General features: G+C 39.0%; 9 protein-coding genes and 3 long non-coding RNA genes across 21 annotated transcripts; 5 read left to right on the top strand and 7 right to left on the bottom strand.

Moving 5' to 3' along the window:
- Positions 1-16,349: 16,349 nt before the first annotated feature.
- LOC128821879 (uncharacterized) lies at positions 16,350-22,895 on the bottom strand. Of its 2 annotated transcripts, none has more exons than XR_008441260.1 (4): positions 22,348-22,895; positions 22,055-22,151; positions 17,645-17,794; positions 16,350-16,879 (listed from the first exon to the last, which is right to left on the bottom strand). It is a non-coding gene; the product is annotated as an uncharacterized LOC128821879 (long non-coding RNA). The 2 variants fall into 2 exon arrangements; XR_008441261.1 differs by having other exon boundaries at positions 22,059-22,151.
- Positions 22,896-23,467: 572 nt separating this feature from the next.
- LOC128822292 (uncharacterized) lies at positions 23,468-26,282 on the top strand. The gene is made up of 3 exons (XM_054003982.1): positions 23,468-23,586; positions 24,626-25,141; positions 26,127-26,282. The coding sequence occupies exons 1-3, from the start codon at positions 23,470-23,472 to the stop codon at positions 26,280-26,282; spliced, it is 789 nt and encodes a 262-aa protein (XP_053859957.1). The 5' UTR covers positions 23,468-23,469.
- A 14,438-nt stretch (positions 26,283-40,720) lies between these two features.
- Positions 40,721-45,777, top strand: KCNV2 (potassium voltage-gated channel modifier subfamily V member 2). The gene is made up of 2 exons (XM_054003267.1): positions 40,721-42,160; positions 45,502-45,777. The coding sequence occupies exons 1-2, from the start codon at positions 40,721-40,723 to the stop codon at positions 45,775-45,777; spliced, it is 1,716 nt and encodes a 571-aa protein (XP_053859242.1).
- An 11,798-nt stretch (positions 45,778-57,575) lies between these two features.
- On the bottom strand, positions 57,576-79,800 carry PUM3 (pumilio RNA binding family member 3). 4 transcript variants are annotated; one of them, XM_054004168.1, is made up of 18 exons: positions 79,772-79,800; positions 79,454-79,560; positions 78,676-78,858; positions 76,818-76,953; positions 76,013-76,088; positions 75,218-75,311; positions 74,941-75,007; positions 74,223-74,397; positions 72,501-72,604; positions 71,914-71,992; positions 70,148-70,246; positions 69,039-69,092; positions 67,400-67,480; positions 65,387-65,529; positions 64,499-64,721; positions 63,359-63,446; positions 61,430-61,520; positions 57,576-57,828 (listed from the first exon to the last, which is right to left on the bottom strand). In XM_054004168.1, the coding sequence occupies exons 2-18, from the start codon at positions 79,548-79,550 to the stop codon at positions 57,699-57,701; spliced, it is 1,920 nt and encodes a 639-aa protein (XP_053860143.1). In that variant the 5' UTR covers positions 79,551-79,560; positions 79,772-79,800; the 3' UTR covers positions 57,576-57,698. The 4 variants fall into 4 exon arrangements, with proteins under 4 accessions (XP_053860143.1, XP_053860142.1, XP_053860141.1 ...); XM_054004167.1 differs by lacking the exon at positions 79,772-79,800 and adding an exon at positions 79,699-79,758; XM_054004166.1 differs by lacking the exon at positions 79,772-79,800 and adding an exon at positions 79,685-79,753.
- Positions 79,801-82,276: 2,476 nt separating this feature from the next.
- On the bottom strand, positions 82,277-83,801 carry LOC128821929 (uncharacterized). The gene is made up of 3 exons (XR_008441277.1): positions 83,487-83,801; positions 83,366-83,385; positions 82,277-82,484 (listed from the first exon to the last, which is right to left on the bottom strand). It is a non-coding gene; the product is annotated as an uncharacterized LOC128821929 (long non-coding RNA).
- A 9,340-nt stretch (positions 83,802-93,141) lies between these two features.
- On the top strand, positions 93,142-95,830 carry LOC128821936 (acrosin-like). Its single transcript, XM_054003358.1, has 5 exons — positions 93,142-93,253; positions 93,552-93,794; positions 94,127-94,392; positions 94,670-94,815; positions 95,295-95,830. The coding sequence occupies exons 1-5, from the start codon at positions 93,168-93,170 to the stop codon at positions 95,646-95,648; spliced, it is 1,095 nt and encodes a 364-aa protein (XP_053859333.1). The 5' UTR covers positions 93,142-93,167; the 3' UTR covers positions 95,649-95,830.
- A 9,584-nt stretch (positions 95,831-105,414) lies between these two features.
- On the bottom strand, positions 105,415-133,449 carry LOC128822291 (uncharacterized). Its single transcript, XM_054003981.1, has 3 exons — positions 133,332-133,449; positions 122,225-122,697; positions 105,415-105,894 (listed from the first exon to the last, which is right to left on the bottom strand). The coding sequence occupies exons 1-3, from the start codon at positions 133,447-133,449 to the stop codon at positions 105,721-105,723; spliced, it is 765 nt and encodes a 254-aa protein (XP_053859956.1). The 3' UTR covers positions 105,415-105,720.
- Positions 108,525-110,946, bottom strand: LOC128822583 (heat shock factor protein 5-like). Its single transcript, XM_054004343.1, has 2 exons — positions 110,311-110,946; positions 108,525-109,784 (listed from the first exon to the last, which is right to left on the bottom strand). The coding sequence occupies exons 1-2, from the start codon at positions 110,868-110,870 to the stop codon at positions 109,697-109,699; spliced, it is 648 nt and encodes a 215-aa protein (XP_053860318.1). The 5' UTR covers positions 110,871-110,946; the 3' UTR covers positions 108,525-109,696.
- LOC128822585 (uncharacterized) lies at positions 110,965-121,038 on the top strand. 2 transcript variants are annotated; one of them, XR_008441502.1, is made up of 3 exons: positions 110,965-111,479; positions 119,497-119,630; positions 120,804-121,038. It is a non-coding gene; the product is annotated as an uncharacterized LOC128822585 (long non-coding RNA). The 2 variants fall into 2 exon arrangements; XR_008441501.1 differs by having other exon boundaries at positions 120,801-121,038.
- Positions 133,450-141,697: 8,248 nt separating the features above from the next.
- RFX3 (regulatory factor X3) lies at positions 141,698-247,327 on the bottom strand. 4 transcript variants are annotated; one of them, XM_054004339.1, is made up of 18 exons: positions 247,021-247,327; positions 245,456-245,532; positions 195,326-195,450; positions 187,186-187,283; positions 177,635-177,893; positions 165,576-165,650; positions 161,335-161,516; positions 160,665-160,784; positions 158,053-158,174; positions 156,717-156,829; positions 155,838-155,953; positions 155,101-155,255; positions 150,525-150,622; positions 150,105-150,254; positions 148,453-148,661; positions 147,353-147,506; positions 145,223-145,265; positions 141,698-144,318 (listed from the first exon to the last, which is right to left on the bottom strand). In XM_054004339.1, exons 3-18 carry the CDS (start codon positions 195,440-195,442, stop codon positions 144,080-144,082), a joined length of 2,250 nt encoding a protein of 749 aa, XP_053860314.1. In that variant the 5' UTR covers positions 195,443-195,450; positions 245,456-245,532; positions 247,021-247,327; the 3' UTR covers positions 141,698-144,079. The 4 variants fall into 4 exon arrangements, with proteins under 4 accessions (XP_053860314.1, XP_053860317.1, XP_053860315.1 ...); XM_054004342.1 differs by lacking the exon at positions 165,576-165,650; XM_054004340.1 differs by lacking the exon at positions 245,456-245,532.
- On the top strand, positions 214,053-215,076 carry LOC128822584 (E3 ubiquitin-protein ligase Topors-like). The gene is made up of 2 exons (XM_054004345.1): positions 214,053-214,227; positions 214,488-215,076. Exon 2 carries the CDS (start codon positions 214,491-214,493, stop codon positions 214,944-214,946), a length of 456 nt encoding a protein of 151 aa, XP_053860320.1. The 5' UTR covers positions 214,053-214,227; positions 214,488-214,490; the 3' UTR covers positions 214,947-215,076.
- Positions 247,328-282,313: 34,986 nt separating the features above from the next.
- LOC128822069 (E3 ubiquitin-protein ligase Topors-like) lies at positions 282,314-283,987 on the bottom strand. 2 transcript variants are annotated; one of them, XM_054003581.1, is made up of 2 exons: positions 283,348-283,987; positions 282,314-283,009 (listed from the first exon to the last, which is right to left on the bottom strand). In XM_054003581.1, exon 2 carries the CDS (start codon positions 283,004-283,006, stop codon positions 282,551-282,553), a length of 456 nt encoding a protein of 151 aa, XP_053859556.1. In that variant the 5' UTR covers positions 283,007-283,009; positions 283,348-283,987; the 3' UTR covers positions 282,314-282,550. The 2 variants fall into 2 exon arrangements, with proteins under 2 accessions (XP_053859556.1, XP_053859555.1); XM_054003580.1 differs by having other exon boundaries at positions 283,492-283,987.
- Positions 283,988-288,358: the final 4,371 nt, after the last annotated feature.

Genomic DNA, 288,358 nt, shown 5'->3' with positions numbered 1-288,358 from the left:
CAGTGTCTGCTGGCCAGTGTGAGTGCAAAGCTAAATTTGAATCTGGCTTTTTCTTTCCCTTGTAAACATGCAAGTTTCTCTTAATACACTCCCTCTGCTCCCGCATTATTTTCTGCCTCCTATTTGTTCTGTCTTTGTTTTTATAGCACTGTAAATATTTTACATTATTGTTCAGAGGGAAATTAACATAAAGGGAATTGATTCTGTGCATGTCATTTTCTTCCTCTTCTGCACCTTGTTCCTCTACAGCTAGCTACAATATGCATTTTCAAACCCAATTTGTATTTGCCTACATTTTTAATGGACATACCTTTTTTTCCAATCAGATCTTTCCTGAAACAGCAAAGATGCATTTATCTATTTTTATGTAAGTGCTGAATCTTGCTAGATAAGAGAAATAAAGAAGCAAAGACTTAGGCTGGAAGAAATAGTGTGAGAATCCTCAGACAAAGGAAAAAAGCATACAGCTGCAGAACCTCTCTTCACTTCACAACCTGGATATAAGTGGAGGTCTGCCAGTACTTTCTGTAGGTATGGCACAGCATGTCTGTGAAGAAATGTGCTCATGTACCTTCTTTGAGCTGCCTCACAACAGTGGTTGGTATTATCACTTACTGGAAGAAGGTTCTGTCTGCTCTGTTGAAGCCAACTTAATACATTCCTTGCTTGCTGGTTTTTGCTTTTCCTCTCCTGAAAGAGCTTTGAAATTTGCCCATATCAATGAAAAATTTGTCAGAGCAGGGGAGGGACAGACAGGCTGTGCAATCAGTTAGGCTGCTGAATATTCAGGCTGTTAAATATCTAAAATAAAGACTGCCTGTGGAAAGAATGATTGTCTTAATTCTTCTTGCACAACCCTGGTTGGGACACTTCCACACTGCTGTCAAGCAGTGGAAAATGCTTTATATCATACATGAAACTCCCCCCCCCACCCCAAAAACCTAAACAGGCAACTGAAGGCTAACTTCACTAATATATTCTTTGCTATGTAATAAAATGCTTGAAGATAGGAAACATTAAGCATTAAATGAAAACAAATTATTAGGAAAAACACATTTCATAGAAATGGATTTTTGCTGTGATGATGTCCTCTGTAGAAAAACTAGACAGTTTTAAGGTAATTTTTCCCTCCTTCCTAGAGATCCTTTCCTAGAGTCAAACTTCAAAATACATGGAAATGTTTTATCATACTGTCAGTGCATAGACTTGAAGCTGATAGTTGTATAGCAATGTAAAAAGATTAACTTAACATTCAGAACACTTATTTATTTCCAGTGAAAGTATTTTTGAAAGGCTGATCATTAAATACAGTGAATGCCACAACCATCTAGAAACAGTGCTGCATGTTCTAATGTCCCCTTTGGGCATGTGTGCAACTGAAAAGTGTGGTTTGGTTTAGACAGCTTATTCCTTTTTTGGGCCCTTAAATATGTGAGAGCTCATATATGCATTTAAATGAAGACTATCTTGAAAGTTAGATTATAATTCCATAGTATGTTGTGGCTGCTGTTGTCTAAGTAACAAATACTGTGAGTTTCTAACTTTTTGGCTGGTGCCTCTAGTGGTAAAAAAATTTCATCCCATTAACTTTCTACAAATAATAATCCTTAATGAAGCCTCAGTACAAAATTCAAGTTACATGTGCTATATTCATACAGGAGCAACTTGGTCATTCTGGTTTTACTAAAAGAAACTGATTATTCTTTAGTTAGACAGCATTCAACCCACTGACCCTCTCCCCCAACTTTTTTTTTTTTGGTGGAGGAGTACATGAAAGTCATTTAGGGGCAGAAGATGGATGGTGTCTGTAGAATTTATGTACAAGTTGTTGGTTGTGATCCATGCATGTTATCAAATTCCTAGTGCCAGGTAAAACCTGGTGATTTTTTAATTGTAGTATACCTATATCATCTCAGAAACAGAGTTTGAAGAATTGCTTGGATGAAAGTGGGTAGCTGGCAGGTTGTAGCATATAAAGAGCTATTTCTTCATAGCCCTTTGTCTTTCTGGCAGCCTCCACTGCTAGTTTAATTTATGTAAGTGAATGCGGAGAAAGAAAAGTTGTAAAACTGCTTGCTTACAGAGAGCATAATTCAAATGGTGTCATGAGAACTGCATTTCAGTATTTGATATAGTGCATCCATCTCAGAGAAGAACCACTCAAAAAAGCCATTTCTCACCATCTTGGGTTTCAGATGCAAATACCCCCTGACTGCTGAGGACTAACATTTTGTTAGCTGTCTTTGTAATTTGAATGTCACAGGCAAGCAGTGGATGGTCCCAATTACGTGATGTCATCTAAGGGTCCCTTGTTGACCATCACAAATCTCTATCAGAAGGCTGTTAAGTGCTTCCTGTATAAGCATGACAGACATGAATTTAACTAGGAACTACCCACACTTTCTTTTAGTGTTCAGCAGTTAAAAGGATCCACTCCAGAGTAGGCCTCTGCAGGTGGCTATGACGTATAGCTTTAATAATTAGACCTGACATTCATTCTGTTCTTCTCGTCTGACGCTTCAGTAGCAGTTAGTTCATTTAACAATAAGTGGCAGGTTTTTTACATGGTACTGTAGGGGCAACTGAGAAAATGAAACTGCCTTCAAATTACCTCAGAATAGAATGAAGAAGGAAGTCAAACAGCCAGCCTGGTCATTAGGAGCCTAACAATCACATTAATGAATCAGTGAAGAATTGAAATAATCACAACTTGTGTAAATCAATTATCTCCAGAGCCTGTTATCCTGTAGGGAAGAAGTGAAGCTTAACACTCTGACTCAAGAGACAGGACTGAGCCACGGGTCTGCTGTGAGGAGCTCAATCCTCATCAGAGAATATTCTAGTACCTCTAGTGTGCTTAGATATGTGGCAGCTTTCCCTTTGCCTGCACTTCCTCTTTTAGTTGTTTTTGAGAAGACTCTTGATGCTGTAAAATAAGGTCTTTAGTGTTAATCATAGTTCACAGGAGGAATCTGGCCTAAATTCATAACAATCAGAAGCAATTGCATGGGTAAATCCAGGAACAAAAGCAAGATATGCAGAGCCCCCACTGCTCACATTGCAAAAGGCAGGGCAACCAAAACAGCAGACAAAGTCTGGGAGGCCTCCATTAGGCCTGCAGCAACATCCCTAGGTGCTCCTTGAAGGAGGAGTCCCTGTCAGCAAGTCTGGGTCTTATGGAAAGGCTCCAGTCCTCAGAGCAGCATGCAAGGCCCCATCCATCTGTTGAAACAAAGGATCAAGGACTGATAATTGGGCAGAAGGACATGCTGTGTTTAAGATTTTCAGAAATTAATATTAAAAATGGAGCAATACATTGAAGACAAGAGCATAAAATCAGTTTAAGGCAAAAGTGAAGCTGCCATATTAATTCTTCTTGCAGGGAATTGTTCTCAGTACAAGCTGTTAATTTATTAGCTGCATTAAATACCATTCTCAAGTTTGACCATAAATGAAAGTCCAGAAGACCAGCTAGGTTCAGATGAGGATTAGAAGGGCCATTACCAAGCAGTAGCAGAGTATATACATTACCAATGATTTAATTTTGTTTCTTTGTATTTGTTACAAGCAGGAAGGAAATAAAATTAATGTCTTTTCATCTTGGCAAATTTGTAACTTGATTTGCTAGGAACTTACTGTTTGCTTTTAGAAGCAGTACACAGAGAAGTGTACTGACAAAGAGCCCAGTTTGTTGGAGAGAGGAAAGAAAACTCAGAGAAATCCTCAGCCTGGCACAGAAGAAAATGCCTTGCTCAGCAATTTATCTTAAGCACATAAGCTAGCACAGTTAGCTACAAATAGGAATTGTTACAGGATTCCTTGGCACTCTGGAGTTTCTGTGCGCCAGTCCATCATGTTTGATTGTTTAAGCTTCATGGACCTTAGAAATAAGACTAGACAATATAGTCCTGTGCTTTGTAAGGAGTCACAGCTGCCTTCAGATTAGGTATGTATGAAAGGCTATTAAATAGCTCATGTGCTAAGTGGAAAGTGTGTTGCACTCATTCTGCTATTTGCTTACTGTTTCATCTAAGACAAATCTCTTCTGTGCCTCAGCTTTCCCACTTGTACCAAGTCGTGAAGCTATTGCAAACATAAACCAGAGCTTGTAAAGCTCTAGTGGAATGATGGGTACATGTGCATAGCGGTACTCATATGCAGAAGCACACTTGTATAAGCAGATTTCACTTAAAGATGCCCAATGCCATGATTTAACCAAATATTAGCAAAGACCTGAGGTGAGTTGTTCTGGTGTTCTGCCTCTGTGTTTTTCTGGTAGGCAGTGTGGGTGATTGTACTGGTTTTGGCCAAGGACAGGGTTAATCTTTGGCAACAGCCAAGAGGGGGAGTGTCCAGACCCTAATGTTATATCGTATCACCTCAGATCACTGCCAGGGGCAGGCCAAGGGACTCTTTCTTCCAAGAAGAGTGAGATTTCTGGATGGGAGAAAGCATGGTGGGGAAGAGCTGTTTGGGATTCCTTCTGGGCTTTCCATGTAAATGATTTCTATGGCTTAAACATTTTGTTATTAATATTGTTGTTACTGTTCATTTTCTTATCTCATTGCTGTTTCCACTAAATTGTTCTTACCTCAACCTGATTTTAACCTTTTGTGCCTCTGATTCTCCTCTCCATCCTGCTGGAGTGGGAAGTACGAGGGGAAAGGGGGGAGTGAATGGCAATTTGGTTTGGGAGAGACTCAGTGGGAGCATTGAACTGGGGAGTACCATTCCTAAACCACAGATATGTACCATAAGGATGTTTACTTCTCTATTAGTTGTAAGATTTTGCAATAAACATGTTATTCTAAAGAAGAGAAAACAGAAATTACATATATATGAAGTTTAATCCAACCACATAAATTGCGTGTATGTTCATTCTGCTAGACTTACTGCATTAGTAAGATGCATGTTTAAAAGAAATAGGAGGAATAAGCACAGAATATTATGTCATTAACTGGATTTCAAATAGCCAAGGAAAAATCCCTGGAGGTAATTTTGTACAGCCTACTGCTCGGAGCAGGGCTCCTTTCAAAGCTAAATCAGGCTGCTAGGCTGGGCAAGTTTTGAGTTTACAACTTAGATCAGACTTTATTAGTCAATTTTGATTAACATATCTTTATGATGCTAGTTTATTTTAGCAATGAGTTGACAAAGTTTTCTGGTACAAGGACACAAAATAAGGCATTGTTCTTTGAAAAGAGAAATGGACTCAAATGCAGATGTCAGCCATCAGAGTGAGTAAGAATGAGTTCTTTGGCACAACTAGCATAATGCTTTCAATGAAAACAAATATATTTCAGGACCTGACTCCTGAAGCAAGCTTTATATGTTGATGTGCTTAAGGCTGAGTGTTTTTGTTAACTCACAGCCTCAGTCAGAAGCTCCAAGACTCATATTTTGCATATAGTCAGGTTACATGGGAAGTTCAACAGTAATCTGGATTTACTTTATGTTGTTTGGAAGTCTCATACTCATGCCTACTCTACTGGTCATGCATTAACAACATAAATACATTTTCAAAAGCTTCAAGCTAATAGCATGAGAAAAGGCCTTAAGGACATAGTGTTGCTGACCTTCAAATGTTTCTATTCTTTAATAGAACTATGCCACTAAGAATATTTTTTAAATCAAGATTTCTCTTAAACTTAACAAAATTATGATATATTGCTGTGATTGTGACATTTACATTGTGATAGTACTAAACCATCTATGTCCCAAAGAAGTGGAGAATTTATCAAAAGTGTAAGTTAAAGGAGAGAAAAGGGAAAGTCTCTTGGGCTGATTAGTTTATTCATCCCGAAGACAAAAAGTAAAAATCAACTTAACACAGCTTGTATCACTATACCATTTTGTCTTTAGGACAGAGGACTGGCATAGAAGCTGAATGTACTGTACCAATCAGCCCATCCTTTGCTGTGTTAAAGGAGGACAGTTGAATAAAATGTGGTATTAGAAAACTGCCTGGTGGCATTAAAAAAAAAAATCAGTAATTTGTTAGGTCTTTGATAAAGCTGTAGTACTGAACATGTAAATGGTTTCCTGACCTTGCCTCATTTGGTTCCAATCCTGCACTGCCTTCTTCCTGGAAGCAGGCATTTTTTCACTGTAATTGATCTTTTTTAAAACAGTCATGAAGAAATGCTTTATTTCTGTGTTAATATTGCCACATGATGCTTTCATTTTTAGTTTCTACAGTGCTGATCTTCCTTCTCAACACAGTCCTGAAGTCATTAGCAAACATGAGCAGTCCAGGATAATCAGTTACATAGGAAGCAAGACAACAGAGTCAGTAATGTAGGAAGAGACATCTTTCTTCTGGAAGCTATGTCACCCCTGTATTGTTGATGACATCAAAGCAATCAAAGGGTTTTTTTCCTTCTCTGCTGAGTGTTCAAGTTTGTGCTTGAAGTGCTGAGCAATCAAGTTCACGTGCTGAAGAAACAAATTTCACTGGTAAGTTGGCAGACCACTCCTCACCTGGCTTCTATCCCCTTGCCCTTCTGCAGTAACACAAAAGGAGCAGAGATGTGCCTGCAGGAGAACTGAACAAATTTGGAGTGTGGGGTGGCAGGAGATCACACTTAACTGGAGCAATGCTGCAGCCTGGCAGACTCTTTGCTGAGTGGTCCTCTGTGGGGCTGACCCTGTTGGCGCTGGGGGATTGGGACAGCCCTGAAGAAGCCAAGGAGCACAAATGTATGGTTGCTCAGTTCCTTCCCTTGCAGCTGGAACCTTTGCCAAGCACAGGCAAGACCTGAGGATGTCTGCTGTCTTTCCCCCTCCTCCCTGCAGCAGCTGTGCACTCCAGCACCCAAATAAGTCTTAATCACTCCATGGTGGCTCTTTTGTTCAACTGTTTTTAAAGTTGGAGACCCATTTATGCAGTCAAGTTAACACAAGATTCACGGCTTGAATCTGCATTGTTGTCTGCTTTGTGCAGTAATTTAATGGGCATGCTAAATGGTAGCTGAACAGCACTAAACCCTTGACCAGCTTTTTTTTAATCTTTTTTGTACAGACAATCAATTATACAAGAGGCAAAATAAAATAGCTTGTTTGATGTAAAACAAGCTGCAAATTTTGTCATATTGTCATTCACATCCTTACTACAATTAATTAAAATTCACTTCATGCAACTAAAAAAGGAGAGGCCCATACTAAGTACATTCCTGACCTGTAACTAGGCATAACAATTGACATTAGGTGTAGCATTGTGCACACTTAAGATGAAACAATTTTTTTCCTGAATGTTTATGAAAGCTTGTCCCATTTTCAACAAAATCAAAACAAAATTATTAGCTCTAGATAAAGGGGGGAAAACAATGGCACGGATTACAAAGAGAAGTGCCATGTATTAGGAGGGTTTTTTTATTGGTTACTGCTTCAGTGTTAGATATAGTTTCCTTTTTAACAGTAAAAGAATATAATTTTCTGTTTCTGGTATGATCATGTGGAGTCTGGAGCACAGTGCTTTCTCAAACATCCACACCAGCTGGAACCCTGGGACTGGAACCTGGTTTCCTCAAAGTAGCAGCATCATAGCCAAAGCAATAGCCTGAAAGTAACAGTCAACTAAGTTCAGCAGGACACATTTTACAGAAGAAAAATCTCCAGGATCAGAATAGCCTAAATTGTAGTGGTAATGAAGATATTACTGAGGTGAATTGGTTAAATTTTCAGCAAAACTTTTCTATCTCAATTATCAGGTATCTTGTTGACTGCTCTGTGCAGGAAACAGTAGTCTTTGTGCAAGAGGAAAATGTCTGTGATGCTGTAAAAGTCAGGAGTGTATATTTATTGCATAGCAATTTAATCTTCTTGAGTTGATAGGGTTTGCCACAATTATAGCAGCTTAAACCAATGAAGATTTAAGGACACACCCTGAATTTAGAATATCCCCCTCTTCTATGATAATTTTGATCTGCCTTTAAGAAATGAAAGAGAGTTTTCTTCAGTTTTTTGGGTTGAGAAATCTGTTTTAACCACATGGTGTTAAATGCCAGAAGGAATTCTCTTACTTGAAATTATGCAAAGAAAACATATATGACATATTTCAATAGTGACATTCTAAAATTCAAACTGCCTTGGCTGATAATAGGACATCTTCATAGGTTTAAATAATTAAATGGGTAGAATTATCTGTGTTGCTTTAAAAAATGGAAAAAAAAAACTAAAAAAAACATTGGAAGCAAAATTTTATCTTCTGACGTACTCAGATGCACGTGTAAATCCAGAACTATTGTGAGACATGAACTGATTTGGGTGATATGTCTATTTAACAACCAGAAGGAACCATGTTATTTCAGGGCTTCCAGAAAAAAAACTCCTATACTTGAATATGAAGACCATGAAACAGAGCAAATTATTGTTTTAAGAAAAGAATATTATTTAATTTTTGGTAACAGAGTAATGTGTTTTAATGGAAGACATTTAATAAATGTAACAATGTCAACCACCAGCAGGAGCAAGAAAATTTGCACAGAGAAATAGCCTTTTCTAAAATAGCTGCTTATAGCCTTTATTTTTTGTCCTGTGCTTCCACCAGACGCTAAAACTATGACATCATGGATACTTTCCTCATGACACGTTGTTGTGTCCACCATGGAGGGCAACATGATAAATTTTCATCAGGCAGTCTGTCACCCAGCTGGCAGACAGTGAAATACAATACTGTCAGAGGGCAAGCCAATAAAGAAAAGAGGACAGAGACACAATGTTTTTCTGTCCTATGACCACCATTTTAGTTATGCTAATCCAACAAATTAAATGCAAGATAATCTACTTAAAAGACAATGTTACGCTCCAGCTGCCAAAAAGATCGAGAAATTGCAGTGTGATGCTGCTTCCAAAATGTACCCTCTCCATGTGCACATGTGCACATACACACACACACACACAGAGCATGGTTATGCTACACTTAAAAGTAATGCTGAATGTTCCATTTAAAGGGAGGCAAGCAGACAAGATTAGTGTTGTTAGAAGAGCTGGAAATGGGTTTTTCTGTCTGGCCCTTTTCAATTTGTTCTCATATATTGCATTAATATTCTGTTTTCTGCTGTAAGAAAGAGGGAAAAGAAAAGCACCAGATAATAAATTCCTAGTTTAGCATTTCCTTGCCTTTCATGTCAATGGGTTTTCCCAGGCTCAGGGCTGTACCTTTCACTATGGGGCAGTCTGTAATAATTCCTCTGAACAACTGTTACGCTTGAGTATTAATCTGTAGGCTTAATTCTGCATCAGATGATAGATCCTTGTTAGACCATTTTCTATTCCTTTTTCACCACAGACAATGTGTACAAACATATTTTCTTTCCTGTGATTTAAATAAACATTTGTTTCTATGTCTTGGGATTCACCAAGAGTTACTTCTAATAAGGAGACAAACTTATTTTGTTTTCTACTATTTTAATTTTAGATTATGTTTTAAAGTTAATAAGTAATTGGTTTATTGAATTAAAATATTCCTATATTTGTAAATTCTTTCCCAAGAGCTTCTTCTGTACCAGCTCAATTCTCTTGTGATTGTATGTCTTTCTTAGACAAGCTGAAAGGGGGTCATGTTACTAAACTGAGATTTTACTTTTTTAACAAAAGGAGTTTGGGTCCTGTAACTGGTAATTGAGGCCAAACACTGTACTATGAAGCTGAATAAAAACCAGGCTCTCCAGGCAGTTTCCTGCTCAAGGAATTCAAAGATGGCAAATTGAACCTTGAAGCAGAAAATCTATGAGCTGTTTTGCTATTGCAAATCTGAATTTCTCAGGAAGAGAGTAGGTGTACTTTCCTCCTCAGAGGGTAGGGTAGGTATCCCCTGACAGGTGGGAAAGTGGGTGAGGGGTTTCCACATATGAAATTATTTATACACCCAATTACAGACAGAAAGAACCAAATAGACAGAAAGAATCCAATAAACTATAATGAGAGAAAGATTAGAGAGAACATATAGATGTTTGGCTCATCACAGTATGATTACACACAACGTTGTTTTGGGGCTTCAGTAGCCCTCAGCCATTCAGCAGTGGCCTGGGAAAGGTCTGAAAAGGGATTGCAACTATTATTGACCTCATGAGCCATAAATTTTCCAGCATTATTATTTCTTAGTTACCAAGACACCTGGTGAAAAATTGGAGTTCCAGAACAACAGTCCAAGCACGCCATTAAAGACACAAGCATGATGGTGGCATTGGCTGTCTTAGTATCACACTCTGCAACTTGTTGCCCAAGAAGGTGTGAAACCCAGATCCCCATGGCTGACTCCACACAGAAAGTGCAATTTCAAGTGATATTTTTTTTAGGTCCCCTGGAATATCAAGTAGGTGCAGTAAGGGTTTGAAGCTTGGCACACTTTGAGGAAGAGGCAGAACAATGCTTCACCAGGGGACCTCCCAATGGAGTTTTGGGCTCTCCATGCTGCTTCCACCTGCAGGCAGAGGTCCTGGAAATGGCACTTTGGTTTCTCACTTCTGCTTGGCGAAAAGCAGCAGACCCCAGAGGCTACCTGAGAAAGCACAGTACAAGTGGAAGATTTAAAACTGCTGCTATGGCTCTTTCAGTGAGACCCTGGGAATGTTACAGTTAGCAGGTGCATGTAATACACCTGCCTTTGGTGTCTTTTGATCTGGCAGGCAGTTGACTGGGGAAAATTACACACTTATACATCCAGCATAGCTTTAAGTAGTTTGTGTCTTAATGAATTAAAATTCCTTGGGTTACTAAGAATGAAGGACCTCCAAATTTTGGCCTATATCTACACCATGGCTTATTCAAGTAAATCCAGACCTTTCAGAAACCTTTACTATCATCAATTATATCTACCATATCCCCCAGCCTTTCAGCTATACTTTCTATGTTCTCTCATTTCCAGTCTGACTGACACAACAGTTGCTTTCAGGGAATGTAATCTTTAATTAATCAACCTACTAGCAGATGTTTTCTGCAGGCTATAATTTCTCATCTAAAAAGACATTTTTCTACCAAGAAAATATAAGGCTGTTAAAAAAAACCAAAAAAACCAATTGTAGCTGTAAAAAGTAGTCATTTCCTCTGCTGTAAACTTAATCTCATCACTGGAGGGATGTGATTTGGCAGCCAAATCTTCAGGATCTCTGCTGTCAGTGCCCTTTATTGGACTTTCTGGTGAATGCTGGAGTGTTGAAGCATCATCACAAATAAATTATGCTGCTGACTTGTTTTCTCACAGAGATGGCTAAACCACAATAGTAGCAATAATAACACTTTTTACTCCACAATTGGCCATAGTGAAAACTGGAGAAGAGGTTCCAAAGCTTATATCAAGTAATCTAAATTGTTCATCCTCCTCTGCAAATCATAGTTTTACAGCTATTTACATATAGAACTGAAAAGTGTTGATGTATCCCTAACCAAAGTTTATAAATGTTAAGAAAGCACAGTGAGCCCCTATTCCTCAGCTGAGTTTCATGTAGCTGCTATCACAGTACAAAAGCTGATCATTAACAATTCTTCTGGTCTTGAAACTTAATTTTATGGGTGCATCACATGCAAGAATATCTAGGGTCCCAGAGAATTTTATGACCTTAACTCTTAGTCTAAGGTCACAGCCTGTGGCTGTCAAAGAAAACAAAGAAAGAATATATAGCATGTGTGCAGACCTACTGTTAATGTTATTGAGCATTTCACCTATCACATATTCAAATAGCTAAGTTCATTATCTGTCATTCTTAAAAAACTCAATTCATCCAATTTATCTATATAGCTAACGGATGTTCTTGTGTAGCATTGCGAGTTTAGCCTTTTGTTTCCTTGTAAATATAATAATAAATAATATTTGGTCATCTGTGCCACATCTCCAGCACCTGTAGCCTTAGATAGGCAAGGCCCAGTGCCTTCACACACTGTTGTCTGTCTGCAAAGGGCAGCAGAACTGGACAGCAGCAATGGGGTGAACTGCATGGTTCAAACTGTGGAAACAGCAGCAAGCATCTGAGCCTCAGTGGCTGCATGAAATCTTAGGTCCTAATGTCATGAGTCACAATAGATCTGCTTTAGTGATAGCACCTAAAACAGAACTTGTGGGCTGTAAAGCCTGTCTGTTTGGGGTACTGTCTAATCACTGAACAGCCAGTGGCCATTTGCATTCCTATTAGCAGCTAACAGAGAACTGGAAAACACAGGATGCACATTTTCCTCTCATTCATTTCCCTGTCTTGCCAGTCCTTTTATGCTCTAATTAGACTCAATAACATGTCCAAACAGCTCCTGAATGGGAGATCTCACATGATAAATTCACATTTGACAAAGTTATGCAGGCGCAAGCCAGCAGGGAGCTCCTGTCACAGTGACCAGAGTCAGAGTATAACTTTTACTCCCACAACAAGTGTAGAAAATCTCAGTCTTAGCTGAGAAATCACACTGGAATTCCTCTTAAAAAAAATGAAGCTATATTGCTTCAGAATTTTGTAGCAGGACACAGCTGCTTTTCCTATCCAATTCAGCATTAATCATTACAATCTGCCTCAATAAAAATGATTGGTGTTTTGTCAAATCCTATCACTTTAATGTTGCAGTGTGGCCACTGTACATTTTTATTTGGCACACATCTGAAGTCTGTAAATTTGAAAAGGCTTACTCCAGAGCCAGAAATCAGCAATTAAACTGTTAGGACATGTTGAACACTGAGTGTGAAGCTTATTGCACAATTGCAGAGAAAATGAATGTAAGATTATCATCTTTATTTTAATGTTATTGACATTTCAGCATAACCCAAATCCTCTATAAAAGTAAGGGCTGCATTGTACTAAATAATGAATAGAAACAGGAAAAGTGATCCTACCCTAAAAGATTTCCAGTCCATTGGGAACAGAGTGTAATATAAAAATTAACATTCAGGCAAAATATACAATCACAACATTCTTGAAAAAAATGTTTTTTTCATTCTCATAATATTCATGTTTCCCATACTCAGGACTAGATTTATTAACTGAATTGACTATCACAATCCTTAGAGACACAAAGTGAAGCCTTCAGGGATCATTCCAAACACCAGAGTCCTGAGCAGTATTAAAATACTCCTCCCAAAATAGGAGGGGGAGGGGAGAGCTGGGCATCTGTGTTAGGATTTCGCCAAGCTGCTTTCCCCCCAAAAAGAACATGACAATAGTGCTCTTGAAGTTTTGTAGACTTCTGGTAATTTTTAAAGAGTCCATAGGTTAGCATACTTTTGGTCAACATGCAACAGGCAAAATAGGAGCCAAAGCAGCCACAGTATCGAGGGAAGCAGCAGAAACTAAAGTTGGAAAAGCATTTTTCAGCACCAGACCAAAAGAGTTCATAGCACAATCAAATAATGGATTTTCTGTACTTGTATTGATGCAGCTGCATTTTAACGAACAGAACTGGTAATGAGCTAACTGTGTCTCACAATCATCTGTTGTTCAAGCAGGGAATCTACCTGCAGGTGCAGCAAGATCCTCTCTTTCCTTTTGTAATGGAACCTCTGGAGATTAGAATAGATTTACCCCTTGAGGACAGTCTACCTACTGGTGTTAGACTTAAGAACCTAAGATTTGCTGTTAAGCTTCCTGGGGATACACCAAGGTCACAGATGATCTATGCCATGTAGTATTTTCTTAGTGGATTATTTTTATTTCATTATCCCTTGTAAGTTTTCTGTCTTCCCTGCTACTTTCATTTGTAAAGTTCTTTTAGTCCCTCTGTTGAAAACCTTGGTTTTGTACATACAAACAAATTCACTTTTTCATTCTTCAAACAAAGAACTGCCTAGTAGGAACTCCACACATAGATATGTCTTACACCCTCCCCAGGATTCACCTTTTCTCAGGATTCACCTTTTCATCCACTCAAAAATTTCAGCCTTCAAAAATAAGAGACAGTTTGTTTTTGTTTTTTCCCTTAAAAAAAAATTTTTAAAAAAATAGTTCTTTCCTCCTCACAGCCTGAACCTTTCTTTATTCTCTTAACTAACTTCCCAATAGTTGGGTCATACGTATTCCTTGTAACCAATACCAAGGACATGGCAGAAGAGGCTCAGTTTGTTCATCTTCTCACTTACTTAGGGTGCCTACTATTCAGGTAGTATCCCTCTGTTATCACAGACGAGCAAAGCAGCAGGGACTAGTCCTTCTGGAAAGGTGAGATTGGGTACAGAAGCACCAACAGCTCTGTTAGGAACTGGTTTTGGCAGAGTAGAAGAAAAACACTTATTTTTGGTTGGCCAATATGTACATTTGTATTCTTCAACAGATGTTTAAATAGTCTATACAAAGATTTCTAAATTCCATTATAAATACTCCTTCAAGGTAGTGCTACTGATCTTTAAAAGCAGGAGCCCCACTAAAGGATAGAAAGTAGAAAAATTTACTATCTAAGGTAGAAATACCCTAATTCAGTAGAAAAAAATTGTTATTTATATAAATTTTGAATTATTCCTTGTTTCTCTTCTGAGCACAACTAAATTACTCTGAAAAAGCTACAGGAGAACAAAAAGCCCAATGAGAAATGCTTTCTCATTCAGCTGCAGTTTTAATATGATCCTTTGTTTCAGGTTTACAACAGCCAGAAATGTTGCAATATTGCATTTTAAAATCTTTTATACTCTATACTAAACTTCTGATAGATTTCAAAGACTGCACAAATGGACTAGCATAGGATCTACACTGTCCTGTAATTATGATATATCATTGTATTATATATAACTTATGATCCTACAGAGATTTTAATCTTTTACCTCATCCCCAAGCACAGTGGCTGAATTGTGAGCACCCTGACCAAAGTCCATATGATGTTCAGAAAATATACATACACCATTCAGTCCCACAATGGCCTCATATTCTCATCCATTTCCTGCTTTACTGTGCTTTATTGTGCAGTGTTAAGGATCTAAGTATGTACTCTATGCCAGCTGGAGATAGCTGTGATTCTGTGATGAATGAAGCAACCCATACACTGTGGGAGCCTAAGTTTACAGCAAAATATCTTTAGTTGGTATAAATTAGCTGGAGTCCTTTAAACTTAATGGAGTAGTGCTGATTTACTGCCTGGGAAAATGGAGATGTTGGTTACTGAGGAGTGTGTCTCTCAGCAGCTCATTAATGAGATCTAATGGTATAATATTTTTATACCTCATAGAAACCAGATTGAATGACTCTTAGCCTTAGATGTCCTGAGAGAAAAAGGCTGTAAAGTGTGTTGTAATTCCTATACTAACCATTTGTCTATGGAACTGGTGATTCAAACTTGCATGATGCAGATAAAGAAAGCCTGGTAATGTCGAATTCTACATATCCTTTCAGTTCTCAAGGGAGTTTAAAAAGTGTACATACTTCCAAGAACTTTTGACCTGCTTTTCCAATTGACAAGGTGATGATCAGTCAAAGGTTAGATGTGACCTTAGAGGTCTTTTCCAACCTAAATCGTTCTATGACTCACAGCCAAAAAATCCTTTCTCAAATGACAGGATAGTTGAGATGTCAACTAAACTCTGGCTGATACATCAACATTTACTGGAATCCTTGTTCTCTTCAACCTGTTTATCATTCATTTTTAATGATTTGTCTGAAGATTGCTCAGCGCTATCCCAGACATAAAGATTCTTCAGGTTATGTTATGCCCTGCAGGCCCTTCACCATCCACTCTTCTGATTTCAAATTATATTGGGTACATCACATTTTGGCCGAAGCAAATGAATTGCTCATGATACATTTTACCTCAAGAATTACTGCATTTGAAATCCTGTGCCAAACAGGTGATTGTAGAAGGGTATTCTGAGTACACTGCCAGAATGAGTAGTGTATTGTTCTCTTCTCAAATCCTTCATTAATGCAAATCCAAAATCTGACATACTTCCAGCATCACAGTTAGAGTCCCTGAACAGATTGTTACTCTCAGAAGTGAAATCAAATACAGTAAATTGAAAGCACTTCTGACTCCCTCTTACCCTGAGGCGCAAAATGACAAGCGTGCACCTGTGGTGGTAGGCACTAATCACTCTACTTTTTTCAGTTTTGCTTTTTGAAATGCCTTCTGCCTTTTCTCCCATATCTCATCAGCCAAAAACTCGGAACCTTTTTTTGATCTTTAGTAGAATTCAGTGGATAAAGATGACCTTACGGCAGGAGGGAAGGCTGATAAACTGTCTCTTTCCAAAAGTGAAAACTTCTTTCCTGAAGAATAATCTGTTATTTTTAAGGCGTACCGTGATGAAGGCACATCCTCCTGTGAATTACAAATTTCATACCATGAAATACTGAAATGCTGAAATAAAATCTTTTTTTTTCTTTTCTTTTTTTTTTTTTTTTTGTGAGAGAGAGCCTGGAATTCAGAGGGGAACATTATGCAAAAGTCCCCAAACTGCCTTTTGTTTCCACAGCAATTGTGTCATTCTAGTAACAGATTCTCAGTGTGATGGTGAATGAGTTGTTACATATTTAGGTTATGTGCTGCAAGAAGGAGGAAGGGCCATATGGAGTCTCAAGGTAGCCAGCTCCTATGAGGGTACTTCAGCTGTTGATTTGGTGGTACACATAGCAACTGACAGGATGGTACAGTAGGATAATGCACGACATTGGACTTCATTTTTTTGGACTGCTGAATGGTTTAGATTTTACAGACGTGGAGATGTTTTACCTAGTCACCTAAGTGGTTTAAACCATTTGGGAGAGCTGTGTTCTCAATGCAACAAGTGAAAAATGCCACAAGAAGGACAAGTTGCATTATCATAATTTCATTCTGTTGTTCTGATTCCAGATGTGCTTGCAAAACATCCCCTCTGAGCCAGGGAGCAACCCTTGCTCAGAGCAACCCGATAAGTCTGCTTTATCAGGCAAAGGAGAAGGGTTTCCCTTACCCTTTCTCAAGCAGTAGCAGCAGATTACCAGCCCTAGGAAAAAAAAAAAAAAACATATTGTGCAGGCTTAGAAGAGGAATACACTCTGCTTTCTGTTTAAACAAATCCTTTAAAACACTTTATGCAACTGAACATTTGAAAGTCATTTAGGCAGAAATGAAACTGGCACCACTGTATGAGCACCAACTACAGAAGAATGTGCTGCAACACTTGAGCCACTTATCATTGCTGCCAACATTATTTGTATTGTCTCATGGCTAGGAATACCAAATATTTAATCAAATTCCCTTGATTTTATAAATACAGAATACCAAGGCTGTGCTGCCCTCATAACTTCCTGTCAGTGGGCACATTACAAACAACAGTTACAGTAGATGGATAAGGTCATCACATGAGGAGAAAATACCAGTTGTGCCAGGGCATATCAGAGGTCTATCTCACCCAGTCTGCTCCCTGGCAGTAGCCATCTGTGGGTGCCTAGGGAGAATTTAAGGACATCATATAGTGATACTTTGACAGAACACTTTGACAGAATATTTTGTCACTTAAATGCAGTTGTCTTCCTTTACAACTGTCCTTCATGTTTTATTCTAAGAATTCATCTAGTCTCATTTGTGAGCTATGAAAACTTTAGCACACACAGTGTTGTTGGGTGAGGGGCTTCACAGATGATCTGGTTTTGGCTAGAGTGGAGTTGCTTTTCTTCACAGTAGTTAGTATGGACCTGTGGTTTGGATTTTTGCTGAAAACAGTGTTGATAACATGGAGATGTTTTCACTATTGCTGAGCAGCACTTACACACTATCAAGGCATTTTTTGCTCCTCGCCCCACGTCATCAGAGAGCAGGCTGGCCATGCAGAAGGACAGCTGACCCCAGCTGACCACAGGGATACACCATACCATGTAGCAGTCAGAGGCCCTGAAAGGCCTCCCTGGCGGTCACTCGCCTAAGATAAGACATGCATAGTCATGATGAATGGACCAAAGCAGTCCCTCTTCCACCCTTGGACCCTTATTATCTCTCTCTAAGGCTATAGGTCGTATTCTCCTCAACCCTGGCCATTGGACAATTTCCAACACCCCAGTATCCTACATAAACCCCATCTCTGCCCAATTCGGCAGAAGAGCTGTCACTGGAAACTTTCACAGGAGCTGCCAATAAAGCCACCGCTGCGGAACCTCATAAAGGCTTCTCTCTCCATCCCTGTGTCTGCTGAGGCACATAGCAAGCAACGAGCTGAAATCACTAAGAGTTGAACTCACTAGAGCTGAAATCACTCCAGAGTTGCTCACTAGATCGCCTGCAGCTGGGAGCTAGCCCAAGGGCCCAGACATGATGCATCTCATCAGCACAGCGCTATCTGGGACACCTACGGCGGCAGCTGCCCAGGGGACCAGACGGACCCCTGGGACCCCAGGCTGCCATACGTGGCCACTTGAACGGGAGAACTGGCATCCTGGTACTCCTGAGAGCAGCATTCCTCATGGATCGTTACTGCCTCGGGCCCGCCACAACCCTCTGAGGGTAAATTCTCTGTTATAGAAGAAGTTATCTGAAGAGCTGTCCAATGAACCTGAATATCACCATCTGGGACGAGCTCCTCAGGAGTTGGACAAAAGCAGACCACCCACCCAGCAGTCTTGGACCCACACTCGGCTGAAAAAGTGTAACTTTAAAACAGCCTTTCTGCACGCTTTTATCTTGGGTCCCTTTTTGGTGTTTTGTTTTGTTTTGTTTTGTTTTGTTTTGTTTTGTTTTGTTTTGTTTTCCTCCTTTTCACTGCTGGGAGGGGCAAGGGAACTATATAGCAATGGGATCAAAATCTAGTAAATTAAAAGGATCCCAGAACCAGAGAGATTTATATTTACAAATCCTAGAAATCCTAATTGCTAACAGCTTCTCTTTCTCTAAAGGCAATCTTTCAAAAACTAACTTGAAAAAATTTATAACATGGATCCTTTCTCAGTTTCCAGACTAACACAAACATGATGGGTTCAGACTCTTTTTGGGACACAGTAGGGACAAGAATATATGGTTTCCAAGCTAATGAAAATTTCTCTGTTACCAAATTCTTGCCTCTGTTTCACTCTATCACTAAATCGGTGGAAAAACCTAACACAAGCAGCTTAACAGCAGCAGAGGAAATTCCACCCTTATTTCCTATACCAGTCCCTTCAAATGCTAATTTGCCAGATAACAGTCCTCTCTGTCGGCTTACTCCTTCCTGGGATGGGGAACTGGGGAATCACGCTGCTCCCACCCACCCTTCCTGCACCCACGGGGTCTGCAGAGCCCGCCCATCCCTCAGTCCCTCCCTGGGCGCGGCAACTGCGGATCCTGCTCCCTTGGTTACCTAATGCATTGCACGGTGCACACACTGCTCCCCCACGAATGCTCGGGTGTAACGGCGTCAGTCTCGATCGGGTCTGCCCTGCCTTGCTCCAACATGCCATGCAGCCCACCGCGCTCTCCTCCTACCCCCGCCGCTGTGCCTCTCCCCGCCACTGCCGTGTCCCTCACCACCGCTGCGACTCTCCCCACCCCTGTTATCACCCCTGCCTGCCTGCCCGCCCCAGCGAATCTCTCTGCACCCCCCATGGTGCCCATGGCAGCAGCTCCCCTCAACCCCACCGCCTCCTCTCCCCCACTTCTCCCTTGCCTGCATTCCCAAGCGCTGCATCCACCCGCCCACCCTCAATGCCCCCCTAACGGCACCTCTGACACCCCCCACGGTGGCACCCCACTCCTCCACGCGCAGCAGCCCTGCACAGGCTGCCCCAAACGTGGTGCTGCCATTACCCCCGCCACTGCTGCCTCCCTCTAGCCAAGCCCAGCTGGCTGCCCCATCCCCCCCCCACACTCTGTCCAGTCCCCCACACCCCTGCAAAATGTCGTTCCAACATGCCCAAAAAAGCATAGAGTACCTCCTGACCACACCTTATCAGAGGACAGTGAGTCTGAATCTGACACAGACGAAATTGTTCCATGGGCTCTAACTAAAATGGAAGCGACTCGGGCAGGGGATTGGGAACTAGCTCAGAGAATTACTGCCTTCCCAGTAAATTATATAAAGGGGAAAAGGGGGGGAGGGGCACTACTAGAACAACGTGGGAACCTAACATAAATAAAGAACTGATACAACTACGAAATATAGCCAAAGAATATGGTAGAAGTTCACATATTTTCAGAAATTTCCTTGAAGCACTTTTTTCTGCGTATATTCTGGTCCCTCACGACCTTAAAAAGATTGCCAACTGCCTTCTTTCCCCAGAAGAATATATGCTATGGGAAAGACAGTGGAAAAGGCAATTAAAAACCCTATCAGACACCTATGCTCAAGACGCAAATAGGCCAGATTTTACAGTCCAACAGCTGGCCAGAGAAGGGGATTTATAGAAACCCTCTGACCAAGCTAACACCTTACCTAAGGCAGCACTACAATTGGCTATTGCAGCAAAAACCTCCTTGCTTCTTAACCCACATTACTCTATCCCTACACAACACTTCTCTAGTATTAAACAGGAGTAGATGAAAGCTTTATCAGGTTTGTAGACAGAATTAAAGATGCTCTGGAAAAATAGAGAGCACAGAAGCAAGAAAAGAACTGTTGTGCAAGCTTGCTTTGTCAGAAGCAAATGAACAATGTAAAACAATTCTGAGGGCCTTATCCTTGGATACAGAACCCACCATAGAGCAAATGGTGGAAAGCTGCACACGTCATCTGTCCACTGAAAACACAGTGACCCAAGCAGTCTCTAAGGGTATTGCAGAAGGAGTTTCTGGTGTGTGTGCAGGAGTAACTTCTAAAGACCAGGCCCGCTGCTATCTCTGTGGGGAGTTTGGACATTTTATAAAGGACTGTCCAGACAGGTCACTTACCCGAAACCCTCCTAACACATACCATAGACCCCAGAACCAGCAGTGCTACCAACAGCATTCGGGAAACTTCCAGCGGAGCGTGGCCAGGCCCCGCGCAAAGACAACAAATCAAAAGCCATCCAGATCCAGCCACGCATCATCGCAGCAGATTCCAGGTCACGTGGAGAGGATCCAACCCTTGGAGCGATACAGATGGGAACATGGCACCAGTTGGTAACTGCTTTATCCATTGACTTTAATAATAAGGATGTTTATTGTATTCCCACAAGCAAGCATGGGCCAAAAGGTGGTTCTTTTAACATTTTAATGATAGGAGACACTCTCCATGGCCCAGAGGAAATCTTTGTCATTCCAGAGGTACAAACAGTGCACCCAGGACAAGAAATCTCTGTCCAGCTGTGTTGCATGGATTTACCATTTTTTCTTTCAAAGGGAACTCCTATCGCACAAGCCTTTCTACTCCCAAAGAATCATGGGGAACAGCTTCCTCTCAACCCTACCGCAATGTGGGCACAAGCTGTGGGACAAAGTAAGCCTACCATCGAGTGCGGTCTATCCTACAGAGGAGAAAAGTTCCACCTGCCAGGGATGCTGGACACTGGTGCGGACGTGACCAACATCGCTTGCTTGGAATGGCCAGCACACTGGGGACTACAACCGGTAGCAGGAATGATTTCAGGGATCAGTGGAGCCACAGTGTCCATGTGAAGCAAGCACAACATCCTTGTCGAAGGGCCTGAAGGCAAGCTGGCAACCATCTGCCCATTCGTGGTAAGAGCCCCCATCACCCTTTGGGGAAGGGATGTTCTATCCCAGTGGGAAGCTTCCCTACGTATTCACAGTCAGGATTTCTGACTGGGGCCACTGAGGAGCGCGCACTACCAGATACCCCTCGGCTCACCTGGAAACGCTAAGACCCACTGGATTGACCAGTGGCCCCTCTCTAAAGCAAAATTGCGTGCACTACAAGCCCTTGTGGAAGAACAGCTTGCCAAAGGTCACATTGTTGAGACCACCAGCCCTTGGAATTCTCCAGTCTTTGTACTGCAAAAACCTGGAACGGACAGGTGGAGGCTCTTCCACAACCTTCACAAAATCAATAAGGTCATCGAGGACATAGGCCCCCTCCAGCCTGGCCTACCTTCACCATCGATGCTGCCCCGAGACTGGACACTTGCCATCATAGACATTAAGGACTGCTTCTTCAGCATTCCGCTGCACCCCCAGGACGCTCCACGGTTCACTTTCTCCATTCCCTCTCTTAACAGAGAGGCTCCACTCAAAAGATACCATTGGTTCTATCTCCCCCAAGGACTAAAAGTCTCACCCACTATATGTCAGTGGTACGTCGCTCACATCCTGTGTCCTGTTCGGAACCTATTTCCAGGTGCAATCATCTACCACTATATGGATGATATCCTGGTCTGTGCATCAGAAAAAACTTAGAAAAAGCAGTTAAAGGGACAATCAAAACCATAGAAAAAGTAGGGTTCGAGATCCATGAGGACAAAATACAATACACCAACCCATGGACTTATCTTGGATTCCTGATCTGAGAAAGGACAATTGTACTCCAGCAGCTTGCTATCCAAGACAACCCAAAAACCCTGAGACACTTACACAGTCTGTGCAGATCCATCAACTGGGTACATCCCCTGCTAGGAATTACAACAGAAGACCTTGCTCCCCTGTTCAACCTTCTCCTTGGCAACGAGGACCTAGACTCTCCACACACGCTCACAACAGAAGCCCAAGACACCATCGCCAAGGTCCAAGAAGCCCTGTCTTCATGCCAAGCCCATCGCTTCAAGCCCAAGCTGCCTTTCCAGTTTGTCATTCTCAGAAAAGCACCCCGGTTCTATGGACTGATTTTCCAATGGAATCTTCAACTCTGAGACCCTTTATTGATACTGAAATGGATCTTTACAAACAACCAACCTTCAAAGACAATTACCACCTTCCAGGAAATAATGGGACATTTAATAAAAAAGGCCAGAACTCGCCTCCGCTCCCTTGCTGGGTGTGAGTTCACATGCATATATTTGCCACTGACCACTGGGGATCTGGAACAATTGCTCCAGACCAATGAAAACCTCCAATTTGCCCTAGACAGCTATACAGGCCAAATTTCCATTCATATCCCAAAACATAAACTTTTTAATGCAGTCTTTAATATGACCCCAAAATTAGTCCAAAGTAAAACACCATTCAAAGCTCTAACAATTTTTACAGACAGCTCAGGGTCATCCCACAAATCTGTAATGACTTGGAAGGACCCTAAGACTCAAAATTGGGAATCTGACATCCAAATATGGAGGGATCTCCGCAGATTGCAGAATTAGCAGCTGTTGTCAGAGCCTTTGAGAAATTCAAAGACGAACCCTTTAATCTGGTCACAGATTCTGCATATGTCGCAGGTATAGCTATGAGAGCAGAACACGCGCTTCTCAAAGAGGTTTCCAGTCCAAAGTTACACCAATTGATTTCAGCATTAACGTGCTTAATCTCTCACAGAAAGAAACCCTACCATATAATGCATGTGAGGTCACACACTGATCTCCCAGGTTTCATCACAGAAGGGAATAGGAAAGTGGACGCATTGGCCATGACAATAGAGACTGCTAACGTTCCTGACATCTTTGCCCAGGCAGAGTTGTCACGCACATTTTACCATCAAAATGCACCTGCCCTTATCAGAATGTTCAAGCTTTCAAAAGATCAAGCAAAAGCTATTGTTGCCACATGCCCGAACTGTCAGAATTACCAGATACCCTCGATGGGGACAGGAGTCAATCCCCGAGGACTGAACGGCTGCCAGCTGTGGCAGACAGACATAACTCACTTCCCACCTTTTGGAAGGTCAAAATATGTGCATGTATCGGTCGACACATTTTCGGGAGCAATATTTGCATCAGCTCATCCAGGAGAAACTACACAGCACACCATAAAGCACTTCCTCCTTGCATTCGCTACCCTGGAAATACCAAAACAAATCAAAACAGACAATGGACCTGTCTATACCTTTCGAAAATTAAAAGAGTTCTTCAGTGAATGGGGAATAGAACACAAGAAAGGCATACCAGCAAATCCCACAGGACAATCAATCGTGGAAAGGACACATCAAACCCTCAAAAGAGTCCTCAATCAGCAGCGAAGAGAAACAAAAATCATACCTCCAGTTGAGAGACTTTGCAAGTCTCTCTACGTCATCAATTTCCTAAATTGTACAACATCAGATCCTGACCCGCCAATACTTTGCCACTTTGCAAACACCACCCAAGCAAAGCTTACTGAGAAACCACCAGTGCTAGTGAAGGACCCGGAAATACATCAAATTTCTGGGCCTTTCCAGTTGATTACTTGGGGTAGAGGGTATGCATGTGTTCTACTAACATCTGGTCCAAGATGGTACCCAGGAAAAAACATAAAACCATACCTAGGCACTGCAAACACTACTCCCACAAACAGTGACAAGAATTCCCTGGAGTCAAATACAAGACCTCCTCAAAATTAGACAAGTTCTGCCTGGAGACTAAGACGTTGCCAAATGTCCACATAGAGAAGAAAATACCATCCCATCACGCGACAGTAGACAAAACAGAAAGTGGAACAACATTCTGCTGTAGCAGTCAAGCCATAAGCCAGACACAGCCTGAACACAAAATTGTTCTCTGAATGACATGTTACTACCCTTTATTTACCCTAAAAAACCCTATTGCTTTCCCTTCTTAACTCTTACCAAAACCTCTAACCTTATAACCACTCCCCCATCCTTAGCTTATGGAGAGAAAAAAAAAAAAAGGGGGGGGGGGGGGGAATGAAAGGAAGAAAGGAACAAGGGAGAAAACCCTCTCCTCCCACCATAAAGATAACAAATTTTGCTTATATTCCCTATCAGAAGTGCCATCCTTGTCCAAAGATGAAAATTATCTCCGTCGGTGCTGTCCTCACCGCTGCCTGGATGCTCTTCACCGTACCATATGCCTTCGGCTGGATTAGCCCACAGCCTAGCCACAATGTTTGGGTAACCTTAGCGAAAACATTAAAACAGGATAACATGTGCTTATCCATGGGAAGCATTGATAACCCACTTTCCACATGTTTAGTAGGGATTCTATTCGTAGCAGACGACTGGCCCGTCTATAATTCAGAGCTCCTCTGCACCACAGGTAAGAGACCCAACATGGTAGATACTTGGGACGAGTGGACAAAAATGTTGCCCAATGCTCAAGAGGAACCCCAAGAATTGGACCTGTTGGGGTCCTCTAAGGCAACATACTGCGTCAAATTTTACTTTAGATGTCCAAAGAACAATTGGCCAGAAATTGACCAGACAAAAAACACATACAGAAAGGATGTGTCACCCGTTAATAAAGCCTATAACTATCTGGATTGGTGCAATTACACCACTTGGGTGATCTCTGTATCCTCTCTCCACCACAAACTATTACCCAAGAGAATGTTTCTCATCTGTGGTGACAGAGTATGGGCTGGGATTCCCTTCTGCCTCCAGGGAGGTCCCTGTAGCCTTGGAAAACTTTCCACCCTCACTCCAAATACTCCAAACCTTGTTACATAATTGGAAAAAGGAAAGCAAATTAAAACGCCACAAAAGATCCTACACAGAATTTGATGAAGATTGCAATCCAAAATCATACGATTGGAACAAAACAAAAAAGATTGCAGTTTCCCTATTCCTACCCTGGGTAGCTGCAGCTAAAGCTCTTGGGGAAATAAATCACTTAGGGTGCTGGCTCAGCAAGCAAGCCAATGCTACCTCTGCCGCCCTAAGCAATCTTTTAAAGGAAGAAGAAACCACGAGACATGCATCACTTCAAAACTGAGCAGTGATCGACTTCCTACAGCTAGCCCACAGACATGGCTGTGAAGACTTTGAAGGGATATGTTGCTTCAACCTCTCTTCACGCTCAGAATTCATCCACGCAAACATCCAGAAACTGAAGGAACTTGTGAAGGACTTAAAAGTAGAAAACAACCCAGACTGGGTCAATGACCTTTTCCGTCATTGGGGATTAATGGGATGGGTTGCATCTTTGGTTAAGGGAATGTTGTGGATTTTCATTGTAATTGTCATTGTGTTAACTATGATCTCATGCCTTGTCCACTGTTTCAAAAGAACTATAGGACACGCCTTTTTACTAAATACAGCAAGTGGAGTTGTAGCAGTCAGAGGCCCTGCAAGGCCTCCCTGGCAGTCACTCGCCTAAGATAAGAAATGCATAGTCATGATGAATGGACCAAAGCAGCATCTCTTCCGCCCTCGGACCCTTGTTATCTCTCTCTAAGGCTATAGGTCGTATTCTCCTCAACCCTGACCACTGGACAATTTCCAACACCCCAGTATCCTACATAAACCCCATCTCTGCCCAATTCGGCAGAAGAGCTGTCACTGGAAACCTTCGCAGGAGCTGCCAATAAAGCCACCGCTGCGGAACCTCATACAGGCTTCTCCTCTGAAATCACTAGGAGTTGAACTCACTAGAGCTGAAATCACTCCAGAGTTGCTCACTAGGTCACCAGCGGCTGGGAGCTAGCCTGAGGGCCCAGACAGGCTGCGCCTCATCAGCACAGCGCTATCTGGGACACCTACGGCAGCTGCTGCCCGGGGGCCGGACGGACCCCTGGGACCCCAGGCCGCCATAATACCATACAGTGTCATGCTCAGCACACAAAGTTGGGGAAGGTTAGCCAGGGAAGGCCACAGCTTCGGGCCATGCATTTCTCCACAGAAGCTGACAGGAGGGGATTAGTAGCAGGGAAGTTTGAATTTCTGACTTCAGTGTACTAGGACACTTTCAGCCTTGCATCTGATGACCTGGCTCAACCTTTACTCAGCTGCATCACCAACACACAGACCTGGACACCACTGAACCCTGCCAAGTCATGTCCAAAGCTCTCTGTTTCCTATCTATCCACACGGTCTTGAATTTTAATCGTATTGCTGAAGTCACTAAGGCAGGGAGAAAGGCTGTGTCTGGTCTCATCAGCATACTGAATATTACACTTATCACACAGAGAGCAGCAATAACTCCAGGGTAATTAATTACTTAAGGTACTGCAGCTCTCAGAAACACAAAAAACAATTAGTATAATTTAACTTTATAGCTAACATAACAAGTTAAAATAGAGAAACAAACCCCTTTTCTTTTTTCGGTTCATGAAAAAGGACATAAACTCTTCTGTGAACAGGCCTGATAAATAGAATTTGCCTTTAGGGCATTACTGATGAAAAATGACAAGTGTAATATTTTTATCTAGCACTTTGCTGAGATTCTGTCAGCAAATCCCCAAACCTTGCATTTCCAAACTACTCTAAGGAAGATTTTATCCCTTAAGTCTCTTAGAAGATTCTTCTTTTCCAAAATATGTTGGTGTTCTGACATTATGGTGTTGTCCATGGAAATGCTTTAAAACCCCAAAGTATTGCTTCTCCCCAGGAGACCAAGACTGGTTCATGAAAAATGAAATTTTGATCTCATGGGTAGATAAATGTGCTGTGCAAGCATTATGCTGAAGTGCAGAGAATTTTTCAGCTAAACTGGTATTTTATGCCATAAAGAACCAATGTTTCTATCCATCTAAACTGTCTGCCTATTTATATTTCCAATCACCATGGCATCCCGTCACAACAAATGGAAAAAAACTCACAAAAGCCCCTCTTCATTTGTTAGTCATCATTATCAGCACATAAAAGCCATCAGGTCCTGTTTTCATTGCTAGTTCAAGTACCCACTACAGCTCCCAGGGTGCTGCATCTGCAGTCTGAACATGCAGTACTCACTTCAAACTAGAGACAACGTGCAATGCTGAATGTTTAAATGCTTTCTCCACTGGAAATTTTTTTTTGATCAGTAGCTTTTTTTTTTTTTTTTTTTTGGATCACTAGCTTTTGAGGTGGAATGCCACTGGAAACTTGCATAAACAAAAGGCTAAAAAGGGATTTCTCTGTCAGTGACCTATTAACATCTATTAATACATGTCTTAGTATGCAGTCTTAAGTCTTACACTGTCTTGAGTTTGAAGGCATCAGCTTATCTCAAATGGACTAAAAATCCATCATCACTATAACTTGTTAGAACTGCAGCTAAAGCAGCATTCCCTTCTGGCATGCACAATATCTTGATGACTTAAATTGATTTCTTCAGACAGAGGATCAAGCTTGCAGATGATTTGCTTCTTCTACCACTGCTGAGCATGTGTGGGTGCAGATTTAACTTGCCTAAATCAAGTCAAGGATAGACTCTATGCTCTTGAAAGAGGCATAGAGTCTTGCTGAGTCTTGCAGCCTCTTGCTGAGGCTCAAGGACCAGTTTAACTTTCCTGCTTTCCATTACAACCTAACAGACCACCAAAATTATTTAGCTCATTCCACCATTCTAACCAGGTTCATGCTTCTATATTGCTCCCCTGGCACCAAGTTAGGGATCAAGCTATCTCTGCCCACCCTGAGGGATACCTGGGGATACAGACACCCAGGCTAGGCCATGGCCTCCAGAGAAACCTGACAGCAATGTTCCAGACAGGGTGTGGGTTGGTGATATCATGGTGCTGCTCCTTGGGAAGCAGAAGGTTGCAGTCCAATGTTACTGCTGCTGGAGTGAGACAGTGGTGGCAGTGTGAGGCAGGTTCCCCTCTGTCCATGCCACAGGCCCTAGTGCCCCAAACTCCCCCTTTAGCACCTTGTAACTTGGACATTTAAATTAAATTGACTGATTTATGCCATCTGTAGTTAAATGTATTATGTGTGTATGTTTCTTCAATTTATAAATAAGACTGCAGTCAAGGAAATTATATTCCTTGTGTGCTGCTTCACTTACCAAATTGGCTAAAATGTCTTTTTTTGTGCTCATTACACTTTAGTCCCACCAGCCAAGGATGGGTATGCAATTGCTCACATTTGAGAAGAAAATCAGAAAAAAATAATAAAAAGAGAAATCCAGGAGCCAAAGATATATTGCAGGGTTAATTTAAGGTCAAGATTTAGCTTAAAGTATAGTTCATGGCAAAACAAAACTAACTGCAGTTCATAATTCTGAGCACCAGGAAAACTGCAACCTAGGACATTGTAATGTATGTCAGATCCCCTCCTATTCTCAGGTAACAAATATTCCCCCAAAATGTATGCAAATAACTGTTTGCAATGGAGCACCACAGGCTTCAATACAAGCTGTGGTCACCAGCAGCAGACAGGATCAAGAAGGTTGAGTGAGGCAAAGCAGTGGGAACATCTGATCTGCCAGTGCCTCAACCTACAGTTCTAAATGGTGGTCTAATTCTAAGAATTAGAATTCTAATTCTAAGAATTCTAAGAAAAATACTTTACATGAAGTCAAATGCATATGTGGCAAGTTCAGAGCTGCCCTGTGATGCTTCATGACTACCATGCACTGTCTTGCCTCCAGCAGACTCTGTGTGAATATGTTGGTTCATCTCAATGGGGAGACATGGAGGAAGAGCCAGGAAAAATAGAAATAGCTCTGGCAGTCATCCCTGTGAAGGTTCAGGAAAACAAATGCTAGGAAAACAGTACAGAGAGAAACTTTCTCTTTAAACATCTCTCATATTTTAAAAATTAGGCTTTCTCCTCAAGGTCTGCAAAACTCATCACAGACTTAGAAAAGGTGAAGTAACTGATGAGCTGTGACTACTGGTTATCACACAATCACAACCATTTCACTCCCACTGTAAGCCTTCTCCTACATGTGCATTAGTTACTCCTTACCTCTTGCTGTAAACTCCAGTCTTAATTAATTTTGGATGAACCATGTTGTTTTTTGTGTTTCCTGGGGTTCTTCAGTGAGGATGGGTTTTGGTACTTCTTCATCATCTTCCTTGTTATTCAGTGTTCAGTACCTCAGTATCCATTAGCCATAAATTATCATTACTGTGCTGTTGCCCTCCACTACTGTGCCCCTGGTGCACAGAGCTGAAGCAGCTTCTTGTCACCAGATGTAGGTTTCCTTACTGTTTCCATCCAGGAAAGACAACAGTCCGAGGTTTTTTCCTAGTCTTGTCCTCCACTTCAAAGATACCGAAGATGCCACTGGTGATGACGTGCTTGTGTTAGAGGTGGCAGCCTTGCTTATACTGTCCCCAGCAGTAGCTAAAATACTGAGTGCAACCTGTTGCCTTTACACTGTAAAGTATCACAAAATGGATAATTTATTTTTTTTTCATTGCAAAAGGGAAAGTGTAAGGAAAAGAATGCCCTCTTTAAACACCCTCTATTTCACTCTATGGAATCTGTGAGCAATTTGGGAGATGTCTTTGGTATGATGTCACCCTCTCTCCTTGCCTGCCTGACTTCCTGTTAAATCTTTAAATATGAATACCCCTGCATGTGTTGTTTTACATCAAGTCTCCTTCTTTCTTTGCTTCCTCTGGTCCTTCTGATCTGCAATCACTGCTCCCTACCATTTCACCCTCACACTTATCTCCCTCTACAATGGCATCCCACACTTTTCATAGCTAAATTATGTCTGGCAGATTATTGAACCCCTTGACCCCATATAGACAAGTTTTGCTGTGAATATATATGTAAAAAATGCAGTAATGAGCCAGTGGAGAATGAAACTGTTAACAAAGTAAAACATTAGATGGCGGATGGTTAGTGAGGCAAGACATAACCTAATGCAGCTAGTGAAGCAGAATGGTGACAGAGAATTGTCCTTCAGGACCCACTTGTCCTAGCAAGGGATTTTAGTAAGTTACTGAGAAAGAAATCTGTATAAAACATATTAAGGAAGTAAGTGAGTGACAGGATATGAAAATTACTATTGGACCATATGATCTCTGAGGCAGGAAAATATCACACAGGCATGTTTGCCCGACCCATCACAAATGACTGACTAATCATAAGCCAAGGATCATGCTCGAAGGGACCTCCTGGCCATTAATTCCATACCCTTGGTCCTGTAAATTGTACAAAAACCCATACAAAAAAATTTAATGTGAAGCATAATTATACTTGTACTGTGCTTTCCAGCTCCTCAAATGGATTTCAAACAGAGGTGGTGACGATTTAGGCAAATCCCTGTTTGCTACACTGCCAAGAACATACATTAGATACTATCAGTTATGTAGGGATTGTTTCTCCCAGATCTCCTTTATTTGTGAATGAACTGTATACTTCCCTGACTGCATTTCTTACTTCTCTTATTGCTGCCTCAGGTCACCCAATGCCAACATATTCTAGGAAATTTCTTCCCTCCCTCCCTCCCTCCCTGGCAATAGCTTACTGCTAAGCCATCCTCTCACCGGGTGAATAAGGATGCTCTCACACTTTGAACATCAGCTTCAGCATGCCCAGTTTGAGTTGCAATGAACCCATATAACTCCAGCAACAACCGTGTCTCACCACTTATGCCACTCCTTTGCACTTGCATAAGGGAAAAGCTCACCTCTGCCTGCTTTTTCTTCTAATTTCCTGAGGTAGATAAACTGCAAGTCTGCTGATATTGTTTTTTAAGCTATCTAGATCCTTTATTTGTGCACTGGTTATTCACAATAGGAATGACATCATGTTTTTGCAGAGTATTTTCTAAATACTGTCTTCCAAGCAAATTTCAAGAGACTATCTTTTGTACAGAGATCTGCAACTCCAGTTTGACAGAAAACATCTTGCAATTAGCCTGTTATTACAGCAAAATTAACATTCATAATTACAAAATAGGGCTTTGTGACCTTTTTTTAAACAGCAGAACACAGTGTGTTTTCTAAAATAACCAATTTTCAAGATGATTTTCCAAGCAGTATTTGACAAAGGTAGTGATTAGCTTAAACAGGCACTTGTTATTCTGTCCCATTTGAAAACCTTCTTCAGTTTTGCAGCTCTACCTATTTTTTTCTCTTGCCAGACTTTGAGGATAGGGTAAGGAATGAACTTTTTTTTTTACCAGAAGTCAGTATCAAAGGAATATTTTCAAGGGTATATTCATTATTTCTTCAGAGACAATATCAGCAAAAAATCTTTTCTTGATCTTCACTCTCCAAACAATGGCAATTTCTGAGAACAACAAAGAAACAAAGTTTGGAGTATTGCATTGCATTGAGCAAGAGAAGTACAAAGTTGAGAATTGAAATCTTCTCTAGAAAAGTTTAGCCTGTAAATCAAGCCAGTGCAGTGCAGTGTATGGCCACAGCAGGAAAATAAAAGATAACCTATTCAAATCACTAAACTGTATTTTCATGATATGCCCACAATGCTCACTGCATTAAAGTGGTTTGCAAATGGCACACGGTTAGGATAAGGATAGCAATCTTGCTGACAGATTTGCACACATATGCATAAAATATGTGTGTATGCAAACATCCATACACAAAAATTGGCTAAAATCCAGGCTTGCAAAAGCTTTTTTTGCCCCTGAACTGATTTGTTCTTTGGTATGCAGCTTTATTTATAATAAAGAGAGCTTTATTATAAATCTGTTAGTGTTTGGGAAATATTCCCCAGAACTTAAATTCACAATTAGCTCTGAATTAAGCATTCAGTAATGACTGAAATCTTTTCTTCCACTGCACAAAGTTATCTAATTTCCTCTGAAAAGTTCAAGGAGCAGCTAGTTTATTTTTAGCCAGTCTTTCTTGTGTCTAAGGAAACGAATAATTTTGCAATATTGGTATGCTAAAAAAAATACTTTGTATTCTTTGAACTTCATCATGCTAGAGCATATTACATGCTCATAAAGAAGCTGAGAGATGAGCCCTTAAGCATGCTGTGCATAGAGACGTCTTCAAGAGGAATATAAACACCTGACGCAGAGGAATGCTAGTGTCAGTGATTCTGTAGGGAGAGATGCTGATGTAGAACAGGCAGATAGGTGGTTCCAAGGCAGTACAGCACAGACAACAGGGGCAGACAAGGAAGCAAGAAATAAATGTCAGAAAAGCAGAGGCCATCCAGCTGCAGTCCTAAACTCACAGGGAGAGGGAGCGGTGTGACATGCATATGCATGAACCAAACAAAATTTCACAACAGCACAGCCTAAAAAATCCACTATGGATTATGGACTTCAAAGTCTAGAGTCAGAAAATTCACTTCAGGGAGTGTGGCACCCCTTTTCCCCTCCTTAAAGGTAATGCTGGTGTGAAGCTGGATATGTCTCTGGGTGGAGGATCTGACAGATGCCAAACTGTTTTTTCAGATTTCGGGTGTAGCATAGTAATAGACCTGCACATGAGGGTAATTCAGCTGCAAAGCAGCCAGGTAAATGTTAAGGAGACAGGTAAGCTGTGCTAATTTACAATCACTGGTAGCACTGGTATAAGAAAGGCTCAGGAGGGCCAGTTACACCCAAGGAAACAAGAAGGAACAATGGGAGAAGTTATTACAATGGATATGTTTGTTAAGGGACAGAATTTGGAAAATACTATTCCTGGATATATGCCTTGCAATAAGTCCTTTCTAAGTCTGTGTGATCCTGTTACAAGGAACATGCAGGAATGAATTGGGTTTTTTCCCTGTTGCTAGTTGGTTTTTAGTAAAGTCTAAGTAAAGAACCAGCAGTTTTCAGTACAGTGTGTGACAGAATACATAAATCAAAACAAAATTCTCTCCAGAGGCCATGACACATGTATCTATCATATTGTTCTGTAACAGAGTCCAACACAACTCACCATTATGCCACCAAGAGGAATCCAAGGTTAATGTACCTCTTTATTTTGCACCTCTTTTTTTCTTCCTTTTTTTCTGGGCAAGGTGTGGTGAGGCAGAGGGGGAGGTTGGTTGGTTGATTGGTGGGTTGGCTGGCTGGCTGGAGTTTTTTGTTTGTTTGGTGTTTTTTGAGCTCCTGATTTTTGGATCACCATAAACTATGTCACATTGAGATTTGTGTTCCTGGTGGCTGGTTCTTGCTAGCGGTGGGATGTGAACAGGGTAAAAAAAGAGGAAATGGTTACTGGAACAGCACCAGAATGGTACCGTTTACAAACTCAGTAGGCTCTTTGTCATCCATAGGACAGATTGATGTCCAGCCCGCCATTGATCCTGAAATCTGAAAAGATAATGCATGTCATGCTGCTTAGTGTGCCAGGAAGGGCTGTTTGGTGCTGTTCCACACCTGCATCTGTGGCTTCCATTTTATGACTTTATTGCTGTTGATTTTTTGATTGTTTTTTTCTTTGTAGAGCAGCATTATTGTTTTGTAGAGTCCTCTCACATTAAAAAAAAGAAAAACAAAAAACCACTGTATTACTACATGCTGCCTGTCAAATGTGCCTCTATCATACATAAGGAAATAGCAAAACAAATAAAAAACCCCACAAGTGTAAATTCCTGGCAGAGAGAGGAAGTGGAAACACTGCATAAATGTATCAGTACTTCCTCCCTTTCAGCGATATGAAAAAGATTTTGAAGCAAAACTGGCAACTCTGTCATCAGGAAAAGTGTTTATTCCCATAAATCTGTAATGCTCAGAAAACATAAAGCTGTTGATTGCACAAGTCACTCCTCCCATAGCTTTAGCAATGTCTTACTGCCATGACTTGGTCTCTGCATCCAGCATATTTCCTGTTTCTTTACATATAGTTCATATTCACTCCCACTCATTTAATAAAATTTTTTCTTGCTGCTGCTGTTGTGTGCTTTTTCTGTTTGTTCACTGCAGGGCTGGCACCAGTTGCCTGTGTCTGAAGAGCTGCTAATGTTTATGAATGAGACACCACTTAGCATAAGCAAAACCCAGTGGAAAGCCCAGCAATATGAAATACAGAAAATACTGATTTATTCTTCTTCTGCTTGTTTCCAGGTTAAATCACTTTGTTCTTCAGCATCCCATCTGTAAAAAAGGCTTATGAACTCACTAAGATAGGGACTATGGTACTGCTGCTTTTGTATGTGTCACGTTTTCATGTGTGTTTGCTGCTGTAATGTATTGACTTGCTGTAGCACCTAAATACTGCGGGTTTATCAGTTTAAAAAAGTTGTAATTTACAAAACTAAGTAGAAGTTCACGAGGAGAGGAAAGTGATAACTTAGAGTAGCTGAGGTGGAAATAGATACCGACAAGGACACATTGATGCACAACAGCAGTGGGGGCACACGTCATTTGTCCCGGGTCTCTGTACTCAGGTATGCTGCTGCAGTCAGCTGATACACCCCTTGGACATGCATTACTGCCGCTGCCCTGGATGACACAGCCTAAATGCTCAGATGACAAGACCACAACCCCAGTGTGCTCCTCTGCCTCTTGTCTGTATATGTAGCTGGCATTCTGTGTTCTTTTCCCTTCCAGATGAAAGCAGCACTGATGAATGAAGGAAAGGGATTGCACAGGCATGTGAGCTCTTCCCTGGAAGCAGGAAGAGATTGACTAAATGATGCTGATTATCCCACCCCTCAATTAGCCTCTCTTTCCACTTACTCATCCTTTCCTAGAATTGTCTGGCTGGCTGCAGCTGCAGGGTTGGAAAGTGGGGGAAAAAAACCAAACAAGCAGAAATAGACAAAACAATGAGCAGGCAAGCATTTGTTTAGCAACAGCATGGCATTCTGATGGCTGAGAAAGTCTGCAAGGATGATAGGATGCAAAGACACATGAAATTACAGAGCAGAACGGATCCTCTTTGCTTACCTGCTTGCCTTTGAATCTAAATAACTGAATTGAGCGGAGACAAAGCATAGAGTGAATGTTGGTTCAGCTCTGTGTAGATCTGGCATTTTGGAAAAGCTCTAGCTCAGGATTTAAAAAAAATATTCCTTTTTTTTTTTTTTTTGACAATCCCCCTTTACAAAGTACTGGTATGTGGAGAGGCAGACAGAAAAGAATCTTAATTCTCTTACTTCCTAAGTCACCCCTTAGAGTTTTAGCAGACACTTACTTCATTGTTAATAATCACCATTAAACAGTATTTTCCACATAGGCAGCTTCAGAAGTCACTGGATGTTAAGGAAAGAGCCTGGCTGGACCATTTGAAACATGCAAAATAGCAAAATTACTTAGTGAAATTCTGCGGTCACTGTTCAAGTAGGTCAGAACAAATGATCTTATATGCCTGTCCTGACCTTAAAAAACTACTATCTATGAAAAGTTCCTCATGAGGTAGGAACGAATCAACTGAGGCCTTATAGGATCATATAAATTCTTTAAAGCAATTTTAATTTTAAATTTATCTTTTTTAAACAAAGAAAAAGCACACATGCTTGATTCTGAAGCTGATTTGCTCAGTGAAAGAACATTATAACTACAGTTGTATGACTACAACAGTCACCTATCCTGGAAAAGTCAGCGCTCCTAAAAATGAAGGTTTGCAAAGACCCATCTGCTCACTCCATTTTAATTATAGTTTTCTTTTGTTAAAATCCTGTTCTCAGCAAGCTGGATTGGATAGCATTCTCCAATGTTATTGACTGCTAAGTTTTCACATTTCTTCTTCTATCCATAAAATCAGAGAATCATACAATATCTCAAGTTGGAAGGAACTCATAAGAATCACTGAATCCAAATCCCCGCTCCTTGCAGGACTACCTGAAGTTGAACCATATCATTAAGAGTGTTCTCCAGACAGTCCTTGAATTCTGATAGTCTTGGTGCTGTGACCTCTTCCCTGGGGAGCATGATTCAATCACTGACCACCATCTCCATGAAGAACCTTTTCCCAATCTCCAGTTTGAACTTTTCCTGATGCAGCTTCATTCCATTTCCCCATATCCTATCACTGGCCACCAGAGAGAGGAGATTAGCACCTCTCACTTCACTGCCCACCTTGAGGAAGTTGTAGGTTGCCCTGAGGTCACCTCAGCCTTTTCTTCTCCAAGCTGAGGAAACCAAGTGGCCTCAGTCTTGCCATTGAGAATTTTCATTGTAACCACCTTGGTCACAGTCTTCTGGGCACTCTAATAGTTCAATGTTCTTTTATTGTGACACCCAGAACTGCCCCCAGCACTCGAGGTGAGGCTGCCCGAGGGCAGAGCAGAGCAGGACAATCCCCTCCCTTGCCTGGCTGACCATGCTTTGCCTGATATCCCCAGGACACAGTTCGCCCTCCTGGCTGCCAGGACATTGCTGATCCATGTTCAGCTTGCCACAGACCCAAATCTCCAGATCTCTTTCCCCAGGCCTCTAGTCCTCAAATATGCATGTACATCCAGGACTACCTTGTCCCAAGTGGAAAGTCTGATGACTGATCTTGCCTAGTTTCTAATGGTTGGTAGTTGCCCAAATTTCTAATCTACCCACATATGTCTGCAGAGCATCTCTACCCTCAAAGGAGTCCACAACTTTTCCTAGTGTAGTAAAATCACCACACCTATTTAATGTGCATTTGACCCCTGCATCCAGATCTTTTATAAAAACATTATAGAGCACTGGCACTAAAATGGAGCCTTGAGGAACCTCTGGTCCCTGGCTGCCAGCCTGATGTAACAACATTTACCAAAACTCTTTGAGTCCAACCCACCAGCCAGTTGCTTACACAAGGTATTATGGACTTAACTAGCTGTATGCCAGGCAGTTTATCCAGCAGGGTACTGTGGTAGACAGTACCAAAAGTTCTGCTAAAATAAAACCAGTCCACATCTACTGGGTTCCCTTGGTCACCTAAGGTTACTTTGACAAAAAAAGAAAATTAAATTGGTCAAACAGGACTTTTCCCTTGTGAACCCGTGCTCACTGTGATGACTGCATTGTCTCTCAAACAATGTTTTTCAGTAACTCCCAGAAATCCTTCCCTATGATTTTACCATGTGCTGCAGTGAAAATGCCAGGCTTATTACTTCCAGAGTTTTCTTTTTATTCTTCTTGAAAACTGGGACAAATTTCCAAGTTCCCTCTGACTGGCACATCTCCAGACTCACAAGAAAAATTAAATATAATGGAGAGAGGTCCTGCAAAGTGCATCAGCCAGTTCTTCCATAGAAAGAATCCTATGCAGCCCCATACACCTGTGTGCATCCAACTGAAACAGCAAGTCTCATACAATTTCAGGACTGCCTGGGAATCTATCATTCCTCAAGTGACAGTCTTCCAACAATGGGCTCTGAGGATCCCAGCCCATCATTGGTCTTGAAGATGGATGGTGAAGGTGGCATCATTCTCTGCTGTGTCTGAAATTTTATTTGGACCTCATCAAGCAATGGACCAATGTTATCTCTGATCCTTTTTTTGCTGTTAACATATAAAAACCAAAAAAGTAATTTTTCCTTTCCTTCACAGTTTGTCCTGCACAGCTTGAATTCTATCTGAGTTTTGGTCACACAAATTTTCTCTCCACAGAGACGAGTAGCATCTCTGTCATTCTCCCATGTCACCTTGTTTCCAGTGTTCATATGCCTTCCTTCTCCATCTAAGTTCACTGCTCAGCCTAGCCAACCTTCTGCCCCCATTGGCTTGACTTTCAACATGTTGTGTTTGGCTGCTCCTGCACTCTTAAAAGAGAGCTCTTGAAAAGGGACAAGCATATAACTCAAATAACTTTAAAAAAAAAGTTTCCCAAGAGACTTTACTAACTAGTTCTTTAAGCAGCCCATAGTCTGCTCTTCCCCATACAAGATGACAAGCAATTATTACAAATGACATTTATGAAGAAAAGCAGCACACTAAATAAGGTAGATAAGGGGAAAAAGTGTGTCCTCTCTAGTCACTTAATTTTCTTATGTGTCTAGACTAAGAATCTAGCACCTCAGAACCAACTCCCACCTGAAAATAAAGAACATATATGAAATAATTTTATTTTAGCTATTTTGCCAGTTAGAGACAAGTTTGAGCAGAGTGCAGCAAGTGCCCCAGAGCTCTGTTCCCAAGAATATTTGGGTCCAAGAGATTAGTCTGAGCAGACCAAAACTAGTGATCTCCTTGCTTTTCTTAGTAATGATGAACAAGGTCTAAGTCCATGTGCATGAGGAGCTGATATCTGACAGTCATGAAGTTCACCTTGTAGAAGCTCCTGCTGCTGCAGTATGGCATAAGAAATTACCTCTTGAATAGTGAGCAATAAATCTTACTGGATACTTCTCAGAAGTGAGGCCAGGGAGCCTGACAAAAAGCAAAATTAAATTCTACAGCAGAGACTGGTTTGAGGAATATAGTTATGTTCTACCCTGGATCTTGATGAAGAAAAATTCAAGAATTTTTGGTACTAAAATGATGGTATTGTGAACTGCCCCTTTTCTTATGTCCGAATGAGTTTGCTTAGGAGAAAGAAACAGACTTGAAACTTGACATTAATTTGAGTTAAGGTTGCTGTACAAAGGACTCACCATGTCATGGTTTAATACTCAAGGCAAACTGCAAAGCAGGTTAGTATCTCTAAAGAGGTGCTGACAATCCCTATTAATAGGGGCATTGCCTCTTTTGCATCCAGAAGGAAAATAGGCAGGGGAGAAAAATTCACTTTCAAACAGCATTAAATATGAATTACAAATAATTCAGGCCTCAAAGAGTGTGACCCAAAGAAACCTTGAACAGTTTAGTGTGATCCACTCACTAGAACACAGACTGAGAACAAAAGTATTGCAAAATGCTCAGCTATGGCATCTTCCATTTTGTCAAGAACTAGAAAATATAAATACAAAAGCTACAACTGGAGGTAAGGAAACAGGGGAAAGGAAGGAGACATTCTCATAGCAACAGCAATTTCTTCACATAGGACACTACCAAAACAACAGCATTGGGGTCTGCAGGAGCAAGAACCTGAGACCAGTGCAGAAGAACAGAAGCTTGAGGACAACAAAGTGAAAACACTGCAGCAGTGCTCTGGGATACACTGTCCCAGCAGTCTATTGTGAAAGGGAGGTGCAAGTGGAAGGCAGGCTACAGAATTGCAGATGGGAGGCCTTCAAGACCTGCAAGGGTATTGCCAAAGCTAGTAGTTTTCCAGTGCCTTGTCCCTTCCTGCACCAGGCTGGATCAGGTGGAATAATGAGCTGCTGCTTGGAAGTTATAAGTCAGGTGCTAAGAGCATGCATAAGGAACCTGCACTTCCTTGTGTGCATCCCATGCTTTACAGGAGCTCCAGCTTTGCTGAAGTACTTTAAGTGACAAGGGGAAGTAACCTGGTTTTTGGGATGCTCATTGTTACAGGAGTTGCTGATGCCAGCTCAAACAGAGCTGAAGATGAAACCTCCATCCAAAGACAAGGAAAGCGTCTTTCCGGTCCTGCTAGTTACCCACTGCAGCTTTATGCTATACTAACACCATCTACAAGAGAAACAAGGGTGGCTTTATGGTGTTTCTCAGCAGCTCATGACAAGTTTGAAGCTGGAAACCCCTTCATACCCCTGCTCTTTGCTCCCACTGAGCCCAGCAGAATATTAGACCTGCAGTCCCAGAGTACATTCAAAACTTCAGGTACAGACTGAAATATTCCTCAGCTCTTAACCAAATGGAGGTATTTTAACTGTGAATAAAATGAAATTACTTTTATTTGCTCACCTTTTAAAAGCATTTTAAGAGATACACCACTGAGTTCCTGCCCTTTATCTGCAAATCAATTATTCATTATTTTCATTAAAGAAAACCAAGCCATGTTATGCCTATGAGAATGAAAGAAATCTGTACTGCTTTCTTTCTCTCTGCCCCTCATATATTTTTATTTCATATTACTTTTAATCTATATGTATTTGAAATAGGAAAATGTGTGGGTTTTATTAGCAATAAAACTTTAGGGGATTTTCCCCCCTACTGATTTTTCATAGATTTATGGATCCATAATCATTCACGTCACAGCTTAAGGGAAACGAGGCTTGAACAGGATAATAGCCCTTAAATCCCCTCCTCTAAGCACTCAGATCTTTGCTGTCAGCAAGATTAAAACGGTCAACAGCAGTCTTCATGTGTCTATATCCCATACAGAGCTTTCACAACAACTGGAGTGGTGGCTGGCAGGGAGAAATATGCAGAACCACTGCTGTGCATAATACTTCTGAGATAAAGAGAGAAGGAAACCAGGTTGCCAGCTTTTGCAGTGTTGAAAAGGACTGGTGTTAATTACTTGATCGGGTGAATGCAAAGAGGGGAGAAGAGTAAGGAATAATATTATGTTGCAGTTTAACAGTCAGCAAGAGTTTCTTTTCCTAAAACATAAAGGCAGAGAGATGGAAGCACCAAACATCCTCCTGCAGTCCAGCAAGGGGAAGGAAAAGGAAGTCGTTCATGTAGACAAGCAGAGTGCCTCCTCTGCTACCACTCCCTTGAGCGCCCAGCCCCTGCTGCAATCAGGACCTGAGCGGAATTACAACTATTATATGGATGATGAAGATGAGGAAGATGAAGAGAAAGAACAAGGGAAATGGTCAGATGAAGATACATTTAAGGGAGAAAGCAAGGCCTCATCATTTATTCCTTGTTCCCCTGCTCTTTCCTCTAGATCCCTGGCCACATCATCTGCTCCATCCATGTTGAACATCAATGTTGGTGGCCAAAGTTACCGCCTCACCTACCAGGCAGTGGCCATCTACCCCAAGACCCGCCTGGGCCGATTGGCTACCTCCACTGACCGTCGTTGCCAGCTGGGCCTGTGCGATGACTACGCAGCCCACGTAGATGAGTATTTCTTTGACCGCGACCCAGCTGTCTTCCAGCTGGTGTACAATTTCTACGCCTCGGGGGTGCTGCGGGTGAGGGACGAGCTGTGCCCCCGTAGCTTCCTGGAGGAACTGAGCTACTGGGGCGTGCGTCTCAAATACACACCTCGCTGCTGCCGCATCTGCTTCGAGGAGCGCCGGGACGAGCTGAGTGAGCAGCTAAAGGTCCAGCGGGAGCTGCGCTCCCAGGCAGAGGCTGAGGAGAATGAGCAGCTCTTCCACCATATGCGCTACTACGGTCCTCAGCGCTGGCGCCTCTGGAACCTCATGGAGAAGCCCTTCTCCTCTGTCACCGCCAAAGTGATGGCAGTGGCCTCCAGCTTCTTCGTGCTCATCTCCGTGGTGGCCCTGGCACTCAACACAGTAGAGGAGATGCAGCAGGTAGATTGGAAGAGTGGGGATAGCCGGCCTGTCTTGGAGCATGTTGAGACCTTGTGCATTGCATTCTTCACATTGGAGTACCTGCTGCGCTTGGTCTCTACCCCAGACCTGCGCCGCTTTGCCAGCAGTGCCCTCAATGCAGTAGACCTCATTGCCATCCTGCCCCTCTATCTGCAGCTGCTGCTTGAATGCTTTACTGACGATGACCAGCCCCGGGGTCGGGGCTCCCAGCACGAGCACGATATTGAGAAGGTGGGACGGGTGAGCAAGGTAGGACAAGTGCTTCGCATCATGCGCCTCATGCGCATCTTCCGCATCCTCAAGCTGGCCCGCCACTCCACAGGGCTGCGTGCCTTTGGCTTTACCTTGCGCCAGTGCTACCAGCAGGTGGGCTGCCTTTTGCTCTTCATTGCCATGGGCATCTTTGCCTTCTCTGCCATGGTCTACACGGTGGAGCATGATGTCTCCAGTACCAACTTCACCAGCATTCCCCATGCTTGGTGGTGGGCTGCCGTAAGTAAACACATCTTACCTTGCTGGGTAGCCAGAGACCCTCCCTTCCTTCCCTTTCCCCTCTCCTCCCAGCTGGAGTTGCTGACAGTCTTGAAAACAACAGGCTCAGATCAGTGAACATCTGCTCTGAATTCAGAGCTTACAGGACATATGCATGCATACACACACACACACGCACACATGCACTCATTTACCTCTCTGTAAGCTTAAATCAAGGCTTAATCAGGCTGGCAGTCTTGAAATTCCCATATCTCTATTTGCAGACAGTATTTCCACTTTTAAAGAAAAGGTGGGCAAAGACACAGGAAAAAAATGTTTCCCAATTTAGTGTCAGTGGTGCTAATACAATAGGGGAAAAATGCATGCATTTGACTATCTAGTTACAGGATTTTTGTTCTTATTCTATGTGTAGATCTTCTGCGACCCATAAAACTGCAAGATGATGAGACACAGTTTATTAACTACAGTCAGATCACTCACACTTTAAAAGTGAAAGCTGTCCCAGAACTCTGGCTGTTAAAAATCCATTAGGACCACCAGTTGTTTTACAAAAGAGATTGTGTTCTGCTGTGCTGCAGAAGATGTGTGAATTTATAGCACCCTAGATTAAATCAAAGGGTAGCTAGACATTGTTGATGCTGAAGGAAGGCACAGGACACACATCTTGGCCATCCATAACCCTAAGGCTCACCCTAGACTATTGTCACATACATTTTGTTTTGCAGCAGCTGATGCTGGCCTGCATAGTCTATTCTTGTGGGGGGGCCCAGGAGCACTTCTGATCCCTGGGCATGGCTATGGGTCTAGCTCTGTCCCAGTCATTTCCCTGGAGAAAGAAGCTCATGCAAATAGACTGTTTAGGAGTTAGAACATCTCCTGCTGGTTGGTCAGCACAGATACTGAATGCCCCAAGATGCATATGAGGCCCACAAGAAAGTAATCCCAACCCATTCAAGGTCACTTCTCCTGGCCAGCCATCCTGGACCCCAAGGTCTGCACTTCTGGTTCTGCCATGGACAATGAGATGTGGTGGTTTACCACATATTTGCAGTGATTCAGCACATGGCAGAAAAAAAGCCTTACAGACAAGCATAGACGCACACATTTCTATGTGTGTATGCGTATGTGTAACTGTGCTGAATACAGGCTTTAAGTTGGGCCCTGGAAGGATGGAAAATCAGTGAAAAAAAGAAAGAGTCCTGTGATGTGACCTTCATAGATCATCTGTAGGTGATATATAAAGGCTATGAAAACACGGGTGATTCATACGTTGCTAAAATATTTTGTCTTCTGAACATGCAGCTTATATGCAAAATCTATGGGGCTCATTTTTGCAAACTGGTGATACCATAATAGTTTAGATATTCCTAATAAACTTATATGGCTAGGTGAAAAAGGCCTATTTAACTGAGCAAATGCCTTCAAAACAGGAGCTGTATCACGCACATTGCAATTCCAAAGCATAAAACACTTTCTAAAGTTATTAGTTCTTTAGGACTGTAAACTAAAATATCTAGATCATTCCAATTTTATAAAAATCCAACAGGATTCACCAACTCACACATGCAGGAGAAGAAGCATCTCTCCTGAACTGTTACAGGCAATGAATAAGACTATGCCAGTGGTACAGAACCTTATCACAGGATAATGTTTTTGTCCTGGCTGGTAGAGATAAACATCTTGCCTTCATCTCAGTATTTATTTTTGGAGATATTTATCCTGTATTATCATTCAAATCCAGTGACTTAGTTTCCATTAAACCAAATCACTAATCCTTTTTATTCCACAGGAAACACCAGGTGCATCCTAAAAATGTGCTCACCCAGTGCTGTCTCATGTACTCTAATGTTTTCTCCATTTAAAATATCATTCTATTTACCATTTTAGTGGATGGCAAACTCTACACAGTGACCTTCTGAAGACTTATTTTAGTATTAAAGCCACAAGGGCATTACAATGAAAGTCCTACTGTCTGTGGCTTATTTTTGTCAGAATTTTAGGTTACTGTTTAGCAGATATACACAGTGTGTTGAGACACTGTGAAAAAAATAAAATAAAATTCAATGGCTGAAAAAGATCCCTTGCACAGACTAGAAAGTGACAGCAACATGCAAGTTTTACCTGCCAGGAAAAAAAAGTACATTATATTTACTCAGTGTAAAAAATATAAAGCATCAAAATGTGTGCAGTGAAACTAAATAAATTAGGTGTTATCTTAGATTGACTGTTTGAGAGTGCATTTTTCAAATGCAGCATCTCCATAATCAAACATCCATTAATTTTTGATCTGAATTTTACAATGGAAGTATTTCAGTACTTGGTGTAGCACTGGACCCATAAAACAGTTCCCCCATATATCCATAGGCTAGAAAGAGAAAATTATATTGGCTGAGAAGAAAAAAGTAAAGGAATGTATACAGTGAACTGGCAAAGTGTTCAGAATCATGCAAAATAAATACACTAAACATCATCACTCTTAAAAAAAAGCCCCAAAACAAATCCAACAACCAAAGCTGAAACATTTTAAACAACCCCTAAATCCTTCTTCAAAAGGAATTCAGCAAAAATTACCCCCCTGTGTACTTATTTAACACTATAACTATACATGTTGCAACCATACACTGCAAGCAAAACCTTCCAGGCTACAGTTCCTTGTGGGTATGTAATCATTAAAGGGGATTTTATATAGAAACTTTGAAGTTTTGGGTAATTTCTTCCTATAATGCGAATAGGAAAATTTATTTCATAATTAATTGAAGGTTTTTGTGTGTTTTTCACTAGTTCCTAAAATAACTATGAAAAACAAAGGTAAAACTCAAAATACAACCCACAGAATAAGTCCCAAATACTGGGTTTTATCAGCACAGTGGATTTAGAAACAGGACATCTGTTCCAAGTGACATGATGAGGGAGCAGGTTTGCAGCTATCAGTGGATTTGCATGGTCAGGGAGCCACATCTATCCTCCCTGTACAGCCAAGCAAACTCACCTTCTGGACAGCCTGGTGTGGAAACTGTCTGGAAATTCCCTCTGCAGGGCAAAAATCTAAAAATCCTCCTGAATGGTGTCAAACCATTGTCTTTCTTTACTTCATGAGAGGGTCTGGTTTTTTTTAAATTAGGGATACACACACACACACACACACACATGCACACAAAAAACCAAACCAAACCAAACCAAACCAAAACACCAACCAACCAAACAAACAAAAAAACCCAGATTATTTTAGACTTACAATGCAAATTTAAAAAGAGCTAACTGTAACATTGGCCCTGATCAGTGAACATACCTGTCTATGTATTTCTTCTCAGCTAATAAACTGCATGTTGATTTGCCTGTAGGTCAGCATCTCTACAGTGGGATATGGAGATATGTGTCCAGAAACTCACCTTGGACGCCTGTTTGCTTTCCTCTGCATTGCTTTTGGAATAATCCTGAATGGCATGCCCATCTCCATCCTCTACAATAAATTCTCAGACTATTACAGCAAGCTGAAGGCCTATGAGTACACAGCTCTCAAGAAAGAAAGAGGAAAGGTCGACTTCACACGGAGAGCCATGAAGAAAATATCTGAATGCTGCGGAGAAGGTGCAACACACCCTTTGTCACAGCAATGATAGCTTGTACTTTGGATACTGGGAGGCCACCGAGAAGCTGGAGGAGAAAGAGGAAAAACAAATCAGCCGAAAGATAAATGAAAAGGGCCAAAAGTAACATAAATAGATGGTGAAATCTGTTTTGAAGGGGGCTGTTTTCAAAACTAAAAAGACTCTGGTAGCCTGTGAGCAGCACTTGAGTGCTCATCAACTCTCTGAAATGAACTCCTTCAGATTAAACACTCTGAATAAGTCTCACATGAAGATCTAACCCCCTGCTACTGAATAGATTAACAACAAATACCCACCAGAATTGTACAAACAGAAAACAAATTGTTGTCATTAAGGGTCAGCCACCTTACCTCTGTCAAGGCAGTGTCAAAATTTAAACTAACAGAATACCCAATATACTGCCTGCATCACTTAAATTGGTTTTGCATCAGCTTTCAATTAGAGGAAAATGGCCTAGAGCACTTACCTAAATACTAGCAGCAGCTATACTCCCTAAAATATCAACCTCTGTTTCCATTGCCAGATAGCTCTGCTTTATTGTTCTAATTTTATTTTTCAAATGCAAATGAGCCCTCCTATTTTCATGCCTGGTCAAGCAATGCAGTTTAGCATTTCCCACTGCCCCACCTCTGTAATCATCTTTCAGTATGACAAGAACTAGTGAAGAATTCTGGAGTCTGAGTTGATAAATCTCATTGATCAAATGTGAAAATATTTCCAAACCCAATCCTTTTTAGGTATAGGACTAAGTGATAATTTACTTTGCAGAATTTAATGTACCTACTTATTTGATTGTTAGAATAATAGATCTGTCAAGGAACATAAGTATTAAAGCAGTAGTTAAAAATAATCAAAGGAAATATGTAGTGCATAGCAACTTTTAAAGACTATTCATACAAAGGATCTTATTGGCACTTCACTGCAACCAATTTTAAATATGATTTAAAATCAAGATAACATGTCTGGTACATACAGCCATTAGGGATACAATCCTGACACCTTAGCCCACCCCCAGAAGTACCTTATTTCCTAAGATTACTGTGTCTTCTTGCACAGCTGGATGGGATTTCTTATGTGTCTAGACTCATCCCAAAACTTAAATAACAAATAAAACCAACAATAATTAAATGGAATTGCAGTTTTATGTATTACTTCAGAGACTATCAGGAATATTTTTTTTACATAAGAGCAGTCATACCAATTTAGAAACAGTAATCTGAATAACAGATCTGAAAGAAAAATTATTTTATTGATAATCGGATGCAAAGACCTGAAAGAAAAAAAGTATAATGAAAAGGATCAACAGTAACAGTGCACTGATATGAACCATGGCTGTTAGTCAGCAGTACTCCTGCTGCAAAGCATCTTGATGACAGAGATGCATTTCAAAACTCTTGAACTCTCACGTTTTGTCTGTGCTGCCCTGATGAATGCAAATGGCTGCATTAAAATCTCAGGGCCACATGGGACATAATGGTGTGAAGCTCACTCTGGGACAGCTGAGGGTGAAAATGTTCATTAATTTTGACACGTCCATGTGAGCTGTGTCAAGCATGGGGACATTTCTCCTTTCAGTGGCAGGAAGGTAATTAGTAACCAACTTGCTCTTCTCATTCTCTACCTCCAGACGAAGATATCAGAAGCCCATCTGTCATTTTGTTCTTTAGGAATGACAGCCAGAACACTGTGTACTGATCAGCTCTGTTAAAAGCTAAACCATGTCTTTAAGGCACAGCTGAGCCCTGGGAGTTTAATGTGATAGATGTTTGCTGTTCTGGACTGCACACAATGCAGCAGGCACAATCCTGGCACTCACTGAGAAGAATAGCTGCTTTGCTTTGGCCCTAGGGAATTTGCATAGTCCTTCTGCACAGCAACAATGGGACAAGAATCTTCCAGGAAACACAGAACAGTGTTTCAGTGAGGTGACAAGTTACAAGCATGCAAAAACACGACTATGCTTTATTTTCAAAATGCAAATTGATTTAGACCCATTAAAAGGATTTAAAATCTGGCGATTACTGAGTTTTCCAAAATATAGGACACTGTAAATAAATTCCTTTGCTGAAGGAATTCATACTTGCATGACCATGCAGATGGGATGCAGATGCTCAGCCTTGCATGGCAGGCCCAGCAGCTTCTTGCCACCTACAGAAATCCAGAGCCTGAGGACTAACTCTGCTGAGACTGCACTTTGTCACAGCCTCAGACCTGACAAAGATCACTAGTCTCATTTTCCATCCCATTTGCCTCACCTGCAGAACCTATTCAACTAGACGTTTTTGAAGACATGTAATGAAATATATTTTCCACACCAAACTCAAGCAGAAGAAAAAGGAGTCTTGTCTCTTAATCAAGAGTCAGAATTGAATGTCCTTGGCAAATGCTTTATTTGTTCAATAAGATTTCAATGCACAAATCAGTACTGCTCTATCTCTTCAAATGCAGCTTGAAGAGGGTCTCTTGCACCCCTCTAGCTGAATCTGTTCCACTTTGCACCAGGTAAATAATAGCCCACAAGGTGACAGTAAAAGGAAGACCATACAGCTTGGTATTTCCAGCACTTAGCTGGGTGGAAAGGAGTGTGTCACAGGCCCTGCATAAATAAAGAGTTATGAAAGTACCCTGACCAAGCAGCAAAGTCTTCCCAAACACCCAACCTCCTCTGGCCCAAGCAATCTTTAGTTTGGAAGGAATCTAGAGTCTCCACACACTACAGACACATGAAGGCAAAACTTACTTAGAGTACCTCATAGCCTAATGGCTATGGGCCAAAAACACTGCTAGACACAGAGGAGAGTTGATTTCTATCCCTTCAGAAGCACAAGACATTGTGCCCAGTACCACCAAGTCCCATTTGGGTGCCCTGAGCACCAAGGCCATCACACTTTGGGCAGCTCAGCTTACCTAGCAGCTGCTCCAGTCTCTTTTTTCTCAATGCACTTTGTCCCCTCATACATCATCCAGCCCACCATCTCACAGATGGCAGCCTTGGTACCACTTGACTACTTTGTGCACTGACTCAGCACACAAATGTGACTTTTCAGGGGAGTGGGGATAGATTCTCATTTGGCTTATGATCAAGCTCAGTGCTGAGAGTTCTCACCAGTAGTAGAGTTGGCACAAAGTACATATTGGAAGTGTGCAGTCCAGAGGACACACTTCTGGCAGTGAAACAGTAAGCATAAGGCTACACGAAGTTGCTGCATTTTGTTTTGCAATACCTGTCACCTCTGGTCTGCTGCACTGAGGAGGTAAATTGGAGCTTAGTAGAACAAAGCACTTTGCAGAAAATTAGAAATTAGTGCTTGGTAGGTTGTTTCCCTAAAAATTTGTCATTTTCTTCTCTGGATTATTTTATGCAGTTCTCTGCCTTTGGCTTAACTATTCTTATTTTAGGAGTGACAAGCATTAGTCTGTGCATTTCAATAGGAAAGATTATGCCTATATTTGAGGTATCATTATAAAGTCAGACAGTGCCTGAATTGTTCAGGGCTCTGTCAGCACCACCACTTATTACACTACCCGTGTAGACAGGAACTAGCAAGATCCTTCCACAAATTCTCTCCTGCTCCTACCATACAAAGGGGACCTCCAGCCAGCTCAGAGGAAGAAACAAGTTCATATTCCCACAGAACAGACTTTCAAGAACCTGCAGAAGGCTGTGCAAACCTGTATCAATCAGCTCGTTTTGAAAGATGATGAAGCAGTTTTGCTTTTTTTTCTTTTTGATACAAGGTTTCCCACAGAAGATTCAGTCAATTTACTGTGCCACATCCACAAAGACTTTCAGTGGTATCACTGTCTCTAAATTACTCAAACAAAACAGTCAACTGGTAGACATGATGACATCCAAAAACAACACAGAAGAGTCATGATTGTCTTGGTTACTTGCATTCCATAGGGCTTTGGCAATCAGAAGGTTTTGAAATAACACATCAAGGGAAAACATGCTTAAGCGCAACAAGATGGGCAATACTACTAAAGTAGACAGTCTTGTTTTATGAGATGCTAATTTGTCATTATTAAGGTTTTAGGGAAACAGGGTGGAGAATTCTCAAACTACTGAGACATTAGAAATCTCTCTAAATATGGCCATGCTAGAGTCTTCTATTTTAACTAATTGCAGATATTAATGAGACCCAGAGGAAGAAGGAAAATATATTCTATCATCATGTTTCACTACAGACTTGGCAAACATGTTGTCTCTGTAAAACAAAGAAACAATCAGTTTATCTAGATGGCCTGGCTTAATTTTAGGAGAACCAAGAATTATTTCTTCTACTTAATTTAGTCCTGGGAATTACTGGGGGGCAAGGGGGATGAAAAAGAACAGAAAAGTAAAAGAAAAAAAATTAAAAAGAAAGAAAGGAGATTTTTTTTTTTTTTAAATATGGGTGGGGGTAGTAGAAAAGTAGAGTCTGTCCCTACATAAGATAGTGGAAAGAATTGCAGTTAGAATATGCTCCTGCACAAATCCTGTCTTTGAAGAACATCACTTTTTCAGTGCAGTTCAGGGGCTGTTTGCTTTTCTCACTCAGAAAGATAGCACTTAATGGTGTAGCTACAGTACACCACAGATTAATAGGCATCTGGTACTATTCCCAGGTTTCAAAGGCAAATAGCAATATTCAGTCTTTAAATATTATAAGTAAACTAAGTGAAATTTTAAAAATATCAACTAGGAATACTTCAGGGTTTTTGATGAAATATAATTACTATCAATAAGACTAAGAAATAAGTCATCACCTTGCTTAAAAAAAAAAACTTCAACTGTTTGGACATTTCTGGTTTTATGTAATGCAAAAATATGGTTATCTACGATTACAAAACTTTTATTAACTTCTTTATTTGGTAGATTAAAAATTACATGCCTTTTGACTGTAATCCAGTCCTTTATCTAGGACTAAAGTAGGGAAAGGTCAGAGGTAGAAGTTTTTTATGTACTTAGTTAATTTAATGGAAATATGCTGAGAAAAATTAAAACTTTCTAAAAGTCTTGAGATAGAGATTATCATTGTTTTTAAATAAAACTTGTCAGAGTAGAGTTCTACTCTAAAAAATTACTCTGTACTGTCATTCAAACTCCTGAAGTGGATTTGCTCAATTTATAAGCAAAAGAATTTGACATCATTAATAACCAGCTAAGCAAGTACCATACTTTAAAGCCAGTCTTTTGCCACCACTTACTAACTGTTCTTCAGGCCACCATGTTCACTTTTTCTTTCAGCGATTTTGGCAAGGGCTGGTGGGGGGGAACAGGGACAACGATGACAGCACGAAAAAGAAGCAAAAAGCCGCAAAACCAGTATGTTCAGGAAAATTCAGGAAATCAAAGGCAGGTTGCGACAGCACCTTCCGCTGTGCTGGTAGGCCTCTTCAGGGCAGGACAAAGTAAGTGGGTGGGTCTCCTTGTGGGAAGAGCCGCTCCTGGCACGGAACATTGTTCACTGCTGCCGCTTAGAGGTTACAGGCTGCTAGATTCCCCTTTTCCTTAACAGTATCTGGTGCCTGCTACCTGCCATGTTAGCCAGCTGTGCTGGATCTTCCCCAGGTAGTCTCCCAAAAGCCTGAAGTCTTGTCACCAAGGGTGGAGTGTTTACAGTAATGTAAAAGTTCAACCATTTTAAATTCATTTGAAGAGAAGTAATTCTGACATATCTCAAACATCTTTAATTGGTTGGTACTGCTGATTTTTTTCACTGTCCACTATCAAAAGATACAGAATTTATAAGAGGATCTAAATCTAAGTATTTTTACCTGTTTAGATAAACAGTGGAAAAAAAAAAAACAAACATAAAAATTGAAAATGCCTATGTAGAAAAACGGGTGGTATCAATTTGTAAAACAGCCTCTGAAAGCATTTCAACTGTAAGAAAAACTGACTTGAAAACTGGTGCTATCACCATGCTGTGAAGATGACTTCATGGCAAGTGTTGCAGCAGCTGATGTTCTTCATCTCACCACAGCCTGGAAGCAGAAACTTTCACAACCACAACATACTGAACTAATTCTCATGTTAACTTATTATTCTCCCCAGAACATGTTTTCTCAGAGATGCTTATAATTGAGTCTATCATTAAAATAACTAAGACTGGTTTGTTTGTTTTCTTTTTGTTTCTTTTTTTGATGATGGTGGTGATAGTTGGCTGGTTTGGATCAATTTTCTTTTTCCCCCAGAAGTATCTTATTTGTATCTGTTTTGCAAAGGGATAAAACTTTTTGATGACTTCTTAATTCAATGCTTACAGCACCTGTATACCCAGACGTCCTGTAGGCTCACTCTTCTATGCATTTTATTTTTGGTTTTAAATTCTAATAAAAGATGTAATCCATGTAGACACACTCTAGTTAGAGCACAGACTGACAAGATACCTGAATGGCAAGCAGAACCAGCTGTGGGGAGGACAGTGAAAATCAGAGAATCAGTAGGATTTTTGCATTGTGTAAAGCATAAGTGTACTTTTAAGATACATTCTGATCGAAAGATGTATGACTTCAGCAATTAAAACCATCTTCCATGACAGCAGATTACAAGATGGTTCAAGATGGTTCAAGATGGTCCACTTCAGCCAGTATGGCCCTTGACAAAACTCTAATATGACTACTGCAAGAGGAAAATGACAAAGGTATATGATGCTTAGTCGGGCATTTGTAAGGAATTACTGCTGATAACTGAGTTTAACTCACATATTTTCCAATTTTCCAGTCATTAGTGACTTTCCCTTCCCTCAATCCCTCCACGCAGAACAGTGTGTAACTGGCTCCTTTAATGCCACAGTAAAATGGGTTAGACCTTCTGTATATATTTACAGGAAAATAATCATGTAAGTAAAACTTGAACTACTGAAATTTAGAGTTGCAGAGATGAGAGAAAAGGTGAAGGACCTACTATGATAGATTAGTGTTTCTTAAACAGCAATTATTTCCAGGAATACCCATTCCTCTTTTATTAGATGGTTAACACAAGGTATTTACTATTTACACATCTTTAAAAAGGTTTCACATCTTAAAAGTACAGGTCTTAAAACAAGACCCACAAAACCATACAATGGTCTTTAAACAACAAAAAACTTACTAAAAGAAAAAAAAAAAGTGCAATTACATAATGGTGAATGTAAGGGAGCAACCAAATGCAAGAGTTTTAACCCCTATGCAGAAAATGAGGAAACTGATGGAAGAATAATATGCTTAAGGGTAAATGAACTCTGGTGTTTTCACACAGCAGCAACGTGATACACACTGAGGCAAAACGGATGGGTTTTGGCAAAGATCTTAAACCAGATAATGCCAAATGTTAAATAGGCAGTACAGATTTCTTCCAAGAAACCAGAAGGAAATATGTCTTGATTAATGCAATGAACTCTTGCATGAATCTGTCTTAAAGATGTAAGAAATTAAAAAGGTCCCACTTTTAATATCAGATTATTACAATTTAATTTTTTAGATATAACACAGAAATAAAGAGAACACATAGTGGAACTCCGTAAGTACCAAGTGGTGTGCCTATGTGGGCATGGCCTTGTGTCCATTGTGACAGTCTACAACCCAATTTCTCAGGAGACGGACAGCACTAAGAAAGCAAGTCTCAGTTATGGGTCATAGTCTGTCTGCAATGTGTATACTGTCCCCAGACATTCCTTCTTTATTTTCAACTAAGTCAATCACTGCATTTTCTGCTGATCCCACTTTTCCCCTCAGTTCTGCACTCAGAAACAAACTCAAAGTCATTGTGTACTTTTTTTTGCTTTTGAAGAAAAGTAAGTTGGTGGAGTCAGTGGGAAAGCAAAACACTGCATGCTCTTGGTAGATCCTGCTGTAAGCAGTAAAGGGCAAGGCTGATTCTTCTGTACCTTAAACCAAGAGCTACTAAAGTGCAACTGCACCCATCTGCATACATCTATTTCCAAGGTAATGGAAAATAGTTACACAGTAATATATATCAATACCAAGGAAATGGGTCTTCTGTCTTCTAAGAACAGAAAATAAAACAATCATTACCACCTCTTCTGTCCTAGCACTCAAAATGGTGGTTTACCCTCCAACTTCTGCTAAGCAAGGTGAGAGGTGCTGGCTGGTCACATGGGACAGGCATTTCATCTAGGGAAAATGGCTTTAAAACAAATGCCCCATAATTGCTAGCACAGCCTTTCTTCTGAGCAAGTAGAAGACAAAAAAAATTACTCGCAGCCTGTGCACTTCCATTGTTTTCTTGGCAATAAAAAAATTACTACAAGCTATATTAAGATGCTGGCAATAATTTGAGCACTTTGGATAACCTGAAGAAGGCAAAAAAAGTAAGTATCAAACAAAACAAAAAGCATACATTAAAAAAAAAGAAACCCAAATCAAGAAAAAAACACTATTATTTCAGAAACTTTCAAAAATTTACTTCTCCACCTCCACACAGCCACAGAGACCCATGGCAGACTGGGACAAATATGGCACTGCATCCAATCAGTTTCCTTACTGGGAAAAACCAGGCCACTACTTGATGTAGCCTAAGCCAGTGAAATAATCTTTCATACTCCACATATCCTGCTTTTTCCCTCCTTCCATTTAGGCTATTCTAGAATTTGTTTTTATTTAACATTAAAGACATGCCTTAACAGTAAAATGTATGTTCTGTCTCTTGTAGGAAAACAGTGACAACTATAGCATAACCTTAACTGATGCCTACTTAATGATGAGAGGCATTTATCAGCTTGTGGTAAGGAAAACTAATAGCTAGTCACTGCACATAACTTAAATGATGTATGCAGACTCAAAAATGCAAATAAACTGCCTGGTACATATCCAGCTAAAGCAACTGTAATTAAAGTACACAATCAAATCATCAGATTAGATTCATGTAAGCACATATTCTTTTTGCTGTTCTGTTTATTAGCATCTTCTCTAGCTATGACTTATTTTCATTGTTTCCTGAAATCCTCTTGATTGGAATATGTCTGTGCCAGATTCTAAGTATTAGTTCCCCTTAATAACCCAAAAAATTGAGAAGGATTGTACCAGACTTTTTTCCTCTCCCTGTTTTATTGCACCATTAATTATTCAACCACAAATCTGTTGTATATTTCATTCAGGTTGGGTTTTTGGCAGTAACTGCAACTTCTTTAGAAACAGTTCACTACAGTTCAAATTCCCTATCTGCTGCTAATTAAACTGATCTGTTTTACTGTCACAAAAGAAAATCCTGTTACAGAAACTAATGAGTTCCAATCTTCAGTAATTGAGAGGACATGTTTACAAGCAGGAACACTTAACGCCATTGCCAATCAGATGCTGGAATTAACTACATTTTCTAGATGTGTATGTTTAAGTCTAAATAGTTTAAAGCAGTGAAATGCACTGTTTCATCTTTATAAATAATCTGTTGCTTCTCCCTGGGGGCAGTATTTGTTAGTTCACGAAAAAAATAGTAAGATACTCAAATAGGTGAATTCATAAAAAGAAATAAATCATAAACGCAATTGTAATGTGTAGTTTATTTAGGCTACTTTGGGCAGTACATAATGTTATAGTTATAAAAATGGTTTCTAACACTTTTTGTTTATTTGCATCTATTGATTTACTAATATTTTGCTGACTGTGCTCCCTGCTAATTCCACCTAAGTTTTTGAGTAGGTGTAAATACTTAAAGGTTAATCCCAATTAGACCAGCCTGGCAATGGCATTAAGTGTTCCTGCTTGTAAACACATTCTCTCAGTTACTGAAGATTACAACTCACTAGTGTCTGTAACACAATTTTCTTTTGTGACAACAAACCAGATTGTTTTAATTAGCAACAGGTAGTGAATTTAAACAGTAGTGTACTGTCATTAGGAAGTCTAAGTTATTGCCAAAAAAGCCAACCTGAACAAAATATGCAACAGATTTATGATGAATAACTACAGAAGTAAAGAATCACAGAACAAATCGGTTCAGAAAGGACCACAGTGGGTCACTAGGTCCAACCTTCCAGCTCAAGCAAGGTCATCCTACAGTACATAGCACAGGATTGTGTCCAGAGAGCTCTGGAATATCCCCAGTGAAAGGATACTCCACAACCTCTCTGAGCAACCTGTTCCACTGGACAAAAAACCTCTTCCTCATGTTCTGGTGGAACTTCTATGCATCAGTTTCTGCCCTTTTCCTCTTGTCCTGTTGCTTGGCACCAAGAAGAGCCTGGATCCATCCTCCTGGCACCCTCCCTTTGGAGGCATTGATGAGGTCCTTACTCAAGTCATTTCAAGGCTGAGCAGGCCCAGTTTCCCCAACCTTTCCCCGCTGAAGAGATGCTCCAATTCCTTGATCAACTTTGTAGCTCCAGTTAGTGGTAGAGCAAAACAGAGAGGGCAAAAAAATCCCCTTCTCAATTTTCAGGTTACTGAGGGCAATAATCTAATGTTTAGAACCAGGCACAGACATATGGGAGCAATGAAATTAAGTCATAGCTAGAGAAGGTGCTGATAAACTGAATACCAACAGCCATGTGAGAATGTGTGCTTACATGAATCTGATGGTTTGATTGTGTGCTTTAACATCAGGCCATATAGGTGCTCCCTCGAGAACCAGAGTATTCTACCTCAGTCTATGTTTTCAAGTCTGAGTCAAGCATTGGGTAATCTGGTTGTGATGTGTGCTGAGCACTGCAGATCCCAGTGGAGTGCAGGACTAGTGGTGGACCATGATGACCTCTGTCAGTAAATGCAGTAGTTTAGGAGTCTGATTTCAAGTATGTAAAACATGGGAACTTAAACCAGTTTACTTAACCACTAGCAACCAACCACTGCTAGTTGTATTGTACTTCATGTTGAGGAAGCTGTTATCTTAGGAGAAACAATGCCTAAGTATCCACTGTTACTAATGGAATCACATCTTGTCAAGCTAAGCAACAGGAAAGACTGACTCCTACAGCTGGAGATTTAATCAATCTGGTTCTCTGCTTGCATCAGTCTATCAGCACAGCAGGGTGGGTATTCTATGAATGCCTTATGAAGGAAGTTTTGGATGTTTTCCTAATGGAGAAAATAAAATATTGGCTTAATTTTTCTAAATCAAAATAAGGTACAGGAAAAATCAATAGGATACGAATTTGCTACCATGTGGAAGTGAATTCACTCCTCCCCACTTACCAAAAAAAAACAAAAACAAAACAAAACAAACAAACAAACAAAAAACCAAACCCCACCCCCCAAAAAAAAAAAAAAAACAAAAAAAACAAAAAAAAACAAAAAAAAAAACAAAAAAAAAAAACAAAAAAAAAAAACAAAAAAAAAACAACAAAAAAAAAAAAAAAACCAGAAAAGGCCCCCCCCCCCACCCCCCAAAAAAAAGCTCAAAATCCCTTGGCTATATTAGGGCTTAAAAGTGTGTGGTTAGAAGACTTGAGTGAAACCAAAATGTGGTCCATTGGAAGGGTCAGCTGTTCCTTCAGGACCTTCTCTGAAAAAAGTCAGAGACATTACTTTCATTCTATTCTTTTTAGTTCCTAGGGAGGATAGCCTCCATCAGAGGGTAAGAATGAGACTTAAGTCGTCCTCCTGGTTGGTCTGGGTTTTTTAAGGAAACCAGGAGGGAAGGGGATTAAAACAAATATACTTGCCCAAATACACTATGTCCAGAACAGATGCTTTTGTTTCTGTGGTAACCATGACATCATACATGCAAATTTTAACAACACTTAAAACATTTTTGTGCAAGTTATCAGGAAAGATTGAACACCCTGATTACATGTTCAGAAGTTTCCATTAGCTCTTAAATCTTGAGACTTCAGTCTCTGAGAACAATCTTCTATTGTGCACAACAGAATGAGTACTATGACAAGTTGTTTTAGAAATTATTTAATATACAAATGCATACACTGCTTCTTAGAACAACCATGGTACAAAATCTTACCAAATCTCACTTGACTGCATGGATGTAAATAATTATTTTAAGTTCATTTACACTAGGAAGTCAATTTTTCCAGTAATGCTTCTATTCCTTTTACATTTTTATTCCGCTTAAGCTTTGGAATGAGCTTTTTTAATCCTTTTTTAACTGTGCTTGCCACCTCTTCATCAGTGCTTCGGAGAAGGCTGCAAGGAAAGGAAAAAAATGAAGGATATCAAAGGTCAGCACGCAGGTTATAGAAAAAGAAGTTGTCCATGACAGGAAACAGTAACAATGTAAGAAGAATACAGTTCAAGACAGATGCTATCACCTTCTACTATAAAAAAGATGCAAAACATTCCATAAAATATGAAACACCAAATCAGAAGACAGCCAACAGAGGATAAATCAGTCTGCAAGAAACTGCTGACCCCTATTCAATGCACATTCAAATACTGAGTCAGACCAAGTTGTTCTGGGTTTCACCCAGGCTGGGCTTCAAACCTGCCAGGCTGGGGACAGCCACAACTCCCTGGGCCCCAGCCCCACTGCTGCACCATCCTCATGGGAAAAAGGTTTTTCTTTATCTCCAGCATAAGCCTCTTGTATTTAACTTTGTGCCACTACCTCTTGCTCTCTACTCATCCATTGCTGTGAAGGGATCAGCTCTCCATCCATCCCGTTGGTGCCAGGGATGTCTCAGGAGCCCACAAGCTGCCCCTTTTCCCAGCTGAAACAGACTTGGCCCCACAGCCTCTCCTTCCAAGCCAAGACACCCAGCCCATGACTATGCCAGGCACCTTCCATTGAATTCACTCCAGTTTTTGGTGTCTTTCTTGTAATGCGGGTCCTAAAACTGGATGCAGTGAAGTACATCTAATATACATCAAGCACCTTCACTATTGTACTTTCATGATGCAGTTAGTGAAGAACAATGAAACCTTACCAGTTCTGTTCTCCTTTTAGATACTACTTTTGGAAACCAAATCAGATTTCCCAGATAAATTCTCTTCCTCAGAAACAAAGAAATTCATCATAAGCTGTAAAATACTATCAGCTTAGTAGTGACTGTCCTTTTCCCTTTCTTCAGTTAACAGTGAAATGTTCTTGGATGAAGTACAAGATCTGCTGAGTTAATGACATACCTATTTTGCTACTTCAAAATTATGAATGAACACTGGCTAGAAAAGTGCCTTCTACAGCCAGTTTGTGCAAACCAGATCAGAACTGCAAGTTTGATGTACAAATAAACTAAGACTAGAAAAAAATTGTAACGCGCATGTGCTGGTATGAAGCAGGCTGCATGATAATACAAGTCCTTACAATCCCTAGGATTCTTCCAAGTGGTTCCCAAATTTACATTGACCTAAAAGCTTGTTTCTTACCTACTTTTTAAGCAAAGATCAGATGTGGCAAACTGAACTGAGTAAGACATAAAGGAATTAACGTAGCTTAAGATCAGATTTAAATTTTGTCTCCTTTAGGGTACCAAATCCTGTGCTGGGTGGCAACACTGTAGGCAGGAAAACACTGGATGTCCATCTGACAACACCACAACTTTCAGCTACTTAATTCCCTAATTTATTTCTATGACTATGACTTTGCAACAACCTTTAGTAGCAAATTGTGTTACACTTTTAGCTGTAATGGCTAAAGAGGCCTCCTTTAAAACTGAATTCAGCTGAGGGTGATATTTTCTCATCTCTTCTATGATTCATGTGCCCCTGATAAAAGCAAGAAAATCCAGAATCCTGGAAAAGGAGGTACTGAACACATTGGTAATTAACATGGAGAGGTATGTATGTTTCACTCACCAAAAGAGACAAGGACCATATAAATTAGCAAACCACTCTGGACTGCACTTTACTTATCTCTAAAAATGAATGCCAGCTTCTGACAGCTATACATGTGACATTGCTTTCAAAAACATAGTAACCACAGGTACTTCTAGACAACATTCTTAATACAGAACACCCACATGTTTAACACAGCCAAAAGACCAACATAGTGACAGAGTGGGGTATTTTTAAATTACTATTCTGTAAGTTCTTACAAGGTCTAGAAATCTGGCACCTATGTATTTTGTGGATGCAAAACCTAACTTCCACAGATTACAGAAATAAACGAAGTCAGTAACACATTTGGTGAAGTACAATCTTATCCATGTTCTACCCGGATGCTACACATCATGTACAAATTCAAAAATATATAGAAAAGTCATATATAGGAATTTAAATAGGCAAGCATCTATGACATTCATAAATAATGAATGTGACTTAATACACATGTGAGCATGCAGAGTCCTCTCATTACCTTTGGGCTCCTCAAGACAGTACTAAGTCAGAACCAGGCCCCAGATATTTTTATTACAATCAAAACCAAGTAGGGCAAGGAAAGGAGAAGGTCCAGAGGGTACCAGGTTATTGAGAAGCCAAGCATATGCACTGCCTATAACTGAGGAATAAGCTTAAAGGACTAAATAGCCAAAAATCTTCAAATGGACTTACTGAGTAATTCCGAGTTTCAGATCTGCACATATGTGACAGATGTCCATCTGAGGATGGACATGCTGCTGGCCAAAACTGGGCCAATGAGCGATGTTGGTAACACCTCTGTGATGATATATTTAAGAAGAAATTCAAAACGAAGTAGACACACAGTTTTTTTTTTTTCTACCCAGAGAAGAGAAGGAGGTGAGAACATGTGGGGGAAACAACATGGCAGCACCAAGGTCAGTGCAAAAGGAGGAGAGGAGGTGCTCTAGGTGCTGGAGCCCAGATTCCTCTGCAGGCCGTGGTGCAGACCATGTTGAAGCAGCTGTGCCCCTGCAGCCCATGGGGATCCATGGGGGATGCAGAGATCCACCCACAGCCCATGGAGGAGGTGCCCATGCTGGAGCAGGTGGATGCCTGGAGGGGGCTCTGGTCCAGTGGGAGACTCTATAGAAAGAGGGGGCCCTGCTTCCAGGCTCAAGCAGCCTGTCCTTGGAGGACTGCACCCCATTGCAGAGTGACCCATGCTGCAGCAGTTTTGGGAGGTGCTTGTGCGAGTGGACCCAAGCCAGGGAAGTTCACGGAGAGCTGTCTCCTGTGGGAGGGACCCCACAGCCTTACAGGGGAAGGACTCCTCTCCCTGAGCAGCAGAAAAAAGCCTCAGGTGATGAACTGACCAAACCTCATGCCCTGTCTCCTTGTGCTGTCTCTGGGAAGGATGGAAAAAAGTGAGGGTTTTTTTTTAAGGGCTTATTTTACTTCTCATTATCCTCCACTGATTCTGTTAGTAATAAATTCACCTTTAAGTTAAACCAGTTTTGCACTTGCAGTGTTTTCACCCAGCCCTTATCTTAACTCATGAACCCTTGGATATTTTTTTTTTCTCTCCTCTGCCCAGCTGTGGCGGGAGAGGGTGAGCGAGTGGCTTTCATGGATGTCTGGCATTTGGCCAGTGTCAAACCATGACAAGAAGTATCTGCGTTTTTTAAATGAAAAGGTTTTTAAAAACTCAGCCTTTACTTTATGTTAAAAAATCCCCTGCTGTTACTTTACACCAGACTAAATGAATCACTGCTGTACAATTCAGGTAGTCACTTGACTTCAGTGCATGCAGTTAAACAAAAATGCGGTTAATTGCTATGTGATAGTGAGGTAAGCAAGTGTGACATGAAATGGAAAAAAGAATGCATCTGTGCATTCAAGATAGCACACGCTGAACGTCATTTTGTTGGTAGAAATTTCAACTGATGTTCTCTCAGCTGTTCAAGAAATTAACAATGTAATCTAATCAGAAGTAGTCACGTGCCACACTTACCAACAAAGAATAATGGCGCCTCGATTTACTTCTGCCCAGGTCTTCAGATTCTCAATACCAACATGTTCCACCAGTGTTCTTCCAAAGCAAACTGAAAAATGGGGGAAAGAAGCAGGAGAAGAAAAAAATGAAAAAAATGAGACAATATCTTTCTACAAAGAAACCTGTTCAAAGTTTTCTGTAGTTTTGATTTAATCAAATAGTTTTTAGTCCCCCAAGTATTCACAAAGTTTTCCCCCTCAAAATAATTGACTGTACAATGCAATGCAGACCTTTATAGATATTAGACTACTTCCAAGTACTGCATGGAATTTGTTAAGACAACAGCAGCTCTGCATGACAGTGTATTATTATAAAGTATAAAAGGCTATTAGTATCTTAGAGAAGGCATCCAGTCCAAAGAGAGAACTCGCAAGCATCACAAATCATTCTGCTTGAACAGATAATGGCATCCCATATATTAAATACATAAACACCTCCGTTGAAAAATGCTACATTTTAAGCATCTGACTCTACAATTGAAGGAAAATAATTTGAACAGAAGTTACTTAAAATTTCAGAGCTAATCCTTAATTGATGCAAAAACGTTGTCTTTTTCAGATGTACTGATGCTCCAGGGCTCTATTTCTTCAGTGGCTTTGAAAGCCTAAGTTGACTTTAGACTCATTACATTAACCTAAGCTGACTTCAAGGCCCCAGCTGAATTTAAAGAACTGAATTGCATGGAAACTGTTCTTATAATTTGGCATGCTGAGCAAACTTACCAGTAAACAATGCAAAAAACCCCACCCAACCCAAACAAACACCAGCCTCCAAACACTGAAGCTACTTTTCACTGTCACTTTACATCCTAATTCCACCTGAAGATAGGTCAGACTTTATGCAACCTGCTCACCATGTGATAACAATTTGTTTGGCGTTTAATGACAATTTAATAAACTCAGAGCAATGATTCTGAATGGTACTTTTTGGAGGAAACCAAAGGGGATACATGTGATTAAATTGGAAATTGTATAATTTTTATAGAAATAAATCCAGATTACTATCATATTTCAGATAAGCAAGTCTTTGGAAGACACTCACAAAACTTTTCCTTTGGACATTTTCAATTATCTGCTTGAGAAGTGGGAAAACAGCCTACTTTTAGAAACATTTAATAAAACACAACTAACATTTTTAAAGGAAATACTGGCTACCTGAAAGTAGCAAGAGGAAAATAAATAGTTTAACAAGATCTGATCATTCTACATAGATAAAAACATACAGAGAAGTTCCCTCAGATTACACTTTGCCAACCACGTGCTTTCATTTTTTGAGCTTTTTGTATGAGAAAAAATAATCACTATTAGGATAGAGTAATACACATTGAAGATTTTACAGTTATGTAATAATGTAAGTTTAAAAGCTAAATTAAGATGAGAACATCTGTGCCCAATATCTGCCTTATGGAACATAAACTAGCAAAGATGTCCTATTTTTGTGCACAAATTATTTTAGTAACAGTTACAAAGCATTAACCCACCAGCCTAATGAACACAGTAAAGATTAGAGCCAGGCTTACAAGCACTAATGAAACAGAGGCTCCTGTAAGAAAGACCTTACTGTTTCTATTATTATCCTTAAACTACTATGTAATTTAGCAAAGCTATCAACACATTTTAAGTATAGAAATGAACTCCGCCCCAAATACACATTAAAGCACTGATAAAAAAACCCCAACCACTGCTTGCATTGCAAAAAAAAGGCAAACATATCCTTGGCATTCTGTTTGTATAGCAGCTCACAACAGCAAAAAAGATAGAAACAATAACATTAAATTTTCCATATACTAGTATACTCAAAGAAATAACTGTAACTATTTTATATGACCTCAGATAGCAAACTATTCTGAGGTCAATCTGAGCAAATAAAGCTGTATTTCCAACATACCTTCTTTTCCACTCTCTCTCATTTTTTCATCTTGCTCTATTAACCATTTCAAAACTAGATGGCCTGCCGGATGTTCTGCAATGTGAAGCTTTAAGGGGAATAGACAAACCAAAACAAAACAAAATTATTTAGTGATGTTGGTTCAAAATTCAGTTACATGTCTGGCCATAAACATTTCTGCTTGATTTATTCACTCTGCCATCACACTGATTCACTGAGTCATGACCTATGCTAATATCAACAAGTTTGATGTAAGTTTCTGGTTACTCATTTAAATTGACCATTTTAACTCTTACCATCTTCCCTGCAACATTTAACTTTCAATAATATAAATTATATCAATGAACATTTCATCCACCCTTCCAAGAACTTCATTCTTAATAAACAGAACCTCCTAGTCTAACTGTCTCTGCCTGAAGTTCCAGAACTTTCACAATTCCACACTTGAAAATCAGCTACAGTATAGTTCACAGAAAGTCAAAGAAAGCATGTGTAGGTCACATTAGAGTTTCATAAAATGTGTATCAAAGAATGAGAAACACAGAGCTAAAACAGCACAACTATGGAAAGCTGAAGATATTTATCTTAAATACAACATACATTGTGGTTTTTTGTTTTCTAGTCTATGGACACATATCTGACTGACTTTAACAAAGTAGGAGAGGGGCACTCTTTGAAGAGAAGGTCATACTGTGAAGACAAACAGCTCTTAATCTAAGATCTTTCCTTGCATGGAGATATGCACACCTGAAAAGTAAGAGATCCCATCCCTCTCAGCGTAAACAGTCCAATGCCCTATAAAACTTTGCTAAGTGCTTGACTGCACAGTGATAACGAGAGACAGTGTAACATGATTGTCAGCAACCTTCCCACTAAGTGTTTAAAGCAGTTCTGAATATTGAAGATCATGAAGCACCTTGCCCTACAATTCATATGAAATGCTGGCTCAAGCCACCATCTCTCCAGATGCACTAATAATAAACTATGAAATCAAGAAGTCAGAAAACAGCATCACATCTAATGTACAAGTGCTCTCAGGGCAGTACACTGATGACTTACATAAAGGAAAACAAGATTAGATTTCGTTTTAGTAATGCAGAAGATCTGCAAGGTCTCAGCACCTTGTCTTCTGTACATTACCTGTCCATCACGGCCCCCTGGAACCAGCTCTTCAGCTGCTAACTTAGCAATTGCATCTAGTGTAGGCTGGATGTCACCAAGAGCTGTTCTTAAAATATCAGCAACCAAGACAAAAGTAGCTTTGTCTATCACTACTTCTTGGGTGTGTTCTTGCACGTACTCTAGCAAAGGCAAGGAAATGGCTTCCAGGAGCTCATGGCGACGGAGTTCAGTATTTTTCTTACTGATGAAAGAGACAGCACATTACTGCAAGAAGATTTGCACTGTATGCACATCAAGTAACAAGAAATTTCAGAATGTATGTGCTATTTGAGACATTTCAATTACTGCTAGATTCAAATACAGGCATTATTGTTCCCTCTGTTTCATGTACAATTAAACGCATGTTGGACACAGAATTTAAGAATGCATGGAATGAAAAAGTGTTTAAAGCTGAGTGTCTCACAACCTCAGTGTTTTTTCTTGTAAGCAACATTTACTATATATTTTCATTTTGTTATCTCAACTATCGAGATACATTTTTTACACAGTTTACTAGTCATCTAGAATTGCTCCTTCATCAAAAGCTGGTAAGCATCAATGTCGATACCAGAGACTGAAATAAAATGAACAGTTTCCATTTTTATTGCTAGATTTTGAGATACACTTTTATGCTACCCAAAGCACCAGTAATGCATGTTACAAATTTTCTTCTACACTGAATTTGATACATGAGCTTACACACAAAATATATCACAATATTTGCCCTTCACAGAAGGGGCAAATATGTATTATTTATATATATTTACATTACTTAGATTTATTATGAAGAAAAAAATGAAATTAAATCATTGCATGACTTCTTCTGGACTCTTAAGAAAAACCATGTAACCTTCACATCTGAGTTACCTATAGGCATTTCCATCTCCCTGTTGCAGAAGTGTGATGATTTCTGGAACAAAATGTGCAGGATCTCTAGGACTTAGCAAGTACAACAAGACCTTCTTTCCATGTTTGTTGTTTATTATATCAGGCAAAGAAGCTTTTATTTCCTGTGGGAGTAAACAAACCACAAAAAAATATTAATGAAATAACAGTTCTTGGTCACTATCGGTATTAGATCTGTGAAAAAGTACCAGGAAAAACTCTAAATGACAGAGATACGCTATTTCTTGTTGGTAATGTCTCCACCTTTTTGGAGTCCTCATGAAAAAGAGGGATTTTGTGCTGAAATCTGCCTGAATCCTTACACATGCCAAGTGCTCAATGTACAGCTCCAATTACATACGGAAGTTCAAAGCACCACACATGGGCATTAGTCCAGGATTAAGATTCTGTGGACCTGAAAGATGATGATAAGAAAAAGCTTTCCTCCAGAGGATTTATAGAGCTCAAAACCCTCCTTTACCTACAAATTCTCTGCCATACAGCCAACCCACATAAATGAATTTTGCAAGACTACAAAAAAAATTTAAAACCAACAAAAATGCCCCCAAAACAAAAAAAACCCTTGCTTTTCTCCCTCTAAAGTTCTATTAGATTTTTTACCTTCCTAAAGCTATATTTTTTTATAGAGAGAATGATAATCTCTATAAGGTATTTTTGAAGTCCAACTGCTCTTTGAAATAATTTTAAGGATTGGTTTCCTCTACAGAATATGCTTCAGTGCTTGATTTTAAGATGCCTCTACCTCATCATCTGCTACTAGTTTTCATTTACTATCTGAAGAGCTGCTTTTGATCTTAAGATTTTTTTTTTCGTCTTCCTGCCATCCTTTCCCCATTCTTGACCACACATAAGCCCTGATGGGCCAATTGTCTATGTGCGAAGGCCCCGTCTTGCTCTCCATTTTCATTCCAGATTGATGTGGTAGGATGACCAAACAGTAAACATTCCATTACCTTTGATAACGGATTAATTCTTGATCTCAGATGATTCAGTAATTAAATGACATCTTGGAAGCTCAGCTGAAGACATAGTATCTGAACTAATAAACTCTCCAGAAAGCAGAGCGCATGTTACACAGTACAGGAACAGGTCAAATATCTCATACTAAGCTCAGACATGTCACAACTTAATTCCTTAGACCTTTCCCAGAAGTTGTTACATTCCAGACCTGGCTCTGAGAAACAAACCCAGCTGCAATCACAGCTGAAATCCTTGAGGAACAAAAGCCACATGAAGATGCTTTCATCTCTCCAGACTCATTAGAGAGGCAGAGTCTAAGGGCCAAATCCCTATGATAGGGTACAAAATCCCAATTGCACTCTATACTAAGTTGCACAAGGGAAATTGTTCCTACTTTGCAAAACAAGCCTCATCAGAACCACTTTCTCCTCATATTCATTCTCCATGTACAGAGGATTTCCCTCATCTTTACCTCCCTGCCACTTCCCCTAAACCCATTAGCTCTTACAGCTATAGCACATAATTCACATCAATGTGAATTTCTCTGCTGAGAGGATGCAAATAGTTTCACTTGTAAAATTAATAAGATACCATCATCATTCTGAAGTTTTCCACAAATTTAATCTCTAGAAATACTAGTAGAACACAAACTTCTATGATAAAAGGCACTGACTTTAAAGAATCTCCAGTCACCCCTTATCCAGAATAAATGTGTACTAAAAAGGAAAATTTCAGAAAGTACTGAACCTAGCTTAAAAATTAATTCAAATAAATAATTAAAATTATGTCTGAAAGTGCTAAGATCTGCTAGGAAAAGAAAACGAATCATGATACATAAACATAATGAAACAGAAAAGACGGGAAGTATTTAAATAGTCTAAAAAAGCAGATGGATTCTTACTTTCATCCTCCTATACATTGACAAACTTTCATTCCTGCTTTCATCCTCCTATACACTGACAAACACATTGACACTATTTAATATACTATTTTAGGAGAAATTCAATTACTTACTGATATAATTAACTGCTTCACAAGTTTAGTGTCATCAATGCAATCAAATGCTGCCAGCAAGACCAGATGAGAAAATTCACCCTGCAAAGACGAGACATCAGAAACCACACGCAGTCATTTTTAATGAATATACAAACTGACTTAGAATCAGGATTTCTGAGGGTTTGTCTCAAACATAACACAACATGAAGCACAAGCAAATTCTGACTACTGTCGTAAAATGAGAGAAGTCCAACATTTAGGTTTCCCTCCAAAAGCAAGGCTTGTTAAGAGAAGTATGTTGTTAAAACAAAGGTAAATCTTCCATTTCAAGTGGATATACTGCTTTATCACATTCAAGCTATTAATCTAATCCTGTATTATCTGTATTATCAACATTTGAAATCATGTTTTCCCTACAGCAACATTTCATACAGACTTTATTTCTATTGTTGATTTGCTTAGAAGTGAACTAAGTCACATACAATGTTTTTGGAGATCATATCTCTGCAATGAGCCATACAGTCTTTACTGCATTGCTGGAGATCAAGTCTCCAGTACACTCAAAAGGGCACAAATGAATTCACCTGTATGTCAGTGAGGTTTGACATCAACATGAAGCCAGATCTTCTGTGCTCCAATGTTGTGTCAGCTATTATTTACCCACTGTCTCATATTTCCGTATAATATATCATTTTTAAAATTACACAACTCATTTATTCTAGTGGAAAATTAGGGAGAGAAACATTACCTAGACCAGTGGCCCACAAAGTGGGTTGCACAAGAAAATCCATTGTGGTGCAGAAAGAAAATATTTTTGGCACCATTAATAAAAAATAAGAATAGCCTCTGGTTATTTTTATCTCATCCTTTCAAATTTTCTATTTCTATTATAATGTACACTATTACAGTAGTAAAGGCATGTAATTTATACAAATATATATATTGGGGATGCATGCCCAGGATGCGATCAAAATGCTTGAAGGCCACTGATTGAGACCACAGTAACTATTACCAAATAAAAAAGCCCACAGCAACCAGGAAGGGAAGTTTAAAAAGCTCTTCTTTACAGCTACAGTTTGCCCAACTCCATGAAATCTGGTTTCAAACATTACTCTGCTGGTGTTGCAGTCTCCAAACACATATGTTATTCATTAAAAAATAAAACAGATTTTCCATTGCATGCCAGTGTATTTTGAAGCTTCCTGACATGAAAAAAATATCGAGCATCTTCTAAGAAACACACATGTTCAGAGAGCTTTTTCAATGACATCTCCAGCATATCTTGATTTTTCTTCCTCCTCTTTATATAGGCTGTTTTACTCCCAACCAAGGAGAATTAAGCAATGAGCCACATGAAGATGCAATACAAAACTGGCATCAACAAAATAAAAAGTAGAAAGAAAACTGAGGAATAATAATGAACTCAGCCATAACGAAGCATAGTACTACATGTAGTGCTCACAATGAAGCTTCTTGGTGTGTCTCTAAATATTCCATTCAGTTCAATTATGTTATATTATCTAATATATCACTGCTATTTTAAGACTGGTTTTATTAAGATCTCAAAGTTGTTCCCAGTACCAAAGAACATTCAAGCTAGCCTCTATCAAATCACTAGTTTCCGAGACTATGAAATAAATGGTAAATGAACACTCACCGTTGCTATTTTTTCAATATATGTCTTCATAGTTTTCACAATGACTTTCCTGTCCTATCCAAAAGGAAAGAGGAAACCCAAATGAGCCTAGAATACCAGTGATTCTGAGTAATTAAACTGCTATTTACACCTTTCAAAAAGATAATCTTCAGTTTTCTTTCTAAGGCAAAGGCATCTACCAAAGACTCACACATATTCTGTTAATTTACACCCAGAACCAGTATGGAAAGTTAAACCTGAATTGTGACTTGATTCCAGAGAGATCCTGTGGTATATTTACAAGTCCAGATCACCAATGGGACATGTCAAAAAAACTTGCAAAAAACCACAGCAAACAAAAATCTCAAACCATCACATATGTTCACTCATATTTTGTCCATTAATTAAAGAAGAATGCATTTCATCTCTGCATTTGTAAAGAAACTTATTCAACAGAACTTAAATCTCTAGCTTAGTTTAAACCCCTATTACTAGCAAAAATATTTTGTCACAAAGTTCCCTCCCTGTATTTTTGGCTTTTGGAATCACTGCTCAGTCTTCTTTAGATCCATTTCTATGCCTAGATCCTAGGAACTTAATTTTTTCTGCATTCTTTAACAAGTAGACTGTTTTAATAAGGAATCCTTTTTATTTTTTAATACAGAAAAACACAGAAGGTATTACAGTATTTCCAAGATGTGATGACATTTATTACACCAAAAGTGTAATGATGATGAAACTAAACCACACTTCCGATAACATTTTGCAAGTCTTAGTATTCCAAAGCCAAACATGGTTTCACATTATGACTTCTTTACTGTCCTCTCCCTATAGTCAATTTCACTTATATTAAGAAATCCATGTGACAAATGTCAATAACCTTACAGTGGAAAAATCACTCCATGTGTCACTGCCAAAACCTCTGCTAAAAATAAAAGGAGATGCTTCAGCTATAAAACTTCTATGAAAGCATTTGAGTCACAAAAAACAATGTTTAAGTTTGCCAAGAAATAAAAAGGGGCCAGTTTTTAACCTTGCTCTCTAATTATTAATTGCTTGAAAATGTGCCCAAGCAGAAGGACCCATATGGGCAGTCAGAGAGAACTAAGTAGAGGGAAACCAAACATTACCTTGGGAGTGCCATGCCATAAACAGTGCATTGCTACTCGGGCTCCATCGTGAGTGTGTGCCAGGTAGATGACAGCCTCTCTGATAGCTTCTATCATTTCCTGGGGAAAAAAAGGTGATAAAGCAAAAAGATGAAAGAAAAGGCTTGAGGAACTGAAGGCAGGTGGGCAAGAGAAAATTATTTTGTCTGCCCACATGATACTGCTCTACTCTCTATCACTGGCTCTACAGAACTACTTTCATTTCCCTGACCTATGAAAAACTGCCTCAAGAGAAGTCCAAAAGACTGTAAATGACACAAGCTTTCTCTCTTTAAAATTACACTGTTCATCATAATCATGCCATGAAATCTCTGTATTGAAGAATGTCAGCTGTCTTATTGCAAAAAATTCAAGAAAGGGTGCTCAGAACTCAGACAGAAATGAGAGAAAAAGACAACCATTAACTTAGGAAGAAATCCGGGCAGCTGATGCATATTCATACATACAGAGTATTAGCCAGAAAACAAGAACTAAAGTCATTGAAGTAACAGGTTACATTATAAATCAGATATTACAAGACATAGCCAAAAGTTTTGTCTTCATATCAAAGGAATTAAGTTTTCTGAAGCTATCTGACAATACCAACAGCCAAAGAAAAAAAATCAAATCAAATCAAATGACACCCTCTTGGGTTACTAGATACTACTCCTGCTACTATCTAATAGATTTCCTTGGAATGCAGCTCCCATCTATGCATCTTTCTATCCCTAGTTCTTCTTGCTTTCTAGCCAAAGGCTCTAAGCATTTTACCAATTATTTACAAATTGCTCAGTCACAACACAATTGGTGTCACTACCTGTAAGCACAGGTAGGAACAGATCTGCAGAAGGGGTTTCCAAACTCCAAAGCACATGTCCATATACTAGCACATTTGCACAGAAAGCCAAGCAAAGAGATACAATCTTATTCCCCTGATTCATGCAAGCCTGTGAATCCAAAAGCATTCTCAGTCACAGCATTACATAAAACCATGCACAGGAAATCTTCTAGGTTCTGAAGTTTTGGACTCAGAATAGGCCCCAAATAGTCCACTTCCCTACCCTTAGCTTTGGGTTTATTAACAGTAACAAAGAAGTATTCAGGAGTCCAGTCTGGCAGAGAGAAGCAAGAGACAGCAAGTTTAGAAGGCTCTGCCTGTAAGTGAGATGGTTCTGAACTGCAGAACCATGGTGAGGTTGATGGACACACCTTGAAGACAGGTAAAGTCAAACAGGGTAACAGTTTAAACCATGTCACATTACACAGACGGATTTAGGCCAAAATACAAGAATGTCTGACATAATCTTAAACCTGCAATTTAATAAGGATATAGCAAACAAAGTTTTGGTTGCTGACAGAAGGGCCAATCTCATTCTATTTTGGTCAAGATATTTTTGGACAATCACTGCAAGTTGTTAAGAAACTACACACTGGAAAGCTAAACTACTGGAAGCAATGATGCACACTTTAATTATATTCTCCAGCTACTGAGAAGGGTCATTTAGCAGGAAGAGAGGAAACATCAAAGTCATCTCACTTTATTTTACAAATTCAAATATCACAAACACTTGTGAAAGTTCACTCTGACTATAAATCGCCACACATTACTCTCATCTATCTAGAATCACCAGATGTGTAGAACTCTCTTAATGAAAGATGTATTTTTGTCTAGTTAACTTAAACATTTTCACAAGATGATAAAAACCAGAAAGGCAAAAGAAGACAAAAAGCAAAATAAAGATACTTACAGATCTTTGTTTCGGAAGAGCGTAAGTGAAAAAGTCCAAAAATACTTTATGTACCAGTGAGTGCTTTATCACCGCCTCTCTGTATTTGGATAGATGAGAATAAGCAACAAGTTCCCCACAAACAATCACTTAAAATCATGTTAGGAATACCTCATTCATATTTTAAAAAGTTAGGCAGTGTGATGAGCAAAAAACACACGGTCATTTTGGATTCAGATGTTTAACATTTACAGTAAGTGGAAGATTCTAACAAAACTTACAAATTATAGAATGTATTTTCTTCACTGGAGAAGCATATCTAATAATGTGTTATGGAAATATATGACAGTGCAACATTTCTACCAATTGTCTGACTGGGACAGAGGACTCTTTAATTCATAGAAGGAGAGTTCAAAATTAAAGGAAGATATTCATTATGACACCTGAGACAAAACCATAGACAATTCAGCACAGCAACATTACAGCTTAAAAGAGTATCAGTATCACTGTCATCTGAACTTAAAAATATACCAGTGCCATTGTTTGTATGTCAGAAACAAACTGATTTGTGCTAGATTGTCACACATTCAGCTGATTTTTGTCCTTACTTTTGTGCCATTGGTGTAAGAATCTGCTTCATTTCATCCAAGATGGCCTCTCTCTTTTCAGGTTGAGCTTCTAGCACTTTGTCCAGTGTTGGGACAGCTGGTGTCTGAAATGAATGCACAATCAGAGGTTTACTCGTACCAGTAAGAAGAATCAGAGTTCATAGAATATTATAATGTTTAGACCTTTTTCAATCACATGTCAGGAATGTCAAAAACAAAATAAATTTTCTGCAAAACTAACCATTTTTACATTTTTAAAATAAAAAGCTACCTTTTCTGAGTATGCCAGAAGCTGTAAACTTCAGTTTGTACAAATTAAATATTCCTCATTAGCAAACAAAACCCACTTCTATAGCCTGAGCTGCTTTTTGCCAGTTATATCAGCTCTTCATGCCAGATACAAGGCACAATACATAAAACTGGCATTGCGTTAAGGTGCTCCTAAGCTAAGCAGAAATCCTGCTTTAGACACACATCAGAGGGTAACACAAGAAGTTAATGAACTGAGAAGCTAACAAAGGCCCAGGAAATTCCAGTTCAGGAACAGCACAGAGGGGGAATATATACCATATATCTTACACACAGAAGTACTTCCTGGTATCTTAACAGAAGAATTACACTGGTAACTCTCTTAAAATAATCTGCTATTAGAAGAAAACTCAGACTGGGTAGACAATTAGAAGAAATATTTTTTAAACCATTCCTGCTATTTTTTAAAGACTATGTTGCAATTTTTTATAAACCTACATTGTGCTGCGTCTTTTGCACCACAATGTATGGCTACTTAAAGCAGTTATGCCAAAAATACCAGAATTATGGAAGCTAACAGTGCACTTCATTTCATGGGCTGTTCGACTCTCAGTACAAATTACAGCCCATAATCACAACAAACATACCTCTCTACTACTCAGTGCTGCAAAATGCCTAACTAAAACTTACAATAACTTATAATAACTTGCAGTGTTAAGAAAATACAGGTTCAGAAATGAGCTGTTAATTTTAACAGAAATCTTGGTTATAAGTGAACAGGTGAAGAAGTATTAGAGTGGAGTTAGTAATTGTGAAAACAGTTCTGTACTTTGTATCAAAATTCCTAACCCTAATGGATACCAACTTTATGAGTCAGCAAAAATTAAAAACAGAATTCAAAAGAATGGAGGTTCTAGTTTTTAAGAAGGTTCCAACTGCCTGGTGAGGACCTACCATAGACCTAGATTTCAGTGGAGTTTGGACTCAAGCCCTACAGTCTCCATGGGAAAAGAAAACAAAGAGAAAAATTAAGCCTAATGGAACACTGTATGTGGATATCAACTCACTCTGCCCACACTCAGTTTTCATAAGACATAAGGTAGTTCTGACACAAGAGTCATCTACAGTATTAAAGAAGAATTACACGTAAGTCTTACCTCAGCAAGGATGGTATCAGCCTAGACACTATGAGAACTGAAACTATGTAAGAACAAACTGTCCTTGATGAGCAGAGCAAGCTCATACATGAACAGAGAGTATCTTACATAGTCCAAACTAAAACAACTCACTACAATTTAATCTAAACTAGAATTGTGCAAATAATAATGACACTTAAACATGCTAAACTAGACTACCTTTGGATACCTGACAGAAAGAAATGTAATCAAAATAGCAGGTAAGACAGGTAAGGCACTACTAACACAACACCTTATGGGCTAAACTATCTTAAACTATAAAGTATTGAAATACCACCTTGTAAACCTGGAAAGTGTTCCCATATAGTTCTTCTGTCAGCATATTCCTCTGCCCCAGAATGGCTTTGTCATTATATGCATATTCCACCACAGCAGATGCTTCAGAATGACGGAGCATTTTTTTCACGTGGCCTTTAAAACTTTTTATTATTTCTGCAACTTGTGCTTTTGTCCTGTTTTAAATGGAAATACAAACAACAAGAGTTAAAATTTCTAGAGATAAGCTTACCTATTGATAGTTTTATTTTTAGAAACAGATACAGGTAGTAAGTTTTATCATAGAAACCATGAAATTTATGAATCTGAATCAGCCTTATGGCACTCGGGAAAATATGTAAAGAAAGCCAGGAATGTGGAGAAATTGTAAGGCATTTCGATGGAAAGGAAACAGTGAATAAATTCTAGAGAAAACCAAATGCCATCCTGAAATGCTTAGCAAAGAAAATTTTCAAAAGACGGTGTTTTATATACAGCAAAGATCAACTCTAATAAATCTAACCATTTTTTTGGTCATGTTTTCCTTGACAGGTACAGCATTAGCTTTACTTCTTGCAAAAAGAAAAACACCATTAGCACCCCCCTGCCTTTACTCCATAATATTACAAAGGTGTTTCCAGAGATATTTTTTTATTCATGATCAATCCACTGTAGATCAAGAAGCAGCATTCACACTGGAAATGAAACAACATTGATGAGCAAATTCACTTGATACTCACCCATACATAAGAAACTTCTTCACAATATTTCTGGAATATTTTGACTTGCTCAACTCTACTAGGCTATCTAGAAGAAGGGAGAAACATTCAGCTGGTTTATTTTTCACTACATTAACTCCATGAAATGATAAGTCATTATTTAAATAAGTATGAAAAGTTCACTAGAAATGATGCATCAGTTCAGAAAAAAAGGTAAAAATGTTTAAGAGAAAACAACATGGCTTGTTAAAATGCATCCTAACCACAATACAGAAGCATATAAGTAAAATGAAAATACCTTTCAATTCTTCAAATGTCTCTTGCCTTTGCTTCTCACTACCATATTGAATAAAGCACTGGATCACCCGGGTTGAATCGTGTGCAAACGCCAGCTAAAGGACAGAGATATTTTGTTACTCTAGGCCATTCAAAAGGCAGTATGCACCGTAATTGTTTTAATGTATGTGCTCTCTGGTATAGTTTCATACCACATGTAATGCCAATTATAAAATTAGAAAAGCAGTTACCTGCTTATAACAAACCCAAGACTTATGGATTTTTACCCCTTCACAAGTACTCTATCAAAGAAAATACAGACAACGGTTGCTGACAATTAAGGCCATGCATTAAGGTTTTTCATCCTGAAATAAAACCATTAAATGGTATCTCCATTTTGTTCCTCTTCTTTATAATTTCAGAGTAAGTATGATGAAACAGTTGCACTTCAGCATGGAATACAAAAAGTCTCAACATGCTCTTCATTGCGAATTTATAAATTTCAGGAATGAAGTAGAAAGACTGTTTAGTATGATTAAACATGAGGACACTAACTTCACTAGAAAATTGCAAGGCAATAGCTGTGTTCCTCTGAGTTCCTGAACACCTGCTAACATCAAATTTCATGGAACTAAAGCTACTTGGCAGCCTTTTACAATAGCCAGCTGACAGACAAAGCATCCCAGGACTACTGTTCTGAAATACAGGTGCCAAAAGCAGTCTTTCAACCCTGTTTTTATTCTTTTTACTCACAGTTTCACCGTTCTTTAAAGAAGAATTTGTGAATTTGTGTACTGTACCGTTAGTTTTTTCTTACATTTTTAATTTTCCCATGAAGAAGCTTCTGTAGTTCATTCATCAGCTTTTCTCGTTTCTCCTTATCACATTTCTTCCTACAAGTAAAAGAAATCTAGTAAAACAATTCTAATTGAGGAAGCAGCTTCTTTGTAGTATGATTCACTTGTATCTATAAATTAAGAAGCAAGACAGTATAAATCAAACCAGGCTGGCTTCTGCCAATCCAAATGTATACTGTCATTCATTAACCCTGTACAGAGATGTGATTAAGCTGTTCCTGTTCATGGAAATCAAACCAGAATTCCACACTTTATGCTTTTTTTGAGTAAAAATATTTTTTGAAATATAAACTCAAATTTGCAATCAGCTGCTCACAGGTCCAAAAATCTGTAAGTCTGCAAAGCACAAACACTTAGAATAAGCAAAACTAACTTTTCTTGCTGACATGGGGCACCAGTTCTAGAATTACAACCTCAGACAGAGACAACGAACCTTTACTTAAAACTCATGCAGTAATCCCACTGCAGGATCAGGGTGAATCAGTGCATACTCTGTATTTCAGGGCTCAAAAAAATTCGATTTCTTAAGCAATTACTCACAAATTTATAAATTTTAGCCTAAAATACAAGTTCAATCCAGACATTCCTAGGACCACAGATTACCATACTCTGTTTGATCTACCTAAAAAATTGCATGCAATGTTACTGTTCACCCAAAGACATTCAGTTTTGAAATACAGTTTTATACAATTACAAGATGAGAAAGAGTGTATTCTGGCAATTTATGACTAAAAGACAATAGAGTGGAAGAAAAAAAGTCATTACCTTCTCATGCTTTCCCATATTTGTTTAGATTTTGCAATTATGTCATAATAACTTTTATCATTAATTTGTCTGGTTAGCTTTAACTCTTTCTTTTCCTTTTTGAAGTCAGTCCATTTTGGCTTCTTAGAATCTGACCCTTAGGACAAAAAATAAATATATTTTCTACAATAAGTAGAGCAGCAATAAGTAAAAGAGTAGTAATACATAAAAGAGCAGCAATAGAATTCTTTAGAATTCTGAACTGTGGCAGTTCTATGACTTGATTTGCTAACAATTCAGGACCTTTGCCCGTAGTTACGCAGCTAGCTAACATGAGACCATAAATCTTGTATAAGTATGCTAAGCTAGTAATCACCACTTCTACACTACTGGGAGAAAAAGGCAAACAATTAATTTTCCTCAGAACTGTCACAGGATGCATCACAAATCCCTTAATAGCTTGAAAATTGACTGAAGATGTACTTAGCAGCTATGGCTGCCCCAATAATTCTCCTGTTTTAGTTTACTCCTAATTCACGCATATCTTTGCCCTCTCCCAAAAGGAGAATCCTAACTCAAAGATACATATTTGAAAACTCTATAAAAGAAAAAAAGTTAACCCCTTTTCACATGCCTAATCTTTTTACTCAATCAAATTCCTTAAGCATGCTATTTTACTATACAACCCTTGTACATGCCACACAATGAACTGGGGCAAAATAATGTTATAAAAGAGCCCCAAATCATGCATTAAAGACACCACCTAAAATTTTTATAGCTTAAAGCACTGTTCATTGGTATTTAGCAGCATGTATTTAACTGTTTTAACAATTCAAAACCCCATGCTTTCTTTTTTACAAAGCATATTATTGATTTTTATATCAATCTCTGGAACCAACAGTGACAAGAAAAATTTGTAATGCTTTGAGAGCAGTGCAATATACAGAGGCTTTCATTTACTCTTATGAACAGTATTTAAAGGTTTGCTGTGAGTTTCCTATTTTTTTAAAACAGCCCAATAAAAACATTCTATTGTTATTAGATTTTCAGATATCTAGTGCATATTCCATATGAAGCCATTCCGCAAACATGCAAGAACAGTAATAATAAAATACTTGACATAATCTGCTGTCTTTCAAACAAATTTCTGCAGAACTTCAGAACCCCTCATTTAAGATTCTACTTCTCATTTTACAACACTGATTAACTGCTCCAGTAGAGCTTTACTTTATAGGAGAGGATGGGACAAGATGAAGATCTCAAGCAGAAGAAATTAATTTGAAAAATAAATCCATTTAAACATGATAGAACCAGACAACTACTTAGGCTTTCTGTATAAACACCAGAAAGAAAAAAAGCTGTAAAACGTAAAAGCAGTGTTAACACCTTTTATTTTTCTCTTTTAGGATGTGACCAGATAGTCTGGACCACATAAAGGAAATAATGTAAAGGATAAACAACTTGGTTTAATGAATTTCTGTTCCAAGCTTATAGCAAGTACTTTTAGAACAGTCCAAAACACACAATGAAAAGCTCTGCGTTTGCAAATCATGTGTAATAATTGCCAGTTTCTAGCTGACCACTTAATGCTGCCATTAAAATAAAGAGAGCTTTAGGACAATATGACAATTTTAAAATTTGCTACTATGTCTTTACTTTTGACTTCCAAGAAAACTCCAAACTGTTGATTTTCATGACTTGACTAAGCCTCAAGCTTAGTCAAGTGAAGTAATTTTTCCCACAGCAAAGATTAAACAAGAAGTAAATGTGGAGTTATTCAGCCATTTGGAAAGGCAGACAGAAATAGGAAGATCTAGATGAACAATGTGTTTCCCAAAAACTGGTTTCCCTTGACAATCAGGCTTAAAAATCTGCTCACCTCCCTCTTCACCATTCTGGAGTTTTCTCTTCTTTGCAAACTTTTCTTGTTGCTGTTTATTCTTGAATTGTTTGACAGTAGCTTTTCCAGGTCTTAACTGTCCTTTAACAAATTTCTTGGAAATGGATTTAGGCTTTCCTTCCTCATCTCCTTTGTTAAAGACTTTCTTTGGTGGACCTGAATCTATTAGCCAACACAAAAGAAATTAAAATGCTATCATATAGCTACTGTTGCTTCAAAATATATATTAAAAAAAAAACTGTAACAAGAATTAACAATTCTGTATTTAACAAAAATTCTTATGTGCTTCTCAGAGCTGGTGTTTTCACTGCACCCCCTGGCTGTGTACATTTTCTCTAGGGAAGTTTGCCCAAGCATTATCTTCTGGGCAGCGGTGTAACAGCTCAGGCATAAAAAGGATTATTGCATATTAACCATCCTCGACATCAATGTCATCAATCCCCAAATCCCCAAACTTTTCATAATCAGAGCTGTTTTAACATCATCTGTTCTGAGGCAGCAGTGAAAGGCGTCTTCTCAATCCTAGCCCACAGCAGGTTCCCATCTAGCTTCACCTGTCGGATAATTCTGTCTTAATGTAGGAATGCCAAGTCTAGAATCAAAAGGCTATCAACTTCAAATTTTAACTGAGAATATTTCAGGTGAATCAAACAGAGATGAAGGGCTTGCAATGTAACCTGTTTAAAGCATTTCAGCAAATTAGTGGCTCACACAGTCAGTACAATTTCGAATACAAGACGACCCTTCGCCTTCTTACCATCACCTTTATTAAATCTCTTTTTCCCGTGCGGTGCTTTTCCACGAGGTCCTTTTCCACTCTTGCCCACGAACTTCTTTTTACCCTTGTTATCCATCGCGGCAACACTGCAAACGGAGCAAAAGACAACATTACCGGACGGCCGCGGCTCCACCGTGAGGGAAAGACAACCTGCGCCTCCTGGTTAACACCCATGGCGAAATCAAACCCTCCCAGTGGGCGGTGGGGTACCAGAGGCCGCGCACAGGCAGGCAGGTCCCCGCTGTCCCGGACGCCCAGCCCCGGCCCGCCGGCGGCTCCCGGGCCCGCCGCTCTCACCGCACACGTGCGGCCCGGCCGCGCCTGCCGGCTGCGTGCGCCGGGCGCCGCTCCCCATTGGCCGCCGCGCTGCTGCCGCGCGACAGTGCCGCACTGCCGTGCCGTACAGCGGGCGGGGGCGCCCGCGTGCCGCCAGCTGCGCGGCGCCTCCCGGCTGTGGGGCGGGGACGCGCCGGGGACGGCACGGCCACCCGACTGCGGCCCTGCGGGGCGGGACCTGCCGGGCAACAAGCCTCCGTCAGCCAGCAGTGTGCCCTGGGGGCCTGTGGATCCTGGGGAGCATTAGGAACAGTATTCCCAGCAGGTCCAAGGAGGTGATCCTTTCAGTCTGCTCAGCCCTGGTTAGGCCTCACCTGGAGTGCTGTGTCCAGTTCTGGGCTCCTCAGGACAAGAGAGACATGGAGCTCCTGGAGCAGGTCCGACAGAGAGCAAGAGAGGTGACTGAGGGACTGGAGCATCTCTTAGGAGGAAAGGCTGAGAGAGAGAATTCTGTTCACAGAGTCACATAATGTGCTGAGTTGAAAGGGACCCAAAAGGATCATCAAGTCCAACTCCTGGTGCTGCACAGATACCCCCCAGAATCACACCATATATCTGAGAGCATTGTCCAAATGCCTCCTTAAATGCCTCCATCAAGCTTGGTACTGTCACCACTTCCCTGTGGACCCTTCCATTGCCCAGCCACCCTCTGGATGAAGATTCTTTTTCTATTATCCAACCTAGACCTCCCCTAACACAACTTAAGGCCGTTCCCTCAGATCCTGTCACTGGTCACCACATGTTCCTCCTCTCAAGAGGTACTTACTAGCATAGGATTTTTTTTTTTTTTTCTGTTGGGATTTTGTGTGATTTTATTTTAGAGGAAGTGCCATGTTCAGTTCTGTGCTATTTCCCGAACTTGGGTGTATTTCATGCTTTGTGGTAATACCTCCTTTATTAATGCTTTTAATAAAGTTTTGATTAATGTACATTTGAGGATCTCTGTAGTGTTAGCTATATCACCTCAGCATAGAGAACTACCCATAACTCTGAAAACAAGTCTCTGCTTCCCCTTGCACCACTGAAGAAATGCCAAAGATTGGGATTTCTTCACAGATACTCACAAATGTTTACTGTAGAAAAAAATTAAAAATAGCAATTCAGAGTAAAAGCTTAACACTGACTTTTGTTCAGTGGCCATTAAACATAAGATTTACTATCTTACATTCCATTGGGCAATGCTTTGTTGGCAGTAGTTTGGAATCGTGATCCGTTGGATATCTGATTACAGACTAACCAGTTACATGAGGAACATCTAAAACCTGTAAAAACATACTGAAGTCTCAGCAAAATTAGGCTGAAGTCTCCATTTAGTGTTGTGAGATGACATGCCTGAGAAATGGCTAATCTGGGGAGGGGCCACTGTAAGAAAGATATTTTTATACTTCCCACTCCCTTTTCTTTGTTTTCTTGACTTTACATTTTTTCTTCTGTAAACATGTGCATCTGAGTGTCACTAAAGTCAGTGTGGGTTCAACCTGGTGAGCTGAACCTGAACAGTTAACTGGTATTCAATACCCTCTTGGGTGCTTTATTAGCAATAAAGTAATTTTTCTGCCTTACTCCACTGTTGAACTGTTGTTCTCTATCCTGCTGACTCTCCAGCTACACCATGACAGTGCATCTTTCCCCAGTTTCAGTTCCCATTTGATCAATGCACATTTGTAAACATGTGTGTTTTCTAATTACAAAACGTAGAAACATGTTATCTCACACGCCAGGACTTAAGGAAGAATAAAATGCATGCAGTCTGGAGACTTATTCTTCCAACCTCTAAATGCCTTTTTCCCCCTCTCTCTTTTTTCAGTTGTTTTTTTTTTTTTTTTTTTTTTTAATCTTAAAAAAAAAGAAGCAAGCACAACATGTAGAAATTTAGTTAAGCAAATTAACACCAACATAGTTGTTTCACTGCAATTAGATCCAGATGCATCAAAGTTGCTTTTTGATATCACAGTTGTCATAATTATTGCAATGAATTCTGTGGATCTAGCACACGCAACATGCAGTAAATCACTGGTTCTCTTAGCAACCGCTACATTAATAGTAAACACATTGATTTCCTATACTATTCCTAAGGACAGAATAGTCTAATACCAGTTCATAGAGACAGACATTCAAAATGGATGCTACTGAAAATGCAACTTACCATGAACTGCTATGTATATATATCATTGCTTACAAAAATTTAAATGTATCTGTCTGGGTGAATGTAAAAAATATCAACCATATGCACTTGATAAGATAAGCTACAAAAAGCATTTCTTACGGCTGTAATTTCTTGAAGATGAACCTACTACATGACCATGGATCCTACCTGACAGTGCTGTCTGCTGCTGTTGTTTTCCTCCCTCCCATTTACTTACTTTCTTAAAAAGATGTGAAATTGTCACACAAAATTCACAATGTAAGGTTTTCCCCCATAGAAAGTAAGTGTACAGATACTTTTAGAAGAGGTTTGAGACTGAAATGTGAGATCAAGACAGACATGCAGGTCAATAGGAGATAAAACAAATCTCTCAGCTGAATTCAGATTTCATGTACTCCTTTCATTATTGGCAAGGGAAACTTTCCAGACTCTTGAGAACTGAACAATGGCTGCCTGGTGTTTGGATTCAGATGTTCCTGGATTAGTTGCCTTCTCCTACAGGCCTCAAACCACCAATCCCTGTACAGACTAAATTTAGAAAGGATAAATAATCAACTACGTGACATTGCATCAGAAATCTCATTCCACTGCTTGTGCAGGGTAGAATGATGATTTCTGTTATAATTCAGAGACAGCACCCCACATTAAATAGTTTTTTTTTTAACTGTGTAACAAAGCAGGTGTTTGTTGTGCCAACTTCATTTTATACTAGAAATCTCTCACCTGCAGTATTAAATGCTACTAGAAATAACAAGCCAGTCATTGTCTGATGCTTCCTTCAGTGGTTTCATGGCCTCACCCAGGAAGCTCTAGCCATTTACAATTCCCACAGTTTTAGGGACTAATTTCCATAATGTCATAAACTATCTTTAAATATCTGCAAATGGCCATTGACTTGGAGAAAAATCTCTGAAACTACAGCTGTTTCTTAATTATTTTGAGCAGCATGCAACTTCCTCAGAGGAGGAGGGTCTGTTTTCCTGGGACTTTTCATTCAAACCAGCCTTTCAACAGCATGTGGAATGCTAAAGGCTGGTTGTATTTTGCTAGAGGCAACATTGCAGTTATGTTTTTGGTATTAAAATTATATCTGCATTTCTGATTTGACTGTAGCTCATTTGTTCAGAATGAGGCATACATATATAAAAGTCACTATATGCTTGTGGATGACATTACATGGAGAGAGATCTTAAAATCTGTTCTACAGCTCTATAGATTTCTTCATTTGCTAGGTACACAAGTGAAAAATAGATACTTATATAGTTTGCACTATCAATACTTCTCACAGAGCTACAGAAAAGGTGAAAGACACACATATCTTGTAATTTTTAATCATGCTATGCTGGGGGGAATTTACAGATATGTTCTGTTAAACTTCTATAGGCATAGAGAAATCTCAGAACACTTACAAAGAGTATGCAAGATGACTCTAGGTTCATGTCGCAAAATGAACCAAATTGCTGAGTCCATTGAGAGAAAATTGCAGTGTTTAATAATGACCCACAGGATTATCCTCAGGCAGGGAAGTACCTGGAAACAGGTGCTGAATGTTTAAAGCACAAATGCTGCATACTGCTCAAAGATCTTCTGATGTGTTACATTCACATCATGAACATGATGTGGGTTTTATTCAATAACCTAGAATATTGGTAAGAGTATTTTAAAAAGTAAGACTAGTGAACCTATGCGAGCTTACTGTAAAACAGTAAAGACAAACACAAAGAAATGGTTCTTTCTCTATCAAATGAACTCTCAGGAATAAAACTGAATCTGGTTCAATTCAAGTTTAAATGTTAGTGCAGTCTAAATTTCAGATTTAAAAAAAGAGCTGGAAGGATAATAATCCCTTCTCATGTAACTCACATACAGTGATGCACAGCTGCAAACTGATTTTATACAACACCAGTAGGTCTATTAGGAACCTCTGTTTTCAGATGCGGTATTATGATATATTCTATCCATACCTATAAATGGATGAAAGAATAAAATGCTTCTAATAAAAATATACAATTCTACAGCTTACAGCACTAGCTGAACTAAGTAAACTTAATAAATTCCAATATAGTTTTTTTTTTTACTCTGTATTTTACCAAAAGCTATTGGCAGCCTTTTAGTATTTAATAAAGAGTATTATGAAATTGAAAGTGCAAGCACAACACTTGGCCAACATATGTCAGAAAAATATAATTGGAATAAAGCCAGAAAATCAGTTCTCTGTGGTATTACTGGATTTGTTAAAAAAAAAAAAACAACATTATTTCAAATTTGGATTGTAAGTATTTTCATTTTGATTTGCAGCTGGGCAAGCAAGTATGAAATGCTGCCAAATCCACTGTCGTTTACTTTGCAAAGGCAGAGGCTTTCTTTTGCTCTTCAGTATAACTTCTCAGACCATTGTCTTCACAGAAGTGAAAGGTTTCACTGTCTGGTGAAGTCCAATCTTTTTACCTTATGCTGTAAAATTAGTCAGGAGTTCTTTTAAATCAGAAAAAAAATGTCCAGAACTGCCCCTTCCCTACTATCCATCCATGTAGTACAGAGGTAAATATTTGCATCTGGGAGACTTTCAAACAGTGGCATAGAAGAGAGTCAGGCCACATGTGTTGGCAGAATGTCCCACCATGCACAGGAATCAACATGTCCTAGTTTAAAACCTGTAATTTTTTAAAGCCTTACAAATGCTCAGAAAGTTATCTCTTGCTATTGAATAAGACTTTTTGTTTTTTTTTTTTCTTTTGGGAAGTATTCTTTGCCTTTGCTTTTTCTTTCAGCATTCTGGTAATTGTTATGGGAGGGCAGGGGCTGAATGGAGAAGAATCAACTAAAAAAAACGTTAATGAAGCCTCACAAGGAAAGCCTGTTAAATATGGTTATGTCCTGTGGCAGGATTTCACAACCGAGCACTCTAAGAGCTAATGTATATAAGAACAGTGTCAACATTATTGAACTCAACATGGTTAATTGGCTAGCAACTATGAAAACATACAGTTATCCTTTACCTTCAATTTTCAAACGAGAATACCACTTCATATAACTTAGGGTATTTCTAGATGTAACACACAACTTGAACAATTTACTTGGTGCTTTCTTACAAAAAAGTGGTAGCACTCTTAAAGTGATTTCTACTTTTGTTGCTTCAAAACTTACTAGAAGTTTATTTTGCTTGTAAATAAATAGACTTGTATCATCTTTAAAGTCACTCATGCAATGGATGCTGAGAATGAGAACAGAGATTTTAGGAAACCAGTAAACTTGCTTATAATTATCTTCACAAAAAGCTTTTAGTCTTGAAACCAGTATTAGCCAAACCAAAAACATAAGAAAGCTAGGCACTGTCAATGTCACAGGTCAAATCTAAGGAATTTTATATTTTTTAGTGCTGCACTTTTGATATGCTGATGAAAATTACTTAATTTTCATCAGACTCCATGGAAATTTGTTTTGTAGCATTACTGTGGAATTTTCATATAGATCTGAGTCAAAAATACAAAACAGGAAACAATTAATGTGTTTTTTCATGGGTACTTTTAGGAAAAAAAATTCCACCAGCTGTATTTGCATATTTTTATGCTAAATACAGCATAAGAATGAGAACAGAGCGCAGCCTGTTTTACTTACAAATCCTCTTTTTTTCTTCTTCTTCTTCTTCTTCTTTTGGAAGAATTGATGGCTCCTTCCTCCTGCTTTTTTGATCTCTAATTAACAGCTTTTCTTCCAAAATATTCTGCTGTAAACACCTAATTAAGGTCCCTGCTCAGCTGGAATGGATTGCAGCAGGTAGATTTTTTTCCTCTCTTTGCATTTAAAACAGAAAGGAATGTTCTTCATTTCCAACGCCAATATACTACTTGGTAGAGTGCATCTCGGCATACTGCTGATTCCTCCAGTCATGCATAACGAAAGGAAACAGTAAAGGATTTAAGTACACATTAGTTCGAGTAAGTAAATGTCAACTATTTTGTCACAGCACTAAATCATTACTGAAGTTATATAAAACTCTTGTCTTTTGCTCTTTGTCACAAAGCCTAAATAGAATTTTTACATATAAGTAACGAGTGCTAATACAAAATAACAATGCCTGCACATATACAATGAACTGTAACTGTAATAATAAGGTCAGAAACTTACTTCTACATACTTCTACAGTATGTGGGCTTTATTTCCTGTTCTACAACAGCTGACCACTCTACAATGGTGAATATTAGTCAAAAGCATTTCTTACCTAGAAAAATTGAGAGTTCATCTTCTTTTGCAATGATAGAACAGAGAATACTAATTTCTCTCTCCTCTTACCACTCAGGAAACTTCAACAAATCAGGAAATCATGGGAAATGAAAGTTTGTCTTTAATGTGAAACATAATTATTCACAATTGAAGTTTCATATTTAAATAACACTCACCAAGGTGGTCCTATTCTTAGTTTTCTCTTCCAAGAGATATTTCTATAATATACTGAAAGGGTCTATAAGTGCAAAAAAGGGGTTGCTCAGGTATTATGGGGAGACAAATTGACTGAGATTTCAAAATGTTACGATAAAGAACTCCCAGAGTCGTAGACAGGTGAAAGAATTGCTGATTAACAATTGCCTACTCCAAAATGCAGGCCTTCTCAGTAGATAGTTTGAGTCAGTTCTTAAAAGTCTGCCATTTTCTCAACTGTTATAACTGATGCAGAGTCTCTGGTTCCTTTTTTAATATTAAAAACGTTACTATCAGCTATTAAACTAAATACAAATCCCCATATGCCCATTTTATTTTAATGTATGTACTATTATGAATTCTTGACAGTTCTAATTTCAAAGACTAATAAAAGGCAATTATCAACGCAAATTAACATAAGTGCATTTCAGAACTTACTGATAAACATCACCCCTCTTGCAGAAACATACCATAAAATCAGCACTCATATATAAACATGTTAGTTCCAAAAATCACTGATATACCTGATGCATATTTTACACATCTATCAAAGACTGTTCTATTCAGGCAAGAAACAATAACTTTTGTCCAGAAATAAATCACTCAGAGAAAATAAACAGTGGGTTTCTTTGGCTTAGAGGTTGCTTTGTTTATTATAAGAGAAACACATTTTAGTGCCCTCTTCTGCAATGCTCATTTGGGTAAGTTGAGCTAAGACAGTATGGAAATACTTGAAAACTAATTGAAATATAGAAAGCAAAATTACATAATATAAGTTGTCCCCAAGAAAAAAGGTAGGAGTGCTCAGCCAGCAAATGAAATCTTTTCACTTAATTTTTCATTCCTTAATCATGTCGTAATCCTAATCTATCCTTGCTCACAAACTAGTTTTTAAGTAAAGCAAACTTAATGTAAAATCTTGTATCACATTGTCCCAAGTTAATCCATTAATAATTAATATCTAGCTACAGAATAAGGGTGAAGCAAGGAGATGTGTGATTTTTTAAAAGAAGCAACAATTTAATTATATTATAATTGCTTTTATTGAGAAATTAATTTCTGGTCTTAAATGGAAAAAGAATCTCAGTTGAGAAATCAAAGCCAAACATGTACTTATTCAGGATGCAAATTATGCTGCAGTCCTAGGGATTACTCCATTCTCTAACTGAAAGCCAGAGAGTCAGAATGGCCATTCTACAGTCAAAGTTAGACTGAAATTTATTTTTAAAAATGAGTGTTTTCTCTTATGCATTTCCAGTATCAAAAGCAGCTGAGTGCAGAAGGTCACATCAGTAATCTGATGGTCTTGCCAGATTTCTGGACAGGTTTTAGGGTCTCCATGCAATAGCAGGTGGTATGCTACTTAAACTACTTTGCCTAAAGATAGCCAGTATAGGTTGGTTTTTTTCCCCAGAGTGGTAAGAAAGATTTTTTTTTCCCACATTCTTCCTAACTAGGTCCCCCCAAGGTTTTTACCAATAAGAAAGGTGAATACAGGTGGGTGCTAAATCCAAGTGACAAAAAAAAAAAAAAAAAAAAAAAAAAGGATATTTCTGTATTAAAAAGGGTTGTTTTATTATACAGAAACCTGCTCATTTGGCTTCTTTCTCTTTTCATTTATGGATGGCAAGGGGAAAATCAAGGTCAAGTCACTTGTTTAAGAGACTAGAAACAATGAGGGAAGCTAGTTGCATGTTAGGAAGACAGTTGTTCACTGTGGCACCCTCACTCAGCTCAGAGACAACACCATGCTGGGTGGGAGTGTTGATCTGCTGGAGGCCAGTGGTGTGAGGTTCAACATGGCCCAGTGCTGGGTCCTGCCCTGGGGTCACAACAACCCCAGGCAGTGCCACAGGCTGGGGCAGAGTGGCTGCGGAACTGCCCACAGGAAAAGGCCCTGGGGGTGCTGGTGACAGCAGCTGAACATGAGCCAGCAGTGCCCAGGTGGCCAAGGAAGCCAATGGCATCCTGGCCTGTACCAGCAATAGCGTGGCCAGCAGGAGCAGGGCAGGGATTGTCTCCCTGTACTCGGCATTGGTGAGACCACACCTTGAATCATGTGTTCAGTTTTGGGCCCCTCAGTACAAGCAAGGCATTGAGGTGTTGGAGTGTGTCCAGAGAAGAATAGACTTGTAAAGTGTTCTGAATACAAGTCTCATGAGGAGCAGCTGAGGGAGCTGGGGCTGTTTAGCCTAGAGAAAAGGAGGCTTGGAGGGATCTTATCCCTACAACTGCCTGAAAGGAGGCTGTAGCCAGGTGGGGGTCAGTCTCTTCTCCCAGGTAACAAGTGACTTGACAAGAGAAAATAACCTCAAGTTCTCATGGGGAGGTTTAGATTGGATATTAAGAAAAATTTTTTCACAGAAAAAGTGGCCAAGCATTGGAACAAGCTGTCCAGGAAAGTGTTTGAGTTACCATTACTGGAGGGATTTAAAATTCATATAGATGTAACACTTATGGACATGGTTTAGTGGTGGACTTGGCTGTGCCTGGTTCATGATTGGACATGATGATCTTAAAGGTATTTTCCAATCTAAACAAATTCTGATTCTCTGATTCCCAATGTGTTCGTATCTCTAGGCATCTGTGTCAACAGCAAAACCAGAATTATTACATACAGTAGTTAGCTTTTTCCAGCAGCTCTGTTAACTTGTGGAGTTAATTCCTGGCTCTTTATTCAACATCCACTGTTCCCTGTTAAACAAGGGGTACTGTAGCTGTAGGATTTAGGGAAGAGAGTGAGAGAGCGAGAGGGAAAAACAAGAAATTAGATCCCAGACATACAAACTTACCAAAATAAGTTGTTGAAAACACTCATCCACAGCTGCACTGCACAGGCTACACAGGTTGATCCCATAAAAATATTTTTGGTGCCTAGAAACGCATAAAGTGTTCAGGGAAAAATAGTTTTTTTCTGTGTCCCAACCAAATCCAGGCACCCTAACTGTAAATGGCACCTGTAAATGGTGAGCGAAGTGTGGCTAAACAATTCTTTCCCTTTCTTCTGCCTTCCAAAAGGCCAAATTTTAGCCTTCCTAATCTTACTTTACCTCTCCACAGACACACTATACAGCACTGAGGTGTCATTATCCCCTAGAATGGACATATGGAGACATTTCACACTATGCCTCTTAAAGAACAAGACACACCAAGCAGAAAATAGGAAGAAGGGCTGAGGCACTCTTAAACTACTTTTGTAATAAAGCTTTTCAGAATTGGGAGTGGACCTTGTATAAATCAAAACAGGGATGAGGGCACCTCTTCTACAGGTCTGTTATTTTTATTGATATCAAATAAGAAAACAAAGGTCAGCCTATACCAAAAGAATGAGGAAAACCAAATTTTTGGTACTATCAATATGCAAATGTGCATTTGATCTATATTCTAAGTACTTCCAGTATGAAATCTGAAATGAAAATATACATGCTTGAAGTAATCTTCTTCCTGCACATTACCCTCTTATCAATTAATTGAAAAGCTTCATAGGTATCTTTACTTCCAGGCAACATAAGAGGAATGGAAAGGGGAAACAGCAAGGAAGCTCATCTCCTTGTCACAGAAGTGTGGTCTAGATACAAAACCATAGTCAAGCCTTCTAACTTTTCAGGAAGCGCTTAAAAAGGGTAACTTTGAATGTCTGTCATCATTGTTACATCATCATACAAATCCTAAACTATAACAACTTTTTTCAAAGTGGATAAATTAGTCTAAACCCTTCTGGCAATATTCCTTAATAGTGATAAATTCTGCATTACTAGTCCTATGCTAATTACATAAAGGGAAGATGTCCAGATGGCTGTCTTAAAGATATCTTAGAAGACATCCTTAAGGAAAGAATTCAAATGAGCACAACAGAGAATATCAAGTGACATCAGTAACTGCAAGTGATCTTTTACCCCTTTCCATATCTTTTCTATACTGTACTAGCACTGACCACCACTAAGCCGTGTTCCCTAAGCATCATGTTTTTGTGGTTTTTAAATACATACAGGGATGGCTACTCAATCCCTTCCCTGGGCAGCCTGTTCCAAAGCTTGACAAGCCTTTTGGTAAAGAAATTTTTCTAACCTAGACATTGCCTGGAGTAACCTGGCTCCCTTGGTCCTACTGCTTATTACCTGGGAGAAGAGACCACTCCCCACTTCACTACAGCCTCCTTTCAGGGAGTTGAATAGAGCAGTAGGGTCTCCCTTGCTTCCTTTTATCCAGGCTAACCAACACAGTCTGCACCTGCTCAGGACCAAACTGTGCTGCGGATCACTCACCCCTCACACACACAGCACTGACAGTTACAGAGCCCAGGGTAGGAATCAGAGAGAGGAAGATGTCTTGTTGATTTGAGGTGCAGGCCCTTCTGCAAATAACTTTACAATTGGAAGATGGATTCACAAAAGGCATACTCTTATGCTTGCAGTTCAGTTCAGTCAAGCAAGGCAAATAATGTATATTAAATCACTTTTTTTTTTTTTTTGCACTTACTGGAGATTAAGGAATACACAAACACTACTTTTTAATACAAGACTTTTTTTGTCAATATTGAAACGTTATGGTATACTTCCCAACTCTTCAGAATCTGTGATTTTAATATATTTTGATCTCCAATTAATCATTTCCTTACTTCTCTTTGGTATTTTCTTGTAAACTGAAGTACTTGCATTTTCCCTCATCTTTTTACCTTCTCTATGTATTGTTCCACTTTTCTATTTGTTTTCATGTCTTCTTGTATCTCCTGTCAAAATAGATACACAGAACATTGTGTGAGTACCATTTACAAGAGCAAAATATAGGCTCTTCCAGAAACATTAAAGAAGCAAACTTTTAACACTTAGAGGAGCAACAAAAAAAAAAAAAATCCCAAAATGAGATTTTTTTAAAACAATCCTCATGTTTAACTATATTCCTTTCAAATATTTTTCCTCCAAAACCTTTCCAAGCAGATGTTTGAGAACCGTGTGGTACTTGCACAAAGAACCCAATTATGGTAGAAGGCTTAGTGAGGTATTACAAAGGGTGGGCTTAGGGTGCTTTGCATCTATGTGGTGCCTCAACAGAATTTGCATCTCAGACTGGAATCAAAATGGCCTAATCCTGAGTTTGAAACTGCCTGGGTAGACTTTCTGAAATAGTCATACCTGGGCCATCAGGACAGTTTTGAAACAAAATCATGAAGTTGCACTTGTCTGAGCCACCTACTTTGGAATGATCTCCTGGAGTAGGGTTGTACTCTCCAAAACTCAAGACCATTTGGGAAAATGTTACCCTCTTCTTTCAAGTAAACCAGCAGAAAAATTATTCACCCAAAAAAGGATAGTGCTCAGCAGGGTTCAAATTTATTTGTCCATGACTTACTTCCACAAGCTTCCTTAACAGTAATTTCACCTACTGGTAAAAAATCAAGACAACAAACCTCATCTTGCCTTCTGTTTGAGCTTACCTAACATCAGCTAGATCCTGTGAAGTATTTCTTGCCAGGCTGAAGTCTCCTTTAGTACCAAGCTCCTGCTCCTGATGTTTCACCTTCTCCCTGAGAAGTTAACCAGACTGGGTTTCTCATCACTAGGCCCTTTTGACCACCTCTCTGTTGTGTTCACATGGCTTTTCTCTGCAACCTTGCACTGGGTTTAAGTGGCCAAGTCTTGTAAAGGGAGACAGGGTAGAACAGCACAAGTGGCTTCTGTGAGAAGACACCAGAAGAGAGACACTGCTTCTCCCCTCCAGGGACCTAGCTCTGCTCAGCAACTTCAATAGATGTGGCTGGTTCCTGCTTCTCTACTGTGACTGCCCTGCACTCCAGCAGGTGAACAAGGCTGTAGCAGCCAGACTGATGAGATGAGACTGTTACAGGATTTACCAAAGCTATGGAGTTTGGCATGTGGGGCTGAGAGCAGGACCATCCTTCCCTGTCTACTTCAAATTGCACATCCTTGGCTACACACATCAGATGCCAAAACTGTCCTTGTCAGTGTGGGCCCAGAATAGCAAAAGAAGCCATAAACAGCAAGGACATGGAGTCTGCCAGATGGTGTTACTGCAGCTGGCATGGCTGGCATGGACTGTGCTGCATCTGTGTTTCACTGTGCTTTGTGCACTGTCTGGGACCATTTGTTTTATTGGGCTTGCACTTGGGGTTACACTTTGTTGCTTACCCACCACAGCTGTAACTGGATTGGATCCTCAGCAACCCAAACACATGCATACTGCTCTCTGTTGAATGTTTTTTGGGAAGGACCTGTTGGGAAACTGATACAGAGAGCAGGGTGTCAGTGAACTTTTCAAAGACGTTGTGATGCCCCATGCGGTATATTCCTGTGAGCTTTTAACAGGCAGTGCTGGAAACCAAATGCTGCTACTTGCTACAAGGCCTGCACACCCTCATCCTACCAGCAGAGCATTTACTGGGGCCTGCCAGGAATGTCCAGTCCCAGCTTCTGCCTCCCTTCCTGCTTGGAACTTTCATGGCTGGTGAGGCACTGGCACAGGCTGTCTAAAGAAGCTCTTCTATCCCTGGAAGTGTTCAAAGCCAGGTGGGGTAGGGTTTCGAACATCCTGCTCTAGAGTAAGGTATTTAGGCAGGGGAGTTGAAACTAGATAATCTTTAGAGTCCCTTCCAACGCAAACAAGTCTATGATTCTATGATTCTATGTTGCCCCTCCACTGTACACCCCCGAAGGCCATTGTACCCAAAACACTGAACCAGCTGCTCTGTGACATCAGCCCTGGGGCCAAAGGTACTGACTGCAGGCATTAGTTGGCAGCTGCACTGAATGAGCCCTCACTCCTTGCAGCTGATACATGCCACTGGCAGTGATGAATTTGCTGTGCCTCCTTGTCCTACTGGCCATGTGTAGGTCTGTGCTCAGCACATGGGACACCTGTGGGTAAGTGGCCTCAGGCTCTTGCAGGTAGTTTGGACAACATTTGAGGGGTGTTCCCTATCCCCTCTGGCCACACTACAGTTTTGTGAGCCCCATGCAGGAGCTTCAGTTCCTTGATAGTACCCAAGCTGCAGCACAACTTGTATATGGGACTCAATCAGAAACAGGGTTGGACAGACACACGCCACCTGGGATTCCCTGGCTCTGCTGTCCATGCAAACAATGCCATGTGGGGAGGGAAGTTGGCTAACCTTCAACCTGAGCAGCAGCAAGCCATCAAGCAATAACTTTCTCTTTACAGAGGAACCTGTGGTCTCTGGCCCATGTCTGCTTCCTATGGCCCCATGGCTTATGACTACGACCCCATGGCTCCAGACTATGGCGAACTGCACATCACTGGTGGCACAGCTGTCCAGCCAGGAGCCTGGGCTGGGATTGTCAGCATCCAGGATCCCTGGGAACCAGGCACAGGACATATCTGTGGAGGGTCCCTCATCAGCACAGAGTGGGTCCTCACAGCCGCCCACTGCTTCATCAATGCCAGGTAGGGAGCAGCAGGGAATGGGTATATCTCCACTACTCCAGCAGGTATCATGTTGGCAACACCATGGGCTACTCCATTCTGTCTCCCTGCAGTATGCTCCATGTCTGTGCACTGCAGACCCCAACTGGGAGACTACTCAAGAGAACACTCTGCGTTCTTGCCACTGCTTCCTAAAAGCCTCTAGGTTTTACATTCTCAAAGCCTAAGTCATGCTAGTGCAGCCATACACACTGCTTTCTTCTCTGACTTGCAAAGCAGAGGACAGGGAACTCTTGTGCTTCTGCAGCACATGGCTCTGTTCCCTCTCACCTCTTTCTCCATGTCTTTCTTAGGAACACCAACATGTGGCATGTGGTGGCTGGGGCTACTCGGTTGACTCAGCTGGGCCCTGAGGTGCAAGTGCGCCAGATTAAGCAGCTATGGGTTCATGAACACTATATTCCTGGTGAGGAGAGGAACAACATTGCCTTGCTGAAATTGGACCAGCCTGTCGTGTGCAGCCACTACATCCAGTTGGGTTGTGTGCCTGACCTCACACTGAAAGTGTCAGAGCTGGAAACCTGTTACATTGCTGGCTGGCGTACTACCACTGCAAAAGGTGGGTTGCCAAGAGGGACACATGCCCTGAAGACAAACTTGGCACATAAGGGAGATGGGTTGGGCTTCCCAACAGCAGAGGCCAAAGACAGAGTCAGGCTGCAGGATGTCTGCCTCTGGAGAAGTAGTCCTGGACCACACCCCAAAGCCAGACAGAAGGGGGAAAGCAGAGCAACATGGTATTTCCCAGGGAAGCCCTAGGGAAGGATTTCACCTCCCAACAAGGGAGGGGAATGGCCAAGGAACTACTGTATGCTCATTTCTTCCTGTGCTCACAGCTCAAAGACCAAGTGATGTCCTCCAGGAGGCTAAGGTCCACCTCATTGATGTCCACCTCTGTAACAGCAGCCTCTGGTACACAGGGGCCATCCACACTCAAAACCTATGTGCTGGTTACTCAGTGGGTGGCATTGACCCCTGCCAGGTAGGAGCATGAGACAAGACACTCAGCCCCCAGCAGCACAGGCAGCCTGAGCAGCACCACCCAGCACAGGCCAGGGCCTGCTTTGTCCAGCCAGTCACCCTCCCAGCCCCAGCTGCCCACCACTGTTAGGGCTCCCCTCCCCTTCCCCATTTGCAGGTCCTTGCCCAGTGCCCCCATTGTCCCAGAGGCCTGGCACTACACCAGAAAGCACATCTAGTGCTCTTGGCAGTCCAGAGGTCCAGATGCCAACCCTGGAACATCTACCCTCTGCATATCCAGGATCATTGTGCAGAGAGACAGCCCTACCGTACAAGCCCCTGACCTGCTCCCAGCCAAGGTTCTGGAGGCTCCAGCACCTGAGCTGAGACCTTCTCTACCAGGAATACAGCTCTGCCAAGGGCAGTGAGAGAGAAGGAGACAGCTCTAGTGCTGACAGCAGCTACCCAGTATTACCTTATTCCTCTCTTGCTCCACTGCAGGGTGACAGTGGTGGTCCTCTGGTGTGCAAAGACAACAATGCTGCCTTCTTCTGGCTCGTTGGTGTGGCCAGCTGGGGGAAAAGCTGTGCAAGAACAAACCAGCCTGGAGTCTACACCTCTGTTCAGCACTTCCATGATTGGATCCTGGTCCAGATAGACCCGCAGCCAGACAGAAGGGCATCAAGACATTCTATGACCACCCTAACCCCACCTCAGAAGCCAAGGCCAATACCAAAAGCATTGGACAGGTTTAGCTCCTGCCCATTTTCACTCCAGAAACTGGTGGAATTTTTTACTCAGGTGCAGGAGCTCCTTCAGGTCTTAAGGAGAAAACTGGCTAGAGAAGCAGGATGAACAGGATCCAGTGCAGGCTGCAGTGGACCATGACCATTTTCTTCTGGGGCAATGCCGGCTGATCCAAAGGCAGCCTCAGTGTTTAAGGCCTGCCCTATCCCACTCATGCTTCTCCTCTGTGTGCACATAAATCCTGAATCTGACTTAGTTGTGGAAATAAAGTTGCCTGATTTTACTGTTAATGGTGTTTTCAGTCGCATTCAGTCTCCCACGCCAGGCAAGGACTTCCACACTTGGTACACGCAAAATAAGGCTGAGGACAGACATCAGGCTCAACAGAAAAGAGTCGTCCAAAGGACTGAAACTCTGCTTGGTCAGAGAGGAGGGCAAGGGTGCAGTAGAAGGGAAGACAGGTCACAGAGCAATGAGGGGCTTAGAGATCCTAGAAACAGCACTTAGAAATCTAAAGTGTCTTAGGCTGCCTAGTGGTGGGATAAGTTTGTGTTTGTGCACAGTGCACTAGGGAAAAAGTGGATTCCTTCATGGAGACATGGTTCATAGAAAGACCCAAGCTTTGCACCAAGGACTGGGTAAGGAACTTGACATCCAGTCACAGACAGTACATGGATAAATTTTAATTAATTTCTATACTGTTATTTGAACAACATGCTGTGCTTATGAATACAGGGAGTGAAGGTGTGTTCATGTTTCACTAGAAAACATTCAATCCAGATCACCTAGAAAGACAGAAAAGGACTGGACTGTGTTCATGGTCATGAAAGAGGGTGGTTATGGATACTTGGGTGCTAGCAAAGGCAATGCTCAGTCTATGTCAACCTGGTTTGTTGTTCACAGTAACTATGTAAGTCTCTGTGTCTGTTTCTGTGTCAGTGTACCTGGCTATTCGGAATGCACACAAGCACAGACACACAATTTATCCTTTAGGAAGCAGAGCTATACCTAACAAATAGTTCAGAGCTATCAGCTATCACAGACACGACTCATCTCTGATGTTACTTCCAAACATGAATTATCATACTGGCCAGGCAAAGTTTATCCATCTCAAGAAGTCTCGTTCAGAATTCCTTGTTGTTGTTATTAAATGCAGAATGAGTAAGAAATTGCCATTATTATGGTAATGATATCATAACTAGTGGTTCTTAAATAAAATATTAACTCTGAGTAATAGAGGAACTATAGGGCTGAATAGCACTGAATTTTCATTGCTGAAAGAAAATTCCTTTAGGAAAATTATGACATAGACCTTTTCAAGAGCTTGCATTTCTTAGTAGCTCTCACCTTCCTTTTAGTCTCATAAATACAGGCAGTGTGAGTTGTGGAAAAACACGATGACAATCACTTTTCCAAAAGCAGGCTGATATGATTGCTCCAACATTTTTATTGCAGTATAATGATGGAAAATTTCAAGCAGAAAAAAAAAAATCTAATAATCTATTCAGAGGAACCATAAGCCACCATCATCCAGCAGTATCACTGAGATGCCTCTATAACGCAAAATCCATAGCAATAAGAATGATGTCAGACTGCATTTTCCCTAAGGAACTGCATTTGCACTATAAACAGTCCTGCACATCTTTCTGAGGATATCTTATTACCACAGGAGATAATGGCCAACACTTCATACCTTCTTTTTTGAAATTATACTAAACAGTAAGTTGCAGACTAAAACTGCTAAGAAATCATTCACTTGCCAGAGATTCACTTGCAGCTTGATGATTTTCATGTGTTCCCTACAGTATATTTTCTTATATATTTATATAATAGCCTTTCTGTTGGACATGAGGAACAATATATAATTACAAATTATAATTTAATGTTGTAATTTGAACTCCTGGGCAATGTGTTAGTAATGATATTTTCTTTATCCACTGTTCTTTTATAGCTTTTTTCAAAATTAATTCTTTCCCCAATTTCTTTAGGGAATCTTACTTACAAGCATGGTCTCTACTAAATACTGTTAATTTAAACAACCAGACCTGAATCATAAGAAAGGTTAAAGAGGAAGCTTGAGTGCAGTAAGATTTTTTTTTTTTTTTTCTCTCACACTACATTTGCCTGTGCTCTTGGACAAGTCTCTGAACTGCCTTTCTAGGGTATTGTTGTATATATACTTAGCAGCAGAACAAAACACAGCACTAGCTACTGAGAATAAAATCCCAGCCAAAACTGGGACAAATGCAATACATGAACTACCTATTCTTGCAACTGTGAACAGTGAGAATGCAGAACTGGAACTTAAAATATGATTAGTTTTAGGTGCAAAACTACCATGTTTTAAAGAAAAAAAACTGCAAAGAAACAAAACGTGCTACATCCTTCAGTAACCCACACTGATAATAAACATGCTCAAAAACCAAGCAGTTTGAACCGGACTATTTCGTGTCATGGTACATTTGCAATCTGAGATTCCTATATACTTTCACTGCATAACCAGTATCAAAAGAGGCCTCTAAGTTTACAGTGCTTTTGGTACAGGCACATAGCAAATGGCAGGGATGAGAAGTAATGTGCTCTGTTGACATGTGAATGGTGATACGGAGCCAGAAAAATAAACAGTTAAGAATAAAGACCTAGAGTAAGGAGATAAGAAATTCACAGTAAAAACCAAGAATGAGATACTTTTTTAAGAAAAGTGTCTTATTTCTGAAATGACAAACTCTCATTTAGCACAGAACAAGATAATAACATGAAAAGTATTCCTGGATCAAATGTTCCTTGTACTGAAAAAGTGTATTTAGCACTTGTGCACTGACATGCATTTTCCTTTCTGAAATGTCCTGCTGTTCATGTTAGCTTCTTTTTCTAAAACTACAGTGACCTTGTTTCCTTACTGATGGATCTTTACCAATAACAGGATCCTATGCGGTATTCTACTGTCCAGTAATTAATTTGAATGTCTTTGCACAGTGGTTCCAGGTATGGTCCCTGATGACTATCTTTTCTATTCCCATCTTCATAGAATCACAGAATCAACTAGGCTGGAAAAGACCTTTGAGATCATCATGTCCAACCTATGACCAAACATCATTTTGTCTACTAGACCATGGCACTGAGTGCCACATCTAGTCTTTCCTTAATACCTCCATGGACAGTGACTCCCCCACATCCCTGGGCAGCCTATTCCAATTCCCAATCACCCTTTCTGTGAATAAATGCCTCCTCCCTCCCTAACCTAAACCTCCCCTGGCACAACATAAGACTCTGTCCTCTTACCCTGTCACTGGTCGCCTGAGAGAAGAGCCCAACCCACATCTGGCTACACCCTCCCTTCAGGAAGTTGTAGAGAGGGATGAGGTCTCCCCTGAGCCTCCTAAACAACCTCAGCTCTCTCAGCTGCTTCTAATAGGACCTGTGCTCCAGACCCGTCACCAACCTTGTTGACCTTCTCTGGACATGCTTCAGGACCTCAATGTCCTTCTTAAACTGAGGGCCCAAGACCTGGAGACAGGATTTGAGGTGCAGCCTCAACAGTGCTGAGTACAGGGGAACAATCCCTGCCCTGCTCCTGCTGGCCACACTATTGCTGGTACAGGCCAGGATGCCATTGGCCTTCTTGGCCACCTGGGCACTGCTGGCTCATGTTCAGCTGCTGTCAGTCTGTATCCCCCGGTTCCTTTCTGCTTGGCCACTGTCCAGCCACTCTGTCCCCAGCCTGGAGCTCTGCCTGGGGATGTTGTGGCCAAAGTGCAAGACCTGGCACTTGGTCTTGTTAAACCTCATATCGCTGGATTCGGCCCATCGATCCAGTCTGTCCACGTCCTTCTGCAGAGCCTTACTATACTCCAGCAGATCAACACTCCCCTCCAACTTGGTGTCATCTGAAAATTTCCTAGTGGTGGACCTTAACAACTCAGCAGGTATGATATTGCAGCCTTGCTTATTACAGGAGATGTGATATAATATTATCAAGGGGGGAACATCTTTAAACTAAAACCGGATAGGTCTAGATGAGACATTGGGAAGAAATTCTTTACTGTGAGGTTGGTGAGGCACTGGAACAGGTTGCCCAGAGAAACTGTGGGTGTCCCATCCCTGGAAGCATTCAAGGCCAGGATGGATGACCCTTTGAGCAACCTGGTCTAGTGGAAGTGGGAGTAGACTAGATCCCTTCCAACCGAAGCCATTTTATGATTCTATGAATGTGATTAGAACTTTCAACATTTCACATTTCCTCCTATCCAAATAGTAATAAATATTTACATGTTTTTTAAAAAAATCCTTGTGCATTTCTAGCAAAAGGGAATGGCATTAGGGAAACAGAAGAGGTATTTGTTGTAATCAGAAGAGGTATTTGTAATCTCAAAATTTAAGCAATTTAATCTTCACTACTTTTATTAATCCTGTTTCCAGGATTGAAGTCTTGGCAACAAGATAGAGAAGGGTGAGCATTGGGGTTTAGGAGGTGCTGCGAAGGGAGCAAGTAGGGAGTCAGGTGCTGCAGAGTGATTTCAGTCAATGATAGCTCTTTGGGAACACAAACCAAAATGAAAGCAAATGCCAACACTGAAAAACAGGGTACCAGTACCCAGGGAATGGGTCTCTAGGGGGTAGCTGGACAAGCTGCCTCCAGAGTCTTGGAATGGCATTGACTCAGCAGGGAGCTGAGGGAGTTGCAGGGAGGCAAGGAACACCAAGGATGACTGAAGCAGCTGGCACTGGGAGGGCAATAGCCTGGGACAGAAGGGGGAACCCTCATGCTAAGGACCTGCACCCCTTTCAGGGGAAAGGTGATCACATCTATTGAGGGGACAGGACTGGCAGGAGTGCTGGGCTCCCATGGCCCTGAGGGTCCCACCAAGCCCTGTTTCTCCAAAAGTGGGGGTTGTCGCAGCTCTGGGACTCCTGAAAAGCTCAGGAGCCTCCTCTCTGGTCCCAAAGAGGGGTATCCCAGAGAGAGGGATGAAGTATCACGGACCTGAGAGTCCTGATGAGCCCAGCCATCCCCCTCAAAATGTCATTACCCTGGTTGTCCCATGGAGAGAGGGTGTCACCACACCTGGTCTGAGGTAATGGGGGTGTGTCATTGTCCCCAGAGTCCCACCAAACCCAGCATCCACAGGAAGACGGTTCTCATGGAGTGGGACGTCCAGAGCCATGCTGCTGCCATTCCACCACACAAGGGTAGCAGTCAGTTGGCCAACACTTGCCTCTGCCCCAGCCACCATCCCCTGAAGATGTCTCTGGATCTGCAGGGAAATAATCACCTCAACCCTCTCCCAGGCCAACTGGTCTCCATTTTCCCAAGCCTGCACATCCTTCCAGCCCAGCCTGGCATCTACCTTATGAAGCGATACGCGGAATAATTAAATAGACTCCATAACCTGGGGTAGTTATGAAGTGGGTATGTATGTCAGTGCCCGGCACAAGTGAGATAGCTCTCCAAAACTTGTGCCCTGAGCCTCAGTCTGACCCACACCTTTATTCCCAAAGATGTTCCATATGCAATACATTGCACAACTTTTTCATGCATATTCAACCCCTGGCCCTGCCTGTCCTCACCTCTCATGCTAAATAGGTCTGCGCCCTTCTGGGCACGCGTGGTTTGCTGTGGTGGTCGTACGGGGGTCTCTCGGTGGTCTTGAGGCTGAAGATTGTGGTCTTCCTCATGACTGAACTTTTGAACTTTTCCTCTCTGCGCGTGCGCTTTCGGTCCTTTGGTGCTTATCTGAGTACGTCTGTCAGTCTTGATAGGCTTGGAGACAGAGGAGCTTCTTTATCTGGGTTCTTTGCCTCTTCTGGTATTGTTCTTTATGCAAGAAGCTTCAGGATTTTGCATTTTCTTATGCTCTTTGTACCACGCAGAGGTTTCTTAAGTAAAAGGTTAAAATTCAATACATAACTCTAAGCTAAAATATAAATGCTCAATTCATTTTGTTAACTTAAGTAAACTCCAAAAATCTCTATTTCACTTAGAGCCCCAGATCAGGGCACACCTACCCCCAGCAGCCAGCATTGTGGTGTAGTGCAGCACCGTGTTGTAGTACAGGTCAGGATCCAGGCTTGTTCTCTCTCCAGGAATTATACTGACCATGTAAAAAAACAATCATAATGTGAAAAATGCCAATCACTTGGTTTTTAAAATTTTTAAAGTTTAATAATAATGAAATTGTTATAAAAATAGTAATACAATTAGAGTAATAAAAATTTAGAGTTAGGAAAATTACAAGACAATAAAAAGCAAATAATTACGGACGTCCGGATGCTCTTGGGCACTTAAGCCATGACAAGCATGCCTTATGAACAAAGGAATAACCTTAAAAGCAATAGCCTGTTGCATATACAAAACACTTCATGATTATGCATATATTTTATTTAAAACAAGAAATTCGTCTGGTACTTGTCAAAAAGCTTCTGTTAATTCCCAGGTGCCTTCGAGTCTAAGTCAGGCTTGAAGAAGTTTGCTTCTGTTGATAAGGAAAGCCATAAATTCCTCTCCTCTGGAAAATTTAGGGGTTTCTGTAATTGTTATTTTTGTGCGAAGAATTCCTTGATTATCCCATCTCTTTCTTGAGCTAGTTATAAAGTATCTTACATAGTATAGTTTCTATTTTAACATTTGTGTTATAACCTAAAAATACATTCAACACACTACTTGAGAGAATTAATATAGCATAACTTCCCAACATTACACATATAATAGTCATTGTAACTATTGCGAAAAGCCAATCATAAAATATGCATTTTTCACACATAATAAACAAGACAAAACCAAGATGCATTCCCACACTGAGGAAACATTTCCCACTCTCCAAGCGTCAGGATTAGGATGAAGTCCCTCCTGTCCCCTGAGGTTCAGCCATAGTGGGAGGCAGAACAGTTCCCCCCAGAACCTGAGAAGTCCTTGAGGTGGCTGTAAAAATCCCACCTTCTGAGCTTGCCCTCGCAGGTGAAGCTCTTGAAGTGAAACTTGCACAGCCCCTCCTTGACGTCCATGTAGTCCGTGGGGCCATAGTCTTGGGGTCTCCAGCGTCTAGACACCCGTGGCCCTTGTCAACATCTGCAGCACAGCCCTCAGCCCCGACCCATCCAGGCACCTGTCGCGTTCCACTGTGGGGAACTGCAAGGAGTTCTTTTAGTAATGGATGGTCGGGAATGAACGCAAAACGAGCCAAACATTGTATCTGTGAACTGTTTACTGGAACGAAAAGGAAAAGGAGTTACCCAAAGGAAAAAGGGCTAGAAGAGACAGAAAAGGAGGAAGGAAAATGGAGAAGGGATGGCGGAGCCGGGAGACAGAGAAGACAGAGGAAAAGAGGGCGTTACCCTCAGCCAGTCAGCGGCGCTGTCGGCGTCCAGGCGGCGGGGGTGTGCTGGCTGCCGCCTGTGCACGGGCCGGCTCTGAACGGGCCTGCGCAGCTCTCGGAGAGGCGCAGCTCCGGCGGCCACCGGCCGCATCGGGGCAGCAGGATTGGGGCAGGGGGCTAAGGCACGGACGCGGAGACTAAGCAGGCGAGGCGTTGGTCAGAGACACAGGGAGGGAGGGCAGACGCGGGGGCGAGCAAGAGACAGCGAGGGCAGGAGAGCCAAAAGGCAGGCTGGGGCCAGGGCAAAAAGCGTAAGACTCAAAAAAGTCCCGGCTCAAGAGCAAGTTTCGAAAAGCAAATATCAAAAAACCAAGCTTCAAAAACAAAAGCACAGTCTCAAAAAAGCCCCAAGCCGAAACCACAAAGGGCAAGTTTGGAAAACCCCGGGGCGCTTGTTACGCAGTTACTTTTTGCGCCTCTGGCCCCTCCCAAAGCCTGCCTGCTGGCGGGAGACTGTTGGCCCCGTCCAACCTTTCGGCACCCGATTGAAGAAGCCCCTCTGGGCAGTTCAGTGTCTCCTGCTGCCTGTCCCATGTGAGGTGTTACCATGCAAAGTCCTTCCAGAGTCAAGGCTTTTCGTAGTCGCCTCCTGCACGTGGCACACGTGCAACCCCTCCCCCATGTGCCGCTGACATCCATTGTGGAAACAGAAATAAATTGTCTCCTCACAGCACCCATGATGCCTTATTCTGTCTTCTGCCTTTTGATTAAAAGGCAACCGCTCTCAATATGTGTATTTGCCTTTCTGTCTGTTCATTCAGAGCCTTTGTGACCTTTGTTCTGGGTTAGGACTCCACTAGGATTACTGTGCAACTAAAAGCTTTAGCAGTCAATGGAATAAATTTACACTATAGTTTGCACTATGTTATGGACAAATTCAATTGGGGAGGCTAATTATACATAAATCAATTAACAAGAATTTATTAAGCAAGCAGTATTAAGCAAAAAAACAGCGCTGGGCGGCCGGGGAGTTTCCACTCTGCCACGGCGCACCTTCCCCCTTTGACCTTTTTGGTTTTATAGTCCCCCCTCTTTTTCGGTTGACGTATTTTCTCTCGATGTACTCTGCGCCGGTGCAATTGGTTGCTAGGGGGTCCTTTTTCTCTCTGCCCTTGGTGATCATAGGGATGAAGGCTCCTTATCGTCTTTGCCAGTTGTCCTTGGCCTAAAAGTTAGCTTGTATATAGTTAGTTACACAGTCTTCTGTGCTAGCTGCATTTGCACAATTCTTAAGCAGAATACTTGTTGTTTATCAAACCCCCCCCCCTTTTCTTTTTCTCCTCTTTCTCTTCTCACAGTCTGAAATTCTCTATTCAGTTTAAATTCTTATTTTCTTTCAATGTTCGTTTTGATGAACAAAGACCTTTTTATTACACACTATAAGACTTAATTTTTAGTTGTTTTAAAAATACTAAACTTTTTGTTCTGCAAAGTTCTTTGTTATGTGTTTTTGGGCTGTGTACACAGACTGGGGATTCCCAATGCTCTCAATTCTTTTTGTCAGAAATGTCTTTAAACCCCACAGATAAGATGTCCCTTCCCACTGAAATTCTGCTTCACCACGGTATGGCAATGGCCTACTCCCCTCCAATACGTACATACTCCAATATGTACATACTCCAATATATATCCAGGTCTGGCAAAGGTGACTATGAGCTATTTTCCTTACTGTGATTTCTTCAGGCTAAGCAGTGAGATGGATTTTTCCTCCAATGTTTTTCTTAGATGCAAATTTTCAATGTATAAGTTTCAACGTGCCTTCAAATTCTCGGAAGCTGACTTTACAATTTGTAATACTATTTAATGTAGAGGCTGGACATAATCAAATGTTTACAGTAAAATAGATAGAATATCCAATGAAGCTTACATTATGGCTTGCTTCATATGTCACCCTTAAATTTTACTTGCTGTACTGTTTTATCCCCTTACAGGGTCATTAAGAAGTGTGGTTAAAAGTGGTTTTCTGTTCCTATTCTGTTAGATGTAAGTGAATATTTACCCATTATTTTTCTAATCATAATGCTGATAAATAAATGTAATAACAGATTTATAAATAAAGACAATAGTTAACTAAATTACAATCAGATATCACAGGTGCAATTACAGAACATGGAAGCAAAAGCACCAACAGAAATAAGATCTAAGCAGTCCAATAGCTAATACTAATGAATAAAGAAAAAAAAAGCCACTATTTCAACAGAATTATTTGAAATATTGATCAAGATGCTAAACAGTATTGATTTAAAGCTCGTGAACATTTGGAATTCCAGTTTGGAATTCCAGTTTGGCATTCCAAATGTGTTCTTCAGAAACAAAACCTGCTGTTGTGATTTTTACATTTCAAAAAAAAAGACTGCAGTTATGCTTTGTTTATTTTCAAGTGGGACATTCAAATCTTGAGGAAAGTCTATACTCCTTTTGTCATCAGGAACACCATATTTATATTCCTTCCACCAGCTGGATTCCATGGCACTTTTATTAATGTCACGCATACATAGTAGTGAAAACACTAAGCAGTCCAACAATTTAAAGAGTTGTATTTAATAAATGATTTATAAATGGTTTACAGGTTGAAGGTGAGAATTAACCTTTTTGAGCCTTGTAGCATTTTGGCCACTGACCTCAAGTAGAGCCAAAATGTCACTGAGTCCATTCAAACACTGTTCTTTGCTGTAAGTCTGCCCATGACAAATGGACCCGCAGCAGACAGGTCAGCAACAGACTGTTCAATTAGGGTACATACCAGCTTCTTCTCTGTCACTTGAAGATGTTTCTTCATGTTGCTCTTATCCCTGCTGGCCATTTGTCTAAACTAAGAAGCCTTGTCTGTTACAGATGTCCAGGCATGAGTTTTGCTTCTGCTCCTTCATAGTGTGGCGTGCAGGTATGTCCCTGCTTCTTCCTTTGCAAGCCTGACAAACTCCTCCTGACTTCCCTTGTCTTTCCATCTTGTTGCTTATCCAACTTATGTCTCTCTTTTCCTGGGGGAACACATGACCACACATCAGCTCAGCCACTGGAAATGTCCTGCACAAAGATTACCAAAGAGTCAAGTCCTTTATCTACAAGCATTTGCTGCCTACCTTTTGATTCTTGCTCCTGGGAGGTAGAAAACCCGAAACAGGATGTTATGAACAAAAATAAAATTTAAACTTTTGGGGAATGTAGTTAACAATGGTTAAATGTTGTTACGAGGTAAAATGTTGTTAATACAAGTTAAATGTTGTTAATACAAGTATCAAATTGTGATTAGTAATATTAAAACCCAGTACTGTTGTGCATGTATAAAGGGCGAGTGGAACTAGGGAGGAGATGGGTTGCCAATCTTTGGAAAAGGGCAGAGAAACTTTTAGGAGTATTACATCATAGAACACAACTACTACTTAAATCAAGATTGGAAGACAGACCAACCAATAGGAGGCGAGAATTCCAAAATGATTGGCCAAGACTGCACCAACTTATAAACCAATCAGCAACGGAGAAATAAACCTATCACAGCATGGCTCCTGAGCGCCCCAATCAGGAGACAAGAGAGAGACTTTAAAAGGCCTGGGGTGTCGCATACCTGGGTGTTTCCTCGGGCCGGTTTCCCTCGAAACACCCCTAGGTTACAATTACTAAGTTGTTGAAACAGTCTCCAGAGTAGCCGGAGTAGCCTGCGGCTTTTCCTTCCAGTTGTTCGTTTTGTAATGAACAAGCTTACTTTTTAAAATTAACCTGCCTCCTTTTTGTTATTTTAAAGTTTCTTTCTAAGCCTGTCCACAACACAGGATATATTGTATGCTAGCTAGTTTGGGTGTTGTAAATGTCTTAATTCAAATACAAATATACATTAAGTGATGTTTCCAGGGCAACACTGTGACTGCTCCATCAAAAAAGAAAAAAATAAAATTACCTGAATGTTTTATGTTCTTAGGTATTTGGGTTTTCTAAACGTGTCAAGTTTGGCAACAGTTTTCTGGCCACACCAGTTTTTTAAAATGTCCCACTAGTCTTTTCATTTTTTTAAACCAGATTTTCAGCTTTTTGTAAAGAAATCGATGGAACTCCAACAGTTAATGGCACCAAAGAACAATCCCTTTCTTTTAAAATATAGACTGATGACTCACAGTTTTTCTTCCTTCCTTCTGCATTTTGGCAGAAGTCTCTTCCGATAGTATAGTATGCTTTTACAGGACTTCAGTGTGCTGGAAGGAGGCTGTTAAGGATGGAGAAAACATTCTATTTGTTCTCCCATCCATCCATCCATCCATCCATCCATCCATCCATCCATCCATCCATCCCTCCCTCCCTCCCTCCCTCCCTCCCTTGGGTCATTCACCTATTAGCCTACTTTCAGATCTCCAGTTATGAGTTTGAGTTACTCAGAAGTGGCTGACCTTTAAGAAGCAGAAAGAAAAGTAATTTAAATCAGCCAACAAAACTTGAATTTGGCACTAAATGAACCATTATGTGTGCGCTTCTGCTTCTCATAGGTCACTGGCAAATACAACTTGTTTGCCACAGAGATGCCACTCTGACTTAGCAGCGTATAAACACATCACAATATGCAGAGAGAAGTACTATGTGGAATCTCATTAGGTGGAACAAGAGACAGGGACATTGCATCATTCCTGAGCAACCTGGTCCCCCTGGGGGTCACAGGTCAAAGTGAACTCTGCTCACTCTGCTGTGTTACAGGGACTTGGGTGAATGGAAGACAGCAATGTCACAGCATTGACAGTGACATCAGCTTCAGAAGAGGCATACCATGCTTGGCAGGCAGTGAGGCAGAGCAGAACTTTTGCTGGATGGCTGCAGTCCTTGACACAGTGTAGGGCCACCAGTGTCTCTTTAAATTTATTTCCAATTCAGATAAGTATTTCTTCTGGGATGTGTCTTGATTTGCCTCAGTTTTTAGAAGATGCTTTCCTTTCCAGGCTTCTGGTGTTTCTAGAGTCTGGCCACTGTCTTTCCCCTCTTCTAGCACTGGCTGTGCTCCCTCTGTTGTGGCTGTTGTCCTGTTATGATGTTTCTGCCCCCTGAGCAGACAGTTAGGATGTTTCCTATGGCTGTAAGTGGTTCCCTGCACAGTGAATTTCTAAGATTCATTGATGATATTACACTTAATATCTTCTAGTAGACCGGTGGTTTTTATTTTTAAACACACTTCAACTGTACTTGCCAGTTGCTGTTCCCACTTGCAGCACAAAGTGAGATGATACATATTTGGTGAGATGACAGTATGCAGCATTTATCATTTTGCATTTTCCTTTAGACATCTCTCTTCTGTGTGCTTTTAAAAAGATTGAGAAACTCTCCCATTCCTTCCCTTTCTCTCTGCATTAGTAAATATATTTGCATTAAGTACAATTAAGGTCTGAGTGACTCCCCCAGAAGAGGAACATGTCTTTAGGAATGTAGTTTAAATGCTTCACTATGCCAGAGGTACATTAGCTGTGGTTCACGATAATTTCATTAACTCATCTTCTTTATGCAGGGGTTTGCCATGGCCACTTCAGGTAAAATACAGAAAGGCAGTGTTGATCAGAATGTTTTCATTTATGTCCACTATGAGGGCATCAGGGGAAAAAAACCCAAAACATGTCAATAAATTACAACTGATGAACTGTGCATTGCAACAATCAGACTTCTAAATCTTTATTTAAAGGAGTTCATATGTGTGATTTTTGGCTCTGATTCATGAGAGCTGAGCCCAGAAAGCAGCATTATGATCATCTAATCTGAACCCCAGAATCATAAAAGCCATAGAACCTTCTCTCATAGTATCTGCCCTGAACACATTTTTACATAAATTGCTCCAGCTTTTCTCTCCATGTATGACATAGCAACTCTGAGATCTGAAGGACCCATGGTATCCTTAGGTAGCACCACGACTCAGTGATTTGCAGTAGTAAACTTGTGGAAGGACACCTCAGGCTGTGAATCAGGTGCCTGTTTGGGTACTGTACTTAAACATCTAAAATAGCCTTGCAGGTTTGAGGTGCTATGTCTTAATTTCACTTAGTTCCATTTGCTCCCCACTATTATAAAATGGTCTTAAGAGAAGAGAGATGACAACATAGACTGAAGATTTGGGTAGGAGCTGTCTACCCACAGGGAGCAGAGAGCAATGAGGCAGTGCTGGCCATGTGAATCAGACACAGCCTTTTGCAAAAGCTTTACAAAACCTCTAGGCTTTCTGAGCTCATTCCCATCCCAAAATTAGGAGGATCTTCTGGATTATCTCATCTGTTTCCCCTTGTTGTGCTAATGGAGGTTACCAATGTCACATCGGTCAATGTTTCTGCTGCGCTACACTATCACTATACTGCCTATCCTCAGCCATCCCAGTAATGGCCCAGGTAATTGTGCCACTGTTTGCTATGTCCTGGGCTGGGGAACTTTTCTTTGGATGAAAGGTGAAAAATGTCTTTCAGATATCTAAGGCAGGCCTCATATTATCACATCTTAGTGTTATCAGAAAAGCAATATGGCCAAGAGCTATGTAATGTGAGTGATGTGAAATAACATCAGAAGCTAATTTAAAACAAAATAAAAAATAAAGAGAGACAGAGCCTGGTGAAATATTATTTGTAGGAAAAGACAAGGTTTTGAACTTTACAAAGTATCCATGGATATATTTTCAGTTCAGGTCCATGAATGTTACTTAACAATTCCTATTTTAGAAAACAAGTATGTGTTGAATAATAGCTCTTAGCACATTGCATCAAGCAACATTTTATTGAGATAATAACTGACTTTTCTATGAACTTTTTTTCCTGAATTTGAGAACATTGAAAATTACTCAGTTTGTGTGTTCCTACAGTAGATCTCAAAGTCTTCCTTTCTCCTTTCCGTTCTTCTCTGTGTTGTATATGGTTTCCCACAGCTGAAAACGCAAGATGCAAAAAGCAGATGATTGGCCTCTTCATTTTCAAAGCACACTGAACTTGTGTTTTGGGCAACTTTTTTTTTTTTTATTACAAAGATTTTAAACATATGAAAGAATACATGTTGCACCTTTTATCTAAGGACAACTTGGTGTGTATATTAGTTTTAGGTCCTTGCTGGCACTTTACAGGCACACTGAAACACTGCAAACCATGTCATTCGTTGTAGATAATACAAGCAGGACCTGTGAGTTACACAGTGAGAGGTATATAGATATTCAGATACATATACTGATATTTGTGTATTTATATATAGGCAGCACAGTTGTAGCAATTTGTAATTACATTCCCTGTGTTTACTGGCAGCAGATTTACCTTCCTGAAGAACAAACCTTTTCTTACACCATGTGAACAGAGCAGCCACTAGCAAGGGCAGGTGCCTCGCTCCCCCCAGGGCAGTGCCAATTTTCTAAGTCCATGCCACCCCCAGGCCGACCGCGGCCACCCATGACCTGCCCGTCTCACCGCTCCTTCCGACCTCGCCGAGGGACGTGGGCGACAGCAGCATGTCTCCTTCCAGTAATGGACTGCAAATCGTCGGGCAGGCGGCTGGTCACCTCCAGGCCAGCGTCCAACTTCTCCTTGTCGGCCTTGGTCAGCCTCTTGATCTTTACGAGGAGATCGGGACAGCCGTAGCAAAAATGCGGGTTCCAGAAGTGGTGCAGGGGCCCATCAGCGTAGCTGGTATCTTCCCCCGCCGTGGCCGGCCTCGGCCTGGACCCGACCGTGCTGCCGGCCAGACTCACCGTCAGCTTGTGGAACCCGTATAGGTTGAGCTGGCGGACGATGCTGCCGTAGTTCTTCGTTCTGAAGAGCTTCACCTCCCCGGCAGCGCTGGGCCCCACGCCCAGCAGCTCCTGCTCGAATAGCCCCTGGTCGATGAATAGCCCTTCGCCGCGGGCGTCCCAGCGCACCGAGTGGACGCACGGGCTGTTGACCAGCAGCCACAGCTTCATGGGAAAGGTGCGGGGCCAGAGGGCGGCTGAGGAGGGGCAGAAACCAGCCGGCAGCTGCGGCTTCGCCATCGCGCCGGGCGGAACTGTCGCGACACGCGGCGGCACGCGCCCAACGCCGACAACAGCCGCCGCGCGAGGGCGGCGCCGCCCCCGCCGGGCACCGGCACGCGCCCGACGCACGACGCGCGGCTGGTGCCGGCGTCAGCGCGGCCCCGCGGGGACCCTCAGCCTCGCGACCCTCAGACCGCGCCACGCTGCCTCAGCACCGCCGGGGCCCTCCGAGCCCTCCGGTCCCCTCAGTGCCCCCAGCCCAGACCCTACTGCCCTCAGCGTCGCAGAAAGGTCGGGAAGAATACAACCCTCTAGGACTGTAATTTCAGTCTTAGAAAGCAGGCGTTACTTTATTTCAGCGCTGGGTGCAGGGGGGACCACTCCTCCTAACACATGCCCGCACCGTTTCAGAATTCTCGTCCCCATTATTTACATATTCAAATCTGTACACTTTATAGCTTGAGCATGCGTTACAATTTGGGTAACAGTCTCAAGAGGGTCTCTGGTGGTTATCTGGGGAATGGCCCCTACCTTACATTATACATTCATGGCCACAAGTTCATCTGAGGAAATGACTTATGAATTGTCTCACAGTCTGCTGTCTTGGTTGTACAACTTCCTTCCTTGGTAAGAAAACTTTTTTATGGTTTATAAAACTTTAAACAATGGGTCTCAGTGTCTTGTCACAACTGAGATACTTACTGCAAAGCATATGCTTTTTGAGTATTTACGTCATCAGTTCCCTCATGTCCCCTCAGTGTCCCCAGCCCACACCCTAATGTCCTCAGTCCTCTCCCCCTGCCATCCCTCAGCCCTCCAGCCTCTGCCATCCCCCTCAGCTACCCAAGACCCCTCATCCCCACTACATCCTCTCAGCCCCTCCGCTGCCCCTCAGTCTCCTGTCCCTTCAGTGGCTCCCCAGTTCCTTCAGACCTGACATCCCTGAGGATGTCCACCAGCAGCTCCCGTTGTTCCTGTGAGTGATCTGGCTGAGGGGGTAATGCAGGGTGGATGGGGGGCCAGGCAGGAAGGGGTTCAGGGGACATGAAGAACAACCCTGGTGCCGGTGACAGGACATCCCTGCCTGGCCATGGGCCATGGGCATGACAGACTAGCTGTGCTCACTCTGGAGAGGCAGTGGGCATTGCCTGGATCAATCCATTACCTGTGGATGGTAGCACAGACCATCAACCACTCCTCAGACCCAAAGGTCACCTATGCCACATGCATCAGAGCATTACCTCTATCTTGGGAACCCATAATGAGCAGTGCAGGTCAGTGACTGCAGATCTTCAGTAAAAAAAAAAAAAAAAAAAAAAAAAAAGGAATGTTTCATGGCAGAACAAAGGGAATAGGAGTGCTGTCACCCTAAAATGGCTTAAGGGACTTTTGCAAAAGCCTCAGAGACACTTGTGCTCTTGACTCAGGATGTGAAAGGGAAGTGGTAAAACATAAACCAGAAGCTGGTTGCAATGTCCTGGGCACAGTTACGTTAATTAAATACAACACAATTGCTGGAATGTGATATGGATGACTAATTGCCCCTGTTACCATATGGTAACTACTTGTTAGGTGCTGCTATTTATCAAAAACTATTCAGGACCCACAATTACGAAATGCTGAAGAAAGGCTCACAGACCCACATTTTAATGCAATTGCTGTGTATTGATAATCAGAATCTGTTTTTATGCCTTGATCCTTTAGAAGGTCCTTAAATGGTTTTCTTTTGTAGTTTTTTTGGGTTTTTTTTTTGCATGCATGCATGCATGCATGCAGACTAAAGCATGCTGACTAACACATCTTCTATAATATGGGTATGAAGGAGAATGATTTTCAGTCAGCAGTACATCAGGGAGAGACAGCTCAGCCATTATTTGTCGAAAGAGAAACAGTCTTTTTTAATATATGGGCAATCTCTGGCTGAAATTCAATGGAACCAGATTATCTAGCCAAGAAGCTATTGAAGAGTAAAGGGATTAATCCTTTGGTGCAGTATTGTATAGACTTCAGGATCACTGTCATTGCATATTGCTTTTCCAGCAAAAGAGGCCTATGTGCAAAATAGCATGAGTGACGGAGACAGCACTCCCTCTATCACTTGCAAATATTGTGGTTTTCTGCTCCATTTAACCTTAGCTATGGATACTTGTGCTGGCTGTGTGATTGAAGCTTACTGAAAAATACCTACCAAACAGTCTGCCTGGGCCAGCACTTTTGCTCTTGCCCTGAAAAAAACAAATTGTTCCTTGGATTCACAGCTGGAAAATCAGACAAACCTGAAAAAACGTTACTGACTGCTGACTTTGGTCAAGGCTGCAGCCAGAGAGAGAGAGGGCAGAGGCTGAATAAACTCACAGGGCCAACTGCATATGATGATTTGGCCTGCACAGGTGGAGCAGGAAGCACAATGGCTCTGCAGCTGGCAGGAGTGAAGTGGAGCAGCAGCCAAGACTAGCTTTGACAATTAAATTTTACTATAAATAGCTGCTCTTAGGTTACAAAGCAGGTGGTCTGGCACTGGGCCAGCAGATCTACAACTTTGCTGTCCTCCCCCTAAGTCATATCACATAGCTGCTTGCAATTCACTGTCCAGCAGTCATCTCTGTGAAGTTGATCAGAGAGAGGGGTTCAACTTGCTTTTTAAGAAATAAGCCCAACAAATTGTCAGAGGTTACAAAACACTATTTTGTCATGCTGGAGTTCTCACATACAAGGGGCTTTTTATCTTTAGCAAAATACTCAAATAAAATAAGTGAACCAAGCAAGCTCAGTCTGCTCAGGCACAAGCTCATATTTTCAAAGGCACTGAAGCATCCAATGCAATAGTCTGGAAGCAATGACTGAGACTTTTTATAATAGCTAATCAAAAATCAATGATTTGCAAACTGTCTCAAACAAATTGCTGTTTACTCAGGCAAAAGCTTGAAAACTGATTGCACATTCCTATGGTATAGCTATATTCAGATTTACTTGTGTGGGTCATTTACCACCTCAACTAAAGCTGCAGACTCAGAACAGATATCTGGAATTCTAAAGTCAGATTAACTTTACTTATATTGTATTTCACAGCCTTTCAATAGTTCTTTCTTCCCATGTGCCCTGCCACCCTTTCTTTGTCATTTCACAAGCAAAATCAGAGTCACTGGTCTAGTGGCAGAAGGGTCCCAAAACCAACCTCCTTATTATAATGAGTAGTAAGTCACAGCTGTGCCATCTCTCAGTTTCTTCTATGAGACAGGGGCAGTGGCATTTACTTATTTATTAAGGCAGTTGAGTATAGGAAGAGGTGGAAATACTCAGATGTTACAAGACTGCCCAAGAATATTTTCTTGCTGCCATATCAGACACAGTCTGCATTTCAGGAGTCTTCAAAACTCTGAAAATCCCTTACTTCCATGAAGAACTTCCACTCTGAAAATCTTTCTGGTTAGCCACATTTGCTCTAGATGAGATAAAACCTCATAAAGATACAATATCAACAAACTTTAAGCGGTCATGTTAATGCCTAGAGGAATCTAGAGGATACCTGGATGCGGCTTTGATCTATCTAACTTCCATCAAGGATTGCAAGATGTGGTTACTCACAAGCCTTGCAACAAGGTTGTCCTTGGCACAGTTAGTCCAAGCTACACTCAGAGAGCACATGTGAGAGCTGCATGCCCATCCTGCTGCTCTGCCTGTGGTGCTCCCACACCTCTTCTGACCCCTGCTCAGCCTTATCAGATCCAAATTCCCCCAGACCACTGCCTTCTGGAGAGAAAATGGACAGGTTCCCCTGTGCTGAAAATATTGGTATAAAATTGATTATGACAATAGGGAAAGCAAGAGTAGAGTCCCTTATCTCTCCAATACCTTTGTCATTATCTTTTTGTCCTGCATCAGGTCAGTGCCTGTAGTAAGGACATCAAAGAACAGTAACAAAGCCAAGGTGTTGCCAGAGGTGTTGTGCAGTGCAATGCTCCTGAAATACCTCTGCTGGACTTGCAGGCCTCTGCCAGGCAGTGCAAGCTCTGGACATCTAAGAACAAGTGACAGGCATTGCCAAAAGCAAAGGCACCCTTGACGTTTTCAGTGTTCCTGAAGTACTTAAGATGAATGCAGAACAGGTATTTGTCAGACTAGACTGCTATTTGCTGGGAGAAATTAAACCCTTCTGAGATGTCAGCACTGATCATTTTTGCATTTTTTTAGAGATTTTCTTGTAGCAATTAAACACCAGTACTTTCATACTATTCTTACTATGCTTCTTTATGACTAGCTTCAGGATTCCTAAACGCGTGAGCTACTGCGATACCACATTCACTGTTATTTCAGCACTGATACAGTCCTGCTGCCTGTGATGAATGAGAGGGTGAGAGCCCAGACAAGTCCTGCCTTTGATGCAGATTTTTGAGAGTGGCTGTTTGAGGCGGCCTGTGCCACAGATTGCTCTCACTCACAAATTCTTAATAATGGTTGATTAGGTCTATTACAAGATGAATTATTTATTGAATTAACAAAATTAACAGACATAAGACTATAAACAGACTAGTTACTACAAGGAAGTAAAACAAAAAGAACTACTAGTAGACAAAATACAGTGCATGATAAAGGTACCTATATTTACAGCTAGCAAATAAATAGTATAGATTAGGATTCAATGTAACTTACCACCAAATTGGTGTTGGAGTATACACAGAATTCTTTCACTCAGTTCCCAGGAAAGTATCCAGCAAATTTGCATCCAAAGTCTCCTTGAGAAGTCCCACACATTTCCAGGGTGTGTGTAGGAGGTTTCTGCTTCCATGAAAGTTTGTGTAGCTTTTATAGTTTGTAAAGTAGTGTCTCTCAGTCACAAATTTCCAGCTTATCTCCCCATATCTGTTCTCACATTCAGGTGTTTATTAGGAGTTCTACCCCTGGTGCCACAGAGAGGAATAACTAGCAAGTGATGACTTACAAGTCAGAGAGCTGGCCTGGGTTATCTCATAAGGTCATGTGTGGGGGGAAAATGTCCAGAGCTATTGCACCAGAACTACTGCACCAGCTGATTGACAGAGCAGATAAGCTCTTCTGTGGTAGGGGGATGCCCTGCAACAGTGCCATTGCCTTGATTCCTCCTAAAGTCCCTCTCAAATTGCACCTCAGTGCATGTTCTATTCCTCATCAATACTGCTTTTCTTCAAAACCTGCAAGTGTCCACAGTTTTCCACAGGCAGTTAAAAAATCTCCACATAATCACACTGAAGTTTCATACTAAAGTGGTATCATCAGGCCCACTTTGAGAGTAAAGCAAGCAAACCTTATATATATTCCTTGGTAGGTCACAAAGCAAATGTCCGTGATAAGGGGTAGTCATTTACCTGAAACACAGTTTTGGAAGAACTAGAAATAGCCCAAAAAACTCAAGTGTCTGATGTTTGAATAGAAAAGAAGCAAGCAGAATTCCATCTAACTGCTTTGGTGAGCAGTATCTGTTTTTAAAAGCCTATTTTTTTCAAGCCACAATAAGATAAGAGACCAATCAATGAGTTGATTCCTGGTACTTTTTCCACTGGGAGCATCTGATTCATTGTACAGCTAGCAATGCTTCATTGAGCACCAGAAAATACATTTCTGAAGGCGAAGGAGGGCAGTATCTCCTGTCAAAGATGTAATTTCAAGTACCACCTGTTCCAACTGCAAGCACTAGAAATGCTTCCTTGAGGTGCTGCAAGAGGGCTTTTATCTTTCACTAATCATTCTAGTGTGATCTAGAGCAGGATTTTTCCTTTTCTTCTATTTTGAATAATTTGTTTGTCATGCAGTAGTATACTTACTTGCCTTGCTTGCTTCTTGGTAAAATTGGAAATGTAGCCCTTACAATGAATTTTTAATATTGAGAGACCCCTGAAGCCCAGTGTTACCTAGAACTGCTCCAACAACAACCAGAAGTTATGCCCCTCAGCCACTTTATTGTATCAAGTTATAACTCCTGCAAAACCTCATACAGCTATTTGAAAATTGATTTTACTCTGTTCCTGTCTATTCAACTTGACATTTAATGAGTCAGTGCACCTCCTTTTTTATACAAAAAAATCCTGGGGGGCATGAGCCTGGTGTAAAGTTACCAGATTTGCAAAGAGAAAGCCACACTCATTTTCTAATTACAGATATATTTATTTTTACTTTATTTTTGCTAATTCCATGTCCACACCCTTCTGAGAATATGATTACATTTCAACTATAGTTTTATGTAAATAAGACTTAAAGAGAATGAGCTACTATAAAACAGCAGGAAAAAGTTGTGATGATACATGACTTCTGATCCTTTAGATTTCAACCATAATAAACAAAAACAAGGCTGAAATTATCAGATCATCATAACCTCACCACAGATGGTTTGCTTTCTAGGTATGTGTATTAAAGAGCTGCAATCTGCTTTCGATACAAAATAACCTAATCCTATAAACATATGCAAGTGTAATGCCTCCCATGCACCTTCCAGGTATATGGCAACTGAAGTCAATGGAAATAAATCACAGCAGAAAAATTATTAGTATACATTTTTATAGGATGATGATTTGTGCCTGACTCATTCAAAATTATAAAGCTCAAAGAGGCAACTCCCAAGGAAGATGTGAATGATCTTAAAGAAATACAAGTAATAATATAAATATGTGATAAGATACAGCAGACTTTCCCTGGGGCTTTTACTAAATTACTAACTCTTACAAAATTCATGGTGTTCCATAAATGAAGACACCAACAATCTAAAAAAGACAGCCTTTCTTGCATATGTAATGCCCAAATTTTACTCCCTGTCTTGACTTGACCTAAAACATGTAAGGACCAAAACACAAATTTATTACAGATTTCCTAACCTTTTTTCAGCTGTAAAGAGATAGAGACTAATCTGCCACCCTCCCAATTTTTAGCTCTGTCATTTACATCTAACAAGACTACTGCAGATACTGTTACATGGAAAGGAGAAATTAAAAAAAAATCAGGATTTCAAAAAAGATTGTTTGCTCACTTTTCAAAACAAAAATAAGGACTACTCTTCCAGTTTAATCTAAACCATCCTATCCATGTCCTTCAAATAAAAAGAGTTTGCAAAAGCAGCTTACCTAGGCATTGGTGAGTTCACTCTGTATATAACTAGAGAGAAAAAATATCTGCTAAATCAGAAAAATACTGCTTTCTCCCCGCCTCCCCCCCTCACTACAAACTACTAGTAACAGCTAAAAACCCTTTCCTAATACCTTTCAAAGGTATCAGGGATTTTGTTTCCTAGTAACCTCAGGCAAAACAAATAATGAGTGAAGAGCCAGTGTAATAGGTTTTTGTCCAGAACTTGCAATTTAATGCAGAAATGCATGGGTTCTACAGCTGTTAGCTGTTAGTTCTTCTTTTCAGCTTCAACAAATCTGAAAAGAAGAACTAACAGCTAAAAGCTGTTAAAATTATTAAAATTGCCATGACTGAGCATAATGTTATCTACTTCTGCTAGGTACAGTGAAGCTGGATGTGTTTTTCGCTTCAGAAGCTTAAATCCTGTCTGTGTTTATATCCTTGATACTTGTAAGGGACAAAAAAAAAAAAAAAACAGTAATAAATCAACAGAAGCTCTACTATCAAAACACTACAAGATTCCAAGGATTCTATGCTTTTAAATGTATTCAAGAAAACTTATTTTGTCAGATAAGGTGGAAAAAAATACTTCAGACAAACTGCAGCTAATGGTCTTTCAGAGCAATTAAGCAACAGTATAACTGAATTAGAGCTGCTATGCCAAAATATGAACCTTTCAGTAACTTCACTGGTCTCAGTTTAAGAACACCAAGACCTGTTTACATGCCATTTTACACAGGATAGGGAATCCAAGAGGCCCAGCAGCTCTGGAGAAGCCACCACACTACTATATTTGCATCTTAGGACTTTCTGCTATCTGCTCTTAAGCTTCCTTAGATCAAAGTAGGTTGCAGCCCTGGATTTTCTCTTGGCCTTCTGGGAACACTCCCTGGACAACAATCTTCTACTTTTTTTCTGAGAAGTTCTCACTATTTTTACTAGAACTTTTGCAATTCTGTTATGATCATTCCATAAACCATTAATTACATTTTTAGTATCACAATCCAAAGCAATGCACTGTGTCAGACCACAGGATTTCTTCTGTTCAGCGCCCATTAAAATATTTTGACTGAAGGTCAGAGTCCTCTCAGCAGCAGCTGCGTACCTTTCAAGAGTTGTTTTGCAGATTACATTTTAATTTCTAAATCAGTGGTGATGAACTGTCCTAGGTAGTAATTCAGGCTAAGTCGTCACGTGTCTTATTGACAATGCCTCTCCTCCACAAGAGGCCTCAAGAGGCACAAGAGTCTGCAGCTCTCATTGGGTTCACAGCTCACTAGAATCCACGGTCTTCCTGATGGATGCTCCTCTCAAACCACTGCAGCTCCAGCTCAGAGCTGGTCACTCTGCACCACACTCAGAAGTATACTCACCTGCTGCCTGAGGCACCTGTACTTGATAACGTCAAGTGTTTCTTCTTTCTCCACTTATATGAATACTGCATTGTGGAGATTCTTGCTGTCTACTGTCCCACACCTGAAACAGGTCCATTGTCTGATAAAGCACAATGACACCATTTTCCTTGTTTTAATATCTTGTATTTATTTGTCAGTTTTTGCAGGAGCAGTTATTCCACCTAAGGAGAAATTCTGTTGCTTCAGGGTTCCTTTCTGGGTAACAGAGTGGTTGTATTTATATCCCTTGACTTTAGACCCTGTATTGCCCCAGCATATATCCACATGAAGGGTAAGTGTTTAAGGCCTGAGCTGGTGGAATTCTTACAAACAACTACAAGCAAGGACCACAAAGTCCAGCAGCTCATCAGCCACAGTATAACTCACTCACTTGTTAGACTTTAAAATCACTCTGAGTACCAGTAATAAACTGTATACTGAACATTATGCTATGCAATGCAGTCTACATTCCTAGTTAGCTCTATACTTAATTACTATTATTACATTACAGACAATAACACAAAAGAGTCAGACAAATTCAGTAGTGATACGTGAAGTATAAAAACTACAGATAAACTGAGTGCTGTAACAACATCCAGTCCTGGTGGATCTGAACTTGGATTAATTTTTGACCAGACAGTTTGATCAGGAGTATTTTATCACTTGAAAATACACATTAAAAGTGCATGCTTTATTCTCTACAAAAATATTTTCCAAAAAATATTTTCTTATTGGTAACAAAAGAAGATGGTTTTGAAAGCTAGAATTTTTTTCATTTTGTTTTTTGTTTTTGTTACTTAAATGACAAAATCATTTAGGTTGGAAAAGAACTCTAATTCATTGAGTCCAACTATTAATTTTTTTCCAGACTTAGCCAATACGTAGTTTGGGCATATATATTTAGGTAGGAAGTCTGAAGGTAAAGTAATTTTCATCATTTCAATTTGAAGCAGGGAAGGGGAAAAAGTAAAAATGCAGTCAAGATTTCAAATTATGTCAATTCCTTTTAGTGCTTAAATAACATATATGTAACATACTTAGTGTGTTCTTCTAGCACTCGTATCTGCTTATTAGAATGATCTTACTAATATTTGTATGTTTTCACCTACTACTGCATTAGCAGTACTAATAATAGGCTGTACCATCTAGCTATTTGCAGACTTCTCTTACCTAACACACAAAGTATTCAAGTTGCTGAACTACCAGATACCATTAAGAAGTTTTGTATTACCCATAAGGTCTGATAAGGCATAACTTGATCTTCTTATGAAAGGAAAAGAGAAAAGACAGCCTGCACCTCAAAACAGGTTTGCAATATTCCTCTCTTTTAGCAACAATTACATACCGATGCATCCTCACCCGAAACTTTCAAATGTGGTTTTATTAAACTAAAGCCCAGTGTTCTTGAAAAAAAATCCCCAAACCAAGAAATTATTAACTTTGAATTTCTCTCTGCTTCCAGCAGGTCTTTGACATGCCAGAATGTGTATAAAAGGAAACAGCAAGAGAATGGTAACTACAGATCAGTCTTCTAAGTAACTCAGTGCAAGACAGAAGCCCGTATCAGCTCTGATAAGTGGTCAGTTCATGTCACTCATGCCTTCTTAAATGACATGTTAGAAAACCCAAGTCCATATACCAGTACTAATACTGATTCATATACATTTCTGACCAAAAATAAAGCACAACTGTAAAACATATATTCCATCAATCCTTTCAGAAATTACCGAGATCCATTGCGAAAATCCAAAGCCACAATAAGCACTGCCGTGTCTAGAACAGCTCCAGATTGGCCTCATTCATCCATCTCACTAACTACTTTCTGTACATACACCAGTTTCAGGTGGATTCTTTTTTCATTGTCTTCCCCCCACCTAGATTCAAGCAGCTGGTTTTATTTTAAAATTTCAGCTGTGCTATTACCCTGTATTTAAAAGAAAGATTGTCAGTAAAGGTGTCCATTGCAGACATCACTTCTGCATCTTAAGCCAGCCTACCTACAAGTAGCAGAGCCAGAGAGAATTACTTTAGGGCTAAGCAGTACCCTTCTGGACCAATTTGGACTTTCCCAGCAGCACAGTGCATCCCAAGACACTGCTGCGCTCTGCAGCCATCTCAGCACGGCAGTCCAACTAGCAGCAGCAGTAGAAAAACAAACGTAGTTATGTTAATACAACTACAGACTGGCTTCTATTACTTCTTTCCCTTTCTAGCTGGTTATTTTCTCTCTTCCATTTGGCTTCATAGCAAGAAAATACCCTGTCCTTCAGGTAAGGGGGAAAGACCTCTTCTGACCATCCCTGCCTTAAGTTACAAACTCAAGAAGAGGGAGGAGAAACGACCCTGACAGACCAGTCTGTACCTTTCCCTGATGGGAGCAGTTTCCTACAGCCGAGAAACGCTGCCTCGCTGCTGGTCTCGCCAGTAGCCGGGACAGCTCCCCGCGGCTGCCGGCCCTTCCGATTTTCGCCAAGAGCACCAACGTTCGCACCCGAGGAAAGCCCCTCGCACAGCCACAAGCTCCAAGCGCTGAAGCGACCTCGGCCTGGCCAGGGCTTCCGCTGCCGAGCCCGGCGTCGTCCGGCGCAGGCGCCGAGCCCCAGGCCACCGCACACCGTAAGAGACGCGGCCCCGGCGCCCCCGGCCCCGCTTCGAGGCCACCGCCGGCACTTGGGGAAGGCGAAGGAAGACGGCGGGAGCCTCTCACATCGCACCGGGGCTGCGCGCACTGCTGATAGCGCGTGAGCCACAGCACCTCTTCCTGCCGAGCCGTCAGTAAGAAGTGCCCAGGGCGCTTAGGGACCAGCTGCTTCCCAGCGGAGAGGGATGCGGAGCCCGCCCTGGGCGGCGACGCGCGGGAGAAAGTCAGGGATCTTCGGTACCTACCCGAGTGTCACAGTCACGTCCGCGCACCCCTCTCTCCCGCTGCAGGACATTCTGGCCGGGGCTGGCGAACTGCAGTCCCGCCGGTAGCTCCTCTCTAGCGCGGAGCATCCTCACGCTCCAACGCTGCGGCTGCGGAGACAGCACGGCCGTGATCCCGCGCCTCCCGCTCGTCCCCCCGTCTGTGTCGCTGCGGCCAGGGGAGGCAGCGGGGCACACGAGGCGAGGGGGCGGTGTCACCGTGAGACCCTTCCTTCCTTCGTCAGTGTCTCCCTGCTGAATGACCACGGCCCTTGGGGACAGCCCAGGGGCCCAAGGTTGAGACCGCAGCCTGAGGTTCGTGGCGATGAACGGGAGAAGGTTCGCGAGCCCCTTGGGAGTTCGGCTTTCCCCTCCCTGGCGTTTTTCCCTTCGCTTTATTTTCGAGGAGCGTAAGGCTGCAACTGTGATGTCCAGCAGTGGGTGTCGCTGTTTTGCTATTTAAGTTTTTCCTAGATTGTGTAGGTTTTTTTGTTGGAGTTAGGTAATGCCAGCCCCGTCGTGGTAAAAGGAAAAAACAAACAAACAAACCCTTGTTAATTAATTTTGTATGTACGCCTCTGTGTCAAAAAGACACTATGAAGGTTAATTAATCAATATTTGAGAAGTGCTCTTGGGTTTATGTACCGTGTGGATTTTAAGTTGGCCTCAGCTCACTGTGTTTCCAGACATTGGAGCATATATGTCAATAATGTGTGGACCCAAATGGTTCCTTGGGCTATCCTGTTTGGAAAGGAAGCAGATGTACCCACCCTGAATGCATTCAAAGGATTGTGTGGTTGTACAAAGTGACAATCTTCAGCTACATAAAGAATTGTTCATCAGAGAATTGTTCCCCTGAGCTTCTTTAGCCACAAAATGCACAGAAGTGGCACACATGTTGCTGAACTTCTGTTTGCACTAATGACTGAGAGGGTTCATCTGTAACAATAACCTCTTGATTGTTCTGTGAGGGAATTTGACGTTACCCCTTTATGAAGGAGAACCAAGGCTGCCTGCATGTGTCATCAAGTGGATAGCGCACTGCACACAGTCAGTGCTTCAGCACTTAGTAGGATTACTTACACCCAAAGCCAATTCCACAGCCTCTTAATTAACATCTAGTCCAAATAACAGAGATTTCTGGGCTGTCAAATTCATTATTGCAGTGAAAGGTTGAATAAATACAGGTAAGGCAACACTGCATTTGTTTAGCACAGAAGGTATCTACAGGTAGCTGAAATACAGGGCAAATGCCAGCTAAGAGTTGTAGGTATCTAGTGGATAAGAAGGAAAGTGGAATGCAGATAGATTTTACCTCTCCTAGATGTGAGAACCTGATGACACAGCAGTAATAAAATGGAGCAACAGGCAAGATGTTGCTCTGAAAAAGATGGTGGCAAGGCTAGTTTGGAGGGGTAAGTTTTTTCACATGTACAAAGAGACAGAAGATTATCCTTTTTTTACCAGGATCTTTACTGGATGACTACCTCACCTCAGTAGAAGCGTGACACTGACCACCTAGTCCTTGGCAGCTTCTCATGTGCATAAAACAAAAACAGTGTCCCACAGAAGAGGCCAACTTCAGACAATGGCTATTGCTAGTTTTACTGCCTCAGCTTGAACTTGCAGCCATGTTCCCAAGTTTAAGCTCCACCACTAAACCACTAAACAGCTATATGCCTGTGGCTCCAGTACATCGGTTTTAGCTGCAAGACTGAGTATAAGGTAGCAAGCTTGCTTCCTGAACCATAAATATATGTGGTTTTGAGGAAGGGAGGGGGGAATGGGAACATATGGGGAAGAGTTCTGAGATAATTTCTGTATTGCAGCCCTTTATTAAACATACACTGGGGAAATATGTTTTCTGAAGGCATAAATTAGTTTTAATTATCAAACCAAATAGGAGGACAATGCATCTGAAAAAACCCACCTGCATTCCTAAAAGTTTGAACAACAACAGCTAGTAAGAGCTTGGAATACTGAAGACAGGAAATTTTGATCCTTCCTTTTAGCCTTTAATGCACACGTTGAATTATTATGTGAATCAGAAAAAAAACAACCAAAACAAAAACAAAACCAAACCAAAACAAACAAAAACCCCAAAAACAAACAAACAAACAACCCCCCCCCAACCAACCAACCAACCAAAAAAAACCCACCGCCACAACCCAAGCGATGATCAATTTATATTCTGCCTTTTTAATTTCCAATGATTTTCCTATCCAGATTTCCATCAGTCTCTTTAAACTATGGTGTTATTCAAGAATGTGAGGAAATAACTCCAAGGGTTATTGCTCAAACTGTCACTACCATATCCCTCATATGGTGAATTCCATCAAAATTTGACTGTAAACACTGCAAGATGTTGCTCACCTGAAACTGCTACCTTGTTGTGAATGCTTTCTTTTGTGTGTGCACCATTTTGGTTTCAAAACTGATCTGTGGAAGTACTAGGAAAACAGTTTTTAATTCAGTTTTGTCTTTCATTGGCCATCAACAGTCAGCAGTATCTGTAGTATCAAGTTAATGAGCTCCTCACTAATGCTATAAATGCTAGATTTTCAGTATCTCTTGCTAAATCAAATATTTTATACTTAAACCAGCATTTGTTCCACAGGCATACCCAGTGCTGTACCACAGAATTGGGTTTGAATGTCATAGTCTTTCTGAGCTGGACTGTTGTCTCTGCAGAACCCCATTGCTTTTAAAGTCGAGAGCAACAGCAGGTACAGTCCTGCTTAGTGGGTTAAAGGTATCAGATCTGGTGGCATTGAGATCAGTTCTTTACCCATCAGGCATCACAACAGGATTTGTCTATAATGGGTTACCTATTTGACCACCTTTTTATTTTTAACAAAAAGAAAAATCCACCCACACTTTAAGGAAATTTAAATCAATTAAATTCTCTTTAATAGGAAAAAGACAAAAAAGCTTGATTGAGGTGCATTATTCAACATTGATATTTTTAATTATTCTGGCAAGTTTCTCTGCAGAAACATCCAAAACCAAGGATTTTTTGTCTACTTGTTGGTGTAGTAAAGCATGGATTTGAATTTGCCATAATAAGTGGATGGAAGTAAAATGTATAAGTAGAAGAATTATGCTTCCCAAAGACACACAAAATAGTCCACCAAGAAGTTCACAGCAAGGGATTGTGGTCATTTATGTGGTGATGATTAGGGCTGTCCCATTTTCTTGCAATTTTAATTATTGCAACTTTTGATTTTGGCTGTTTGACTTTCTTGGGTGAAACTGGAGGAAGAAGGGAAGTCTAAATATTTCTTGGGCATTGGAAACCATTGGAGACCAGGGAAATATATTGATGAAGTGATAGCTACTGTTCGGAGTAACAGTCACCTTGTCACTCACATGGACCAGTAAATTCAATGCCTGCATTGCAACAGCACAATCTGTGATCCTAACATCAAAGCTATTGCAGCTTTTTCAGCTGTTTCTGACTCGGTCTGCCAGGACACCATTTATTGTGGGGAAAGTAACATCCAGCTGCAGAGAATTGAGACAGCAGTTTTTAAATATCTCTTCCATCTAGATCTCTGAAAATATGTCTGTTTGACTAACAAATATGTTACTAAATAAGTACTGACCAACTACATCTGCCATGAACTCTGATCATAAAAGCAGCAGATCTTGTGTGCAGTGTGGCTGTGGCAAATGCCTATACACAGAGTTATTCTTTACTAGAACAGTTCTGCTTATAAAACATTTAGAATAAAATGTCAGCAGTAGCATATTTCAGTCAAGAAGGGGTTGTTTTGATTTTTGAACAGGAAAGTTTGATGTGTTAGGTTAGTTAATGTATTGGGGAAGTACATGTATAATGGAATTTAGCAAAATTTTGAATGAGACCAGCAGAGCCAAGTCAGAATAAAAACTCTCCCTAGCGTACTGTTAACAGTGCCAAAAATAAATCGAGGTTTCATCTTCTCACTTGCCTTGGTCAGATGCTTTTGTAGAAAGATAACTGGCTTATATTTCATGTGTTTTTTGGTATAGACCTTGATACAGAATTAAACAACTGATGCACACTGGATTGCTGCAGGCTCTATGTGATTTTACATAATTAAAGTGAATGCTTTAGGTAAGTCAAATTAAATACACTTAAAATAACTCAATGTAGAATGTATCTTACTTATTTGACAATAACATTGTGCAGAAAATTACCTTATAGAAGTAATAGAAATAATTTATTACCTTTCTTACACTTCTTTTTTCTTACAATACCCAGTATTTTCAAATTTCTCCTATATTTTACCTGTACTTCACACTTAAAGGTCTGGATCTGTGGATCTGTGTTACTGTGAATGAAACTTTCATAATAAAATCAGTTCAATTAATATGAATAGCAACAGAGGCTGAATTTTGCAGGGTCTTCCTGGTAGCACTACCAGTGGAAAAGAGCTGAGCAATGTAGGCTGTTGGCTACTTTAAGAGTTGGTTGGTGTGTGATCCCTCTAGGGATGATGTCCCTCTACACATTGTTTCCCATGTATGTGTCAGAGAAAAACCTATTTAGTCTTAGCAAGGCACATGCTAGAAAATGAAGCCTCGTCTCAATTAGCAAACCAATTAGGAGTATTCTGTAAACATAGAATAGCATGTGGTAGCACTTTTAGGGAGTGATTTGATTGTATTGAAATTGACGATTATGCTTAAGATAACAAGGTTGAGTGCCTATGATAAGACAGGGGGAAGATCAGCAGGGCAGATATCATGGTGGGAGTCTGTTACAGACCACCCAACCAGGATGAACAGGCTGTTGAGGTGTTCTTCAAGTGACTGCCAGAAGTCTCATGGTTGCCCTTTTATGTATGTATGACTTCAGCTTGCCAAATGTCTGCTAGAAATAGAACACAGCAGAGAGGAAGCAGACCAGGGGGTTCTTGGACTTTGTGGAAGGTAACTTCTTGACACAGCTGGCGAAAGACCCTACCAGAGGAGATGCCCAGCTAGACCTGGTTTTTTTTTGTGTATGTGTTCATTTTGCGAGGGGTAGAGTTAACTTTCTTCATAATGACTGGCATGGGGCTGAGTTTTGGATTTGTGCTGAACACAGAGATATTTTTGTTACTCCTGAGCAGGCTTGCACAGAGCCAAGGCCTTTTCTGCTTTTGGTACTGCCATACTGGGGAGGGGACTGGGGGTGCTTGGCAGGTTGGGAGGAGACAGAGCCAGGACAGGTGACCCCAGCTGACCAAAGGGATACTCCAGACCATGTGGCATCATGCTTAGAATGTAAGTGGTTCCTTGGATTGTGTGCATGGCTTTTGCTTTCCCTATTAAACTGTCTTTATCTCAGCCCACAAGTTTCCAGGCATTTATCCTTCCAATTCTCTCCCTGATTCCACTGGAGCAGGAGTGAGCAAGTGGCTGCCTGGGGCTTGGTTGCTGTCTGGGCTTAAACCATGATAACAAGCAAAGAAGGACTAGTGGGTGATGCAGAGGTTGGTGGCTGTCTTGGGCAGAGAGACCGTGAAATATTAGAGTTTTCAGTACTGGGTGGAGTAAGGAGGGGCACCAGCAGAACTTCCACCTTGGACTTTTCAGGATCAGATTGTCCCCTTGTCTAGAAAGACAAGTCATCAGGAAAAAAGACTGGTTAAAGAGAACTTGGGGGAAAAAAAAGAGAATCTATCATCTCTGGAAGGAGGGTCAAATATCATGGGGAGGACTGTAAGGACGTTGCAAGATCACATAGCAGATTAGAGGGGCCAAAGTCCTTCTAGAACTTGATTTGGCCACAGCAGTTAAAGACAGCAAAAAAGGCTTGTATAAATACAGTTATAGCAAAAGGAGGGTCATGGAGTGTCTTCATCATTTGTGGAATGCAGAGGGTAGTGTAGTGAGTGACAGGGCATGAGGAAAAGGCAGAGGTACTTAATGCCTTCTTTGCCTTGGTCTTAATATCATTCCCTGTCGTCCCTGGGATACCCAGCTTGAGAAATTACCAGACCTGGAAATTGGTGGTGGGCAGATGAGTGAAGCCCCCATAATCCAGGAAGAAATAGTTAGTGACCTGCTGTGCCAATTAGATACTCACAAGTCTAATGTACAGTCTATGGGCGCCAGTGAGATCCCGCCAGAGTAATGAGGGAACTGGTAAAACAACTCACCAAACCACTCTCAATCATCTACCAACAGAATTGGTTACTGTAAAAGTTCCAGAACACTGGAAATTAGCAAACGTAGTGCCCATCTACAAGAACAGTTGTAAGGATGATCCTGGGAACTACAGGGCTGTAATTACCTCAGTTCTGGGCAAGACTATGGAAGAGATGCATGAAGCCCATTACATGGCACAATGCAGGGCAACCAGGAGATCAAGCCCAGCAAACATGGATTTACAAAAGGCAGGTCCTACTTGACCAACCTGATCTCCTTGTATGACAAAGTGATATGCTTAGTAGATGAGGGGAAGGCTGTGGGTGTTGTCTCTCTAAACTTGAGTAAATGCATTTGATACCATCTCCCACGGGATCCTCCTAGAAAAAACGCTTGTGGCTTGGATGAGTGGACTCTTCGATGGGTAAAATACTACCAGGATGGCCGGGCCTAGAGTGTGGTGGTGAATGGAACTAAATCAAGTTAGTGGCCAGTCACCAGTGGTGTTCCCCAGGGCTCTTTTTGGGGATGGTCTTGTTTAACATCTCTATCAATTATCTGGGTGTTGCAATTGAGTGTCCCCTGAGTCAGTTTGCAGTTGACACCAAGCTGGTTGGGAGTGCTGATCTGCAAGAAGGCTCTGCAGAGGGATCTGGACAGGCTGGATCATGGTCTGAGGTTCAACAAGGCCCAGTGCTGCGTCCTGCCCTTGGGTCACAACAACGCCAGGCAGTGCCACAGGCTGGGGCAGAGTGGCTGCAGAGCTGCCCACAGGAAAAGGCCCTGGGGGTGCTGGTGACAGCAGCTGAACATGAGCCAGCAGTGCCCAGGTGGCAAGAAGGCCAATGGCATCCTGGCCTGTACCAGCAATAGTGTGGCCAGCAGGAGCAGGGCAGGGATTGTCCTCCTGTACTCAGCACTGATGAGGCCACACCTCAAATCCTGTGTTCTGGTCTGCGCCCTTCACTTTAAAACAGACACTGAATTCCTGGAACGTGTGCAGAGAATGGCAACATAGCTTGTAAAAGCTTTAAAACATGTCGTATGAGGCACTTGCAAGAGCTGGGTTTATTTAGTCTTGAGGAGGCTCAGGGTGGACCTCATTGCTCACTACAACATCCTGAAAGGAGGCTGCAGTGAGGTAAGGGGTGATCTCTTCTGCTGTGCTTCCAGTGAGAGAACAAGAGGAAATCATCTGAAGCTGAGACAGGGGAGGTTCAGGTATTAGAAATTTAATTTCACTGTTAGACTGATCAGAGATTGGAACAGTTTGCCCACAGAGGTGGCAGAATGACTATCCCTGGATATGTTCAAGAGGCACCTGGGTCTGGCGATGTGGTTTGGTGGTTTATGGGTGACAAGGGTGGTGCTGAGCAGACGGTTGGACTGGGTGATTTTGAAGGTCTTTTCCAACCTTGATAATTTCCTGACTCTTTAGTTACAGCTGGTCATTGGTGTAGTTGTAGTCTTGTATGGTACAATGCAATGCAGGGACTGATATTGTACCACACTGGGCTTTTGGTCTTAATTTGAAATTAAAGAATAGGCAATGAGTGGACCATAATTTATGGCCGAACATTCTGAGAAAAGTAAGCTTTAGGGTGCAACTCTTCTATCTTTACCACATTTCTGTGTGAAATATCTGTTTTAATCTTGGTATCTGATAGTTATTTGATATGTTCTAGCACCTATTACTTGGTGGGTCCTCCCCATTAAAATAAAATTCAGCATTTCTTTATATGAAATATCATATTATATATATATGGTGCCTGCAACACATACTTGAGACCCATAGAACATATGAACCGGTAAGATTAGGCCTTCAACTATGTTTTGTGAAATTGTCAAAACATCTAACACATTACTATATTGCAGAATATTTACAGCAAAAATTGCAGAAGTAGGTTCTGCTGGTACCAAACTGACACCACTAATTCCTGGAGGCTAGAGTCTGCATGCCTATCACTGTTAGCTGTTAACTACATAAATCTGTAATGGGAAATTACTGTTAATATTGAAATGAATAAGTACATTACAGTCTCTATTTACTGGGAATATGACAGCAACTCAGTTGAACTGACACTTCCTAGGTGATCCTGCCTTGGCAGGGTGGGCTGGATTAGATGATCTTCAGAGATTCTTTCCAACCTTAGCAGTTCTGTGATTCAAACTACTGGGGTTTTTTGCCATCTGAGACACATTTGTTACTTAGTTCTGTTGTTGTTAAATTAAAAAAAAAGTGGTCCTATTTCAAAGGTGTAAGTGCAATAATTTTTCTCTCAAAATCAACAGTACAACAGTCCAAAACAGCTATATAAAAACTGAAGCCATTCAGATATGTTTGTAACAAGAAAACAAATTTATTGATTTTAAAAGACAAGACACAATTTTGTTTTGAAAAACACAAGAAAGCTAGCCTGAGTTCAAGTCTGAAATATTCAGAAAAATCCTACTGTCTTTAGTATGTTCCAGTCATTTTTTTATACAACACACTAAAAGTTAATATATATTTTTATAATTATAAAAGGTCCCCAGTTATTGTACAGTACACAATACAAATTGCCAACAAACTATTATTTAGCTCCTGCCAGTTTTGAGAGGACATTATATACTAAAAGATTTAGCATTTGTCACAAAAATCACATCAGGAAATACGTATTTACAAAATCAAATACATTATACAAAAAAAACCCATCACATTATTCTGTAAAGATGTCTTCTTTAAATAATTAAAAAGTATATTCAACTGTAGCCCAAAAACTGGAAAAGAACATTACATTATCTCACACATACAATCTACAAAAAGTTGCTTACCTCATTTACATAATATATTCAGTCAACTGGAAAATAAGAATTTGAATATGTCCTAGTGTTATGATGTTTCTGTGCTGTGGGACTGGATAATGTAATCTGCCACTTACTAAGTGAAATTTAAATGATGGCACTTAAAAAAAAATGCAGTAAAAATAAATGCAACAAGGGAAGTTTCCTAGAAGGTAAGAAAGCCCTGAGTGATGATAAAATTACTGATTGGTAGCTCTAGAATTAACCTAATTAAAGTTTACCACCTCAGGCACAATTTTCCAAGTTTTTGAAAGGCACTCGAAGTTTCTTTAACAGCCTCATTGGTTATTAACTGTAAATCCAAATTTTCAGTGGGTATGAGTAGAAATGGGCAACTTGCTTTGGTACAAAGTGATATTTTCCCAACATATTTTAAGTTGCTTAACTGGGTTACTTTAAGATGGGTATTTAATGTTTAAATACAAGGCAGTCACTTTAATATTGTATGGAAGGAAACTTTACTTGGGGAACCCATTAAATATTCTTTGTGTAAAAAGCTTTTGCTGGTATCAGTGAGTCAAAAAGAATTGAACTGAGTTCCTGTTAAAACCCAATCCATTCAAAGTTCTTCCTCTGAAGTCTAAATTCCTCCTAAAAAGACATTTATTATTTCATAGTCAAATTAATCTAGAAGTGAAAATTCCTGTAAGATGTTTGCACCATAACCAAGAAAGTGCTTAAGAACATACGAAGAACATCTTCCTGAATTAGTGTTAAGTGAGGCTCATTTGATGCCCATAGGCTTTTTCTGGGCCTTGCTTTCTACAGTGAATTTCAGCCTTAATGAGCAATCTCCAAGAACAATTCTTACCAAATATTTAACTACTCAGGGCTTCCAACCCAAAATGCCAATTTATTTTTTCAACAGGAAAAGAAGAAAATAAGAATAAAACAAGAGTTAAAATGATAGTCTTCAAACTAAGGCATATTTTACTTCAAACAAACACTAGGCAGTCACTTTGTAAGTGGCTTTTACTATTTCTTAGTTAAACTGGTAAATTAAACTCAGGTCTACTGGCACATAAAATCACTAGCAGCAATGATCAAGGCATGCAAACTCAGAAGCATTTACAGTAAATTATGAATAAAAAAAGTTGTTAAATTAAAACCCTTTGAGTATTGCATTTAAGTTAATTAATTATGCATTAATTTGCATTAACGGACTAAAAATGTTTACAACTTACTTGCACTATACTACTGACGTAATTCCCTTAAATAACTTTAAATGATACCCTTCTTCTTTGTCCTCAGCTAGACTTAAATAAGTACAGCTGCTTTAGTGTTTGCTGACTGATATTGCAAGAAACCAGTAGAAAATGTACTGTATTCTCACTTAGTAAGGTGGCATCAGTATCTCTAAGTTAAAAGAATCTTTACTTGCTGCTACACTTGTTCCCTTGTTCCTGTAAGCAGTAATTTTAAGAACGAAGGGGCTTAAAATTTTTTGCTCATGCAATTTCTAGGTTGCTTTTAAAATTCTGACATTCAATAAGGGCCATCCAAACTGTACCCTTGTATGTGAAATTTAATAAAATACCTTCATCTTCTAGCTAGTCATTATTGCAGTCACTGAGTTTTAAAAGGAATATTAACATAATTGTACACTTTTTTTCCTGTTTCTCACAAACACTGTCAAAAATTTCAATGCAAACACATCAAATATTCTGCAAAATTTATTATTACAAAATCTTCTTTTAATCCTAAAGATTTCTCTTTTACAGTACCAGAGTATTCCAATACTAATCTATCTCAGGAAATTTTCAAAATAGCTGAATATATTTTCTAAACCTTTATCTTTGTCCTAGGGTGACATTATGATGCTAGTATCCCCAATCGTGTGTTCTGTTTATGCTGGATATTATATTCTGTGCCTTCAAGACGGGCTCTGAGAGTGAAGGTGAGGAGCCTTTGTTATCAGCCTGCATTCACTCCTCCACTCCCCACAGTCTGCTGGAACACAGAACTCCACTGTGTTGTCTGGGCACAGACAGGGCAGAACACTGCGCTCCTTTGCTTTTTAGTCAGTTTAGCTAGCTGAGGCAGTCCAAGTGTTCCCTGGACTGTTTTTCTTTCGCTTCTCTTGGATCCGTTCAAACCTGCTCTGGACTGGGACCCGGGGAAATACCGAGAGCTCGCACTTTGTGCCCACTGGGGCCTACTGTGGGCAGCAGCAGCCTTTCCCAGCAGCGGAAGGACCAATAATAGAGCGACCACCCACCGGAGAGACTTTCTGAAATTGTCATCTCTTCAGAGCGACAAATGAGTTTTGTCATCTGGTATTATTCATTTTTTGTGCTGGGGAGTGCTTTGCCTATTTAAATAAACAGGTTTTTTTCCACTTCCCTCTGAGGAAATTCTTCCCAAACTGGTTGGGGGAGACGGGCCATGTGGGTTTGCTTTCTGGGGGGGCCCTTTTTGCAGGTTTTCTCCCAAATTTGCCCTAAACCAGGACAAATAATTGCGCCCAACATGGGACTTGAAAGAGTGGAAAAAAACCTGTTCTAACTGTATTTTGGTTGCAATTACTCTGTGTTGGTATAGAGAAGTTAGTAGCCATGTTGTTTGAATTCATAAGGTCTCTTGAGGTGGAGGCTTGCATGTATTTCTGGTCCCTAGGTTTTTTTGAGGTCTTAATACCTCTGTGGTCCCTAGGTTTATTTTCTTAGCCAGAAAGAGCTCCGGTATTGTCCCTAATACATAGTTTTTGCAGCAGAGGCGTACTGACTAGAATAGCTATCAGGCTGGGCTTGGTTGTAATGGCTTGCAGGAGGTTTATAAAGATGGTGGAGTCTGTTCCAGGAATGTATGGTTCATGGTTATGGTTGTGCACCCAGTTTGTTAGAGGAGGCACAGGGGATGAGGCCTTTCAGCCTTTGCTTTCCTTCTTCTCTCCTGAATCTGTTACATCCCTATTGGAGAATGTTCAGTTTCCCCTGAATCTTAAAGAGACCATCCTTCTGGTATTTAATCTGGTAAGCTTCCTCTATACAGCCTGCAGTTTCTCTAGAGTGACAGCTGAGATTTCTAGAGGGGCTGATGAGACCCCTGACCCAGAAGTAGACCCAGGTGTGGAAAATCCTGAGTGGTGTGGGAAATGGGAGGATATGGGCCAAATCCTGAAGGAATTTTATGACCCTATAGTCTGGGACTTTCCATGTGAACAAATTCAGAATCCAGGTGGGGTTCCGAGGTGAGGAAATACCTGAAAGAGAAGTGCCATGATGACCCTAAGGAGAAAAAGATCATTGCAGTGAGCTGGGCCCTGACCTATGCTTATCACACCCTGCTAGATACTGTAGGGCAGCAGATAGAGGCAGGGGGGCAGGGAGATAAATCAGCAGCTATCCCAGTCACTCAGGCCACAGCCAACACCCCAGTTAAGAAACCAGTAGCTAAACCAGACAATAAGCCTCAACCAATGGCTGTTGCTACTAGCACAAGCAGCAGAAAGTGTACAGACAAGACCGATCAACCAGTGGATGATGATGATGATGGTGATGCAGGAGGAGGACCCTCACCGCTTCCTGACATAAAATCAGGAGTCAAAGCAACTGGCACAAGATCAGAAGCCAATATTGAGTCCTTTTCCCTGAAGGACCTTTGTAGCCTAAGGAAGGATTACACTCAACAATCTGATGAATCTATAATTACTTGTTTAGTCCATCTTTGGAATGCTGCAGGTGAGACTACAATTCTGGACGGCACTGAAGCGAGGCATTTGGGATCCCTGTCATATGATCCTGTCATTGACCAAGGAATGATGAGGGGGGCTAACCCTCAAAGCCTCTGGGCACAGGTCCTGGAAAGTGCAGCACAAAGACACCTGTGTGCAGATGATCTCTATATGCAGCAAACCCAGTGGAAGACCATAGAACAAGGGATCCAACGCCTGAGAGAAATGGCAGTGGCAGAGATTATCTTCTCAGATGACATAACAACTAGGAATCCAGACTTGGTACCATTGTACATCTGTGATGTGGCAAAGAAGCTCCGAGCATATGCAGATGCTGTACATGGCCCAACACATGCCAGAATCGCAGCAGTGGAAATACGTCTGCAGAAATTAGAGGACAAGATAGAGGAGAATAGCAAGAAACTCAGGAAGGAGATTAAAGAGGACCTTCTCCAAATCTCGGCAGTACAGATCAGAGGTTCTGGTATCCAACGCAGACGTTCCCCAGATGGGGAAAGAAGGTACAACCCATGAGCTGAGCTGTGATTCTTTCTGCATGATTGTGGAGAAAACATGAGGAGATGGGATGGAAATCTACTGCTGTTCTGGCACAATGGGTGCATGAATTGAAGGAAGGCAAGACTCCAAGAGGAAGTTCCACCAAAAGGAAAGCAGCTCCAGTTGCCTGCAGCTGAACTGCCAAGTATGATGATGATGATGATGACATGTCCGATCCCCTTGAAGAAACCTCCAAGACATATGCCCAAGGAAAGAAGGATAACCAGGCTTAGAGGGGCCCTGCCTCTAGCCAGGTAGAGGTGAGGGAAAACTGTGTTTTTTGGACTGTGTGGATTCGTTGGCCTGGCACATCTGAACCACAAGAATATAAAGCTTTGGTTGACACTGGTGCACAGTGCACATTAGTCCCATTGAGACATGTGGGGGCAGAATCTGTCTCTATTGGTGGCGTGACAGGGGGATCACAGGACTTTACCTTGGTGGCAGCTGAGGTGAGCCTGACTGGAAATGAGTGGAAGAAACATCCTATTGTGACTGGCCCAGAGGCCCCATGCATTTTGGGCATAGATTACCTCCGAAGTGGGTATTTCAAAGACCCAAAATGACTCAGGTGGGCATTTGAGATAGTAGGTGTAGTGACAGAGGGCGTCCAGCAATTGAACACCTTGCCTGGACTGTCCAAGAATCCATCTACAGTAGGACTTCTGAAGGGAGAAGAGCAACAGGTACCAATTGCCACTTCAACAGTGCATCACCAACAGTATAGAACAATTCGAGATGCTGTGGTTCCCATCCATAAGATGATCCGAGAGTTGGAGAGCCGAGGGGTGGTCAGCAAAACCCACTCACCCTTCAACAGCCCCATTTGACCTGTGTGTAAATCTGAAGGAGAATGGAGATTGACAGTGCATTGAATGAAGTGACTCCACCATTGAGCGCTGCTGTGCCAGACATGTTAGAGCTCCAGTACAAGCTGGAGTCCAAGGCAGTGAAGTGGTATGGCACTATGGATATTGCCAATGCATTTTTCTCCATTCCTCTGGCAGCAGAATGCAGGCCTCAGTTTGCCTTTACGTGGAGGGGAGTGCAGTACACCTGGAACCGACTGCCCCAGGGGTGGAAGCACAGTCCTACCATCTGCCATGGACTGATCCAGACTGCACTAGAAAAGGGTGAGGCTCCAAACATCTGCAGTATATCAATGACATCATTGTGTGGGGGAGCACAGCAGCAGAAGTGTTTGAGAAAGGAGAGAAAATCATCCGAATTGTCCTGGAAGCTGGTTTCACCATCAAAAAGAGCAAAGTTAAAGGACCAGCTCGTGAGATCCAGTTCCTGGGAGTCAAGAGGCAAGATGGACAGTGTCAGATTCCTATGGATGTCATCAACAAGATCACAGCTATGTCTCCACCAACGAATAAGAAGGAAACACAAGCTTTCCTAGGCACTATAGGCTTTTGGAGAATGCACATTCCCGAGTACAGCTGTATCGTGAGCCCTCTCTACCTGGTCACCCGCAGGATGAATGAGTTCCACTGGGGCCCGGAACAGCAACAAGCCTTTGCCCAGATTAAGCAGGAAATTGGTCATGCAGTAGCCCTTGGCCCAGTCAGGACAGGACCAGATGTGAAGAATGTGGTCTACTCTGCAGCCAGGAACCATGGTTTGTCTTGGAGCCTTTGGAAGAAGGTGCCTGGGGAGACTCGAGGCTGACCACTAGAATTTTGGAGTCGGAGCTACAGAGGGTCTGAAGCCAACTACATCCCAACAGAGAAGGAAATCTTGGCCACCTACGAAGGAGTCCAAGCCACCTCAGAGGTCATTGGTACAAAAGCACAACTCCTCCTGGCACCCTGACTCTCAGTGCTGGGATGGATGTTCAGAGGAAAGGTTCGCTTTACCCACCATGCCACCGGTGCTACATGGAGCAAGTGGATTGCTCTCATCACGCAGCGTGCCCGTATTGGTAAACTGAATTGCCCTGGGATTTTGGAAGTAATTACAAATTGGCCCAAAAGTGAAAGTTTTGGTGTCGCAGATGAAGCACAAGAACCAGTGACATGGGCTGAAGAAGCTCCACCATACAACCAACTGCCACCAGAGGAAACATGCTATGCTCTTTTCACTGATGGTTCCTGTCGCATCATAGGGATGAATCAGAAGTGGAAAGCAGCTGTATGGAGCCCCACACGATGGGTTGCAGAGGCCACTGAAGGAGGTGGATCAAGCCAACTTGCTGAACTCAAAGCCGTTCAACTGGCCCTAGACATTGCAGAAAGGGAGAAGTGGCCAAAGCTCTACCTCTACACTGATTCTTGGATGGTAGCCAATGCTCTGTGGGGATGGCTGGAGAGGTGGAAAAAGGCCAACTGGCAGCATAGAGGAAAACCAATTTGGGCTGCTAAAGAGTGGAAAGACATTGCTACCAGGGTAGAGAAACTACCTGTGAAAGTCCGCCACGTAGATGCCCATGTCTCCAGGAGGAGAGCTAATGAGGAGCACCAAAACAATCAGCAGGTAGACCAGGCTGCAAAGATAGGGGTGTCAAAGGTAGACCTAGATTGGCAACACAAGGGGGAGTTGTTCCTAGCACGATGGGCCCATGATGCCCTCAGGTCATCAGGGTAGAGATGCCACCTATAAGTGGGCACGAGACCGAGGGGTCGATTTAACCATGGACTTTTGGATATTTCTCAGGTTGTCCATGACTGTGAGACGTGTGCTGCCATCAAACAGGCCAAGCGGGTGAAGCCCCTATGGTATGGGGGATGGTGGTCCAAGTACAAGTAGGGGGAGGCCTGGCAGATTGACTACATCACACTGCCCCACCAAGGCAAGCACTACGTGCTCACAATGGTGGAAGCAACACGGGATGGTTGGAAACCTGCCCTGTGTCTCATGCTAGAGCCCGTAACACCATCCTGGGCCTTGAAAGCAGGTCCTTTGGAGGCATGGTACCCCTGAGAGGATTGAGTCAGACAATGGGACTCATTTTAAGAACAGCCTTATCAACACCTGGGCTAGGGAACATGGCATTGAGTGGGTGTACCATATCCCCTACCATGGACCAGCTGCAGGCAAGGTGGAGAGGTACAATGGACTGTTAAAAACCCAGTTGAAAGCAGTGGGTGGGAGATGTTTCAAAAATTGGGAGCAGCATTTGGCAAAGGCCACCTGGTTAGTTAACACCCGAGGTTCCACCAACTGAGCAGGTCCTGCTCAGTCTGAGTCCCTGAATATAGAAGATGGAGATAAAGTCCTGGTGGTACATGTCAGAGGTTTCTTAGGGAAGACAGTGTGGATCAATTCTGCCTTGAGTGCAGACAAACCCATTTGTGGGGTTATCTTTGCTCAGGGACCAGGTTGCACATGGTGGATAACACAGAGAGATGGAACAACATGATGGATACCTCAGGGAGATCTGATTGTGGGGTGAGACTCATATGCAACTATCACTGTTTGCGGGATGTTGTTACTGCCATTGTCTGTGCATTAAACCACACAGACATGAGATAGAAGGAAATGTGTAAGTGTCGAAGGTCTGAGCAAGTGAAAGATGGAGTTTTCAGTTAGTAAAATGAAAGTGAGGAATCATGCAGCTCTGTAGGGCCTGGATTCAGTGCTCTGGTGTGGGGATGCAATGGGGGCATGATGGGTATTGCTTGTAATTTTTGGTTGGAACAGATGGAAGTTTTTATGTGAATAAAATGCATGATGTTTGGTAGTAAGTTGATGATATGGGGATAAGGGGTGGAATGTCCTAGGGTGACGTTATGATGCTAGTATCCCCAATCGTGTGTTCTGTTTATGCTGGATATTCTGTGCCTTCAAGACGGGCTCTGAGAGTGAAGGTGAGAAGAAGAAGAAGGAGTTTTGTTATCAGCCTGCATTCACTCCTCCACATTCTGCTGGAACACAGAACTCCACTGTGTTGTCTGGGCACGGACTGGACAGGACAGGGCCCTCCTTTGCTTTTTAATTAGTTTAGCTAGGTGAGGCAGAGGAGTTTTCACTGGACTGTCTTTCTTTTCGCTTCTCTTGGAACTGCTCAAACCTGCTCTGGACTGGGACCCGGGGAAATACCGAGAGCTCGCACTCTGTGCCCACTGGGGCCTACTGTGGGCAGCAGCAGCCTTTCCCAGCAGCGGAGGGACCAATAACAGAGCGACCACCCACCGGAGAGACTTTCTGAAATTGTCATCTCTTCAGAGCGACAAATGAGTTTTGTCATCTGGTATTGTTCATTTTTCATGTTGGGAAGTGCTTTGCCTGTTTTTTTCCACTTCCCTCTGAGGAAATTCTTCCCAAACCAGTTAGTGGGAGGGGCCGTGTGGGTTTGCTTTCTGAGGGGGCCCTTTTTGGAGGTTTTCTCCCAAATTTGCCCTGAACCAGGACAATCTTCTAAAGGAATCTTAAAGTAGACAACTTCCTATCTGTAGAATCATGTTTGATTTTCTTTGTATATACATGCAGTTATGAAAACCAGGTAGCTGAAGTACTGTTTTATATTACACAGTACATATAAATGGCAATGAATATTTTGCCTACATCTACTGAGGCCCCTATTAATAAAAAAAACATCCCCATATTGTATGCAAGTATTTACTTTAGACATAATTAAAAAAAGATTTACAACACTATAAGCTATTTCAAAGTATATGCTCAGTGGAATAGTTAAATTATCTAAAAATCTTTGTTGCCATCATGTTACTTACAATGCTCAAAGGGTTAATGCAAGGCATTATATCAAATTAATTTCCTAGTACTAGAACTAAGCACTGTGTGTTTATGCTTCTATTCCAGTTTTTATTGTGAGTGTTAAATCACCAAACAAATTAGCAGAGATACTAGAATTCCATGTACCAATTTGCTTTAAACCGTATACAAAGAGCATGTCCTGTTAGTGTGACAAGGGCCCAATTTTCAGAAATTCATCTAAGCTCTCTCAGTTTTTTATTTTGAACTCTGAAATTATTGTTGCATACTTATATTACTAGTAAATCTGGGGGTTTTGTCAGCACATTTATGGCTCTCAGTGGTTGGTTTTGTTTTGTAAAAGCATTTTGAATTAAATTGGATTGCAGAGTATCTCTAGCATGGATTTTTTTCTAAACAGTGCAGATGTCAATTGGTGAGAATGACTTCCTGGGGGAAACAAGATAAAACAAAAAGTGTTTCAGATTTTTAAAAATACCTTGCTTTAAATTCAATTTATATATAGACCTATGCATTCCTGAATAACAGAACTTTATTTTCCTATTTTTTTGAACTAAAGGCAGTAATGCCTTTAAAATCATAATTTTATAGGCAAATAATTTAACATCTATTTTCCAAATTTTTATGGAACTTATTAAAAATGAAGGTGCTTTGAGCATACTACAGTACAAGTGAAAAAAAAAAAGAAAAAAAGAAAAAATATATTTTAAAATTGATTTACCGCAAGAACGATGAAAATGTAACAAAACACTTTAATATATATAAAACTTGAAAATTGGGCCCTGTGCTTTGAAAAGGTAGTTCAACAAGACCTCTTCCCCCACACTGTTCACTGTGCTATTTTGTGCTAATGGGGGAAATGCCTCTAAAATAATTATTCTGGATTCCATTTCAAGATTAGATAAAACACACAAATCATGTCAACTCTCATAATGTCTACCCTGTGGACACATGCTACACCTCTCCATTGCATTAACAGACTTCAGAGCTGGTGTGGCAATGCAGCCGCACGTTACACATTACAGAATACACAGTGAGGTATTCGTAACTCTCTACTTCAACAAGTACTAAAACCCAGCTATTGAACAGCAAGAGTGTGCAAAATGTTTTATCTAAGCATCTGATTGAAATTTCAGTTAGAACAAAACAAAAGACCCCAAATCTGTACATTTACAACACAGTAAGATATTTCCTCTAAAAAAATCTGGTAACATCTTTAGAATTTAAGAGTAAGAATACAGACTCCAGTCAGTTTTCTGAACCTGTGAAAGTTCCAATTTGTCTTGGTAATTCATTGTTTTTAGAAGCTATGAAATAAATTCCATTTTTTGTATTCAGATTTTTGTTCAGTTTTGTTTTTCACTTTATGACATTTAACAACTGAATGGAGTGGAAAGCTAAACAATGAAAATACTCAAGTCCCACCATATTTAGCGATCTAGATTTACCTTTTACAATTGTACTCTTTTCTCAGCAACAACAAATTCAACATTAAACCAAGAAAGAATAAGAAAACACAAACAAACACAAAAATTAAAACAACTAATACAGTATTAAAAAAAAGCTGAAAATTAAAAAAAAAGTTGAATTATTTCACTTTATTTTACTTGTAAACATCTTATAATGCACAATGAAGGGGAGTAAATATTTATCACAGCTTAGTTTTAGCATTTTTGGTGAAGGGTACAGATGTGCTGATTTCTAAGGAAAAATCAGGACACACTGAGTGATATATGTGACAACAAAATCTATAATGAGATTCAGTGCATTTATGAGTTTAGAAATAATGAATATAAATGTCACTTTTACTTTTTACTGAGGCAAAAGCCATCTACTGACATTGTAGGAATTATGCCTACACAAAATGAGGTGGATGGGTTCACAATTCTGCAAAGGAAATAATTTTTTTTTTGTGCATCAATAATGTTAGGACATTTTAGTTTATGTGTAGCTGTATTTGGAGCATATGTAAACTCTAGCAACAAACTTGTTTGCTATAAATACACTTCCATTTTACATGCTCTTCTCCCATTTGGTATATGTGACTTGAAAGTCATTTCCAGACACACTAGATAAACCAGAATAAAATAATCCATTTTTTTTTACAGTCTTTCCTGTAAGGTTGATATTTTTGTGTTCTCATTCACTTTTTGGATATTTTTTTTCCTATTTAATTCCACTACTTTAGTGTAGCAAATTCATGTGTCTGCACAATGAAATGTTTCTGAAGAAAAACTTGAGTTCTTTAATGTCAATTAATATGGTCTCTATAAACTGATACTATTTAACCATTAAAATGTAATATCTGGCTGATACACCACAAAATATAGAAATTGAAAACATGCACTGCATTATGTACCTGCTCATTTATTTCTTTTTAGTTTTTAAAATTAAAAGTAGGCAAGGGTTTAGAAAATATATAATCGTGCTTGAGACTATGGTCAATCTATTTTGACATTTGAAGTTGGTATTAAAGCTAGTTTTGCTTTCCAAATTCCCAAGCAAATTTTATTTCTATTAAAGTGAAATCCAGCTAGAAACAAGAAAAAATAGGTCTATTGTCATTCTAAGAGGGCTATTAAAATTATTTAATAATAAAAAAATCCTTTTATTCTTTTGAAGGCTGTGTAACCTGTCCTTACTTCTTAGGGAATTTGAAAATGACAGGCACACCTTGTTGAATTAATTTAAGAGTTAAGAATAACAAAAAGTACTAAGTCTTAGCTTCAGTTCTGTTTAAGGCACCATGTAATAGCCGAGGTACAATGATCCCTGATGTACATTCTTAAATGGCAATGGTCCATCTAGCCACCTATTCAAATTCTACACAATTGGAAATAGGTACAAGTGAGGTGTGCCAGTTACACTGCCTTGTCTAATTTTTGTAAAAATTTAAATCCACTTTAACAACAAGGAAATGTTTTTGAAAGGAAAATTATGCAGGTTGCTACATTCCTTGCATTCTATAAATCATTTTTTCTAAGAGCAGCAGATTGAACCACTAGTAGGAAAAGACCTGGAATAGAAGAAAGTCATCCAAATGGAATGTTTTCCTGTATGTCCAGTTCAGCATAAGTAGCACATACACTTAAAATTAACAATAATCAAGTCACTTCTTTTTTAGCTTCGGTTTCTAACAACTACAGTGCCACTGAACAATCAAAAGCATCTGTTCAGTGGCCTCACATATAGAATCAGTAGTCTTCAAAACAGAGGAACTGGTATGCAAATAATATCTGAAACTATTGATTTTAAATGAAGCTTGCATTGTTTACATCATGTTCAGATAATTAGGTACATTTATGCCATACAGATTACCACATTCTGATACAATTCTGTCTTTTAAACAGCTTCTTCCTCACAGGAAGAAACTAGGAGATCTTCTCAACTCTCCAGCATTATTACAAAAAATCCCCCTGAATACTCACAATTTTATCAAAATAGTGTCTTCTCGTAGTACGATGAAAAGCACCTTTTATAACAAATTTGATACATCTGCTGTCAAATAAGTATGCCTCCAGTGTAAATCAAAGAAAATAGTTCTTTTGATATTTCACAGAAGTGCATCTAATTAAAAACCTAACTATATGAAATCAGCAGAATAACTAATAATTAACATTAAAATATTTTTAAAACTATGAAAAAAATTTAAATTATTATAAGAGGACAAAACATTAACATTAAACTTTGCAAAAATCCTCCTTGCATTTGATACAAAGAAACCTCTTCATATTGAGTGGCCAAAAGTAAAATGGTTTTGTTTACAAAAATTTTTTTGTTTCTAAACAGACCTGGCAAAATACGTACACCCATTCCATTTAACAACTCCAACAAAATAATGATCAGAACAGTTACATTTGACAACAGTCAACCTTCGGACTTTTTTTTTTTTTTTTTCTTTTTCATATTAAACCTAAACAGCTAATGTAATGGAGTGTGTGTCGGAGGCCAGGGGAAGTTTTACATTAGACTGCAGTATATGTATTTCCAGTAGCACTGCATTGTCTGATAGTCTGAGTAGTTGCAACAATGTGCTCATTATGAATTGGGTTCAGGAGGTTCTGCTGTACTCCACTCTCAAGCACTGGCTGCATGCAGCCCACCTGGAATGCCTGGTTTAGCTCAGTTTTCTCCCTCTTAGCTTGTGGCTCTCCACTTTCATCCAGCTCTTCATCTATTTCACTTTCAACTTCGCTGCCCTCATCTGCACAAACAAACCAGCATGTAACTACCACAAAGCGAGAAGTTTCTAAGACAAGGCTTTTTATTTTGTAAGTAATAGTTGAAATACAGGGGAGCAATCTGATAAAGCACAAACTGAAAGTTAAAATTTTAATGGAAAAGAAGTCAACTGTTATCTCAAATAGATAAACAGATTCAGGTTTGATCACTTGAGCTACATACTTTTGATGTGGGAAAAAAGCCTGCAATCTGAAAAGGTCTAACAAACAATGTAACTTTATATTGGAAAATACCTCATTTCCTAAACATGATGAACAAGAGTTGTTACTTTTAGATACAGATAGGGAAACTGAGGCGAGGAGAGTTGTGGTCATTTGACCCCAAATTTTGACAAATATTCTTATAGTCACTAGTTGAGTTCTGAAGCCAAATCACCCCAAATCACTCAAGTAGTCAGTATAAGAATGCATGTCAAAATAGGGCATGAAGAGAATTTAAGGAACTAATTTCTCCCTGACTACTTGCATACAATTCTGCTTCTTGACTTAGCAAGACATTCACTACATTTAAATATCCATAAAAACTCTTGTCTTTCTTGCCACAGCTGTTACTCTCCTGCATCCTATTAGATATAACAAAATTAAAATTTGCATAAAAATTGAAATATTTCCCTGTGACAAGAATAAACATCTTCAAAATATTCTTATTTTAAAACAAACCTACAATACTCCAGTCATTATTACATGCAGCATAGTACATACATAGCTATTGTATTTTATCAATGTATCTATACAGCATATTCATGCACTTTAAAGGATAATCCAGCTCTAAATTGTGTTTGTGTTTTTAAAACATAAGGATTTATTTTGTTTAGAGACACATTAGCTCTAAACAGATTTATACCCTGGAGATACTAAAATGCTTACCTTTATCCATATTTCCAGGGGACACAGCATTTAAATCACCAAACTGCAAAATAAACAATTAAAAAAAATGGACACAGTCTTAAGCAAATGTGGACTTAGAATATCTATGATGTAGGAAATCTGTGCTCCACTGGTTTGATGCATTCATTCAAATGCATGATCTTAGCTGCAGCCTCATCCATAGCAGAGCAATATCCCATTCCATTTCACTCTTGTGCTTATTAAGACAATTATCACTAACTAAACCCTCAAAAATTAGAATGGAGAAGTACAACCTTTTTTAAAGATTGCTTCCTCAGGGCCTTTGTTGTTTGAAGTGAGCTATTTCTGTTTTATAAAGCCATAAATTATAATGGCAGTTATAAATTATAACTGCCAATATTATAACAAAAAACTGTCTTTAAAATTTCCCAGGCACCATTTTAATTGTGCTGGAGCAAAAATGAAGTATGTCACAGTGTTGTTAATCTACCTGTAAGGAAGATGAAAGGCACTGCTGAGAAAGGCTTCACAACCTGTTAACTGATTTACATCAAAATCCAGAGCTTTTAAAAGAAGCTGCATGTGAGTTATAAACCTTCTTTCCTTTCCTTCCTCCATTTCTCTTGTGTGAAATTTGGAAGAGTAAAATGCCACCAATTGGTGGATACCAAATTAAAAGCACATTATTTAGACAGATACACATCTAGCTATAAATGATACCAGTCTTTTCCAGAAGAATTTTGCCAATACCTGTGTCCAAGGGTGGAAGAAGAGGAAGGGAGAAGTATGAGAATGCTTTTCTCAGCTGCAACCAGTTTATACTGTTTTGCAGTGCTTGTTGGACTGTAATCTTCCTCATTTTATTTCAGCCATTGAATACACAGAAACATAAGAAGACATGTATTTTATGTATTACTTCTATTCTGCCCCTCATCTCCAAAAATTTTGCAATACTTACTTCCTCACAGTATTTCCATATTCAGTCTCGTAAACTTTTTAGATGGCCCTATGCTACATTTATGTCTTTATCATATAAAGTCTTCTGAGACAACAAGAATGCTGTAACTGTATACTTGTGTAGGACTTTCTGCAAATATAAGGCAAGAAATCTAAGAGCATCTATAGTGATGGTGGGTCTTTCTACTAAGTAGAAAAATTATTTAATTTTTCTGAAACATGTCATGACACATGATATAAAATAATTTGACAAAGCAAGCTGAGACACTTTCCAACTTCTCTTGGAAGTATATAATCTCTTTATAATGTTTAATAAGCCTATCAATATATCTTGTGTGAAGAATGACAACTCAACCTGCAATTTATAGGTAACATGGAACCTGATAGAGTGACTTGCAAGTGTAAAAATGTAACAATCTGTCCTATTAACAGTTTAGCACATTTTCAAATATATCCATTTTCAGCACCTTGAAGCATTATTCTTTGGGAACAGTTCATGCTTTACTTAGTGTCTCTCTCAAAATAAAAGGTCAGATGAACTACTGAAAAGAAGAGGGATAAAAGAAACTTTGCCTTGCAGATGCCACAGCTGAGTATAAAAAAAATAGTTGTGCATTGAGACTCTAGATCTTCCTTATAAGATAATAGTCTTTGAAACAACTGTATGAAAATCAAATGTGTTGCAAACCTTTATGTATGTCTTCACTGGTATGTGAACAGGTCTGGACAAACCAAAATTCTGCATGTAAACCAGCTTTCTTATGTCAAAGAGGGTATACATTCTGTGTGGGAATTATGTGTGCAAATGCATGTAAACAGATCCACAGAAGTAACATTTTCCTATTACTATGCTATTTTGTATTTTCACATAAAATATTCAGGTCTCATAAAGTGGAAAATAGTTGTAAGTTGATCAACATTTTTCGAACTATGCATATGAATCTGTGTGCACATTCATAAAAGAGTTAAGTTAATTTAGAAATAACTGATTTTAAGAATTCAATGTTATTTTAATACTCCTGCAATGAACCAGTGAAACAAGTTTGAAACCACTGTATATATTTGTAACTCAGTCTATTGTAATACTGCAGAACATCCTACCATTCTACATACACACTTAAAAATGTGTAAAAACACTTTCTCCAATTCATCACTAAACCTATCAGTCTAGTCTCTTACATATTATCTTACCTCTCCCATAACTGCAATAGGTGTCTCTCCTGTTGCCTGAGCAACACGATGTTCTACTAAGTAAAACATGTATTCATCGTAAAGCAAGCGGATCAGATGAAAAGAGCCAAAGCTAGCAGCACTGCGCAAGGTTAAATCCCGAATCACCATTGAGCTATTAAACAAAAAAAAAAAGGTTTATGTATTGTATGTCACAGCCATTTTAACATTTATCCATGTAGACAGACATTTCATCTCAAAACCAACATTCTCAAAAGTAACATTATCCTCAAATATCTGATTTAAAGGGATGACAAGGAAAGGGCAATCATTTGCTTCTCTCCTTTCTCAGAAGGTACTGGTTGAACACCACACAGGAAATAACTAGACTGGTTTGGTTCTGGTATTGACCTTAGCATAACTACCACTAATTGAAGAAGTGTAAAACTTGAAAGAAACTTGCTGAAAACATAAACAACTAAAATGGCAAGAAAACGATTTGTTTTTAAAGAAACTATTGCTCAAATAATGTCTGTTGTGTCAATCTTTCCAGGGCAATGCTTTTAATTGCCAGAATTTAAAAAGCTTTGAAACTTTAAATTTAAAAACAATAGACTTACTGTGTTCATATTATATCTTCGTATCTTCAGCAAGCAGTCGCTACAGTCAGGTTCAAAGAACAAGGTTTACTCTGATAACTGTTTCCATAAGGAGCTAACATAAAATGCTTGTCTTAATGTTCTTTTCATATATTAAAACCAGCTTTTACCTTTCTTATCCAATAAACATTGATGCCACAATGTTTTAGTAAGTACACTAAAAACAGTGACTTAATAACTGCATAGTTTTTTAACCCAAACAATTAATAATATGTTTCTCACTCTTGAAAAAATTACACCTGCATTCATTTTCAGATGGTCTTTAAAACAATAAACTAGGGTCATTTAGGTCCCTGTTCATTTGCTGAGTTCAAGGTTAATAACAGAAATCCTCTGAAAAAAACCCCATTTTTCATGATGTACCAAGCCACTGTTTGATATTAGATTTGTCAACTTCATTACAATGCACAATTCAGCAATTAATAGAATAGTTAGAATGTTTTAAAATCTATTAAATACTACCTGTAGAAAGACCATTTTAACAGAAATTGCCGTGCTGCTTTAGGAAAGCTGGGTCTTCCTTCATATGGTTTCAATGCTTGCATCATTACATTATCAAGCCAGGCAGCCCACTGCTCCAGGGTGCTCTGCTGTTGAAGAGTCATCTTGAAATCTGTTTCGAGTCTCTGAACCATGTTGTCATCACACTGGCACACCCAGGAAGCCTGCTCCTGTTATATAGCACATGGCAGCTCTTGAATTGACAATATATAAGCCAGGCACACAATGTAATTGCATCTCAAAGGTTAAACTGTTCAGTGGATGAAAGAGACCGGACCCACTTACTAGACAGACCAAGAAGTGGTTTTTATTTTATGCTTATTGTAATTTTGTTGAAAGCAAATAGGTGGGAAAAGCATAGCATGAAAGAACAGACATCAAATAAAGAAATTAGAACAAACAATGTAAACAAAAAAAGTTTCCTGTTTCCCACATTCATTTTTGAGAAAGGGCTTCTACTTTTGTAATTTTTCTATTGAAAGACTTATGTCTTGTAATTTTTTTGCTGGGGTTTCAGGCAGGACAAACAGGAAGAAGAGTCAAATGCAGGGAACTAAAGTAATAAAAGAAATAGCAAGAAATCAAGTCCAACATTCCTTTTGTTCTGAAGAAGTTAAGCTTAAAGACAAATCCCATTACATTGTCTTATAAAAGAAACTTTGTCTTCAAACAAGGATTGTTTGCTGACTCTATGCAGTAATAGATTGCACATTACTTAAAGACAACATAAGCTGCACACAAGCAGAGAAACACACTATGCAGCAATCAGCAATCAGCAATTTAGTCAGTGTTACCAAGTTTAAATGAATTTAACTGTTAAATTCAGAAAATGAGAAAAGAATGACAGCTCACTAACTGCAAGCCATTTCCATTGAAACTCTAGTTGTCATGGGCCAAGTTAACATCTTATTCACAGACTCTGTCATGTCAACACATTACTGTACTTAATATATTGTATCTTTGGTCAAGAACTCTTGACTAGATTTCTGTTAAGTGTGTTAACAAGTACATTAAAACACTTGTTTACAATGAAGAGAAACAGAGTATCTGAAACCTTTCACTTTGTTGGCCAAAAGGACAAAAGTATTTTCCTCAAAACAAGCAAAGTATTTTTCCTCAGACAAGCAAAAACATGTAGAGAAATTAAGCTTAGTAAAAATATCTTGTATATTTAGGCAGAGGCATGTAAAAATAAAAATGTATGGGGTTTTAATACTAATGTATGGAGACAGTCTCTACTGAAAATGCTATGCATTTAATAACTTTAAGAGACATTCAGAAGATATGCTACTGAGTTCCAATCCTAAAATATCATTTTTGCTATTAGTAAGACACGATTCATACTACCCATTCTAAGAAAGTATTTGCTCTACATTTGCATAGAAGTTGGAAGAATATGTGCATTTCAAGAGAGCAAATAGAAACAGGTAATGGTTCTGAGCTCTTATGTTCCTAAAGCATAAGCTGTCACATTTGGACTGAGTCACAACGTATATGAATGAGCAAAATATTAGCACTTAGCTTTCTTGATAGAATGATGCCTGACAATAATGTTCAAAATCATAGAAGAAGTAACACTTAAAAAACCCCTGCTATTCAAAACTAAATTTTACCTGAACATTGGCAAAATCAACACGGTTGAGATCATTGAGCATCTGGTTGATTTGAGAAGTATTTTGAAGCACAGCACGAGCTGCTTGAGCCAGGTGATTAAGAGATGTGTATCTTCGCAGAGTCTGGGCAAAGGCACTTACAGCGGCAACCTACAATGAAATTTGTTATTTTTAAATATTGTGCTCTGTAGATTAATTCTACAGATTGAGTTTTGACTTTCATTTTAACAGTGTATATTAATGAGTCTTCATATTTGAATTATACCATGTAGAAGATCAAATAATATTATTTCCTCTGCCATTATTTGATGCTTGATGCTAAACATGATATTTAGCATTAATGTTAAAATGCTTCTCCTTTTAAATGCTATTGTCCACTTAGTTTGCCACTACAAGAATAGTACTTCAAGTTTCATCTACCTTGGTTTGTATCATCCTTTGTGGAATATTGTTCATGGCATTTGAAAGCCAACCTTCAAGGCTTTTTGCAAAATTGCGAATGGCTTGGGTCAAGGCACCTGCACATTGGAGAATAAAAACAGAATGAAAATAAAGCAGTGCACCTGTCTTGAAATGTTTTGCATCCTCAGAACTCTTGTGCCCAACTTTCAGGTCTGCTGCATTTACTTACTAGACAGATCTAGTCTAGGTTCAAAATGCCTCACTGAGATAAAGATTACACAATAATGTATTAATAATATAATGTAATAATTATTTTTAGTTTTGGTTTAATAAACAGTTCTGACTTCTTCACCAGACAATCTTCCAAAGAAGTTTGTGACTTAGCAGTATTGTCTTGGGCACTCTATACAAGAACAACACTAACTGCAGCAATTGTGGTGGAATTTTCCATGACAAATTTTCAGCTTTCCATTTTACCTAGACACCTCTTTCAAAAATCAAAAGTCTGGGGGAAAATCCACTTATAGGAATACTGCAATTTCCTCAAATAAGTCTGAAGTAATCTTAAACTATGTCATAGTGCTGCTTAATTCAGTTTTAAAGAATAAATTCCGTTCACATGCAGTCCTTAAGGATATCATCAATAAGCAAGATATAGGAGTGTGTTTCACTGACAGGAAGTGGAATTATTCAAATGACTGTGAAATCTGTGTGCATTTTGTTTCTTTTCTATAGCATCCACAGAAATGCTGAATGGCTGTCAGATTTAGAGAGACACTGAAGAAGCCCCTATAGTACTCTGCATTACTAAAACCAGAACTTTTAATTTATCAAAAGAGGAGGACAGGAAGTATTGTCCCAAGGAACAGTATCTGGAAAAAATAAAATCGTATCTTCTGAGTGATAGAATCCCAGCTTTCCCATGCCTAAAGCTTGCACATTGACATAACAGCACTACGCTCAAACTGCTGCAAAGTAGGCAAAAAAAAAGAAAAAACTAAAGGTTTCTGAAGACTACTAGAGAATGAATGCAACTACAAAAGTAAAGAGGAAAAAACCTAAGGAAGTAATACCTTTTTTTTAATAATATATTTTAAAAATAAAGCTTTCTATCAGAAATGTAAATTTACTAAAAGAGAAACTGTATTATTTGTGATATCTTTTTCACGTGTCTTCAAACTTGCAGTCATAAGCAGTAGAATCCATGTTGGTAATTCTTATAACTCACCACACCTTTGGTTGCTTAGCTGACCACAATTTGATCTTACAAAGTATCTGTGTTAGCTGAGCCCTTTTAAGGTATCAGGTGTTTTCCTTCTTTAAGGTTTACATGTGAAGAACAAGCTTTATTCTTCAACCCTGTCAATCCCCTAGCTCATTTGTGTTGCTTTGTAAATTATTTCTGTGCACTTGCTAATTGACAATGTATTCACTCACATTTTATTACCTACCAGACAAGATGGAAGTAATAATGTAAATACTGTATGAATAGTACTTAGACATTTAAGAAAAATATTACCATTTTTTCACTTCTAGTGTTCTCATTACTCTTTTTTACCCAAGTGTATATATGTTAAAAAATTATTTGCACCACTGTAATGCTGATCTCCTTTAAAAATAAATATGGAAAAGCAGCTCAGGCCTTTAACTAGAAACAAAAAGGAACAAATAAAATGAATTCTAAGTTCTGAAGAAATAAAATAGCAAAAGTAGCTAATCAGGCATCAGTATTGTACAGAACCATCATGAATTTCTAATGACCTTTGGAGATATATGAAATACAGGATTTTTCTCATATCCCTAACTACACATCTAGCAATTACCAAAACCAAAAATAATACCTACATCCTTGAACTTTTAAGTTCATCTGAACTCTTTCAAGAATCTTTGTATGATAAGCATGGTGAAAAGTGAATGGCCTAAATCATTAAGTGCTGCTAGTCACGCACTAAAAGATGTGGCAATGGCAATTATGGAAAGTTTGATTTGCCTAAGCACCTAAAAAGCTTGACTTCTGAACAAAAAACCCCTCTGACTTGTACAAAACTGAGCTTTACAGTCTTTCCATTACTTCAATTTTTTGTCTGTCTAGAATTGTGTAATATGGCATGGAAGTGTGTTTTGCATAAATTCTCCACCTATCATGGAAACTAACTCACAAGCAAATTTGTTACTGTCCATTCTGCCATGTGAAAAGATGCAAGATGTCCATTCTAAAACATAACAGGACATTAGATAATTATAGTCTTTATTCCTTACTCCAATGGACAGCATTTCACTTTCTTAGGAAACGGAATTTGTTGTTTTATATACTGCAATTCTTCACTCATTCTGTGGGTGCGAAATATTTGCGATATATAAATATGCGATAAATTTAACACAGAGGTTAAAAATTTTTTTCTTCAACAGTCTATTTTTTTTTCTAGTCTAGTAATATGTATCAACAATAGGACTTGTCTAAAAGAAAAAACACGAAAGATCTAAACAAAAAACCCAAAACAAACAAACAAACTTTGAAAAAATTATGCTTTCTTCAAGCCCCTTTCAAATTAATATTTTTCCCTATTTTGAGCAGCAGCTGCTGTTATCTTCCCATTTATTCAAAAAAATCATAAACATGCCTTTAATGAAGCGTTCATAGTCCCAGCACCTCTACAGAGTCCAAACTTTCCAATAAACTGCTATTTTCCCACAGACGATGAGGAATTTGTCTGCTTCACCCAGCTGCATTTTTGATTCAACCATAACCCATTATTTTAGTCTCTTGTAATGACTGGAGATGCTTTTATTCAAAAGCAGGAGTTTAAAAAAATCATAAGATTTTAACCATTTAACAATGAAGAAGAAATTTGGATGGCCCATCATTTAAAGGGAAGCTGCTAAAAAAAGCCATTTAGTTAGCTGGTCCTAAAGGATAAAGTAAGAAAATATGTTAGCTGTCTTCCAAAGGTAGTTCAGTGAGTGCAATTGTGAGCAGAAAACCACTGGACTGTTCAAAAAGGAGGCAGAAGTGTCTTGGAATTAATTTGTCCTGGGATCAGATGATGTGTTTGAATCCAACAGTCTGATAACCATCCCCAAAACAGGAATGTCAAACACAGTAGGTATCAATTATTCAAATATGACTGATTATTCTTGAAAGAAAGAAATAGCATGAAAAGGACATGATGCATCTAGTTATTGATATTAATTGATTTTGTCCCATTTTCTTGAAATCCTGTACTGGCAATGCCCAACGCGTCATACAAAGCAAGGCAGGAAGACAGCATGATATAATTTAAACATCTCTCTAGAGACTGCCAGGCTTTACAGGAAAAGCAACTGAAAAAGAGAGGATCAGACTTGATGAAAAACTGTCTGTACTACCTTTTTATTCAGAAATTAACTTGCTTTTGAAAGTGAGAGTTTTCATTCAACCTATTAAATGTTATAATTAAATTTGTGGGAGTTTTTATTATTACCTAATTGTTTGTGATACACTATATTACTCTAAAATCTTACCTAATGGTATTGACATTAGAGAAGTAAAACCTTAAATATAAACCAAGGCAAAATAATTTACACAAGTAATAGTTGTCAATAATTGCATGTATTTAAGAAAACATTTTTCCTTTATTCTGCTTTATAGATGCACAAATTATTTCAATTGCTACCAAGAACTTGCTTGTTTCTTACACAAAAGGTAAAATGTGCATTGTAAATGGCAAACCTTCATATTTTATACATTTCCAGTTTCAATTTTTTTGGTATTATCCATAATTTGCTAAAATCTGATTTTATTCCACTGGCAAGCAATAAGTCAATAAAACTTTTTTGCAAGGCACTACCACCAAATATTCTTACTGAGTGCTTATTACTGCTTGACTCACTATAGCAGAGGAGGTGTTCACAGCATGACAATATAGCTTTGTTACCTGCAAAACTACTTACAGCCCTAATTAAAAAAAAATCAGTGCAACTTTTTAAAGTAATTACTGGGTTTTTTTCATTGGAAGAAGATAGTACATAGGAATTATGAGGGTTTTAGTGGGTTGCTAACATGATTGCAGTATAATATTTAGGACAGTGACAGAATAAATACTTCATGAAGGAGTTAAACTTCATTCACATAAATTTGTTTTCTACCAAAGACCGGCATAAAAATACATTGCTAGAGCAATGACAGATTCTAGTAAAATTAAATTTGAAAAGAAAGCTCTGCTCCTGGCAATGGTGGTATGACTGGACAATCACTCACTATTTCATGCAGGATGTATGACAGGAAAACAGTAGATTAGAGCAATAAATTGGACTAGGACTTTTTCATTGCCTTAACAGTTATTAGAATTGATTTCAGCAGTTAGGGATGAAGGACCACCTCTCCAAACATGGAATCATAGAGACCACAGTTCTCTTCCAGACTAATCAAAGATTAGTCTGTGATGTAGGCATTTCCCAGCACAACTCTTTACACAACAAAACTAAGGATAACTTATACAGTATTTTATAACTTCCAAATATTTTTCTTAAGTTGCCCTGTGAGGCAGAAGTACATCTCCATCATATACATGCTTGCAGAAAAATCTTTACAAAATATTTCAGGTGTTGAACTTACTAGGAATAGGTCTAAGGACGTCAGGAATGAGAATCTCCACCAAAGCCTGGTACATCACATGGTCACAGTTACACATCCATTTCAGAATAGACTCATTCTTGCACAGGGTAATCAGCTTTGCTTTAGGAAGTCGACTTTCTATTTCACTCAGATTGCTGGTGTTAAAAAAATGTAGCAAATTAATAAATGATAATGCATTTATGGCACCTAGGGGCATGGTTTAGCAGCTAACATGGCAGCACTAGGTTAACAGTTGAATTTGACTTTGCTGACCTAAAGTTTCTATGATTCTATGATTTACAGCAGGTAAAAACCTGGGTGTTAAAATGTACTTTTTTATACAGGCGTCATAGATGTCTCAGTTGCACCCAATATAACTTATTTACATGTTGTCTCATGTGGAAATGGATTTAAGAAATGTCTCCATAAGGCTCCCACAGCTCATAAATAGTGCAGACATATGAATGATCCTTTTGGCTTAAAAGAAGTGGATTGAATATTGGGAAGAGACAACTTCACTGTAGTTGTCTATGCAAAATACCTCCATGGATGACACAACTGTTCCAAGACAGTCCTTTGGCATATACCCAGGCTATACAAAACTAGCAGACAACGTAAATTCAATTTGGAAAATAATCATAGGAGAAAAAATTACTACCTTAAAACTAATAAGATTTTTTAAATTTCACACTTACATTATCATGAGACACATTAAACAAAGAAAAACATTTACTGACCTTGGTTCATTAACAGGAGTGCCATCAGGTGGAGCAGAAGGAGAATAGCGCCAGAAAGTTTGCCACAATTTTTCTATCAGGCTGAATTGAAGATTAACAACCACATCCAGTATTGCCTGAAAAAAATGAAACATGAGATCATATTGTCTTTTACCCAGAATCCCTCCACTCCCAACTCCAACTACATCTACAGCTCTTTTCATTCATCACAGAGTGGAACCAAGGCAAACTCTAAATTTCTCAAGTTATAAAGGGCACCTGTTTTATTACCTTTGATACCCATAAATTATCCAGCACGATAAATTGTTGTACACAGAGACTTGCATGGAAGCCTCTGGGAACTAGCATGGCCTGTGTAAACATATCAGAGGAATTTAGGAACAGAAAATATCTACTGCTACTGCAAACAAAAGTAAACCTGACATGTTACTCCTTTACATAATGCCTTGTAAGTTGAAGCACCTTCAAAAATAATTTTAAAAGACATATTGTTCAGTATCAAATGTAGCTTAAATGTCTTAATGTTTCTTCAATACGAGAAAAATGTTACTGCTAGAAAATAAAATTATAATCTAACCTGATTTACATTTCCTACAACTAAACCAAATATCTGCATACACAATCTAAAGTCTAACATAAAGAAAAACATACATGTAACAACATTTCATTCTCAGTATTTATTACATGTAACTCTTTCCCCGCTAAAGGGGATCATTCAGAAAACCCTTTTTGCTCTCCATTTCATTGAGATAAGTAAAATATTGTGGGAAAAGTCACATGCCACTATCATGGCTGTAATATATATTTGGCACTGTTCTCCTGTACTGGCCTTCAGTAAAAGTCATGAACTTTCGAAAATAAATGGTTTATAGGAAATACCTCACAGTGCTCTCGATAAAGACTCTGTAGTGATTTGATGTCCTCAAAGGTAGTACCATCTGGCAGAGAAGATATTTCAACTTCTCCAAACTCTGGCAGTACTCGAGATGCATCTGTTGTCATGACAACATAATGAAAGAGGTGCCAGTTACAGTATGGTTAAAAAAAAATAAGGATTATACATAGAAATAAATTCCCAAAGGTCATAATATTCAAAGGGGAAATTATTTAATCCTGTTGTATGCCAAAATACTAAATACATTAATAATTTCTAGTAAAAAATACAAAATTATACTTGAATAGATTAAAATGCTATCATGTATATAGTATACCTATATGGAAAACCTAACACATGCTTTTTCAGACTATCACAAAGAAAATATGTAGAGTCAGTGCAGGAGAGACTAATCCTTGAATAATTTTTTTTTGTTGCTCAGCTGAAGAGTTTCCACGCAGCCAGGTGTGATGGAGCTTAATAAACTGATTATACATTTTTACTTGACATTTACTAGACTTTCAAGTAGAGCCAATGTGTGCTTTTACTATTTGCCACAAATGTTTCCAAGAGACAAGCTGGTAAGATAAAAATACTGGACTGAAAGGTACCTGGAAAAGAAGATTCAAAACATTTTAATGACACCTTACGCTCCAAACGGTTTTAGTAATACCAAAATCAAGCCAAAGGATTTGGTGGTTGAAAATCCCAACCAATTAAGCCTATACTAATAGCACACTCTATCAGCACAGCCAAGTACTCTTTTTACGTAAACAATTAACTAAATTATGATTTGTTTCTATGACTGGAATACATGCTTAACTGGTCAACAAATCCACTATTTGGATATTTTAAAACATGACCTTTAGGTTTCCAGTTGAAACTATTTGTCTATTTCCACTGACAAAACTATAACACCCTTTCAAAACAGACAGGGGTGGCTAACCTGCATAGTAGTGCGATACCATCCCCCTGCGGCAACTTTCATGAAATAAAATGCACTGTAATGCACATGAAGGAAACGACTTTCATAGCAGGAATTTCAATAAGCACATTTAATATAATTATGCAAACAACTTCATATTTATGTAATATGAAGTATATCTCACACTGGTTTTTTTCCTGTTTTTCCTTTTATACTTACATGATGCATATTAAATATTACATAAGACTTAAATTACGTAAAGTGTAATTTAAGTGCCTTTCTGTTCTGTTGGGAGTAAGGATTTTAGAGAGGGCATGATAACTTCAGACGCAACTATTTTACTAGTCTGGCTTGACATTCAGTATGAAAACAAAGTTCATCTTACTTATATAGCTGTATAAAACCTGCTTTCATACCTAGGAACTGTTGATGATGTTGACTTTGGGCAATTACAGTTTGTTCAACAGATGTGCCTGTCTGTTGACCACTTCCTGTGAAGCCATCTGCAACTCCATCCACTTTCTGCATAGGCTTATACCTGCAAAAATATCAAGTACAAAATTATCCTTTCTGTTTACTTCTTCATAAATTAAACACTGAGTTTGATTTTTCTATCTCAAAATAAAATTTTCAGGACAAGTGTCAAAAGAATTTAGAGATTCTTTCTTACTTTGTAAAAAACAGAAGAAAAAACAACTAAGGGAAGCCAGAGTGTTAACAATGCATTACAGAATTCACAAAGGTGATATTCCAGCAGTACTCCCAATTTCTGGTAGAATTTAGCTTAGTAACAGCGTATTGTTACACCAGCAAATTTATACCAAAAAGAATCAAAACATTCCCTTTTGACACAGATTGACATAATTTTGTAATACAAAGGTAATGTTTCATTACTTTTAAGAAGAAACAACAATACTGTCTGAGGATAATGAAGACTTCAAAACGAGTGCTTTGGGATATTGAAGTTATGGAAATCCAAAAGGTTCACAGTCCCCAAATTAAGAAAAGGAATGAAGAAAAATGAGGCGCACATTCAGTCTGCAGCCTTTGCTGAAGAGAACTAGAAGTATTTATTCAATTAGATGTGTCTGATAGAGATGGTAGAATTGGAATAATTACCCAGAAAAAAAGTATATTGACTGCAATTTACCACTGATTTAAAAGACGAAAGAACCACTAGAAATATTAATAAGCTGACAAAAGAGAAAGATTACCACAATAATGAAAATTACAATATTCAGTTTTTTAGTTCTCTGTTAATAAATCCCACTAGAATCTTTCAATACACTTGGATAACAATGGTAAGAACACATACCATCATATATGAAACACTGAAGTTAAATACTAAGCCTCCTAGAGCCCAGTATTTTTAATGTAACAGCCAGCTATTGTGCATAACGGTACCTTCCAGTTCCCACCCCTCATCAACACCTTTACAGATTCTTGCAGCAGAGCTTAGGATTGGTGTGAATTGAGCCTGAATTGGGTGCATGTTGGTGCTGGTACATGTGTGCAAGTGCAAAACATGGGGCACAGAAGTGCACACAGTGCCATATGTGTGATTTTGTTCAGATATAATCAAGGAACATACTGACTAAAAGTTAAGAAAATGATGCCAAACATACTTAGGTAAGGAAAATAAGGGAATTATGTAAGACATACAGTAGTGTTAAATAAAATAATCAAGCAAATAATACAAAAAGAAATATCCAGTTCTAACAGCTATATAATGAAATTCCAAAATTATGTTTTCTTTGTGAATCACAAAGAAGACAAAAGATGTGACAATGTTTAGCTGACTGGCATCATTTTTCCAGAAGTTATTCCAGCTACACCATTGTGGCATATGTTTTGGTGCACATGTGTAATTTTGAATGCAAGTGAATGAAATGTCTAAGTGTATGAGATTGAGTGGGTAAAATAAACTTGCTGGGACATTTTGTAAATATCTATCATCATTCCTTACTATATAATCCTGCCACAGTTTTTGTAACAAGCATTTTCTATATGATGTTATTATGAGACATCTCATGCTCCTGTATTATCTCAGCAAAAGATAGTTAAGATCATATACCTTATCATGAGCTTTCATTTAGTGTTGTAAATAATCTGTACTGACAGTACTGTAATGACAGTAAAATCATTTCAGATCAAAATGATCTTTGTGCTTGAAATAATAGTTTGAAGTTGTGTTTTCCATATCTCAGTTGTGTACAAGGACACAAAATATACTTGGTACACTATACCAAACTGCCATTCAACTGAATGTTTTTGGAGGAGTATATGTTCTAAAGGTGACTTGCTTGATACAGTGCTCTTCTATCTATGAGTGTCATGAAATTATGCATCTAACATATTTTACTTTAGGGTAATATTACTGGCTAATGACACCAGTCAAATCAAAATTAATTTCAAAGAAATGTACTCATTTCCAATTTTTCCCCTAAAATTTTCTGTTTAACATAGTTTTTAATATGCTTATTCACACATTTTTTCATCACCTGTACAGCCCTGTGCCACAGCTTTCAACTACTTCTGAGCTCTTACGGGTTCCTCAGGAACAACATATACTAAGGGAACATACTTACATGTACTTGGAGGCAAACCATTGTGGTCATATTAATTCTTCACAGGGACATGAAATAAATTCCAAGCAACTTAATAGCAACTTCTCTGATAAGAAGTGTGAACAAAAAATGATACAACAATGAAAAGAAACAGGAATGTTTGAAGTTAAAGCTCTTACTGCTTTTATTCAGCTTGTGGGACAAGAATTTAATATAGTTAAGAATCTGTTCATATTATTGGCCATTTTATTATTATTTATTTTCTGCAAATTCATGACAATTTCTAGGTAAATATTCTTTCACATTGACCGGTGCCTGACATCACTGACATCAACTGGGTATTCAGCACACTTTGGTTTTCACAGCAAAAAAGCTGAACAGGAATCCAAACCTGTCCATGTGAGGAAAAGTAAGACTTGATGAACTAGAAATAGTGTGATTAGTTGTGTTTCACACTTTACCTCTGTTTCTGCTGCATGGGCTGTTGTCTCATGGCCATATATTGCATGTCCTCTTGTAGTCGATTAAGAGGAGAGTCTGGCTTGACGCGAATCCCATAGTAATGATATTTGGAGTTCCCCCTTTATGAAAGAGCAAGAATTAAAAGAGCAATAATACTAGTTTTACATATTCACATTACATTTACTTTACAATTTACATTGACTGGAAAACAACACACACAAATCAGGTCTGGCTCTCCTGTCATACCTGTTTTACATGAGTGTCATTTTACTACCTTTGAGAAATTAATTCACTCTTTTAAACAAATATTATCAGCATATTAACTTGCACTCCACTTGAGTAAGAAAAATGAACCGTAAATAAATACATTTTATCTAGTTATGGGCAAACAGTATTCTTAGTGATTTCCAAATGGAAAACTATGTTTTATTTATAATGATAAAAATCTGATGTGTAGTTACCAAAATATAAACATATAAACTGTCAAAAGCAGAAGAAATAAAACTATAATATCTTGAAAAAACATAGAATTGTTCAACTGTTCAACATGACAGAAACACTAATATTTTAATGCAGGTCTTATGTATTCTTTTTCCTAGCAGACTACTTTCTTATTCATAATTATTACCTTTATTTTTTATTATAATTCAGGATTTCAATTGCACAAACCTAGTTCCAAGTCTTCTGGTCCGTAGTCCCATGAAGATTGACCGTATGAGTTTTCCAAAGGAGGCAGCATTGACTGGATCCAACTTGTGCTCCTGACAGTGTCGTAAGTAATGATTGTAAAGGGTACTTCTTGGAAGGCTCACTCCTTCTGCAGTTTCATAGTTGTCTAAAAGCCATTGAAGCTATATCACATACAAGACAGAAAAAAACAAACTCTATTATATACTTTATTAAAAATATCGTAGCCATACAGCATTAACTTCTGACAGTTGGAACCACTCTTCAGGTCTATTAAAAATTACTTCTTTCTTCAGAATGTCTTTAAATGGTAGTTAAACAATAATGCTTTAATATCTTCAGAATTATCAGGGAATAGCAGAATTCATTGCACTTGTGACTTCAGGAAAGTGTCCTTTTCTTAAAATATTTTTATTCAGTACCACACATCAGTATGTGATAAAGGTATTGATGCTTTGGAGAAAAATTGTTAGTACCACAAAGAATAAAGGAATCATGAATGTAATACACATAAATTGCAGAAAACAAACTCCTTGGGCATAATAAGTAATTAATGTATTTGTAGATCTGGAATATGATACTGTTTCTCTTTGTCTGTTATTAAAAAACATTAAGATACAGATAAGAAAAAAGCTACTGCATAAAAGTCAAAGAGCTACCTAGGTAACATTGAAAATAATTGGTACGTCTATGAATCATTAAGGATACAAACCCTTTCAGCTGTAGCCTGCTTGCCTTTGACTTCCAAAAGGAACAGAATGAGTTTATTGGGAAAACGGTAATCTTTTAATGTAATTGTGGTAGATAATTAGAAACATGCAAGAAGAGACTTTATGTAACATCACTGCATATTCTAAGTACAGCACACTCATGAAACACCTCTAGCTGTTGCTAATATACAAAAAAAAGTTAAAAGGACAATTTAATACTCCTAGATTCAATATTAAAGGAAAATGACAAAATATATAAAAACCAATATAGTCTGAAAATACATTAAAATTCATTGTTTTAGTTTTTTGATAAGTCAACATTTTCCTTATTTTTCTCAGTACTTGTCATGGATCCCTAGAATTTTCTAAGCTGTAGAAAAATACAGAGAGAAGATGCAATGCTTCCAAGACATAAAATGTTTAGCTTGGTTTGCAGGCAATTTTGCATTTCAAATAAAGAAAATGAAGAAGTACAGTGAATCATCACTTATCATTGTTTTATATGTACTAACATTTACAAGTGCTTCCAAACTGAGCATCTATTGTTTTGAAATACAGCTGAAGAAAAGGTGTAATTGTTAATATTTGAGTTTTGTGTGAATATATTAAACTTATTTCACTAGTGATCGGACATAAGCCTGTCTTGGCTTACAAACAAAGGTAATTATGACTTTCAACAGTTGTAATCTATCCATGTTGAGAATCTGTTATTACATCTCTATTTTTATTAATACTTTTATATAACACTTGTCATATATTATTACATCTAGAATTGAATCAGAACGATACAGAACATGAAGTACTTCTGCCTTCCCCATGGGGATAAACTCTGCCAATCCCAAAAGACTGACAAACAAAAATTAATTATTTTGTAATTAAGTTGTATGTAGCATTAAATATATTTTCCTCCAGATGGTTTCTGATCTATTATTAATCACTTTGAGTGCACTTCATTAATTATATTAATTTCTAACAGATGTTATTTCAAACATAATTTGCATTATTCAACACACAAAAAACCCAAATCAAAAGTTAAGTGCAATATAAGAATTATTGCTCTTGGAAGGAGTTACTTAGTAGTAAGGGCTTGAAACCCTTGCTTGATAGATTATAGCCCGGAAGAAAAAGTGCAGTTAATTAATGATTTTAAGAGAAAATGGAATCCAAGTATTATTTTAAAGAATCCAAACATTTTTCTATCAAGCTAAAATACAATTCTAAAACTGTTCAGGTTTGAGTCACAGCTTATAAATTTGTAGTACTGACCATAACGTACTGGTAAGATGGGGAAAGGTATGAAATATTTACAGAGCCACACCTGTAAAACTGAGTGTGATTTTAAGCTGCAACATTTATAAAACACTCAACTATCAATTAGTTGAGAAAGTTGATCCCATGCAGAAATACATCAAGAAACAAAAGAAAACAGAGGAGAAATTATGAACTCCTTAAAATGAGAACTCATGTACTTAGGGAAAAAAAATCCTACAAAACCTCATTGAGGTATCAAAGGGTGAAAATTTAAATCCCAAACGAAACTATTTCCACAAATTAATTTATCACCTGCTAAGTGTATAAGTTAATTAAAAACACAATTTAGAATTCTATTTTAAAATCTGTTAAGCCTATTATTTTAATAAATGCCAAACCAAACCATTAGAAGGCAAATTCAAGAAAAATTTAAAGAGACAAAGAGTACATCTGCACTTGAATTTCCTTTACACTGTCCTTGAGTTTAAAGACAATAAGCAGTGCTTTAAAAACAGGCAAAGCATCCTGTCGGCTTGATCTAGATTTTAAATTTCTTTCAAAAAGACAAAAAATGCAGGAAAAACTTTTTGCCACAAAAATGTGTACAAGGGTTGTTTTAAATTTTTCTTTCCCCACAGAGTCAAAGATACATCCCTATCACAGTATTTTTCACAAAGCATTGACAGTCAAGAAATACCATGGTAAGTCTTCACAGCTGGAAAGACTGTGATCTTCTGTGCAAATCTTGTTATTAGGAAGACACTGTGAATAGTGCCTAGAACTAGGAATGAGTGAAACACAGCTTACAGAGGCACTGCAGCTTATCTTATAATCTTTCTTGGTTTTATACAAAGACTATGGACTTCCTAACAGGTTTAAGCACAAACTTAGAATAGTTCTAATGTTTTAAGTCTTTCTGGATAGTTCTAAAACATTCCCAAAAAAGTTAGAGTCTGTTAAAAATGACATTTAAACAATGATTTTGATATTATCAGTCCAATAATATATATTATTATTTAAATAATAATTTTGATGTCACCTTATCTTCAAAATAATTATTTTGGAAGCACATAAGGTGGAATCTAAATGTCTTTCTGTACATAATTTCCTGTAACTTTTTGTAATACAGTTTTCCTCTTTAAATTTTATGTTTAACAAAAACAGTTTGCCTAAATTCTCCACAAAACATTTTTAATTTTAATTTCAACAAAAACAGACCCTTACAGGAGAAAAAAATCCAAATCCAAACCCAAACCTTCTAAAGTATACATTTTTAATTTGATTTACAAAGGACAATCTCTACTATCATATTCTACATTCAGAGTGCAAACTAAATTTCAATTTCTTCCATAAAGCAATAATGGTATTTGAATTTATATAATAAGTAAAGCTGAGAAGGAAAAAAAAAGTAATATGAATACAAACCAATCAACATGGCAAAAATACAAAATTCAAAACCATAAGTAACAACAGAAAAAAAAAATTCAGAAATGCTAACAACTTACAAAGTAATAATATCATTTATATAATAAGTTTAAAATTAACTTGTTCTTTTTCCTTTATTTTAAAGTTATATATAATGAACTTATCACTATATTTGGAAATGATGTTTTCTGCAAATATCTTTTAGCTTTGTCTATGAAAAGTTCTTAACTTACTGTAAGACTTGCAGGATAAGAACAAAGTAAAAGGCAGATGAATAAGACATTTCTTAATTTCTTCAAATTAAGGCACTGCTTTCAATTTTTACCAGGTCATCAGAAGGATCATTAGGATTCTTAAATAAGACATTTCAAAATAAACTCACTAGTCAGAATAAATGAAGAAACGCCTAAGAATAACCTAAATATATTATTTAGGTGTGCTGTTTGTTTATTCTCTTCCTCTTCACATGCCACAAAATTAGTATATGGTACAGTTCTTATGATGTAGACAATTGTATTTAAAATACCAAAATCCAGCTAATTTAGAATTAATTGAACCTTAGCTTGACATTTACACTGTAACCCGCAAAACAGTCAAATGTGTTAACTCATCCTAACACAGGTGTACAGCATAGGAAACAGGTAACACTCTGCAATATACCATAAAGACATTTAATCTGACAAAATAAAGCCATGGGAGGTGTAGTAGAAGATTACAAGCAACTAAGATGGGAAGATTAAGAGCAAAAAGTAATAATAAAATAAAACAAACATTTAGAGGCAGGCTAAGCATGCAGAACAAGCAAGAGAGAGTGTATGTGAAGAAGAGACAACTTACATGGCTGTTGAGAAGAGAGCTTCTGTGAGTGGACAGACCATCAGACTTTTGCAGTGTCTCAATCGCCATTTCAATCTGATAATAGATGTCATTAAAAAAAGGACTCAAGATGGGATAGTAAAAAAGCCTGATCAGAGAAGTTTTGACAGATTCCTTACAGATCAACAGAAATGCCTGTTTTATTCCTGGCTAGGGCATATATTTTATTAAAAGGCCTCTTTCTAGTGTCTCAGTGAACACAAGACTCCTCAATAAGATCAGAAAGTCTTTGCACATATCCAATTTTGCTTGCACATATACAGCAGGATCACAGCCTCAAGGTTCATTTTATCTTCCAAGCTGCTCAGAATGAGCTCAAAGAAGTAGAATTACTGGTGAGCTGCATTGAAATAAAAATAACCCAGACTGAACAAAAACATAACCACTAAAGAAAAAAAAAAAAAAAAAAAAAAAAAAAAAAAAAAAAATCCTAAACGATTTTCTGGAAGGCCTCCATATGTTTTCCTTTCAATTATACCAGGAAGAAACATGCAGAGCTTGCAATAAGAATTGAATTAGAAACAAAACTTTAACTATCTGAAATCACAGAATCAAATCCCAAACCAAAATAATTCAATAGGCTTTACACCATTAGCTTTGCTGGGACAGGACATCAACCCTTACTCCTGCCAGCACCCTTTGAAGATCCCCAGCTGTCAAAGTAAATGGAAAGTCAGGAGTTATACAGACTGTAGGATCCAGCCTTTGGAAAAGCAGATTTGTTCACAAGAATTTTGCTTTTAAAAAGGAAAAGAAAACACAGTATAACTAAAATACAAAGTATATTTTTTTCAAATGCAAATGTATGGTTACTCTCATGTCCATTTTCTTTCTTTTCCTTTTAAGTAACAATGGATATTTTTATTTTGATTGGTTTGGCAACAACATTCAAGAAAAAAATCTGGGGGGCCAGAAGAGCAAAAACCAACAATGAAAATGACAGAGACAATGGAATGCACAGTAAGAAAAGGCACACAATTATTAGCTACAATAAATGGCCAAAATGAAAGCAATGGAATCACCACTTAAACTTTTTAAAAAAATACTTGTAATGATTTCTGTAAACATTTTTAATGAGCCCTCTCTATCGTACTTCAAGTACCACAATACTAATTATCATTTTAGTGACATAATTTATCAATACTGCCTGAATTTACTCTCTGTATAGTAGAAATGGAAAACTACTATAGCGGATATCTGTATTTACCTGTAAAAATAGTTTCTCCTTTTTTTCCAGGTCAACTGACAAGTATTTTAATATATTAGCTGTGAGGAGTTATTTCTTTTAATTGTGTAACATTAGCTTTGCAAGTTTTTAAGAAAGTACCTTATTAAATATATACAATTACTATGTAAGAAAACATTCCTGCTTGGCAATAATGTTCTTTCTTTTAACAGTCTGATTTCTTCATTGACTTGCTTCAGTGGAAAATACCATGAGGTCAAAGTATTCAATCACACAGGAAAGATTGAATTTTAAAAGCATGCTTCAAGAAAAAAACTACAAGCTCAAAAGATCATCATACTGTCAGTTTACTATATATTGTAGCCAGAGAGTTACCCTTCCTAAAAAAATACTACAATCAAACAATTGAGAGTGTACAGACATTTAAATCCTAAATCTGAATGTTAGGTCACATGTACCACAGTGCTTAATCCACAGCAGTACTGTACACCAGGGTTACACTACCTGCTGCTCATTCCCACTGCTGCCCTACTCTCATTTTGTTGCTGCAACTTGTGGTCTTCTTTGTTCAGAGAACCAATCTGCAAAAAAATTGGTGTCTAGTAATTTCACTTGAAAAGAGGCATTATAGATGACACTGACTCCTCAATGCCATATTGATTCCACGGCTTTTGGGGGTAACTGTTGGGCTTTTCATCATTTGGGAGATTTTTGTTGCTGGAGTTTCTTTTAGTAGATGTCATGTGCATGGCCACTGAAGGCAAAGAATCTGTGTTCACTTTTAGTGCATCACATAAGGCAAGCAACACTGGTTACCACTAAAACATGTTAATTACTTTTCCAAGCTCAGAAATGGGATCTATATTTAAAATGAGTCTCCATATATTCTACTAGGACAAGCTTAAAGAGAAATTGTTTTCACTACTAATTATTTTGTTCACCAGTTTTAGATGATATTTTGATAAAATGAACTTTCTCCTTTATCTGACAGATGTCTCTACAATCCCAGAAATCCTCGTTGCATACAGATTGTAAAATTACTTCTTTAACTATTGTTTAGCATAAAATATAATTGATTTGAATACAGATTTCTTAGACACTAAGTGATTCACTTGCCCTTTCTAAAAACTTATGTCTGCTTCTTGTTTTACTCTACTGGTGCCCTACAGGGCTCAGTTCTAGGGCAAGTTCTGTTCATTTTTAACCATGATCTGGATACAGGAGTTGAATGCATCATTAGTTAAGTTTGCTGGTGTTATCAAACTGGGAGGTGCTGTTGACTCTCCTGAGTGACAAAAGCCCTTGCAGAGAGAGGGATCTGTATAGAGTGGAGCACTGGGCAATCATCAGTGACATGAAAATGACAAGTCAAAATGCCAGGTTCTGCACCTGGGATAGAGAAATGCCAGACACAAGTCTAAACTGGGAGAGGGGCAGCTCTGGGGTTGCAGAGAGGGCTCTGGGGGTGCTGGTTGGCAGCAGGCTCTGTGGCAGCCAGCAGTGTGCCCTGGCAGCCAGGACGGCAGCAAACCCATAGTGAGTGCAGCAAACCCATCCTGGCTGCAGCAAACCCATCCTGGCTGCAGCAAACCCATAGTGAGTGCAGCAAACCCACAGGGAGTGCAGCAAACCCATCCTGAGTGCAGCAAACCCATCCTGGCTGCAGCAAACCCATAGTGAGTGCAGCAAACTCACAGTGAGTGCAGCAAACCCATCCTGAGTGCAGCAAACCCCATCCTGAGTGCAGCAAACCCCATCCTGAGTGCAGCAAACCCATCCTGAGTGCAGCAAACCCCATCCTGAGTGCAGCAAACCCCATCCTGAGTGCAGCAAACCCATAGTGGCTGCAGCAAACCCCATCCTGAGTGCAGCAAACCCAAAGTGACTGCAGCAAACCCATTGTGGCTGCAGCAAACCCATCCTGGCTGCAGCAAACCCAAAGTGACTGCAGCAAACCCATCCTGGCTGCAGCAAACCCATAGTGGCTGCAGCAACCTTGGCACTCTAAAGAGGTGACCATCCCACTGTGTCCAGCGTTAGGGCAGGGCCTCCCCTCGAGTGCTGGGTGCAGCTCTGGGCTCCACCATTTCAGAACCATGGGAAGGTCCTCAAAGGTGTCTGGAGGACAAGACAGGTGGTGGAAGGACTGGACACCATGGCCTGTGAGGAGCTGCTAAGGGCTTTGGGCTTGTCTAGTTTGGAGTAAAGGAGGCTGAGGGGCAACCTCCTTGTTCTCTACAGCTTCCTGAGGAGGGGAAGTGGAGAGGGAGGTGCTGATCTCTTCTCCCTGGGATCCAGTGACAGGATGAGTGGGAATGGTTCAAAGCTGGGCCAGGGAGGTTCAGACTTGCCATTAGGAAGCATTTCTTTATAGAGAGGGTGGTCAAGCCTGATGATGCCCTGAGCCTATCACTGTGTAAGAGGCATTTGGACACAGCCCTTAAGAGCCTGCTTTACCTTTGGGTTGGCCCTGAAGTGAAGCAGTTGGGCTAAATTATTCTTGTAGGTCGCCCACAGTTGAAATATTTTATTTTCTTCTACTCTGTTATTCCAAGGGTTTGGGTTTTCAGGAGGCTCTGTGTAACACCAATGTACAGGAAATAGAAGCCATCTGAGTAAAAAGTTCTGTAAGTGACAGATCTGTTCCTAAATGAAGGAACTATTCCTTCAAGCTTTTAGGTTCTAAGTTCTGATCAGGGACTTTTATTTAGGCTGTAGAAAAACTGAACATTATGTCTCTATTCAAATAGCACTTAAACACAAACACAGAATAACTACACAGGTAATACAGTGCATATTATTATGATATTTTGTGTAAAGATGAAAGTAATTCTAACATTTAAAGTTATATTCTGTGTAAATACAAAAGGAAACTGATACCCTTCCATTTTTAACAGTAAGCTGTGAGAGATTCAAGGCACAACTTCCTACATATTTATCTGATATGTTAAATAAGAAGAATTTCACTTATTTGAATATGTGATCAGTCATACATTCCCCCTTTTTTGTCTTAATAAGACTAAAAACATTTATTTAAAAGTTCTGATAACTGACATGTACACTATCACTCCCACTGCAATTCCAACTAAACTATGTTAAATGTTACACTACATGTAGGAACACTAATCAGTTTGTACAGTTACAAACATAGGCAGTCACTAAATTAAGAGCATTATAGATGAGAAAATAATTGTGAATTTCTTCAATTTACTTTGTTAGTGAGTTAAAACACTGCCTTATACTCTGACACAGTCATTAAGGAATAAGGATATTCTCCTGGGGTTAAAAACTTAAGCTGTTTGATCCCAGTATGTGCATCTATAATGTAATCCTTACATGATCTACTGATTTGGAAGTTATTGACTGTTTTTGCTAGGTTATGTCTCAGTATTCATGAACATGTTACTAGATAAACAAATTACACATAATAATCTAAGATGCATATAGCACAGACATTGCAAACACCTATCCCAAACCCACTTTGCAAAAAACTCCCTTCCTCTTAGGAAGAAGAAAGAAATAATGCTTTTCCATATGATTCAACTAACAATTTCCATGATCAACTAACAATTTAACAATTAGTACAAAATGTTTATTGTAAGTTGCTCTGAGGAGTTCAAAAAAAAGCGAACAATGTGCAGAAATTGAAGTCCTGAGGTTTAGTGAATAATCTGGGTAGCCTACAGTTGGGTTTTTTTTTGTTTGCATCTGTTTGCATTTGCAAATCACTCTCCACCAGCAGCAGGGCAGGCAGGTGGTATCTTAGTTTTCAATATATTGTCACAACATGTTGAAAAAAGATTGCTACTGTCTCTTTTTCCACAGGCCCCTCTCATTCACAATGCCCTTTATCCACTTCCAAAGGTTCACCCTTTCAGGCTTTAAAGGAAGAGAAATTCTAAAGCAGCTATCATCACAATCCTCCATTATGAAGGAATTACTAATTCATCATATGTATACAAGAAAGACTGATTTGGTGGTACAGCTAGCTAAGTCCTGGGTACTTGTGGTAATTGTGCTACCTAAATAAGGCAGAAAGAATCTGAAAATACAGGATCAATGGACACAAGCCTTTTGAAAATGTGACAATTTCAGTCTTTTAGGATGCCACAAGCATACATGGTTCATGTTGGCTTTCAGTGCTATTTCAGGACAGAGTATTCATGTATGCCATATTGTTTTCTAAAACCTATGCCAGAAGTTTGTTTGCAAGCTTGTCTGTGTTAGGCAGACATTTCATTTTCAAGCTTGCCCACAAGAAACAAGCTTGAAAATGAAATTATATTGACCACACGAGCAGAACTGCAATGTAGCCCGTACAGCTAGGAGACTTAAAAGATCTGCATTCCAGACAACAGAAAAAACTGTAGCAACACCTGCAAACAGGTTCTGTGAAATTTTGTTCAAAATATTGAAATACTATGAAGACAAACAGAAAGATACTTCTTTAAGTCTGTAGAATGAAAGAAATGTAAATATGCAGAAGAAGAAGAAAAAAGAAAAATATGCAAAATTAGTGCAATATTTTACATAAAGTTGACCTTAAAAGAATGCTGATAAGCCTTTAAAACTAAGAAAAAGAAGGGCTTTTTTATTCCCAAAAACTCCCCTAATTAAATTATAAATATGGAAGTTTAATATACAAAACAGATATGGGTCAAAACACCTGCTGCAAATGCACACTACCAGTAGTCTACAGGTACATAAGGCATGCATCCTGGCTAATGAATACAGCAGTAATTCTAAAAGAACATATGGAGTCGTTTGAGAGAAAAAGCACACCTCGCAGTCACAGACTGGAAAAATAAAAAATTCTTTGAGTTAAATCCAATTACCTTTTCCTTCCCAAATTTTCAAATGTAATGTTACTGCCCAAGTGCCAAGGGACCTTGACACAATTCAGGCAGGCTGATGCAAATCTCATGAAATTCAATAATGTCAAGTGAAAGGTCCTACATTTGGGTCATGGCAATCCCAGGCTACAGATTGGGTGGAGAAGTGTGAGAGCAGCCCTGCAGAGAAAGATTTGGGGGTGATGGCTGAGGAAAACCTCAACAACAGCTGGTAATGTACATTCACAGCCCAGAAGGCCAAATGTGTCCTGGGCTGCATCCAAAGCAGCAGGGCTAGGGAGGGGATTCTGCCCCTCTGCTCTGCTGAGACCCCACCTGCAGTGCTGCATCAGCTCTGGGGTCCCAGCACAGGAGGAACATGGACCTGTTGGAGCAAGTCCAGGGAAGGGCATGAGGTTGATAACAGGACTGGAGCACTTTTCTTATGAGGACAGACTGAGGAAGTTGGGTCTGCTCTGCCTGGAGAAGAGAAAGTTGTGTAGAGACTTCACAGCAACTTCCAGGACCTGAAGGGGGCCTGCAGCAAAGGTGGAGACCCTTAATCAGGAACTGCAGTGATAGAACAAGGAGTAATGGGTACAAACCAAAAGGGGAGAAAAAAAGATTGGATATTAGGAAGAAATTCTTTACTGTGAGGGTGGTGAGACAGTGGAACGGACTGCCCAGAGAAGATGTGGCTGCCCCACCCCAGGGGTGTTCAAGGCCAGACTGGATAAGGTCTTGAGCAACCTCATCTAGAGGGAGGTGTCCCTGTCCGTGGCAGAGGACATTGGACTAGATGATTTTTAATGTCCCTTCCAACTCTTAACAATCTATGATTCTATGTTTATCTTCTTTGCTAGAAGTTGTCCAGCATAGGGTCAAACTGACTAATTTACCATCTTTTCCCCAGATCATCCAGTTATTTGTATACCTAGTGTCTCTTATATACCTCTTTAAACATATTCTAAACCTTTTTCTCTGTGGTCATTTTCTCCCCATTTGGAAAACAAACCAAAAAATCCCATGTAAAAATCTGTCATCAAGACTGTCATAAAAACTTTTAAAATATATACATTCCACCTAACACTGAAAAACACATGTAAATACATCAGAGTTATTCACACCAGAGAACCAAAACATAGAAACTAAAAAGAAAATTCAACTCAGATTACTATTAAAATCAAATTTGAAAACATTTATGGCATGACAGCCTTAGAAAGAGAGGGTGGCCATATAAGGACAGATGTGTATTTAATCAAAAGAAAATATGTAGTCCTTTAGAAAGGTGATGCATCTATGCCATTGATAACCAGACTGTTTTGAGAACATCATCATGGCAAGTCTCCTGGCATCCAGTTTATTATGCATTTTCAAAAAAAAAAAAAAAGAATTAACACAAATTCTCCCCATGGACTGAAAGATACCTATTTTTGATATCTTATGATGAAAAAATTGTGTTTCTTAAAATCTTTTAAAATCAGAAACTGGAATACTACATTGGAATAAACCGAGTTTCCAACTACTCAGTTTTTGATAAAAAAAATACCAGAAATCAACATTAAATTGCCAAAATTTGTTGTATAATTGCTACAGGGCTTTTATGGAGAAAACACACTAAAAGCCAATGAGGCCAGCCTGTATCAGAGGAGAAGCAAAGAGCATAGACAGACGAAGCCAGAATCTAGTCGGGGTAGGTGTGGCTGACCTTAGTAGCAATCATTCTCCCTTTCCCCCCACATTCCTTGTCTTGAGAAGATCGCACAGTCTCAGTGCAAGACTTTACAGTGTAGCAGCAAGGTACTCAAAGGGACAGAGAAATACATAATTTATTTTGGTGACATTGCTACACTGAAACCTCTGGAAGAGAGGGGGAGAAGCCATGATCATGCTCCATAGTCTGAAGCAGAAGTCAAAGCAGGAGATTTATCAAGGCACAAAATCCACCTGATACCTTTTTTTCACAAAAGAAGTCACTATACTCAGTTGCAGAAATGATAAGTAAATATCTTGCCTGTATATGAAGTCAGACAAAATGATCAAATAATCCTTTTTGCATGAAAATCTGTGCATCTTTGATTTGATCAGAAATGTTTTATTTTATGCTAAAATGGATTTAGCTACATCAAAATTACCAGAAAAGTTAAGAAATGGAGGAGGAAAAAGCTCCTGTAGAGAGAAGGAAATTAATAAATAAAATCTCACCTCAAACTTAAATCCAAATTATAACCTTTATGCCCTTATGTAAGATTTGCTAGTTTTTCTGAAATAGTTATAATACTTCCACTAGAAGGATATGATATTATCAGGATATGGTATTTACATTGGGCCTTCTTACTTCTTGTTGTTTTCTCTCCAATAATTACAACATATTTTCAGCAGGTACCATCCTTCCTTTAAAGTTATTCCTTTACACGTTGTGTTTACTAGCAGAATTAATCGTTTGTGGTGATACATTATATACATATTAATCTTGGATTTTATTTTCATGCAGATTTAGATTTGCACTGAAATAGGATGAATCTCTGTAACAGCATGAGTGGAGACCTCCTATGGTTGGTGGTGACGGCTGAATGACAACTGTAAATTGAGTATCAGTCATAAAGCTTGTTAGAAAACAAGACTAATAGATGGGAGGCTCTCACTGACTGATAAGCATAACAACACATATATTACTAGAAACTGTAAGAATTTTTTAACCTTGTGATATTACGAAATATGGTGATTAGATTTCCTTTTTTCATCACAACAACAATCTTTAGGTGTTTACATATGGGGGAAAAAATGGAAGGTGATTTATATTTCATTATTAACAGGGCAATCAATCTAATTTTTTGGAGAGTTCCTAAATGTTCCTTACTTAATGAGAGCTGCCAGCAAACCAAATGGATGACTCTTTCATACAGGTTTCAACATGCAAATTCATTTCAAATAGACATCCAGCTAGGCCAAATCAATTCTTCTTCAATGCAGTCACATACGTTCTTGACCAATCCACAAACATACTCACATGAAAATGATAATTTTGTAAATCTGTTTATCTACTGAGCATCTTATATAGAAGTTCTTATAATCTGAATGCCTTTCTGGTTTTGTGAAAAAAGCTTTTTTAGCATGTAGAGAAAGTAGTTTAATAGGCCAGCAAGGGATATAATTGGAAGAAGCAATGAAATCAATGGAAAAGAAAAAAGTAAAGAAAAAGCTAACAAATGTTATTCATGCATACCAACATAAACCTTTACTGTATATATGTTGGAATAGTTTTGAGAGAGCATAAATCTTGATATTTTGGCTATAAAAGCAGTGCTACTGCATTCTGTAGCTTAGTAAGTACAGCTTTCTTGTATTAATGTTTGACAGAAAATTAAAACAAATTAAATATTACAACAAAAATATTATCTCTTTATTAAAATTCTGAAGCAGAACTCAGAATTACATTAAATCATAAAGAAAAAAGTGAAAATAAAATTAAGTTTAAAAGTCTTTTATTGAATTCTGCATAAAACAAATAGCTTACCTGCTTAAGAGTAAATTAGATTTTTAATTTAATTTATCTAAAAGACATTTAATAAAATTTACCTACTTTTTACATTTGACTTTTAACCTGAGCTCTTGTTTCTTTCTTTCTTTTAACTTAAGCTAAATGTATCAGAAAGAGTTAACATCATTCATACAATAATTTCCTGATTAGATAATGTAATGATTTGATCAGTGAGGGTGATAAATGACAAAACAAGTGAAGTTATCAGCTGAAAAGAGTAAACAGAACTAGTACCTCTATGGCAAAATAAAGAGAACTTGTGATGATCACATATATTAATAAATAAATTCTTATTAATTTCTATATCCTTTTTCTCTATATGAAAATTCTCCAAACTAATTAAAAACTGGGAAAAATTTTCTGCATATTATTCTAGCAAAACAGTCTGGATACAGGTTATTTTGATCACTCCAATATATCCTCTACACAAGAATGAAAAAAGTTATGATGGTAAAGATCAAATGAGGATCACAAGTGAAACAAGCTCTATCTATCAAAGATACAATTCAATTAAAGTATTACATTGTTCTTTTCAATTCAGTTTAGTTATGCTCCCTAGTAAAATTAAAACAGACATGGTGCTTTCAAGTGAGCTTAAACTGAACCTTTAGTGTTTCAATTAATTCTTGTATGTTTCAGCTGAAACACACATAGCTTAAAATTATTTTCTAAAATCATGTTATGTCCCACTTCCTTAACAAGAAATGTACTTCTGATGTACTCTAATGTATCATTCTTAGAGAACTATATTATGCAGAAGAAATAACACCCTAAGAAACAGAGGAAATTATTTTAGTGCCAAGATGCAATTTAATAATTGTTGTTTAACTAGCAGTATTTTTCCCTACTCTTAACAGTGGGTTGATACAGCAGTATAGAATTTATTTTGAGCAACTAAAACAGGCTATTTTACTGACACATAGAGAAAGAGAAAAATGCTGCTGAAGCCATGAACTTTATCTTTCATTCATTATTGGCAAATTCTACTTTTAATTTTCAATAAGAAAATCAAACTGGTTTTTAATTTGCAAAATTAAAGGTGTGGAGTTCTGACATTCATATAATTCTAGGATTTTATACTTCAGAGTAACTCTACTACTCTTCATTTGTGTTTACTGGATACATTTAAGCCTCAATTGTTTTCACAGTCAGTTAAGCATCTGAAATCTGAAAGAGGAATGACACTTTTTTCAGAAACTCTGTTCTTCTATTAAGTCATGCAAAATACAGGCAAATGTTAATATACACTCTTTTTTATAACTCAAGTATAAAATTCTCTGTTGCTATGAAAGCTTCTATGTTGCTATGAAAGCTTCTACTATCCCACCACTATGTTCAGGTGGGATAGCTACACTATTAATGAATTATGACTCTTCACAATTTTTGTTTTCAAGAAATAATACTGCATGGGTTTTTTGGATAAAGTAATAATTTCTTGCATGGCACCAAAAATTGTATTTATCCATACCAATCACCTTAAGATTAAAATTGGAGAGAATTTTCACATCATCTAAATTATCCAAGGCTTTTACATTAGTTTCTAAAAATTAAGTCTCCTAACTTAATTGCCTTTTTGAATACTGATGAATCTGTATTATTACTGATGCTTTCTATATTTTTAAACTGCTGCTACCCTATGTTTCACAATTTTCTTTCCCATTACTTCCAAATCTCTACGTGCAGACAAGAATACTCAGAGGCATGAGGTAAAAGTACTCCTTAGGGCAGCAAAGGTAAGAGTAGTATAAACCATTTTCCTAACTGAAATATAGGCTGATTGGGTAAGATTTTAGGTAAAGTTCTCCATGCTCATGTTTATGTAACCACAATATTCTATACCATTGTTGTAACAGAATGCATCTTCCCATAGCACTGTCAGATGTTCCCACAAGAGCTTTTAATCTGAACACAATTTAGAGATATACCACAGATAAGTAAGAATGAAGTGTTAAAACATAATAACTCACTAATAACTCAGTATTATGAACAATTGGAAATTTTTTAAAATAAGCTAGCAAAACTATATTAATATCAGGCAAACAAACTGATTAAATGCAGGGAAGTTACAGACACTGATCTATAACTTACATTATTTAACATTTACATCTAACAGTTACACTCAACAGCACTGTATTTTTCTTACTTCAGAAAAAGTAATTTCAGAAAAAGTAATTTTGTAATTTCAGAAAAATTACAAAATGTTTAAATTTAACATATGAAATGTAATTATTCAAAAGCTGTCAAGGGAAAGGTATGCCTTCATGATTAAGTTTTCACAGTATTGTTACTCCTGGATCTTATACATGTATAGTGCTTTTTTTACAAAAAGTACTATGTAGTCCTTATTCTGACAACATAATAGCACAATGCATTCTGTCACAAAAACTGTGTCAGTCTGCAAGAACCTCTGAGTGACTAAGAGACTAGTCTCAAAGGTTTTGCATCAGTCTGAAATACTTACTGTCGCTGGGGAGGCCCGCGTTGTGTGAGTCACTGTATGACCAGAATTTTCCATTGAATTGCCAATCAGATAGGTCCCTCCTGAGCTGCTAATGAGTTGTCCTCCTGTTACGCCCATCTGAATCCCTCCAGTTCCCACCATGCTATGAGACGAGACCACTGTTGTCACCTGTGCAGAACTTCCTTGAGTATCAAAATAATTTCCCCCAGTGTTTTGACTGTACATCTGGGTTTCTGTGTAAGGATAAGTTGCTGATCGGCTTCAAGAAAAGAAAATAAAAGAAAAGGAAAATACATTATTTGTATTTCATTTAGCTGAGGGTAATGTTATAACTCTAGAAATTTATTTACAAAAACTAAAATCAAATCAAATAAGGTTGGCAAGTAGTCCTTGTCTCCTCAGAGAATAACAGCTAATCAAGTCAAAGATTTAAATAACAAACTCAAGTGTCAATGGTAAGCCAAGTATCCACCGAACATTATAGAAAAACTGTCAGTCTTACACAAAGAGGAAGAGAGAAAGGAAAAACAAAAATTGAAGGTAGGTACATATAGCTAATCTAATTATTAATATATTGCAAAGTAATCTACAAAGCTCCGCCTGCATCGACATTTTTTTTTAATTTGACAATAGAATTTCAATTTCAAGTCAGATGCTATCTTTTTTGCATAATGTATAGTTTGCAAAGTTACAAACAATTCATACAAATATCAGCTAACAGAGTCCAGTGTTCAAGAATCCTCTGTTGTCTATTGTTTTTAAATTCAATGAAGCTCTTTCCTGAAGCTTGAAAATCTGAGTCTGCTGGTATTTTGGGAAATGCAGTTATATTTACAGGGCAAATTCAAAATTAGACATGAATTCATGTAATGATAAAAAACAGCTTTTAAGAAATAAAGCCAAACAGAACTACAAGTTGTAAAACCATTGCAAATATTAGAGAAGTTAAAAGAATGCAACAGTAACATCTTAAAAATAATTATCAAGTATGAAACATTTACATGTCATTAAACATTTCACCCTGATAAACTACTCAGCTACTGAAACCTTCTATCATGTCTTTCATGTTCTTATTTACTTATTTTGAATCATTATTCTTCATGTGTTATAAGCTACTTATAATTTTTGAATCTGTATTTGTTCCCACAAACTAAATTTGATATTTAACTCTACTTATTACAAAATTATGAAGTAAATATAATTAATTATTTCAAAGACTGGATCTTTGTATGTTGACAAGCATGATAACAAGTAAAAATCAGTCAGCTTACCCAACCATTAATTTTCTTATTTAAGCATAAAATTCTGTAACATTTCTTGTAATCTACAGGCAATAACAATTTATACAGCACGTAACTAAACAAGTTTAAAAAACCCACAACAACCAAACAACAAAACCCCAGACACTTTTGTACAGAAACAGAAGAGGTGGATGCAGCACTCATGTTTTATGCAATAAACTGATGATCAAGACACGTATGCAAAAACCTGAAGTCAGGCTTTTCTTCCCCTTTATGTATACAATATTTATTTTAAAATTAATATAGAGAAAAAGTCAAGGCAAGTTACTGTTGTTTTTTTTTTTTAATTATGAAAACTTATGTAACATTACTTAATTAGTAAACAACAGACCCAGAAATTATAAATTCTTCTTTACCTTCAGAAAAGCATTACTTCTAAATAATTGAGAACACAATAGTACCCCACCAACAACCAAAGTCAGAACTTTTGCTCTGATAACTATGGATACAACAATTTCTCCTTTCCCCTGCCAAGACTGCCAGAACCTCCAAACTTAAGTTTCAAAATCTGAAATGTTTCATAAACCTCAACCTCATACTACCTTATTCCCTCTTACCTCTCTTTAAGCTATTTAAACACTTTCCATTTTATTTTGAGTATTTCAAAAGCCTCAGATCAGCTGCAAAAAACCTTGAAGCTAATCCAAAAGAAATTAATTGAAGTCTGCTGAAAACAAAGCAAAATAGTTCTTTTAGGGACTAATGGTCAAACAGACATTTAATCTATTAAGCTTTTTTTTTGAAAGTTAAAATCAGTTATCTTTGCATTGCAATAACCTATGTATATATTGAGGTACTGTGCAGGTCCTGGTTAATCCGTTCTCTCAAGCCAAGGTATCATGGTGATACCTTCTGATACCGTAGGGATATTGTTTATCTTAGAACCTTAGAAAAGATCTACTGAGTTGTTAAGATGCGAATAAAATATTGCTAAACGCTGCCATCTTCATCCCTAAATCACCTCCCCATGTGCCACATCTAGAAGTTTTGTGAGCATTTCCAGGGATGGTGGCTCCATCACATCCCCACATTGCCTGTTCCACTTCTTGATCACCCTTTGCAGCGAAGAAATTTTTTCTTAATGTCTAACCAAAGTGTCCCTTGGTGCACTTTGAGGTCATTCATCTTGTGATAAGCACAATAACCACTAGCAGACTGTATGTTGCCTCTATCTTTACATCTGTGAACAGTGCTATGCAGCAGAGGACAAACGTAGGGAAATGGTGTGATGTAGGCTCAAATGAAACAGTTCATGGAAATGATCACCAAGTGACTGACACTGTAATTTCTATCACAAGAGTAAAGAAAAATCTTGGTATCACCTGTCAGTAAGGAAAGTAATGAAAGGATAAGATCATTGTTGACAGCAAAAATAGACATGTCTAGAGGAAATATACTGTACAAAAAATGCAAGGAGAACAACTCTCACTTGCAAAAGTAGAATTGAATATCAGAAGCAATACAAATCCTAGAGAATGTTTCAAATTTTGAAGAAAATTTAGTCACAGATTTGCTGTGGAATAGAAGATGAAATATTTGTTTGCTTTTACCTTGTTAAGATATATCTGTTTATCATATGTATCATCTGTAGACCCCTATATCACACATAGACTCTAAATAAGGACTGATTGTAACAGAGCACCTATTTCTGCTTATAATAGCACTCTGTATCAGTGTATCAATGGAACACATCAATCAGTCTGACTCCAAAATAAACACACCCTTCTATTTGGTCCAAAAACCAACCAGGTTTTCTAGAACACCCGATCATTGGAGATGATTCAGCAAACCTTTCACAACAGAGTTCGACTGTGTCCTTAAAAGTGAGATGAAATTATTATTATTACATGCAATAATAATTGCAACTTAGCAAAGAGAGATTTAATTTAACCAAAATTATTCAATCTGGAAATTAAAAATGCAGCTGGATAAGCAATTAGAAAGCAATTTTGAGAAATGATGTTTTTAGAAAGCAGACCTAAATGTTTTAAGGTCATTGCACATGGTAACACAACCCTTTAAAACAAAGTTGCAGCAAACAGGAAAATAAATTCAAATAAGGAAATGATCTTCTATTTCTCCACAGCACTTGTAGCACAAATACGTTATACTTTTTTACACGTGAAAACAGAAAATAATTAATTTCTACATGCAGTAAGCCCCAGCATGACCATGCAAATCAATTGCAATGTCTTATCCTACACTGCAGACTCTAATATAATGTTACTGAGCCCAACTTTTACAGATACTTCTGTCTCTTCAAAGATACTGACATTCTGAAAAATTGAGAAAAATAAAAATAATGGCACAGAAAGAGCAAACTTTTTCTTGTCCTTCCTTAGTTTTCAGTGTGCACATGCACACACTGGAAATAATTTATTTCCATCTGCACCTATGACCAGATTCTACATGAATATCCAATCCACTGACTACTATGTATGAGTGTTCAATCTTAGAAAACCTCCAAACGAAGAAATTCTTTCATGTCAGAACAATATCCTCAAACTCTGTTAAGTTTTTAGGATAATTCTGTGGTCCTTAAGCTAATAGAGAGCTTCACAGAAACTAAAGAGAAAAAATCCTTCGTCTAACACTGAGGGAAGGCCTTACCATAGCCAGATTCTGGAGGTGATATCTCCTAAGCAAAGGGAAGAAAAGGAAGTGCCATACACCCTGAGACTGTCACAATAAAATATGATACAGCTATTTAATTATAATACAGAAGCATTTATTAGTCATAAAAAAGAACTGAGATCCTCAACACTCAGTCTAGGACCATTTTCCACGTGGAAGCAAAGCAATAAAAGCACACACAATGCACAGCTACAGAAAACTCTGCAAGCCAGGGAATATAGCAAATGAAAACAAAGGTGCAATTCTATAAATTTTATTCTCAGGATCTGCAATTTAGACAATTAAGGAAACATTAATTACAAATTTCTAAAATTCTGATGCAGTACAGCAGACCTATAGTCCAAGAAATACAGTATTGCCACTGTTAAGAACATGTCAAAGGGTACATACTAAATCTGCAAGACCTCAGGAGTTGGGCTTGTCAGGCTCTCTTTGTCTAGGCTTCTCTTTCTAAGAGTTCTGTTCTAGCAGAGATTAATGAACAATTAGATAAATGTTACTTAATCCGTTTATATTTTATCTTAGCTTTCTATGATTGTGTGGTATGAAACCTATAATTAAAATGATGAGGCATTGCTCTAACAGACGTTAATGTCAAATAGCTATTCTGTACAGGGTAAACAATCCGTGATCCTAGATCAACACTGTAGCAAAGAGACCCCTGAGCTGGCATAACAGTATTCAAGAAGTATCCATTCTGGCAAAAACAGACCACATAAAACAAATTCAGACAAACTATGGAAATGGAAACCAGTGAATAACGGACAAGGTATAGACTGTGCTAGAACACAAAAATAGCTGCAAGTGGACACACTGTGCCAGCCTTACCACCATACACTGTTCACACATAACGCCTGTGATAGTGGCAAATTGCTGTAACTGTCTCTAACTCAGACAGGAGCCATTCAACTTAGTATACATAAGAGTAGTAAAAGGAAAAGGATAATGTCAGAGAAAAAGGGATAAATACTAGTAACTAGTAGAAAGATAACAATTTTAACTATATTTATAATAATTATTTAACCATTAAGATTTCAATTAGGCTAATAGTAAATTCTTGGGTTTGCATAAATGGTGCACTTTGCCAACATAAACACCACAACAAGTTGGTGAAGAATGCGGTTTGGATCCAACAGCAATATCAATCCTTGCACAATCCCAGCAATTAAAACCCTCTTTCCTGCATCAGAACTACCAGGTAAATGGCTACATTTTATTCATCTGTTATAAACTGTAAGAAGAAAGCTCAGGTCTAGTATGCGGAACCAATTGACTTCTTAACATAGGTGCAGCAATAATAATCTTAATATATTCTGAACAGCCAGGTAAGCCTGTACATGCCACTGCAACAACAATGCACTTTTGTTTTAGGATAGTGACATGCTTGAAGCGCAAAACTGTTGTTAACTAGAGACAAATGTAGATAACGTAATTCAAATATTCTCATATCATACAACGTATGTGACAAGTTGTGGGCTATACTGCTTGTATAATTATATTGCCTCCAATTATAATAAAACCAAATAACTTTTAAATGGAGACAAATCATGATATAAAATGTGTGGGAAGAATTGTATTATAGGAATACAACAATTACATTTGACAAAGACTGTAAAACCTGACAGACATTTTAGTTTTATAATGCAAATAATTAGGCAACTTTTTCCTGATATATATTTTGTAACTGCATCCTTTGTTGCCACTGTATATGGATATAAATCATTGCTAGTTTGCAAGTGCTGTATTTTAAAATAAAGGATAATTCTTTCACAGAATTGTAGAATGGTTTGGGTCAGAAGGGACCTTAAGGATCTTCTAATCCAACTACCCCCACCATGGGCAGTGATACCTTCCATTAATCCAGGTTACTCAAAGCTCCATCCAACCTGGTCTTGAACACTGCCAGGGATGCAGCATCCACAATTTCTTTGGACAACCTTCTTTGCCACACTCTAAGCCAAGAATTTCTTTATAATATCTGTCTCACCTAATCTAAATCTCTCCTCTTTTAGTTTAAAACCATTGCCCCTTTAGCCTATCATTATCTGCCTGTAAAAGAAGTTCCTCTCCCGCCTTTTTTGTAAGCCTTAAGTAATGGAAGGCTACAATAAAGCCTCTCAATCTGTCCTCATCTGTCCTCGTAAGAGAGGTGCTCCAGTCCTCTGGTCATCTTTGTGTACCTCTTCTGGACCTGCTCTAACAGGTCCATGTCTTTCTAACTGCTGAGGACCCCAGAACTGAACACAGCACTCCAAGTGAGGTCTCATGAGAGCAGAGTAGAAGGCAATGTCTTTCATCAGTCATGCTGAGACAAATTATTCCAGAGATTCTCATATGAATTAATGGCTTCAGCCTAACTATGGTATTCAGACTTCTTATTCCGTTGCCAGAGCAGTACTGTTGCTTGATAGATTACAGAACAATCCTATATCTGATTTTGAGTTAGAATTAAGATTTTGATTTATCATAAAATATATCAAACATATAATCATAGGAAGACTACTCAAAACCTGGTGTATAAAAGCATATGGGAAATGTGCTTCACTATATAGAATCTTTGAAAAGTCTGAGTAGAAACACAGACTGGGTCCATTCTCCGTCTATCAAATTACTATCTTTAGAAAGGCTAATCTTCCTGTAAGGATTGAACAACAAGTTGCTTGTCCATTACATTGCTGCTCACAACAACATAGGTAAGATCTTCTTTGTAGGAGGGAAAAACAATCTAGATTTGGCTCACATGCTAAGAAGAGCTTTCCTCTTTTATATCCTATTGACTGATTTTGCAGCAACTCACAGAGAGATTCAGACACAGAAATACAATAAAAAAACGGAAACCTGAAGGTTCATACCAAGCAATCAGTCACATCTGCTTCTGTTTTTCCCTTGGACTGTAGTAAGTAGTGTAGCACACTTCTTATACACTGCCAAAAGTCCCAACAGCATACATAAGAACTTAAAAGTAATGAATGAAAAGATAAACTTGAAAAACAGCATATTTAAGAATGACCTCTTTTGGAGGCTTATAGGTTCTATCATGGTCACAATGACTTTATGCTGCTCTACGTGTGTGCTGACTTTGGCTGGGGTGGAGTTACTTTCTTCACAGTTGTTGTGGTTTGACACAGAAGTGAATTTTTTAAGAAGTTGGTTGTCAAACCAATCAGTGGTCGGGGTTGGATATTAGCATTTGGACTGACCACTGAAGGCATGGACATGCCTCTGAGAACACAGGGGGTTAAAAGCAAGAACTCCCAGGGGAACTGTCTCTTTGGTGCAGATTGTCCCCTGCCCAGCCACAGGCTGTGTGGGGGAGGGGAAGCCATGCGGCCTGGGAGAGGTAGGCCAGGGGCTGAAGGACTGGAACCGAGCCAGCTCCTGCGGATGGAAGGGTGGAGAGAAACAGAGATGCCTTTGTTCCCCCACTCAGAGGGAAAGAGATAGAGAGTTTAACAGTACCTGGAATTTGCCAGCAGAGGAGAAGCAGGGGGGAAGGTACCCAGCATGGGAGTTAAGTTCTGGGTAGAGATTTCAGCCATCTGGGGAGTCTGAACTTTGAACCCTATCCTGGGAAATGAAGGCTTTGTAAAATATTACTCCTCCTCGATTTAAAGTAGAAGAGAGACATTCTGGGACTTGAGGTGTTAGAAGAAGAAATTTTTAGGTAGGAGGAGATGATGGAGTAGCTTTTAGCTAGACTTTTCTTGTTAGCCATAAACTAAACCAAAATCTCCTGCAACAGAGACTGCATTTTTAGGGGAATACAATGGTGAGCCAAGAGACCTGCTTCAGCAACTACCAACACAGGAACGGCAAGAACAGAGAAAAGCTGAGGAGGGTGTGGTGATGCCCTGTGTCTTCAGGAAGAAGAAGATCTCTGTTCTTGGACCCTTGGCCCCAGGGGAGGAAGAAAATAGAGGGGGACTGTAGTCCCAAGATGAGAAGCTGAACTGTTGTCTCTTTGCATCCATGGCAAAGCATCCTTAAAGGAGCCCTATGAGCAGTCTGTCCATGCACGGTGGTGAGAGCACTGTGACATGGAAAGGAGAGTGTCACACTGGCAGATTTTCTCCGGGCGGTTGCCATGTGTGACATGAAAACACAGAAGGGTGGCAACTGTATTTCTTGGCGGGGGGGTCTATGGTGCAAGAGAGACTCCTCTCTCCCTTGATGGACTGAGTATTGATTATCTGAAGGGTGACAACTTGATCAGGAATCGCAGGTGATGTTTCATGGTGGTTTTTTTTTTAGAAATTGGGTGGGGAGAGGAGGAGTGTTTTAGAGGCTCTTCATCCTGAATTTAGTGTGTCTTTCATAGTAGTAGTAGTTTAATAAAGTTTTTTTCCTTTGTTATTAAGCTTGGGCCTGCTCTGCTCTATTCCTGGTCACATCTCACATCATTTATTTTGGGAAGGTGTATTTTCATGGGGGCGCTGGCATTGCGCCAGTGTCAAACCGTGACAATAGTACATGGTATCAACACCATTTGTAGCACAAGTCTGAAACACAGCTGCATACTAGCTACTAGGAAGAAGATTAATCTATCCCAGACAAAATCAGTACAACAGAGAAGTCGAATGCATATTTAAAATACATTGTTTAGCATGTACAAGTAAGAAAAAAACCAGAGACGACACTACACAAAAAAATGATAAATCAAAATGTGCTAGTAGAAATTACCAAAGAACACTGTCAGTGTTAGCATCCTAAATCTCTAAATCCAAGTAATATTGCTCTTTTGAACTGCTTTTGTATTACCATCAATAAATAAGTATTTTCAGACAATCAAAAAGCTTTCTAAATTGTACTTCTTAATAAAGCCAGTTAGAAAGCAAAAATGGTAAATGAAGAAATGACACTGAGAAGCTCCTTTCCAAGTAACACAGTCTACTTTGAAGTTTGAGCCAGCTGTAAAGGTGGTGCTGCTCTAAGCCTGTTATTAACTAGGTAATGTCCAGAGGTCAGATCAAATCTAGATTTTTTTTTTTAGTCTTTTTTAGCTTGGGTATTGAAGAAAGAAACTTGATGATGAAAAACCTTGTTCAGGAAAGCAGGAAATATACAATCATGTGAAAAAAAATGTTAAAGAAGCAGCAAATGAGACTGTTAATTTCCTTCCTCTGCTTTTCCTCATTCCTTTGGGAAAAAAAAAAAAAAAACTGATCTCATTTTATGAAACACACAAATGCAATTATATTACTACTTTCTTTAGATAGCAACTACAGCTGCTGCACCTTTCTATCATTTGCCACTAGGATTGCGGTCAGGAAGACAGAAGGCCCTACCTTTTGTCCTGAGGATAGAAGTTATACAATATGTCTTTCAGACAGAATGTACCCATGAACTAGAAGATACTTTTTCAAACAACACTATGCCATACACGGTGCAACTAAAACAATCACAAGAATTGTACTTACACAAAACTTCTGCCTTAATAAAAACAAATAGTGTGAATTCACATTTTCATCCAAAAAGCTATTTTGACACTGGAATAACTGTAATTGAATAATTTTTCTTTCTAAATTAATATACAGTAGTTGATAGAATCTAACTGAAAATATGTATTTAACTTCACATTTTAATGAACATGGAAATTCTGACCATTTTCCAACTTACATAGCTCCATTAGTGTAGACTGTGTCACTTCCCTCCACATACTGAACCTGGGCTGGGTAGACATGCTGTACCTGTTGCACAGTCTGTACTTGCTGTACCTGAAAACAAGGAAACCAGAAGTTCAGGATATCATAAAGAAATACCAGTGCTCCAGTGCACCTAGTGGCTTCTAAATAATTTGGGACATCTCAGTTCTCAAAATTACTAAAGGTATATCACAGCACTAGCAAAGAAAATTTCTGTTCTTACGCAATATTTATGCAGTAAGTTTGGTGAACAGAGCGCTAATACTGAAGATGCACACTCATACAGATCTTCAGTGCCAAAGGTGTAACTGGAGAGCACAAAGATGAGATGAAGTGTAACTTTGGTTTGTGCCAAGCTGAAGAATTGCCTTTACTACAGAAGAAAGTATCATTTCATTACATTTATGCTTTTTCTTATTCTGTTTAAGTAGTAAATAGTACAAGCTTTAAAATCATAGCTCAAATACGTTGCAGTAAGTTTAGAAATAAATGATCTCATTAAGATGCTTTAGCTCTTGTTTAACTGGAGTTAAATTACAGTGATACAATTTTTTTTTTTGGTGGTATACAGTTATGAGTCAAAAACCCCAGTTTGAGTAACCCCTTTCCCAGAATATTATCAGCTGTTAAAAACTCCAACACAGCCTGGTTTTACTTCAATAAACTAAACAACATGAGGCAGTAAGGCATGGATTATCTTCACATGTATCGCTAAGGACTTAGCAACTCCTTTGATTAATACATTATTGTAGGAATGTTTCAGGTTATGCAAATTTTCTCTCCAATCCTAACTTTTTGTCTTCTGCTGCAGTAAAGATGAAGAATTTAATCTTTTACACCTTCCAGCTTTCAGAGAAGCCATATTTTGGTCCAGGAGCAGTCCAGAATCTAAAGCATGCTAAAGGACTTACTGAGACTTCACAGATTGACACAATTTTAACCAAGGAATTGAATCAAGAAAGTATCAATGCACTTATTCAGCAAATAGATTTAACATCAGGTGACAATTTTTCTCATATTTATTGTTATAAGGCTACTTCAATCTAAACCATTTGGTTCTAGTGACTGCAAACACCATAGTCCCAGATCAGTCTGGGTTTCATGCATTTGATGAACCCACTCCAAGAGCTCTTTAAAAATATTCTTATCTAATACTTTCACCTGTGTTGTGTTTTAAAAAGTTCTGCAGATAAGCACATTTCCTACTTTTCCATAACATTGACTCTGACTTTGAAACAAAAATCTAGATTTTTACAGAAACATTCCCTTAAGTTGACAATAAAACCCAAAGTCTGAAAAAGAGAGAAAACAGCCAAAGTTTAGAATGCAGCTATATTACCATGATGAAAAATCAAATGCTTCTGTCCAATAAGACAGAACATGATGGCTAAGATACCTATTAAAATCCAAACTTTTATGATTTCCCCCATGAATCATTACATAAATTGAGAAATACACCTGAAATACAATTTCTCAACTTCAAAAAGTATACGTTGAACTTGTCTGCTTAATTATTAAGGCCAAGTGTGTACATTTCTTCTCCTAACAATATTCATTTATTTAACAGAAAGGTTCAGTTCTCAAAGTAATAACAAAAAACTCTAATCAAAATGATGCACATTACTAAGACCTTAGAAAATTCTTTGAATTAAAAAATAAAAATGGCTGTATAGTGCAAATGTCTTCCAAAATGAAATTATTTCTATTTCCATCGCTTTTGACTTCACAACTTAAATTAATTCAAATCACAATTTCATGGAATGGGCTTGATCCAAACCACTGCAAGAAAGACCTGCAAGTTTGTTATTAATCTGTACCCCTCAAAATTCAGATCTGCCAAACTCTGACAAAACGACCCACTCATGCAATAATTGGCCAAAATACGTATATGTTTTATTGTGAAACACATATGCAACTTACTGTGATATTTTTTAAGTTTAAATGTAGGCATATTTCTTCCTTTTGGGTGAGTCAATTCTATGACCTTCAATCAACGGGAGAAGGGGAGTCATTGTTGATCAGTCTATTACAGAACACCAAACTGATCTACTTGACCTATACTGTGAGAAAACATCTTGAAAATGGGCTTTGTTCTTAAAACCAGTAGCTTGTCACCTGACATGTAATGGATATGCCTCATTTTCTCTCTCAGTAGCACAGCTGGGGAAACACTGTGGAAATGATGCTGTTGTCAGTATCAATTCCATGTTCTCACCCAACTACTCCCAAAAAGCACTTTGTTCCCTATTCAAACACACTGAATATGGCTTAGTTCCTATTAAAAATAACCCATGCTATTTTGCTGTTAATAAAGGAGACATGGTTTTCTCCCTACAACCTGCATACACTGGTAAAATGGAACTCTACGTTGTGTACAAACACAGCATTAAAACAGAGAGGTCACTTCCCCTTCTATATTAGGCATTATTATATCCTCACATTATTCTTGAATACAAGCTGCTACCCATTTCAAAAGCATCAGATTCAGCACAGTGCAAGATCTTTCTGTCAGAACTGAGACGACACTGCAGGGACAAAGGGTGTACACAGTGCATCAACGTTTGCTGTCTATTGGATAGGAAACTGAAAAAATCCAAAATGTGTTTATCTTCTAATATGGAGTAAGGACAACAAAAATTTAATTTGCCATGAAACAAAATACCAAAATCTATTAAAATTACAATTTTCATTGCTTAATTTCAATTTTCCAGCAGTTTTAATGTAAGTTCTCTAATAGCCTAACATGTAGTTCTACTAGAAACATCAGGACTGTTTATGCATAGAAAGTAATTTATTTTTTAAACCAACATTTAAGAATGGATATGCTACAGTGCTATTAAACATTTTACCTACTTTTGAAAATCAAAATATTTTTCCTTTAACACTGAAGTTCAATACAAAGAGGGACACTGAATTATTTTTTTTCAATACAGTAATATAAAAAGTTTACAAAAAAACTTTGCTTCAGCTTCTCTGAAACTCAGTACTGCTATAGTTAAATTCATTATCCTGCCAAAGGAAGCTGTAGTCACTACATGGTATTGCAATGTACTAAGAACTTTAGGGTGGGGAAGGTTAGAGGCAAATATTTTTCCTGTCAAGCTATGACAAATAAAATAAGTAAGGAGCCTTTAGGATGGCCATGTATATGAAACCTCTGCCATGATGAAAGTCTTTGTTGTATGATATTTCCAATACCAATTTTATGTCCTATTTTATTTCATTTTTAATGCTTTAATGAGAATTAAATCTACTGCCTCTGAATCTTCTTTTTAATATTCAACAGAAAGAAATTAGATATGTATATTTACATTCTATGAGCACACAATTATTTGAGAGAAGTTGGTTATGAGGAAACAAAACACCATGAAAAATTGTGGAAAATATGAAAAAGGTGGCTTTTTTCTTCACATCTGTTTTATTTACCATTATCTTTTCACCTTTTATTAAGCTGTTAAAGGAGTGCTATCAGCTATGTCACATAGTTCTTGGGGCAGAGTCGAAATTGCTGACTATTCTCGCAGTGTTTTCCAAAGGCCTAAAACTAAATGGCCTTCTGGTATTAAAAAATACTCCAATAATTAATTGAAATGGGCTCAAAATAGAAAACACAATAAAATATTTATTAAACAGCAACAGTATGCAAGTTCAAAAATTATGTTCTAGGGTGGACTGGTGAAATAGCCATGGTAGTTTTCATAATTTTCTGGCTGGAAAACAGAAAATTAACAAACTTGTATAGCAATACTAGACCTTTCATTCCTCTTGCTTCTGTGACTCTAGCCTGAAATAAAAAACTGGAATAGGATTAGAAGCAAGCAGCTGAAATGTTGCAGGACAAGAGGTAAATGAAACTTATTTCAATATACATGTGTAGTTATATTTACTAGCTGAAGAAGAAGAAAAAAGGCAAAAATAAATTGTATTCTTAATTATACTACCTCAGAGGAACAAATGAGGGACTAAGTTATATTTTATCTATGAAAATTTGTCAACAAAAATTAAGTGCATAAATGCTGAAATTACACTGAAGCATGAATCAAAATGTAAGAGTGAATGCTGATTTCCAATAAAAAGTGCTTCTGTTCAAAATACTAAGCAAAGACTAGAACAACAGAGCAATATATATATATAAGGGTTTTTAAATTCCATTTTAAAAAGAACTTATAATTATCCACGGTGTCTTTGCAAACAGCTTGGATGTGAAAACATTTTCTGTCCTTGGAGATAAAAATATTTTTTTCCTTCATTAGTATGGATTACCTTTGGCAAATAACATATAAATAGCACATGCTGTAATATTCTAAGCACATTCATATTTATATAATGGCTAATGTCAGCTCATGATTATGTGTTTCATATGCTAAACATGATTTTGCATTAGGAGCAACTTTGATTAGCAGAAGTCTGCATCTCCAGTTAATGAATGATAGAATGCTTTGTAAATGCGATGGCCACCATGACTGTGAAGAAATGCTTTGCCCAACTTCAGATGCATGGATATAGGTTTATGAAATAGCTTAATTTTAGTTTTATTTCTCCAATACTTCCATATCACATGGCATAAACTCAAAAGTGAATTTAATTTTGAATCCTTAGAAGCTTACTGTACTGAGCTGAAGACTGCCTGTTGAAAAAGCAATATTAATGAAAAATCCCTGTATTCAAGGAAACAGAAGACTAAGAGAATTTCTTAGGCTATTTAAACAGAATTTAATTACACTCCCACTTTTTTGGTCTTACTGTTGTTGCTTTTTGCTTCTTATTCCCCTCTATCCCCTCTCAACAGTGACTTCTGCTGTGTTGCATGAAACCAGTTGCCACTAGAGCCACTTCTGCAGGAGGAAAAATCCAGGTTTTCATAAATGGTACCTTTATTGTTCCTACTCTCGGAGTATTACAGCAGACTTTTATGAGCTGCATATTAATACCAGCTATATGGAAATTAGGGATTTGTTTTAGCTGGAAATAGTAAAAGTTACTCATCTGTTGACTGTTTTTTCAAAAGACAGGATGCTTGAGTATTAACACAGCTGAAGAGAAAAGGCTCCTAGTCTGCCCTTCCACTTATTCAGCTTGCTCTTCTTCAGGGCAAAAATATTTCATTTAAAAAAATGTAAATTTTTTTGTGCATATAAGAAACATGATGCCATGAAATCAACCAAAAATTAATGCATTCAGGCAATGTCATTTAAATATGGTGTACATACAGGAATAGAACTTGGGAAACAGAACCTCCCTAGAAAAATGAAATACTATACATTTAATATTAATTAAAAAACAAATTCATCTAAAATTGCATTATTCACTAGAAAGTAGTAATAAATTACTGCAAATCATGATATGGAAGTTTCAGCTTGCACTGAATTGTTCTCTATACATGGATACTCATGTTAGAGTATCCTTGAATTTAACAAAATCCCAGAAGTGTCCCATTGTTTTTAGCAATGTATATTCACAAGAAAATATAATCAAAAATTGAATATTCAGACATAATTTGGATACAGCTGAAATCATTAAGCATGTCCATTATAAATCATAGGAAAAAAGAAACCATATTTTATATACTCTTGCTTAAAACCTTCTCTCCAGCTTTCAACATTGGTAACTTTGAATGTACAGAAATAATAAGTCCTCCCTCTGCCATCAAAAGAATGTCTTTATTATAATAGGCATTACAATGGCTCTTTCTCCTAATTTTCTTCAGGCAATTTGACTTACTTCTACTAAAGGTACACAGAGGCCTTTGTACAAATTGGCCTATACTTTAGGCCAATGCAATCTATACACAGGTATATACACAGGTAATTCCTCAGGACAGATCATACCTGCAATTTCCTCAACACAGTGATTGTTTTTATATTTGCTATTCCTTTTTTTTTTTTAACTCTGAAATTGAAATTACCTATCCCACCTACATTCTTCATCACATTTGGCATACCATATTCACATTTTCACTCTTCCCTTTCTCCTCACTACTTCCATAATCTAATCATCTCTCTCTACACATATCTCCCATACATATGTGTTTCAACCACTGCAATACTGTCTGCATTGGACTTCTGAACACTCTTGTTGGATCTTTAACCCCTGTTCCTTTACATTTCTTTTCTCAAACACTATGCTGATTATACAGACCGTGTTAAGAGACAGTCTGAAAAGTATAATTTATTATGTCCACAGGGAAAAGCAATCCAATATAATGATGGTGTATTCAATACAAGGTGATACTCAGAAGTAGCAGTACTAAAGGAGATGTATGTACAGGTGATGAGGAACAGTTTTGCACACTCAGATAGGGTAACAAAAATACTGTTTGCTGTTCTTACTAAGGTATAATCAAAGAAGGAAAAACCCAATCTCATCCTTGGCTTCTATGTTTTGACACATGTGTAACATTATTAATGGACAACTAGCATTACTTTAGAAAAGATATAGACAGTTGGTGACAAAGATTAATGCATAATTTATGTGAGAAAATATGTTAAGGAAAACTCCCAGTCTGACCATTCATGAGACTCTTGCAGTTACACTCTCAATGCAGAGACTTCAACTGCCGGGCCTGAGATCCCTTCAGCAGGCAGCTCCAGTCAACAAACAAGGAGCCAATTCTATCCTAGAAGTTTTCAAAAAGGTAGAAACTTTGCAAAAACAAAGTTTAGAAATACTAAAGTTCTGCTCATTCTCCATTTTTCTGTAAGAGTAGAACACAAATGCATAGAACCTGACCTTACAGTTCAATCAATAAAAATACTAGAACTGCTATAAAGTATCCCACATGGCACTAACTGGTTACCAGTTTTCAGCACTGACCAGGACTTCACAAATTCAGTAGGTAATATTAGACCATTGTATGTACATCTGATATGCGGAAAATAAGCAACCATGTAGCACTACCAAACTGCTATCTTGTATCTGAAAAAGTGAAATACAGAAATAGCAAGGAGCAAGTCATATAAATGACATGTATTAACATCTGTCATTATGAAAGAAGATCTAAATCAAATAATAATCCAGATTGTATTTCACAAAGGAAAATAGTCTTTCACTCAGAAATCTTACAAAAAAGTTATAAACAAATCCCCTACAAAATTTAGCTAAGTTCAATCATCGTACTATAACAGTGGAACTACACGGCACTACAAACTGAGTCTACACAACAGGAAAAAATATAAGTGAAATGTATGAGAGTGTGAAACACATATGTAAAAATGCACTGGAATTTAAGAACTTAACAAATGCTGAAGAGTTTAATTTAGAGAGAAGTGCTCCACCAGCACAGAAATTAATGGCACTGTTTAATAAAAAATGTCTAGTTCTCATATTACTGATTTGGAAAATGGGAAGTCAGATTTTGATGAAAAACAAATGTCATCCAGAATACCCATCACATGGACAGTTAATTTCTATGTTTTCTGGAAAAGTCCTAGACAGTCATCATGGCTTTCACACTGAATCTCCATTTTCTACCTCCATACTTTTCCTTTTTAGCTCCCCATTTTTTTCTGCCTTTTTTCTTCTAAAGCTCATGGGTGCTGCATAGGAGTAACCACCTCATGTAACACAACAGCGCATTGTGCTGGCTGCTACACAAATCTTCTTCCTTCTCTGGCAAATTTACATTATGAGTTATTGACTGTCATATCACAAAAACTTTCATGACACTGTGAATATATCTGCACGCATTCAGGTCTAGAGATGCAAAGAACAGTGCTTTTCATATTTACATTTGTTTTGTACTTACTTGGACATCCAAACAGATGAAGAAATGATATAGTCAATAATTTCAGAAACATATGCATTATTTAAAGAAAAAAACATAAATATTCAGTAACATAAAGCAAACTTCTGTGAGCCACTGCATGAATTATATGATAAATAACAGCTAGAATCATGTATGAGTACTACCAGAGCTTGTCAGATGCTCTAGTTAAAGAACAGATCCTGAAAATAGCTTGCTTTTCTCTGGTTATTTTAATTCCAGCAAACTAAAATTTATAAAAGCAGAGCAAAAGTTCCTTTAGCAGTCTTGCACAAAACCAAGTTCTTAATTAAATTGTAAAGAACAATTATGAGGATTTTTTTTAATCTTCTCAAAATTAACAGCCACATACCTGTTGCTGAACTGGTACTTGCTGTACTACCTGTGTGGGCACTGCTGCCTGGCCAGCCACAGATGTCTGTAAAGTCACAGTTGAACCTGTATCCGCCCCAGTCTCTGATGTCTGCATTGTGATCTCTGAATAAAATTAAAATATAAAATCCAAAAGTTAGTGCATAAATGTTTTTATTTTGCCACTTACATTAGCACACTAATTTGTCCCTTATTTCTATTAATATTATAAAATTAGTTAATACCAATTTTGTTATGAGCCCAAAGATTTTTCCCCCTACTAGCACAGGAGTTTGTATAGAGTTTTATGTTATTTTTATCTTACTTATATTTGAAATATTTTTGCTTACATATAAAAAAATCTGTCACTTATCTGAGCTTTGTCCCTTTAGGATTAAGTAAGAAAAATCAGCAGCAGATTTCTCAGCTTGTAAATAACTGGTCAGCATTCAAAACCATTTTTTCTCTGTCTTACTGAATTACACTAAAATCTCTATACATTCAAATTCAAAGTTGAACTTGAAGCAAGCCACAGAATGAAGGCCTCTACTCTGGAAAGTAACCTCTGAAAAGCATTTAATGAGTCACAGCGAAAAAAACACTCAAATAACCTTCTTCAGTAGAAAGCATTAAAGCAATTATTAAGAAATTTTTTGACGCTAAAGCCATTTAAAAATGGTTAGACAAGTGCCTATGATCATGGCCCTGATGTTTAAAGGGAACAACAAAATTTGGGTAGAATAAAGAAATGGTTCAAGAATCAAGGAAAATACCTGACAAAGAAAACTTGTCAGAAAGACAACCTAGAATGACATGCCTTCATATGAAACAGAGTTTGTGAGCTGCAGATTCCTCAAATTTGCACAGCCAAAATGACAATACAACTGAATGGTGACAAACCAAAATGAATTCAAAATTGTGAATCAGCCTTTTATTTCCCTTTCTTCTTAAATTTCTTTAAAGCAGTGGATGATTAACCAGTGAAAATAATAAACAGATGAGGCAGGAACCTGGTACCTTTAAAACAGAAGACTGTATGTGTGTGTGAAGAATCACAGTGAAGAAACACAAACTACTAGTCTGTAATCCAAATGTTCCCTGAAAACTTACTGCCCTCAGTCTCTATTAACCTATATTAGCTACAAAATACTTTGGCAATCTGAGAACCACTGTCACTAAAAATTAGTAGCTTTATCATGCATAATAAAAGAAATTGATATGAAAAAAACAAATCTATAGATACTTAAAATTACTTATGCAAGTGATTTTTTTTCAGTTTAACTCATGAGACCCAAGTGGCTGACAGTGAAGAAACTTTAATCCCTACCACCACTACCAAATAACAAGCTCCCCCAAAAACTCAACAATATTTTTTTTGAGACAAAACCATAATAAAAATAATGAGGGACATACCACTAGATGACAGGAGGAATTAATTACTATATGAAAAGAATTTCAGTGCTCTCCTTGCTTGACAACAGAACCAGCTGTCAACAACAAACCTTCCCCTCAAGGCTGGGTTCCACAGCAGCTTAAGCTGATTTAAGACTGAGTTTCCGCAGTTCCTCCCTCCAACTGTCTCTAGTTCACTTTGCATTTAAATGTAGTCACTGCAAAGCAGGAAACAGGTATATAAATTTGGTATGAGGTCAGGCGATAGGGCAAGGACCTTGCCAATTGGGACCATTCTTGGTTTAAACTCCAGGAAATCATGCCTATGGCACACCTGATTGATTTAAATTCCTCTTCTGAACTATTCAGAAACACTGATAAATTCTTGATCAAACTAATTTCAGATTAATCAACAGACTCTCAGAGTCTCATGTTAACTGAACCATCTACTTTTAAGCAGTGGATGCACTTTAGGACCCAGCAGACCTGACAAAAATCAGCATACAAAAGAAAAAGAATAAAGAAGTAGAACTTCAGATTACATTTATATGTTAAAACCTTAACAATTAAAATGGATGTCCACACAATAAATATGGAGGACTCGGAAGCCTCCATGCTGCTAGAAAGTTACAGCCTAGTTGTGATTACTCAAAGTTGGTGAGATGAACCCCATGGCTGGAGTGCAGACTGTTCAGAAAGAACAGGTGAGGAAGGAGAGATGGATATATTGTGTTTGTCTGGCAAGGCTTGGGTAGCAAGCAAGGGGGACTACATAGGTTGTCTTCTCTGAGAAGCTGCCAGAAGCTTCCCCTATGTCTGATGAAGACAGTGCCAGCTGGGTCCAAGATGGAACCACTGCTGACCAAAGCTGAGCCCTGAGCCCATCAGGGACAGTGGTAGTGCCTCTGTGATAACATAGCGATGAAGGGGGGAAAAAAGTTATTGGGCAGAAGCAAATTGCAGTCACAGAAGAAAAGAGTGAGAGTGAGAACCTGCAGACATGTCAGTGGAAGAGCAGGCTTCAGAAGGTGCCTGAGCTGAGATAGGAGCAGGTTTGCTGGCAGGACCTGTGACCCCAGGGGAAAGTCATGCTGGAGCAGCCTGGTCCTGAAGGGCTGCACCCCATGTAAGGGACCCATACTGGAGCAGTTTGTGAAGAAGTGTAGCCACAGGAGTGACTCACAGAGAAATGCATGGAGGACTATATCCTATGGGAGGGTCCCTACACAGAAGCTGAGGAAGAGCATGAGGAGATCACCCCCTGAGAAGGAAACAGCCAGAGAAACAATGTGTAAGGAACTGATGGTAACCCCCATTCTGAATTCCCCTGCACTGTCGGAAGGGAGGAGGTAGAGAATCAGGAATAAAGTTAAGTCTAGGAGAAAGTGGAGAGTGTGGGGAAGGTTTTTGGAGATTTAGGTTTATTTCTTACTATCCTATGCTGATCTGATTGGCAATAAATTCAAGCAATTTTCCTCAAGTCGAATCTGTTTTCACTCTCGTGGTAATTGGTGAGCGATCCTTCCCTGTTGTTATTTTCATCAATGAGCTTTTAGTTACATCTTCTCTCACTTGTCCAGCTGAGGACTAGAGGAGTGACAGAGTGGTTTTGGTGAGCACCTGGCATTCAGCCAGGGCTGCTTCCACTGTTCTGGTTTAAGTCTGTATCCTAAACGTTAAATTTTATTATAGTTCAGTACACTGTACAGATTTTTCCCTCTAGATGCCATACAATATGGTCTGACAGCCAACCTTAAGTATCTTCCTATTTACTGGAAGTTTTTCTAGCATCACGTCAATGATGCAGTCAGTGTAATTCCTTTACACTGCATTAATATTGAGAACACGCTGCTGGTTTTGGCTAGGGTAAAATTAACCTTCTTCACAGTGGCTGGCTGAACACAGAGCTGAAAATACAGAGATAATTTTGTTACTGCTGAGCAGGCTTGCACAGAGCCAAGGCCTTTTCTGCTTTGGTACTGCCACACTGGGGAGGGGACTGGGGGTGCTCAGGAGGAGACGCAGCCAGGACAGGTGACCCCAGCTGACCAAAGGGATACTCCAGACCATGTGGCATCATGCTCAGTGTATAAAGTGAGAGGAAGAAGGAGAAGGGGGTGGCGGGGGTTGGGGGGCATTTGGAGCAGCGGTGGCTTTTTTCCCAAGTCACTGTTGTGTGTGATGGGGCCCATCTCTCCTGCAGCTGGCTGAACACCTGCCGGCCCACGGGAAGCACTGAATTAATCCCATGCTTTACTTCCCTTGTGTGTATGGCTTCTGCTCTCCCTTTTAAACTGTTATCTCAACCCCTGAGCACTTCAGCTTTTACCCTTCTGATTCTCTCCCCACCCCACTGGTGGGAGAGTGAGTGGCTGTGGGGGCTTGGCTGTTGCCTAGGATTAAAACCACAACAATATATATCACAACAAAATCTAAACAAAGACTTTCCCATTTTTTCACTGACACTCCATGTAAGTAAAGGAAGTGGATATTACAGCAGAAAAGACGTCATCCTTGCCTAATTGGACCGTCAGGTGTATGACAAACAACAGATGAATGTTTAACAAGGTCCTTTTTATTCTGCCTAATTAAGCAGTTGGACACACCCATCTGTTAATGGTATTGCTTTGTATAGCCAGTGCTTGTTGCACGATGTGAATGTAAGCTAAACAGGCCACATTCTGAAAGAAGACTAATTAACCTCTCCAAGTGGGAAAAGATACTGTCGGGACTCAGGTGCTGAATGCAACAAGGTTAGTATTTCCTCAGTATAATGGGCAGAACTTAGACAAACCTGAAAATTATTCCTTTCCTATAAATTCTGTGCAGTTTCATGTTGTCTGTTAAATTCCCAAAGGATTTTTTAATATACCCAAATTCTCAGTTGGAATCCTTCTGTTTTCTAAACTTGAAATATGAAGACAGAATGATTTAAGAGTGTAACTTACTCTAACACTAATCAAAAGAGATTGTTAAAATGTGTCAGATTATGGTTTGTTTTGTTCCTGGACTACTTCACACTGAACTAATTTACTTTTTTAAGCGACCAGAGTTTGCAAAGTTTTGTTCAGCTACATATGCTTTATTGTTAGATCAAATAATGTAGCAGGCTTTAATTCAATGCAGAAAATGAAAGCCTGTAATTTACTTTCAAGTGCAGCAGGAAATTTCTTTTTTCTCCTCTAGAAGCCTAAACAAAATATCACAGAAGATAAACTGACCTAGATCTCGTAATCACATGCAGTAATGGCAGGCTTTTAATAGTCAGAATAAAAGGCTAATCTTAAGATCTTATCTATTTATAATGATGAATAGCCAATATACTAATTAAGAATTTGCAGCAACATAATATGTTTCACAATAAAGGAAAACTCAAAACATTGTTTCAACAATTAATACGGAATGCTTGGTTCCTGAACAAGAGTATAAATGGAAACAGTTTTCAGTAATCTACTAGTTTCACATAAGCATTCCTTTTCAATTTTTGCATAAATAAAAATTTTATGAATAATTGACTTCATAACTGTGTTGTGTTACCCTAGAGCAGAAGACAGATTACACAAGCTATTCACAGAGAAAGAATAGAATATTACCATAGTTTCTGGATACTAATGTATTTTCATGTTAGAACCCCAGTGTCTTACTAAACACTATTTGATCACTTGTCTTCTCCCAAGGTTCTTGTGAATACCAAAGTAGGCAGCTGGACTCTGCCTGGTATTAGTACTAGTTGCTACATATTGCACTTAGTAATACAAATTCCCTTACTCTTCTTTCAGCTTTTCACAGATTTATATAGGAGTAACAGTTAAATGAATGGCACAGAATGAAGTTTAGAAGCTGTCTCTCTGGACTTACATATATATTTCTGAGTAGTAAAACACTGTAAAAGAGTAACAAATTGGAAGGGACCTGTGCAAGTAGAAGCTCGTGGTAACTCCTTCAAAGAAAGTCCATAATATAAAAAAAGCATTGTCTTGATGATCAGTTTACTAAGTCCCTAAGAATGGTACTAGTCATAGTCAACAGCAATCATAATGAAATCCCGTATTGCCAGGAGATCACAACACACAAGTGCTTAGATTGAATGACTACTTCATGACACTCTCACTTTGATCTACGTACTAATTTTACCTTCAAAACCGTCAAAATTATATCTTCTCTTGCTGGAAAATGAATCAGTATTACACAGCAGCCTTACCCATTAGTACACACCAGCACCAATATTACGCTCACTTACAGGTTAAAGCTTCTCAAATTTTTTGTTGTGAGAAAATTAGCAAACCATCAAACAATTACATTTGTGCTATTCTAAAGCATTAGTTTGCCCACTAGAGAGTCTATGAGTAGAAAAGTCCAAGAGGTGCCTTCCTTCATCCTGGGTGAAAGGGTGTGAGGAAGAGGGCACTGATATTGCATGTCAACATTTGACTGAACCGGCATTGGCAATAGGGCTATGGTTTTTATGACCATAGGAGCTTCTCTGAGGTTAACAACTTAGGAGAGCTGGGATGCACCTCATTAATTGGGGCAGAGATATTTCTGTCAGCATGACAGCTGACCTGGTTGGAAGGGACTGGAAAAGGAGTGTTATGGGGAGGGAAGCATTTTCCAGCAGCCCAGTGAAGGAATGGCGGACAGGTTCAACAAGCAAAGGCCTTGGGTGACATGAATGAAAGGCAACATATAGTCAAAAAATTAGGCTTAAGGAGGGTCACCTCAAGCATGTGTATATGAGCAAGATTTATAAGGAAGCCACACAGATCTTCTTTTAGAAATCCACATGATGAAGTGCCTCTCTGAAGAGCTCATACGCGAAGAGGTATACAATGGCCTCACACTCAGCATGGTGAATAAGCATGAGGAATAGAGACCTCTGTGCACTTGCAGGCTATCACCTTGTTGAGATGACAGTGATGTGCTGGGACAGCAAACATGACTGAATGGCAGCAATGGAGGGACATAAGCTATCTAACCTTACAGTTTGTTTTTTTCAGAAGTAAAAATGTCTTCAGGCAACAATCAAGGATGAAGTTCACAGGAACTTCCTTGTTAGGATGGTATTTTGTAGTGTTTAACCAGAAACAAGTTTTGATAAAGAATTTTATTACAGAACATTTCTACAAGTTTAGTGTGCTTTCTAAGTTGCTATTTACACTGCTAATTCTAGTGCATTATGGCTTTTAATTCACACTAGTCAAGCATTATCCATCTTTAATAGTACTTAGATACTTTTCAGATACTGAGGCATCTGTCTTTATTATATTAGCATAACTGTCATGGGCTGGAATAAGCACGTTCACAATCTCCCAAAAATATCTCTATGCAGAATGATAGTTACAATATCAAATGAAATTTCTAGCTTGAGCCAAGATCTTATTCTAGGGCACTAATAATAACAGCAGAATTAATTATAAAGTCTAACATGTATAATGCTACTTCTTCACACATTTCAAAATTATTGACAACAAAATGTATTTTGATTACTTTATGAGAAAGAACATGAAAACAGGAGAACCACCTGAACAAAACAGCTTTTTTTTGCTTCTGCACAATTTATACAGTTATGAAAAGAGATCTCTAGGTTGCTTCGGAAGTGAGTTATGGGTGTTTGGGTGGGTTTTTTTCTTCTAGTATGACATTGTGCTGCAGTCCTTTCATGAAAAGACTGAGCACGTACCTGGTAATAATGAAATAAAGGGAGAAAAAGTGATGTCAAAATTGAGACTATATTTATATTGACCACTCAGTAGATCAAAACATAAAATGAATAAGTAAAAAGATTATAGCTGGAAAAATCTACTTTATTAATAGAATGAGCAGAAATAGCTTATGTTCTCCATGTGTCACCTCTGTGTCATAAATTTTCTGTTTGTGATTCTTACTGTTGGACATTCACCAAATGATAATACAGTCTCAGAGACTGGAAGGGACCTGCTCAAGCAATGCTACCTACCTACCTTCTGCCCAGGACCACGTCCAGCTGATTTTTGAATACAGCCAATAATAGGAACTCCAAAGCCTCTATGGACAACCTGTGCCCATACTTGGTCAGCCTCACAGAAAAAGCTTTGGTTCAGGTTGAGAGAGGACCACCTCTTGTACCTACACTGGGCACCACTGAAAAGAGTCAGATCTGCCTTAGCCCATGCCATAACTTAACACTTAAAAGTTATGATATTATTAATACACTGACATCTTTCAAATGCCTCAGTTAGCCATTTCCTCACCAGGTATAAGAAGAAGGAAACAATTAATGTCAGAATTATTGCCCCAATGGCTGTGTTGATAATTTTTTTCCTTCACCCATCATTGTAGCAGTAGTTAAAAAAGATGGTGAGACGAGTGACAACCCACAGTTCCCCTATGAATGGGGACAGGGAAGCCAATTAAGAAAAAAAAGAAAGAAAAAAAAAGGAGAGGGGAAAAAAAAGGGAACATAGAGGGAGAGACATAGGTTTCACCCAATAACAGCCTACAACATTATATTCAGGTTATCATATTATCAATATTATTTGCCAAACTAGAATTTACATTCACTGGATAGGAAAGAGGCTTAGGATAAAAACTGATGAAAGCTCTTAAAGGGCTATTTAGAGCTCTCTAGAAACTAAAAGCGGCTCAATATTAAAGTATCTTTAAATTTTGGAAAATGTACAGAATAAAAGGTTAAACAGCATGATCCTGTCTTGCTACATCGTATTAGAGAACAACAGCTCTAATGCAAGACTGTGCATCTAAGGGAAAAAAAATTAAGAGAGACATATTTTCCCTTATTCTGAACTACAGCAAAGTTTACTTCAAAATCCATATATCACAAAATTATTGGATTCCAAACCACTAAGCTTTTGGTTGTTTTAGTTAGAATGCATAAATCTTAATATTTCAGTTTTTGAGAAGCTGAAGCAGTTCAAAACATTGGAAACAGTATTACAGGCTCACATATACTTGACATGATTTTCACGTAGACAGGATTGATACCAATATATAATCCTAATCCCCACAATATTTAACTGAAGTGCCTAGTATACATAATACAGTAACCCTGTGTATACAACACCTTTGAGTTAGGTGAAATTCTGTATTTTTTCTAGAAGTATTGCATTACAGTACGATTAAAATTTTATATTCCTTTAACAGAAAGTGTTTTGACAGTAGCACACAACAAAACTAAGTTTATGCTAGAAAAATTTACTAATATGTGTATGTTAAGTAGATGTTTAAATTAAAAAAGGTATCACATTGTCTGGCAGTATTATACCAAGTTTTGGACATTTACACTCTGCAGCTCCTGTTTCTACTACATGATACTCTTCTCTTGACTAAGATACAGAATACTGCTCTGAGATTTGAGAATCCTAGTGAAAAATACTGTTGACACACTGAAAGTTATTTGGAGACGTATATTCTAAACATCTCAGGTTTAGGCTCTGAAAAATGATGATAAATTATCACAGAATTGTAGAATCATTAATACTGGAAAATACCTCCAAGATCAAGTCTGACCTTTGACCAAACACGGCCATGGCCACTAAACCATGGCACAAAGTGCCATGTCTGCTCATTGTTTGAACACTCCCAGGGATAGTGACTCTACCAGTTCATTGCGCAGCCCATTCCAATACTTAACCACAGTCAAAAAATGTTTCCTAATATCCAACCTGAACCTCTCTAGGCAGCTTGAGGCCATTTCCCCTTGTCCAGTCACTTGTTGCCTCGGAGAAGATGCTGACCCCCATCTTGCATTGTCTCCTTTCAGGCAGTTATACAGTGGTAAGGTTCCCCTGAGCCTCCTTTTCTCCAGGCTGAATGCCCCCATCTCCCTCAGCTGCTCTTCACAGGGTTTGTACTCCAGACCCTCCTCAAGCTCCATTGCCCTTCTCTGGACATGCTCCAGCACCTCAGTGTTCTTGTATTGAGGGGCCCAAAACTGAACACAGGATTTGAGGTGTGGCCTCATCAGTTCCGAGTATGGGGGGACAATCCCTGCCCTGGTCCTGCTGGCCACACTGCTGCTGATTCAAGTCATGATGGCTTTCTTGGCGAAATGTGAAATCCATTTGGTCACTGAATACAGAAGCTACAGCTGTCTTTTATCTGTGAAAGTACAAGGAACAAGACTTCAACAAGAATATTTTAACTCTGCCACCAGTAAGGACTAGATTGCCTTAAAACAAAGAAGCAAGCTAAGACAAATACTTTCTATATTGACCAGGGAAACATGCAAATAGTCTTACAGCTGGTATATCTGCAGAATTACTTCAGGGATAACTACATGTAATCTACTTAAAAATGAATGGAACAGATAAAATCTCACCAGTTTCTCCCATTCCTGTCTTCCTCGACCTGCAATTTTATTTTGTAAGAGAAGAATGTACATCATGCATGTCAAGAGACAAGTTTGTGACTATTTTACTTTGCTAATGACTGAGACATCATCTGAGGCATATCTTTCCTTGGAGCTTTCCTTCCCTGTACCAAGAAGGTCTATTTGTGAAACGTACTGTTTTATTCTTGCTCTGAGACATTATGTCGCTTGCTTAAAACAGAAAAATGAAATAAATTCTTGTTCACCTTATACCCAGATACCCAAAAAGAATTTATTAGAAATCAGAAGTACAGTATTTTATCACATTGGATTGTGTGCCACAGTTTGCAACTATTTGCAGGAAACAGATGAATTGAAATATGTCTGAAAATAGGTATCAACCCTCTGAAGAAACCCAAAGACCAGTGTATTTGATCAGTGCTTCTTAGCTTGTAACAGACTAACCAGCTAGTAATAGAGCATAAAAATATGTGTGCCTGAAATTTGGAGATTTGATCAGTGTATCTCAGAATATTACCATTACAACAGTCCCAATTAGCCAGTAATAATAGCTGCAATAATTCACACCTTAGCTGCAACTGGGACTCTGCTTGGTATGGTGTCAACTCACATAAAATGGAGAACAAAGTGCTGAGAATGCAAGATAATTCTGAAATACAATGCAATTAGAAAAGAATTAAGATGTTAACAGGCAGGGAATGTAGAAGATGATAAGAACACAGAGCGCCCAGATGAACTTCATCATTCTCATTTACATCTGTCACTCTGCACCTAGCAGCTGTGTAGCCAAACAAGCCTTGCTTATCCTTATACCTTTCTCCCAAATTACCCTCCTATCCTAAATTATTCTTACTCATGCTTATGTTCCTGCTGAAATAGGATTAATTAAAGAAAAAAGAAAGAAAAAAGAAGGAAAAAAAGAACTCTATAGTAATCATGCAGTATTGGCTGAAATAGAGTCAATTTTCTTCACAGTTGTTGGTGTTGGGACTATGTGTTGGATTTATGCTGAACATAGGACTGATAAAATAGAGCTGCTTTTGTTATTGCTGAGCAGGGCTTACACAGAGCCAAGGCCTTTTTTGCTTTTGACACTACCATGCTGGTGAAGAGACTGGGGGTGCACAAAAGGTTGGGAGGAGACACGGCTGCAACATCAGCATATAAACTGGGGGAAAGGAGGAAGAGAGGGACATTTGGAACAGTGGCATTTGCCTTCCCACATCACCATTATGTGCAATGAGGCCCTGTTCTCCTGGAGATGGCTGAACACCTGCCTGCCCATGGGATGCACTGAATTAATTTCTTCGTTTTTATTCTGCCTGTGTGTGTGGCTTTTGCTTTTCCTATCAAACTGTTTTTACTCAACCCATGAGTTTTCTCACTTTTCCAATTTTCTTCCCCAACCCAGTGGCAGGGAAGTGAGTGAATAGCTACATGGGGCTTAGCTGGCAGCTGGGATTAATTCTTAGGAGTCCTTTTTGGTGGCCAATGTGAAGCACAAAGGGTTCAACAACAGATTTGACTCAGATGCACTAGATGAAATTTATAGCTAATGCAATTTAGCTAGTAAAGAGAAGGCTCCTGTACTTGCCATGGGGTTTGCTTGCCTGACTGAATATGTGGCTCACTAGTGGCCACTTGTTGCCTTTGCTGCTCATTGCAGTGCTGTGCTGATCACTGTGTTGTGCCTGAGAGCATTTTGAAAACAGCCATGGCAAAGTGCCTGGACTGGCAGGTGGCCAGGGAATTGGGACAGTTTTCTGTGCTGCTGTACTGGACAGGCTGCAACACCCGTGTGAACCTGAGTAGGATGAGTCCATGCAGGAGCAGGAATCCACTTTCAGTCCATGGAGGTCCCCACAGTGAAGCAGCTGGATAACTGAAAGCATTTGGGACCTCGCAGTAGGCTCATGCTGGAGGATGTGCAGGTTCCTGGCAGGACCTGTGAATACATGGAGTCAGGAGCCCACCCTGAAGCAGGTTTGTTGGCAGGACTTGTGACCCTGTGAGGGACCCACGGTGGAGCATGCTGTTTCTGAAGGACTGCACGTGGAAGGGACTCAAGCTGGGGCAGGTCATGAAGAGCTGCAGCCTGTGACAAGGACCCATGCTGAAAAAGTTTGTAGAGAACTGTCTCCTGTGGGTGGTACCCCCTGATGGAAGAGGGGAAGCAAGAGATTCCCCAGCAGCCTGTTTTGCTGAAGACCATGGTGAAGCATGCCATCTCTCTACAGCCATGGACGTTAATGGTGGACCACAGCAGGAAACCCTTGCTCCTAGGCATGGCAGAAACAAGTGAAGGTGTTCACTGCAATGTTAAACCATAAAACCTGGCCCAAAAGGATGAGGAACAGAGCTTGTAACGGATATACCTTTAAACTGTTGCTGTAAGCTATGATTTGAGTTGCATCTTACAGGAATCACCATGACACTAACAACCCAAACCAATGGAGGAGAAGACTTACAAGAAGCAGCTCCAGTGCAGCAGGGACCTGACCTAGGCTGGCTTTGGTGCCCAGTTACTCCATGCAATACACCACCTCCCCTGTCCCAAAGGACCACCAGAATAGATGGAGCCCAGCCAGGCATGGACTAAATAGACTCAATGGACATTTTGTAAACATTTTATGAACATTTTGCTGACATGGTTCTCAGACTAAGGGAATGCTATCTGTGTATTATATCAAACAGAAAACTATTATATCAAATGGAAATTGGGTTGTAGTTAATGAGGTCATACCAAGTAGTATGGCACCTGAACATGACGTAAATGTGAGGAAATAAGGGCTGGAATGTACTAAGTTTAGCTGGGGTAGAGTTAATTTTCTTCACAGTGATTGGTATTGGGTTGGGTTTTGAATTTGTACTGAACACAGGGTTAATGATACAGAGACATTTTTCTTATTGCTGAACAGTGCTTGCACGGAACAAGGCCTTTTATGCTTCTTGTACCACCCCACCAGTAAATAGGCTGGAGTGTGGAAGAAGCTGGGAGGGGATACACTCAGGACAGCTGACCCCAACTGACGAGAGGGATAACCCTTCTGATTCTCTCCCCCATCCTGCTGGTGAGGAAGTGACTGAGCATCTGCATGAGATTTACATGCCAGATGGATTTAACCATATTAAAACCTAAAAATATTCCAAAGAATAAAATGAATTGATTCTACATTCTGTCAGAAGCACTGACAATGAAGCCATGAAGAAAGAGCCAAGTTTTGTGAACGCTTCAGTGCAAAACTTCATTACTGATCACTGATGAATTATGCAAAATGCTCTGGAGAGGACATGCAAACTTTTCCTTAGCATCAGAGTAATTAACTCTCCCTTGAAGCCTCAGTCAGCCCTGAACACTGGCATAGCTTGTTCATCATGGTCTGCACAGCACCAGGCAAACCTGGTGTCCTCTGAACTCGCTAAACTGAAAAAAAAATTCTGAAGTTATTTCAAGGAAATTAAACTTTCAGACCTAGGAACTGATCAAATAATTTACATGAAAGTGTGGAACCTGAAAACATGGAACTTAAAATGGAAAATTTTTTAAAAATGTAATATTTTGAATAACTTCAGGTCCTAGACCAACCACAAATTGGTGGCTTAGTATTTATGACTTATCAGAAAGCTTGTATGCTTTTAAACCATAACCTGATATATTTTGTGTATCAATGGACAACATTCCTCTCTCTTCCTAAGAGTACTTAAGAGTGTTCCTGTTTTGACAGCATTTGCTATAGTAGAACATTAATCTTTCAAGATACTTTGACAACTTTATTTTCTATTGCAAAAAGAATCTGCAGTGACTAAATTGTTTAAACAACAGACAGTGGAATGTATTGTATTTTATATCTGTGGTTTTTAAAAGGTAAAAATCCTAGCATATTATGTGCTTTCTATTTTAGTAATAGTAATAGAAAAAATATTCTCATATATTTTATTTGTGTTAATAGCTTTAATTATGTATGACTTTATTAACTTGCTTCAGATGAGTCTTTCTGATCCCCCTAGACAACAATACACTGTAACACATATTAAGTGTTGACATGTTAAAAATGTTAAAAATTACTAAGTATTTAGACACAACTGGAGTAAAGAAAATGGGAACTGTTAATATATCTTTGCAGTAAAGACAGCCAAAAGCAGATTTGACTGTAACAGGCATGTGCCTCAGTTCCAGACTTTAGACTGGAGGTAATGAAATGCTCTATCCATCTGTCCATCTTTGGATTCCGCAGAAGGGGGTAAAAAGAAAAAAGGAAAAAGGAAAAAGAAAAAAAGAAAGAAAAAAGAAAGAAAAAAAGAAAGAAAAAAGAAAGAAAAGAAAAAAAAAAAAAAAGAATAAAAAGGAAAAAAGAAAAAAGTGATTATATTTGATGTGGAAGGAAAGGCAGACCAGAAGATCAGAAGGGATTTGTTCAGCCTTAATAAAAGAAGTTTAGATACATAGAATTTCCTGAAGAAGGACCCACAGGAAAATTCCTCCTTAATTTCACGACATACCTTTGTAACTTCAGAAACATCCAAATGATTTTAGTGGTAAATATGATTACCAATGTTTCCCTGAGATAGCCTCCCCACACAGTCAATCTAGAAGCAGCCAGTTTCCAGATGACTTGTTTTCAAAATGCTAAAGATTATGCTTATACTGTAGCACAGTGACTATAATTCTCAAGTAAATCAGTAACCCAGTAGATTTTCTAAGACAACCTAAACCTTCATTAAAAAAAAAAAAAAAAAAAAAAAAAACCAAAACAGAGACTCAAGCAGAGTGCTTAGATTTCTTAATTCAACCTAAAGAAAAACTAAAAACCTTCTTCCCATAACTCATTTATCTCTTCTTAGAGAGATAACATCTAACATCTCAGGGAAAAAATCAAGTAAATCAGTAGTTACCAAATTATTAACCTATACTCAGCTTAACTAGACATTCTTGCTTACCTACTGGTATCTTCCTGGCATCAAAAGAGCAGAGATTTTTATAAGAAAACTGGAATGCTTTAGTTTCTTTCAGATAGGATCACTTACATTTAAGAAGTCTGTATATAGAAAAGTGAAAAAAACCAAACTGAGTGGCTGCAGCAACTGACAAATTGACTACAAGAAAGAATGGACTCAAATTAAACTAAGACAAGTCATTGACAGTATGGTTTCAGGTTCAACAGCCTGCATCTGATCCACTGTGGTTGTACACAAAAGAATAGTACAAGCCAAATACAGTGCAAGCAGACTGGAAGATGAAGTTTAAAACACTATACATAAGAAAAAAGACATAGGTTTTTGAGATAAGAAGATTTCCTATTAAGAATGAGCTTGGATCTGTACATCATCTTTACAAGTAAGAGATGAAAAGACAGCTCTCAGATAAAAATAGAAATAATAAACAAAATTCTACACCATTTGACAGGTGGAAATACTTAGATTTAATTCAAATGATTGGTCAGATGTAAGGAATAACTTCCTAGTTCACATAACTTTGCCTTACTAAGAATGAACTTCACCATACGCAACATTATTACTTGCCTGGCTTGTATTACAGCATGATACCTCCCCGTCTCCAGCTAAGAGACACAAAAATTATTTGTTCGTTCGCTGCTCCTATCCTTGTAGCATTACAGCAGTAGGCTTGTTATCCTTACTGAAAAAAGCTGTTTGATTCCTACTGCAGCTTTTCTTGCAGCTTTTCTTCCTTAAGGCTTCATCCTATACTATGAGTTTTTCTCACTTTGCAAAAATTACACTGGTGCTACTAAGCGGGTTTCTTTTCACATGGAAAGTGCAATCCCTGATGCCAACATTTGGAACCTGCACTGTATAAACAAACGTGTACTGTCTTTAAGTAGAGAAAAGTTTTATTGTTATAGAGCTAATATTCCAAGTCTGTCTACAATTTCATAGCAAATAGTTCTTACCTTACCCACAAAACAAATTGTACTGGTTTTTTTGTAGAACAACTGTAGCATGAAGAGCTGAAAGCCTGAGCTACTCTCAACTATTCACTCATTTAGCATATAGAGAGACAAATATTACTGGCAGTTCTACTACAGTTCAATGAAGCAAGAAAAAACTATCAATCATTGTAAGGCAAGTTCCTTGACTGCAAAAGAAAACTTGCCTGTCAGACCCTATGTAATTAGTTATGTTTTAAACAAGTTTGCTGAAGTGCTACTGTTCACATATGCCACATATGCCAATGCAGCTATTATATTTACATTTAATATTTGAGATTAATTGATAGGTATCACACTGTATACATCATGCTTAGATAAGTGCTTATTTTTTACTTCTGGTAAAGAGCAGCTTTCCTCTAATTCTCTACATTGTAGTTCAAGTTTCTGGTACCAAGTAGGAAAATGTGCCAACCTACTGCAAGATTTATTTTCACTATAAGTGAGTCAGCATTGATTTGCAATGTTAGATTTTGTTATTTCTATGTAAACAACACTGCCCACTTAACCAAATATTTATTTTGTCTTCATTCTAAGGAAAAAAAAACAAACAAAAAGCCACAGAACTCTACAACCATAATTAAAATACATATTCAGTTAAAATGTCTAAATCTGGTATCATCCCAAGTGATTCTCCATTTTTGGTGAATCGAGATAATGACTCAACTACCTCACTTGCTTTGAGAAGGCAGGACAAGAAATGTAGTTCAACTCACACCAAATACAAAATAAGATCGGTGGCAATACTTACACAAGTTGAAAAATTGACAGATTTTGTTCCGGTTCCTGATGTATCCACTATACTTTCACAATATATTTAGCACAATCTAAATGGTCTACTCACATTTGAAATGTCAAGGCTGCTTACTAATCAATGAAGCAGCCAGTCATATTGACTACTTTTTCAACTACAATGTTTAAACACTTCAGGCAAGACAGAAATTTCCTCATGAAGTACAAATTACACAAATCTAGAACACCAGGGCAAGCTGCACAGTTACCACACACCTCACCTAACTGAATACTAATGAAATATTCTTCCCTTCTTTTAATTTGTTTACTAGAAGAGAGATGGTGTATCTCCTAGAATAAGAGGAAGCCACAACAGTATCCTTAACTGAGTTTGGTGATATTTACAAGAATTTCTGTTTTTCTCTTCTTTCCCTTCCTATCTCTCCTCAAGCTCCTCATGATCCTCAAGCTCCTGGACAAAAGTTCTCTACACTGCAGAGACTACCTGCATGTTACTCCTACCTAACACAAACCTTTAAAAACGCATTAGTTTTGCACTTTGAAATGTGCCATATTTTATATCAACAGAAACAATTCAGCATTTGCATGGTTTTCACTTAGAGACAGTGCACACAAAAAACTGTTATACAACTACCACCTAACAAGACACAGCACAATAAAAGGAAAGATGTCTGAAGTTCCCAGTTGAAGGTGAATTTGACAAAGTTAAAATCTATTAAGACTTTGTTCTAGGACCAGAAATTTGATTTAAAATATAAATAAATTTCATGTATTTTACATGCCATGAATATAATGAGCTTTTACAGAGAATGCTAAAATATTAAAAAGAAAAACCCTGGAAGTTCTGTGCAGACATAATAGAAGTAAGTTCCTGACCTACAGGACAGAAGGAATAACTAGCAACCTTTACATACATGTATACATGTATACTTGCCTAACCTAAAAACAACACAAAAAGATTTATAAAGTTATTTTTAAAGTTGCTGTCTCTAACTAATTCTAAGATAGTCCAGATACGTTCAACAGAATCATCTTCAAAACACCAAATATTTAAACTTAAGCTTGCTACAGCTGAATGCCATGTAACCTGAGCAATTCATGTGCCAAGGAAACACTTTCATGTTTAAACTATTGATATGCACATATATATGCACAACAGGTTCCATCCTGAATTTTCCCCCTTGAAAGAATCTAGATTGTATTTTGCTACAAAAATCCCCAGCTGCATTACACAAAGTATTGAAGACAAGAAAAGGGAGATCATAACTGGCCTCTGCTCAGCACTAGTGAGGCCACACGGGGAGTGCTGTGTCCAATTCTGGACTCCTGTAGCAGTTGGGTAGCAGGGAGGCTACAGGGTTGGCTTTGGTAAGCTTTCAGAAACTCCCCCCATGTCAGAGAGAGCCACTTCCACTTGGTTCCAAGACAGACTCACTGCTAACCAAAGCTGAGCTGAACACCAGTGGTGGCAATGACCCTGTAATAACATAACCAAGAGATGGTAAAAAAAAGCCATCTAACAGCAGCTGATAAAGACAAGCAACCCTGCAGATATCAAAGTTAGAAGAAGGAGCGGGGAAAAGTGATTCAGGTGCTGGAACAAAGATTCTTGAACCCTGTGGAAAAAAACATGGTGACACAGTTTGTACCTCTGCAACCCACAGAGGTCCACAATGGAGCAGATATCCATTCTGCAGCCTGTGACTGGAGGGTCCTTATTGAATATCAGGAAAAACTTTTCTTTTTCTGTGAGGCTGAAAAACCACTAGAACAGCTTGCGCTATCTCCATCTTGAAGATTTTCAAAAGCCATCTGCATATGGTCCTGAGCAACTGACTTTTAAGTGACCCTGTTTGAGCAGAGGTTTAGAACAGATGGCCTCCAGAGTTTACTTTCCACTGCTGAAGTTTTCTTACCACAAACAAAGGGTCCTTCTCCCCTGACAGATCTTTGAAGTGCCAAGACAGAGTGCTTCATAGGCACCAACAGTTCCTGCATTGCTGCACTGCCTGTTGCTGAGTCCTCACACTAAGGGGAAACAGTCAGTCATTACAGGATCTGAGGAGACTGAGGCTTATCTCAGCTCAAAAAGCCACCATAATATGATAAGCATCCCGTGATTCAAAGGTTTTCACCTTTCCTTTGTTTGCTGTCCTCCTTAAGTCTTGGTTGTGGTGCAGGACCAGAGACTTATGTGTTATCACTGAGGGGCAAACAGCCATAAACTCACAGCACTTCAGTAGCCAGTGCTTTTGGTCCTGGCTCCTGCGAGTGCTCTAGGGCCCTCGGCATCACTAACGACTCCCAGCCACTTCCTCCTTCCCGGACCGCCTCATGCAGGTACCCTGTGCCAGCTGAGTCCCACTGGCTGGGCGGAGCAGTGTGGAAGGGAGATTTCTCCCGGAATGGGGAGCAGCACGCCTGGGGGAACGGAGCGGGAGGCAGGTGTCGAAGGCAGCTGAGGGGCGGCTCGGTCACTTTCCAGTAAGGTCTCCTTTTCCTGCAAGGAGACCCTTCGGGCGGGCCCTGTCTCCCCTCTCTGCCCCACTTCGGGCGGGCCCTGTCTCCCCTCTCTGCCCCACACGGGGACCTTTCGGGAGGGCCCTGTCTCCCCTCTCTGCCCCACACGGGGACCTTTCGGGTCTCTGCCGGCCCTGTCCCCCCTCTCTGCTCACGCTCTGGGTTCTCTGCTGCCCGGTTCCCGGCGCCAGAGAAGCTCCGGCACTTGCCCCGTCTCTTGGCAGCCCATGGCGCCCGGTGCCGCGGAGGCTCTGCGGGAGAGCGGCTCCGCCGCGCCGGCCGCCACGAGCGGGGGGCAGCGGGAGGCAGCGGCAGCCGGGCTGTGCCCCATCTGCCTGGGCGCCGTGGACAACGCGGCGCACGTGGACACCTGCCTGCACACCTTCTGCTTCGCCTGCATCCGGCAGTGGGCTGCCGTGCGCGCCGCCTGCCCGCTCTGCAGGCAGCGCTTCGGCCGCATCCTGCACACGGTCAGGGCGGACGACGACTACCAGGAGTACGTGCTCGGCCCGCCCGGCTGCCAGCAGAGCGCCGCGGCCGCGCAGAGCGTGCTCGGCACATCCCCGCGCTGGCGCTACCACCTGCGCCCGCGGCCCCACCGCCGTCCCGCTGCCAGGAGAAGGGGGCGGCCGCCAGGGGACGGAGAGAGAGCTCCAAGAACCTCTGACACCTCTGCCCGATAGGCTGCAGCGCAGCGCTCGACCCGCCCTGCCGGTGGACCTGCCAGCCTGGGGGCGCGGCTTACGGCCCTCATGTGCTTGGAATGAGCATCCAGAGGCTTTGCGGAGCACGCGTCTCCCGCAGCACCTTCGAATACTGCACGCTCTTTTTCTTACTAGTAGTAGTAAATTGTATTTTGTTTAAATTAATAAAGAGTTTTTTTCTTAACCGATGAAGTTTAACTTTTCTCCCCCACAGTGGGTGGGTGCGGGAAGGCAGTAGTTGGGAGAGGGGAGTGAGTGAGAGGCTTCATAGTGCTTAGCTCCCAGCTGGAGTCTAACCATGATATTCTACACCTTTTAAAATGAGTCATGGTGGCTTCCAGGGATAAAAAGGAGGAGTGAGCTAAAACTGTGACAGTTTTCAGGGGTACAGTACTATTTTCAAGAATTTCAGTCTGTCTTCTTAAGAGAACTTCCTATGGGCTGCAGATACTGAAACGAATTGCACTCCAAAAGTACAATTTTTTTTTTTTTAAACATCAGTGTTTCTTGCCGTGTATTAGATTGTCTTATGCAGATAAGCTGCATAGGTTAACAGGAAGATGGATTTTGTGGTTTTCTGTTTTTATGAAGTTTTCGACAAATGCTAACAAGTTTCTAGACATATCTAAGCAAGTAAAAGGAAAAAAACCCAACAACAAACAAGCAAACAACAAGATAATCCCAAGAGATATCACCGAAGAAAAGGATGATTTTAACAGAAAGTATGTACACAAGTAGTATACAAAGTGCAGAAGCTGAATATGACCTCAAGCAAATAAGGGTATACTTCCTTTAGCAAGCTGTCGTAAATTAAACTGTTACCGTTAGCATACTCTGCAATAAAGATAAGAATACATTCAGGAGTTAATATATTACATCAAAGTCACAATATATTAGCACTTCATAATTCCAGTCTTAAAAGTTATTGTCTAACTTTTGCATGAAGTTTGATGTATCTTCATGATAAGCAAATTATTAGAAAATTCTGTTGTGTCTTAATTTAGGATAAGCAGCACATTATTTGAAGCCCTATTTTATTAGAGCCAGAAACCAGACTGACAAAATGGAAGAAGGTAATAACTAGAAACAAACACAGACTCTGAAACAAGACAAATAGCAACTGTACCATCTGCAACATGTTTCACAGACTAGAGAACATGAAGTGGTCTTCACAAAAGCACAATAAAACCTCCATAAAATATAATAGCTTAAGAGCTGATTCCATCATCCAGTTTATAGGATATTTGATCACTACCAGCAGTTTACTGAGACTAATTGTTTTCAAAGTTAAAACCCATGCAGATTTGCAATTTATTGCCACATGCTATAGAGAGAGCTTTAAAATAAGAAATAAGGGCAATTGAGCAGGATTTATGTAATTTCACTCATTATTTTAAGTAACCTAGAAAATTAGCTAATAAATTATTAATACAATAAAAAAGCAAAGGGAAGAATACTACTACTGATGAAAGCACAAGGCAAGGAAAGTGAAAGTTAATGAAAGGATTGTATCTAATCTGTTTTAAAAATGGATTTGGATAATTACAATCTTATGTGTCAAAAACCCCCAAAGATTTAGTATCCTCCCTCCCTCTCCTGCTCAAAACCACAATACAGTTTCTTTGGGATACACCTGAAACCTGATACTATAGTGTAATCCGGAACATAACCATCATTATAGGAAAATAAAAAAATAGTGCTGAAATATGAGATTTGCAAAAAAAACGGGAATTGAGATTATAATCAGCCTAACATATGTAGCAAAAATTTCACAGCAATGCCTGTAATGTAACCTTATGACCTAGTCAGTGAACTAGGACCCACACAACCATGAGTATGTCCTGTGAGACTTTTTATATAAGCATACAAGTGCAACATTAAGGACCAAGAGAGATCCCGCCCAACTCGTGATTTCTTAGGACTAGAAAGCATGCATACCAAAGTCTTTGAAGTTCTGAAATATGTATTTGTCAATACCCACATTTTAAAAGAGATCTGAATGGAATTTAACAAGAGAGGGTTATGACCAGTGGCATGAAGTTCAGCAGGTAGCCAGTCCAGTTACAAGAATCAATACTGAGTACAGTAATGTTTAATGTCTTCATTAATGACCTAGAGGATGGAACACAGTGCACCTCAGCAAGCTCGTGGGTGATACACAACTGCAAGGACTGGTTTGTAGATAGTGGTTAGTAGTGACTAAAAGCTATCAAGAAATCACTCTCCTTTTAAATTACTTCAGCAATTTACATTCTTGCATTGACAAATGATATGGATCAATCTTTGTGAAATAAATAGACAAGATAAAGCAAAAACTACTTGAGTTCCAAAACATTTTTCTGGAGACTGATAGATGCTAAACAATTTTAGCCCTCAATTTAGCCTCATTTCTTCTCTGATTATTAGGATAATGTTTATTTTATACTAATATATTATTTCCCTCAGAAAGCTCTTCAATCTGATTGAAAAATACTCCATATAAAAAGTACTAAAAAAATTAAAAAGAGAAGTCAAGACTCCCTTAAATTCAAGTATCTTAAATCCTAGCCATTTCCTTCTAAATTCCACAAAAAATTCAAGGTGCTAAACCTCAGTATGTTAAAAAACCTCACACTTTTGAGGAAAAAAAAAATACCACAACCAAAAAAACTGCTAATACTTAGAAACACTGACTAAGGATCAGCTAAGAAGAATTAAATTTGTGAACATCTTCAGGTATGTAGGCCTAAACAATTAAATTCTGGACCACACACACAGAATTTGCAACACAAGGAACAGACTGCAAGTTTCCAGATTAACACCCTTATTTCTGGATCTTCTTTCCTCTTCAACAGTCATGACAGATACTAGAGGTAAGCCTTCAATTTAGAAAAACACATTTTGTAGCTCATAACAATATTTCACAAAGTATAACAAGTCTACATTATTTCACACTAAAGCAGTATGGTTTCAGCATATTAGTTTATTTTCCTGTGTCTTCCACTTTGTCTATTTGGATTTGACAGTTTTGACATGGGTTTATTTCAAATGGGGTAAAATGTTATTTCAGAGTATAAGATAAAATTTTCTTTTCTCTGTAATTTCCATTACTGATACTGCTGACAAAAATTTAAAAAAACAAAACCAAAATCAACAAAACAAGACACTGTTTTCAAAGTAATAAATTGTTTCCATACTACAAGCAATCCAAAGTAGCAATCATTTTTCAAAGCTAACTTCTGAAACCTGAAGTGTTAAGGTTTATACATTTAGGACATTCTTTAGGCTCCACCACATGCTTTTTTTTCCTGTAGAGAGGAACATAACTGTCAATCTTTCTTTCTGTCTTTCCTTTCTCTTGCAACACGTATGTTTTGCAACTTTTACTTATCACTTCCATTACATGTAATGTAGGAAGGTTAGCACTAAAACCAACTGAAAACCTGCATAAATTAAATATATAAATTATTATTAGAGTGACAGAAAAGGTAACAAGTGTCTTGTGACTCCATTTGCTTTGTTTGTTAAGGAAGAGAAAGCTTATTAACTGCAAACACCAACCATAAAGACCTAGACCTGTTTATGTCAATAAAAGCTTTGGAGAAGCTAAAACATATTTTACATTCAGATTTCATTCCCCCCTGCCCTCTCTCCTTTCTGGAATCCAGGATGTTATAACAAAACAATAAGCATCTACAAAAGAGTGAACACATCAGGCATAAAAACTAGAATAATTTATTTTTAATAAACAATTCCCTGTATTATTTTAAATATGCATATGCTATAAAAAATAAACCTATTCATTTTTTATTATATCTAAAATTTTGTTGTAAAGAATCACTCTGTATAAAAGATTTAATCTAAAAATCACAGCAAGAATAGTGGTTGCAAATTTAAAATTTATGTGGCATTATTCAACCTTTAGATTAGAAAGGCTGGATATTTCACAAAAAATGGAAAATACTGCATTTTTTTAAAATTTCATATTTCAAAGAGAAACCTAAAGTCTTTCTAAAGTATGTGTTTTAAGGACACTTACACAAAGTGATAGCTTTAATACTCTCTTCTTTCACTGTGTTCTATCACAGTTTCTTGCGTGGCAATGAAAGGGAAAAAAGCAGAAAAAGGGAGAAAGCAAGGGCAAAGGAAGGGGTGGTGGACAGACAGGAAGAAAAGGATGAAAAGTGTACTTTCTGTCCTCATTTTTCTAGCTGTTTAAGGTACAGAAGTCACTGTCTCTAGAGCTTTCATGAAATCTTACTTAGTTTTTACTACATATTTTTCAAAACCTAAAAATTACTATCCTTTATAGAAACCTATCTGTGCTACAATAGTTACCAAATTTTTCCTTCCCCATTCTTGTAGTTAATGTCTTGATCCTTTTCTGTCTCCATCTACAGCACATGCTTATTACAACATGCTTTCTCAATCCTCTGTGCTGCAGTCAAGGTCTCAAAAGTTGGCTTCACCTTCCTTCATGTCTGCTATTACAAACACATTGATCCCCTTGCACAAAATTTGATTTTCCAAAAATATCTTCCCTTTAGAAACTGCTGTAACAGTCAGCTGTCCATAGAGAAAAGTGTCCAAATAGAGGACAACAAATGAAGAGACCACATTGTCAATCTGAAAATTGAAACTCCTGGCCATTTTTGACATCTTTGTTCTGAAATTGACACCATGTGCTACAAAGTGAGCTGAAGAAAAAACAGGTTGCTAGAATCTTAAGAAATTCCAGCCATTGACAGTAGAAACTGAAGTGATTAGGTTCCTAGGAGAGTTAATGTTGAATTTAAAGCACTAGGAGGAGTTTTGTTCAACTTTAGCTCAGAAAACAAAAATTAGCAGAAAACAACTGCATAAAAATCCATGTAGGAAAAAACATAACTGTTCCTCTCCAGGAAACAAAGGAAGAATTCATTCTAGAAAAAAAAAAAGTTTTGGCCCACAGGGTGGCAGAAAAGACACACACACACGCACAAACGAGATCTAACAATGAGGTAAGATACCATTTTATTCACATGACTTTCTTACACATTCATTAGTGTGGAAAGCTAGGTAAGTAGTATCTTATAATGTTGTAACTGCACCATTTTAAGAGTACTTCCTATACATTTTCTACAAGAACAAGTATCTAGAGATGCAGTTTAGTAAGCATATCTCTTTCCCAAAGTGTGTTCTCTCTTACCCTTAAGTTAAAAAAACTTGTTCATGTACTTCAGGGTTTCTGATAAATCTTTATTACAGTGAATGCTGTCTAGTTCTTGTTCCAGTTTAGCATTGGTATAGTGGTATTCCAGTTCAGCCTAAAAAAATAATCAGAAGAAGGGTCTGCATGTTTTCAAGCAAGGTCAAAGAAAACCCCAAACACAAGAAATTAACATTTCCTAACTAAAATGCCCATCACCACTACTGCCATAGTATCTAAATGATAAAACTACAGAAGCAGTACAAAGAAAGCAAACCAGTTATTTAAATAATCATCCATAAACATGGCAGTTGGAGTCTTTAAACTCCCTGAAACCTTAAACACCAAGTGCATAAAAATAAAATTAGCTACTGTAGAGATATTTGAAAGCAGGCTGAGACACCACTCCTTGTGCACCTACTAGAAATACTGCACACACCTGATAGTTTTTAACTCCAAATGCATACCTGTGAGAAATCCATTACCTAATTTTTTCCCACCTTCTCATGATTACTGATAGAGACTGACTGATACCTGTGGAGAATTTGAAGCCATATGATAAATATTTATTTAATTTTGTTTTTTTTTTTATCTTTCTTGTTGTAATATGTAGGAATTTATTTAAAATATAAAACATCTGAAATTAATGAAACGCAATGGAAGATTAAAATATAATCAATGGCATGATCTTTCTTACCCACATGTAATTTTAAATGCTTTGAGTAGTTATCTCTCTCATACTAGATCATATTTATCTGAGCATCAAGTTAACGTACTATATTAAGAGTTCCCCTACAGTGACTGAGCTTACGAAACTTTTTAAAATTCATGAAGATGTTATTAGGTAACATCCATGAAGATGTTATTAGGTAAACCCCAATAGTATAATTGAAGATAAACTGATAAACCAATGTAGCTCTATTATGTTACAGTCATGAATGAACATACACTTCAAGAATTACCTTAATTACATTAGCTTCTGAAATACAGTTACGAACATGTGAATCACACAGACCTTAACACACTAAGAATGTTGCTAAGCTGCACCTAATCCTAGAAGTTCTAGTCCATGGAAACTCGACTTTGGCTGCTTACTAACTTCTTCATTTTAGTATAAATTGTGGTGGCTTATTATGCTGCTTGAGTAGATCTGCTGATTTGGAAAACTGCAAAATCATTACAGAAGGTGTGTACAGTATAATGTGATAAATAAATCTCAGGTGATGTTAACCAGTTTCTTCAAAATGCAACTAATGTACTAATCCTCTTGCTTTTTTAATCCCTTTTTAGAATGTTTAGAATTCAACCCTATAATAGGTGATAAATGAGTGATTATATTGATCGTATTAGAGGGCTGAATTCAGAGCTAGCAGCAGAACTGAGTCTCTTCAGCTCTAGACTATAATAATATACACAAAATGAGCATCTATCTCCATATAGTCATTTACTGATTTGCATGTCTTAAGTATTTCACTGACTTAAGCATAGAAAGAAAATTCTCAATATGGATGTTTCATTTTCTATATAACCTCTAGGTTAGAAAAACCAAAACAACTCTTAGGCACCCTGGCCCATGCAGTGAAGATCCTTGTCTAAGAGCTGAGAATCTTTAAATTCAATACTGTTTTCCCACACTCCTTTTCATGATCTTTGCTATGTCTCTTTGCCTTTTCAACCATTCAATCTTCTTCATCAGCCTTCCTATCTCTGAAGCAGTAACATCCAGTAGTAAAGAAATGGCAATATACAGCACAAAATGAATTTTTCACACATTTATAGGACTGAAGCTATTGACTGTAACAATTGAGTCCTGACAGATATTTCCTACGGAAATAAGATCAGATTAATGTTTATGACCAATAAATCCATTCCCAAATACCTAATAATTTTAATTCAAATATTCCCAGATGAACAATAGACACTGACAGCAATTGTATAATCTGCAAAAATTAGGTTTCCCATTTAAAAGCAAATGATAAGGAATAAGCTCACTGCCGAACAGAGGGTCACCTAGTAAGTTATGCAGTGACAAAGCCACAGGAATGTTGACATGGCATCTTTTTAATCACACCAACATAAATGAAAAGCAAGGAATAGTTCTATGCAACTTACTTTAGCAACTAGACTATCACTATGCTCTGGCATTTAGTTCAGATTTAGCTCAATAGTTTTTTTAATTGATTAAGGCATTTAACTGACTAAATTATTGAAATCCAACTCACCATGAACAATTCTATTCTTTAATTACTTCCTTACATTAATGTTTTACTAGCAGAGTCTATACTATCCTAAAGCATCTTTAATAAACCAGATAGCAAAACAGCATTGAAAGCATTTTAACTAAATCATATCAAGTTGCATTCAAAATATATTTTCTGAAAGTGGTAGCTAAATAGCTCAATTATTGAGTGCTAGTATCTGTTTTTATACCAGTCAGTATTATACCAAAAAAGAAAATACAATCCTAAGCAAAAGTGAACACTACACAGATATCTATTAATTTGAAAAACAAAAAAAGATTTAATAAAATGGAGTAAGACATGTGGAAGAATGTGTAGTCATTTTTAGTAAGAATATATATAAAACAACTGCATTTCTGTGGTAATTGTCTACAGACAGAAGCATGGATCAAAAATGTAGCAAAAACACATATCCCCAGCCCCACATCTGGAACATCCCCTGACCACCATGACCTTTCGAACAATCAAGAGTGATCTCCTGGTGGCATTGGTCAGCTCCCTCACCATCCCTGTGTGCATTTTCCCCGAATCAACGGAAATTTTGAACATTCTGTTTTTGTATGTCCTGTTTGTTTAAATAATCAAAACCTAACACTCCTCCACAGAGGGCAAACGTCCCATGATCCATGATCCTGCAACACCTGAAGGCAGATCTTACCAATAAAGACCAAGGTGAAGAATGTACCTTGGGTACCTTGCCTTTTACCATTGTCCTTTTCTACCAAATCTGCCCCAAATTGTATCTAAAGAATGTATCTTCAATTACTGTCTGGACATTTCAATTCCCTATTCTCCCTTCCACACATTTCTATTTTTAAATAATCCCCAAAGAGAGCATTGACAGCAACTTATTTTTCACAATGATCAGATGCTTCCTTGTGATCAAACTCACTGCAGGTTATGCAAGACTGTGACATCACAATGGTTTTAGTCACATAGCTACAGTTTGATATTTTGTTGATTCATCTCAAAATTAAACTACTTGCTTTTCTCATTACCCATTTGTCTCACATACTGAAGAAGAAATACAGAATGGAAGTGGAAAGTGCAGGAAAGAACTGTAGTGTGCAGCCAGAAGTGACTAACAGTACAAGCTGGGAGTCAAACTCTCCACATTTAAGGCATCATTACCTGGTAAAAGATACTTTTTCAACACTACAATGGTTTTGTTTCGGATATTAAAAACAACAATATCAAAGAAAGCTGAAATAGTACTAGAATTCATTTGTGAACATCCCCTTCCCCCCTTCTCCCCTTCCCCCAAACTCAAATACATGGCACAACTGATACATTTTGATATAATTACCTAGTCAAACACATTAAGGAACTAAAACTTTTTTAAAGAACTGATGTATGTCTGAACTTATAACACTATGTTTATACAGTGAGCATTACTGCAGTTATAAATTAATATTATTTTGAAATAACAACACCATATACATCCTACATTTGCCACTTTTATAAGAGCACTGGCAGGCCAATTAATTATTCAAAGGAACTACACTGATTTTAATGTCACATTTGTCATGTCAAAACACCTTCAAGCTCAAAAGAGACTGTCTTCTACAATACAGGAAAGGAAAAAACAGGCCTAGCTACTGAGACTTCAAGTAATTACAGTATTATTTATCTAATGATTAGAGGCTTAATATATTTTATTTCAATGAGGTAAATGATTGTAAGGTGGTATCACCACTATTCTCATATTCATTTAAAAACTGAATGGCATATTATCTCAAGGCATGAATAACTTAATGTTACTGACTGATTTTGGCTAGGTAGCTATATTCCATGATCAAGTAAGAGAAAATTAAAATAAGATTTGCTTTATAGGTCAGCACCTTCAATGACTGTAATAGAACATTTCTTTGCTTCTAGAAAGACCTAGAAATTACCTAAGTTCCAAACACAGGGCTTTTTGTTCTAGTATGCTTCAAAAATTAAATCATGAGAGACAGCAATTCACACACTGTATCTGTAAAATTCTTAAAAGAGAAGTCCTTAATGACAGCTTTCTCATCAATAACTAATATGAAATAGGTAGCCCCAAGGGCTACATTTAAGATTGTATGATCATAGTCAGCTCTTTCAGAATAGTCAACAATTCTATTAAAAACATGACACAAATTAAACACAAAAAACTAGTGCATGAAAGTATAAATGTAAAGCTGTATGTAATATTTAGCAATACTATTTAGATGCTCTCCTATTTATTACAACATAAAATGCATTTGGAAGAAAAATGGCAAAAGAATATTTTTTCTCAGAATACCACAGAAATCTTAAATTCTCAATTGTCAGAAACATAGGAAAATACCTAAGAAAATCTGTAAATTTTAGGCAGCTCGGAATTTTCCAATAATGATACCCTTGCAAAAAAGAACTAAAACATGAGCATTCTGAAGAATTACTTTCCAGAAATATAAAAATACATAAATCTCATCTATGCAGACATAAATCTTATCATCTGAAAATTCTATCTCTCTCTTCAAAAGGTCACCATCAAAGATTATTTTTGTCCACCTTTGTCCTCTCTAGATAAAAGCAGGTCTGATTCCCAGGAATTCTGCACAGTAGCTTCCTATACCTATCTTTTCAATACAAGTAACTTTAAAATCTTCAAGGGTGTATCAAAAAGAGAGATGCTGAACACACAAGTTCAGGTCCAATGCACAAACAGCATTCTGTACTTATATCTGATTAACAGCTATGTTTATGTAATGTAGACCTATTAAGTTGGGTGTTAATTATTTAATTAAGCAGAAGAACATCTCATTGACATTCTTCACTCTTCTTGGCAGATAAATGTGGCATAAATAACAGTATACGATCAAAGAGTGAATATTGTACATGGGTAAATTTATGAAAGAAGAATATCATACATGCTCCAGGAACATATAAATAGCAGTTACGTCCAAAAAGTTAGTTAGATCTTGTCGTCCTCCACACAACAATTACATTTAATGCTACTATAGCTTTTTGCTTGGAAGCATTCAGCCTGCTACTTCAGCCTGTTTCTTTACCCATTTAAAAAACTGCATTTTTAAACATCTTGTAATTTTACACAGCATTTCATTAATATTACATAAACCAACATTATTGCTTCTATTTGTTATTTTATTCATAGTTAGTGTATTGAGAAAATAAAGATATTACTACAAAAAAATCAATAGAAAGCATACGAGATGTTTGTTTCAGAATTGGTATCTGGTCAATTATTCCAAACTACAGTTTTCAACTTATAGCCTTTAAACAAAAAAATAATTGTTTTGACTTCTTACACTAAATTGTAGTGTAATTGTTCTTACAATAAATCAATATGAGAATAGAATATGTTTACATGAAAGGGAAAATTCAGAAAATAAATTTGCATATCAACAACACTAATTTAAAAACATAGGATTAAACACTCAATGCCATGCCACGCCACAACGCATTACGTTTCATGGTAATTCAGTAGGAGGATTAATGTACAACCTAATGGACCATACAGATTTTTTGCCAAACTTCTTGTTCTCTGTTGTCCTTCAAAGACCTACTTCCTCCCAGTCTTTCTTTTTACATTTCCAAACACTTGAATGAATTTCCTAAAATTACATATTCTTACAGTTAAAAATAAATAAATAAAATTGGGGCTGAGTATTTTCTCTTTAGCTCACCTTCCATTTTGTTCCTCAAGATTTTCCATTGTTATATGCTACAAGACCCTACAATCGATTTTCTGTCCTCCTAGTTTTTCATTATTACATTAAGTATTTTGTTTTCTCTTTCATAAAAATTGTAAGCTCAAAGAAATGCAAAGTATCATCTCCAGATGTAAGTTTCACTTAAACTCCCCTAAAAGCACAGGAATAAAAAAAAAACCCACTCATTACCATCATATCTGGCACAGAGTCCAATATCTGACCTCTGCTCTTTTGATTTGAATGGAAAAGGTTTTTTATGGGTTTTTTAAATTCTGAGGCAAGCTGCCTGATAGGTCAGGTCTAGATGAAGTAAAAGCCTTAACAAGCAAATCCAGTTATTTATGTTTGCCCAACAAGAACAATATCAGTAACTAACTATTCTAAGCAACATCTCTGGTCCAAAAGTAAAAACAAGTACTAATAAAACATATAGAAATCCAGCTATGTAGGAGAAAGGACACAGAGCTGAACAAAGTTAATGACTGCACTTCTGGAAAGGAAATTCTTACAAAAATTCTGATTGTAATGTACATGACTTAAGAATATGTATTTGCCATAATAAATACTATAGTTACAATGTAAGGTTAAAATGCTTGAGACTTCTCTGAAAATATCACAACTATACTATACAAAACAATTCTCAGTAAAGATACCTTTAACAGTTATAATCTATGAATGCTGTAAAAGTTATGTTCCAGTATTTTAAATTTCTTCTTTCTATATCCTAGCTATAATTTCATTATCAGATTTTAATTTTATTCTAAGTTACAAACCTCTAATTCTGTTAAACCCTTCAAATTCTCCTAGCTCTCCAGCTGTGGCAGTAATTACATTACCACATACATACCTCTGTAGAGCACAAAATTATTTAGCAATCCACAAATGCTAGTCAAATGCTTTTGCTTAGATGTCAGACTCAGAATAGATTACACTCCTAAATAATTTTTAAGCTTTAAAATTCAAGAGTTTAAATGAGTGGATAGTCTAAATTATAAACATAATACAAATTCAGAATGTTGTTCAGACTACTGCTTAACTCACAATTCAAATAACAGAACTAAATTTTTGAATATGATCACATAAAAGCATCTTGTTTCATTGATTATATCCAAAATATGTCTCTGTCACCATGCTAATACCCTCCACCATGCGAATTTTAGTGCCAAATGAGGAAAAACTTAATAAGAAATTCTTTACTGTTGAACGCCGCACTTTACTTGAGGTTGATGAGACACTGGAACAGGTTGCCCAGAGAAGTTGTGGTTGCCCCAACCCTGGCAATGTTCAAGGCCAGGTTGAATAAGGCCTTAAGCAACCTGGTCAAGTGGGAGGTGTCCCTGCCCATAGCAGGGGAGTTGGAACTAAACAGTCATTAAGATCCCTTCAAATCCCTTAACATTCCATAATTCTATCAAAACACTGAGATTAACAGTTAAAATGGAAAATACTATCTGTAGTCAGACCTATTAGGTTCCCTAAAAAGAAAAGCTTTTTTCAGAATTCAGTTTTAAAAATTTGAGATAAAACACAACTGATAAACATCTGAACACACTGTGAAACATCTCAAGTCTCTAACTTCCAAATGTGTAATTTTATATTTTTACTTCAATACTGTATAGCCCCCAGAGTCGCCCCTGTTATCACTAACTAAAGATGAATGTTTTATACTCTTAAAGCAGTTTTCATTCAGGAAACAAAGAGTGCCGTATTAATGGAATATAGCAGATTACAAATAATTAATTTGTCCTTTTTGTTAAGGTAACTGGCTTTTACTACAGTGACACTTCAACATCATCCCAAAACCAGATATAAGAACTGAAAAGAGGTGTTAATCTAGCGTCAATCCACATCTTTATTTAACAACCAGTGTTAAAATTTTCAACTGTTAGCCAAGTCAAAACATTTAAAACTGAAATGTAATCATCCAGAATTACAACTATTACTATTTAATGAGATGATTTCTGTCTCATTTGAAGTCACTTGCTTATCCATATATTTCTACCTTTCACACATAACAGGTCCTGAAAATATGAAATACTGACAGATTAATGTCATGAAACAAATCTGTTACTCAGTTTTATTCATTACCTTTTAACAGTATACTGACATGGTATTTCCTAACTTTTCTAAACAATATGTATATCAGTACAGCTAGGGGTTTTTATGAAGATCCAGTACAGGTCAATTTATAAAAGAAGTTGGGATTTAAAAGCAATGTAAAGTGGTTATTAAATACTCTTTTTTGTTAACAACCAGTTCAATGTGTCTTTGTTTTTCCCAATGTTCCAAACTACTAGACATCAAAGTCATTCATTTTAAGCACCTTGTCAGGGTTTTGGTACCTCAATTTTCAAAATTACTTTCATTTTGCAAAGAGGTTCACCACTTTGAGAAACAAAATCTCCCTAAATTCAACACTAGTTTACTGTGAAAAGAAAACCATGACAACTGTTTGTACTCTTGCTTTATTATTACATCCGGCCTGGTCACTATTGGAAATTCAATCTATTATTGTTGCTAGGAGCCTGTTGCTACGCAACCTAAAAGGGTTATGCAGCACTTTCAGTCTGAGAAGCCTTGAAAACACCACAGGCCCTCTCCTATGGCTCTAACCACTTTATTTAAATAGATTAACACTCTCCTTAGTCAACCCCAATCCATGCATACCCTTAAAAAAAGTTATAATTACAGATTTGAATATGGTATACAAAAACAAACTCCAAAAAATTACACAGAAGCAATATATCTGACTACACTGCACATTACAACAAAGCAGACAGCAGTATTTCCTCTAATCCATCACTTAAATTAGCAAAGCTAAAATCTGTTAACTCCAAACTCCATCAAAGTCTAACCTTCACATACTAACCAGCTAGTATAATGGAGCTGCTAAACATCCTCTGCAAAGATATTTTATAATAAACTTTTCACAGCATAATACATTTTCATACAATTTTCATACTCTAGATCATAAAAGTGAAACTTAGAGAAAAAAAAAGAACTTAATTAACTCTGAAATGGCAGAATATTTCTTATTTATAATCTATATCAAAATATGTCCAAAAACCTCTAAGCAGATTTCAGGTGAGTTCTAGTTTTGTATGTCTTTGTCACCTGTACACATTCTACATATTAGACATCTATGTAAGTCTCTACAGATTAATTTATTTCAGAAATATTTTTGTAAATCTGCTGAAGAATGGCTAAGAAATGACATGCAAAAGAGCTGATTATTATGGCTTTTCTTTATAATAATCTGAGGCAGTTCCAGTCAGCATCAAAGAACAAGTTGTTCCATGGCACCAGAACTAAGAAAGCAGCATTTCCTCTAGCTTGGTTCTTTAAATGGATCCATACAACACTGTAGGATGGATTCTGAGTATTTGCTGCCTGAGTATCCAGAATGCTGGGAGTGAAAAGTAAGTTGCAAATGCCTCTTCTTCAATGGTAGCAATGCTTCTTACCTTTTCAAGCTAATTATTTTGTTAGTATGTTTTTCTGAAACTTCTAATCATCTTTTGAATAAGACAGAAAAAAAACAAACCAAGAAACAACAAACCAAACTTATTTTCTTAAGAGTACAAATTTAAGAAATTAATGCACTTCCCTAGTAGTTATTGGAAATGTTAAGATCAGTTATCTAGACAACAGATGTAAAAGACAGTGCCACAAAATAGATTCCAGTAGTCATATAAGGAAATGCTATGGTTTATCCTTTCCAAAATGCTTTATTACTTAGTGGCTGATGTTTTTTAAGGGAACCATGAAAACAATAACAAATATGAAGCCTGTTCTGAAGACAAAAATCTCAGATGACTGGGGGTAAAACAGCAAATATCAGCAGAATGCACTCATGAATTCAAACTCTTCCAACTACAACTTTGTTGCTTTTCCAGAATTTTTAAGTTTGCAAAATCATTTTCAAAGGTAAAACTGAACTTTTCACCTGTGTCAGGGTAACACTCAAACAACAAAAAACTGCATTAGCCCCTGTACTTGAGGGATTTAGCCTGGAACAGTTGACAGCCACAAATCTAGTAGGGTCTACAACAAAATGCCAAAATGAAACACATTCTAGCCAAATCCATAAATCTAAAGAGTTGCTGTGTATAACCACCATTACTAGTTTGCTTTTTATGATTTTATACAAAAAGGATCACTGTAATATGTTACCCTAGACATCATGACCTCAAAGATGACAGACTGCTTGGACAACACCAATAACTAGATACTGCTAGAGGAATAATAGAAGCATGTCATGCTGTAAAACTACCTAAGGTTTATAATTAAAAAGTAGGTACTGATTATCTGAATTAAGTTCTGCAGTCAACATTCTGTTAGAGCTTGTTACATACTTCTGTGCTGCCCAAGAATTTATTAGGGAAAGGAGGACTTTGACAAAGTACGTCCATCCACCATTTTTCCTTAAATGTTCTTCTGTAAGTATATTTGCTTTAATGTTACTGAAGGAAATGAAATTGTAGACATCAGTGGTTTTTTTACACAAAACAGAATAGGGCCTTGATGCCTTCAGTCTGGTGAGACACTCTGGTTGCCTTCACTGACAGTTTAGTAAAAGAAATTTGACCAGAATCTCACTATAATTAGCTCAAGGATGAGCCTAAGAATCCTTCATCCTTTATTGCAGAAGATAATTCACTTGTAAACTGGCCATTCAAATAAATTGTACAAGCTGAACGTTCCCCTGGCTCTAGGAGACAATTACACATTAGTAAGATTACTTATGAAGGTAATGTTTCTCCCATAATTCTAGAATCCTATTCTTAGGATAGAATTCACTACCACCACAATTAGACCAAATGCATGTACAACTGCTCCCCTGAGTTTCCTGAAACAACAACAACAACAAATATACCCCCTCCACCAAAACCCCCAAATGACTCAAGATCTTATTTTAAGATATTCTTCAAGCATTCCACTCCTCAGTAACTGGGGTTATTTTCTACAGAGTCTGGAGATTTACCTGTTCTCATGTAGCTGTTAAAAGAAACAGATTCTGAATTTCTCAATTCAAATTATTCCCAACTACATCAAACTGAATAAAAGAATGTTCTTCCAAATATATTTTAAGTACCAATTCTGTATACACTGCCATGAAGCAGGCTAAAGCACCCCGAGAGAAAGCTAGAGATTAGCAAACATGAAAGCAAAGTGGCTACTGGCAAATAAAAAATCAGGCAGTCCCTGAAAGCCAATCTCGGCACCTGTAGGCAATCCCTACAATCAACTATGTCAGCACTGTGTGATGCTTAGCAGACTAGTCACACACCACTATCTTAGGTAAATTGTTAAATATTAAACCACATCCAAGCCAGGCATCCAACAAGAACAGGGAAAAAAAGCCTAACAGCCAAACTGTGGATACTGAACAACTGAGCTTAGTAACAAAAGGTGAATGCCACAAAAGTACTGAAAAAATAATTGTAATTGCAAAATATAAGTAAGCAGATATCACTATCACCAATGATGATATAATAAAGCAGCAAAAAAAGAACTACATTATAAATGCAAAGGAAAGAAAAAATGCTGACGTAAAAAAACCTCAAGACTGGCATGTACTTTAATTTGAAAGAAAGAGAGAGAAAGGAACATTTACAAACTTAGAAATTTAGAAACCCATTTACAGAAGGCTGTCTCATTATAAAATACTCCTTTATGTCCTAAAGATATCCTCAACCTTGCCCTACCATCTGAATCTTAAGAATCTCTTTAGAAATCTACTACTTAGCTTTGCAACCATGTATTTGAAGTACTGTAACTGTAACAAGGCAACCAATATTTCACGATGTTTACCATGTTCTTTCTTTTTTTATTTAAGAAATGTATATTCAATTTAAGAGCAAATTCAGCAGCAGCAATTATACAGGAAATATACAAGAAATGCATTACATTGAAAGCAATGACAAAAAATCCTCTCACTACAAAAATACTATTTTACCAAACATGCTTGAAATTTATTATCACACTTGACAACATTAATGAAGATACTAATTATAACTTTGTTTGCCTTCCTGCGTGACCTTTCCCAACACGTTAGCTTTCACAAGCAGATATTTATTCACAGGACACTGTTACTACATTTTGATGTCACACAAAATGAAATCTATTTTAACATTTAAAATACATACAAATCATACACAAAAAAATAAACCAAAAAATCCTGTAAGCCAAACATATAAAAAACCCTCCCACATGGCTTTTTTTTGACCTCACTGTAAAAGACACTCAGTTCCACAGCACATTCTGTTCTGCTTTTCCAACCTAACAGTACTGAGCACCTGAAAAGATAGTGATTTAACACACCACAGCTTGTATTTCCTGGATAGATACCAATATTTTATTTTTATTCCATCTGTGACTTAGAACAAACCATTTCAACTTATATTTTCAGCTTACAGGCATTTATTTATAAACAATATCCTAAAAGCATTAAATCATCTTTACTCACCACTACCTTTCTATCAAAGAAACAGTTCTCTAAGCTCTTAGCTATGATTGACTGCAGAAATCATTTGAAAACATGAAATTGTAAAATTAAAACAAGCACAAGGATTATTATTAGTTAAGTTTATCTAGCATGGCTTTTTTGCCCTCAAATCAAAAATACTGAGTTTAAAAATAAAAATTAAGTACAATGTAAAACCCAAGTGAAGTAAAGAATAATGAAAAGCATACCAGCACACATAAATGCAAATAAAAATAATAAAAAAATATAAGGTAAATTAATTAATCATAAAAAAGGAGAACAGAATGTCATTAACCAATGACAATGACTGGTACTGTACGACAGTGAGTATTTAACTAATCTCTATATTTACAGTAATTGTACTTATAATTAGCAAGAAGTTATTATACAAATTTATAGCAAGAAATTATAATACAAATTGAATATTGAGAATTGCACAACTGGATCCAAAGCATATTTATTTGTTTATTTGATTTCTGGCTTCTAATGTTAAAAAACATTCCTAATAGAAATGTTCATATAATCAGACAAAAAGCGTGATGTTCAGGAAGTTTAAGTAATATTACTTCCGAAAGATTATTTGACAAAAAGTAATGGTAACTGATTTTTATAATTATTTGGTAACTTTTTTTTATTTGGCTCCAGCCTACAGTACCTATAGAAAATAAAAAAACAATTCAAATATAAAGAACATTCAGCAACAGTATTTATACAATATTTATATAATCAACAGTAGAAACTGAATTTGATTTCTAAGTCTTAAGATAAAGACATATGACTATATAACATATCATTGCATTGTTCTTCCATAATTACCAAGTAACTGTAAAAATAATATCAAACAGGTATCATTAGCTATCTCATTTATAATGCGGAAATATAGAAATCTAAACTACAACAAGTACAACACCAACATTGAACACTAATTATATACATTTTGAGATATGTTTAAGTTTATTTCATTTGTTTTCCTTATTGCAGCTCTTTGTTTTGCCCACCAGGATTTCTACTAGTTGAATTTCTTGATACTCATTTTAATCACTGACTTTAAAAAGTCAGGCAGGACTTGACAGGAATATTCTAAAATATTAGCATATTAGAATAGAGATACTTGAAAAAGGTACTGACTATGTCATGGTGTTAGATCTTTTAGGGCACTTTGAGTTTCACTGTGCATTCACATACTCTATTCAATCAAAAAAAAGGATTTTTCCTTGGAAAAAAATCACTAGAAACACTTTATGGAAATCCTACATCTCTCTTTAACTTACACTCTCAAATTTGACAGAGGTATGTTTAACAAATTATGAATAAAATAAAAACATGTAGTAAATAATTTATTTGCTTATCCAGGCCTTAATCATTCAATTCAACTCAGCTTATTAGCTGATATGAAACATCTCTATTTAAATAAAGGGATTACTTTCTAATACTGCCATGATTATCAAGACTACATTTATCATAATTAGTAATGTATACATATGTTTTTGCTTATCTCTCAAGCAGTGCTAAATAAGAGTAAGAGAAATCAAAGTACATTAATTTTGCTATGGATCTGAATGTCCCATCATTATAAACTCCAGCCAAAACAACTAAAAGACCCTCAAAGAGAATCACTTCAGTCAACAGAAGCATTGATTATCAACCTATTTTTTCTGATTTCACCAATAACAGTTACTGCAATACATACTTCCTTAGATCCTTGCTCTCGATCTCTATCATTGCTATTAATTTTATATCTGTAGCTATATGATAAAGCAAACACTTTTTTAAAACAAACATCTCTTTACATACACTCAAAAATGATTGCCCTTGCTTCTGAAATCCTTTTTCTTTGGACACAGTCCAGTTCTTATCAAAGTGAACAGAGTCAAGTTACAGGAAAATGTTTTAGATACCCTCATTACAAAAAAAATTGATACCCTCTTCAGATTGTTGGCTGTTATGTACATTGAACACCATTTACAAATCACCAGGCAGTAAGCCAAATATAGAATGCTTCATCAACATCCCTGAACTTGTTTCAACAAAGAAAGGACATTATCCAGTTTATTTTAAAATTCTGAATAATTTCCAATAAAAATGTAATTTGTAGTTCTTCCTCTTTTATTTTTTTCTTTTGCTATAACAAAGGAATTAAAAACTCCTAATTAAGACTTTGATAAATACACACAAAAAAATGCCCACAGAAATCAGCAACTGGGGTTTGGTTTTGCCAGGTATTCAACCAAGGTCCCTCCTTCTTTCATAAAACCCTTTGTTCATCATTGTCTTTTCCTCAAGAGATCTAAAAAATTTTGTTTTCCTGCTACTGCTTTTATTTTTTTGCCTCTGCAGTACTCCAGTGAAAAAGTCTCAAGGTTTCATTCTAAAATATTGTATAAATAAATGCGAGGAATCCAGTCTATGTCCAGACCTAAGTTTGCAAAATCCATAGAATGAAGTGTTGGACCAAAATAACAGAAGTAACACACCAAAGAAAAAAGGAACCCAAGAGTTGTGTGGTTAGGGAGATCATCTCCTGGGCACCCACCCAATCCAGGTATTTGTGATGTATGTCAAGAGGACTACTTTGTGACTCTAGCTCTATCCCTCCACTTTTACTTCCAGATGTGAGGATTTAAATGCAGTCCTAGGAAACTGAACTGGCCAACAAGACTAGAAGGCAAACTAGATCACATCTAGGAACTTCTGCTGTAGAGCAAGAATCCCAAGTAAAATTATAGTATAGCTTGGGCTGCCATGGATTTCAGGAGCTGCCAAGCCCAACTTCCCTCCCAAAGCAGGTTCAGACTTGGCATTAGACCAGCTCCCCAGGGCTTTATCCATTCAGAGGCTGAAAATCTCCAAAGATGGAGACGGCAAAACCTCACTTGGTCCAAGGTGCATTGTTGGGCCATCCTCATGGAGAAAAAGGGTCTTCTTGTGTCCAATCTAAACCTCTCATGATTTTCTCTCATCCTTTCACCACACACTTCCATAGGAAGTGCACTTCCAGGGAAGGCTGCCATTGAGACCTCTGTAACTCTCTCTTCTCCAGACTAAACAAGTCCATGTCCTTCAGTGCCTATTCATAGACATGCACTTTAGTTCCTGACTGTCTTAGTGGCCCTTTGCTGAACTTACTCCAACCAACATCCTTCCCACAGCGGCAGAACAGTAACAGTAAAAGCAGAAATGCATGTGAATTTTGTATAATAAATACAGAAGAGACATGAATAAACATTTGTCTAAATTTCCCGCCTATACCTGTGTCCATACAGCCCAATATTTTTTGATCTTCTCTGCACTGAAGGCACACTGCTTGCACACGTTCAGCTACCTGACAACCATGGACCTCGGGGTCTCATCCAACCTATAGTCTCAGCCACTCTGTCCCCACCCTGCAGTCTGCAGCTACAGGTCTGTGAAGCCCTAGAGAGCTTCACAGGACTGGCATTTCTCTCTCTTTTGGCCAGAAGATTCTTGTAGAAGTAGGTTAAAAGAGTATTTTTTTCAGTGACCGCTTTTGTTCTAGATTTCACTAAGACAACTGTGTTTATAATAGGTAATCTGTATGTTTGCTGTAAGAAAATATAAGCTTTCTAACACCCTGTGAAGAATGGCTAGCAGATTATTTGAGAAAATATGCTCAATACAGAAATGACATACCAGTCAGTGATATGGTACGCAACCATGTTTTATCACCAGTAAAACCACCAGTTTTACCCTTTGCCCTAACACAAGTAACTCCACTTGACAAGCTGAACAACCTAGACTAAAATAAAATGCCTTGGTAGATGATTCTTATTCCTATGAAAATATCTTCCACATTTCTTTCACTCTTCAAGGAAAAAAACCCCAAACTAACAAACAAATACAAAACCCCAAACAATCAACCGTAAACTGCACACCATCCTGTACTGAGTACCCTCAGCATCTCCTGTTCCTTTGGTTTTATTGATGCCTTAAAGATCTAGAAATGAGCAATACACTTTCAAGACAATAGTAGTATAGGAGGTAATATAAAGGCTAGTCTTTATTGGAGGCCTGGAAGGGACAGGTATGTAAAAAAGCCCATCCCACACAGCGTGAATAGAGTTTTATAAGTTTAGCAAATTAGCATAATTGAAAAGAATTCCCAATTAGGAGCACAGTCGATGAGGTAATTCCCCCTGGTTCTACCCTTTCCTGAATTCCACCCCAGCTTAGATAGGAACTAAACTTTATGTATGAAAATATGTCTCCAAGAGCTGGTTTGAACCTTGGCTCTCAAAGAAAACCAAGACAAGATAGGGGCCTTGGAGCTTCTGGAATGTGTTTTGTCTTTCTGCCTATCAGGGTAGAGAAAAATACTGGAGCTAGCTAGGAACTATGTAATTATACAACAATAGTCTAAATATATTCAAAAAAAATATATAAGGAGGAAACAAGAAAGCAAAAATCATTCTGGCAACACTACAGTAAACTTAACCATTTCCATACTAGCAAGTTAAATCCTGTAACTAAGCACATAAAATGCTTTTGAATCACTCTGTGGAAGACAGAAGTACTTCATGTGGAATGAATATATTTTTAAAAATTAAATCTAAATATTAGTCAAAGAGAACAGATCATTGGGACATCAGAAGCATAGCTATAAAACAAAGTTATACTTGTGACCATGCAGTTTGCTTTATGGAGATGACACATGTAATTTTATTAGAGGATGTAACACATTATGAATCAACATCTCAATTCCCACTATTAATACACAATTACATCTTCAAGCTGTTTTTAATGGTCAAAACCTGTTACTTTCCCATTCTTACACTACAAACTCTGGGACAAGTACTAAAGCATTTCTGACCAAAACTTACACACACAGAGAGCTTTCTTTACTACAGATGACAAAACCATAATTTCTATCAGCCAGATCCACCTGTTTTTCTGACTTGGACATTATTTTTTTTCCCCATTTTAAAAAATATGGGAAGAAAATGTTTGTAGTTTTTCAAAATATTCATTATTTTCAAGTACAGGAAAAAAATTACTGGCTCCAGTTTAACCCTTTCTTCAGTAGAGTACAGATGATCAGTCTGTTGATGTTGAGCTTTCAGGAAATTCAGCTGTGTCTGAAGAGTTACCACGCTTGGATCATAGTATGTAACAGAAAATAGAACTATGCTGACACAAAAACTTCTGAGTATCTCGAACTTACATCTGTGTTGAGGACATAAGCCATTAAAAGTTTCTGAGATTTACAGCACTGAATTGTTACAAGTCTTAGCCAAATAATCTAGTATTTCATCCTGAAATTAAGCAGTGGGTGTCCTTATATGGCAATCTTTCACATGGAAAGTAATCCTATAACTTCTCTTCATCTCAGTTGTCTGAAATATGTTTGTGACAAACGAACTTGTAACCAGTGATTTGAGACTGCATGAAGAATCCATCTTCATCAGGTCATGATAGTTGGTCACTGCACTGAAATCATGATCCTGTGTCCAGCTCTTCCCTGAATTCAAGAAATGTCAGTTTCTTCAGAATTCAGTATGGAGAAATAAATACTAAAGTAGGCCAAGGAGTGAAGATACTAAAGACCTTCAAGCCCTATTAAGGACAGGAAATTTGACTCAGTGGCACATACCAAGATGACGGCAGGAAATTTTAATATCTGAATTTTAAATCTGCCTCCACAGGAAGTATGGATATAAAATAGTAACATAAAATCTGGATATCCCAGACCACGTAAGTTCATAAGGTTATAGTGTTTAACAACTGACCATCTGAATGACCTGAAACAACAGCAGTAAAAAACTACTACACCAAACAGATACAACTGAATCAGTGTAAACCCACAACTTTTAGAACACTGTAAGATCTGTTTCATAAGACAGAATCATAACTTACATGATAAATTATGTTATTGCTTTGTAGGACCATCTCTAATTCTGAGTTTACTGCTAATGAACCTTTCCTCAACATGACATAAATTTGCTAGCAAAAGGTACTTCAGACACAAAACCTAAATTTTGTGAACTAGCCAGAGGTTTGCAAGACCCTAAGCCTTTCTCATCTCCACACCACTACAGACTCAGCATACTGAAATCTCTACACATTTACTTGCTCACTACTGTTCCATGCAATACCCTCTCAGGACTGGGCTTCTTACACTAGAAAGGAGTTTCAAAGTTGGAGAAAGCCAGAGCAACTCAGGACAACCTTCCATCAGAAAGCACCTGGAAAGAGACAATGAAGAGCTGCATTTTCATCTTAGCTGCCTCACTTCACTCTTGCCTCACTTCAGAATGCAGACTTGCAGCTCAAAAGTATTTCCACAAAATAAGGGAATAAAGCTATATTTCTGTTCTACTTACCTCCACTTATTATTAAATAATAATTATATTAAATTACATTAAATCTATGATTTAATGTTCTAAATATGTTCTACTCTCTAAACAACTGTAAGGATGATATAGCTCACAGAAGAGCTTCCATGCTTTTCAGAAATTCCAACGAATAAACTTCCTAGAAGTTACATGGAATTGCTATTAATATTACCCAGTTTCAACTCTGAGGAATTAGAAACACATTGGATTCTACATTTTTCCATTTACTAAATCTGACAGGAAAACAATACAATGAATATGGAAGAGTTATTTATCAACTCCTCTACAAATTGCAATTCAGTTGAATTGATTTAACACAAAGTGGACAAAACACAATAGGAGTGAACTAAATGCTAAAGACAAATACAAATGTTTATATGATCTTAGCTACCACAGTGTGTCAACTCACATCATGGCTAACAGTCAGTTTGATAAATCAGCTACTATACAAGTAGCTCAACTGCTCCTTACCATCTAAAGCTAATGTAACTTTGAAAACAGCTGGACCTTCCTACAGAAGAAATCTAAATAGTTTTCATAAGTCATGTATTTTATAAGTTACTGTAAAAGTCTCTTGAACTATATATATTTAAACAACACCTTTCTATAACTTAACCATAAAATGCATATCAGATGATCATTTAATTATTCCAGATTTTTCAGTCATAAATTTTGAGAAAATTAGTTTTTACATGGCAATTATAGAACAACTATTTTTCTTAAAAACACTGAAAAGGAAAAACAGGATTTTAATTAAAGAAAGTAGTTCTAAAGCAAGGTTAATTCTTTATTGCATTTTCTAAATTCTCTGAGATACAAAGTAATTAACACTGACATCCAATAATAAACACTATATTAAATATTAACTAGAAAGACAAAGTAACAATCCTTTGTGTGTAGCCACATGTCCTTCCTAATGGAAGAACTACAATGTACATCTCATCAGCAAAAAACGGGAGGTAGGCAACATTCTTCCTTCATTAAATCTTTAACTCTATTGTATCTACTCTCAAGCCAGAGAACAATAAAGAGGTAAGAATACAGCAGACATCTTACTGGGAATACAAAACAGTTAGGACTCTAAATGGAGAATTTTGAGTACTTTTTGCAGCAGTTAAATAGGAAATAAGTCTTCAAATTTATGAGACATTTAATGTAAGACAGAAATCCTGATATTGACCACTGCTTCCAATGGCATGAGAACTTGAGAACTACAGCTATTTTAGTTTTGGTTTTTTGGTTGGTTGGTTGGTTTTTTTTGTGGGTTTTTTTTTTGTTTGTTTGGTTTTTTTTTTTTTTTGTTTTGTTTGGTTTTTTTTTTTTTGGTTTTTTTTTTTTTTGGTTTTTTTTTTTTTTTGTTTGTTTGTTTTTTCTTTCCTCTACCAATAATGAATAGATGAAGTTCTCCTTAGATAATGCTGACTACTTTTTACCATTCAACTCATTAGTTTCACTGCTAATTTCACTCCTAGGTCTCTACAGTGCAGAATTCTACCACAATGCAAGGAAGAAAAAGCTCAGGTGATAAGACTAATTTTGTTAAGATGATGCCACCCAGTACAACAGCAACATATCAAAATGCTCTGTGGATAATCTGCAACAGATCACACCAAAGACAATAGTATAAATTCATAGTCCTAGTAATCTAATCCACTAGAAAGGAAACTAAGGAAACTTCAGAAATTCAATAAACATCCAATATCATTGTGAGATAAGAGAGATACATAAGCAAGACTGCTCTCCCTTCTTCCCGCCCCAGATTTTGGAACTTTTGGGGAAGGGGGAAGAAAATCAAACCAAAGATATTAGAGAATCACTTGAAAATTCAGCAGACATGAACTGGTTCACTGGAGCCAAAAATGTATTTTTGAATAAATAAATAGCTATAACGTTAATAACTGTCTTGTAAGTAGTTCTGTCATGGAATCCTATTATACTTTTAAAATTCCTTGTAAAGGATGTATAGTTAGCAGCACACAAAAAAGTAATCAGACAAAAAAATACCAAAACCCCAGAACACCTTAACTGAGGTAGAATAATATGAGTCAATGGCACCTGCAAACTGACATACTTCATCCTTTAACAGAGATGCCTCTTACTATTTCTACTTTGTAATGTTGCATGATTTAACTACACTGAGTTTCAGAGTTTAGAAAAAATCCCTGAGGTGGTATGTAAGAGAAAGCATAGTTAGATTAAATGACGAAGTAAAAGAGAAGAGAGAATCCACTTACTTGGTACATAAACAGCAAACATGGCTTTGAGTCATTAGTTGTAGTAGCAGCATCCAAAGCCTCAACAAAATCTAAATACATGGTTCCTGCCTTAAAGGCCTTATAAACTTACTTGAAATCTGTCTTCAATAAGAAGAAATGAAAGAAATAAATATATTGTTTACTCAGAGATGGTCTAAGAAGCTGAGATGTACTCAACATACTTAGTCTATGGGTGAATGAAATGACCTTTAAAAATAGTACTAAATTCCTCTTTCCTCTCTTTGATGAATGAATAGTTATAAATGCTACAAGTACACTCCAATTCAGTTATTAATATACAATATTTGGCATTCTCATAGCATTGCTATGAATGTCATGCAAGAATTTAAAGAAGACAGATATTCTAAATTGCTAGAAATTAACCTTCCAAGTCTCACTAAAATTTATATTGTAAAACAGGAAATTTCTTTATCAAATAGAATTGACAATATATCCACTACCTCTTGATTTTAGGACACCAAAACTGAAGTTCCTAACTAACTGAACAACTCACAATAGTGAGCAGGTAGAACAACTAAATTGTTTGCAATAGTGTCCAAAACTAAGCAATTTGAGGTGTACTACCCTAGATACACTCTATGTCTTTTCATGTGTTTCCAAAGGAAAATTACTCTAAACTCGACACTATTAACCACCTGCACACAGGAAAAAAATATTGCCTTATTAATCTTATGGGGTATGATAAAAAAATAGGTATTACTAAACTACAGAAGTTACTACAATTAATTTCTAATCTGACAGGTTCATACATCCATAGGGAATTCTTTTAAAATGAAACTTACTGGTAATTTTAAATATGTAGAGGCAAGGGCTGGTTTGGGGGTTTTTTGTTGGTTTTTGTTTGTTTGTTTGTTTTGGGAGGTTTTTTGTTTGTTTTTTGTGGGTTTTTTGGTTGGGGTTTATTTTGGGGGGGTTGTTTGGTTTGGTTTGAGGTTTTTTTGTATTTTGTTGGGGGGAAGGTGTGAGGGGGAGGTGGGTTGGTGGCTTTCTTTCCCAGAACTACTGATTGATTGATGGAGAAAAATATCCTGTTCTTTTTGCAATTCATAAGTACATACTCTCCATGCCAACCTCAGTTTCATCTAGGAAGAGCTTCAGTGAGAAAGGAAAATAATTCTATATACAGCAATACATTTTTTAAAAAGGGTTCATATGAGCAAATTAGCTACATAAAATGTGAACACAGACTTATAAATGAAAAATATACAGTAAAGGTCACTCCAAAATGTATGTGTGTCTCACATGAGTTCATGTAGTACTTCAGTAAGTATACAGCTCATATAGTTTTAGCTACAAGTGAAACAGACATAATTTACATATAAATATTTGTTTTCTTTTGATGAACAGAAATTGCATTTTAAGTGTGTGAATTAACATACACAGACATAATCCGATCCAGAACAGCCAATTTCCTCTACGATTTTTAACATAATATTGTCAAAACAGTAAGTTTGCTATATTGCACTGCACAGAAAAGAAAAGTGTGAAAATTTCAGTAATGTTTATTCAAGTATCATATGCATTATCAAAGCATTTCAATTAACAAACTTTCAGGATTTTCTTTCCTTTTTGTATTTCAAATAGCACAGCACCCTCTGGTGCATCTGCTAGAAAAAGAAAACAACTAACAATAAACACCAGTCATTGCGATAAAAAAAGTCAACATAAAAACAAGAAAAAATGAGAAATGAGTCCATAGAAACAAAAATAACAAAAAATTATTAGAAAACTAACTTCAATTTCAATCTTCCCAATTAAAATCTTTTGTAATTGAGAAAATTATAAATATTGAATAAAAAATTTTAAAAGAAAAGAAACCTGCAGATATGCTAATACAGCAAGGTGCCAGAAAAAAATTAAACATACATTAGTTTGACACTAATCCTGTGTTCTTAATAGTAATTCATTTTTATTAAAAAATATTCCAAAAAGAAATAATCTTTAAGTAGAAAAGAAAAGGTAGTGAAACAAATTGTTACACCAAGCAATATATCTGCTCTTGGTCTTGCAAGAATAACAATTATTAGGTCTACAGCTATCCACACACTCAAACTGATGAATTTCACACCAAAATCAGATCTCAGATCTCAGATCTCCTTTAAAAGTCCAACAAGAAAAGAAATTTTAAAATTATTGCATTATATGAAACATTTCAAACTCTGCTATGATATTTTAACTGTTAAAGCATAAACTCTAATATGACACATCAAACTATTAAAATACACCTAGTCATTAGGAAAATAATTTCCTACAAAAGTACATTTTTCTAATCACAGAAGTGGAGATCACCATCTGCTTTAGGAAGCTCTTTTGTAAACCTCTGGAAGTTTCAACACAAGGCACAAGAAATGAAAGTGACACCTGTTTAAATCAGCCATCTGTCTCTAACAAACTAGATTTAGCCAAATCTAAAAATCAAAATCTTAGCTGTGAGAAAAGAGAAGTATTGTTTTGATTGACAACCAACTGTAGGCAATATACATTGACAATAAACTTGTGGCTAATTAAAATAAAAGGTCTTAAATTTTAGTTATTCATTTTAAAAGTGTCAGTAAGTTTTCAGCCCTAATTCTTGGCCAAAAAAAAAAAAAAAAAAAAAAAAAAAGCATTTTCATTGATAATTTCAAAACATTCTTCTTTTTGTACTCTAGAACATAAATTTGACAAGGAGCTCAATTTTGAAATGGAACTCCAACTACAAGGACACTACATTGTCACTGAAAGTTTATTTTTTATTCTGTATTGTAGAGCATTCATATGTATTTCCAACTGACAATTATTTTTAAAAACCATTTTAATAGTCATATATATTTTTTAAAGCTTATTCATTTTTTAAGCATTTTGCATGACACATACCTGCAGATGGTAAGCTGTTGAAGACTGCAGGTAAAAAATACAACTAATCTAGAATATTTTCAGAGAGAAGAAAGCCTTTCAAAGTAGAACATGAAAATGAGAAACACTAGCTACAACAGTAATAGGAACTACAATGATAAAGTACTATTGCATTTTAGACACTGGCTTACGTTCAAGTAGGAGAAGCAAACAAAAGCTGGACTTCTCAAAAGTTTAGTAAATGGAAACAAAGTGCAACATTTCTTTCTCTAGGCAGTTTTTGATTAACAATACCCTGTCAAAAAGGAAAAAAAATGGGATAGTGCTAACAAAGCCAAACCTAATATCTAATAAAGCACCATGACTTTAAAATCTTTAATAGCTTTTAACAGTATCTTTGATGCCGCTGTCTTTTACCTACACTACCCTAGTGAAAGGATTTCTCCAAAGTAGCATAATGTAGGTTAGCTTACTAGTAACACAATAGAGCACCTGATCCTTACCGTTTTGTTCGGATACGTTGAAACAAAATTAGATAGTCACACTCTGTAAGTCATGAAAGCCTATGCATTTTAAATAAATAAATAAATATCACAAGCTATGTCATTTTTAAACACTGGTCAGCATCACAAACACCAACTATTTTGTTAGCTGTGGGCATTAGGGAATCAGAATGCACAATGCAGATCTCGTCTGTGGTCACTGCAGTATCTTGGAAAGAATAAAGAGTAAATACTTTTCTCAGAGAAGTCCATAATATTAAAAGCAGTGATTACACCTGCTTTATTATTTTCCAAATTGTAGTCACTGGCTAAGGAAAATGCAGATGAATAGTACTATAAAGGTCTTTGGTTTTAGACAAAACCATGTGCTTTTAATATGATTTTTCAAAAACACCTGTATACATCACCCCACAGAATTAGAACAGAAACTTTGTCTCACACACAGGCACACACTTTCCTTTGGTACCCAACAGCCTGGATACATGTTCTGCAAAGACATCCTGAGTAGTATTCTGTCCTGCTCTAAGAGAACTACTTAAGAAAGGTATGCTGCAGAACTCTCTCGGTCTTTTCAACAACAGTAGATGCCAGGAATTATTTTGAAACCAATGAATTACAGAATCTAGCAACGAATTCATAAAGACTTAGATGTGCCATATAACTGATACCCTACTAGTACTCACACTGAAAATTCTTAATGTATTTAGAACTTATTTATACCAGGGCCTACAAAATTAGTATGCAGTGGTTTAATCATGGAGTTAAAAAATTAAAAGATGATGATGTAGAGGCTTTTGGTCATTATTTAAAATAATTTCTTTTCCAAGTTCTTGTGAATTATGAAATATTAAAATACTCTAAAAAAAAGATCCAATATGCCTTGCCTCAAGGAGTATCAGTATCAAACAATGCACTAACCACTTAGCAGATTTTGTAGTTAATACCTGCTTGAAAAAATTGCCCCAGGCACACTCATTGGTAGTTCCAATGTGAGACAAATCCCGTATCTTACACTGGATATCTAGGGATACAAAAATGGAAAAGGTGTACGTACAATTAAATGTAGGGATTAGATTAAAAACAAGAGCATTATTTTTTCCTAATTATATTACTAAATAAATAAGAAAATAAATAAGTCACCACTTTAGAAAGAATAAAATCTACCAAAACAACACATGATTTGACAAGTCAAAGGGGAGAGTGCAAGTGGGTATTGATATGTTAAGATGTTAAATTTTTCATTGCCATAAAAGATACCAAAAATTGACTTCATCCAAAGAATTCAAAAAGTATATGAAGTATGATTTGACATCAATGACAACACAAATCTTTAGATCTTAATAAGCAATCACAAAATGGATGAAGAAAGCAAGCATTTTGGATTAAAAATGAGAAGGAAACGATAATCATTAATAACATGAGTCCTACTACATCTCTTTGAGGGGTAAATAGCTGTCCCTTCCCTCTTTCACAAAAGCACTCTTGGAAAGCAGAACCACTAACAAAATCACACAGACTTATTTTTCATACTGTTTTTTTTTCTCCTTTCTTTGCTGCTTAGTGCTGAAACCCACAGTCAGTATCTTGAATTTCCTTCATCGTGGAGAGTTTAAGGAAACAAATGGATTCTCTCCACATGCACGTAACTCACTGGGCAATAAACTAGACTTACACATGCATGATTACATGCTACACTGTCAGTAGGAAAGCATAATTTAAAAACAATTCCCTGCAGAAGGAGTGCAATAAGAAAAAAAAAAAAACAACTGCTACTCTATGTATTGGTGGAGGTATTGAATAAACAAAACCCCACTTCACAATACAAAGAAAATATAGCTTGCACAAAAACAAACTGCAACATTAATTATGAATAAAAGAAAAAATTACACAGAGAAAGCACACAAAAAAAAGGGGGTTGATATGACCGACAGCACGAGAGTATCATTAAAAGATATAGCAAGTTCAAGAAAACCTGCAACATTTAGTCATTTAGTAGTCAAATCAAATCAGAACAAGGCGCCTGTAAGTGAAAGGGGGAAACCAACCCCTACTCTTGCCGTCCTACAGGATCCGTCTCCGGCTGCATCTTTCCTCCCAACCCTACGGCTTTTTTCAGGTTTAAAGCCATTAACCTTTGACTGAGGCCGCAGCGCGTTCCCCGATTTCTCCATCTCCCGACCCGTACAAACGAGATCCAACTCAGACGCACACCCACCGCATCCCAGCGATTGTCCTGGAGGTCCCGCAGCGTGCCTGCGTCCCCGGCATCGCCCAGCCTTTCCTCCTCCTCGGCCCGCACGGCGGCCGGCCCCGCTCCCCGCCCGACACCCCCATCTATGCCTGCCGCCCCTCTCCCCCCAACCGCACAGCGCTCCCGGGAGGGCCGCGGGGGGCCGGCGGGGAGCCCCGCGTCCCCTCGCCGCCTTGCGAGCACGGGCGCAGCCCGGGCCCGGATGCCTCGCGGAGAAAGAGGAGGGAGGGCCGGGGTGCGCCCGCCGAGCGCATTCACCTGTGCCGGGGCGGGCTGCGGCGGCGCTCCCGCTGTCGCTGCTGCTGCTGGCGGCGGCTGCGGTTGTTGTTGTTGTTGTTGTTGTGGTGGGTGACGGTGAAGCAGGGGGTGCGGAGCAGCGGCAGGAGGAGGAGGAGCAGGAGCGGGAGCGGAGCGGCTGTTGTTGATGGGTAACAGTCGCCAGGACTACGGTGACTATGGCGCTCGACTCACAAGGCAACGGTTGCTATAACTCACAAAAGGAGAGCGGGAGCGGGAGGGAGGGACCGACGGGCGGACGGAGGGAGGCGGGGGCGGCGGCGCGGCCGAGCGCCCCGGAAGGGGCGGGGCCTGCGGTAACGGCTGGCGCGCGGCGGTTTCCCCGGCCCCCCGGCCTAGGGCGCGCGCCCGCCCGGTTCTCCGCCCGCGCGGGGGGCGCACACGGCGGGCCCGGCCCGGCGCGGTGCGGGGCGCGCGGCGGCCGCGTGAGTCCCGGCGGGGGGGGTGTGGCCGCGCGGCGGCCGCCTGACGCCACTTCCGGCAGGAGGCCGGGCAGGAGGGGCTCGGCGGCCGCCGTCCCTCTCGCCTCAAGATGGCGGCGGACGGGCCGCTCCCCCACCGCCCGTGGCCCGCGCTGCCATTTTCGAGGCGGGGAGGAAGAGGGGGAGGAGGAGTGGATCGCCGGCGACTAGCGGCGATGGAAGGGGAAGCGCTGCCGCCACCGTGCCTGTCGTCTTTCCTGTCCCGCCGACTCGCCGGTGGCCCCGCGTCAGCCCTGCCGACCCTGGACTTCTGCGGGGGGCCGAGCCAAGGCCCCGGAGTGCCTGGTGGCTGCTCTCAGCCCACGTGGGCTTCCCGCGCGAGTGCGTGCGTTGGGCCGTTGTCCCAGCTGGCACACCGACTCACTGAATCCATTGGGTTAGAGAAGACCTCTGAGATCGCCGATTCTAATCGGTGACCAAACACCACTATGTCATCTAGACATGGCACTGAGTGCCACGTCCAGTCTTTCCGTAAACACTTCAAGGGAGGTTACCACAAAGTGTAATAACCGGGTGCTCTCCTGTCAGGCTGTGTCTGCTCCTTCCAGGTGTATACAGAGTCATAGGGTTGGAAGGGACCTCTGGAGATCATCTAGTCCAGCCCCCCGTGCCAAGGCAGGGTCACCCAGAGCAGGTTACACAGGAACGTGTCCAGGTGGGTTTTGAATGTCTTCAGAGAGGGAAAATCCAGGACCTCGATGGGCAGCCTATCCCACTGCTCTGCCAACCTCAAGAAGTTCCTTATGTGGGTACGTATATGTTGAGGCTATGTATAGTGCCCCTGCATCTACTGGCTGCTATGTCTCTCGGTAGTCCCCGTGCATCCCCATCTGCAGCCGTTTACTAACCGGAAAAGTATCTCTGAAACTTTATACACAATTGCAGCAGTCTGTGTAGCCAGTAAGGCTTGCCTATAATACCTGTAAACCGTGGCATTCCCTCTTGACCTTTGTACTGTTCTGTGTCCTCACATGGTGTACCAGCCCATGGTTTACCAGTCACATCTTTCTCATACCTTCTGCTAAAATCACGTGACATTTGTGTGGAATGCTCTACAACCAATTCTACTCCACCTATCCCTACAGAAAAAAATTGAAATTGCTCTTACATTAGTAGGTTTACTTTGATTTTCAGGGCCCTGTGTAACCATCTTAAGCTGTAGCAACTATTTACTAAAAAATACTGGGAAATAGGGGTAAGTATATACAAACAAGATCTTAATTGACAGAGATTTAAGTCTATAACAGAACAATCTTGAATTAATAAAACTATTTAAAGTCGTTCTACAGCTGAGGCTATGTCTTGGTATTACTGCTGTGGAACCTAATTTTTGTGAGATGCTAAACTAGTTACTTCAGCTGAGATCTTTAACCTCATTGGATGTCTGGGTGTTTTAAGAGCTCACACTCACACGACTAACCTTTTCAAAAACATGAAAATGAAACACAACTGTAAGCAATCTAATTTAATAAAAATATATAACAATGCATTCAATTAAAGTTAAAAGATTTTTTGATAAGTGTCTTTCATTCTATCTAGCAAATACATATACATTAATTTAGCTTGTACATGGAAAGGTTTTATGATTTGTGTTTCATACAATTTTAAATTTCATATGAACAAGGTGAAAACCAAATAGAGGTGTAAGATACTGAGTAGTTTTACCAGAAAATTGTTGCCAGAGTGATGTGACGTAAATCCATGGTAAAGCTTTAGCAACATTTGTGTCATCTATGTTGCTAAATCTTAATGATTTTAATTCTGGATATTTTCAGTTGTGTCAATTGTCACTTGCATTATTATGTGCTTCGCAGCCTTAGTGGGGTGGGCTGTGGTGAATGCAGTAAAGTTGGAGGATGAAAGCAATTGTATGTTGATTTTCCTGAAATCATGGAACAAATTGAAAAGAACAAATTGAGGCCTTAGCAGGAATTTGAAATATACTTATAAATATCACTATACATCTTCCCTGAGCCAATATATTTGCAAATGTTTCAATCTATAGCAACATTTCAATCTATAAGAAAATTATCCATTTCTTTGTTAAAGGGAAGTAGCTGCTTTTGTTACAGGAAGATTATTTAATCGCTTCAATATTTTTATACTTCTGTCTATGAAGTTAATTCGCAGAGGTGACCACTTAGATCAGTCAGGACCTAATGGAATCTGTTTCAAATAATTTCAGATAAATTTCTGCAAATTTGTATCCCAACATTTTATCAATTTGATCTTTATCAAAGAATGCACCTTTATTTTCGATGAAGTTTTTTTTAACTTATTCAGCAGTTATTCCCTGCAAGACAATCACTAAAACATTCAGTCCCTTCATAGAATTTTTGTAACTAATGACAGTATTAAACAATCTGCCAAATTTAAATATGAAAGCAGTGTTGATTAAAAGTGGTTGTGTTGCTAAAAGCCTTGTGTTTTGTGTTTAGATGCAGAATATGCTGCATATTTCAAAGTAATTTTATACCTTACTATGTGGATAAGGAATAATCAGAATATAATCAATGTTTTTTACTAATAGATGGTTGGACAGAAATTGCTTATGTACCTTGAAAATTATCACTTTTTGTGGCCAGATTCAAAACTTCAACACCTTTGAAAAAATAACTGGTGTCATATGCAGTAATTTCTACTGAAATTTTGTATGTTGAGAATGGTAATGGGAGACTATTCCTATGCATTGCTTTTCTTTTTTTTATACTAGATTTATAATACTTTAAGTTTTTTATTTTCAACAGAGTTACATTGTTATCCCTCAGAACTTTTCCAAAATACAGAATCTTACACAGTTTGGATATTTCTTATAAAGTTGTAATTAGCCTGTCTAGTAATTTCATATAACATTGCCCATTTTTTATTTAAGTCTATTTCATACGTTGTTTGCATTTCCAAATGGTTTTCAGATACATTCTGCCATTTGTTGCATATCTGAAACGTTCCATAAGTCATTCCTGTCAGCCATGTTGTGCAGAACACAGTAGCTATCTATCTTATGAAGCACTACGAAGACAATCCAAAATACTAAAGTAAAGTGTGTAAGAGCAATCAAACTGATTCAGACAATGGGTATACTTACTGGTCCAGATAGTGTAAGTTAATGCCTCGACAAGTGCAATAAGAAGCATAAGCACATTTTACTTGTTTAAGTTTGCCAACCTATGGCCATTTTCAGTGATTTTCTGAACTCTGCATGACTAATCTTTTTTTATTTACCTCAGACAATCTTTTCCAAGAACTTTGCTAGTCACCCCTTAAACTTACATATAAACTTTGCATTTGCAAAATCTTTCATCAAGAAAAGCCAACTGTCTGGAAGCTGTTATAGGAGAAAGCCCTTTTGCTTTCTCAGAAGTCTAGTCCCATTGATTTTTGTGATTTTAATTCTCAAGACTGCTCATGATGTGGGGGAAAAAGGCAAAGGAGGTATGTATAGAAGTTGATGTTAAAGAATAGGCAACTTACGCAGATCTAGACACTGCAATGTCCAATTGCTTGCCAGGCATGATTCTTTTGGATACTGTCCTAAATATACAGAAGACTAAACAATTCTACCTAAGTAAATTAGTTACGTAGTTATTACTTACCTTTTGGGTAAATAGACATATAACAATCTTACTCTTCTAGTATCTTATAGCCATAACAAGTCATTCACTTGTTTCTTGAGTTATTTTCCGCTTATCCCCTTTATGGAGTGAATATTCGCTCTTACTTGGTGATCTGCTTACCTTTACTCCAGCTATATGTGGTGCATGTTCTCCAAATGCCTACTAATATTTTGGGATTTGTATAGGGTTAGGTGAAGATGTTTTGGTCCATAGGGTCAGTCCCTTGGAGTTTGCAGGAATAGTATATGGGATTTTTTATGTTGACTTTTCTTCAGTTAGCATCCTGGAATGTCACAGAATCATGGTCCTAGAATATTTTGGGTTGGAATGGACTTTCATAAAGGTCATCCAGTCCAATGCCCCTGCAGTGAGCAGGGACATCTCCTGTTAGATCAAGTTGCTTGGATCTGTATCCAACATGACCTTGAATGCTTGCAGGGGCATCCACCAGCTCTCTGGGAAACCTTCGGCAGTGTTTAGCACCCTCATTGTAAAATATTTATTCCAAATATCTAGTCTGTGTACCCTTCTTAAGCTTAAAACCATTACCCCTGTCCTATCACTAGAGTCGCTACTAAAAGGTCTGTGTTCATCTTTCTTGTAAGGGCACAATAAGATTTCCCAAGACTCATCTCTTCTCCAGGCTGTTCAACTCCAAATCTCTCAGCCTTTCATTACAGCAGAGGTGCTCCAGGCCTAAGTCTCGTGGCCCTCCTCTCTGCACCTGCTCCTGTACCAAGGATTCCAGAGTTGGATGCAGTGCTTCAGGTGGAGTCTCACTAAAGCAGAGTAAAGGGGACAGTCACCTCCCTTGTTAATCATTCAGGTACATGTCCATTTCTCTATCTGTACCAGATAGTTGAGGAGCTTAGACTCCTTTTCCTTTGCTGACTCAAATGCCTGTGCAGTCTGCATGTTTGACTTTGGGGATGGGAACAGATGGCCTCATGGCTTTGCTGGGCAGGAGACTCAGTACACTTAAGGGTTGCCTACGCACTCTCTTATAGTGCTGTGCTGCTCTGCAAGTCCTGGGTTTTGATGAGATAAATTGATATGTCTTCCACATAGAAAATACTTGATTTTCTTAAATTATATGTTGTCCTTGCTTCTGGTCCTCTCATCAGTGGCTGATGAGACATCACTATTATACCATCAGTTTGGTGTCTTCCTTGTACTATGAACTCTCTGTCCACACAGTTTTACAAGAAGTGCACTTTCCTGGATTCTCTAGGTTTCTGTGTGGCCCACTGTTGATAATTCCGATACAAAAGTCATGGGCAATACCATCATTTGCCGGAATGAGGAAGGGGCAAGATTGCAAGAACTGATCATAAAGGCTTTTCATAAAGAGCATGTGTAAAACTGGTGACATCTAGCCTTTTATGTGCATGAAAAGCATTGCAGGGTATGGTATAAGCTGTACATACTGAGAACTTTCTGCTCCTCCCTCTGTGCTTGCTATACACTGGTGGACTTAAGTGGGTGCAGGCTAATCACTGAGTTGAGGCTCTTGCATCTGCACTAGCAAATGAAACATGTTATGTGAACTCATGGAATGCACCTTCCATGGGTTGCATTGGAAAGTGTTCTAAAAAGCTGTATGAAGTTTGTATGTACAAGAATCAAAGCACGATAACTGAGTGTACTAGATTCGCCTTGAAAGTGTATGAGCTTTAGTATGAACTAAAATGGTATAGTACCACATCCATGGATAATTCAGAAGCTTGACATGTTAATCAGTATTTTCAGTATAATTAGTAACTTAGAGATAAAAAGGGAAGGTTTATGACCTTTGGAAGAAGAAGTAGGTAACTCAGGGAGAGTACAAAGATGTCATTAGCACATGTAGAGAGAAAATTAGAAAGGCAAAAACTCAATTAGAACTCAGTCTGGCCACTGCTGTGAAAGATAATAAAAAGGAAGGCCAAGGAAAATCTCCATCCTTTATTGGGCATGGGAAACATCACCAAGGAAAAGGCTTAGGTCCTCAATGTCTTCTTTGCCTCAGTCTTTAACAGTAAGACTTGTCCTCAGGACAACCAGCCCCCTAGCTGGGGTACAGGGAGCAGAATAGATCTTCTGCAATACACGATGAAGTACTGAGCCATTTAGACACTCAGAAGTCTATGGGGTTGGATGGAATTCATTCAAGGGTACTGAGGGAACTGGCAGAAGCACTCAACAAGAAAATCTCCACCATTAGTTCTGGCTAACTGGGAAGGTCTCATACCTGGAGGTGGGTCAATCCACAAAAAAGGTTGGAAGGAGGATCTGGGGAACTACAGGCTGATGAGTCTGACCTCACTGCTGGGGAGGGTTATGAAACAGATTATCTTGATTGTGATCACTCAGCACATACAGGACAACCAGGGGATCAGGCCCAGCCCACAGGGATTTAGTAAAGGCGTGTCCTACTTGATCAACGCAATCCCCTTTTATGACCAGGTGACCCGCCTAATGGATGACAGAAGAGCTGTGGATATTGTCCACCTGAACTTCAGCAAAGCTTTCAATATTGTCACCCATGGCATTTTTCTGTAAAAGCTGGCAGCCTGTGTCTTGGACTAGTACCCTGTTTACTGGGTTAAAATCTGGCTGGGTGGCCAGGCCCAGAGCATGGTGGTGCAAGGAATTACATCCAGCCGGTGGCCAGTCACAAGTGGTGTTCCCCAGGGCTCAGTACTAGATCCAGTCCTGTTTTATATCTTCATCAGTGACCAGCACGAGAGCGTCAAGTGTACCCTTGGTACCCTTGCGAAGCTTGTGGACAACACCAAGTTGGGTGGGAGTGTTGATCTGCTGGAGAGTGGGAAGATTTTTCAGAGGGATCTGGACAGGCTGGATCATGGGCCAAGGTTTCCAGGTCCTGCTCTTGTGTCACAACCACCCCAGGCAGTGCCAAAGGCTGGGGTAGAGTGGCTGCAAAGCTGCTCACAGGAAATTGACTTGGGGGTGCTGAAGACAGCAGGTGAACATGAGCCAGCAGTGCCCAGGTGGCCAAGAAGGCCAATGGCATCCTGGCCTGTACCAGCAATAATGTGGCCAGCAGGAGCAGGGCAGGGATTGTACTCAGAGCTGGTGAGGTCACACCTCAAATCCTGTGTTCAGTTTTGAGCCCCTCACTTTAAGACAGACATTGAGGTTCTGAAGCATGTCCAGAGAAGGGCAGTGGAGCTGGGGAAGGGTCTGGAGCACAAGTCCTCTGAGAAGCAGCTGATGGAGATGGGGTTGTTTAGGCTGGAGTAAAGGACGCTCAAGGGAGACCTGATCACAACAACTGCCTGACAGAAGGGGCCAGGGGGGGTTTGGCCTCTTCCCCCAGGCAACAAGTGACTGGACAAGAGGAAATGGCCTCAAGCTGTGCCAGGAGAGTTTCAGGTTGGACATCAGGAAAACTTCCTTCACTGAAAGGGTTGTTAAGCATTGGGATGGGCTGCCCAGGGACTTGGTGAAGTCACCATTCCTGGTGGATTTTAAGAAATTTCTGGATGTGGCACTAAGTTCCATGGTTGAGTTGACAAGGTGGTAATGGGTCAAAGGTTGGACTCAATGATCTTAGAAGTCTTTTCCAACCTAATGATTCTGTGGTCATGTGATTTAAAGTTGCTTAGAGTTTGGCTGCACTGTGTTTTTAATAAAAAGGTTTCACACACAGAAGTGTCAGTAATTATTTTTGAAATTATATTGAGATACGTTCCTAGAGCACTTTTACCTGTTATAATGAGAAAAAATAACCCAGATACAGCATAAGACATTTGTTTTTCTTCAGTATCTGATATTAAAAATGTGATATTAAAAATGTGAAATACTTTTAGTAGGCATATATTATGCCACATTGTATGGGAAATAAAGAACTACAGATTTGTTTGGTTGCCATGCAAAATCTGGTATTATAGAAGCCACTGAGAATCTGTATTTCTTTTCAGAAAATTGCAAAAATTTTCAGCCCTAATCCTGAAAGAAATTCCTTTGATTATAGAATTCAGGGGTTTTAGTTGTTTAACCAGAGCTGGGGTAGTCATTTAAATAATTGCTGCAAAAGAAATTTTGCTCCAAATTTTTAATGTCAGGGAATGGTGCCAAATTGATGACTATTGTAGATGTGCCGATGTCTGACACTCCTGAGTCTAAGCAGTGGTGTGAGTGGTGTTTGTACAGACACTAGAGAAGTGTTCAGCTCTCTGGCTGGCCATAGATGAGGCTTTAAAATTTCTTCTTTATGCTCAAATACAATGGCAGAAAAGTCTTTGGATGGGTGGGTGGACTTATCGTCTTGATCTATTCTGATTAAATCAATCCACTCCAGACAGTGACAAAGGATAAAGTAATTAATTGCCACTTTCTGCACACTGGTATCCAGCAGAGTTAGTACAAGTTCTTGCCTTCATCACAGTGTGGCTGGACTTCGTAACTGCTGTGAAAACCAAATGAGCATTGTCCTTTCCAGAAAAACAACTACCTGAAGTAGTAAATGCAGCACACAGTACTGTTTGTGAGAACTCTACTGCCTACTCCGTGAGTGGGTGATACTGCAGATGAAATTTAAGAATCTAGTAGAGACCTTCTCTAATACAAATATCCACCCGGAAATATGCCTAGAAGATCTTAATTTAAATTCAGCATACAATTATAAACCAAACCATCCACTTATTTACATAGATTTATTTGGCTTCTTTGCTGAAGTCAAATGGGGATACTTCATCACTGGCTGGGCTAGAGTGGACCAATCTAGGGTCTTCTAGTAAGCTTGGCATCTGTAAACAACAGTCCTTGTTTGTGATATAAGGCTTTGTATGTTGAGTCAGCGAACCAAACACACACAATGTTATGAAAATGCAGTGGGAGTTGTGGTATACAGTCAAGGCCATTATAGCTGCCTTTTGGTATAAATATGTACAGTTTTCCACTACAGTTTTTACCCATTGCAGTGAGCCTGGAGAAAACATTTATTCAAGCCTCTTCTGTATATTGTAATTTCTTTCCTAATTTGTACAATCAAATCTGTCAAATTCAAAATCTGTTGCATACTAAAGCTTAAAATCTGTTGCTATTTTGGGATTTAATTATTTTATTTTTGGTAGCATCTGAAATTAAAATAATGTAAAAATACTCAAAAAAATGTATGTCCCTTTCCACATAGGCAGAGTCCCATTTACTACTGCAGGTCTGTGGGGTTCTCCAGCTCATTTTCAGAGTCTGTGATACTTCTCCTGGAAGCTGATCTTGCAACGGAACAAGGCTGTCTGTACACATGAGTGGTGGCTGTAGGGCTGTGAAATGGAGACAGAGAGGTCTGTCACAGCAACAGTGGTCAAGCAGCGTGGGCTGCAAGTGCCCAAAAGGCCTGCCCCAGGAGGCTGATGGGGGACTTGGGCTGCACAACCACAACAAGCCTCATGCTTGTTTAAAGGGGCAGGAGGCAGGAAGAGCAGTACTCTTTGTGAGAGCTTGATAATCAGGGCAGGTGCAACTGCTGCCAGCAAGCCTGCTTCATAGCCTTGGCTTCTAACTCAAGGGGTGAAACAAACTCTAGTTCTTTGAAGAACGTGGATGTGAAATCCTTCCTTGCCAAGAGCATCACATGAGTTTTCTCAGCAAGCTGCCTGGGCTGAGAAAGGACCATCTTATGGGTAACTGTGGGTCAGGGTAAGCAGGGGCATCCTGCGAGTGCAGAGCTTCCTCACCAGGCTGCTGGTCATGGGATTGCCAGGCAGGAGCATGGCATGGCAGCACAGCAGGTAAGTCAACACAGGGGAGCCCAGGATATCATGTGCCCTGCCACAGCAACTAGGAAAGGCAAAGGCCAAGACTCAAGGCACAAGGTGAATGGTCAAAAAAAGGGGCACAACTGCCATTAGAAGATAGGGGCAGAAACAAATTTTGGTTTTCATCCCTCTTAAGGCTAAAACCTCTTTTTTTTTTTTTTTTTTTTTTTTTTTTTTTTTTTTTTTTTTTTTTTCCTCAGGTGCTGGCTTGTTTTCTTAAAGCATGTGATATATAGAATGAAGGCTATAGATCTACTCCATGTGCCCTTGTACTTTCTAAGTACAAATTCAGATCCTGTTCTTTCTTGTTGAGAGAATACTGACATTAGCACAGTGTGTCCAGTCTTTGTTCCTGTTACTGTGCTATCCTACCATTGGGTCTAAATGAGGTTCTAGCTTCAGAACTGTAGAAGCATCAAAGCTAGTTGGCACCTCTGGAGCACACAGAATCCCACCCCTGCCCAGAACAGATCAGCCACAGCAGGTTGCTTAGGACTCTGTGTCCCACTAAGTTTGAGTATTTCTAGGGATGGAGACTTCACAACTTCTCTGAGCAGCCTGTTCATGACTACCCTCATTCAGCCTTCAATCAGTCACCCTCACTGTAAAAACACTTTCCTCTTCTTTTTGAAAGGAATTTTGAGTATTTTGATTTTTGCTGTTTCTGCTGTCACTGGAGACCACTGAGAGGATCCTGGTTCTGTCTTTACTCTGCTTATCAGATATTTATATATAGTGATAATATCTCCCTGAGATTTCTCCACACACAGCTCTCTCAGCCTTTCCTTCAGTAAGAGATGCTTCAATCTCTGTATCATTGTGACACTTTGCTGGACTCACTCCAATATGTTCATGTCTCTGGAGAACTCAGGACTGTGCACAGCACTCCAGGTGTCTCTCATCAGGACTGAGCAGAGACTAAGGATCAAATTTCCCTGGCTGCTGGCAACACTCTTCCTGATGCAGACAAGGAGGCTGTTGGCCTCTGCTGTGAATGCATGTTGCTGGCTCATGGTCTATGCATCTTCCAGGCCCTCCAGATGTTTTCTGGTCAAAACTTCTTTCCAGCTCATTGGTCCATAGCCTGTGGTGGTGTGGAGGGTTATTTTCCTCCAAGTGCAGGACTTGGCATTTTCCCTGATGTTTCTGTTGAACCATTTCTCCAGCATGTCCAGATCTGTCTGAATAGCAATGCTCATCTAAGTTTTGTATCATCTGCAAATTTTCTAAGGTTGCACTCTTGTCCCACCACTTCTAGACCCATAATGAATTTGTTAAACAATAGTGGACTCAGTCTCAGTCCCTGTAGCATACCAGTAGTGACCATCCCACACTTGATGGTGTTTGTGCAAGTTACCATAACCCTTTGAGCCTGGGATTGAAGTGAGGATGATGAATCTGTAGTTTTCTGAATCCTCCTTTCTGCCCTTCTTGAAGATGGGGATGGCATTTGTTGTTTTCCAGTCTTCAGGAACCTCTTCAGTTGCAGTGATCTTTCAAAGATACTCAAGAGTGGCCTCACAAAGACAAGGGCCAATTCCCTCAGCACTCATGTGCACAACCTGTCAAGTGCTGTGGATGCATGAATATCCAGTCTATTTAAATGTTCTCTCATCTGCTCCTCCTCCACCAAGAATAAGTATTCCTTGTCCCAGTCTTCCTCTGTGGTTCTAGTGAACTAGAATAGCTTTTATCTCTTAAGACTGAGGTGAAGAAAAGTATTGATTACTTGGCCTTTGCCCTGTCCTTTACTTCTAGATCACTGACCATTCAGCAGTGAGCCCACATTTTCCCTTCTCTTTTTCCCAACAACGAACCTGTAGAAAGCTTTGGTTTTCTCCCCATATCCCTTATCAAAGTCAACTTTCCTAACCGTTCATAAACACCTCCCCTCACATTAGGATTTGCCTTGTAATCCTTAGCCACTGGGACCCAGCCACCTCATCACCCATCCTGAGGCAGAGAGCCAGCCCTGGGCAGAGACCCATGCATCCTGACTGCTCTCTCACATAAAAAGATGATGTCCCCTCCTCACCTTCCCAGCCTGTCCTTCCTGCAGACCCTGGATCTGCCATTTGACTTCTCCCATTCTGTGAGCTGTCCTAGCATTTTCTCTGATCACCAAATCTCATTTCAGGCCTTATACTTACTGTATATTGGTGCTTTTAAGTACTAACTGTCACTGTCATGATGACTAACGTATTTTCATAATCTTTGTGAATCACAGAAATCCTCTTGTACTTCAGTATTTCGACCGCATTTCCTAAGAATCTAAGTGATAATGTGAATCTAAAAAACTAAGTGATTCCCAATAATCTAAGTGACAATATATGCCGCAGCACGCCATCACGGGGGCGTGCTGGGCGATGAGAGCAGGGGCGCGACCGTCCCCCTGCAAATTCTGCAATCCCAGCTATCGGCAGGTTCGGCGCAGGGACAGATAACGAGGACACGGGTCTTGGGGTAAACCAGAGTGTATTTATCAGATGGACAAGATGGAGCCCTAAGACAAGACTTGGGGGTGGGGGGGTGAACAGAAGTTTTATACAGGAACTCAGGAGGAGGGGTGCAGGAACATTAACCAATGAGGCTAAAGCTGGGGAGTGGTCTAAGGTGGGACTAAACTATTATAAACCTATCAGGAGAAGTAGGGGAGTAGAATAACACAAAGTAACAAACAGGGTGTCGAGTATAACAAAATAGACAGGGAACGCTCTGTAAGGAGGGGTAGGGATAGGGAGGATTGACAAGGAACATTCTGGAGAAAGGGGTGGGGAAAGGGAGGACTGACAACTTGGAATGGAGGGGGTTAGGGAAGACCTTGGGAAGATTGGCAGCTCGGGAGAGGAGGGGATTAAGGAGGAAAACAGGGGGCAGACATGAATTTTAAACAAAACACAACAAATATATGTGATAAAAGTGCACTCCTTCTTTACATCTTAAGAAAAGTCAAGAGTATATTTTCTGAATTTAGACATCCCTTATACAGAATTTCACGTAAGGTTTTAGATTAATGCATTTTTAAATGACCGTGATTAAGTGGATGTATCACAAATTAGAAGTTATTTCAAGTAACTGTAGCACGTTTTATCTTTTATTTTTGGCAAGGTGTAGGGGGAACGGTAAGATCTAGATTGTGCAAGTTGCTTACTGCCAAATTCAGTGTCTATTCAAATACAACGATATAGTCCAAAAGAGTACAAAGACAGTTTTTGAGGACAGGAGAACAGAAACATGAAGAAGTGTGAAGATTTTTCCAGGATCACACACTGAACCAAAAGATAAAAAAATTTGCATCCTCATATTTTGCATCTTGGTAAGAATATTTTTCTTCTCTGATACCTACACAACTATTACACACGTTCATAAGGTACAATTTAAACCCAGGAATTTAATGACACTGTCCTCTATGGCCCATACGTCTATATCCATTCAGAGAGTACAATCTGTAAGTTGTAGTTGGTGGCTGCAGAGACACAAGAAGCACTTTTGGCATGCAGTCCAAAAAGTATATGTTCATAGTCTCACTATGGACAGAATGGAAGGAATTTGGTTAAAATTAGTGCAGATCTTGTCCAGGCAATGGAAAGGGAGTTGTGGTGGAAGGGTAGGTATTTGCAGCTCAATACTCAGAAACTTACCTGTTGCAAAAGTGAGTATACAGTATCTACCAAATGCGGAAGCTAGGGTCCTGGCTGCCCATGAAGATCACAGGAAGATTAGTTGCCAGATTAGTCAGAAGGATTCACTGTCCCTTATGAAGGCCAAAACTATTTAGCTTTCACGTTATCCACTGTTCACAGTGTTATGATCTTAAGCCTTTCATTCTGGTAGAACAACAACATAGAAACAACACAGAATCACAGAATCATCTGGTTTGGAAAAGACCTCTAAGAGCATAAAGTCCAACCATTAAACTCCACTGTCCAGTTCACCATTAAACTTGTCCCCAAGTTCCACATTTACACACCTTCTAAATCCCTCCAGAGTTTGTAACTCCACCAACACCAACTGGGCAACCTGTTTCAATGCTTGGGCACTCTTTCTGTGAATAAAATTTTCCTAATATCCAAACAAAACTTCCATTAGCACCCTTGAGGCCATTTCCTTTTGTCCTGTCACTTGTTACCTGGGGGAAGAAGCCCAAACCCCACCTTACTACAACCCCCTTTCAGACAGCTGTAGAGAGCAATAAGATCTCCCCTGAGTCTCCTTTTTTCCAGCCTAAACAACCCCAGCTCCCTCAGCTGCTCCTCAGAGGACTTGTGCTCCAGACCCTTCCCCAGCTCCACTGCCCTTCTCTGGACATGCTCTAGCACTTTCATGTCTTTCTTGGAGTGAGGGGCCCAGGACTGGACTTGAGGTGTGGCCTCACCAGCTCTGAGTACAGGGGGCAATCCCTGCCCTGCTCCTGCTGGCCACACTATTGCTGGTACAGGCCAGGATGCCATTGGCCTTCTTGGCCACCTGGGCACTACTGGCTCATGTTCAGCTGCTGTCACCAGGGCCTTTTCCTGTGGGCAGCTCTGCAGCCACTCTGCCCCAGCCTGTGGCACTGCCTGGGGTTGTTGTGACACAAGAGCAGGACCTGGAAACCTTGGCCCATGATCCAGCCTGTCCAGATCCCTCTGAAAAATCTTCCCACTCTCCAGCAGATCAACACTCCCACCCAACTTGGTGTCATCCATACAGTGCCAGAGAGTGAACTCAGTTCCCTGTCCAGATAATCAGTAATAATATTAAGCAGAACTGCCCCAGTACTGACCCCTGGGGAACAGCATTGATGACCAGCCACCAGCTGGATATAACACCATCCCCCACCACCCTTTGGGCCAGGCCATAGGGCCATTTTGCTTTCACAGTGTACAGTGCACCGATCCAAGCCAGTTTCTTCAAGAGAATGCTATTGGAAATGGTGTACAAAGCTTTACCAAGTCCAGGTATACAATATCCATAGCCTTTCTCTCATCCAGTAAGCATGTCACTCTGTCATAGAAGAAGGTTCATCAAGCAGCATCTGACTTTTACAAACCCATACTGATTGGCTCCAGCCCCCCTGGTTGCTCTACAGTTGCCACATGATGAGACTCGGAATTGATCATTGAGATCTATTCCATGCCCTTCCATGTTACCAAGGTCAGGCTGATAGGCCTGTAGTTCCCTAGGTCCTCTTTCCAGCTCTTCTTATAGATGGGAGTAACATTTGTCAAAATCCAGTCAGCTAGGACCCTCCTGGGTAGCCAGTACTGCCAATAAATCATGGAAAATGGCTCAGCAAGCAACTCTACCAGCTCCCTTTGTACCTCTGGTTGCATTTCATCTGGCCTCCTAGACCTGTGTGTCAAAATGATGTAGCAAGTTAGTGACTGTTCCCCCCTGGATTGTGTGAGCTTCATTCTGCTCTCCATCGCTGTTTTACAGCTCAGGTGGCCAGGTACCCTCAGAACACCTTGTCCTGCCATTAAAGACTGCAAAGGTGCCATCCAGTACCTCAGCCTTTTTCTTATCCTTTGTCACTATATTTCCCCTAGCATCTAGTAAAGGATGGAGATTCTCCTTAGCCTGCCTTTGTTGAGAATATATTACAGAAACATTTTTCATTTCTTTTATGACAATAATCAGATCAAGTTCTAGTTGGGCTTTGGCCCTTCTAATTTTCTCCCTGTATAATTTCATTACATATTTGTAGTCCACCTGAGTTGCATGCCCCTTAAGGCTTAAATTCTCCTCTTTTTTACTTGAGTTCCAGCTAAAGCTCCTTGTTCAGCCAATCTGGTCTTCTTCCCCAGCTCCCTGTCTTTTGGTACATGGGGACAGCCTGCTCCTGTGTTTTTAAGATTTCCTTCTCGAAGAATATCCAGCCTTCCTGGGCATCTTTGCCTTTCAGGACTACCTCCCAAGGCTTTCTGTCAATCAGTGTCCTAAACAGGCTAAAGTCTGTCCTCTGGAATTCCAAGGTAGCAGTTTTGCTGACCTTCATTCTTTTCCCTCTGAGAATTGAAAACTGTCATTTCATGATTGCTATGCCCAAGACAACCATCACATCACCCATCAGTCTTTCTCTGTTCACAAACAACAGTTCTAGAAAATGCTTTTCCTAGATTGCTCACTCAACAGCTCTCTCAGGATGTTATCTGCCACACACCCCAGAAATCTCCTGGGCTGTTGTAATCCAGCAGACATCTGGTAAATCGAAGTTTTTCACAAGAACAAGATTTAATGTTTGTGAAACTTCTCCCAGCTGCTTATAGAATATTTCATCTGCTTCTTCATCTTGGTTGTATGGTCTGTAACAGAAACCCACCAGGATATCTGCTCTGTTGGCCTTCCCCCTGATTCTTACCCAGAAATCTTCAAACCCATCATCACAATTATTAAGCTCTAGATAATCAAAACACTCTCTAGCACACAGGCCTCCCCTCCACCTCCCTTGCTTATCCCTTCTGAAGAGTTCAAAGCCTTCCGTTGCAGCATTCCAGTTGCCTGAACCATCCCACCATGATTCTGTGATGTTGACGATGTCATAGTATTCCTGCTGCACAGTGGCTTCCAGCTCCTCCATTTCTTGTCCGTGCTGTGTGCATTGGTGTAGAAGCAGCTCATTTGGGATATTGATCCTGCCACCTTTCCAGGGAGAGAAGCTCTACTGCTTATGTCACCATTTGCAGACACATCTGTGGTTTCCAAGGCATCAACAGCCCACAAGTCTTTGCTGTTGCATGGTCTCAATACTCTACATCTATTGAGATGGCTGCACAAGCAACTTTGGTAGCATACCACCACCTCAGTGTCATGCTGTCCCCAGGCTTATCTCTAGCAGGCCTGGTTTTATCCCTTTCCCCTAGATTTTCTCAATGAGTCCTGTTGGCTCTTGTGCAAGTTCCTTTTCCTCCTTTGAGACAGGTGTACACCATCTGTTGCCAGCAGTCCTGGTGTCATGTAAACCAACCCATGGCCAAAGAACCCACAATTTTGCCAGAGACACCAAGCTCAGAGCCAGGTACTGGTCTGTGATCTTCCTGTTTCTTCTCTCATGATTCTCTGCAAGTGGCAGGAGAGAGGAGAACAAACACTACCTGTGCTCCTGATCACTTAACCACTCATCCCAAGGCCCTACAATCTCTTGTTTGCCCATGGACAGAGGCCAGCAGAGCCATGAGGTTCTGATTCCCCAACTCGCTGTTACACATTGTGTATTTGTGAGCAAAATCCTGGGAAGGGGAGGAAAAGCAACATGAAGGTACTTGTATCTGCAAATCAGAATGAAGAAGCCTGTAGGAGGAAGGAGAGAGTATGTCCTAAAACAAGGCAAAAAAGCAGAGAGGAAAAAATAGTATTAGCAGAAGGTGAGCATTTTGACAGACAATTTTTTAGTTAGTGTTAAGTTCAAGGATAGTAAAAGAAGAAAATAAAATACCAAAATTCATTATGTTACATGTTTTTTTGCCTATTGCAGCTTATTATCCTTCACCTCTTTTGATATGTGGTGCCATTTTGCTGAGTAATCCCTAGTAGCAGGATGCAGGCATTGCATGTTGCTTTTGATGCAGACAGCAAAGACGTTATGGTGATTGTAAATGATGAGGTGTTTGGTGTCCCTTTGGTATGTAAAGATTTTGGAATAATAGATGAACTACTGAGTCAGCTCTAATTTTAAAATTAAAGTTTGATTCTGGCATTTCTGGAATCCTAAGCATAACTTCACAAATTTAATATTCTTTCAACCTGTTTTTTTCTGTAGGGAATATTAAAAGAATCAGCAGTAGAGATAATTCTGTCATGTCATGTCATTCATAGCCAATTAGACTCTCATCAACTTCTGGAATACTCACATGTGATTATATGTAATTCTCTGTGTACAAACCCAAAAAGCCAGGAGGATGCCTTCAGAAAAAAATTTGTTTACTTGTTTGTGCACTTTAGTTGAAGAAATAGGATTCTAGAACAAAACAACTGTAAAATTATATATTAATTCTAATATGTACTTTCTTATAAATATATGGCATTATGTTTTTAATACTAGAATATTTTCTTTTTACAAGTTCTCATACAATAGTTCGCTGCAATTTCTCTTGTGCTGGCCCATTTGCTTAAATCTCTATGCTCCATGCTTATTTAATCTATATAATTATTTTACTTAGCATGATAGTTAATTTCAAAATATGATCTTTTCACTTTTCACCAAAAAAAATCCAGTTTATGCTAATATTTAAAGTACAACCCTATCTGAAAAATTATTTCATAATATGACACATTTTTTATTAGATAAAGACTCTGTATATCCAGACAAGACAGATATGATGTGAACCCTGGAGATCTCATAAGCAGTGTGAGAGACAGGGGAAAAAGTAAACAAGAGAGGAAGAAAAACTAACCTTCACAGGTTCATGTAAGCACTGTAGGACTTCCTGTCCTACTGAGAGAAGAGCCCAGTTGCCCCAAAAGAAAAAAGGATTAAAGGAAGAACCTGGGGTTCTGCAGTGTTTGCTTGTTTTTTATGCTTCAATAGGGAACAAGTAAGTGGGGAGCCAACTTAGGATGCATGTAACCACTGCAGAAGATAGGATGCCAAGCAATGACTTTATCCACTACTCTTCAGCCTTCCATCTGTATACTGGAATGTGTTTATGCCTTCTCAGGAGGCATTTTGACAGTAGTAAGCCACATACAATTGACTGCAGTGAAGGCAGAGGCTGAGTAGCATTCAAGAACTAATCAGAAATAATTAAAAGCAGAAGAGGAAAATACCTGTGTGATATTGTGGACCTAACAAGATGCACTGTGGATAATAGATTGCTGCTACCATTGCTGGCTGCTAGTTTAAAGTGTCATTCTATTATTCTCCTTCATTGCCCCAGTAAGTCTGCCTGGCAGTGCCTGAAAGAAAAAAAAAAAAAAAAAAAAAAAAAAAGCACTGAAATTTTGAATGCATAATGCAGCAAGTAGCCTCAATTTATTTTTTTTTTTTTTTTTTTTTTTTTTTTTTTTTTTTTTTTTTCCTGTTATGATGGTCTTGTGTAAGCACACAAGTCCTTTTGGACCAGTCATTGTTGGAAGGAAGCTAGCTCAGCACTTTTAGGAAGCCTCTTCAGGAGACTCTTTCAAAAGTCATTCTGAAATCACAGAGTAAATTTTCAAGTATAAGAAAATTTGAGTTCTAACAGCAGTCCAAAGCAAACTAAGCATAAAACTGTCAAGCTTCCTGCACCAAGGTTCCATTACATACAAAAATTTAAGAATGGAAAACTGCCCTTAAGGACACAGTTGGTCTCTGTCACTCCTGCCTCTGCTGTTTATAAAACTTTGAAAAGATCACCCCTACACACCCCAACTCAGATTATAACTTCTCTGTGCATGTTAGGAAGGAAATACGGAATTTCATTTTCTGGTATTTTAAAATATCTATATAACTGTAACCAGCACATATCAGTACTAGAAAAACAACAAGGAAGTAGTAAAGCTGAACACCAGATGCTTGCCATGCAAGCATTTTGAGCTATCATAGTTCAGTTTTGCCAAGGTGTCAGTTTCCCAAAAAAGCTGGACAAAGGAAAACTTCCACAGTGTCTGGGACCAGCACCATCAAAAGAGAGAGTAAAGAACAAGTCAAAACAATTTGCTAACCAAAATAAGGTTGCTAATGGCTCTTTCAGCCTCTAAAAATGGCTGTACAGATTCTACTGTGTCTCCTGCTGAGAGAAATTATAGGAAACTCCGTCCTTACCTTTCCTGTTTGTCTGGGCCAGAAGCAATGCTGCACGCACTGTCTGGCAGGTAAGTTTTTATACAGACCATCAGCCCACTCTTTGTCCCTAATAGCCACATTTATAGGACCTTCAAAAATTATCTGTCAGTCTTATGAATTAAAAATAAGTGGAAAAATGTTTATAAAGACTTCCCAGCAAAACTATGTAGGAACCTAAACTTGAGTAGTCCTAATGCTGCTAGAACAATTTTATCTAATTTTACCTTTGGAAAGCTAATGTAGAAATCAGTTAGAAGGTTTCTATTACAGGGGAGCATTAATTTAGTAGTAGTATTTCCATTTTCACAGGAGTAACAGCATATCTCAAACTGAAGAGAAAAAAATGTAATAAATAAATGGTAAGGAAATGTTTTTTCAGCCTTATACCTATAATGGCATTCATGGGTATTGATTTAAAAAAGTAATATTGTCAAAGTAGCCAAGTGAAAATAACTAGTTACTACTTCCAGAAAATACGGTTTGAAATGTTTAAGATTTTTAAAGAGACTATACTTGCTCAGACTGTATTTACCTTGACAAGTATTTTTCCTGAGTCACATATTCCTAAGATGAAGTAATATTTAAAGATCAAAATATAGCCTTAAATATGTGTGAGATATTTTCTCTAGCTGCATAAGGACAACTACTTTAATCCCCAGCCATTATGAGACAAAGAACTTGCCTTTTCATCCTCCTAAACATGAGTCATGTCTTGCAACATTTTACTCCATTTTGCCTCCAATGACTTTGCCGTTTATTCTCTGTACTCCTGCATCTCATTTACTTAACTTCTCTTCACACTTCAGGGTTCTACTGTACATTTTCCAATATCTCTTTTGCTTCTCACACTTTCTAAGCAGCATTTCACAGTGCCCTGTTCAAATCAACTATCCTCCCGATACACAGAATGATAGCAAATCCTGGTAACATTGGTCTTCATTTTACAAGAAAAAAAAAAAAAAAAAGAAAAAAGAAAAAAGAAAAAAAAAAAAAGCCATACCTAAAGCATTTTAGCATCAACTTAACTTCTAAGACTGCCTGTTTACTGAAAATTCAACTCTGCAATAATTTAACACATCTATGTGTGTTAAAATTCTCTGACTTGGGGCAAGCAATGCTTTGTTTTTAAGCTAGCAGAGTAATACCAGGATATCAAAGCCTGCTGATGTACTGTATCAACTAAATCTGGGATAGTTTTTGTTAATTCACATATGTAACCTGCATGGGTCTTTTTTGCAGTCTGAATTTTCCACTGAACTGTACTAGCTTACATGACTTAATTAGAAAACAAATACTAATGTTAGAGAAAAAAGTGTCTATCCGGTTGACTTCAGCTCTGCAGAAAGTAATGGAAATGCATGTACTTTTGGGTAGGAAAAGGAGACTGCTGAACATTACCAGTTACATGCCAAAATATACACACCAAAGTTTGTCATCACTGTTAACATAAATAAATTAATAATTGGAGATAATATACATTTTCTACAATGCCCTGGACAAAGCTGGTACCTGTCCAGGTGCAAACCATGTGCATTACAATAATAATGGTAAAGACAAAGATAGTTAATGATAATGATAATAATAGAATTTGAAGTTCAAGTCAAAATGGAACTAAGAAGCATTTAACCATTTCTCTTTGAAGAAGATTATGTAAGACTGTGGGATGACACAAATGACAGCATTTATATAGGCCAAAATACAGCGCTAAAACAGCTAAATAGTTCAGAACAGAAAATATTTACAAAATTATTTCCACGTACCAAAAGACAATATAAATTTACACTGGAAGAAGCCCTGCTAGGGGTCACTAAAGTTTAAATGGTTACCTTAGTATCTGATTTATGTCATCCATTACCAGCTGTTAGATGTAAAGGGAATGGCTTATCAGCTGAGCTTGATTTAGAGATCAACAGGCTGCTTTGGAGCCTGCTGTTCACTCACAGCTAGATTAAATGCCAATAAATGAATATTTGGAGTCACTGGAATAAAAATCTCTACTTGGATTAGTACAGTTACTGCAGTAGTACTCAACCACAGTCCTTTCATAGCAGTCAAAAGACTCCCTTTGACACAAAGATCTTAAAAAAGCCAAATCATAACCAAAAGATGAGAGTTAGACAAAGCAAAATCAGCTAAAAGTGGGAATACTCTGATTTCATTATTGTACCAATATGCAAATTTAATTAGATTTTTTTTCCTTTATATTTTAAATTATGCATGTTTAGTCTTTCATTCCTGTGAAAATAAAGGAAATGATGACATGAAATGACTGAAGAGTGAAGGTGGCTAGAGACACGAAGGAGAGATTTTAGTACAACCAACAAATCTTAGCACATCAGAGTTCAGTATTCAATGAGGTTTCTCACAGGTATTTTGATTTTTCTATAGTAGGAGCTTTGGTGGAGGTCTGAGAAAACAGAAAGGAGAGGGATCAGATGAAGCTATGATTTATAGCCTTCATGATCTATCTGCATTGACCTTGAATGCACAGAAGGAGCTGAGAAACTTCCACTGAGCAGGTAAAACCCTTCCAGCATCCCGTTAGTCCACAAGTCAGGGGGACCTGTGCAGCCTGTGTCTGATCTTTTCCAGTAATTTTTGTGTTACAGTTAGTATTGAATTTATGTGGTAGGAAAGTGGTTGGCCACAGATGTGAAATCAGTAATTAAATAATTAGGAGAGACCTTATTTCATTTCCCTCAGAGTATAAAATAAATTAGTTTAGTATTTGAGAGGAAAGGCCATGATTTGATATTAAAACAGAGAGTGGCAAATTAAGCACTAGATGTTACCAGCTAGCACTAGCTGACCTGCACAGTCTTCTGTGGAGATCTGTGAGCTAGCTGGCATGGCATCCAGTGAACTCATATTGCAGAACAGCTACATGACAATACTGTCATTAATCCTATAAAACCTCAGGCAAGCATATTTTAAAGAACAAGAATGGTCCCAAACTGTCTCACGTGTGTCTTCACAGAAGATTTGGTCCAGCCCTCGTGTTCATGGCCCTCTGGACTTACTCCCATAGAAGTCCTATAGCTGGATGCAGCACTCCAGGTGGGATCTCATGAGATCAGAATTGAGGGGCAGAATCACCTCCCTTGCCATGCTGGGCATGCTGCTTTGGCTGCAACCAAGAAAACGGTTGACTCTCTGGGATGCAAGTGCACATTGCTGGTTCATGCTGAGTTTCTCATCTACCAGCATGCTCAAGTCCATCTCTGCAGGTCTGTTCTCAGTCCATTTATCATCCAGACTGTATCCATGTTTGGGATTGACCTAACTCAGGTGTGGGACTTAACACCTGGCCACGCTGAGCTTTGTAAAACTCACACTGGCCGATTTCCAAGCTTGTAAAAGTCCCTCTGGATGGCATTCCTTCTTTCTAGAATATCAACTGCACCTAGAGCATCAATTAAGCTTGGCATGGTCAGCAAACTTGCAGAGGGTGCACTCAATTCCACTGTCCATATTGCCAACAAAGATGCTAAATAATACTCAGTACAGATCCCCGAGGGACCAAGTCATCACTCATCTCCACCTGGACATCAAGATAGTGGCTGCATTTCTCTGAGTGAAACATCCATCCAAATCCTTATCCACTAAATGTTCTACCTATCAGCGTCTCCCCAGTCCAGAGACAAGGATGTAATACGGGACAGCATCAAATGCTTTGCACAAGGACAATAGATTATGTCAGTCATTCTTCCCCATCCACAAATGTTCGATCCATGGCCCTGTTCTTGTAGCCATTCCCCAACACACAAATGCTGTAACCCCATTAGGAGGTTCACCAAATCAGGCAGGCACAATTTGACATTAGTGAAGCCATGTTGGCTGTCACCAGTCTTTTCCCTGTCCTTCATACACCTCAACATAGTTTCCAGGAGGATTTGCTCCACTATCTTGCCAGGCACTGAGGTGAGACTGACTTGGTCTCATATTGCAGTTCCCTGGGTCTTCCTTTTTAATCATTTTTAAAAATGTGAATTATGTCCCCTTTTTTCAATCACTGGGAACTTTACCAGTTTAAGTGAAGCAATATCTCCTTTAACCTTTACTAATCTCCTTGTTTGGCCTGATGGGACCATCACCTTCTCCAGGGATTGCTGGTTTATTTGTTACAGAACACAATCCATCCATTCTCTGTAAAGAAAGGTAAAGTAGACTGTATTTTTTTCTCAGTCATTTAATATACCCTGCTTAAGTATAACTCCTTTCATTACTGGACATATTGTTTCTAGAATTATACTTGAAATATTTATAGTAATTTTCAATTCTATTACCATTTACAGTATCATATTCATAAAAAGTGTTCACAACATAACACACCATATTATTCCTATTTCATGCAACCATCCCCAAACAAAACTAAATACATGAAAGAAATACATGTTAGAGTCATTCACACTATAAACAGCCATGTCTGAAAAAGAAAGTTAAATAAAATGTAATAGTCCTTGCGGGGAATCTAGACAATTGATATTGAAAACCCAAACAAATTCACATGGATTAGGTTCCTCTATACAATATGATAATACTTCTGAGCTTTCTTACAAGGGACTTAAAGGTAAAATCAGAAGTTCTTGTGCATTTAATATATTGAGATAGGTATAAATTTACATTGGAGGAAGCCCTAGCAGGGCTTCCTCCAATGAGAGTATATTATTGGAGTATATTCCTCCAATTTAGAGTATATTCTAAAATATACTCTATAGAATAAGGAATAGGTAAATCTGGCTCTATTTGAAATCTGTTTGTTTAGGTGAAATCAGTTCTGCCATATCTATTTATCATGTTTTTTTTCCTCACCTGTTCAAAAAGCAGTGATGAAGATTTTGAAACTTCTTTTGCACTTTTCCAATGGTTAAATCACCAAAGATACTGTGCAGTATATATAGAAGAAGTGATCTTAGAAAGAACTGATCTTAGAACACACTTCTAAGTAATAGGATTTTAAGGAATTTCTGAGGCATTTTGGAGGATGTATGTATACAAAGGTACAATCTAAAACTGTTTTGAGAAATTAGCTAATAGTTTTTTCATTACTGTTAATTATTCCTAACTACACAAAAGGACTAGATGAAATCTGCTTAGGTGTTCATTAAAATTACTGCATCACACATGCCAACTGAAATGATTTAAACCTTTTAAAGATCATGCTCACAAGAAAGTGGAAAAAACACACATTATTATCTATTTTCTGCATGGGACATGAAGACTTAGAAAGTCAAGGTTAAATACATTAGAACAAACTTAATTCCTGACAAAAGTTAATAAATTAATGGCAGATAAGCGGGAGAAGTATGGCTAAGGTTGGAAGTCATTGTGCTTTTGAGCATGTGTAACTTCAAGCTAAAGAATATTTTCTTAAGAGTAAACATTGTCTTTCTGTCAAATAGCTCTTTTTTTCTTTTTCTTTTTGATCTTTTTGACATGATCTCCACTCATGGTGATGCTAAAGACAAGGTAAGAAACCCCAATGGATAGGAGACTCTATCTCTTTACCTTAAGTGCTAGAAGTAGTAATAGTAATTATAGCAGTAAATAAAACATTTACTATAAACTGGGATGTAAGCGACAAATATACATTTATCTGAAGTTTTTCAGCATGATGGTCTTAATTCTATATTACCGCATGATTTTGATCTTATAATCCTGCCATATCAAAAACTTTCACAGAAGGAAGGCAAATAAATCTGGAATTAAAAAATATCACCCTTGTTTAAGACATTTCTCATTACAAAACTGAAGCATTTAATATACACACTTAAAATTTACTTTTGGCAAGGCAGCAGCTCTACAGAGGAGTCTTGGCTCTTAAACAATAGTGAATAAAGGGCTCCACACTTTTCCCTATCTGCTTTTCCAATTGTTAAAATAAAAATAACAGCTCTGAATGGGAATTAAGTATTTTTTTTACATTGCCTTGCAACAAACATTTTTTGTGTTGTTAATTTAAAATTTATTGATCTGAATCCCCTCAGTACTGATTACATCCTGCAAACTTTATTCTCTTGAGATTAGTCTTCAGTAATACAGATGTTAACTGACAGAAGGTTAAACACATCCCATGCCTTTGTATTATCACAGTGTAACAGAGGTGATTGGGCCATGTCTCCAAAAGATCTTGTTATCAGCTGATGAGCAATGCTGCCAGGTCCAACGTCTTCCTGGCAGAGGAAACTGCGAGAGAGAAAAACACATACCATGTTCTTCATCTAAATCTAAGCTGCCAGGCTTAGATTAATAGTTTCAAGGCCATTACTTCAGGATTCTCAGTTCACCAGGATACACACTTAACCAATAACCAAGCAATAAATTAAAGTATCACTTACAGATTAGCCACATAAATTTAAAAACTAAAACTTGTTCCGGGTCAAGACAACACTTTGAGCCTATAGACTTACCACCTTCAGTTTATTTAGTTGATACTTTTCTAATAGCTAGCAGATGGATCAAGCTTAAATGAGGAAAAGAAGTTACTTCTCAAAATTGTGAAACTCTTGGTATATGCACGGAAACAAAAGCTTTTTTCTCATGTGCTGGCAGAAATCATCAGCTGTTTAACTACTGATCTTTTTGATGTTCAGTTAAATCAGTGCTAGAGACTCTTCACTGAAAGAGGCAAGGCCCTGGCTCTGAGGCATTCATAAGAGATGCTAAATCCTAATATGATTTTTAAAACACTGTTAAGATTAAGACAATATAAAAACAGTGCTAATTATCTGTGACAATGTACATGGAACTGTAGCTCAGGAGAATTTTTGTCCTTTCACTAAGACGAAGTGAAAGGAAAAAGTAAATAAAGCTGTATAGTTTGCATTGTTGTCCCTACGTTCTGATCTGAAGGCCAGACAGAAACTGGGGATGGGATGTGTATTATTTCAAGATCTTACTTTCATCAAGTCAGATGAATGGTTAAATGTCACCCTGAAGATAAATATATCAACCATACATCTCTACTGTCTAATGAACACTGAAGTGCCTAACTGCTCAGAGCTGCTTTTAAGCACCTCCTATTGTCATCTGGATGTCTGTATCAGGTCCTTATTAGAAGTGTCTTTCTTGGTTATTTTAGAAATTCTAAAATGAGAAAGGTATCAGGAGACTTGAGCCCAAAGGCACTGCACCTGTTACCAGCACAGTGAAATCAAATACTATTCTGTGCATATTTTGCTCATCATAACCACAAAATAAACATTTTCTTTCATTTTGCTCTTACCACAAAACAAGAAAAATTCTTTGAAGATTTTGACAGACTACCTTTGTCCAGCATATTACCTGGACATATAAGTGCTAATCAGCCTCCCTGATTTTTTTTAGGTATATCAGAAAAAAGATTGGAGATTAGGATTGCTGAAGAAGACCATATGGACATGCATAAAATCAGAAGACGATGTATGTTCTGTGTGCTTTGTAAACATCCAGAGGAGCTGATTTTACTGTAATATCTATAACTATCAGGGCAAGCATTAACTCTTCATTCACAATCAAAATTACTCATTTTAATATTAATGTTTTGGTTTGTGGCCTGCCATGTGAAAAGAAATGAACCATAGTTACTCAGCAAAGTCAACCTTGAAGATGGTGGTCAGAGAACCTTCCTTGCCATAATTACTCAAGGCCTCAGAAATTAAGCAGACATGAAATTCTTCATATGAAATAAGCCAATCTTCAGACATATATCATAAATTCATACCATGATTATTCTTCACCTCATATAAGTGATTCTCAGAAGTTTTTATAGCACATTCATTCTTTCAGTTAATCAGATTCATGAATCTCCCTTTTAAAATAAAGACAATGGATTGATCACAGCCTTCATTACACTGTACCGCTTCAAGCTGAGAGATGAAGTGGAAGTATTCTTTAGAAATAAATAGATGAACTGCATATTTATTTCACTAGAACAATAATGGAAGAAAAAACTGTCAGCCTGATTATCATCTGCAAAGATACACTTCATGTACCTCAGCACTGAAGATGATGAAAATAGACATATTTACATTAGCATTGCCTTCCGTCTGAGCATGAAATATAGGGTGTTTTACTATTGTGAACAGGATGCTCTGGAGCAAAAGCATATAACTGCAAAATAATACCATTCATCATGACTAGGAACACAAAAACAAAAAAACAAAAAAACAAAAACAAAAAAAACCACACACACACACAAAAAAAAAAACACACACACAAAAAAAAAATACCCAAAACCAAAAACAAACAAGCAAACAAAACCACCAAAAATCCCCCAGCTTGTGCTGACAAACATTGTCAGTTTTGTGTTCTGTCTTCTCCTGACTTGTGCACTTTGGTAACATGATGTAAAAAAGCTGCATTCTTGCATGTTCATGTTTTGTTCAAGTACCATCTGCCAGGGACTGGGAAAAGCTGACTGGGTGCCTGTAAATGCAATTTCTGCAGAGAAACTTTTCTATTGACTGCAAGAAGTAGGTGGAGGCAGCTCCACCTACTGACATTTCTGTCTGCTGTCTGCTTTTTAATGGGTGGAGGGATTGCTTAAAGTAGCATCTAGTCTCATTTCTCATAGGAAATGCTCTTCCCAAAACACTGGCAACTACGTTCTGAGCTCTAAAGCTAGCAGTCAACATTGGGGTGTATTTTCTCTCCTAGGATATCACAATCATTCTGTAGATTCAGTTACTTAAAACATGACTTTCTGATAGTATGAGATCTTTCAAAAGCAGTACCCCACCCACACTTAAAATGAGATATCAATTCGACTTTAACCGTGATCTCTCCTGATACAGCAAAAGTCTATCTTTTCACTTTTGATCTCCTCATGTTTTTCTGTATTGCAGGTGTTCAAATATTTATCTTTACAACCTAGAACATACACAGAAAGACCTCAAAGGTCTTTCAAAGGATTTTTCAAGAAACAGCAAACTGTTGTCAGGTTTGTTTCTGATGCAACATTACTGTACTTGGTACATCAGTGGGTTTTTTTCTTTTTTTGAGACAATATCTAATACATGGTCAATGCCATTGAGGCAAATAACAACTTGGACAGTATCAGGATTTGGAAGTGGATGACTCACTCCTTCTGAGCAAAACTTGGTCCATGACCTCACAAAGACTGTTTCTGACTGCTTTAGTACAAGTCAGAGAAACTGAAAGCACACCTTTCAAGTGGCCAGATGTGGAAAAGATGAAAATATCTGTTGTGCCCTGAACAGCTAGACTGACTGCTGTAATGAGATGTTTGGGTGGAAATGTGAGTGAAGTGAGCTTGATCTGAATGCTAATGCAGCCGTAAGTAGAGCTGACCTGATTTCTACTGACTGGATGGGAAATGAATTTACACAACCTTTATTCTGCTTTTTCTGCAAAGGGAAGATGTCAAATACACATACATCCCAGATTCTTACAAAAAGTAATTATTTTAAAAAATTCTATATGGCACACCTTTGCCCCCAGATTTTGCAGAATTTTGAATAATTTGGCTTAATTCACTCACTTATAAAAAGTAAACTTCTAAGTCAAAACAAGCTTGCCTTGCTGACTTTGTTTCCTGTGTATTCCTTTTCACTAAGTCAGACTTTTTTTCCTAGTTTGATCCACATTTACGAAACGGAAAATTAGCTTATCCAGTGTTAATGATAAACACTGGTCAGCCCCTTAACACATCCAGTAGATGGCTAGTCAGCTAAAAGCAACTTGTTGTGGAATATTGATCACAACTTGCAAGAGAATCTTGTTTGCTACAGTGAAGACATGCAAAGGCAGAAACAAGAGAGTACCTTAGTGGTGGATTTGGCGGTGTAAATGTTAGCTGGAAAAACAGTAGTGCCTGACTGTCAAAATTAATATGGGGGTTTTATCACTAGAATAGTGTCCAGTTACATGTAGAAAAAGACTAGTTTTCAGACTGAATCTATATATAAATATCAAAATTGCAAACTGCTCTATAGCTTGAGGACAGGTGCCTGAGAACTTCACTAGCAGCAGCAGTGAAGATGTTGCTGAGTGAGTAACTTCAGCCAATATCTGAGAAATTATGGAGTTATGATGCAGAAACTAACATCTCAGGTATGAGAAAAAGCTGCTTTGCCTGCATATAGGTTTCAGTGGCAGTTAGGAGTGTTAATTTTAACAGTGAAGAGGTAAATATACCAGCATTCTACCAGAGAGGTATCACAACAATTGTCAGGTTACCATGCCAAAGGCTCACCTAGGCTGCTGTTGAAAACCAAGTTTGGAAGAGAACTCTTGTTTCTGAGCTTCAGAAAAAATAGGTTGTTGCCTTTCCAAAGGCACACAGCTCAAGCTGAAATAAACCAACTCCGCCTCAGAACCTAGGGTCCTAATTGTTCTTTAACACAGGACTTCCATTCATCATGTCTGATGTTTCTTTGCTGAGTAGCTTTATGTGCATTATTACATTATTATGCTGGAATACAACTTCCTAAATGCTCAGCACAAGAGCCCAAGGTCACTGCAGATGTGGTTCCATCTCTTTTCAAAGACACATTACACATGTTGTAGATGTAAAGCTTTGGGAGCTCCATATGACAGCTCTCAGAGGCAAAGCAGTTTGTTCCGTTGTTTGTCACGGTTGTTGAACACAACCATGTTGAAACTCCTCTGTAATGAATTTGTACCACTTTGCAATAAAAAATGCATTCAATTAACTGAGTTAATATCTTAATTTTCAGATGAGTAAGACAGCATTGGCTTTTTTCAAGCTTTTAAAGTAGTTTCACAGGTGCATGGCTGATATTCAGATAATTTCAGAAAGGATCCAAGTCAAGAAACAAGGGAATGAATGAGTGTTCTAGAAAGGAAGATTGATGACAGACAGGTAGATTACCAAAATTATGTAAAAAACCATGGATCTAGACGTAAAATAATAAACTTTTACTCCTTCCCAGAGAAGTTGTCTGTGTAGAATCTGCTAACACTACTGCTCAACAATACAGGGGTATAGTTTAATTAATATTTTTCATCAAGGCTTACCAAATTGTGTCACTAGTTTTTGATCTACACAGAAAACGCTTCTGCAGATCTCTAAAAATTCTCTGTTATGTGAATAAAGGATATGATTATTAGCATGTTTTCCAAGACACACTATTTTGTGAAAAATTAATACCCTGATATTTCTTTCTCATTTGGTTTCTCCCTCATATCTCTTCCAGTTCTTTATCCATATCCTCTCTTGTGCAATTCTACTGTTCTATTTCCTCTTCTGTCTTGAGAGCTTGAATTTTGCTGTTGGCATATGTTCTGTTATTATGAAGTCACAGTATGAGATAAGTTACTATAGGTCCACTGAGCCCCAGAAGATACTGCTTCAGTAGAAAATGTGGACCCCTTGCTAGGGACTGTAATGGAAATGAGGACAGTAGTCTACTGTCCACAGCAGATTCATTTAACCACTTTAAAAAGACTCAGGGTAGTACAACATTATGTCATTAACTGCTGAGAAATTCCTGAAATTGCTGGGAATTTAGCATGGGAAAAGAATGGACTCTTAAGTTTACCTTCTGTGAGTTATTTTACGGCATGTTAAGAAAGTGGGGGTATAAAAAATATTTCTGCATAGTTTTGTAAAAATCCATTTGCTTCTGTTTTCTCTGCTTCTCTCCCCTCCGCAATAGACATAAGATTTTATAGTTTTATTGTTTACATCCACTTTGCTGAGCCTTAGTTTCTTGACAATCTTTAGACTACCAACAACATGAAAATAGTTTGTTTAATCTGAAATCATATTTGAAATACAAGATAAAGAATCAGACTCTAAACTGTGTAGTTTATCATTGCTTAAATTCTTAATTGGTTTTCTGTTTTGTTTTTCCCTGTTTTATTTTTTCCATGTTGGCATGCAAGATTGTTGGTTGTCACCATGGTAATTCTATTTTTTTTTTACTGTTATTGAAGCTTTTCAGAAGAGAAACCCTTCTTAACGCACATTTTATTTCCTGTAGAACAAATGATCACACTGACTGCTGTGTAAAACATGTCTAATGTAGCATCATCTTCAACACAGCTTTATGCCTAGATCCCCAAATTCTTGCCATAACAAACTCTTGTATACACTTCCTGAATGCAATCTGAGGTAAGGCCTTTCTAATCTATCCCCAAAAATAAGAAATGTCTTTCAGGTCTCAGCTGTCATCCTAATTTTCAACTGTAATTATGTTAGCACTCTTTTACCTCTGAACAAAGAAAAAATTTTCACTTACAGCTCTTCAGCATGCTAATGCAAGCATACTTCCATTAAACTGTGATTTTCATTACCTACATGTGGCCTGCTGCACTCTGGAAATTTCCCTCTCTTTCACCAACTATAAAATATTGATTTTCATTTTTATGTCTCCTTTTAGTCTTACCTCCCATGTTTTATTTCCTCACCCTCAGGAATTCAGCTCCTTCCTCTAATCTGTCCATAGCAGTAGTATTTGTTGCCTGTTATTTATACACACAAATAAACATTTTCACATACTTCCTTATGGTCAGAAACAACTTACTAACTATCTAAAGTTAAATAATCTCTATTGTAAGTGTAGTGATAGAACTAAGAACATCTTCAAAAACCTCTGTAGAGTTGTTTTTTATCAGTCATAGTTTTAGAAATGCAATTAAATATGTTTATTTATATTCTGGCGTCATTTCAGGCATGTAGTAATAGAAGGGAAACAGATCATTTTATATGCTGTCATGGTGCCCACATTTTGCAATCTATAGTGTGTAGTCAAACATTAGTATTTATAGCTTTGTGTAATATATACACATATATGTAGTTGTATCTACAAACAACTGTATGTATGAGTATATATCTAAAAGATATGTACCTCTCCATATATATACTTAAAATTATAATTTAAGTATACATTTAATTTTTTTTTTTAATCTGAGGGGATGAAAAATATAGGAGGAAAGCACTTGCTGTAGCTTTCTGTAGGTTTTCTGTAAAAACACGGAGAATAGGATTCCTAAACAGAAGAGTGTAGAAGTTTCTTCAAAGTATGTGATAAATGCAGAAGTGTAATAGCACTAGAAGGCATGCAGATGGCTTTGACAATAGGCAGCACTATTTTCTTTATTCATTGTCTCAGAAATGTGGAATAAAACCAGAGGAGTCTCAAGACAGCTCCACAGGCCTCAGACCAAACCAGTACAGAAACCAGTTCTCTATTTCTTTGCTAAAGCTACACATTTGCTTGCCTGTAAACTTATCAACACAGATTTATCTTTGCTTTTGTTTTTATCCCTATCAGACTAGCGCAGCTCCATTTCAGGGAACTGTCCACTTAGCTTTCACACACTCAGCTCTCACCCTGAATTAGTATGGCCTTTCTGATGCCACAGAAACAAAATGGTGTTTGAGAACAGCCTGTGAGAGGAAGTGTGCTCAACTTCCCTGTGCATGGTAACTCAGTGAGAAAATTCAGGACTTGTCACTTACCCCAGCACAGAGCATGACAAATCTCTTTTTGTGGCATGTTGAGGTTTTGCTGCATTATGACTCCTCTAGCCTTGTTACCTTCTATTTGTGCTGCAGAAACACTCTGTGGCCAGTTACTGTATGGGCTGCTTTGGAATAGGAAATGATGATGCTTTAACACCATTAGTCCCATTATTGTTCAACATGTTAAGATAATTCTTTTTAGATTCACAAAAGTTAACAAAAAGGTTTTCTAAATCGAGCTTGAATGTCTTAAAAATAAATCTGAGTCCTTAATGCTCTGCAATTATCTTGTCTGTTATCTCATCTGCCACTTAATATTTCATCCTTTTCCTGATCTTTTAACTATATGGAGGGGTTCCCATTTTTAAAAACAACATGTATCGCTTCAAACAAATTCTGGGCATTGATTTTTTTTTTCTCTTCTGATGCTTCATAAAATTCACTTGAAAGAAATTAGTTTTGGGTCCTCATACAGAGATCACTGGCTATTTTAAACTTGAAAATAGTATCTAATTGTGTGATTGCATTAGAGTTCCTGAATTTAAAGCAAACATATTTTTTGACTTGCCTAAAGCACAAAATAGTAATTTTATTACTTTCCTGTATTAAGTTGTACACAAAGTTTTTCTGCCCAGACATAGTAGCATTAAGGTGACTTTGGAAGGTAGATGCATGGGAGTCAATTTCTAGATTTTTCTGCAAAGTAAAGACATGAACTTGTGCTGAGTCCCACACAGAATTAGATACATAGGCTCAACAACATTGACTTAGAGACAACACACCATCCAAGAACTGTAATTTGGCTTCGTGTTATGTTTTAATGCATTTTTCATCCATATTTTATAGAAAATAATCTGTTCTTAGTGATAACTTCATCACAGCTGTTGTTAGAAGTGTAGGAGGCCCAGCAGTTGGTTCCTGCCTTATTTTAACTAGTTAATTTTGCACAACCAAGTACCTAGGGAGCAGGTAGAGGGAAGAAGATTACCTTCTGCTTCCAAGATATTGAAGGCTAAAGATGGCAATTAAATATATAGACAACTTATTCAATAATATCCCAGTCCATGACAATCACCACAGTTTCATCTTGTGTTTGCATGGAATTTTGCACATTTCTTCAGGCAGAGAAGAGGGTAGGGAGGGTGTGATCCCTCCCTGTCCTGTTGGCAGCACTCCCAGTGCCCCCAGGAGCCTCTTTGCCTTTTGGCCACAGGGCACACCACCGGTGTCATTTGTATGTTGATGTCCTCAGGACCTCCAGGCCCTTCCCTGCCAAGTGGAGACGGATGCCACAGGAATGCAGTGCAGAGGCCTCACTGGCTGTGGGAACTCTGCCAGCAGGCTGGGGACCCATGTGGGATGTGGGATAAGAGTCTGTGCAGCTGCCCCAGCACAGCAAAAGGGGATTGTAGTGCAGCTTGTGGAAATATTCAGATATGGTGCTGGTGTATGTGGGGAAATGATTGAAAGTGGGGGACTGCGATGGGCCCAGTAAGACTTAGAGATAGAGAGGAGTGGGAAACCTATGTTTTGCTTGCATGCCAGTCTGCTTCTTGGGTGGCTCCTGAAGTCCTGGGATGCTTGGAGTTTTGAGCTTTGCTCTGCAAAAAACGCCAAGCCAAAGTGTGCAGGTCAGCAGATGGTCCTCAGCAGTATCTTTTGTGAAGCCTGAACCCAGCCCTCTCCTGCATTCCAGCCGGGTTTGGGCCGGGGGAGTTGAGCTGCTGCTGTACAGAAGGGTCAGAGAGGGGTCAGAGGGCTCAGACAGGGGGATCTCCTTCGGATGCATAAAGGGGGTCGGTGTTGGTTTGTTCCCCACTACTACAGGCAGCGATGCTCTGGTGCTTGGAGAGGGAAAGCTTCGGGAGGTCAAGTGAAAGAGGCTCTGTTGCAGCATTTATATAAAGAAGTTCACAACACGTTCCAGGCATTCTCCCCTTATGTTTTCCTACATTAACAAAGCACTGTTAGAAAGCATTGCTTGAAGTAGCTTCCTTTGGTTTTGAGAAAATCATGCTTTGAAAAGCTTCTGGATCTTTGTTCAGTGACCACAAAGCCAATGATTTTCCAGCACCAATGAAAGCTCGGGTTCTTTCAGCTGGAGAACACCAGCCAGGAACTGAGATCCATTCACCCACTTACCACCCTCTCCTTACTGGGGAGGAGTATTGGGAAAAAAAGAATAAACTTTTTGGGTTGAAATAAGAACACTTTAATAATTTAAAAAATAACAATACTATTATGACTAATAATAAAAGTAATGAAAAAGAGAGACAGAGATAAAATAAGACCTCCATCGAATTAGTGTATTCACATGCAATGTACGAAGATGCTGCGAGAGACGCGTGCTCCGCAAAGCCTCTGGATGCTCATTCCAAGCACATGAGGGCCGTAAGCCGCGCCCCCAGGCTGGCAGGTCCACCGGCAGGGCGGGTCGAGCGCTGCGCTGCAGCCTATCGGGCAGAGGTGTCAGAGGTTCTTGGAGCTCTCTCTCCGTCCCCTGGCGGCCGCCCCCTTCTCCTGGCAGCGGGACGGCGGTGGGGCCGCGGGCGCAGGTGGTAGCGCCAGCGCGGGGATGTGCCGAGCACGCTCTGCGCGGCCGCGGCGCTCTGCTGGCAGCCGGGCGGGCCGAGCACGTACTCCTGGTAGTCGTCGTCCGCCCTGACCGTGTGCAGGATGCGGCCGAAGCGCTGCCTGCAGAGCGGGCAGGCGGCGCGCACGGCAGCCCACTGCCGGATGCAGGCGAAGCAGAAGGTGTGCAGGCAGGTGTCCACGTGCGCCGCGTTGTCCACGGCGCCCAGGCAGATGGGGCACAGCCCGGCTGCCGCTGCCTCCCGCTGCCCCCCGCTCGTGGCGGCCGGCGCGGCGGAGCCGCTCTCCCGCAGAGCCTCCGCGGCACCGGGCGCCATGGGCTGCCAAGAGACGGGGCAAGTGCCGGAGCTTCTCTGGCGCCGGGAACCGGGCAGCAGAGAACCCAGAGCGTGAGCAGAGAGGGGGGACAGGGCCGGCAGAGACCCGAAAGGTCCCCGTGTGGGGCAGAGAGGGGAGACAGGGCCCTCCCGAAAGGTCTCCGTGTGGGGCAGAGAGGGGAGACAGGGCCCTCCCGAAAGGTCTCCGTGTAGGGCAGAGAGGGGAGACAGGGCCCGCCCGAAGTGGGGCAGAGAGGGGAGACAGGGCCCTCCCGAAGTGGGGCAGAGAGGGGAGACAGGGCCCGCCCGAAGGGTCTCCTTGCAGGAAAAGGAGACCTTACTGGAAAGTGACCGAGCCGCCCCTCAGCTGCCTTCGACACCTGCCTCCCGCTCCGTTCCCCCAGGCGTGCTGCTCCCCATTCCGGGAGAAATCTCCCTTCCACACTGCTCCGCCCAGCCAGTGGGACTCAGCTGGCACAGGGTACCTGCATGAGGCGGTCCGGGAAGGAGGAAGTGGCTGGGAGCCCTCAGTGGTGCTGTGGGGCACTGCCAGTGCAGGGCCTGGGTCCTGCTGAAGGCCGCACGCTGGGCCGAGTGTGCAAATACAGGAGCCTGTGGCACCTGGCTGTTGCCTGGTGAGCACAACAAACAGCCCAGAGGGAAAAGACCCTGCTCCACGGCGTGTCAGATGTCTTTTGGTGGCCTGAAACTCCTCAGTTTGTCAGGTCCTGTGGTGAGTCTGGTGCTGCTGTGTACTTTCCAGGGTGAACCGACCCAACTCTCTCAGCTTTCCCTCATAAGAGAGACACTCCTCTTCCTTCACCGTGTTTGTGGCCCTTCCTGGGCTCTCCCTAGTAGCTCCTCATCTCTCGTGGGCTGGAGAGCCCAGAGCGGGCACAGCACTCCAGGTGTGGCCTCACAGGGCAGGGGAGAGGGCACGATTCCTCCGTGTCCTGCTGGCAGCACACCCAGTGAGCCTGGCAGAGAACTGGGGTGCTCACCACTGCCCTGTGTTCTTCCTGGGCCTTTCTGGTTGAGCCGCTGTTGGTTCATGGGTTTTTTCCTCCCCAGGTGCAGTGTTTGGAATCTCCTTTTGTTAAACTGCATGAGATTCCTGTTGGTCCCTTTCTCCAGCCATTTAAATAAAATTGTTAAAACCGTTGTTTTGAAAAACACAAGTGATAAGGCAATAGTAATGTCTAAATTAAAATGTCCTTTTTCTTTCAAGGGAGACCAGAGGAAAGAGGAACAAGAATGAAGAATTAAATTTTCATTCTTCTTGAAGAAAAAAATGGTGAAGTAATTTGGGATCCAGTTGTATTCTATGCAGAGTGAAACAAAGCAATCGTACTAGGATATCATTTCTCTTTTTTACGCTTTTTCCACCTCACCTTTGGCCTTCAAAAGACACAGATATCTCTAAATTTGTTGTCTTGATTTGGTTTGCTTTTTTTTCCCTAAAATCTGGGACATTACTTTTTGATTGATAAAAAAAAAAATGAATGGGAGGTTCAAACAAGGTGTTTGAAGTCTCACCCATGAGATGTACCTTGTCTTCACATCCTCCCATTCTTTTGTCCTTTTGCAGGTCAAATTTATACAAATTAATACTGATAAATGTACATCAGCAATCCTATAGCATATGGGTCATTCTGCAATCTGTAGGTCTGTAGTGAATTCTCAAACTAGGCTTACAGTCTGCCGTATATTTGTAGGTTTACATTTCAGGAAAACTAACCTGCATGGTAGCAACTGACATTTTAAAGCACTGTTATACATACTGAATGATTTATGTTGGTTTAAGGTTGAATCCAGATCTTTTTTTAAATCACAAAATCATAAAATCATAGAATGTTAAGGGTTGGAAGGGACCTTAGACCATCTAGTCCCGACCTCCCTGCCATGGGCGGGGATTCCTTCCACTCAACCATGTTGCTCAAGACCTTATCCAACCTAAAAAATAAATGAAGAGGATCCCATGGAGAACCGGCCGAGTAACGACAATCACGCCAATATGGCTACATGTCGTTCTACAAATTTTATTAACAAACTTATCATACATATACTTTTATGCTTTGTTCATGCGGCAGTTATCTAATACTCATTGGCTGACTGGCTGCAATCATGCGTACATGTTACTTGTTGATTGGCTGTCATGCTGCAAGCGCTTGGTCAGGGTTGCTAACACAGCGGTTCTCATATCCTGCATAGTGTCTAGCTTTGTACTTGTACAATGGTTCATTTTTCCTTATTCTGCTTGTTCAAGGACAGTCCAAGATTGTTACAGTAACTCTGTAATCTGCAGGTGTTCTGGTTTGAAAGCAAAACCAGCGAGAGACTCCAAGTCAGAAATACAATTTTTTAGGAAAAGAAAAAAAAGAAGACAAAAATACATGCAATGATACAAAAGGAAGACCACTGACAAAGTCAGAATACAACCTGACACCCCTTTGGCCAGCGTGCTGGTAGCAGTCCAAATTGGAGTGGCAGATGTGGTTGCTGTGTCTTCTCGGAGACCTGTGGAAAGGCTGCTTTTCTGTCTAGAAATCCCTGGATTTATCCAGGTGGGAATGCCTAGCTTCTCTCCCTGGGCGGAGCATCTCACAATGGGCTGATGTTATTTTGAGTCACAAGGTGTGTCCTTAATCACCTGTTAAACAGACCTGGCTCCTGGAGAGTGTTATCTCTGAGTCATGCGGCAGGACATTGATGGGCCCATGAACAGGAGATAAGGAAAATGTCCAGTGGCAACTGCTACTCGGATGGTAATAGGAAACATCTTGGTGCTCAGTCTTGGACATTATCCACCCCTTTTCCTATTTCCATCTGCATCATGATGAAACCTTACACATAGTTCTCACTTAGGACTAAGTTTCCTTGTGGTACACAATGGGTTTCCCCATCCTTCTGCATTACCCACCAAGTATAACCGGGTCCTTGAGCAAAAACAATCCCACGGATGGGTTTGTCTTTGCCTGGGGTGGGATTAATCCAGTCTTTCCTAAAATACCTTTCATATGTACCACAGGGACTTTATCTCCATCCACTGTGTGCAAGGGTTCAGATTGGGCAGGACCAGCTCGATTGATGGACCCTCGGGTGTTGACCATCCAGGTAGCTTTTGCTAAGTTCAATTCCCAATTCCTGAAGTTTCCCCCACCAAGTGCCTTCAGGGTGGTCTTAAGCAGTCCATTGCATCATTCAACTTTCCCGGCAGCTGGTGCATGATAGGGGATATGATATATCCACTCAATGCCATGTTCTCTGGCCCAGGTGTTGATAAGGCTGTTCTTGAAATGGGTCCCATTGTCTGACTCAATTCTCTCAGGGGTGCCGTGTCTCCACAAGACCTGCTTTTCTAGGACTAAGATGGTGTTCCGGGCAGTGGCATGAGGCACAGGGTAGGTTTCCAACCATCCCATGGTTGCTTCCACCATGGTCAGTACATAGCGCTTGCCTTGGCGGGTTTGGGGAAGCATGATATAGTCAATTTGCCAGGCTTCCCCATACCTGTATTTTAGCCATCGCCCACCGTACCACAGAGGCTTCATCCACTTGGCCTGTTTGATTGCAGCGCAGGTCTCGCAGTCGTGCATGACCTGTGAGATGTTGTCCATAGTAAGGTCCACCCCTCGATCACGGGCCCATCGGTATGTTGTGTCTCTCCCCTGATGACCAGAAGCATCATGGGCCCAATGAGCTAGGAATAATTCTCCCTTATACTGCCAATCTAGGTCTACTTGTGATATTTTCACCTTGGCAGCTCGGTCTACCTGTTCGTTGTTGTGATGCTCTTCAGTAGCCCGACTCTTGGGTATGTGTGCATCCACGTGTCGGATCTTCACGGTCAGCTTCTCTACTTGGGTGGCAATGTCCTGCCAGATCTCGGCGGCCCAGATGGGTTTCCCTCTGCGCTGCCAGTTGGCCTTTTTCCAGCGACTCAGCCATCCCCACAGAGCATTAGCTACCATGCATGAGTCGGTGTAGAGATAGAGCCTCGGCCACTTCTCTCACTCAGCAATATCCAAAGCCAGCTGGACAGCTTTAAGCTCTACAAGCTGACTCGATCCACCTTGTCCCTCAGTAGCTTGTGCCATTTGTCGTGTGGGGCTCCACACTGCAGCTTTCCATTTCTGACTAGTGCCTATGATTCAGCAGGAACCATCCGTAAAAAGGGCATATTGTCTTTCAGTCTCCGGTAGCTCAGGCCTCCTCGGCACCTGCCACTTGCTCTTCTTCTTCAGAAGACAATCCAAAAGTCTCCCCCTCAGGCCAGTTTGTTATAATTTCCAGAATCCCAGGGCAATTCGGATTTCCAATACAGGCGCGCTGAGTGATGAGGGCAATCCATTTACTCCATATGGTGTCTGTGGCATGATTTGTGGAAGGAACCTTTCCTTTAAACATCCACCCCAGCACTGGTAGCCGGGGTGCCAGAAGCAGCTGCATTTCGGTGCCAGTTACTTCTGAGGCAGCTTGAACTCCTTCATAGGCAGCCAAGATTTCCTTCTCTGTGGGAGTGTAGTTTGCTTCAGAGCCTTTGTAGCTCCGGCTCCAGAACCCCAGTGGTCGACCCCGAGTCTCCCCAGGCACTTTCTGCCAAAGGCTCCAGGACAGACCATGGTTCCCGGCTGCAGAGTAGAGCACATTCTTTACCTCTGGTCCTGTCCTGACTGGGCCAAGGGCTACCGCATGAGCGATTTCCTCCTTGATCTGGGTGAAAGCTTGTTGCTGCTCAGGGCCCCAGTGGAAATCATTCTTCTTGCGGGTGACCAGGTAGAGAGGGCTCACAATCTGGCTATACTCGGGAATGTGCATCCTCCAAAAGCCTATGGCACCTAGGAAAGCTTGTGTCTCCTTCTTTTTGGTAGGTGGAGACATAGAGGTGATCTTGTCGATTACTTCTGTCGGGATCTGACGACGTCCATCTTGCCACTTGACTCCTAGAAACTGAATTTCTCGAGCTGGTCCCTTAGCCTTGCTTCGCTTAATGGCAAAACCAGCTTTCAGCAGAATCTGGATAATTTTTTCTCCTTTTTCAAAGACTTCCCCTGCTGTGCTCCCCCACACAATGATGTCATCAATATACTGTAGATGTTCGGGAGCCTCATTCTTTTCCAGTACAGCCTGGATCAGTCCATGGCAGATGGTGGGACTGTGCTTCCACCCCTGGGGCAGTTGGTTCCAGGTGTACTGCACTCCCTTCCAGATGAAGGCAAACTGAGGTCTGCATTCTGCTGCCAAAGGAATGGAGAAGAAGGCATTCGCAATATCGATGGTCGCATACCACTTTGCTGCCTTGGACTCCAGCTCGTACTGAAGCTCCAACATGTCTGCCACGGCAGCGCTCAG

This window comes from Vidua macroura, chromosome Z (genome assembly GCF_024509145.1).
Source record: "Vidua macroura isolate BioBank_ID:100142 chromosome Z, ASM2450914v1, whole genome shotgun sequence".
Classification (NCBI taxonomy): Eukaryota; Metazoa; Chordata; class Aves; order Passeriformes; family Viduidae; genus Vidua; species Vidua macroura.
This window is presented reverse-complemented; position numbering and strand designations above follow the sequence as displayed.

Bases quoted from the DNA above. Each gene is read 5' to 3' on its own strand.
- LOC128822292 (XM_054003982.1), top strand. From the start codon at position 23,470: ATGCCCGAACTGTCAGAATTACCAGATACCCTCGATGGGGACAGGAGT. The intron at 23,587-24,625 runs GTCAAAATATGT...ATTCCCTATCAG, and splicing joins CACTTCCCACCTTTTGGAAG to AAGTGCCATCCTTGTCCAAA. The intron at 25,142-26,126 runs GTGATCTCTGTA...CCAATTCGGCAG, and splicing joins GGTGCAATTACACCACTTGG to AAGAGCTGTCACTGGAAACC.
- KCNV2 (XM_054003267.1), top strand. From the start codon at position 40,721: ATGTTGCAGTTTAACAGTCAGCAAGAGTTTCTTTTCCTAAAACATAAA. The intron at 42,161-45,501 runs GTAAGTAAACAC...ATTTGCCTGTAG, and splicing joins ATGCTTGGTGGTGGGCTGCC to GTCAGCATCTCTACAGTGGG.
- PUM3 (XM_054004168.1), bottom strand. From the start codon at position 79,550: ATGGATAACAAGGGTAAAAAGAAGTTCGTGGGCAAGAGTGGAAAAGGA. The intron at 75,312-76,012 runs GTAAGAAAAAAC...TCTGTCCTTTAG, and splicing joins TTCATGGGAAAATTAAAAAT to CTGGCGTTTGCACACGATTC. The intron at 61,521-63,358 runs GTATGTTGGAAA...CCCATTTTTCAG, and splicing joins GAGAGAGAGTGGAAAAGAAG to TTTGCTTTGGAAGAACACTG.
- LOC128821936 (XM_054003358.1), top strand. From the start codon at position 93,168: ATGCCACTGGCAGTGATGAATTTGCTGTGCCTCCTTGTCCTACTGGCC. The intron at 93,795-94,126 runs GTAGGGAGCAGC...TGTCTTTCTTAG, and splicing joins CACTGCTTCATCAATGCCAG to GAACACCAACATGTGGCATG. The intron at 94,816-95,294 runs GTAGGAGCATGA...GCTCCACTGCAG, and splicing joins GTGGCATTGACCCCTGCCAG to GGTGACAGTGGTGGTCCTCT.
- LOC128822583 (XM_054004343.1), bottom strand. From the start codon at position 110,870: ATGGCGAAGCCGCAGCTGCCGGCTGGTTTCTGCCCCTCCTCAGCCGCC. The intron at 109,785-110,310 runs GTGAGACGGGCA...TTGCGTTTTCAG, and splicing joins CGGCGAGGTCGGAAGGAGCG to CTGTGGGAAACCATATACAA.
- LOC128822291 (XM_054003981.1), bottom strand. From the start codon at position 133,449: ATGACAATTTCAGAAAGTCTCTCCGGTGGGTGGTCGCTCTATTATTGG. The intron at 122,698-133,331 runs GTATTTCCCCGG...AAACTTAAATAG, and splicing joins GCACAAAGTGCGAGCTCTCG to CAAAACAGCGACACCCACTG. The intron at 105,895-122,224 runs GTAGGTACCGAA...GTGTTCCCCCAG, and splicing joins GACGTGACTGTGACACTCGG to GAAAAGAGAGACATAAGTTG.
- RFX3 (XM_054004339.1), bottom strand. From the start codon at position 195,442: ATGCAGACATCAGAGACTGGGGCGGATACAGGTTCAACTGTGACTTTA. The intron at 155,954-156,716 runs GTATTTCCTATA...CATTTTTTTCAG, and splicing joins TTTATCGAGAGCACTGTGAG to GCAATACTGGATGTGGTTGT. The intron at 150,623-155,100 runs GTAAGTTCAACA...TCCAATGTGCAG, and splicing joins CGTCCTTAGACCTATTCCTA to GTGCCTTGACCCAAGCCATT.
- LOC128822584 (XM_054004345.1), top strand. From the start codon at position 214,491: ATGGCGCCCGGTGCCGCGGAGGCTCTGCGGGAGAGCGGCTCCGCCGCG.